We start from the raw sequence: 244,031 nt of genomic DNA on the forward strand, positions 1-244,031 counted from the left end.
TAGATGTGGCACTTCAGGGCATGGTTTAGGAGGCCTGGGGGTGTTGGGTTGGCAGTTGGACTTGATGATCCTAGAGGTCTTTTCTAACCTTTATGATTCTATGATTCTATGAGACTCCCTTGGGACAGAGGCTGGGGAGCAGGTGGCTGTGGAGCCAGGGCCAGGAAATGGGCCCAATCTATCACTCACAGACCTCCAAGCCCTTTGCACCACTCCCATGGGCTTCATCCTCACCCCTGTGAGAAGTGATGGGGAGAGGGACCAACCCCAACTGGAGCTGCAGCACTGCACAGGGTCCAACCCGGCACCAGGAGCATGGGCTGAGCCATCCCCACAGAGGGAAGGATCCGTCCCTCTGCTACATTTCCAAGCAGACACCATTAGGGATATTTTTCCCTCCCCATATCTTCCTTTTCTTTCATCCTAAACAAAAGGAAGGTATCTTCCAGACCATCACAAGTGATAGCGCATACCCACAAAGAGATGGGGAAATGTCAGGCTTTAAACATTTATTACTCAGATGATGCATTTTATAGCATACAGTGGGTCTCAATGCTCTATAAACAAAGACTGAATTGCCACAAAGAGTTATTAGCTCCCTTTTTTTAACAGTCTCTGAAATGCTGAAAATGATGAGTTTGTTTTCGCTAGTATGAATATCTAGTCTTTATTCTCCTCAAAACATTTTTCCCTTTTTAAAAATTTTTAATTTTTTTTAAAGCGCTTAGTTTAACAAATATGATTAAATTAAAAATGTTGCTTTTTCAAATGCAAATAAATACATTAAAAAAAAAAGAATTGCTAGTGTTAACTTCATGTTCTGCAGGACAACACATCTCCCTTGGCTGTAGACAGTGGACTTCACAACCCTTAGTATAATTTCTCCTGAAAAAATACTGAAAGTATCTCTGGGACTGGCTAACACCAAGAAGAGGAAAATTAGTGGAAAGCCATAAAATACCCAGTGGGGAAATAAAAAAAAATATTTAAGATTTTGAGAGACTTCCAAGTGAGGGATGTTATAAAAATAAGCATGAAAATAAATCATAAGTTATTCTGACAAGTTTTCCTTCAAAGTCATCAAACATACCAAGAATAGATATTAATTAATCTCCTTCAGGGGAAAAGGGGAACCAATCAAAATACTTACTTTTCCTTTTTTCTCCCCCACTTTCATTTCACCTCCATATATATGGGACTTCTCCAAACAGGGGTGAAATCCCTCATGGGGAAACAGAGCAAATCATTTGGCGGGTAGCAAAAATCTTCAGTTTGGAAAAACATGTCACCAGGAATGAGGTGAATTACATGCTGGGGAGTCTGGTAGGGAGCTGGCAAACCTGCTCTGCATCTGAAAGGGGACCAGCGTGGCGGTGGTGCAAACATGGCTCCTCCACAGACACTTCAACCCTTACACCAGCCCAAGGTTTGGCCCCAAACATATTTGGCCTGAGGAGGTTATTTTTCCCCTTTGCTGATGTAGCTGTATGGGGAAAATATATTAAAACCCCACGTGGATACTTCTATTGAGCGGCGAAGATCAAATCTGGCTAATTTGGGGAAGTGTAGCCAGTGGTTTCACACCTTCAAAAGCGCACATTGTAGAATTACACTCTTTGATGACTGTTTCTAAAGAAAGCCAAAAAAAGAGAAGAAAATACTTAATGACATCTCTAGGTGTTCTCACGAGGAATCACCAAAACTTCCCAACGCTGCTCCCCATCCTGTCCCATCAAATGACCTTGTGGTACCTCTTTTCCCAACACTGTCCCATGGTTAATGATGCCATGAGCCCTTCCTACTGATGGAACTCAGAAAGATACCATTGGCAGCACGTAATTTTGGGGAAAAAAAAAAAATTTTCGTTCAAGATTTTGATTCTCACATAACAATGGAGTGACTGACATACCAAAGCGGTTAATGGCTGGATGAACGTACGTTAATAGCGGACATAAATGGCAAGGCATTAAAAAATGATGGCTTTCACATAAAAGTCCTTTGGTGGGAGAAATCCCAGTGTTGGAGGGGAAAGTCATGGGCCAAGCCCCAGTTGGTGGGGGTTGCAGGATTGCACCCCAGTGGGAAACTTGAATAAACCCTCACAGCTGGTAAAGGTAGGGAAATGCTTAGGCAGAAATACTGCCACATGGCTTACTCCTTGCTTCTGAATGCCTCCTGATAAACTGATGGGTGAAAATTCAGGTTTTTAGAAGCAAAACCTCCAATTCTCTGGGTTTTTTTTTTGTTTTTTTTTTTTTTCTTCTTTCACTACATCCCGAAAGCAAATTCTGGGGGAAGGGAGAAGCAGCAGGGGCTGGAGCAGTGGTCCGGATTGCTGCTGGCAGGGTCCCTGGCACCCCGACCCATCAGGCTGTGCCCCCGTTATAGGACTTTTCTGTTTTCCTTTAAAAAAAAAAATCAAGACAAAGCTGGTTTTCAGGTCTTCTCCCAGAAGACTGATGCTGTGTCTGGGCATGCTGTGATGGGTGTTAAATCCCCTTCTCCTCCACTCCCTGAGAAATCAGGGAGCAGGAAAAGCCAAGAGCAAGGGGTGCAACCCTGAGCATTATAATACTGATGGGCTTTGCCACCTTAATCAATTTCAGCTGCTCATTAATACGATCAAATCCCATCGCTACTAACAAAGCTGACCCAATGCAATGTGCCGTCACCACACGAAGCTCCCAGGCTCAAATCCACGAAGCAGAAGTTAATTTTTCCAGACAAGTCCGGTGCATTCAGGAATAATTTTCCAGCAGTAATTTTGTTGCTTTCTGGGTAGACAGGAAAACTGAAGCTCCTGTTTCCAGCTCACTGCTCTTGCGCCATGTGCAGATTAGAAACTACATCAGCAGACAACGAGATGAAAATTCAAATAATATTGAACCGCAGCATCAGGACTCTCATCTCCTGCAATGCATTTTCTGCTGAAAATTTCTGCCCTTTAAATTTTGCAGCAAAAGCTTCCTCCCCATCGTGGACAGACCAACACATTCATAAGGCGTCCAAGAACATACTGCACATCCAAAGAGGTTGGGGTGAAATCTCTCTTCTCTACAAGCCACCAGAAATTCAATGTTTTGCTTGGAAAAATGGGTTTGAGCTGCTGAGTTGAGGCCCAGTCTGCCTGGTCTGGAGTCCATGCATGTTAGTGCCATAGCATAAATTCTCTTCTTATCACTGGAAAAGGAAAGTAAATAGAATAATGGGAAGAAAATGGGATGGGCTCCCAGCATCGTGCCTTCCTTGGCTCCTCTTCCACCGCGCAGACAGGATGGGGCAGTTCGCACCCCCATTATGCTTCACCGAAATAAGCACCAGAAGTGATTTAGTAGGTAAAAGCATCGCTAGACAAGCAAATAAGGAGACTGCCAAGTCTTGTTCATGATTCGGTGAGCAATGCAATGGTGTGGTGCATCCCGCCATACCAGCCTCCTTGCCCTCTGGGCATTTCCTCACCCAGGTGGCATCTCACCATCACCCCCCTGCAGCCACCCTCTCCCTTGGGATGCTCCAGCATGGAGCAACCTGGGGATCCCAGAGTGACCCAGGGATCCCCGAGCAAACTCTCCCCCTCCGAACATGTCATCCATCCCTCGAGGACATGGTGCCACTTACACCAACCACAGGACAGAGCTGTTCCTGTACGCCACACACCTAGAAACACCAGATAGCAAATTCAGGTAGTTAGAAGCCAGGCTCAAAACCTCTATTTTTGGCTTTTCCTATTTTTTCCTCTTCTTTTTTCCTCCTTTTTGCCATACATTGCTTGTCTTCTCTTTACCAGCCTCCAAAGAAGAACATCAAACCTTCATTTCTCCCTTGCCCTGTACATTATTAGGCTGGACTACAACAGGACTGGATTCAAATGTATAATTACAACCATGACAGTAATTACAATAAAGAACTCCTTCAATGGAAATGAAAAAAATTATTACAAAAAATTAAATGGGTTATAGTGTCTGAGGGATAACAGTGACTTGAACAGCAAGAGCTGCAGAATCCCCCGTTTCTTAGAGCTCCCAGCATGAGGACATGTTTCTCAATCCATCGAGGAGGTTACTGGCAAGACGATGGTGGCTATGTTACTTCTGCAGTGGCTTTTGGACCCCTTTAAAATTCTCCTGCTTCAGCATCTTCACATCATTGGTCATCTTGTGGGAAGGCATTGCTTTCCCCATCTCCAAGCTGCTTGCAATTGTCTGTTCAATGATACAATAAAATAAGAAGAAAATACAAACGCCCGAGAAAAAGAAAACCCAGTGCAAATAAGAAAGTCATCCTGCTCTCCGATCTGCTTTTGAAGGGGTGGCAAGTAGGGGGGACGCACACAGAAAGTCGAAGACAAGAAGAGGGGGGGATCTAACACAAGCCTCGCTTGACAAAAGCCATCAATTATGAGGGCCTGGTGTAGTGTGTGTCTGGCTTTGTCCTCCCAAGACATCTGCTGCCTGCTGTCTCCTGGCAGTTGGCCGGGGTAAGGCAGGAGGATGGTGTGAAAATAATACTAGCCCCCACTTGGATTAGTTTGGGTTTTTTTTCCCCCCAAATTCTCCATCTTCTTTCGAAAGCCAAACAATAACCTGGCAGGATGTGTTGCTGCTGCTTGAGCAATGAATTCAGAAAAAGAACCGTCTAAAACAAAACCATGTCAGGGAAGAGGGGTGGCACTTGGCAATGCAGCTGAAAAAGAAATATGCTTCTCCCTCCCCACCCTACGAACATATTCTTGAGCATGCTGGGGTTTGGTCTGCTGGGGGATTTAAATTGGAAAAGCTTTTGCTGGATCCCATCAAGGTGCATGTCTTCTTCTTGTCCCTCCCCACTCCACCTTGCCCTGCCCCTCAAGCCGTCAATTTTTGGATGGTCTTGTTGTAGTACTGTGTGATGGTGGGTGTCAGGGGGTTCCAGTTGTTGGCGTGCAGCTCGATGACCTCCAGCAGCAGGGACCGCGTCAGCATGGATTCAGAGGGACACAGCATCTTGTCGCGTGCTATCGCCAACAGCTCCGTCATCATCTCAGGCAGTTGCTCCTCCAGCAGCCGGCCGGTGCTCTGCAGCTGTCAGGAGGAGAAGAAGAGGACAACCATGGCATATTGATCCTTAGGGGTCCTTTCCAACTTGAGATATTCTATGATTTTATGAGATTAAAACACCCTGCTGGCTTTTGTAGACACCTTCCACCCCTCCAGTCCTCCCCTGCTCAGTGCAGCGGGGTGGGCAAGCAAGGTTAAAGGCATTGTGGCTTCTGAAAACCAAAACCACCCAGCAGCAGGCTCCAAGAGCTGAACATGAAGGGCAAGGTTTTCAAAAGCATCCGCAACAGGCTGCTGGAGGAGTGAATGGTTTAGCTCCCACTAACTTCAAAGGTAGCAATGCTGGATTGCTTTAGGAAAAAAAATCCCACCTAAAAATCATGCTATTGTCAAAACAAAGTGCAGGCTGTGATGTGGTATTCTTGCCTTCTACCTGGCCCTTCGTTTACTTGCTGATTCACAGCTGTCAGTGACTCCCAGTCATTAATTGGAATAAGCAGAGCCCTCCTGTATGCATAACAAATCCTGCCCTGCTGAGATCTGCATTTATACCTGTTGTGCCACTTGTCTGAGGACAGTCAAGGAATTTTTTTTAAAAAATTACTCCTTGGAGAGCCTCCATGGAGCAGCATAAGCTGTAGGTGGTTGCACAGAGGAGAAGGTCCAAGCTTGGAGTGGACAGCAATGAGTCCACCATCACGGAAGGCTCATTGGGCTTGAACGCAGAGCTCCCCAAAGTCCTAACCTTAAAAATGCCAGCTCTCCTCCTTGGCTGCTTGTCACATTGCAGCCATTCAGGCTGCAATTTCAACTGCTCTCTGCAAGGAAAGAATCCATCCCCACTGGCCAATCACTTCCCAAAAGAGAAGTTAATGAAACTCTGCTATACTTGTACCAGCATTTCTCTGCAAAGCTGCTGCTGAGCACAGCAAAACACTCCGTGTGAGCCACAGGGCAGCTTTTGCTCCAATACAGGTGTTTCTGCACTTAAAAAATAAATGCAGGGTGAGATTTGAAGGAACCAGGATGATATAATTTTGTGATGGAACCCCAGCTACCAAACTTTTTGCATCCATTTGCATGCATCAAAAGTCCAGTGATAAGAATCTCAAGGGCCATCTCTTATCTCATGGTGATGTCTTTTATCTACTCTGCTCTGGTGAGACCCTCCCTGCAGTACTGCATCCAGCTCTGGAGCCTCAGCACAGGACAGATGTAGGGGAATAGACAGGGAAGATCACGGGCTGTGACGGAAAGATAGACTCCTCCCCATAGGAGTGGCAGGAACAGGAAGCGCAAGAGCTATATAAGCGTGTGACGCAGCCAAATAAACGGACATTTTGTATCCATCATATTGATGTCTGTGCATCACTGTCCCCAGGGTGGGTAGAGCCCTGTGTCCCGGAGATATGCGGCCCAAGATAAGTTCTCCCATAGAAGCGTACAGCTACAGACAGACATAGACCTGTTGGAGCAGGTCCAGAGGAGACAACAAATATGATCTGAGGGCTGGAGCAACTCTCACACAGAATCTCAGAATGGTAGGGGTTGGATGGGACCTCTGGAGATCATCTTGTCCAACCCCCCTGCTTGAGCAGGGACACCCAGAGCAGGGGGCACAGGAACACGTCCAGGCGGGTTTTGAATGTCTCCAGGGAAGGAGACTCCACAGCCTCTCTGGGCAGCCTGTGCCACTGCTCTGGCACCCTCACAGTAAAGATGTTTTTTTCTCATATTGAGGTGGAACTTCCTATGTTCCAGCTTGTGCCCATTGCCCCTTGGCCTGTCGTTGGGCACTAATGAAAAGAGCCTAGTCCCATTGTCCTGACACCCACCCTTTAGGTATTTATAGGTACTGATGAAATCCCCCCTCGGTCTTCTCTTCTCCAGGCTGAACAAACCCAAGTCTCTCAGCCTTTCCTCATAAGGGAGATGCTCCAGCCCCCTGATCATCTTGGTAGCTCTCCGCTGGACTTGCTCAAGCAGTTCCACATCCTTCTTAAACTGGGGGGCCCAAAACTGGACACAGCACTCCAAATGTGGTCTCACTAGGGCTGAGTAGAGGGGGAGGATAACGTCTCTCGATCTGGTGGCCACACTCCTTTTAATGCACCCCAGGATACTGTTGACCTTGTTGGCCACAAGGGCACAGTGCTGGCTCATGGTCAGCTTGCTGCCCTGTACAGCACTCCCAGGTCCTTCTCAACAGAGCTGCTTTCCAGTAGGTCAGCCCCCAACCTGTACTGGTGCATGGGGTTGTTCCTCCCCAGGTGCAGGACCTTGCACTTGCTTTTGTTGACTTTCATGAGGTTCCCCTTGGCCCACCTCTCCAGCCTGTCCAGGTCTCATTGGATGGCAGCACAGCCTTCTGGTGTATCAGCCACTCCTCCCAGCATGGCATCATCAGCAAACTTGCTGAGGTTACACTCTATCCCATCATCCAGGTCATTGATGAACTGGACCCAGCACAGACCCCTGGGGAACACCACTAGTTACAGGCCTCCATCCAGACTCTGCTCTGTTGATCACAACCCTCTGAGTTCTGTTGTTGAGCCAGTTCTCAATGCACCTCACTGTCCACTCATCCAACCCACACTTCCTTAGCTTGCCTGTGAGGAGGCTATGGGAGACAGTGTCGAATGCCTTGCTGAAGTCAAGATAGACAATATCCACTGCTCTCCCTTCATCAACCCAGCCAGTCACACCATCACAGAAGGCTATCAGGTTGGTCAAGCATGCTCTTCCCTTGGTGAATCCATGCTGACTACTTCTGATAATCTTCTTGTCCTCTGCATGCCTGGAGATGACCTCCAGGATGAACTGCTCCATCACCTTTCTGGGGACAGAGGTGAGGCTGACTGGCCTATAGTTTCCCAGGTCCTCCTTCTTGCCCTTTTTGAAGATTGGAGTGACATTTGCTTTCCTCCAGTCCTCGGGCATCTCTCCTGTCCTCCACAACCTTTCAAAGATGATGGAGAGTGGCTCAGCAAGAACATCCGCCAGCTCCCATCGGGGCCCATGGATTTGCGAGGATCCAGTTTGCCTAGGTGATCTCTGACCCAATCCTTCTCAACCCATGGTAAGTCTTCCTTTGTCCCAATTTGTCCTCTCTCCTCTGGGGGCTGAGATGCCTGAGGGCCAGTCTCAGCAGTAAAGACCAAGACAAAGAAGGCATTCAGTAACTCTGCCTTCTCTGCATCCTGCGTTACCAGGGCCCCTTCCTTGTTCAGCAGTGGGCCCACTGTAGCCCCAGTCTTCCTTTTACTGCTGATGTCTTTAAAGAAGCCCTTCTTGTTATCCTTGACATCCCTTGCCAGATTTAGTTCCAAGTGGGCCTTGGCCTTCCTCATCGCATCTCTGCACACCCTGACAACATTCCTATATTCCTCCCAAGTGGCCAGTTTCTTTTTCCACATACTGTGAAACTCCTTCTTCTATTTGAGTTTCTCTAGAAGCTCTTTGGTCATCCATGCGGGTCTCCTGGCTCCTCTGCCTGACTTCCTCCTGGGGATGCACCGATCTTGAGCTCGGAGAAAGTGGTCCTTGAATATTGTCCAGCTCTCTTGGACCCCCTGCCTTCCAGAGCCCTAGCCCATGGGATTCCTCCTAGCAGGTCTTTGAAGAGGCCAAAGTTGGCCCTCTTGAAGTCCAAGGTTGTAACCCGACTCATAGCCCTGCTTCTACCTCGCAGTATCCTAAACTCAACCATCTTGTGGTCACTGCAGCCAAGGCTACCCACAACTCTCACATCCTCAACCAGCCCTTCCTTGTTTGTTAGGATAAAAGAAGGCTGTGGGGAGACCTTATTGCAGCCTTTCACTACTTAAAAGGGGCTTCTAAGAAAGATGGGGACAGACTTTTTAGAAGGACCTGTAGTGATAGGACAAGGGGTAATGGTTTTAAACTAAAAGAGGGGAGATTTAGACTGGATAGAAGGAAGAAATTTTTTACAGTGAGGGTGGCAAAACACTGGAACAGACAGGTGGTCGATGCCCCATCCCTGGAAACATTCAAGGCCAGGTTGGACGGGGCTCTGAGCAACCTGATCTAGTTGAAGATGTCCCTGCTCATGGCAGGGGGGTTGGAGTGGATGACCTTTAAAGGTCCCTTCCAACCTAAAGCATTCTATGATTCTATAACGCAAAGAGGCAACATGGTTGTTTGGGTATGGAAACATCTAACAGCTGCTTGGCACGTGCATAGCCAAGTACCCAAGGGCCAAAGCAATGAGGACCGTGGCAGATGGTGCAGGTGCTTCCCTACCTCCATGGAGCAGCAAAGCACAGCGTCTTCCTTCACATCCTGAGACTGCAACAACTGTAAGAGAGAAGACAGAGGTAGTGAGAAATGCGTGACCTCCTCCCTTATGACCTTTCTTCCATCTCTTTGTCCAGCTTGGCTTTTGCCACTTCCAGGAGGAAAGGACAGAAAATCAGAAAGAGGGGAGGAAAGATATCAAAACAAAAAATTAAGATAAACAGTGACAAAACATGGGGTGAAGGGTATCACCAGTGTATCTGCTGCTGAGAGCCAGCAAGTGGGACAGAATGTAGATAATTTAGATTACCATCTTTTAGAATAAGTTTTATTTAGGTTACATTGCTTTTTTTATCCCATGGCAGGCAATGATAAAATGCACTCATCTCACATACACAGCGACTAAATGCAACCATCAGATGACAACATTCAAGCAGCACAGCTCTGGGAGTGGCTGTTTGGAAGGGAAGGGCTCTGCCCGAGAGGCAGCCACCCACCACCGAACCTCTCTGTCCCTGTGGGGATGCTCTGCCAACAACCACAAAATTACCAGATGGGAATGCATTACTTCCAATACACTGTAATTAATACATCTCCTTCTAGCCTGATTATATAGTGGTGCAAGTGCAATGGGTTGTAGCGAAACTATGGTGTCTGCGGTGCAACAATTCCAACCCTGCTCTGCTCTCCATGAACTTCATATTACAACTATGAGCTTGTAAGCACAAGCAACTTTCATGAGAGACCCAAAACATTGTTGTGCATGTCATAAGAGGGTGAAGGAAGATGCTCGTCCCTCTTGGTTCAGACTCAGGATGTGCAGTGAGGGTCAATGGCTCTACCTGGCAATGGCAAAGTGTAGGAGCTCAGCACGCCTCACTCCACAGACCTTGAAACCATGAGCAAGAACCCCTGAAACCAGGTCAAAAATACGTGTTTTTCTTTGTTTTCACCTTTATAACTTTGTTATGCACACAAAGATGCCATTTCAGGCTTTTTGCTAAAACCACAAGAGAAAGCACAGTTCTTTGGTTGTTTTTCAAGCAGATAAAAAATACTGAGATTCTCAATCAGTCAACAGAGTGAGCTGGACTGTTATGAAAAACACTGTACCATGAGGCAGCTGATAAAATCACCAGTGCCAGCAACACTGGAAGCTATAGCCGCTTCCACTCCATTGCCTCGGATTGAACAAGCCTTCCTGGCCCTGAGCTAATCCCTGAATGCAGTGGGGAGCTGAGTGCATGGACTAAACACTGAGAAAAAGGAGAAAAATTGGGAAAACTGGCTTTATTAGTATCTGAAATTGGAAAGACAAACTTTGGAAAAATGGTTGGACTCATTAAAACTGCCCATATAAAAATTGCTCCGCGTAACTAAATGTGCTCCAAAGTCACATCCTTTAGTTCAAATCACAATTCTGATTCTCAGCCTTATAATTTCTCCTTCCCTATTTGTTTCCTTTCCTTTACAAATAAACACCTCTTTGTTTCCAGCTCCACAACTGCTGGAAAATAGCTAGGAAAAAAAAGCAGTAATTCAAGGAATTATCATTGCTCTCAAAGTTTTGTCTTCACCCTCTTCTATTTTCAGCAGACAGCAGTTTGTTTGCTTTGAAGACAATGTTTACAGCATCTCGATGAGCATGCGGTCCATCAGTTTTTCTCTCGCATTACCCAAAGGTTCAACCAGGGTTTTGAAGACATGCAACAGTTACCCCCCCAAGTTTATCTTTCTGTTGAGTTGTTTGAAAAATGTTAGTTAAGTTCAAGTCACATGCTCTGAGATAAGTTTTCACAAGCAGTTCACAGATTCTTCACAAAAAAAACATGAGATTATTTTGAATCCAACAACAACAAGGAAAAAAAAATAAGTTAGGGGCAAATATAAACAGGCAGTAGTCCAGAAATTCACTCCTGGGGTATTTAGCTTGTGAGCATGGCATGAAGCAGGGCTGCAAATTAAATATATATTCACCTTTCCTATTTTTGCTGTTCTTTAGTAAAGAGCATAACGTGAAAATTAAAGCAAGAAAAGTGGAGTTAGGGTTGATTAGGAAGGACCTACGGTGGCCCGATTCCAGCCCTTCTTGTGCCCTGGTCTTCTTGACGATCCTGCTCTCTGCCAGGGATATGTGATCAGGGAAAGGCTGCAACTTCACTGGGCTTACCTTGCCTCAGCTTCCTACCTGAAGAGTTGGGACACGCTTCCCTTCCTCAGAAGGTGGTTGTGAGGATGAGTATGCCGAAGACTGTCAAAGACTGCTCAGATATTTGGCCAATGGGGAATAGTCTTATTTATCTATGATGAAACAGAAACTACATCCTACCCCCCAACTTGGGCAGGCACCCTCCACCTTCACGCTGCCCTCCTGGAGCTCATCTGACGTGGCTTGGCTGAACAAGGAGAATGGATGTGCTCCATCTTGTCCATCAGGGCATCACATGCTCCACCTTGTCCACTGAGGCACTGTGTGCTCCACTGCTCCATCAAGGCACCAAGAGATGCCAGTTTCAAGGGCTGCAGTTCAACCTCTGCGTGTGATATGTAGGCTGGGGAAGCCCACAACCTGCCCGCCAAACCCAGGCATGGCCCTGTGCAGCAGAGCAGGGCCCATCAGGTAGATCTGCTAGTGCTCCAGGAACCAGAGTCCCAAGTCCATGGCCAGATGGTTGTTGGCCACCTGCATCAGTGCAATGATCTGCCTTCAGGAGGATCAGAAAGATGTCACTGTTTCTCTGCATGTTCCTGATCATAACTATGTTTCTAGCATATTGGAGGGGGGCTCTGGAGCTTCCCTGGGATGTAGGCACCAGCTATCTGCTGCTGACCCCTGCGTGCTGGGACAGGAGGAGAGCGAGGAGCCCTCTTCACTCTCCCTAGCCTGGCATGGGCACTGAACTGCTGCTGAAGGCAGACAGCAAGGGTCACACTGCAAGGACCATGCTGCCACAGGTCCTGCCATCAATGTCCTCACCCAGCAACGATGTCTTGCATGCATTTCTCAAAGGGTGCTTCATCCCCACTCACCCACCCATGGATGTCCCATGTAAGCACCAGGCACCCCAAAGCAGCAGGGTGGTTGCTTCAGCAAGAGCACAGTGTTTTCCAAAGCTCTTTGACCCCCCCCCATGTCAGCCCTGACGGCACTGCAAGAAAAAGTGGTGCAAGTACTTTGAGACTTCCAGGGAAATCACAACCCTGAAGTACCGGCACTTGCATGACCATAAACCTGAACCCAACCAATTACATTCATTGTTTGCAATCTAATTCATATTTACTTAAAATTTTTTAACATACACATGCTATACTCATTAAATTAGCACTCCCACATTAGAATTATTATTCATTTAACTATTTATAACCACTCCTCCCTGCTGCATGCATCTGCCCAAATCCCACCATGGGCACCATTCCATCTCTCCCCACCAGGTTCCCACACAGTTCAAACCGGCTGATGAATGTGGACTAAGAAGTCAAAAAAGGAGTGCGAGGCAGACAACAGGGCAGGTGAGCTGAGACTCACATGCTTCTCAGTTTAACCTGTAATCATCCCCCGGAGGCTGGGGCTGTCTGCGAGAAAAACTTCCCTTTGCTCTCCAGCTGGTTTCCCCTGTATCGGGTGAAGCTGGGTTCCTGCTGGAAAGCAGACAAAGAGTCTGCTTGATTTCCTAAGAGAGGAGGCTGCATGCCATGATCTGTCCAGCCAGTCATATAATACCCAACCTCGGTTGTGAAAGGCTTCTCACTTTTGTTTCTGGTGTTGGACTAGCAGCTTTGCAGACTGGTGGAAGATATCAGGCTCCTCCTCTTCCAAATCTCTGTGTCCTGCTGAGAGATGGAGCACTGGGCAAGGTCCTCTGCATGCCTGGGTGGGCTCTGGGTGCTAAATATTTTCATAAGCATTCCAAAATAAATTGTAGGGTCTGCTCTTGGAAGTGCTGCATGTGGTGGGGGAACTGCAGTGCCTTGCAGGGTGGCTTTTGAGTGTAACTGGTTTCTATGGTGTGCTACTGGGACCAGTCTCCCCTGGTTTCTGTGGCCCCAAAAACCTGATCTCTACATCTCTGCAGAGGTAAGCATCATAAGCCCTATGGGGTGGGCATGCAATGGCAGTTGAAGGGGCAAAGAAACCCCAAAACTGCAGCTGTGTTTCATCACAGAGAGAACCAGGTTGGTTCTCCTGAACAGTAATGGATGCACATGCATGCGGTACAGGCCACCAGGAGCAAACCAGAGAGCTAAGCTGATGGAATTCACATACCCACAATTATTTGGGTTTATTATCTGCTTTCTGAGATCATCTGGGCTTCTGAGAAGCTAAAGTGTTTACTTGGTATTCTCAGGGGTGCCCACGCCATGAGCAGGACCGGAGAACCTTCCCCACTGTCCCTTATCACCAAACCATGCAGGTTTAATTGTGTTCTTCAGCAATTCTCCCTGGGAGATGGAGTGGGAGCAGTCCAATGCATACATTACCCTTTCCAGCTGCAACGATATTTCTCCTGCAAGGCACAGTAGTAATTATTGCGTATGATATTGCTTGCAAAATGACATATAAGCAACGCTCGCCACAAACTACCTCTTAGCATGCAGTGTTTTCTGATGCTTTGGTGATGACTCCATGAGAAAGCACAGAAGGCTTGAAAATATCCACCCGGAGCCATGGTGAGGTTGGGATGTCTTTGAGACCCAGCGAAAACTGGACTGACCGCAGCCCATGTGCCACTTGCCCCAGCTCCCTGATGGGCATCTCAGGTTCATCCATCCAGTTGGCAACACGCATGGACATCCAGACAGCCTCGGGCATGAAGCTCCAGCCTCGTAACTGCTCTGCAGTCCCTGCCCACAGGTATGCTTTTCATCTAACGTGTAGGTCACGAGGAGATGCCTGCTGGTATTCCCCCTGGGGAGCATGGACCACGACTGCAGAGGAACCAACATGTTGCAAACACATTATCCAGGTGTAGCAACCAGCTCACTGGTGTAAAATGAGGCAACGGGTGAAAACAGGGATACATTTTGATTAGGAAGAAGGAAAAAACCAGCTACTTGAGGCACTCAGAGCTTAAGCAGAATGAACATACTGTACTTGAAAGGGTGCAGAGGAGGTGGTGCTTCCCAGTCCTGTTTTTAACCAGAGAAGCCCTTGGGAAGGGCCACAGTGGACTTGTGTCCTCAACAAGATGGATTTGTTCCAGCTCTGCAGTCAGGATCATCACGGAGACCCTGATAAGGGCTAAGGGGGCTTATAAGAAAGACAGGGATAGACTTTTTAGTAGGGTCTGTTGCAATAGAACAAGGGGTAACGGTTTTAAGCTAAAAGAGAGGAGACTCAGACTAGATATAAGGAAGAAATTTTTTATGATGAGGGTGGTGAAACACTAGCCCAGGTTGCCCAAAGAGGTGGTCGATGCCCCATCCCTGGAAATATTCAAGGTCAGGTTGGACGGGCTTTGAGCAACCTGATGTAGTTGAAGATGTCCCTGCTCACTGCGGTGGGGGGGGGGTTGGCCTAGATGACCTTGAAAGGTCCCTTCCAACCCAAACTGATGATTCTATGGTTCTATGATCATTCCCTACAACCGGGAACACTGCTAAGGCGCAGGGTGCACAGTCCTGCTGACACAGCTCTGCAGGCACTCTTGGTGGTCTAATGGATCACAGTTGGGGAATTCCTTCCCCAAAAACCTCCTGGAAGCCCCACAGTCTGCTAGATGGGTCCTCCTGGGAGCACAAGCCAGTTCTGCTGCACTTCACAGGCTCTCCACAGAAAGGCATCAATAGCAATTTTCAGCTTCTCCAGCAGCCCCTTATTGACCTACTGTTGCAAGCCTTTAAGGAAGATGCTTGAGATAAGATCCATGGGACTGCTCAGCTGCTCTGCATGGGGAGAGTCACACACTTCCCTGAGCTACAAGCAATTGCTACAGCTCCACTTTTCTTATTGTCACAAGGCAGAGGGTGGTGAAAACTGGGGAAAATGCAAAGTACAAATGAGGGTGTGGGGATGAGTAATTACAAAACACTCCACCAGCAAGGTCAGTTTCAGGATTTCTACGATCTGCTCCCAGTAGAAGTATCAGCTCCTCGACCCAGGACATCAGGACAGCTGGGCTGATCCTGCTCCCACCAACAAGCTCTACCAGTGCTGCCCTCTCTAAAGGGGTATCGAGTCCCTCTCTGGGCATACCCTGTGAGCTAGGGAAGTCAGGTGAGACCTTTCGCTAGAGAAGAAACAAGTGAGCACTTGGAAAAAGAAGCCCTTTAGAAGTCCACAGGCATAAGTGGCATCTTCTCTGCTCACCCATTTGATGCTGAGGTTGCCCAAACACAAATTTTTAGGGAAAACCTTTCCCTTATGGAGCTGCCTGTGCTAATCTCTGCGTGAGGCACAGGCTCTGCCGTGCTCCAAAGCATTATTTGTTGGGCTCCGAAAAGCCTGTTGAGCTGGAAGAGGCAGGTTGCATCAGGCTGCATCCATTAGCGATGGTGCTTCTCTCTGCATGGCCTTCTGTTCATGCCTCTCTGGGGATCTGGTGAAGTCTTCAAGCCCATTGAAGATGCACAAGGTACCACCAGCCCATGTGTCTTATGGAGGGGTCCCTCTTCCCAGTTCCCTGACTTGGCTGGCCTGGTCTCAGCCTGGGTGAGAACATACTGACAGCAACTCATGCTGCTCCGTTGGGTCACTGCTGGTCCCACAGCAGCTGCCCAGAGGAGGTGGCATGGGGGGAAGGAGCTCTGGGCTGAAGCTGCTCGCGTCAGCATGGCTGCATTGAGAGCTGTGTCCATAGAAGGCACTTTCCCTAACGTATTTTGGGCAACTTGAAGAAGTTTTTTTTGGTGGCACCTACTCCTTTTACAGTGATGTGCTACTCTCAGCTGAGGAGGAGACTTCTGTTCTTCTATTACCCAACCAGGACTCCCTGGAAGGATGGTATGAAGAGATTAGTTTGTTTATTGTGTTGAGTAAACCAAAATGTTGGTTATCCTCCTTGTCAGGCTCCTGAGGAACTCAGAGATACTTAACAGCAAACTGAATTAAGGCCAGAGGAACAAAACCCTGTACCCAGTTGTGGGAAACTCCTACTTATTTCCTCTGTAGACAAGGGAAACAATGAAACATGACTCTCTCTTCCTGGATCTGGAACAGCAGAAGGGATTCCTGTGAAGGTGGAAACCATTAAGAGGTAATCACTGGAGATGATGAAGAAAATCTGGTCACTCATCAACCAACAATTGCAATCCAACAGTAGCAGTGCAAATCACACCCACTAGTCTCTTGGGAGAATTTACCATTTACCGTCCCTTTTTACAAAACAACATTAATTGCAAGATGGTATTATATTGCCAGTAGCCTGGCCATTTCTCCCCACTTTCCAATTGATACATTGGCCACCAATGATTGAAATATTCAATTAATTGTTTCCGAGTCAAAGGATCACCTCCCAGATCTTTCCAGTGTCTCAAAATACATCCCAAAGGTGTTCTTTGTGGGATAGGTTTCTTACTCGGAAGTGTGTCCCATTTTCTGAAAGTGGATGAGACAGATGGACAGAGCCACCCAGTCTGTGCACACAGGGAGACTGAGCCACCCAGATGGCCACCTTCATCCTGCCCGGCTGAAGACATAACAACCCTGGGAGAGGAGGATGTGATCTCATCCCAAGGGTCCTGGGGAAACACAAAACATGGAAAGAAACAGTGGCGAGACCATCGTGCTTGATTGCGACTGGCTCCGCCCTGGCTCACCGGACGCTCTCCACTTTCCCGGCTCTGCGGAGGGAGAGAGTGTATGGCAGATGCAAATAGTTGTGCTTACATCCCACTGAAAGGGTTTTTGGAAACTAACAACGCCTGGTATGGAGGGCGAAGGAGAAAACCAAAGCCACACAAGGAGGAGGGACCATCCTGTGAGAAGGTATCTAGCTTCATTTCTTTATCTGCCCTAGTTGCTTCCTCTACCTTCTCCATGGGTCCCAGAGAAACAAGGGTTGCACTTCCCCTCCCCTATTTGAAATATGCCATTACGGTTTTAATGCTGAGACTAAACAAGTCCCGTAGCTTTCCAAAAACATGTTACTGCACATAAAATACTCAACAGAGCAGCTGGGCTCAAAGGCATCGTGCAGCCTGCCTTGTTTTGGTCTGTCCTCATCTGCTCCCAAATAACACCCGATCTCCTTCACCTTAACTCTAACCTTTGACCAAAATGATGCTGATTAAAGGGATCTTTTTTTTTCCCCATACAAGCTACATTCACAGGAGGGTTTTTGCCAGTGCAGCTATGGGGGGGGGTGGGGTGTCTGTGTGTGTGTGAGCTCTTTGCATGGCTATTTATTTATTCGTTGCACACCAGGCACGGAGGTACAGGGACATCCATCCCTGCCAGGAGTGTGGTCCTAGAGACAGACACGTGCCTGTCTCTTCTATTTGCAGACCTCTGCTCCTGCATGCTACCTCCTGCCACATCTCTGAAGGTCCACATCAGTGTACCCCAGACTTTTCTCCCAGCTCTTCCAGGTCTTCAATCCTTCTCTTCTGGATCCCATGACATTTCCCCACTTGTTTGCTCTCCCCATTTCTCTTCCTTTCCCATGTCCCTGACCCCCAGTTTCCTCTTTCTCCCTCCTTCCCTGGAATCCCTTCCCTCCCATGCCTGCATCCCTCATCCATTCTCCATCCTTTCCCCCTACAAACCACTTCCCAGTTTGTCCCAGTCCTGCCAGACTGGAGACGAAACCACTGATTTTTGCAGAACCAGATGGGAGGACCAGAAGGGGACTTTTATGAGGAAATAAGTCCCCTTCTTCCCAGAGGACTTATTTTCTCCAGTCAGATCTGGCCTCATGGAGCTACCTGGGTGGAAGGGTGGCACAGGGTCAGGATCTGGCCCCCTTGGTGCCTTTGCTCATTTGATAAAGGAAAATTTCTGTCTCATTCTTTGACTAGGAGAATAATCTTAAAAATCCTGGCTTCTCATTATACTGTCAAAGACCCTTTTTTGACTCAAAAGGTTGATGCTTTTTAAAAAGTGAGAGTGATTTAAAAAAAAACCCAAACCCAACACGTTAAAAGATACAATCTTCTTTTCCAAACAGCACCACCCTCCTCGCTCATCTGACTGCAGCTGGGAAGGTTTTCCTCTCTCTTCCTCTGAAGGAGACAGTGAAAAGGCAGTGCCCTCTTGAAGTTCAGACATCAGTTACCGTGTTAAACTATTTTGCTAAATTACACAGCACGGCCCCAGGAGATAACAGGCACTAAGAGAAGGGAGGGGAGTGGATACCCATCTACATGCTGCACCGCAGACTCGGACGTGGGGAAAAGCAATTAGACGGGGAGTATTTATCCTCCCTGCACCACCACCCTGAGGCTTTCAGTTAGCAGCGTGTACCAAGGCAGGGAAGCGATGGGAGCGTGCCAAGATTTTAAGCGATACTGAAATGGGACTGTCTCTGCCAACCAGACTGGAGGTAGGAGACAACTCCTGCAGAGGAGCAACTGTCCTGCCTGCTGCCAGCCTGCCGGGTCTGCTCCCTGCTGCCTCTGTGGGGCTGATTCACCGCTCCTGGGCGCTGCCCCCAGTCCCCAGGGTTGGCACAAAAGCATCAGTCTTGGGTCAAGTCAATGCCCACAGCTCCCTTATGGGTGGTGATGCTCAGGGTCATACCCCCAGGGTACCCACCCAGCCCCAGCAGCAATAACCCCCTCAAGCTGGCAGGACCGCCGTGAATTCGTCCTGCACCCACAGCCTGCTGCATGAAGAAGTTTTGCAGTTTAATTAGTCACTCTGTGACAAGCTGCTTCCCAGAGTTTGCTCTGAACCTGCCCCAACAGCCCTGTCTGATGCGCCCGTGGGTGTTGAGAGCGGGACGGTGCCACAGCAAGGCTGCTCCCTGTCAACCCTGGAATCCAGTCCCCTTGTATACAAGCTAAGACATCATGTGTGGACAACCAGATGGGTAAAAAACTGTTTGGACAGTTGGGCTCAGAGGGTTGTAGCTACTGGGTTACAACTGAACTCTGCCTAGGGGCCAGTGATGAGGAGTACTGAGGCATTTATCCCAGAACCTGCCCTGATTAGCATCCTTATCCATGACCTGGAGGAGGTGAGGAGCACACTCTTGTGAAGTTTGTAGATGACACCAAGTTGGAGGGACCACTCAATGTACTCGAGGAGCTGCCATCCAGAGGGACCTCAGTGGGCTGGAGGAAGGAGTCAAGAGGAACCTTAAACATTCAACAAGAAACAAGCCCTGAACAGGAAAAGAGCACAGGGGCATGGGTAAGGGGTGGTATAGGGTTATTATGGGGGGTGAGGGGGGCAGAGCCCACCCTGTGTTGCTTGCCGATTGGGAACCCCAATCAGCAAGGTGCCTTGAGGGGACCACAGTGACATACCTGGCATTTTCTCAAGCTTTAGGTCCTGCAAGCCAGTTTTTCTACTTCCTCACTCTGCTGCCTTAGGCAACTGCTCAGGTTACCTGGCTGTAAAGCCAGGTCTGACTGCTGAATGGCATCATAAGAATAAACAAATGCATCCAAAGCAGCACTCAACACCAACTACCTTGGCTGGAAGCAGCTCCTCCTGGCAGAGGGCTGGCAGGAAGGTGGCAGCTCTCAGGCCTAGAGACATCTCTTGGGTTGGCGTCCCAACAACATCCGCTGAGGATAAGATTGAGACACGAGGAGCCAAAGCTCCTAACACTACTCATTTGTCCCAGCTTCTGCAGAGCATGACCGTGGCTCCAAGCTGTCTACAATCCTTCCTTCCCTGCAGAACTCAGCCATCACCAAGAGCTGGGCCAGGTCCCTCAGGACCCAGTCCTAATGCTTCTCCTCCCCAGCTGCACCAGGGGATGAAGGTGGGAGGGCAGTGAGCTGGGCTGGCCCATGCCAACCCCATTGACACACATGCAGCCACGGGCAGCACAGAGCTAGATGAAAACTAGCCAGCTCCAACCATGCTTAGGAAAAGGGTAGGAAAGGAAAAAGTGGTGATAATCAGTGAACAATAGATGGCAAATAATATTATTTATTATCTCTATGCCTTCAGTAGCCATGGGGCACTTGTTGCACCACGCACAGGGCTCTAGAGTGCTCCTGCCCCACTGATGGTTCAGCTGACATTTGCTGGTCCCTGGTCTTAACCTATTTTCTACATTTTGCTGAAATCTTGGACGAAGGCCACAGAAAATGAGAAATACGGCCTGGCTGGAAGAACCAAAGTCCCTTGGGCTGGGAGATGACAGTGGGCCATCCCTCTTGCCTAGACCATGAAGTGCAGGAGCCAGGACAACTTCCTAAAACTGCTGAAAGTGTTTTCATCGAGCCAGATAAAAGACTCATGGGAGAACATGATCTTGGAAGATGCCACCATTGGTCCCATGTGAGGACAGCCAGGGCTGGAAGCAAGGAAGGGCCAAGCCTGTGGTGCCCTGGCTGCAGCACAACCATCCCCAGGGAAAGCCTCTCCCTGGGAAAAATGCCCTCTTCCAGCTTGCCCTTGATTCCCCAAAGCTCCAAGGGAAGAATAGGAGGAAAGCTCGCTCTTTCTAACTTGTCTGCTTTGTTATTCTTTTCTCAAGCTCCTCAGATTTGATGGCTGCAATAGCCTTCTGGTTCTCATTGAAAAGGGGCTCTCCTCTGTTCACTGTAAAAATCCCTCCCTACCCATGACCAGCTTCAATGCTGATCTTTGGGCTGGGCTTGGGCATCCCATTTCCCTTCTCCAACTTAAACTACACACTATTCCAAGCAGAAAAACGTGTTTCGATCTAAAGCACCACCCAAATTCACCATGCTCCATCAAACCATTTTAATGAGAGCTGGACCCACCTTTTACTTTTCTTGGCAAATCATCTCTTTGCCTAAAATGCCAATGTTGACCCCACTAGACCTTGTTGTGCACAAATCTCACCTCAAGCCCTCAGAATGGTTCTGGAAATTAAACGTTTTGATTCTTTGGAGATCCAGCTCCTGGGAGAGGCAGTCACCATGTCAGACACGGTGGTAGATCCTTCCTTCTCCCCGACCCTGTTTTCCAGCAGGCAGCTCAGGTGATGGGTGCAGAGGAGGATGCAGCACGGTCCCCTAGGATGGGGGCTCGGCATGGACCAGGTTTGAGCCAAGGGGCACAGCCACTTCCTTGGCTCCCAAAACACTGCCCGGGCGAGGCAGCAGCTCTGACCCAAATTTCCTTTGTCGTGATTAAACACCCGTTCCTGTGGCTGACATCAAAATGCAGTGGTCTGCCTGCTTCCCCGAGGACAGTGATGAATGCTGGTTCAATTAACCAGCAAACCCCAGCATTTATCACTCTAGCCTCTCCTGAAATGAACTTCTCTTTTGATTTTTTTTCTCAGCCCACAAAACCAATCCATCCACATCACTCAATAAATAACACTGGCATTGCCACTCGACGCCCCAGCCACATCCCCAGCTCCTCCTCACTGGGACAACCAGCACCTATGTCCTTGCTGCCATCCTCACTTCCTTCCACCTGGTCCAGCTCCACAACTAAAGATGGTGTTAATAAGCTTTTATTTGGGGGTAAAGGAAAGGAGCTGGAGAGAGGAAGCTTTGCAGGGGGAAGGGAAGAGACATTCCTGCCTCAGTCATCAGGCAAATTTCCCCTTCCTCTTGCTCTCTCCCTCGCTGACCTTTCGCTGAGTCTGCCAAAGCTATAAAGGAAAAGGGAAAAAGGAAAAAAGGAAAAAAAAAAGACAGAACTAAAAAGCAGAGCTGAAAGGACAGGCAGAGAGAGAGAGATGTTATCTCACTTCTGGTAGTGATTCATTGCCAAAGGATGGGTGGATGGAAGCAGAGGGAGCTAAGCATGATTGTGGGCAACACAGAGGGGCTTTGCTGGGGGATGCCCAAGGGGGAAGGAGTTAGGAGCAAGGGGCTGAAACTGTACATGGGGATGTATGTGCTGATCAGCAGGAAGGGGGAAAACCCCATGATGAGTTCTATTACACCTTCTGAACTTGTCCCAAGGCAAGTGGAGGTCCCAAACCTTATAGGCTATGGTGATATCCCCTCCTGCCCTGGGACGCCAGCCCATGTGCTTCATGACACTCACTAGGGGATGAACACTCTGCACGATTAGGGAGTTTCCACCATATCACGGAGCACCTGGCAGGGTCAGCCTGTGCAAATATCCTTGTTGTCTCCTGGGTGCAGCTGGAAGAGTTCACCACCACCTCCTCGGCTGCATCTACAGCCTGGCTTTGGCTCTGGCAACCACCTCGGAGCCAGGTACCTATCACTGCTGATAAATAGGTGGTCCTGTTCTCCTGAGCTGGCCCTGTGCATCAGGATTAGCTGATGGTGGCAAAAAATGGTGGCAAGATGAAAACCCATTCCAAAGCCATAGAAGAGGAATGGCGTGGGTCAAGGTCACAACCCTACAGAACAAGCATTCGCAGATCAACCATTTTGGGGCGGGAGAGCTGGAAGACTCAGGCTCACCCATGTCAACTAAGCTGAGTCATCTTCTCTGACAAACAACACAGGGACAGCTGTCCTGCTAAGGAACGGAGAGATGTATTTTTAAGAAGCAAATTTATGCGTGACATCTTGATATAATTAGTAAAGGCTTTTCATGGAGCTGACCTGTAGCAAAATATATGCCTGATACATGAAATTCATGTCCTTCTGCGCACCTCTAGATTGCCACCATGTCCCCACATACCAGCAAGGTGACAAGAGGGACTGACAGCACGGCAAGGGCGGAAAGGAGTAGGCAGGGAAAAATCCTGGCAGAATCAGGGCTGGCTTGTGTCACGACTGTGATGGGAAGCAGAGGGGAACAGGGACTTTGCTAGATGCCAAGATATTCCCCATAAGGTGACACATACTGCTGTGGGCAGAGATTTTTGAGAAGTTAGGCTATTCTTAGCATCTCTATGCCACCTCCTCCTCTGGATATGTGTGCCTCATCATGATGCCCGGACTCTTTCTCATTGCTACAGGAACCGTCTGTGAACCCTACCCACAATATTACTGTGAAGACAAAATGTTTATGATGTGTTTGCAGTCAGAGAAAATTTCCCATGCATGTAAAAAAGTAATCGCTGGCAGTTTCTTCATCCTTCCCTTGCCCAAGGTCTAGCGGAGTACTTATTTTACAGTGAGTTATTTATGGCCCGACAAAAGCACTACTGACAATTTGAGATTCACAGCTCCAACCCTGGGCAACGAGGCAGATTTTTCTGAGGAAGTCTTCTACAGACAGCAGGAGACAAAGCCAGCTTTAAAACAGGATGGGAGAAAGCCCTCTCCTGCTTGATTGAACATTAACACTTGAGTTGCCTTTCCTATTTGTCCTCACCGAGGTTTCTGCCACTCCCGCAAATTCTGAAATGAGCCCATCAGGAGCTCAGGTTCTGAAATGTCCCAACCCCGGTGGCAGGGCTGGGTTTCTGCTGCACTAGGTGGGAAGTAAGGACATATGGGACTTCACCTCTCCCCCTCTTCCCTCCCCTCAGTCTGTCTCATCTATTCAGGTGGCTTCACCTGCTTTTAAGAAGCTTTTTAAGCCCCTTTGGTGGGGAGTTTCGCGATGCTGGGATGTGCAAACTCAAATGTTAGATTTGCAATCCCAACTGTTGGACTTTGCAAACCCTTGGACAAAGGGGTCTTGCTTGGAACACGTGCTTTTAATTAGCAGAAACACAATATGGAGGAAAAGCCAAGCACCCCTGCAGATGTAGGTACTTTTGAGGTGAGAAGCGTTGATCCTGGCAAAGCAAACCTCTAGGAATCATAAAGCAAACATCTACGAATCATGGGTGCCTCAGCACTGCAATGCAACGGCTTGGCCTGCAGGTGGAGATGGACAAACTCTGAAGGCATTTACCTCCCTGAGGCAGGTATAAATGGGGCAGACAAGGACTCGAAAGGGCTCTCCGGTGCTGCTCCTCATGGCGCCAAAGACTTCACAGAGAAAGGTGATGAACCCCAGCCAGCGTTCCACGTCCCGCTGCTGCAACTCCTCCCGCATGGTGAAATCCTTCTGCAAGAGGGACAGAGACAACAGGCTGCATCAGCAAAGCCACATCGCCATGGGAGAGGCAACGGCTGTCTAGCGAGAGAATTAGGAGGAAATTGAAACTCAGGGTGGGGGGAGGAAGACAGACAGACTGACTCTTTAGTAACAGTGGGGAGATTACTCAGCGCAGAGTGGCTGGAATTTCAAAACAGCAAAGCCACCAGAAAGCAGGTACTGTAGAAATAGTAGCAACCCCTGCAATAACTGTCATGGCTTGTGCTAGAGATGGTGTCCCCTGTGCCCTGCCCTACCCCTCAGATAAACACAGGGACTCTTCTCCATATGCACAGCCAAGATCAAATAAAAGCAGCAACAAAGAGGTTAAATGAAATGCAGGGGAAAGGCAATGAATGCTGGTGGCCATGCCGGGCTTGATGGTCCAGGTGGACCCACCCAGCCCATTCATTCCAGTATCTTCAGCAGACCCAGTGTCCAACCGGGGGCATCCTAATGGCCTGGCTGCTCCCTGGGGTCTCATGAAATTATGGCAGAGACTGGCTCCCTGCCCAACCAGAAGAAGATCAGGACAGCCCGGGCTTGGCATTAAAAGGTCACCCTGCTCCTGAGCTGGTGATTGCCATGACCAAGGATTATTCGAATGATGTGATTTATGGAGCAACATCAGGTGGAAGTGTGCAGGGAGAGACCTGCTTCCCCATCAGTCCTCCAGCTGGGAAGAAAAAAAGGGGTTTGCCCAAAGGCAGGATATGAAAAGGGATGTGTGTGTTGGGAGCATGTGGCAAAGAGCAAGGGGCAACACAGAAAAGCAAATAAAAACCTTTCTAGAGGATGGCACAAGAGAGTGCATCGCTCTCAGCGCCAAGAGGATTTCCCTGGGCTCTCAGCAATGCTGCAGAGCTTCTTGCAAGATGTCCCATGCAACTTTGCTTGCTGTCTCCATAGTGACCTTTCCTTGATATTAAAAAATAGTAGACACTAAGTAGGGGAAAATTAAAGAACAGGACAAGTTCATTCTCAACACTGTGTGTTCCCAGTGCAGGTTGCACAACATTTGAAATCCAGCAACTAAATAAATTATATCTTTTTCATCTTAGTTTATTCCTACTGCCTGAGACAAAGGGCTTTCACAGAATCACAGAATGGCAGGGGTTGGAAGGGACCTCTGGAGATCACCTTGTCCAACCCCCCTGCTTGAGCAGGCACACCTAGAGCAGGGGGCACAGGAACATGTCCAGGTGGGTTTTGAATGTCTCCAGGGAAGGAGACTCCACAGCCTCCCTGGGCAGCCTGTGCCACTGCTCTGCCACCCACACAGGAAAGAAGTTTTTTTTCATATTGAGGTGGAATTTCCTATATTCCAACTTGTGCCCATTGCCCTTTGGCCTGTCGTTGGGCACTAATGAAAAGAGCCTAGTCCCATCGTCCTGACACCCACCCTTTAGATATTGATGAAATCCCCTCTCAATCTTCTCTTCTCCAGGCTAAACAAACCCAAGTCTTTCGGCCTTTCCTCATAAGGGAGATGCTCCAGTCCCCTGATCATCTTGGTAGCTCTCTGCTGGACTTGCTCAAGGAGTTCCACATCCTTCTTAAACTGGGGGGCCCAAAACTGGATGCAGTACTCCAAATGTGATCTCACTAGGGCTGAGTAGAGGGGGAGGATAACCTCTCTCAATCTGGTGGCCACACTCCTTTTAATGCATCCCAGGATACTGTTGGCCTTCTTGGCTTTGCTGCTGCAAATGCTCTGACCTGCAGCTGCACTCTGCAAATCCAGGGAGATATAAAAGCCACCACACCAAAGTTCGCTCTCATGCCCTGTACAGCACATGGGAGAGCTTTCTTTTGAAACAAAGGTAGGTAAAGCAGCTGCTAAAGAAAGACAGGCAAAAGTGTGACGATTATATTCATGACAAAACTGTATGCACAGAATATCCAAGACAGGAGCTATTTATATGTTTCATTGCAAAAGGAAAAAAAAATACATTTGCACATGCAGGAAAAAGACTTGTAAAATAACCGAGGCACTTATTAACCAGTGATAACTAATTCCTCTCTACACCCATTTCTATAAGGCAATTGCCCAACTGTGTCTGCAACTCCAAAGCCAACCTGCAGCCAAATCCTGTTGGGTCTTTTCAGACTCTCTGGGGGAGTTTGCAGAGTTCGTCCTTTCATTATCCAGCCAGTCCCAGGGCGGTGATGGAGGAGACAGTTATTTGCCAGCTCAGGTTATCACCCCAGGGTTACCAAATTACTCATTCTGGAGTTTTCACTTGAATTTTAATTTAAAAAAAGTCAAAGAGAAATGACCTCCTGAAATTAAAAAAAATTAAAAAGTCAAGAAATTAGAAAAAAACCCAAGCGAGAGTATCCTGTACCCCTCGTCTGCACCAACAGGGACCTCCAGCCTCACCCACCCATAAGGTCACCCACTGGCCACCCCTGCCCTGGTTCAAAAAGCAACCTTTGAACCCTGGAGCTCTTCCTTGATGCCCTGAGAACTCTCCATCCCCTGGCACTATGAGAAGCTGTGGGACGATACATAATGGTTAGAGGGACAGGCTGCTAGTATGAGTCCTCAACCTGTTGCCCAGGGGCGTGCTGGGGGCACTGCAGCGCAGTTGAAGTCTTGCAGAGATGAGTTGGGTGCTCCTGAGGTAATAGGAGCCAACAAGGAAACTCCCATGAAACACCTCAAGTGTATCAAGGGTTGCTCCGATAAGGAGACACAGCCTGGATGAAATGCCTCTACACTAATGCACGCAGCATAGGAAACAAACAGGAGGAGTTGGAAACTACCATGCTGCTAGAAAGCTACGACCTAGTTGCCATTACTGAGACTTGGTGGGATGAATCCCATGACTGGGATGTGGCTTTTGATGGCTACAGGCTGTTCAGAAGGGACAGGTGAGGAAGGAGGGGAGGAGGCGTTGCTCTCTACATCAAAAAATCAATACAGTGTGAAGAGCTGTCCCTGAAGAATAACCATGAGCAGGTCGAAAGCTTATGGGTAAGAATCAGAGACAGAGGCAACAAAGGGAACCTTGTGGTTGGTGTCTGCTTCAGGCTGCCTGATCAAGGGGAGCCTACTGACGAAGCCTTCTTCCTCCAGCTCCAGGAGGCTTCATGCTCGCAGGCTCTTGTCCTACTGGGGGACTTAAGCCACCCTGACATCTGCTGGAAAAGTAGCATGGCAAGCTGTAGGCAATCCAGGAGATTCCTAGAATGCATTGAGGATAACTTCTTGAGCCAGGTAATAGACAGCCCTACCCGAGGGGATACAATACTGGACCTGATGGTCACCAATGCACGTGAGCTCATTGGTGACATCAAGATTGGAGGCAGCCTGGGCTGCAGTGATCACGCACTGGTGGAGTTCACACTCCTGAGGGATACGGGAAAAGCTAGGAGTATAGTCAAGACCCTAAATTTTAGGAAAGCACTTCCAGCTCTTCAAGGAGTTAGTCAGCAGGACCCCCTGGGAAACAGTCCTCAGGGACAAGGGAATAGAAGAGAGCTAGCAGATCTTTAAGAATGCATTCCATACAGCACAAGAGCTCTCAGTCCCCAGGTGTAAGAAATCAGGCAAAGAAGGGAAGAGACCAACATAGCTGAGTCGAAACATGCTGGTCAAACTAAAGAGCAAGAGGGAACTGCACAGGCAGTGGAAGCAGGGACAGGTATCCTGGGAAGAATATAGGGATGCTGCCCAGTTGTGTAGGGATGGGGTCAGGAAAGGCCAAGGCGTGGCTGGAGCTGAACTTGGCAAGTGATGCAAAGAATAACAAGAAAGGCTTCTACAGGTATGTCAACCAGGAAAGGAAAGTCAAAGAAAGCGTACCCCACCCAATGAACAAGAATGGTGGCCTAGCATCAACAGATGAGGAGAAGGCTGAGGTGCTCAACGTTTTTGCCTCAGTCTTCACTGGTAATGTCTCTCCTCACCCCTCCCAAGCCGATGGACTGCAGGATGGAGACCAGGGGGATAAAGCCCCTCCCACTGTAAGGGAAGATTGGGTTCATGACCACCTGTAGAGCCTGAACATACATAAGTCTATGGGACCTGACGAGATGCATCCCAGAGTCCTGAGGGAATTGGCTGATGTAGTTGCTAAGCCACTCTCCATGATATTTGAAAAGTCATGGCAGTCAGGTGAAATCCCTGGGGACTGGAAGAAGGGAAACATTGTGCCCATCTTTAAAAAGGGTAGAAAGGAGGACCCTGGGAACTACCGTCCTGTCAGCCTCACCTCTGTGCTGGAGAAGATCATGGAACAGATCCTTAGCTATGCTAAGGCACATGGAGGACAGGGAGGTGATCCGAGGCAGCCAGCATGGCTTCACCAAGGGCAAGTCCTGCCTGACCAACCTAGTGGCTTTCTGTGATGGAGTGACTGCATCAGTGGACAAGGGAAGAGCTACGGATGTCATCTATCTGGACTTCTGTAAGGCCTTTGACATGGTCCCCCACAGCATCCTTCTCTCTAAACTGGAGAGAGATGGATTTGATGGGTGGACTGTTTGGTGGATAAGGAACTGACTGGATGGTCGCATCCAGAGGGTAGTGGTCAATGGCTCAATGTCCAGATGGAGACCGGTGACAAGTGGTGTCCCTCAAGGGTCCATATTGGGACCACTACTGTTTAATATCAGCATCAATGACATAGTGGGATCGCGTGCACCCTCAGCAAGTTTGCAGATGACACCAAGCTGAGCGGTGCAGTTGACACACCGGAAGGATGGGATGTCATCCAGAGAGACCTGGACAAGTTGGAGAGGCGGGCCCATGCGAACTTCATGAGGTTCAACAAGGCCAAGTGCAGGGTCCTGCACCTGGGTTGGGGCAGCCCCCTGGTATCAATACAGGCTGGGGGATGGAGGGATTGAGAGCAGAGAAGGACTTGGGGGTACTGGTGGATGAAAAGCTGGACACGAGCCCACAATGTGTGCTTGCAGCCCAGAAGGCCAACCACATCCTGGGCTGCATCCACAGAAGCATGGGCAGCAGGGCAAGGGAGGTGATTCTGTCCCTCTACTCCGCTCTGGTGAGACCCCACCTGGAGTACTGTGTCCAGCTCTGGGGCCCTCAGCACAAGAAGGACATGGGACTGTTGGAGCAGGTCCAGAGGAGGGCCACAAAAATGATCTGAGGACTGGAACATCTCTCCTATGAAGGAAGGCTGTGAGAGTTGGGGTTGTTCAGCCTGGAGAAGGCTGCGGGAAGACCATATTGTGGCCTTTCAGTACTTAAAGGGGGACTATAGGAAAGATGGGGACAGTCTCTTTAGCAAGGGCTGTTGTGACAGGACAAGGGGTGATGGTTTTAAACTAAAGGAGGGTAGATTTAGACTGGATATAAGGAAAAAATTTTTACTATGAGGGTGGTGAAACACTGGCCCAAGATTCCCCAGAGAGGTGGTCGATGCCCCATCCCTGGAAACATTCAAGGTCAGGCTGGATGGGGCTCTGAGCAACCTGATCTAGTTGCAGATGTCCCTGCTCATGGCAGGGGCGTTGGACTAGATGATCTTGAAAGGTCCCTTCCAACCCAAACCATTTGATGATTCTATGATTCTATGAAAGAATAAAAACCACTGCAGGAAACTCTCTTCCTTCCCATTCCTGCTTTAAACACATCATCCCGCTTCACAGCCTTGCAAAAGACAAAACTGACTCTTCAACATTTTCTCTTTAAAAAAATATTTTCTGTAAAAAACCCCATCAAAACAACCCACCAACCAACCAACCAAAAAATTTCCATTAAACAAACACCAAATGAAACTCATCAGGACTGGGATGGGAGCTGGACAGGAAGGGGTGCCACCACCCAGCACCCTCTTTTTTTTATCTGTCACCCAGCAGAGACATCAATGAACACTCTGCCCCCAATTTTGCAGCTGAAGAAGATGACCCTTACAAAAGAGGAGGGACTGGGGTCCTCTCCCAACCCCTCTACATCACCAAAAGGTTTGTACAGACTTTTATGGACCCCCATGAAGGATGGGAGTGGGAGACAGAACATGGGATGGATGCAGAGGTCACCGTGAACATATTGACCCAGAACATGATACCGTAGTTGGAATAATTTTGCTCCATTTGCAGCCTCAGGCTGGGCCAAATTTTGCCAGTACCCATGGAACAATTCTCTGGGTGCACAAGGATATCATCTGCATGTACTCTGCAAAAGGGGAGGTTATACTGATTCCTTCAATGAAGTAGGAGAAGCGCTTTGCCAGAGGTAGTAATTACATTTTTTGAACCATGCCTGCCTACAGGCAAAAGTTGGGATTGCCAGGAGCTGAACCTCCACAGTAGCCAGACTTGCAGCACCAGGGCTGTCCTGAAGCATCCTGAGATACCCATCTGCTTTGTCCCTGCAGGGCAGTGCTTCACCAGTGTCACAGCGGGCAGCAGGAAGGTGGCACAAGGAGCTTTGTCCTTAAATTTGGCTTTCAGCAGGCAGGTTTGACCAGTACCATGGCACACGCAAATGGGCAAGCCAACACAAACACCGCCTGTGCAGAGGTGTCCCACCTCCCTTGGGGTGTCCATGTTTGAGGAGACCACTGCTGTTATCTAGGTAATTTGGTCAACAGAGTTACAGGTGCGATTCACCTGGCTGCACGTTGGCCATGCTCCCAGCAGGACCCACGACCCATCACACTGGGCATGGAGAATGTGGAGAGCAACTTAATTGCTTCTTCAAAGGGTTTGCAACCGAAACAGATGAGCCAGACCAAGAATGTGGGAGAGGTGAAGAGCTTCCTGGCAGCAAAGAATGGCTCAATGGAGAACAAAACCCATGTCTCACGTGCCCAGGGCACATCCAATGGAGCTGTGCCCTGACCCACAGACCTCCACAGCACCGATGAGAAGCCTTGAGGAGGCTGAAGAGCGCTGAAACCAGCCAGCCAGGTCAATGCCCTGCCCAGTGAACTTTATTTGCTCTGGAAATGCCTCACAGAATTATACAAAAATAATCTGTGGAGTGGCTTGCCCCATGCTTAGGTGGTGATATCAAGGCAGTAAGTAAATTATCTTTCATCAGTTTGGCTGTATTTTTAAACATGAATTGTATTACTAATTTGGGGGTGCCCCGGCCTGTAGATAATCTGGGTGCATTTACTGGATGAACTTCCTTCAGTGCCTATAGTTTAAAATAAAATGTATTTATACCAGGTAACAGGATTGGCCTCCCTTCTCTGCCTGGTTTGGGAGAAGAGTTCATTGGGAAACCATGTGGCAAGCAGGGGGATGCCAAGGGGACCTCTAAAGAATTCTCATACAGCACAAGTTTGGGGCATAAACCTGAAGGCTAAGCATGTTCATCACATTGGGCCTCACCACGTGTGATGGGTAGGTCAGGGGTGGCCTGTGTTCATGCATGATAGAGATGGGCCATGGCTCAGCCCACCCTCTGACATCCCCTGCTGGACCCTTTCCAAGCTTGGCTGAAGCTCCTGCCAGCAATGGAAATAGAAAATGTCCTTATCTTGGGGCTCTCCAATCTTGCAACCAAGTGAAAGCCCACTCCTCATCTCAGTGTAGATGCAGCTCATGCAATACTATCCTTTCTTGGTCCAAGAGCAGGACCAAGATAGAAGAGCCAAGAGGACTGGCCATGGGAGAGGAGGAAAATCCATCCTCTACCATTTTTGGTGGGCAGCAGAGTCAAGCAGGATGAGAAGCAGCATTTTGCCATCAGATCTAGGCCATTGCTCCAGCCCAGACAGCTGCAGCTGAAAATTCATCCCTTGGGAGTTTGCCACACTTTTTTAAAGATGAGTCCCAAATAACTTTTCCCCAGATCTGGGCCCACCGGCTCATGGCTGACTCTGTCAGCAGCAAGCTAGAGGGCAAAAGTTTAGCATGGGATAAAAATGAGGGCTAATTTAAGCATCGTCACCTTCTGATGGAAAAAAAATAAAAGACACATTTGGGTTTGTTGCTCTGTAAACACAGGGCTCTTCCTCTGGAAGCTCTGCTGTTTACTCAGTCATTGTCAAAAAGGCAGGAAATACTGAGTCAGAAATATATAATGCTTAGATATCAGTGCTAGGCGCTATATAAAAAGCTGAGAGAGGCTGTGCTAAATACTTGATCTTACTGGCAATGTGCTACAAAAGGTTGGAGCCTTAAATGGCTCTTTGGAAAGGGCCTGAGACAAATAAAATGGGATGGAGGAGGGAGCTGGCAGGTAGAGGCTGGGACAGCATCCATCCCTTGTTGCTCTCCTGGAGAAGCACACCCTCCACCTGCTCCCTCCTAGAAAGAGCTCCAATAAACGATGTTTTGCACACTTAACATTGCTGTATTATTCCATTTATAATTTAAATAATACTGGTATTTAGGTCCTGATTTGGAGGAGGCTCTGGAGTGCAGCTTTGCTTTCTGGGGAGCATAACCCAGTAAGATGAGTAGTTTATAGCACTGGTGCTCAGAAGCAGCTCAGGAGGTGCTGGAGAAACCTGTGGCAGCACCAAGAAGTGATCGACCACCTCTGCCCATGGATGCTCGGGGTCTCACCGAGCACCTCTGAAGCAGAACTACCACTCACAGCTTCATTGGGAACATCTCACTCCACATGGACACCACTACAGAAGCTCCTTTGCTGTACTAAACCACCAGAGAGGGTGGGACACGAGGTGGGACCATCAGCTTTTCCATGGGCTCTGCTCTTCCTCCAACCACCTGCAGCAACACTCCAGGCCTCTCTGCCTGCACCCTGCTGATACTCCCTGAGGACCAAACCATACTGAGATCCCACCACAGCCCATGCTACCGCCAGCCCAGGGACAATATGACAAAGCAGAGTAAGATGATGACAGAAAACCTGCTTTGAGCCAACAACTTCCATGCAGGACTGGGCAACCGCAGCACAGGAGACTGAGATTTATTTCCAGTCCTGTGTGGGCTCCCATCACCTCTGTATCCTGATTTCCCAGCTGGCAAATGGGAACAATTTACTCATCTTCCTCTGCAAAGTGCTTTGGGGCATGTGACTGAGACATGCAAATCACAGCAATTATTATTACTCCAACAAAGGAGCTATTGACATTTAAAGCAGATAAAGCTTTTAAATTACAGATGACACCCTGTGCCCAGCTTCGCAAAGGTCCTAGCTTCACCCAGCCATGAGGCATTTCACTCTCACAGACTTTCATTATGCTATTTCCTCCAAGCTGGATCTGCACCAGATGAATGTACACTAGCTTCTTCTTGGGGTGTTTTTGCCACTTTGGGAAGAGCAGCAAACCCTAATGGCAGCCTTCAGCATGGACCTGGTTTCATGATGGCCACAGCTCTGTGAATGTTTCTAATCACAGAGGTCTCCAAAATGCATCGCATGGTGAATGTCCAGGTTACCAGGACTGTGACCATCACCCTGTGGACACCTACCACCCATCAGCTGACCACCAGACAATATATAACTTCCATTAAATGCCACTGACCAATTCTACAAGAACAACTCACCAAAGATCTTGCAGCCATCAGACAGACACAAATAGTGCTTATTCCTCTCAAAAGGATTTGGGCAGGAAGGGGAAAGTAAGGTCAGAAAACTCCTGGTCCTTCTAAAGGAGATGCTCCCAGGATTAGGAACATCCATGAATTTTAAATTCCTCAGGTTTGAGTAACTGAGGCAGCTGATAACCAGAGCCAACAGGATCTGTGGGTACTTCCCATGTCTCCAAACATCCTGAGGTGACCAAGCGGGTGGTCACTTGAACCTCCTGCCCCCTGGTCTCACCATGACATCTCCATCTGGCTCCAAATCTGTGATCAACAGCAATTACCCACCCAACATGGGCATATCACAGCTTTAGCCAGTGATGTAGCTGAGGTCCTTAGGGGCTGCAGAGGTACAAGCAGTTAATTATTGATTTAGTTGAGGTTTAAAGCACCCAGGTGGGAGCATAATGATGGATGTGCAAACAGAAAAGTGTTGCTGTTAACCTAGCAGTTGCCAGATGACCAGGAGGGTGCAGTAGCATGGTTTGCACACCACAAACAGCAAACACCATTTTGTCCTGGTGCAAAAATCTTCTTTAATGACCCTCTGAGTGCAGAGAAAGCAGAGTGAGGGGAAGAGGCAGCCCAAAGGAAATCCTCTGCATTCTTGTTATCACCGCCTTCTTTTCTCTAATGGAGGGGAAAACATCAGAATTGAGACATATCCACGTCCTGGGAAGACACCGTGTCCCACGGGTCAGCAGAGCTTACCGCTGAATTGGAGCAAATCTCATAGAATCATAGAATCATTAAGGTTGGAAAAGACCTCTAGGATCATCAAGTCCAACCATCAACCCAACACCACAATGTCTCCTAAACCATGCCCTGAAGTGCCACGTCTACATGTTTTTTGAATACCTCCAGGGATGGTGACGCCACCACCTCTCTGGGGAGCCTGTTCCAATGCCTGACCACTCTTGCAGTGAAGAAATTTTTCCTAATGTCCAATCTAAACCTCCTCTGATGCAGCTTGAGGTCATTTCCTCTCATTCTATCACTAGTAACTTGGGAGAAGAGGCCAACGCCCACTTCATTACAACCTCCTTTCAGGTAGTTGTAGAGAGCGATAAGGTCTCCCCTCAGCCTCCACTTCTCCAGACTAAACAACCCCAGCTCCCTCAGCTGCTCCTCACGAAGACCTGCTCTCCAGACCCTTTACCAGCTTCGTTGCCCTTCTTTGGACAAACTCCAGCACCTCGATGTCCTTCTTATAGTGAGGGGCCCAAAGCTGAACACAGTATTAGAGGTGCGGCCTCACCAGTGCCGAGTACAGGGGCACGATCCCTGCCCTGCTCCTGCTGGCCACACTATTCCTGATACAAGCCAGGATGCTGTTGGCCTCCTTGTTGGCCACCTGAGCACACTGCTGGCTCATGTTCAGCTGGCTGTCAGCCAGCACCCCCAGGTCCTTCTCTGCCAGGCAGCTTTCCAACCACTCTTCCCCAAGCCTGTAGCATTGCATGGGGTTGTTGTGCCCAAAGTGCAGGACCCAGCACTTGGCCTCGTTAAACCTCATAGAATTGACCTCGGCCCATTGATCCAGCCTGTCCAGATCCCTCTGTAGAGCCTTCCTATCCTTGAGCAGATCAACACTCCTGCCCAATTTGGTGCTGTCTGCAAACTTACTGAGGGTGCACTCAATCCCCTCATCCAGATAATTGATAAAGATATTAAACAAGACTGGCCTCAAAACTGAGCCCTGGGGAACCCCGCTTGTGACTGTCCACAAACTGGATTTAGCTCCATTCACCACAACTCTCTGGGCTTGGCCATCCAGCCAGTTTTTTACCCAGCGAAGAGTACACCCATCCAAGCCATGAGCTGCCAGCTTCTGTAGGAGGATGCTGTGGGAGACAGTATCAAAGGCTTTGCTAAAGTCCAGGTAGACAACATCCACAGCCTTTCCCTCATCCACTAGGCGGGTCACCTGGTCATAGAAGGTCAGGTTGGTCAGGCAGGACCTGCCTTTCATGAACCCATGCTGGCTGGGTTCATGGGTTCATCCCCTGGTTGTCCTGCACTTGCCTGGTGAGTGCATTCAAGGTGTATCGCTCTATAATCTTCCCCAGTACCGAGGTCAGGCTGACAGGCCTGTAGTTTCCCAGATCCTCCTTCCGGCCCTTCTTGTAGATGGGTGTCACATCAGCAAGCCTCCGGTTGTCTGGGACCTTCCCTGTTAACCAGAACTGCTGATAAATGATGGAGAGTGGCTTGGCAAGCTCTTCTGCGAGCTCCCTCAGTACCCTCAGGTGGATCCCATCCAGCCCCATAGACTTGTGAGTGTCCAGGTGGAGCAGCAGGTCATAAACTGCTTCCTTCTGGATTATGGGGGGTTTATTCCGCTCTTCATCCCTGCCTTCCAGCTCAGGGGGCTGGATACCCTGGGGATAACTGGTTTGACTGTTAAAGACTGAGGCAAAGAAGACACTTAGTACGTCAGCCTTTTCCTCATCCTTGGTGGCAATGTTCCCCTCCTCATCCAACCAATAGAGGCTGGAGATTTTCTTTGGTTCTCTTTTTGTTGTTAATATATTTGTAAAAACGTTTTTTGTTATCCCTTACAGCAGCGGCCAGGCTGAGTTCTAGCTGGGCTTTTGCTTGCCTAATTTTCTCTCTGCAAAACCTAACGAGATCCCTGTACTCTTCTTGAGTTACCTGCCCCTTCTTCCAAAAGTGGTAAACTGTCTTTCCTGAGTTCCAGCAGAAGCTTCCTGTTCAGCCAGGCCAGTCGTCTTCCCCACTAGTTCATCTTGCAGCACTTGGGGACAGCCTGCTCTTGTGCCTGCAAGACTTCCTTCTTGAAGAAGGCCCAGCCTTCCTGGACTCCTTTGCCCTTCAGGGCTTCCTCCCAAGGGACTCTCCCAACCAGTGCCCTGAACAGGCCAAAGTCTGCCCTCTGGAAGTCCATGGTAGTGGTTCTGCTGGCCCCTCTTTTTACTTCACCAAGAAGTGGTCATCTCATTTCCACCAGAACACATTCACATCTCCACTGAGATACCAAGGCTTATACCATGTTATCTCAGGACTATTTCTCCAAATAATTTTCAAGTGGGATAATGCACAGAGCATTATCTGTGGAAAAGAGAATGGGATGCTCTGGGAGCTCCGTTTGCCTCACCAGAGGACGTTTGCCAGCACTTCCTCAGCTGTACCCAGGTGACAAAGTTGTCTTCCTCGTTACTTAATTTTTATTGTCACCCTTCCTATCTAGCACCTTTCTAGATTTCCAAACATGTGCCAGGGTGTCAGCTTAGCTGGATAACAGCAGTTTATCACTACTTTAAATCCCTGTTATCCCATGAACTCAGACAGACTCCAACAGCAAAACGTCATTGCCTGCCCTGCTCACCTTACAGTGAGCAGAGGGACATGGACACACAGCAGGACACATGGACATAGGGAACTAATGATATGTTTGAGAGCCAGAAGCCAGCTTCTCAGTCCCATGGAGAGGGACTGGCAGGGGACAAGGGACCATGAAGAAATACAAATTAATTTCCTTGCTGGAAAGAGCAGCTGGGGTGCCTGTTCGACCCAGCCCTGCAGACACTCCATGGCTGTAGTGCCTGGAGGAGGCAGCTCCCACTCAGCAGGCTTGCTCCTCTGGAGTGTTGCAGAAGATCCTCATTGTATTTGTTTAAGTCCCAGTGCTGTGGGAACCCTGAGGCAGCAACGTTCCCTTTGCCTTTGCAAGTGTGTGTGGGAAAACCTTGGGTCACCTTTGGGTGTTGGGAGACACTGTGTATCCTCTCCCAGGAAGCCATTCCCTGAGACAGGGACAAAGCATCCATGTCCCTGAGAGCATCCCATCCCCAGGTCAGCAATCCCTTCTCTGCTACATGGAGGTGGTAAGAAGGGAGGGGATCAAACACAGCGGATCCCTGCCTATCCCAGCATCTGCAGCAGCCCTGGCACTCCCACTGTGTGGAAAAATATATTAATATAAATCTCCCAGCCCATGGGCCGTGTTCCCCAAAGCATGAGCTCAGTGTAAAACCATGCTGGTTTGAAGAAATCCACCAAGCAAGTGAATAGGGGCTGTTTTATGTGGGTGGGGATGGTTTGATGGGCAGTTTTCAAACCCTTCCCTGCATCAGGGCAAGGTCTGAGCCCCAACACCATCCCATGCCCAATTCCAACTCAGGGCAAGGACTGGGACCTTGATAGAGGCTGATGGATGGATCCTGCTTGCAAATGCCACAGCTGGAGATGCCCAGCTTTGCAGCCTGGGGGAATGCACCAGGGACAAGCTGGATTTCACCAGCAGGCTTCATTCTTATTTTAAGCTCTACACATGCAATGTGTCCTCTTTATAAGGCAGAGGTGCTGAGGGGTGTATGGGGATGGGCCAAGTTTGCAAAGAGGAATATAAGAGGAGGAAAAGTGGCCATGGCGGCAGGTGCTGATTCGTCCAGCCACTGTGGCTGAAGAAATGCAGCTTGCATTTGAAATAAAGCTGTGCCCTGTGGAATAAGTGAATGTGGCCTCCCGTGACAGCACCGGAGATCTCATCGCCCTTATTGGACACAAGCTGTGGGATAGAAAAACCCACAAAAACACAGAACTGAGGCCTTGATGTGCGGGACAGAAGGTCAGGGGCACAGCTGGAACACCGAAGCAGGAGAGCGCACTTATCTATGTTTATACCATATATGGAGCTAGTGTGATAGAACACATTCAGAGGCGGAGAGAAGGGAAAAATACTAGCTCAGGAGGCAGACTATATTAAGGCTGCTCTTTTGTTAATAAACGACTTCAAGTTTGCTTGTGCATGAATACGGAGTCCGTGTCGTGAATCGCCACAGTGCCCATCGAAACAATAGCCTGCCTGCAGATGAATGAAACCAGGCAGGGAAAAAAACGCAGGCAGCTAATCCCGTTTGCCATCAGGAGCTTTTCTGCATGGGCGCTCCTGGTTTAGGCCGGCTCAGTCTTAAGAGGGAATTTCCCGCGTGCCCAGGAGCTGGAGCTTGCAGCAGGATGCTTTCCCTGCAGGATGCTAAGACCTTTCTAGCAGGTATGTGCTTGGTGGTACTTTACCATGGGGTGGGATCCTCAGTCTGCTGAGCTGGCTGTGGAGTACAAGACATGGATGTTCAAACTCTGCTTCTCTGCAAGCTAGGATTGATGACTGAAGGAAGCCCCAGTGGCTTCTCCCATCCCTGAAACCTGGTGGAAGCCCCCGAGCTGGGTGGTACAGGGAAGTGGAAAACCTTCAGGTAGACCTCAATGCACACAGATGGCCACAAACAGGTCCAAGAGGCATGGGGCATTATAGAACCATCATAGAATCACAGAATGGTTTGGGTTGGAAGGGACCTTTCAAGGTCATCTAGTCGAACCCCCCCTGCAGTGAGCAGGGACATCTTCAACTAGATCAGGTTGCCCAGAGCCCCGTCCAACCTGACCTTGAATGTTTCTAGGGATGGGGCACTGACCACCTCTCTGGGCAACCTGTTCCAGGATGTTTCACCACCCTCATCAGTGGTGAAACCCTTCCTTATATCTAGTCTGAATCTACCCTCTTTTAGTTTAAAACCATTACGCCCTGTCCTATCGCTACAGGCCCTGCTAAAAAGTCTGTCCCCATCTGTCTTCTAAGATCCCTTTAAGTACAGAAAAGTCACAATAAGGTCTCCCCGCAGCCTTCTCTTCTCCAGGCTGGACAACCCCAACTCTCAGCCTTTCTTCATAGGAGAGGTGTTCCAGCCCTCTGATGATCATTTATGTGGCCTCCTCTGGACCCACTCCAACAGGTCCATGTCTGTCCTGTGCTGAGGGCTCCAGAACTCTATTATGGCCAGAGATCTTGGCTTTCTCCTTTAAAAGAAAGCAAAAAAAAAAAAAAAAAAAGTAGATGGACACATGAAAATGTAGCGGGTGGACGAGCACCAGGGGTGCTGCAAGCAGCCAGACAGATTCATCGTAGGATGGGTTTTCCCTTCATCTGCCCAGAGATTGAACCGCACAGGCAAGGAGGGAACCGGAGGAGTCAACAGACTCCCAGGCAGAGATATCGTGGCACCCAGAGTTCATGTAAAGTTTCATATGGGGACCCTTTTCTAAATTCTTTTGGTCATGGGAGAAAACATTGCAACTGTTTAGTCTGCAGGAGGTGGTGTCTCTGGCCCAGCACTCAACATCACTGAGCAAACACGCTGGAAAGCACTAGGGCTGACAACCCTCTTATCTCCTCCGCCTGCTTTTCACCCCGTCTCTCCCACCACTGTGGCCAAGCATCTGACAGGCATTGGGTACCAGTGCCGGAGCTCCCTGTTGGAAATGCAGCTCATGGCTCCCTGTGATAGGGGACAAACACCCAACAAAAGCCGGGACTTGGAGGTGAAGTACCAGTCTGCTAAAAAATGTTATTTACACAGAAGAGCTCAGAAAAATCTTTCTCAGGGGCTAATATTTACAAATCCTGTGAAGCCAGGGAGCTTCTGCTATAGCAAATTATATATTTTGGCATTTTTTTTAAATGGATGTAAAGGTTGCATTAATCTTTTCTGCTTACTCCCTGTAGCATGCCGGTATGGAGCACTCTACAACACCTCCAAAGCTTCCCATTTGTGCTGGAAGAGCTGTGGAAAACATCATTAACCTGCAAAACCCCTTGATCCCTCCAAACTTTCTATCTCTAAAGGGACGCTCATTATTACCATAGCATATTTTGCAGCATATTGGTGGAGCAGCTGACTATGAGCACTACTGTGTAAGACCACCAGACAGCATGGGCTGGAATATTAAAGGGGTGCAGGGAAACACACCTTATTCTTATTAATGAAGCAGAAATGGAAAAGTTTTGGTTTTCCAGCCTGATGCTGTTTCCTTAGCCAGTGCATGCTTTGCTCTCATTGTCTTCGCTTTCAGATTCTGCTGCTCCTGGACTGGAGGTTGGGTTTGAGTTCCCAGCACTGCCAGAGATGCTCCTCCCACCTCCTCTTTATTAAAAAACAAAAATGCAGAGCAATAGTGAAAGGAAAGAAAGAAAGAAAGAAAGAAAGAAAGAAAGAAAGAAAGAAAGAAAGAAAGAAAGAAAGAAAGAAAGAAAGAAAGAAAGAAAGAAAGAAAGAAAGAAAGAAAGAAAGAAAGAAAGAAAGAAAGAAAGAAAGAAAGAAAGAAAGAAAGAAAGAAAGAAAGAAAGAAAGAAAGAAAGAAAGAAAGAAAGAAAGAAAGAAAGAAAGAAAGAAAGAAAGAAAGAGGAGGAATTTATCACTGGGAAGGGAAAATCACTGGTTTTGGATGCTTGGTGAGTGGGGAGAGTATGGGGGGACCCCATGGACAGCAGCACCACTGATGAGACCAGAGGACGTGATGATGAGGTGGCATCATCCAGCCACGCTTCCTTTGCTCCTGTCCTCAAGACTCAGATGCTGTGTTTTGCACCAGTATCAGCCCTGTTTGCCAGCCAGGGGTAGGACAGGGGCCTGAAACACTCTTCATGCATCTCATTTCTCACCTGCCCTGTATCTTCCAGCTCCTCTGCTCCCAGGACTCTTCCCACCAAAGCTACTTCATGTCATCATTTTGCATTTGCTTGTTTAAGTGTCAGCAGCAGGAAAAGATGAGGCTGTGCAAAATGATACCCATGGGGGAGGTAAAGGGGATGCAGACTCCACAGCAGCATTGATTCTCCAAAGCCAGATTTGGACAGGTAGGTACACACAAAAACATCCAGCAGTGAAAAAACTGAGCCTAAGCCTGGCCGGGGGATGCTGTGGGTACTCACGATGCGACACCCACGCTGCAGGTCCCATGGGACTGTCCCTCTGGGGTGCCACCACAGCAGGCCAGCTGTAAAGACCAGCCAAAATCCTCTTGGGGCAGCCTGTGCTTGAGCATGTCAATCAAGCCCACTTAGTTGGAAATTGAATTTGGTACAAATTCTTGTGGCTCAGCTAGAAATCCGTAAAAAAAGATTTTGTGCTGGCGAGCACTAGAGCATCCCCCATATCCTGTGCGCCTGTGGCCAAGTGATGCCAGGGATGCACAAAGCACAAGCTATCCCATTTTCCCCCCTTCCCAGGAAAGAAAAAGAGGTGCTGCCCTATCCAATATCCTCCTACCCAAACCCTAGCTCTGGGCTGATGCTGGCATCTGCGTCTGCTCTGGCCTTGTCTTAGGAGGTGACGTCCCTGGCACCTGCTTCTCCAGTGTACTCCTCTGCCAGAAGGATGTTTCAAAGTGCATTGCAGGGTGCCAGTGAACCTCTGAAAATCCTGCCCCCAGGTGAGGCAAAGGAAACCAGCTAAGAGCAGGGCTGGGGATGGCAGGCTGCGGGTACCAGCAACAGGCATCTTCCAACCCCACAGCATCCCAAAAACCCCACCTTGGGGCGGCTGTAGCAGCCTGAGCTGGATTTACGATGTAGCAGGCAGGAGCAGATGGTCTGGCAGGAGGGTGCCTTAGGCCGGCTGAGGCCCTGGGCTGACAGGAACATGTTCCCACATCTTGGGGTTGGATTTGTGCCTTTCAGGAGAAAACGGAGAGCCGGAGCTGATGCTAGTCCAGCCTGGTCTGAGGGGATCTCAATGTTGAAGTACTCCCCCCGCCTCCAACGTAGTGGGCGGAGGGGGTTCCTCAGGCATTTCAAGCCCCAGGAGGACCCTGTGTGGCCCCGAGCATCCCCACCCACCAGCAATGGCTGGGAGCAGCTAGGAGCCCACCCCACCGGTAACCAGCTGCCTGGATCTGGCCCAGAGCTGCAGGCAGGCTGTGCAGTCTGCAGTCTCCGCCTAGAGCCTGGCGGAGCTTCTGCTCTGTGTTGCCTTCATGCTGCAGCCCTTGCGCAGGGTGTGCACGGGTCTCACCACCCAAAGCCCCCTGGTCAGAACTTGGCTGTGCTTTTAGCAGGCAGCAGTTCAGCCAGGGATGCTCCTGACATTGCTCACCACTAGCCTGCAGGACCAAGAGGAACCTCCGCTTAGTCCCACCACTGGAAGATGTGCAGATAGGGCAGCCACTGGCCAGCGGAGACAATGGGACACTAAGTACCATCCCTGAGGTCGCACCATGTGCCAGAGCAGGGGCTGGTCCCCACTTTGCAGCCTTGGCCCCTCGAGGGTGAAAAGGAGCCAGGAGAAACCACACACAACTTATTTACAGAGTAAAGGTGATGGGGTGATGGCTATTTTATCATTACACACCTGAGCATTGCAATATAAAATCCTAACAGCACATTGAATGTGAGTCAAATATGCCATTCTTTAAACTCTAAGACTTTTTTTTGCAACTTAGGCCTGCTTCCCATCAATCGCTCAAATGCACGATGCTCTGCTACTCAAAACTAAACACCTTCTCTGTGCAGAGTGGCCACCTCCACCTGCAACTCAACTCAAGGGGCTGTGAGCCCTGAAACCTACTCCTGTGCTCGGGCTGAGGACTGATGTGCAGTGCAACCCTGCAGCTGATTTAATTTGGGTCCTGGCTCAGCTATTCCCAGCTCAGAGAGCTCGTAGTGCTTGTGGGGCAAAGCTCCTGTCATCATCCCCTCCTTCCTATCAGTGAGAAATTGTTCTTTTTTGCACTCCATTAAAGCCCCAGATCTTGGGTTAAACCCTTTTTGCGCTCCATTAAACCCCCCATCATCTCACCATCAGCCTCCAAGAAGGTGATGCCTGGCGATCCCTCGCCCCCACCACATTCCTATGTCATGGAAAGGCTGCAAAGGAGCCAGACAGCTCCTACGGCAGTCGCTCCGCTTGGGAAAAGCGGCAAGTTTAAAGCACACAACTCCATATTTAATCCAGGGCTCTCCAATAACTCACAGAACTGCATGGAACCTGTCTGCCAGTGGCTCCCATAACCTTGACGGCAAAGCTGAGTGAGCATTATTGGTACGGGCAGATGGCAATGGCTTGGCCAGGCTCACAGGTAAGGGCAGGGCCAGCTCTAATTGATACCTGACTCTGCTCTTCACCTGCCAGCGCGGGCAGGGTGCCAGCCCGCTCCCCTGGCTCCCTCTCCTGCCCGCTGCTGACACTTGCATGGGTTATGTTTGGCCCCAGATGGCTATGCAAAATTATGATAATAAATAATTAATAAAAGATAAAATCATTAACATAATAAAACAATAATAAATAAATAATAATAATAAAATAAAAAACACCCTGTTACAGAGTTACAGAGCATCTTCAGAGACACAATTTGGGGCAAACAAGAGGGAATGCGTCTCCTTCCCACTCCTTTTCTCCATGTTTGAGAGCAGGAGGATGCAGGCAGCTGAGGATGTGCCTCAGAGCCCCCTGCAGGGCTGTGCTCCCTCTCCCCCTCCAAGCCCTATATATACTACGTATATAAGCATGTGCATGAATAGAATTGCCTTTGAATTCCCTGGATGTATAGAAAATAAATCTCATCTGCAAAGCTGCATTTAGCAGGCAGCTTTCGCTGGTGAATCCCACCATGTTGTACAAAACCAGGCCAGCGCTGTCAATATCAGCACAGAAATGTAAGGAAAAAAGCTTCCAAGCTCTGCAAGTTTCTGCAAACCCCCAAATGAAGGTGTTTACACAAGGGCAGCATCATTTGCTGTTTCTCTGCCTGTGCTGGGCTCCTGTGTGGCAGGCAGAGCCCATGCACACATTCACTCTGAGGTTCACCACAGAGATGTCCCTCATCCTCCTGAGAAGAGTGGTGGGGAGCAGCTCAAGCCAAGGAGGCTTTCCTCTTTGAATCACCACCTCACCTTGGGAAGAGCTCATCAAACCCTTCTGGAAGAGAAACCAAAGGCAGCAACGTTGGGCTCATGCACAGATTGGAGAGATGGATGGGGCAGTGCTCCACGGAGCTGAGCATGCCAACCCTCACCGCTACGGCACTCAAGACACACATTTCTGGCCTTGGGGTTTGCTCCAGGAACCTTGCAACCTTTTTTCCCACTATCTTTTGGTGAAGCAAACTCTCTGGTGTCTCCTGGGCAATGCCTTTTCCAAGACAAGTGGTACCACTGTGTTTTCTGTGCATGAACTGGACCATCTGTAATTAAATTAAATTAAAAATAGGGCCAATGGGTTTTGCAATCAATGTTGGACATGGCGTACAGGTCAGATGCTCTCCAGCTGCGCTCGGATCCTCCTGCCTCCACCTCTGTCAAACCACAAACTGTTCCCCACCAAAGACCCAGACCTTAATCACGTTAAGGGGGAAAAAAATCTGCCTTTCAGCATTAACCATGTGCATTACTTCCATGGCCCAATTCCCACAGTATCCCCTTGGTATCTTTATCCTCACAACCCCTACGATGCAGAAAGGGCTGCCATCACTGAGAGGTTAAGCCATTTGCTCAAATGATGAGGAAGCCTATGGGAAAAGAGAGATTTCAGCTCATTCTTCCCAAATCCTCATGCTCAGCATGGTAAACACTTCCCTTTGCACCCTGATTGATTCTCTAGTATCCAATGTCACAACATTTACATCCCAAGAAGGGTTCAAACCTAAATTTTCCTCTTCCATCCTCTGCCTGGGCTGACAACAGGTTTTGGTTTATAAGCTTGGCCACCATCTTGGTTGACTCCTCCAGAAGCAGTAACACTGACCATCTCAAACCCAGCCGAGTCCAATGAAACCCAAGTGCACCTCTGCCAAAACCTACGGGATTCGACTCAAGTTTCTACAGCCAGAGCAAAGCAGAGGACCAAACCAAGGAAGGACCATTTCTGGGGCATCAAGAGATTAAACTAAGATGATGAAGAAACCCTGTGTGGGTATATGATAGGGTACACATTAGGGTATGCATCAGGGTGTACCATAGGATACGCATTATGGTATGACATAGGGTATACAACAAATAGCCCTCCTCCACGTGCACCAAGGCATTTCCAACTGCAGGGATGTCCCAGGTGCTGGCTCGGGCTGGATGCCGGCGTGCACTCTGCAACGAGCTCTGCTGCTCTGTGTTGGTGTGTTGAGATGTGCATTTTGTGTTGGCTTTTTTTAATTTTTTTTTTTATTAAAAGAAGGTATCAGCCTTCTATTTGATGTGTAGTTGTTGGCCATGGTTGCTAAGGGGAGGAGTGTACAATTACAGCCCCAGTGATGTCCACTCTAATAATACACTTGGCTCTGCATAGCTCAGATGCAGACACAGCTCTGCTATAAAGAACATGGCCATTTCAACAGAGGAACACTCCAACTTATGTTACATATGAAGGGTTTATGGCACATTGCTTAATGCCCCTCTCCCCCCACTGAAAAAGAAAAGCACCGCAGCCAGTACAAGCCAGTGAGTGAAACTATGACAAGCAAAAACCTCTCACAGGAGACAGACTTTCAATTTATTAATTAAGAAGGTGTTTCTAGAGGGGTGAAGAAACCATACATGTGTACACCAAGGTGTTCTTGCATGCCCCCATCCACCCAAGCTCCCCGGGCCCAATTTGGCCAGGTCCATCCCAAGGGCTTGCGCAGCCCAAAATCGCTCCTTGTACCAAACACCAAACCAAACACAATGAGGTGAAAATCAAACCCAAATGACCCCCCCCAGCACCAAGCCCCCGCATGGCAGCCTCCCCCTGAGCTCGACTAGCTGCCCACCCCACAACTCCCCTTTCTGCATCTCCCTTCAGCATCCTGAAAGGTTCGCAGCATGCAAACTTAAAACTCAGCCAAGATTTGGGACCAAAACACAGAATGAGCGATAAATTCAAACCAGAGTTTTCCTGATAGATCCCCTTAGAGCTTGAAATGGTGCAACGCCAGCTGGGGGGATGCTCTTTAGAGGAGCTGCCCGCAGGGAGGGGGATGACATGACAGCATTCCCGTGCCGCAGCGCTGGCATCTTTTTTAGGATCAAAACAAGTCCCTTGAGATAAGCTGTGAACATGTGCAGCCCCCGAGCATGAGCACCTTGTCAACAGCTGAAAATATAAGGTTAAAAAGACAGTTTATTTAGTTTATTGCCTGCTCTGCAGGAAAACCCCTTGCTGCTTGCTTTAATGTCCAGCGGGGTATAGGGATGCTGACTATAGATACTGGGGTGCTAGTAGGGTGGCTCAATGGGTTAACGCATTAATTTATGAGATCCTCTGGTGGGGCTGAGCTGTTGCCATCACAGTCCCAAGAGAAAGGGACAAACAAGCCCCTGCAAAACAGAATCATCTGTCGGGAGCAGATGGGGGGGAAGCAATCTGGCCCCAGGCGCCAGCAGCGCTGGGAGGGGATCACATTGATCCTAATTTATCACACCCCAGCAGAGTAATTCCCCAGCTCACTGATGCCCGGTGAGCTGAGCTCCTTATGTCCGGGAATCAGATTAGTCTGAAAGGTGCTAGAGACACATAAATCCAGCTCTGGAGCAAGTGTTCTACTGAAGTGTTGGGGGTTTTTTAATTAATGGCAAAATATCCGATGGTGGAGGGGCCAGGACTGGAGCTAGGTAATGTTATATCATCAACCATATATCAATATACCATATTGACATTGATAGTATATCATATATCAGTACTAGCAACCCCTTTATTTTACATGAAGGCAGCTGCAACCAGTCTTTTGCACTTCATACCCGGGTCTGTTTCCAGCCAGGGCTACTGAGCCTAAATGCATCACAAAAAAAAAAAAAAAAATCCCAGTTTTGGCCTGACCAAAATATTTCATGAATCATGTGAATGCGTTCGACTATTTTGGTTGGAAAAAAACGCCTGTGCTTGGAGAAAGACGAAATCCTTTACAATTAGAAATGTAATGTTAAATTATTTAATTTCACATAGCACTTTGCTTTTGACGTGTAGTGATCTGTCACCTTTTGCCCCATCAAGACATTTTCAAAAGATGTGCAGTTTGGGGCTGAGTAAATCCCTTTTGCATGTATTTCTATGCTCTTGCACATGAAATCAGTCACCCGCACACCCTGCTCAACCTTTACGTTTCATTTCTTCCCAGTTTTCCACAATGGACATCATACTCCCATCACACCAAGACTGGCTACATGTTCCTGGGAAGCACTTCGGGACTCTCTGGAGATATGAGACATATTATTTATTTTACATTCATGCTATGAAGAGCTGAATATGAAGCCAATTATTATTGTAGATGACATTGCAGTATAAATCAGTCTACTGGATCTGTTGGTAGGGGTGGCAGTGCTGAGCCAAGAGAAGAAAGCAAGTTGAAAGAGACCTCCCTAACCCAGAAGGAGTGCCATCATCCTCAATTTTTTGATAACACCCTGCTGCTCTCTGGCCATTACTCCTGGACTTAATTTGGATCTCTTAGCATCATTCAGCCAAACAGGTAAAGACACAAGAGTGACCTGGCATGGGAGGAGTGGGATGCTCAGATGGGTTAGAGCCCCCTCCAGCCCTTTGCTGCTAAATCTGGGACTGATGTTGACCACAATTTGTTTCCTCCTGCTTTATAATAACTTTGGAAATACATCAATCAAGAAAAAATCACCGCCTGGTACACACGATGGGCAGATGTGTGTTGTGCCAAGTGGAGAAGGAGTGGGCACAGGGAGAGATGCCGGGTTTGATACGCACCCAAGGCAACGAGAAAAGCAAAACTGGACCAGTGACTTCACAGAATTATCTTCTTTTATGTTATGTTAAATATTGATTTTAATTATTTTATTTTGCTCCTTATATCACTGTTTCCCATGTTGCTGAGCATTATCATTATCCAAGATGAAAAAAAACACACAGATTCAGCTCGGCACAGCTGCTGTAGCCGCTTGCTGAGCAGCTCCTGGCTGTTTCAATGGAAAAAAAAGCCAGAACAACACTAGGACAGACTGACTCTCAGATTTGCTCTGCCATTTCCAACACCCCTCTGGGCAGGTACCTCCTCCCACCCATCCTCAGGGGGTTTGACCTGCCTGCACAAAGCGCTGATCTTGGTTGGGATTATATCTCCTTGGACCTAGGCTAGGCCAGATCCAGGCTGGCTTTCTAAACCTGGCTCTAACATTACAGCTACACCCTGGTTTTCTCTAGCCTCCTGCTCCATCAGCCTGCACACCTCCTGGCACGTGGACGTCTCCCTGCTACGGCGTCACGTGGAGCTGAAGCAGAGGAGGAAAGACCTGCCCAAGGTGATTAACTGCTCACACAGCAAACCTAAAAGCCCTGAATCTGGTAGATACCGAAGCCTACCAGACTACTGGCTATCACCTTCCCTCTCATTTCCATATGAAAATCCATTGGCAGAAACATTTTCCTGAAAATATGTATTTTAGGCCAAGTTTCCATTTCAATCAATTGCCATTTTCTGGGAAGAAAAAAATCCAATTCCATCATATTCCCAGCAAGCACTGCTATTCTGGATGCTGCCACCCACAGACAGCGACGTCGGTGGAGGTGGCAGAAGAAGAAAGCTGCTTCTCTCCCATCCCTGCAAATATGAGTGGCAGCCCTTTGCATGCTGAACAGACACAAGAAGGTATCCGGAGAGAAGGAAGAAACAACAGTCTCATTGCAAGACTTCCTCCATCGCAGGACCAGAAGCATGGTGATGACCCCAAGTGGCTTGCCTGAAAGGTGACTTGGTCCACACAAGGCACAGCATCCAAGGGAGAGGTCTGACAAGGGCAAGGTCAAGCAAATGTGCCAAAAACTGGAGTGATGCTGGGCACCAAACACGTGCAGAGAACAGAGAGACAAAAGAAGAGCTTTGTACGTGCTGCAGATGACACGTGAGGGAATGGTCAAATGGAAACGCAAATTAAATTGATGGAAATTCATGTTTTTGGCTCTACACATCCTGTCTCCACAGAGGCAGAAAGACAGAGGTTCATGTGACACCCTCCCCAGACAGCAGCCCCCCTTGCATGGTGGCAGAACAGTAAAACACACTCCCCCCAGCAGAACACGGGCAGGTGAGGACAGTCCTGTTTCCCCATCATACACCATTATCATGGACCAGTTATGAGCGCCTTTGTTTTTCTCCCTCCCCCCCCAACTTGCTGTTACTGATGGTTTTGGAGCAGAACAATCAACCAGTACTTCATATACCAATAAACAAGTTGTTCAGAATAATTAGCACAAACACAAACTATTTCTGTCTGGGTTGCAATCAGAAATGAGGAGTGAGCCCTTCAGCCAGGTGATGCAACCAACAGCCTATTCAGGGACCATGACTTAACTTGTATCTCTGGTGCTGAGATGGACTTCAGATGAAAAGAGCAGCAAAGACCCTCCACTGTAAGACCCTCCAAGTTCATGTCTCTTCATGCCATGGCGATGCTGCCGCAAGCAACCCACTAATTTCACAGATGGGCCCTGTTGTGAGATACTGTAATTCTGCATACAGCTCATTAAATGGGAATTAAGAGCAACCTGACAATGCCCTCAGTGCCATGTTATCTATGGTAACCACTAAAGATGTGCACAGACAAAATTGCAGGTACACTCTGTTCTCCTCTCATAAACTGGCTTCAAAAGGAATTTGGTAACAGCTCAGCTCCTGTCCAAATGTATGGTAAGATCAGGCTGGGTGAAGCTGCAGGCATCTAACCAAGTAATTTTATCTCATTACCTGCAACATGTTGAGAAGCAGACTCCGGAATTTAGTTCCTTCCACCATGAAGAGGGCCATTTTGTCACAGAGCTTGGCTGCTGTGGAAGCAAAGCTGCGGTCCGTCACTGCTTTCTGGTAGATGGTCTTGACTATCTCCCCCAGCATCTCCTCAGAGTTGGTACAGTTCTGGGCCTCCTCCATGAAGTTGGTGAGCTTGGAGTCAACGTCACTGCTGTTGTTCCTCATGCTGTTGAGGATTTCAATTAATTTGTCCATTTTGTTCTTTTTGGGATTGGTGGTTTCCTCCGTGACTTCGTCCTGGTCCGTGAAAAGGGAAAGACAAGGCATCTGTTACACAAGGAAAAAACAGACATATCAGCCCTTGTCCTTCCACAAACAGCAAAGGGAGAAGGGGATTGGGGAGACACGTAAACAGACATAGAAAAATCAAAGCATCTTTTAGAGGCACAATGGTGTCATCTCAGCATTGAAAACCACAAATCAATGAGTTCTGACCCAGAAATGTTCTCTTTCCCCATTTCCTGTAATACTCAGTACCAGAGTCCTCCCCCTTGGCTCAGGGAGAAGATTCACTTGAGGGTCCTGAGCCAGGATGCCAAGGTCTGACTACCTCTGACTGCCTTTGCCATCTTGGACAGGTTTCTGTGGGTGTCTGCAACAAGATGATAATGGACCTTTTTTTGCCTCTATTTTGGAAGTGCACTGATGTTTGCAAAACACACAGATAACAATCCTACAAGAATATCTACTTTTTAATATATATTTAACAATCTAAATTGAGATCAAAGATGTCACATGATCCCAGCATTAGAAAAACTCTTAACTTTTCCATCTCTTGGCTATTACACTTTTCACTTCATGACATTACCATAGAATTTATTGCGGCTTTTCAACATTTAATTATGCATTTATCCCTTTCCCCCAGCGTAAGGCATGCATCCTGCTTGCTATGGTCTGCTCCCTTCTCCTTCTCTAGTTCAATCTTAAAATGTGCTACACAATACAAACCTGTAGCAATTTTTTTGGACAACCCCAATGCCAACCAGCAGTTGGAGTTGTCCAAAACGCCCATCAGGAAGCCAGTTGTGTTGACAACACCCACCCAAGAGTGGGTGCTTATGTGACATGTTTCTTATAAGACTATAAATTTGCAGGAAAAGCATTAAAATGAATACTCTGAAAGTCTCTGCTACACTCCCATTGCTTTAAAGAGCATAAAAATAACTAACACAGTCTCTTCTTCCCCCTTGTGCCACATACATAAACAGTAAATGCACATGCACTCAAAGGTATACATTTCTAACATGCACTACCATGGAATTGTATATGTTCAGGTTATTTTTGCTACATATTTTGGAAATCTCATTGGAGATACCCCCGTGGACACATTTTCCAGTCTGACAAAAGAATCTCCAGAGAAAGAATGAGTTTCATAGGGGGCAAATGAAGATATAATCTCCACATTCCTCAGAAATCTGAGGCTGAATATTGTTTCCAAAAAGGATTTTTTCCTCTGTCACTTACATGCAATAGTTTTGTTATTGTTGGGTTGTTGGAAGGAAGGGGGAAAGATGAGGGTGTTTCAATTAATTGTTGAGATAAATGGATATCAACTTTTAAGTAGCTGACTCCAACTAATCAGCACTGAAAAGTCAAAGCTCTGTAATTGTGGAGACAAAATGCCTTTTTTAGGCTTCTTTGCAAAGCTGATGAGCTCTTGAGACCAGGAGGCAGACAGCTGGGTTCAGCCCTCGGGGTAAGGAGCACCCATGTTGCAGCTCACGCATGTACCAGCCTTCCACAAGGGTCTTTGCATGGGTAGGGGAGACTTCCCAGTCTTTCTTGGAGAACACATGCTGGTAGCAACCTCAACCAAGGAGGCAAGCATTGTGTCAATAAAAAGCATCCTGAAGAAGCATGAAGACACTTCAAGAGAAGTGTTGACACTGGGAGATTAAGATAAGTTGGGTGCAATAATGGAAAGGTCCCTTGACCCCCAACCCACCCTTTATATGGAGAATGGCCAACAGCCAGACTCTTGTAAAAAGGGAAACTCAGTGTTCCCCTAAGAAACAGTACCTTTTCTTTTAGCCTCCTCTGCAGCCTGTCTTTGGAAGACTGAAGCAAATTGATCTTGGGTCTTTCCCCAATGCGCTCATGAATACTGTTTTTCCGCTTGGTCTCCAACTCCTGGATGTACTTCTGAGACTGCTTTGCCGCAGCCTCTGGGCCCTGGTGCATCTCCACAGGAATATGCACTGTGGAGATGGAGGCGTCCTCTATTTTCAAATTCTCAGTCTCTTTGGCATTTCTGTGTGTTTCTTTGTCATTGGACGAGTGCTTCTGGTTGTGGTACCATCTCCGGTTCTGGCTGTAGCCGTGGTGGCCTGTCCTGCCTGAGGAATGAGGGGCCTGGCCTCCTTGGTAGAGTTTCTGGTGGTCCCTGTTGTGTTTGGTGCCAACTTGCTGATGATCTGTGTGCTGCTGAGACTTGTTCCCACTGGGAAGCCTCTGTTGTCGCCTGGAAAGTCAAAGGAAGTTGTTAGTACCTTGTTTCCTGAATGGTCATGTTTGGTCAACACAACTTCTGTCCCACCAAACATCCTGGCCCTTGGCCGGTGGGTTCTGTGGGTGTCCCTACCACAAAAGGGGAGCCAATTTCTTGGCATCTAACACAACCTAGTACCAACTCATGCCTCTAAATCTCTTTTGATAACAGGCTGTCATGGTTTTAGCTGGGATAACACATGAATGTTTTAGCTGTTGCTAGGTAGTACTTAAACTAGTCAAGGAATTCTCTAGCTTCCCATGCTCTGCAGGTGCACAAGAAGCCGGGAGGGGAGGGGACACAGCTAAGAGAGTGGATTCAAACTGGCCAAAGGGATATTCCATATCATGTAACGTCATGCCCAGTATGCTACCTGGGAGGAGCTGGCTGGGGGATGAAGGCACCAATCGCCACTCGGGGATGGGCAGCGTCGGTCGGCGGGTGGTGAGCGGTTGTATCGTTTGTGTTTCTGTTTTTTTTCCTTTTTCCCTTTTCCTTTTTATTATATTATCATTATTGTTATTATTATCATAATCATTATTATCATTATTATTTTATTTTAATTACTAAACTGTTCTTATCTCAAGCCACAAAGTTTTTTTTTTGTTCTTTTGCTCTTCCGATTCCCTCCCCCATCCCACAGGGGTGGGGGCAGTGAGCAAGCGAGCGAGCGGCTGCATGGTGCTTAGTTGCCGACGGGCTGAACCACAACAGCCCTTTTTTGGCGCCCAAAGTGGGGCCCGAAGGGTTGAGATAATAACAGTTGCTGGTCACAGCACAGACTCTGTTCTCAATATTAGTTTATCCGATCTGCACCATGCTCTTATATTTGCTGTGTCTCTTAAAGATTGGTGATGGTTCTTGTGGTCTGCTGTGCTCTGCAGCGATTGGTGATGTTTTGCCTGGGAGAGTTGTTTTTAAAACATTGGCCTTGAGTTTTATTTGGTATTAGAAGTTTATATTGAAGCCGTTACTGCACGTTGGGTACCACCTCACGGAGACAATTAGCAATTATACCTCCTCCTCTGAAAGGTTTTTTATGGAGGAAATACAGAACGGCACCTTAGCTACCATCTTCTATAATGCCTCCTCTTTCATTACAACAACTTTTCAGTATCTTGAATATCCATGGATAGTTAAGATGTATCTGTTGATATTGCTTTGGCAGACGGTGTCAGTTCTGTCTAAGGTTAATAAGCAATTTAAGAATATCATCCAGAGATCTGCCCCAAGGCTCGATAGCTATGCGTGGCAGGGTATGTGGGATAGTATGGGCAAATGCCTAAGACAGTGGGCACCCCCCATGGTGTGGGACTTCACCCCCGAACAAGTGCAGAATCCTGAAAAATTAGTAGAACATTTGGAGGAAGTATGTTGTCACCCTGGCAATTCCAGAGACACAAATCACTGCAGTGTGCTGGGGCCTGGCCCATGCCTATCGAGCCCTGTTTAACACTATTCAGTACCCCCAAGGGGAAGAGAAGGCCTCTGGATCTAAAAAGACAAAGACAAGGAAAGCGACAAGCACTGCGGCCACTCAAACCCTCATGACAGACACTGCGGCTACTCGAACCTCGGTGACAAGCATTGCAGCTGGATCAGAGAATCAACCCATGCCAGTATCAGTTGCCCCTATGCACAAGAAGAATTCCTGGAAGAGAAAGTCAACTCATTTGGAAAGAGATGATGAAGAATCAGGGCCATCACAAGAAGAGGAGGAGGAAGAGGAAGAACTCGTACAAGAAAAGGAAACTAACCGAACCCTATCCTTGAGTGAGCAGTGAGATATGCAAAAAGATTTCGGGCGTCATTCAGGTGAGCACATTGCCACCTGGCTGCTCCGATGCCTGGATAACGGGGCCAGCAGTCTGGAATTAGAGGGGAAGGAAGCCAAACAACTGGGATCCCTTTCTAGCAAAGGGGGCATTGATAAAGCAATTGGAAAAGGGAAACAAGCCCTCAGCCTCTGGAGACAACTCCTGTCCGGAGTGAGAGAAAGGTACCCCTTCAATGGAGACGTTACATATCGCCTAGGAAAATGGATGACCATGGAGAAAGGTATCCAGTACCTGAGGGAACTAGCCATGCTTGAGGTGATTTATAGTGACCTAGATGATCAACAGTCATCCAAAGATCCAGACTAAGCCCAGTGCGCATGACCCATGTGGTGGAAGTTTGTACGGAGCACATCGACGCATGGAAACTCATTGGCAGTAATGTCCTGGAAAGAGGACGAGGCACCAACAGTGGCAGAGGTGATTGATAGACTCCGGGATTACGAAGCAAATCTCTCTTCCTCGCTAGTCTCTGCTGTGGAGAAACTGTCCCAGGAGTTCCAGCAACTCAAAGAGGATATGTCCTACTCCCCACCGGTACGGACCAGTATCTCAGCCATTAGGAATAAGCATCCCTTTGCTCAAGGGAGGGGATACACACCACGGGCCACCCTATGGTTCTACCTGCATGACTACAGAGAGGACATGAGGAAGTGGGATGGAAAACCTACCTCGACCCTAGAGGCACGGGTATGTGAGCTGCAAAGAAAAACAATCACTCAGGGAGGTTCTTCCAGGAAAGCTGCTGCTCCAGTTTCCAGTAAGCAATTCCCCAGACAGAGGAGCAGAAGCGCTGATTTTCTTTCTGAGCCTAACAGAGACACTTGTGATTTGCATTTACAGGAAGTGAGTGACAAATACTATGATCAGGACTGGAGGGGCCCTGCCTCCAGCCGGGTGGAGGAAAGGGATAACCGGGCTTACTGGACTGTGTGGATCCAATGGCCTGGCACATCCAACCCACAGGAGTATAAAGCTTTAGTGGACACCGGCGCACAGTGCACCTTAATGCCATCAAACTATATAGGGGCAGAACCCATCAGCATTGCTGGAGTGACAGGGGGATCCCAAGAGCTAACTGTATTGGAGGCCGAAGTGAGCCTAACCGGGAATGAGTGGTAAAAGCACCCCATTGCGACTGGCCGTGCATCCTTGGGATAGACTACCTCAGGAGAGGGTATTTCAAGGACCCAAAAGGGTACAGGTGGGCTTTTGGTGTAGCTGCCTTGGAGACGGAGGAAGTTAAACAGCTGTCTACCTTGCCTGGCCTCTCAAAAGACCCTTCTGTTGTGGGGTTGCTGAGGGTCAAAGAACAACAGGTGCCGATCGCCACCACAACAGTGCACCGGCAGCAATATCGCACCAACTGAGACTCCCTGATTCCCATCCATGAGCTCATTTGTCGACTGGAGAGCCAAGGAGTGATCAGTAAGACCCACTCACCCTTTAACAGTCCCATATGGCCAGTCCGGAAGTCTAATGGAGAGTGGAGGCTAACAGTAGACTATTGTGGCCTGAATGAAGTCACTCCACCGTTGACTGCTGCTGTGCCAGACATGCTAGAACTTCAATACGAACTGGAGTCAAAGGCGGCCAAGTGGTATGCCACATTTGATATTGCTAATGCGTTTTTTCCCATCCCTCTGGCAGCAGAGTGCAGGCCACACTTTGCTTTCACTTGGAGGGGTGTCCAGTACACCTGGAACACCTGGAATCAACTGCCCCAGGGGTGGAAACACAGCCCTACCATTTGCCATGGACTGATTCAGACTGTACTGGAACAAGGTGGAGCTCCAGAACAACTACAATACATTGATGGAATCATAGTGTGGGGCAACACAGCAGAAGATGCTTTTGAGAAAGGGAAGAAAATAGTCCAAATACTTCTGAAGGCTGGTTTGGCCATAAAACAAATTAAAGGTAAGGTACCTGTAGAAGAGATCCAGGTCTTAGGAATCAAATGGCAAGATGGCCATTGTCAGATCCCAATGGATGTGATCAACAAAATAGCTGCCATGTCTCCACCAACTAGCAAAAAGGAAACACAAGCTTTCTTGGGCGTTGTGGGTTTTTGGAGAATGCATACTCCAGATTATAGTCTGATTGTAAGCCCTCTCTATCAGGTGACCCGGAAGAAGAATGATTTAAAATGGAGCCCTGAGTAACAACAGGCCTTTTACCAAATTAAACAGGAGAGAGTTCATGCAGTAGCTCTTGGGCCAGTCCGGGCAGGACAAGATGTAAAAAATGTGCTCTACACTGCAGCCGGAGAGAATGGCCCTACCTGGAGCCTCTGGCAGAAAGCACCAGGGGAGACCTGGGGTCGACCCCTAGGGTTTTGGAGTCGGGGATACAGAGGGTCCGAAGCCCGCTATACTCCAACTGAAAAAGAGATATTGGCAGCATATGAAGGGGTCCGAGCTGCTTCAGAAGTGGTTGGTACTGAGGCACAGCTGCTCCTGGCACCCCGACTGCCAGTGCTGGGCTGGATGTTCAAAGGAAACATCCCCTCTACACACCATGCAACTGATGCTACGTGGAGTAAATGGGTTGCACTGATCACCCAGCGGGCTCGAGTAGGAAACCCCAGTCGCCCAGGAATCTTGGAAGTGATTATGGACTGGCCAGAAGGCAAAGATTTTGGATTATCACCGGAGGAGGAGGTGACACGTGCTGAAGAAGCCCCACTCTATAACAAACTGCCAGAAGATGAGAAGCAGTATGCCCTGTTCACTGATGGGTCCTGTCGCCTTATGGGAAAGCACCGGAGATGGAAGGCTGCTGTATGGAGTCCTACACGACAAGTAGCAGAAACTGCTGAAGGAGAAGGTGAATTGAGCCAGTTTGCAGAGGTAAAGGCCATCCAGCTGGCCTTAGACATTGCTGAACAGGAAAAGTGGCCAGTGCTCTATCTCTATACTGACTCCTGGATGGTGGCAAATGCCTTGTGGGGCTGGCTGCAGCAGTGGAAGCAAAGCAACTGGCAGCGCAGATGCAAACCCATCTGGGCTGCCGCACTGTGGCAAGATATTGCTGCCCGGGTAGAGAACCTGGTTGTAAAGGTACGGCATGTGGATGCTCACGTCCCCAGGAGTCGGGCCACTGAAGAACATCCAAACAATCAGCAGGTAGATCAGGCTGCCAAGATTGACGTGGCCGAGGTGGATCTGGACTGGCAGCATAAGGGTGAACTATTTCTAGCTCGATGGGCCCATGACACCTCAGGCCATCAAGGGAGAGATGCAACATACAGGTGGGCTCGTGATCGAGGGGTGGACTTGACCATGGACGCTATTGCGCAGGTTATCCACAAATGTGCCACATGCGCTGCAATCAAGCAAGCGAAGCGGGTAAAGCCTCTGTGGTATGGGGGACGATGGCTGAAATATAAATATGGGGAGGCCTGGCAGATTGACTATATCACACTCCCACAGACCCGCCAAGGCAAGCGCCATGTGCTTACAATGGTAGAAACAATGACTGGCTGGCTGGAAACATCCCATGCCCCACGCCACCGCCCGGAACACTATCCTGGGTCTCGAAAAACAAGTCCTGTGGCGACATGGCACCCCAGAGAGAATTGAGTCAGACAATGGGACTCATTCCTGAAATAACCTCATAGACAGCTGGGCCAAAGAGCACGGCATTGAGTGGGTGTATCACATCCCCTGTCACGCACCAGCCTCTGGGAAAATCGTAAGCTATAATGGACTGTTAAAAACTACACTGAGAGCAATGGGGGGTGGAACATTCAAGCACTGGGATACACATTTAGCAAAAGCCACGTGGTTAGTCAACACGAGGGGCTCTGCCAACCGAGCTGGCCCTGCCCAGTCAGAAATCCTACATACTGTGGAAGGGGATGGAGTCCCTGTAGTGCACGTAAAAAGTATGCTGGGCAAAACAGTCTGGGTTCTTCCTGCCTCCGGCAAAGGCAAACCCATTCGTGGGATTGCTTTTGCTTGAGGACCTGGGTGCACTTGGTGGGTGATGCGGGAGGATGGAGAAGTCCAATGTGTGCCTCAAGGGGATTTGATTTTGGGTGAAAACAGCCAATTAACTGAATGGTATGCTGTTAATTGCTATATAATGTTGTATGTCATCACTACTATGGTTGCCATATGTATTGGACCTGAGCATGATGTAAATGATATAGAATAATGGGTGGATACTGTCATGGTTTTAGCTGGGATAGAGTTAATTTTCTTCACTGCAGCTGGTGCAGTGCTGTGCTTTGGACTTAGTATGAAAATAATGTTGATAACACACTGATGTTTTGGTTTTTGCTGATTAGTGCTTATACTAGGCAAGGACTTTTCTAGCTTCCCATGCTCTGCCGGGTGCACAAGAAGCCGGGAGGGGGCATAGCCAAGGCAGCTGATCCAAACTGGCCAAAGGGATATTCCATATCATGTAATGTCATGCCCAGTATGATAAGTGGGAGGAGCTGGCTGGGGGAGGGAGGCAGCAATCGCAGCTCTGGGACAGGCAGCATTGTCGGCAGGTTGTGAGCGGTTGTATTGCTTGTGTTTTGTGGTTTTTTTCCCTTTTTCCCTTTTCCTTTTTATTATATTATCATTATTGTTATTATTATCACAATCATTAGTATTATAATTTTTAAAAAATTATTAAACTGTTCTTATCTCAACCCACAAGTTTTCTATTTTTTCTTTTGCTCTTCCGATTCTCTCCGCCATCCCATGGGGTTGGGGGAGTGAGCGAGCGGTTGCGTGGTGTTTAGTTGCCAACTGGGGCTGAACCACTACACAGGCATATTTCAGCTGAAAGTTTTCATGAAAAATTAGATAACATAACTTTGGTTCCCAGGAAAAATCTCTTCCAGGTTTCTGTGGTTTCTATGTTGCTTCCACACTAAACCAGGGAAGACCTGGTTAGTCCTAGCTCAGCAGCGGGAAGTCAGGCAGGCAAGAAACAACAGGACATTGTTTTTTCTGAAGACCTAAGGAGCTTCTGCTAAGCCTGGCCTACAGGATTCCTTGCTCTTCTTGCTTGCCACCTCTGTTGTACCAACACGGCATTGGTTTCCAGTGCACTATTTTAAGCATATCAGGAATTTTGAAGAGAGCAAAAAAGGTTTTGCAAATTTCCAAGTAAAAGAGGTGCCCACACCAAATGGTTTTGTTTGGTCTTTCTTTATGCATGTCCTTCATCATTGCTACACTGGGAGAGAACATGTGGATGGATGAAGAAGCTGAGAACCACACATGGCTCCGGCAGCACAGGGAGCCAGGATCATTATCCTGGGTGAGTAAATATGGCTCCAGGTGCATTACATGTAAATTCAGCAGGCAGAAAGAGGAGGAACTGCCCACAAATGGCTTGCTCGAGAGACTACAGCAGCTCAGAAGGGGTGAGCAAGCCCCTATGTGCTGGCTGTAACTGGTAGCCGAGATGACAGGTCACCCAAAAAACAAAGGTTGAATAGAAGAAACACTTTGGCAGCCCTAGAAATTTCAGTTTTCCACACAGGCCGCAGCATGGCTCATCTCAGCAGAGAAGGCTGAGCCAGCACACCATCATCAGGGATGCAATTAAGACGGAGACAGTCCCAGTGTTGGCTGTGTACGCTTGGGACTCTGCAGGGTTAGTCCTAAGCATGACGGCAGCTCCCTGTCTGCCTGCTGCTTTTTTAACACTTGGTATTGGCTCTGAGAGCATGCGGGATGCTTTAATGCTCAGCTCCTTACAAGGCTGCTGGGAGCAGTGGTGGAGGCTCACGAGAGATGTCTCCCCAGCATCATCCCCGAAAACAGGGAAACAACTGTGAGCACTGCAGTGACCACACTAGTCGGCATCCAAACTGGTTTTGTAGCTGTTATAATCCCCCTGCTCAGCCTCATTCCTTGCCCCAAACCCCCGCCTCTGTTTGGATAAATAGCATTTATTTAAAACCTGTCACATAGCAATTAATTTTATTTTCATCATCTGCACTGCTCAGCTAAGGGTGCTCAGATGAAGGAAGGGGCCATTCACAAATACATTTCAATGGTCAACAGCTAAACAGTCTCCAACCTTGCCTGCCAAAGCCATCTGCCCATTAAATCTGTATTCCTTGGCATCCCCGGGAATTAAAACCTATTTTCCAAGGCCAACTGGCTCTTAACCATAAAGAGTGAGGGCTCATGTCTGACAAACGCAGGATGAAGAGGCTTGTTCATGGTGGCAGTGGAAGGAATTTGTGCTTAGTCTCAGACCACCAGATCTGGTTTTCTGAGATATTCAACATGGGTTTGGGTTTTTTTTGCAAGCTGAATGGCAGGGAATAAAAAATAAATTAAAAAATTTAAAAAAGAAAGAGGAGATGGGGGAAGCTTTCCTGTTTGCTGGAGCTTACAAGCATTTTATGAGTAGAGAGTCTCCACATCAAGTTTTCCTGGCATTTCTTTGTTTCCTCTCAGTAACACAATCACATAAACTGCTTTGTAAAGAGCAACGCTTATTAAAAGGGGAATGTCAAAATAAAAGTTAGTTAAAACCCTTATCTAGTACTGAGCCCTCACATGCTTAAGTGTGCAAGTTTTGCTGATATAATTCAGCATTTGCTTTCTGTGGTTTTGCTCTTCTCTCATCTCAAACATCTGAGTTTAACTGTTTGGGTGCACTTTTGTTCTTGGGTTATTAGCCAGACAGGCTGCTACTGTAATTTAGTTGCAAACATTGCACAGAAATGACAGAAGTTGCACACAGACACAGCTTTAATTTAAGCAGAGGTAAGGCAAAATGCCTGGAAATGATCTGGGAACCAACCTCTGCTGTAAATTCCTGCAAGAAATGCACGCAGGGACATTTTTTTCCTAAAAGCATAATGATATTATAAACCAAACCGTTTCTGTTTAATGGGTGTGGGGAAAAAAAAAGGTTTAATATTACAAAAAAAACCCCAAACGCTTAAGCCAATGTGGAATGTGCATGATTATTCGGTTTGGGGCTTTTGCAATAGGACAGGGAGAGGACGGGTGCTCCGTCCTCATACAGGACAGCTAAAAGGCAACATCCCCGTGGCAAGGGGCAGAGCAAACACAAACCAAAGCTCTGCAATCACTGACCACAGGACAGAAAACACCAGAGTTAAACAAGTTAGGAAAAAAAATTGCAAGAAATAAAAAGCAAAGGAAGGAGAATGGCAAACAAGAAGCAATGTCCATGACTTGTCAGCAGTCAGGGATCTAGACGATAATCAGGCAAAGACTCATTGTGTGCTTTTATCTTCCCAACACCCCAGCGAAGAAGAAAAGCCAAGAAGAAATAGGACTCTGCAGTAAAGGAAAGCCAAAGTGGGGAGAACAGGGCCCAAATCTTAAAACATTTTTCACTGCACATCGCAAAGCCCAGGAGGTTGGGACGACCCATCCTTGCTCTCAGGTGGGACCAAGGTTCTGGGAACACAGAGAGCCCCAGGAAGGGTCAAGATGGGGATAATGGCACCCCACCACATGCATCCGCTGTGGGTTGAGTTGATGGAAACAATCTCATGCTTGCTCAAGGGCAGGAGAGCCGAGATGGTGGCATGGGGTGACCTGCTAAACTTAGGGAACCAGAACATGTAGGAACCCAAAGGCACCTCCCAGTCCAGGGATTTAGGCTTGCGATACCAAAGGGAGGAACAGCTGAAGCTTGAATCAGACAGCAACACTTCCGAGAAAAGGAAGAATCCACCCCAGAAAAATGCCGCAGCTACTGGGAAATCCTTCTGTCCCTCTCTGCTCAACCTTTGCTGTAAGGACATTATGCCTTGCAGGGGACCCTGCTTCAGCTACAAGAAAAAGTACCTAGAGAGCACACCGGTCTCTTACCTCTTGCCTCTGTTTAATGTTAAATAACTATTTTCACTTCAAAGGCCACATTCTGATTCAGCTCAAAACCCCCCCTGACTTCAGTGGGACCAGGGATTTGGCCATTGGTCAATGTGGAAACTTAAAGAGATATTCAGAGTTACAGAGAAACTGCAGAAGAACTAAAAACCAAGGGGAGGCAGTCAGGGTTGCCAAGCTGGAAATAGGATGGTATCGCTTGTGCTATTGTTTCTCCATTGATTTTTTTTATTTAATTAACTAAATGAGATACCTTTCAACAGAATTTAGATCTGACAAATGCCTGCTCTATCAGAGGAGCCTACGCAAACAAATCTAAGGCTTCAGCTGTCTTGGTGATTACCAGCCTACGTGCTCAGAAATATGGGATTCCTGCAAGTTTTTACTACATTGTTTACTCCCAAGGAAAGGGGCTGGAAGGTATAAGGCTGGAGAAAATAACGCCAGACACGTGGACAGCTGTGGTCTAAAACACAGTTGCTCTGTCCCGTCAGCCCTGCTCATATCTCCCCTGAGCGAGACAAAACCTCTGAGACCCCCAATGATTTGTCTGGCATGTGGAGAGCTGGAGGACAACATGGGGTTACATTCGCCTGGTGGTTGCATGCAGATTTGGTTAGGCAATTCCTGCGAATACAGAGAGGTGAGGAGCTACTTCTCTAACGGCACTCAGAGACAATACCCCGCGGTGCAGAGCATCCCGTACAGCCAAACAGACCGAGATCCCATCCATGGGCTCAGGGACGGGGTGCTCTGGACATCCTGGCTCTTGCTTTTGAAGAACGTGCCTGGACACCATCCTTGCCCTCAATCCCAGGCAACTCTCCCATTGGACAAACCTTCCTGGGCACACTAAGCTCCTTGCAGAGGAGGGATGCTGGTTTTGTCCTGCTTTCACGCAGAGCCTGATACCTGGTGGGCACGGCCAGGGCCACCCAGCAATTAACAACTAATACGGACTTGCAGCCACTCAGGCAAGAAGTTGAGAATGAAGACCGGTGCCATGGCCAAGGTCAAACCTGCTTTGCCTTCATCCTTCTGGTGAATGAAAACATTCCTCACTGCATTTTGTGGACAGAAAGTTTCTCTCCATCCTTTCTTTTGCCCAGGCAGGATCCCATGTCTGTACCAGGAGCAGGCCCAGGAATATGATGCTAAGTCTCAGGACTATCTCACAATCAGCTTTGCTACTACCATGCCTGCAATTAATCAGCACCTGCTGTTACAAGGGACAGATTAAGATCTGTTGCAGAAATGGACCCCGTGGGACCTTCCACCCCCATGAGGATCCCAGGTCCCACTTATCTGTAGCATCCCCCAAAGCTGGAGCAGCAGAGCATAAGGCATGCAGTGACTGCACCTGCGAATAGAGGGCTGGTGGGGCTGGCTGTATGGGGTGAAGGGCCACCACTGTCCCACCTTCTTTTTTAAAATCCCACAGTAATTTTCCATTGAGAGGGAGGGAAATTAAGTAAAACTCTTGGAGTCACCACTGGAAGAGTTAAATTCACAGGGATTGATAGCAGCTGAGTTCTTCCCTGCTGTACTAGCTAGCTGCTCAGGACACTCATCCTGAAAAGGGAAAGGGCAGGAAGAAGCGAAGTCCTCTGAAATATCCCCTAACAAACCAATTTCTCCAGGCCCAGCCTTTCTGAACTAAGCATATTCCAGCCAGACCAGCTGCTTCACCTTGTGTGATGCAGCTCCACAAAACTGGACTGGCACCCCTGAGCAGGTGCTGCTGGAGGGGTTTGGCATGGCAGTGCTGCTGTGGTCAAGAACACCCATCATCAATGGCTTTGGGCACCTAAGGGACATCATTGTCCAAACTGGAGGGCCTGAAGGATCCCAGTTAGGAGCTGGTGGAATTTTGCAGCATCTAAAACTGGTCCTGGAGGTCTAATTCTACCCTGGGAGGTCAACTGGAATATTGCTATTAATATAATGAGGAGGAAGGTCTGAATTTCTGTTCTAAAGGCCTAACTTACCCCAAAAGTATTCTTCAACAAGCTTACCATCAAAGGCACCCTGATGTTTTACGTGCCTGTACAATGATAACTCAGCATTGCTTCGGTGCAGGGAGCACCACAGCCCAGCTACGGCTGTTTTCTATGATTGAGAGTGAGAAATACTCAAATAAGCTTGACGGTTCCACACAATTTAATCAAAAACCTCAAAACCCCACAGAAAGCAACAACCACCAGCTCTAAGGATGAAGAACACAGGACTTCTGTGTGTTTTCCCTTTGGCTTTCTCTCTCAAACTGGTTTTGCTTGGCTCCAGTTTCATTTTTGTTTGCATTTTTCTCACATGAGAAGGGAACAAGATGTCATGTTCACTCCTGAAAACAAAAATGAAATTATTCACACTTTTTTATGCCTTTCTGTCACTAGGATTAAAGTCTATCCTGATCACTAGACCCAGCCCATGTATCTGGATGGACGTGGCATTTTGGAAGCATAGAAAATCCACCTATCAAAATGATCATGATCAGGAACTAAAATCATCTTTGAACACTTGAGACATGATGTGTGCTTTAGGTCTTACACATACACATCTTTGAAAATATACAATGAACTCTAGAAGACAAGCACAGCCAACAAAAACAATGCTATGAGGGTAGAGATGCTTTTGATGAGGCTCAGTGTCTGGCTGATGGGAAAAGCATTATGAAACCTTCAGATGAGCCACCTACCTGGGAATAACTCCTCTCGTCATCACCTTGGTCCTGGGGTGCAGCCCCTGCAGACAACCCTCCCTTGGGCCTGGACATCATGTCTATCTTTGTTTGATAAAGATTATTTTGTCTGGCCTTTACAATGTAACTGGATTCACTATAAACCAACAGGGTAGCATTGGTTTTTACAGCAAAGGTGATGAATCACTGGCACAAGTTGCCCAGAGAGGTGGTCGATGCTCCGTCCCTGGAAACATTCAAGGTCAGGTTGGACAGGGCTCTGAGCAACCTGATCTCATTGAAGATGTCCCTGCTCACTGCGGGGGGGTTCGACTAGATGACCTTGAAAGGTCCCTTCCAACCCAAACCATTCTATGATTCAAGGGCTTCACACAGAGACACCCAAGGTGCTTACACAATAACGCATCTAAAAAATAGGTGTAGGATTGACACAAAGCATGGTTCATCATGGGATGTGCTATCTTCTGCTATGGGATGCCGACTGATTTGGCCCTTCCAAACACAGAAATGGACCTGATTTCTCCCTGTGCCTTCCTGCAGCATCACTTCACACAATCAGTGTCCACTACTTCTCTCACCACAGTGATGGACACCCCACTCACAGGACTGCCAGATGAGCGCCCTGTCTGCAGGCTATGCTGCAGGAGCAGACAGTGCTGCTGGGCTGAAAGGACATGGCACAAAGTCCATCAGAACAGACTCAGCAAAACATTGAAGAGCAAACTTGTCTACTGCTGAAGTCCAATGAAAGTCCTCACATGATGCAATGCTTGGCTGCTTGGGCTGCCTGAGTCAGCTATTTTCTTCTAAGCTTCATGGAAATGAATCTTCGGGAGGAATTTAAGTAGCTGTTTTGCAACACCAGCTTGGGAAAGTCATCCTGAGTACAGATGGCATGTGAGATAGCTCCAAAACAGCTCTTTAAATGCTTTGCTGGATCTCCCACAAATCATTAGGGATGTCCAGATGGAGGCCCTTGTTGCACAGAGCGGGCAACCAGCTAGGAAGACACCCCCCGGACTTCAAGGCTGACTGCCCGGACTGGTGTAGAAATCACTGCAGTGATTTCATGTAGAAATTGCTTGGAAATGGTTCTCTTCATAAACTACATTGCTTGGAATTATGTTTTTGGATTCTTAGTGTATTGTAAACATGACTGTAAAAATTACATGAAAACCATAGGAAAATACAGTGACAAGGAACTAAATCCAATTTAGCTGAAATAGTTTAAACCTGAAAGACACAACCTTGGTACACGATGTTTCCCCAAAATCTGCTGAGCACAAATACCCACAGATCCTGGGCTACTGGGAAAAATGTAACTTGAATGAATATAGATTCATCTTTTACTATTATGCAATAAAAGAGCTTATATCGCAGACTCCAGGCTGCCTCTTTTAAAAATACACCAAGGCTGATCAGTTATCCCAAGATTTGATAATCCTCCAGGAGATATAAACTTTAAACCCGTGCCAAGATGCACAGACACAGCCCACCACCATCCCTTCATGGTCCTGTCCTTCAAGACACATCCTAAATAGTATGAATGACCCCCCACCTGCTGCCTTTTTACTCAGCTGTCTTCCTTTAGACCTCTGTGACTCTTTGACCTGCAAGCAAGGAGACATCCTAGGTTTTTTCCATCTCCTGTTTATACCAGTGCTTTCTAGTGAAGAAATAAATGTCTTTCCTGTAGAAGCTAAGGCAAGATTTGACAGGATCTCCTAACACCTGTCCAGACATATGAGATGACCCGAAGTCAACGGCAAGCAATTACTTCCAACATGGGGATATGGTAAAACACCAACACAAGGAGCAGAGATGCTTTGGATTTATGTGTGCCAGAAGCCTTTATCAAACACGTTAAATAAATTTCTTTAAAAATTATGTAGCATGCTATAGCATTTAGTGTAGAGCTTTGGGAGCTAGGATCGATCTGGACATTGACTTATTGCAACCGAGTGACAATGCTAAGCAGTTCCCAAATGTTTACCTAAGTCTGTCCCACTGTCAAAAGAATTGTCTCCTTTTGAGCCCATTCCTTTCTCCTCTCTCATGCTACCCTTAATGCTCACATGGACGTGCTGAACTGTGCCAGGGACTGATCCACTCCAAAAGTTTACTTTGTCTTGGATGAGTTTTCACTCATCAGTTTGGAAGCGAACACACAGCTCAGGGGGAGGCATAGCGCTGGGTCACCTTCTGCAACTCCAGTGCCATGTAGCTGCTTGGGGACCAGCACGCCCAGCTTTAATCAGGAAATTGGGATGATCCATAGTGTCTGCACAATGCTGGGAATGGATGGAGCAATGTTAGTTTAAATAAAATAAAGAAGCCTGTTGTCCACTCATGCCCTGGAGGCTGTCACGCTAAATAAAGAAATTATCAGAGAAGGAGCAGACACTCAGTGTCTTCATGCCTTTTAATGACCCTGACACCTTCTGAATCAATCTACGGACTTTCCCACAGATGGTCCCTTGGAGACAGACTGCTGTGGCTTTTGTAGGAATAAATGGAAACAAAACAGTTAAAAAATATCCAAAAATAGAGTGTAGCTAACTTTTTTTTTTAATACGGAGTTGAAAAATCCCTGGGTGATTTATGTGCCAGCAGAGACATTAGCTGCATATAATAGATGCAATATTTTTAATACTAATATTTTGGGCTGAGACAAGAGCAGGAATAGAAAGTATTTCCAGTGCCTTGACTTCTTTATTTTGCAAACATCAGTTGCTAACTGGGGTCAGACAGAAATATTGTTTCTGCAACAAGAGCCCAAACAACTCGAGCTGGCAACTTCTTCATGCACTAACCATGCCAGGAGGCCCTGCAGAGCTTCAGCACGCTGCTCCCTCCCAGGTCTCTGGAGCCAATGTCCCCAGCTTGGGCTTGCAGGGAGAAGGAGCGGGTGGTAAATGCTCTGCTGCAGAGAGGGTGGCTATTTACCACAGACAAAAACTGGAAGTCACCAGCCAAACCAAGCAGCCACACTGCTGAAGTGCTGCTGGGCTTCTTCAAATGGGCCAGGTCTCATGGAAAGACCTTGTGTGACACAGGGGATGCTGTAAAATCTTTTTTTACCTATCAAAAGCATCAACCTCTGCTTGCCCTTACCTCTCAGTTCAGTTGCCAGATAACTTTGGAGAGCAACCTGGCAGCAGAAAGCCCTTGGTGTTCGTTCCAAGCGATCACCAGCAATAGCACATTTATATTTGAGGATTGAAAGCAGGAGAAAGAAACAATTTATTTCACTTTATATTCACTCTAGCAACCAACGGCTAACAACAACTCCATGAATGTGTGCTGGAAAACAATGTGTAGATGGATAAACCCATTTCCAGTACTGAGGAGCTGAGCCAGAAACACTCCACCAAAGAGAAAGCCATTTCAATAACAGATCGGTTTCTTAGTGCAGAGGAACCTGCCGCTATATTTACTTCCCTCAATTCTGGCTGGCTGAAATAGCATCACGTAGATGGTTGTGTTTTGCACTACATGACACTAAAAGAGCAGCCTTGAAGGACAGTCTCATGGGTGGCAGGGTTCACACATATGAGGATCTGGAAGCCATGGGTTCACTGCAAGGTCTGCGTTGGTGGACGGTCCAACGATAGCCCCTTCCCTCCTTTCTGCCTCAGTTTTCCTTGCAGGGAAAGGGGGGATACTAAGAGCAGCCCTTTGCCAAAAAGCACTTTGAGGTTGATGGACAACAAAACACAGAAGCCTTGTTTCATCTCTGGCTGTCTTCCCTGAGGACAGCTCTTACATTGCTTCCCTGTGACTCTTACTACAGCTGATTGACCCAACAGCACCCTACCTTTGCCCACACAATGCCCACTTTCCTACCAGGTTGGTTAAAAATAAATAAGTCACATCATCAGCTACCAAAGCAACGTCAATACAACCAAGATAACCAAGGTGCTCTGGGTGGAGGCCACGAAGATCATCAGAGGGATGGAACACCTCTCCTATGAGGAAAGGCTGAAAGAGTTGGGGTTGTTCAGCCTGGAAAAGAGAAGGCTTCAGGGAGACCTTATCGTGGCCTTTCAGTACTTGAAGGGTGCTTAGAAGAAAGATGGGGACAGACTTTTTAGCAGGGCCTGTAGCGATAGGACAAGGGGTCATGGTTTTAAACTAAAAGAGGGTAGATTCAGACTAGATATAAGGAAGGGTTTCACCACCGATGAGGGTGGTGAAACATCCTGGAACAGGTTGCCCAGAGAGGTTGTGGAGGCCCTATCCCTAGAAACATTCAAGGTCAGGTTGGACGGGGCTCTGGGCAACCTGATCTAGTTGAAGATGTCCCTGCTCACTGCAGGGGGGTTCGACTAGATGACCTTGAAAGGTCCCTTCCAACCCAAACCATTCTATGATCCCAGAGAAGGCACTGCTGAACGCTTCTGTGCATGGTCTTGCTTTCAAAATGGCAAAACCTGTTTTAAATGCTGACTCCCACTTTGCCGAACACAAGTGAAGAGCTAAGGTAGTGCTCAGCAGCCCCTTAGTCTGTAGGCACAGCCACATGAGCACTTTAACTCTCATAACGTGAAAAGAAGGATGGTTCAAAACAAGTAAAAGGAGTATTTCTTCACATAATGTGCAGTTAAACTGTGGAGCTATGCTATAGGAGATGTGAGTACTAGGAGCTTACAAGGGTTCAAAAAGCACATTGCCAAAGTCATGGAAGGAAAATCCATCAGGAGCTACTGGACACAAAGGTGAGCAAATGTGGTCCTACAGATTCTCAAAGTGTAAATCCCTGGAGAAACATAGAATCATTTTGGTTGGAAAGGAACCTTAAGACCATTGAGCCCAACCGTTAAGAAGAGGAGATCACTGCTAGGAAGCAGCATTACATGCATACCCTGTTCTTCTCACACTCCTTGTCATGGTTTTAGCTGGGATAGAGTTAATTTTCTTCACTGCAGCTGGCATAGCGCTGTGCTTTGGACTTAGCATGAAAACAATGTTGATAACACATAGATATTTTGGTTGTTGCTGGGCAGTGCTTGTAATAGTCAATGACTTTTCTAGCTTCCCATGCTCTGCAGGTGCACAAGAAGCCGGGAGGGGAGGGGACACAGCTAAGAGAGTGGATTCAAACTGGCCAAAGGGATATTCCATATCATGTAACGTCATGCCCAGTATGCTACCTGGGAGGGGCTGGCTGGGGGAGGAGGAGGCAATTGCGGCTCGGGGACGGGCAGCGTCGGTCGGCGGGTGGTGAGCGGTTGTATCGTTTGTGTTTCTGTTTTTTTCCCTTTTTCCCTTTTCCTTTTTATTATATTATCATTATTGTTATTATTATCATAATCATTATTATCATTATTATTTTATTTTAATTACTAAACTGTTCTTATCTCAAGCCACAAAGGTTTTTTTTGTTCTTTTGCTCTTCCGATTCCCTCCCCCATCCCACAGGGGTGGGGGCAGTGAGCAAGCGAGCGAGCGGCTGCATGGTGCTTAGTTGCTGACGGGCTGAACCACAACAGCCCTTTTTTGGCGCCCAAAGTGGGGCCCGAAGGGTTGAGGTAATAACAGTTGCTGGTCACAGCATAGACTCTGTTCTCAATATTAGTTTATCCGATCTGCACCATGCTCTTATATTTGCTGTGTCTCTTAAAGATTGGTGATGGTTCTTGTGGTCTGCTGTGCTCTGCAGCGATTGGTGATGTTTTGCCTGGGAGAGTTGTTTTTAAAACATTGGCCTTGAGTTTTATTTGGTATTAGAAGTTTATATTGAAGCCGTTACTGCACGTTGGGTACCACCTCACGGAGACAATTAGCAATTATACCTCCTCCTCTGAAAGGTTTTTTATGGAGGAAATACAGAACGGCACCTTAGCTACTGTGCTGGTTTTGGCTGAGAAGGGGTTAATTCTCCTCACTGTGGGGGTCAGCTACCTTTCCAGCTTCCCGCGCTCTGCCGCGTGGCGTGGCAGGGGGGGCTGGGAGGGGCAGGGCCGTGGTGGGGGCGGCTGACCCCGACTGGCCAATGGCAGGTTCATTCCATACCATGTGACACCATGACCAGTATATTGAGGGGGGGCAGTGGCAGCGCGGCGTCGGGTCGGCGGGCGGCGAGCGGCTGCGGCGCGTGCGGTTTGTTCCGGCGGTTCGTTCCCCCTCTCCCCTCCCTTCCCCCCTCCCCCGGGGCTTTGCGCCTCTCGTTGTTCTCCTTTACATTGCATTTCTACTGTTGTTTCTTTTAATTTTCATTATTAAACTGTTCTTATCCCAACCCACGAGCGTTACCCTTCTGATTCTCTCCCCCATCTACCGGTGGGGAGTGAGCGAGCGACTGTGTGGGGCTGAGCTGCCGCTAAACCACGACAGTTTTTTTGGCGCCCAACGTGGGGCTCAAGGGTTGGAGATAACAACAGCTGCTGGTCCCAGCACCATGTTGTCCTTTTTGCAGTTGGTGTTAAAAATCGGTGTTGGTTTGTTGAGTCTGCTGTGTTCTGCTGTGATTAGTAATGTTTTGCCTACGAGATTTGTTATACAAACACTCGTTTTCAGCTTTATCTGGTATTTGGGGTTTTTGCTGAAACCGTTACTGTACTTCAGATCCCACCTTGTTGAGGCAATTAGCAATTATACCTCCTCCTCGGAGAGATTTTATATGGAGGAAATACAGAATAATACCTTTGCAACTTTGTTCTATGATGTCTGTGCCTTTGTTACAACAACGTTTTTGTATCTTGAACATCCTTGGGTGGTTAAGGTGCAGTCATTGTTAGTTTTTGGGCATGTTGTTTTGGTTTTGACTAAGCAACTTAAGAATATCACCCAGAAATCTGCCCCGAGGCTTGATAGTTACGAGTGGCAGGGCATGTGGGATAGCATGGGCAAATACCTAGGGCAGTGGGCACCCCCAGTGTTTTGGAGTTTCACCCCCGAGCAAGTGCAGAATCCTAAAAAACTAGTAGAATATTTGGAGAAAGTATGTTGTTACGCTGGGAACTCCAGAGAGACACAGATAACTGCAACGTGCTGGGGTCTGGCCCATGCGTACCGAGCCCTGCTCAACAGTATTCAGTGCCCCCAGGGGGAAGAGAATGTCTCTGGATTGAAATGCAAAGTGACTGGCACTGTAGACAATCCAGCCCTGACAACAGGCACTGCAGCCACTCAAACCCCCACAACAAGTACCGGAGCTGGCTCAGAAAATAAACCCGTACCAGTATCAGTTGCCCCCATACACAAGACGAAATATTGGAAGCGGACATCAACTCGTTTAGAACGGGATGATGAAGAACCAGGGCCATCGCGGGGAGAGGAGGGAGAAGTAATAAATGAAATAGAGACCACCCGATCCCTGTCCTTAAGCGAGTTGCGAGATATGCGAAAAGATTATAGCCGTCGTTCAGGTGAGCACATTGCCACCTGGCTGCTCCGATGCTGGGATAATGGGGCCAGTAGCCTGGAACTAGAGGGAAAAGAAGCCAAACAATTGGGATTCCTTTCTGGGGAAGGGGGCGTTGACAAAGCAATTGGAAAAAAACCACAAGCCCTCAGCCTCTGGAGGCGACTCCTGTCTGGAGTGAAGGAAAGGTATCCCTTTAAAGAAGATGTTACATATCGCCCAGGAAAATGGACAACTATGGAGAAAGGCATCCAGTATCTCAGGGAATTAGCTGTGTTTGAGGTGATTTATGGTGACCTGGATGATCAACGGTCATCCAAAGATCCAGATGAAGCCGAGTGCACACGACCCATGTGGCGGAAGTTTGTACGGAGCGCACCATCTTTGCATGCAAACTCATTGGCAGTGATGTCCTGGAAAGATGACGAGACACCAACGGTGGCAGAGGTGATAGATAGACTCCGGGATTATGACACAAATATCTCTTCCTCGCTTGTCTCTGCTGTGGAGAAACTATCCCAAGAGGTCCAGCAACTCAAAGAAGATCTGTCCTACTCCCCACCTCGACAGAGCAGTGTCTCAGCTGTTAGGAATAAGCGTCCTTTGGCTCAAAGAAGGGGATACACACCACGGGCCACCCTATGGTTCTACCTGCGTGACCACGGAGAGGACATGATGAGGTGGGATGGCAAGCCTACTTCGACCCTACAGGCACGAGTACATGAACTGCAAGGAAGAACAGGCACTCAGGGAGGCTCTTCCAGGAAAGCTGCTGCTCCAGTTTCCAGCGAGCAAGTCCCCAGACAGAGGAGTAGAAGCGCAGATTTTATTTCTAAGTGTAATAGAGGGACTCCTGATTCACATTTACAGGAAGTGAGTTGTGACTGCCATGATCAGGACTAGAGGGGCCCTGCCTCCAGCCGGGTGGAGGAAAGGGATAACCGGGCTTACTGGACTGTGTGGATCCGATGGCCTGGCACGTCCGACCCACAGGAGTATAAAGCTTTAGTGGACACCGGCGCACAGTGCACCTTAATGCCATCAAACTATATAGGGGCAGAACCCATCAGCATTGCTGGAGTGACAGGGGGATCTCAAGAGCTAACTGTATTGGAGGCCGAAGTGAGCCTAACTGGCAATGAGTGGCAGAAGCACCCCATTGTGACTGGCCCAGAGGCTCCGTGCATCCTTGGTATAGACTACCTCAGGAGAGGGTATTTCAAGGACCCAAAAGGTTACAAGTGGGCTTTTGGTGTAGCTGCCTTGGAGACGGAGGAAACTGAACAGCTGTCTACCTTGCCCGGTCTCTCAAAGGACCCTTCTGTGGTGGGGTTGCTGAAGGTCAAAGAACAACAGGTGCCAATCGCCACCACAACAGTGCACCGGCGGCAATATCGCACCAACAGAGACTCTCTGATCCCCATCCATAAACTCATTCACCAACTGAGGAGCCAAGGAGTCATCAGTAAGACCCACTCACCCTTTAACAGTCCCATATGGCCAGTCCGGAAGTCTAATGGAGAGTGGAGACTAACAGTAGACTATCGTGGCCTGAATGAAGTCACTCCACCACTGAGTGCTGCTGTGCCAGACATGCTAGAACTTCAATACGAACTGGAGTCAAAGGCGGCCAAGTGGTATGCCACAATTGATATTGCTAATGCATTCTTCTCAATCCCTCTGGCAGCAGAGTGCAGGCCACAGTTTGCTTTCACATGGAGGGGCGTCCAGTACACCTGGAATCGACTGCCCCAGGGGTGGAAACACAGTCCTACCATTTGCCATGGACTGATTCAGACTGTACTGGAACAGGGAGAAGCTCCAGAACACCTTCAATACATTGATGACATCATTGTGTGGGGCAACACAGCGGAAGAAGTTTTTGAGAAAGGTGAGAAAATAGTCCAAATCCTTCTGAAAGCTGGTTTTGCCATAAAACAAAGTAAGGTGAAGGGACCTGCACGAGAAATCCAGTTCTTAGGAATTAAATGGCAAGACGGTCGTCGTCAGATTCCAATGGATGTGATCAACAAAATAGCAGCCATGTCTCCACCAACTAGCAAAAAGGAAACACAAGCTTTCTTGGGCGTTGTGGGTTTTTGGAGAATGCATATTCCAAATTACAGTCTGATCGTGAGCCCTCTCTATCAAGTGACCCGGAAAAAGAATGATTTCAAATGGGGCCCTGAGCAACGACAAGCCTTTGAACAGATTAAACGAGAAATAGTCCATGCAGTAGCTCTTGGGCCAGTCCGGGCAGGACAAGATGTAAAAAATGTGCTCTACACTGCAGCCGGGGAGAATGGCCCTACCTGGAGTCTCTGGCAGAAAGCACCTGGGGAGACCCGGGGTCGACCCCTAGGGTTTTGGAGTCGGGGATACAGAGGGTCTGAAGCCCGCTATACTCCAACTGAAAAAGAGATATTGGCAGCATATGAAGGGGTTCGAGCTGCTTCAGAAGTGGTTGGTACTGAAGCACAGTTGCTCCTGGCACCCCGACTGCCAGTGCTGGGCTGGATGTTCAAAGGAAACATCCCCTCTACACACCATGCAACTGATGCTACGTGGAGTAAATGGGTTGCACTGATCACCCAGCGGGCTCGAGTAGGAAACCCCAGTCGCCCAGGAATCTTGGAAGTGATTATGGACTGGCCAGAAGGCAAAGATTTTGGATTATCACCAGAGGAGGAGGTGACACGTGCTGAAGAAGCCCCACTGTATAACAAACTGCCAGAAGATGAGAAGCAATATGCCCTGTTCACTGATGGGTCCTGTCGCCTTGTGGGAAAGCACCGGAGATGGAAGGCTGCTGTATGGAGTCCTACACGACAAGTAGCAGAAACTGCTGAAGGAGAAGGTGAATTGAGCCAGTTTGCAGAGGTAAAGGCCATCCAGCTGGCCTTAGACATCGCTGAACGGGAAAAGTGGCCAGTGCTCTATCTCTATACTGACTCCTGGATGGTGGCAAATGCCTTGTGGGGCTGGCTGCAGCAATGGAAGCAAAGCAACTGGCAGCGCAGAGGCAAACCCATCTGGGCTGCCACATTGTGGCAAGATATTGCTGCCCGGGTAGAGAAACTGGTTGTAAAGGTACGGCATGTGGATGCTCACGTCCCCAAGAGTCGGGCCACTGAAGAACATCGAAACAACCAGCAGGTAGATCGGGCTGCCAAGATTGAAGTGGCTGAGGTGGATCTGGACTGGCAGCATAAGGGTGAACTATTTCTAGCTCGGTGGGCCCATGACACCTCAGGCCATCAAGGGAGAGATGCAACATACAGGTGGGCTCGTGATCGAGGGGTGGACTTGACCATGGATATTATTGCACAGGTTATCCACGAATGTGACACATGCGCTGCAATCAAGCAAGCGAAGCGGGTAAAGCCTCTGTGGTATGGGGGACGATGGCTGAAATATAAATATGGGGAGGCCTGGCAAATTGACTATATCACACTCCCACAGACCCGCCAAGGCAAGCGCCATGTGCTTACAATGGTAGAAACAATGACTGGCTGGCTGGAAACATATTCTGTCCCCCACGCCACTGCCCGGAACACTATCCTGGGTCTTGAGAAACAAGTCCTGTGGCGACATGGCACCCCAGAGAGGATTGAGTCAGACAATGGGACTCATTTCCGAAATAGCCTCATAGACACCTGGGCCAAAGAGCACGGCATTGAGTGGGTGTATCACATCCCCTATCACGCACCAGCCTCTGGGAAAATTGAAAGGTACAATGGACTGTTAAAAACTACACTGAGAGCAATGGGGGGTGGGACATTCAAGCACTGGGATACACATTTAGCAAAAGCCACGTGGTTAGTCAACACGAGGGGATCTGCCAACCGAGCTGGCCCTGCCCAGTCAGAAATCCTACATACTGTGGAAGGGGATAGAGTCCCTGTAGTGCACACAAAAAGTATGCTGGGCAAAACAGTCTGGGTTCTTCCTGCCTCTGGCAAAGGCAAACCCATTCGTGGGATTGTTTTTGCTCGAGGACCTGGGTGCACTTGGTGGGTGATGCGGGAGGATGGAGAAATCCGATGTGTGCCTCAAGGGGATTTGATTTTGGGTGAAAACAGTCAATGAACTGAATGGCACAATGTGAACTGCTATATAATATTGTGTGTCACCTCTGTGTTGTATCAATGATATCAGAGTACGAGCCTCCCAACCCATGGAAGATCAACTATGAAACAAGCCGTGCAGCAGTGATGGAACGATGACTGACTCGGTATGCAGCAACCCAACGCCACACACCATCTCTCCCACCCGGAAAGACTGATACAACAGATGGAGCCCAGAGTCATGGACTGGGTGAACTCAATGGACATTTTAATGGACATTTTACAGGGAAGATCCATGAACTAAGGGAATGATGTCTGTGTATTATGTTAAAGGATGGGAAGGGGAGGGGTGGTGGTTGGTACGGTTGTATTGCATCATATGGGACCTGGGCATGGTGTAAGTGGTATGGAATAAGGGGTGGAGAATGTGCTGGTTTTGGCTGAGAAGGTGTTAATTCTCCTCACTGTGGGGGTCAGCTACCTTTCCAGCTTCCCGCGCTCTGCCGCGTGGCGTGGCAGGGGGGGCTGGGAGGGGCAGGGCCATGGTGGGGGCGGCTGACCCCGACTGGCCAATGGCAGGTTCATTCCATACCATGTGACACCATGACCAGTATATTGAGGGGGGGCAGTGGCAGCGCGCAGGCGGCGCGGCGTCGGGTCGGCGGGCGGCGAGCGGCTGCGGCGCGTGCGGTTTGTTCCGGCGGTTCGTTCCCCCTCTCCCCTCCCTTCCCCCCTCCCCCGGGGCTTTGCGCCTCTCGTTGTTCTCCTTTACATTGCATTTCTACTGTTGTTTCTTTTAATTTTCATTATTAAACTGTTCTTATCCCAACCCACGAGCGTTACCCTTCTGATTCTCTCCCCCATCTACCGGTGGGGAGTGAGCGAGCGACTGTGTGGGGCTGAGCTGCCGCTAAACCACGACAGCTACCATCTTCTATAATGCCTCCTCTTTCATTACAACAACTTTTCAGTATCTTGAATATCCATGGATAGTTAAGATGTATCTGTTGATATTGCTTTGGCAGATGGTGTCAGTTCTGTCTAAGGTTAATAAGCAATTTAAGAATATCATCCAGAGATCTGCCCCAAGGCTCGATAGCTATGCGTGGCAGGGTATGTGGGATAGTATGGGCAAATGCCTAAGACAGTGGGCACCCCCCACGGTGTGGGACTTCACCCCCGAACAAGTGCAGAATTCTGAAAAATTAGTAGAACATTTGGAGGAAGTATGTTGTCACCCTGGCAATTCCAGAGAGATACAAATCACTGCAATGTGCTGGGGCCTGGCCCATGCCTATTGAGCCCTGTTTAACACTATTCAGTACCCCCAAGGGGAAGAGAAGGCCTCTGGATCTAAAAAGACAAAGACAAGGAAAGCGACAAGCACTGCGGCCACTCAAACCCTCATGACAGACACTGCGGCTACTCGAACCTCGGTGACAAGCATTGCAGCTGGATCAGAGAATCAACCCATGCCAGTATCAGTTGCCCCTATGCACAAGAAGAATTCCTGGAAGAGAAAGTCAACTCATTTGGAAAGAGATGATGAAGAATCAGGGCCATCACAAGAAGAGGAGGAGGAAGAGGAAGAACTCGTACAAGAAAAGGAAACTAACCGAACCCTATCCTTGAGTGAGCAGTGAGATATGCAAAAAGATTTCGGGCGTCATTCAGGTGAGCACATTGCCACCTGGCTGCTCCGATGCCTGGATAACGGGGCCAGCAGTCTGGAATTAGAGGGGAAGGAAGCCAAACAACTGGGATCCCTTTCTAGCAAAGGGGGCATTGACAAAGCAATTGGAAAAGGGAAACAAGCCCTCAGCCTCTGGAGACAACTCCTGTCCGGAGTGAGAGAAAGGTACCCCTTCAATGGAGACGTTACATATCGCCTAGGAAAATGGATGACCATGGAGAAAGGTATCCAGTACCTGAGGGAACTAGCCATGCTTGAGGTGATTTATAGTGACCTAGATGATCAACAGTCATCCAAAGAACCAGACTAAGCCCAGTGCACATGACCCATGTGGTGGAAGTTTGTACGGAGCACATCGACGCATGGAAACTCATTGGCAGTAATGTCCTGGAAAGATGATGAGACACCAACAGTGGCGGAGGTGATTGATAGACTCTGGGATTACGAAGCAAATCTCTCTTCCTCGCTAGTCTCTGCTGTGGAGAAACTGTCCCAGGAGTTCCAGCAACTCAAAGAGGATATGTCCTACTCCCCACCGGTACGGACCAGTATCTCAGCCATTAGGAATAAGCATCCCTTTGCTCAAGGGAGGGGATACACACCACGGGCCACCCTATGGTTCTACCTGCATGACTACAGAGAGGACATGAGGAAGTGGGATGGAAAACCTACCTCGACCCTAGAGGCACGGGTATGTGAGCTGCAAAGAAAAACAATCACTCAGGGAGGTTCTTCCAGGAAAGCTGCTGCTCCAGTTTCCAGTAAGCAATTCCCCAGACAGAGGAGCAGAAGCGCTGATTTTCTTTCTGAGCCTAACAGAGACACTTGTGATTTGCATTTACAGGAAGTGAGTGACAAATACTATGATCAGGACTAGAGGGGCCCTGCCTCCAGCCGGGTGGAGGAAAGGGATAACTGGGCTTACTGGACTGTGTGGATCCGATGGCCTGGCACGTCCGACCCACAGGAGTATAAAGCTTTAGTGGACACCGGCGCACAGTGCACCTTAATGCCATCAAACTATATAGGGGCAGAACCCATCAGCATTGCTGGAGTGACAGGGCGATCCCAAGAGCTAACTGTATTGGAGGCCGAAGTGAGCCTAACCGGGAATGAGTGGTAAAAGCACCCCATTTTGAATGGCCCAGAGGCTCCGTGCATCCTTGGCATAGACTACCTCAGGAGAGGGTATTTCAAGGACCCAAAAGGGTACAGGTGGGCTTTTGGAGTAGCTGCCTTGGAGACGGAGGAAACTAAACAGCTGTCTACCTTGCCCGGTCTCTCAAAAGACCCTTCTGTTGTGGGGTTGCTGAGGGTCAAAGAACAACAGGTGCCAATCGCCACCACAACAGTGCACCGGCGGCAATATCGCACCAACTGAGACTCCCTGATTCCCATCCATGAGCTCATTCGTCGACTGGGGAGCCAAGGAGTCATCAGTAAGACCCACTCACCCTTTAACAGTCCCATATGGCCAGTGTGGAAGTCTAATGGAGAGTGGAGGTTAACAGTAGACTATCGTGGCCTGAATGAAGTCACTCCACCACTGAGTGCTGCTGTGCCAGACATGCTAGAACTTCAATACGAACTGGAGTCAAAGGCAGCCAAGTGGTATGCCACAACCGATATTGCTAATGCGTTTTTTCCCATCCCTCTGGCAGCAGAGTGCAGGACACAGTTTGCTTTCACTTGGAGGGGTGTCCAGTACACCTGGAATCGACTGCCCCAGGGGTGGAAACACAGTCCTACCATTTGCCATGGGCTGATTCAGACTGTACTGGAACAAGGTGGAGCTCCAGAACACCTAAAAGGCTGAGCCCTTTTAGGAACAAACCGCTGAAACAATATTGTCCTCTGGGGACCTGCAGTTTGGAGAATTAATTTAGTGTAATTATTCCCAGTGATGTTGCAGACAGTCAAACCAAAAGAAGTGATGATCTGTCTCTAAATTGCCTGTAACCAACCCCTCGGGTGATGCCCTGCTCATCAGCGACCTCTGGCTCTGCTTGGGCAGGAGGGGCAAGTGTGACTGTTCAGGACTTTCATGCATATGAACATTTAATCCTTGAGGAACCTCATCATGAAGGACTAGCACTCCAACAAGGATTTCTTTACCTTGTTCTCTGGGATGCTCAGCTTCAGCCATATGGTTTAGTTTTAGCTAGTCCTGCAAGGAGCAGGGAGTTGGACTCAGTGATCCATATGGGATCCTTCCAACTCGAGATATTCTATGATTCTTTTCTGAGATTCACCATTAGTGCAGTTGTTCCAGAAAATGTGGCTTGTCCTTCACCACTGGTTCAAAGTTTCTAAATCTTAAGCAGAACAGTGACTATTATTTTAACAGCATCTCTGCTTATGTGCTTTCAGCTGCCTGGAAAAGTTTTCTGCATCATTACACTATGATTTAGCTAGATGCTAACATTGCTACTCATCATTGTAGGCAAGTACACCACCAGAGACTTACTTTTGTCCTTTAAAACAAACAAACAAAAAATTATTGGTCCTGAGTTTGCTCAGGAGAAGAGCTCTCCCACAAATGGCAGCTTTTCAAAGCTGGCTCAACCCCTCTGCACCCTGCTCAGCATGGATGGCCATGACATCCCCTGGTGGGTTTGGTATGTTCCCTCTGCACCCTCAAAGGGAATCTCTGTGGTGGCTTCAGTAACCCCCATCAGCTCCCAGGAGGGCATGGAGGAGACAGGAACATGAGGAGGATGACAAAAACCTTATTTCCAGATGCTGTTCCATGGGTTCAGACCCACATTAAACCTAATTAATTTGACTTGGAAATCCTACTGAGAAGGAAAAGGGTGTTTCAACCTTTTCAACTCCTTCCCGTCCTCTTTCTTCTGCTTCAACACCATTTGATGAGTTCACTAAAAGCACTACAAATCATTTAGCTCAATGGTAGTTTTCAGCTAGTACCCACTCCATCCAAAACATTTCATTTTGTTCCAGCTAGGAACAGCACTTCAGCACTAAAATAACATCTAGATATTGTTGCTTTCTTTAATAAACATCCTCTCCTCTCACTGCAAAGCCCTCAATAAATGGCCCTGGAAGAACAAAAGACATTTCTGTATTGTCTTAAGTTCTCTTCCTTTCTGGAAAACCTCAATTAAAACAGTGAAAAAGCAAACATGTCACTACTATAATCTGTAATTATGAACTCATTTCTATTCGCTTGCCCAGCAGGAGAGGTTGGTCCTCATGACCTCTGAAAATGGGTTTCTAAGGCTTTTCCAAAATTTCACAGCCTTAAAAACAACACATTCATGTCAACCATAAAACAGTTTGCCTTTGCCTTCACACAAAATAACTCACAATCTTAAAATCCAGGGTGAGGGCTATTCCTCTGACTATTTTTATTTGTGAAAGGAGCCCTAGCATTGGCCATGAATAGATCAGCATGGGAATGGCTCTGGAAATAGTGAAACCTTTCAAGACAGTGTGAAAATTGCATGAACATGGGCTGTCAGCTTATTATAAAGAGTTTTCAAATAAATACCTTGCATGGCATGCTCCTGAGTGATTTTTTTGGCTTTTCTTAACAGTCTTTCCAGCACAAAAACTATCTGGCCTGAAGATGATGTGTGCCATTATGACCCCAACCTCTTCACTTGCCCATGCAATGCTTGCGGGAACAAGCATGGAGCTTTCTTTTGGTAAAGTCTCACTGAGAAAACATTTTGAGAGAGAAAATGCTGGGACAACTTGGTTATGTATGTATAGATTTTCGTTATATATGTGTGTATATGTATATCTTTAAGCAGAGACTGAAAGATAAGGAGGGTAAACAAGAGGGAAAACCATTTTTTAATAAGAGATGAAACAGTGGACAAGAAGATGATGCCCGAGAACTCAGAATCAAACAATAATGAATGCAGAACAGCAGCAGATTTTCATGTAAAATAAAGCAATATTGTCCTTTAAACACAAGCTAGACAATAGCTTTAAAATTCACACACAGGACTACAAGCCACTCTGCTTTAGGGTCCATTCCTGACCCTCCCATGATTTCACGTGCCTGTAACACACCTAGGCATATATATTTCTTTTCTCTTAACATTTAGGACCAAACCAAAGGAGCACATATACATCCACAACTCAGCTTCAGCAGAGCTGAGGACCCTACAGCTCTCATCAACCAATTCCCAAAGTCCCACCAGGCCCAAAGGGTTTGGGTCAGCTCACATTTTGTCTGAAATGTAAGTGCCAAAAGCACCACCACACACATCCTGAGATGCCACCGTCTCCTCAGACTTCCCCCCCCCCCAAGTTCAGCCAACAAGTTAGGGGGTGTAGCAGGAGCTGGCGATGCCTTTAAGGGGCTCAGGGCTAAACCCTTCCACCTGTGATGACAACAGTTTGCTCTGTTGACACCTGTTTATGAAAAACTAAGGGGAAAACAGCTAACTACAGACTTCACCCAGGCTGCTGAAACACTGGTGACTGGTGTCAACTCCTGCTCATTAGCAGCACCAAGCCAGCTTGGCTGGTAGACCCAGGTAGGGGCTGCCTACCCAGCTGATGAGTAAGGAGGGCTTGCTCTGGCTAGTGAAGCCAGGCAGCCTCAACAAGGGGTCAAGCTAAACATGGGTGAGGGATGTCATCAGCCATGTGCATGTTCCAGGTACAGACACAAGCCCATTTTCTTCAGACACCAGAAATACTTATGGCAAGATGGACTGAACTGGAGACTGCTGCCCCCAAAGCTTCTCAAGAAGTGCCAAGGTGGCACTCTCTGTGAGCATGAAAATGTCTCAGTGGAACGCCTTGCTTTCCTTGGCTGAGAAGAGATTTCCCTTCCATAAAATGGGAGAGAATGGGATGCCCAGTCTCAAGTCTTTGTTCTTGCTGGAGAGCCCAGAAACAAACCCCTGTCCCAGTGCTTCCTCCAGCGTGAGGTGTTTCAGCTCAGATCCTCCCACAGCTCTTTGTTTTTCAGACTTCTTTGGTGCTGGTCAACATGGGAAGGCAAAATAAAGCAAGGAAACTAAGATGGCCAGACTCATTTTTCTTATGTGGGGGCCAGAAGATCTCAGTGAGGAGCTTTCCAGGGCTCTCCAAGCACCTGTGATTGCCACCTTTGGGAATTCCCACCTTGTCCTGGGGGAAGGGGAATCCTGCCTCCTGTCCATGCAGCACTGGATTATTGTAGGGTTGCCTATTTCGGCCACGTTGGACACCTTCAAAAGTCATCTGGACAGGGTGCTGGGCCATCTTGTTTAGATTCTGCCCTTCCTAGAAAGGTTGGACTAGATGATCCCTGAGGTCCCTTCCAACCTGTGATTCTGTGCTCACAAAGTTCAGTCTTGTGCAGGACTTTTACCAGAGTGCCATGGTGGAGACCCTCAGGCCCTGCGTATAAGTGCTTAGCGTACAGAACAACCGCTTCCCAAACAGTTTACAGCAGCAAGGTGGATGCAGCAAGCATGGAGAACATAGGCATGGGGAGGGGGTTACACAGCATCACACAGAGGATGGGTTCAAATTGCCTAATTTTAGGTGTCTGCAATGTCAGAAGCCAAATGTGAGGTGGGGATCTAAACCCTATGGCAGCCCAACCAGTACAGGTGGTAGACTAGGGAGGGAGTGACATGGCCAAATGCCTGCTTCATGCTGAGGTGAAACATCCTCCAAACTCCACTGACTGCATCCCCTCTGAGCATAACAGGAACTTTGGCACCCAGTTCATATATGGGCAACATAGTTATGGACACATGCAGTGGGATTCAGGTGGTGGTGTCACTGGAGATGCTCTATTGCATCTTGTCTGGCTCCCTGCCCCATTTTGGTGCAGGTTTCACAAGGTCTGGTGTCTGCCAATTCCTTGCATGGATTGCACGATATGCTAGGGCATCCAAAATAGCAGCTGTGATCATGGAGGTGAATCCCAGCAGTCTCTGATAAAGGTGAGAACTGAAATGAGGTCTCCCATGTCCACCCCCAGGGCCTTGGACACAAGAGCAGTTGCTTTGCTAACCTTATCCCTAGTTGTACAGCCACCACAAGCTCCTGCTCCCCGTTCCAATGCTCACAGGAATGAGCAGCAGCAGAAAAGCAGTGAAGAGCTGTTGGTGCCAACAAGTTGTCCTCCAGCCCCTGCTGCCACACAGGAGAAAGATACCTAATAAATACAGAGTTTTGATGAAATTGGGTGTCCCTCCACCATGGGCACACACTGAAGTTCTCCTGGATTTTTTGCTGGAGCAATTATTTTGCTTTCTGTGAAGTAACACCATAAGACCCTGAGCTTATCCAGCAGGCCATTACATTTCTATTGAGGTTTCATAACAGTAAAATGTTTTGCTGGTGGTACATAAAGACTTTCAGTCAGCTGCAGAGATGTAGAAAAACAACCTGCAAAAGCCTCCTGATGCCATAAAGTCTACTGGCAGCTTGGCAATTCAGGTTAAATTTAGTCTGCAGGACAGGGATCACTTCAGTTGCCGAGATCATTAAAAAAAAGGCATTTAAAGTCTTGTGTTGTAGAGTTTTTATGTAATGACAAAGCTGCTCTCAATAGAGAGGTGGCAACCCTGCAGCTGGGAAATGCACCCAGCTCTCTCCTGCCACTGCCTCCTGGCATTAAAAAAAAGGAACAATGAAAGGAAAGGATTAAATTTGCTGAGATGAGTATCTTTTAACCCTTCTGCACTGTGCCTTTAGCTAGGCACACAAGACGGGTGGAGCAGATATGGAGAATAGTAATGGAGATGCATCTCCTGAAGTCCTGCTCGTGTGGAGCGTGTCCTGTGGAACTCACAAAGGTTTATTTTTCTCATTACATTAGTCTTGAGCCCACCCACAGAGTGCTCTGATATTTACAGAAGTACATTTTCCCTGCATCACATGAAATGCAAAATCCGTTGTTGCTAGCATTGGGAAAGGAGCTGTAAATATGGCATCGCCTCTCAAGTATGTTTTGTTGGCAGGATTGCAGCTGCACCATCTGCCTTCAGGGGTGACTCACGGCTGGGCGTATTTTCGCTGATACCCTCAGTGCACGAGGGCTTAGTGCTGATCACAATGGCAGAAACAAAAGCAGCTGGGTGGAAAACCCCTATTCACCCTGCCACAGCTTGAGACACAGGTGACAGGAAAAACAAACTCCCCGATGGATGCTAAATACCAACTGTTCCACCTTACTGCTACTGGTGTTTCACATGGACCTCATGGCTAATGGGAAGACCCTAAGCATGCAGCTCTGGGGACTGTGCTGGAGCAGGCAAGTTGCTCTTAGATGAGCCAGTTCAGGACTGATGCTAGATTTAAATTTGGCTGCACTTCAGATGGCTTCTGCAGAGCTATTTGATCAGCTGAGTCCTGTAGGTACTGGGGCTGGGATTATTGCACAGGGATGGTGTTGGACTATTACAGACCCATGCCATGTTGTGTCCTATTCATTGAGCCCAGAGCACAGTGCAAAAGGCAGTGAGGGGTCTTGATGGAGCCAAGCCACCTCTAGATCTCAGCTCCAAGAGGTCCCTCTTGACAAGAAGCTGCAGTACTGCCCAGCAGCTCCACCTGTGGCTGAATCACCTCCAGCTGGATGCCTGTGGGTTGTCAGGAGGCAGCTTTTTGATCATTCAGGGACCACTCCTTCAATGTGGAGCCTGGTACAGGCTTTGTTCTCAACAACCTCCTCCTGGGAGCGGGGTCCCAGTGCTGTGACCCCTGGCACAGCTTTCTCCTCGACACCTGGAAGGAAGGGCAGTGGGGCCAAGTGATGCCAGTGTGTCTGGCCAGCGCAGCTCTGCAGGTAGGAAGGATCTTCTGCTTGACCCCTCCTGATATCATCTCTGCCCCACTCCATCACTGCCCTGCCATAAAAGGAGCTGATGGACTAACTGGCTCCCAACGACACCAGGTCTTTGTATGGACCTACCCAATAGCCTCACAAGAAGGTATGGGAGTAACTACAAACATGGGGAGGAAGGACCTTGTGCCAGTGCAACCCCTCCAGTTCCCTACATCTGTTACTCCCTCAGTGGCAATCAAGGGAGACTTTCCTCTGATTTCCAGTTTTAATTAAATGGCCAGTTTATCTGCTTGCTGTTCACAGCAGTGTGTTTCTTCAGCAGAAATAGCCCTTCTCCCCCTGCACCGTTTACCCCCAGGTACCTCTGCTGGGCAAGGCTGAACCAAACCAGCTGACATGCGCGAAGCAGCGTTTCCTTCTCCAGGCTTTCAAGTTTATTTTATCCTTCACTTCCCTGCGTAACCCTAGATCCTCATATTAACAAACAGAAAAAAAAGGCAGAAAACTTTTGCTTTACATTTCATCTCATCTCAAATCCCCCTTACTAATGACGCCATCTCATTTCAGCATCATGCAGTCCTGCAACTCCCACCAGACCCCATACCTTCTCCTGAGTGAGGAGATCTTGCCCTTGAAGGAGCAAGCTGGGCAAAGCTGATTCCTGGGATGTTTTATGACCGGGTAAAGTGGTAGAGTGCCCTTTATGGTGTTTTGAAAGGAAATTGTACAGGCACAATGTCCCGAGAAGCGTGGCTATTGAAAACCCTTCACAAAAGGAATTTGCCACAAGAGGAAAAGCAGCTTAATCAGTCGAACTAATCACTGTAGGTGATTGAGTGTCCCTGAGAGTCTGTAAAATCAAATACAATGGAAAAAGAAATATATCACAGCTTGCCTACACTCCTCAGCAGAGCCGCCGGTGGATCTGGGACATTCCCTGCCTGGCCCTGAGCTCACCATGACCATCCTTTGGGTTGTCCCTATGCAGGACCATGCTCGCCTCTGTGCAAGACCCTGGCTGGGGCCATGTGGACCAGCTGGGATGAGCCCTGGGAGGTTTCTCAGCAATGTGGTGGCCCACTGGGATGAGCTGGGCTCCAAGCAGGGAGGCAGGGCAGGGGTATCCACCCACATCCAGTCACCCCAGCTAACCCAGTTTTCGGCATGGGCGTGAGCAGGAGGGGTCAACGGCGCTTACACAACCCTCCTGCTTCAGGAAGAGGAAACCATCCCTGACAGCCACCTGGGGCTCTCCAGGGAAGGAGGATATTTCTGCCTCCCCCAGCTCTGAATCTAATTAAAACCAGAAAACAACACACACACACACAAATCCAGACTCTTTTTTTTCCCGATCATTTAAGTGTAAAGCCAAGTTAACAGTAGGAAGCAAATTGGGACAACGCAAGAGAAAACTTGGGGACATTTCTGTAATCCTGCTGTCAAAAGCCATAAGTATTTGGAGCATGCTGAAGGGAGATGGGGAAAGCACATGAGCCTCTTTGCTCCCACCCCTTCTCTCCGTGTATGAGCCAGGAGGACCTATGCAGTCTTCTGCTCCAGCTCCTTATCCCCTCTCAAGGGCTTTACGAAGGATGGATTTCCCAGGTGCAGGAACACCCCTCTTAAACCCCCATCTGACAGGAGAAGGAGGAGATGACACGAAGTTCAGTCACAGCTAAGGGTGATGGTCCTTCACCCAAGGCCAGCCCTGGTCCCCAACAGCCTTGTCTGGGACAGGCAGAGCAGCCCCCTGTGGCTCTGGTCATCCCAAAGCCTGGAGACACACCAGCTGTGCACGGGGAAAGCACAACAGATCCACACCTTTACTATTGAAAAGAGGAATTCAGATGCCTTTTGGAAAGAGGCTTAGGCTTTTACTCCATCCCCTCTAAGACATGGGGCTGTGCTTCCCTCTGTCATCCTCTCCTGTCCTTGCTCATAGACTGACCACCAAAAGCCCTGTGATATACCAGCCAGCATCTACGCACACAAAAGGATTTCCTTTTGGTAAGGTATTCAGCCTGATTTGACTGTTGAATCCAACAAGATGTGGTTGAACCAATGTGATTATGACGGTGCAAACTTGTTAAGACTTCCCCAGCAACCTTTTCCTGGTCCTCAGCAAAACTGTCCCCTTCCTTAGGTGATGCAGAACAATTTCAGTACTCTGTTAACCAGAAGACCAAGAAGTAGGTACAAACTCCTTTGTCTTAACCCATTGCAACTCCATATATTATTTGTAAATCCAATTTAAACCAGACAACATTTCTTATCACTCCTAAAAGGCTGGTGCAAACCTCTGTGTATGTGGCTCCAGGCCATGGGGTTTGGCCGGCTGGACCCTCCATCCCAAAACACATCATCCCAGGATGCCATGGGAACTGGAGAAACCCTATGCGGCACCAAGTTGACTTGCAATGCTTTGACAGATACTTAAGAAATGGCATTTTTGGGACCTTTTTGAAAAACAAGGGGCCAAATTCAGAGCCCACCCGCCCAATGAGACCATGTCCCAGCACAGCTTGTGCTCCACTAGCAGAGAAGCATTGGGTTGGGAAGGGTCAGAGGAGAGGACTTGAGAAATAGGTCTGTTGTGCCCCATATCCCAGAGTATTTTTTTTTCCTCTCAACTGCTTGCAGGAGAAGTCCTGCCACTGACCAGGTAAAGTCCTTCCTTCCCTAGAGGTGGTTGCCTATGGGAGGTCAAACCAAGTTGCCTTTGGTGATATCTAGGTAGGGGTCTTGTGTGGCAGCAAACAGCAGATTAGCATTTGGGATGATAAAGCCCTAATTTGTGTTTAACACTTGCTGACATGGACATCTATGAAAAAACTTGCCTCTGCTGCTCTCCTTCAATGATCCCATCAAGTGGTGATGCCCTCTATCACCCTCATCAGGAGGCGGCAGTTACACCTCATGTGTCTTCACCAACAGAGGAAACACTGGGTGCGGGATTTCTGCCGGGTGAGGTGGGTAGGGTGATACCTCTCCCTGGTCTCCTGCCCTGATTATAAGCTCTTTGTGGCAAGGACCTTGCCACCTCCTATAGGCTTTTCCAACACCTTGTGCAACCAAACCCTCTACCAGATGTGGCTCTGATGTTGATAGCTCTTACCAAAAATGTGTCAAACAGGACCACAGTGATCCTTTACTGCGAAAGTTGAAGCCTTTTTTAATGACACCTCTAATTCACTCTTTGTATCTATCTTATGCAAAAAATAAAGCATGCATCCCATGGAAAAATGACTCGTGAAATGTAAACGCATATCGTATATGCAAGGAGGGAGCTATGGTTGCACGCCTGTAGGGTTGCTTCCCCCCAAGGGAGTGAAAGGTGCATGGCAGAGACCTCAGGGTAGGTGAGCTGCGCTCCTCCACAACACGGTGACAGAATTTCCCAAGGAAAGGTGACAGGAAGGAAGCGGGGATGGGCGCTATTTATAGCATGGCCAGACATCAGCATCATTTTGCATGAGAAACAAAAGATGCTTCGCTAGCCCAAGACTTGGCCCCTTCTAAATGTCACCATCAGGGAGGGGAGAGAAGCCCACAGCACTTATCATTTATAACAACAGCTGGAAAAAATTAGGCATATTTCTGGGTACCAATGTGCTTAATCAGCTCTTTTATAATACCTGTGTTATATTGTCATGGTTCAGCTCCAGTTGGCAACTAAACACCACGCAGCTGATTGCTCACTGCCCCCACCCCTGTGGGATGGGGGAGGGAATCGGAAGAGCAAAAGCAAAAAAAAAAACTTTGTGGCTTGAGATAAGAACAGTTTAATAATTAAAATGAAATAATAATGATAATAATGATTTTGATAATAATAACAATAATGATAATATAATAAAAAGGAAAAGGGAAAAAAAAAACCAAACACGGAAACACAAACGATACAACCACTCACCACCTACCGACCAATGCTGCCCATCCCCAAGCCGCGATTGCTGCCTCCCTCCCCCGGCCAGCCCCTCCCAGGTAGCATACTGGGCATGACGTTACATGATATGGAATATCCCTTTGGCCAGTTTGAATCCGCTCTCTTAGCTGTGCCCCCTCCCGTCCTGGCTTCTTGTGCGCCCAGCAGAGCATGGGAAGCTAGAAAAGTCCTTGACTAGTACAAGCACTACCCAGCAACAACCAAAACATCCGTGTGCTATCAACATTGTTTTCATACTAAGTCCAAAGCACAGCACTGCACCAGCTGCAGTGAAGAAAATTAACTCTATCCCAGCTAAAACCATGACATATATAAATTACTAGCCAACCTGAATGTCAGCTACAACCAGGCAAGGCCAGCTGGACCTGCGCATCGTGCAGAGGCCAGCCTGGGGGTTGACTTCTCGTCCCAAGCAGGATGTCCACTTGCAAGTGGTGACTCCTGCACATGGCAGGAGGATGCCCATCATGGTCACCTGGGATGTGTCATCCTTCTCAGATGAGGCAGGTCCTGGGCAGGGAGAGACGATGCACTACAGACAGGCATTGGTCGTGGGGTCTGGGGCGCTGCTTAGTGCCAAGCGCTCACCACCTTCAGAAGGGGAAAAGCTGCCCAATGAAAACCAGACCCAACTGTGCCAGGGCTTTGGGGCCACACCTGCTTCTAACCAATGGAGCAGGACAACCTCTTTTCTTCTTGCAAATCCATTGCATGTCAACCCTACTCCCATCCTTGGCTGGTACCAACCCCTTTCTAAGAAACCAGCTCTTCTTCCCTTGGGTCCAGTCATCCATAGCCGCTCCAAAACCCCCATTCCAACCAATGCACCACCAAATGGCCCCTCTCAGCCTCTCCCGAGCCTCGCTGCCTCCAATGCCCCATCCATGGTCTTGCGATTTTGACTCTCTGTGTATCCAGATGAGCTTTAAAACAAAAAGCCCGTGACTCCCAATTGTTTTGCTGGCCATAAAATCTCATCCCAAGGGATGTTTATACCACCTGTGTGGCTCCACCAGCTCTGAAATGAAACTTTTCTCCCCCAGAACGATGCCTGGGACATTAAGATAATAGCACTGCAATAAAGCGTGAACAGCTTTGTAACCTGTTTGTGCTCCAATACAGTCTGGGGTTTTTTTCCTATTCCCTTCCCGTCCCCGTCCCCCCATTTCTACCCTTTTTTTCACTATTTCTACCATGTTTTTCTCATAAAACAAACAGAGACCTCACTTACTGCTAGAATCAACCTTAAGGAGCAAGCGCTCTCTGGGGGCATCTCAAGCGGCACTAGGACTAAAACTCCCCTCCTAGTCCCAAATGCACCGCAGAGGCAAGGGGACCCTGAAAACCCCCAGCATGAAACTATGTGGTGCAGGGAGAGGGGGGCTGTTGAGGTCCCCAGCTGAAGTCTAGGGGATGGGACCAATGCCTTTTCAGCTTAAATAATTATTTAAGAGACTGTTGTTTCACTCCAATCCCTCAACCTGGGCTTAGCTTTTTGCAATTAAAATAAGCATGTTTTTCTGTCTAAGCTTGGGCACCACTGTGGATGTCCGTGCAGGACTTGGTCAGGACTGCATCCCCTCTGCTCTTTCTGTTTTATTTCATTTGTGACTGCTTAGGGCTGAAACAGTCCCATGTCTCCTCCCACATGATGCCATATCAACTGGGTTTTAAGGCTTCTGTCTCTCCTCCTGGGATATTATCCCAGTGCTACTTGGTCTGGGTTGTATCTCACCCCAAGATCTTCCAAACCCAGCCCAAGGCAGTTTCTTTTGCTATCTCTCCTTGCCATCTGTGCAGGAGGCAGGGATGCCCTGGGGGGCTGAATGCTTCTGTCTGCTGATGGTTTCTCTGAAGGGACCAGAAAGAAAAAGAAATAGAAATACACATCTGGCATGATCCCTCAGATAGGCTGTTTTTTTGGATGGGAGGGAAGAACCAAAATGCAGTTCCATGACTCTGGTCCAGTGCAGCTTTGGGCATGGGGCTTCAAGCAGGAGACCCCTTGGCTCTACAGGTCTCCTCTCCCACAGCATCATGCACTCTTCTGATGGTGGAGGAAGACCCGCTTGGTGAGCCGGGATGGGAGCAGGATGCTTCAACATCCGCTGTGATTTCTTGGGGAGCCCAGCCATGTGCCACAAGGAAGCCCACCCACTCTCTCTTGCAACACAAGCAGATTTCAGCTTGGTTTTAACCACGTTTCTGTGATCACAGGGCTGCAACCCTGCTGAAACAAGCCCTTTTTTTTTCCCCCTAAATCACAAGACAAAATTGTCTTTTCAATTGCATACAGGAAAAAAAGAGGGAGCCCCAAAGAGGAGAGAAAATGGAGTTTGCTGCTGACGAACTGCCCCGCCCACAGAAGAATGTTTCTAGGATGCCTGAGCAAACTCTTTTCATCTGTTTTTTGGTTGCTCGGTAGAATTTGGGAAGACCAAACTGAGCACAGAATTAACTACATCATGGCTGTTCATGAGTCGAGAAGTGATGGGGAGATTTGAGGACACTCTCCAACAACTATCATAGGTATCTCTAGTACTCCCCTGAACATCTCCTGTGAGGCATCACAGCTCAGACACAGATTTCAGATCACCCTAGGAGAAAAAATTGGCCACTTTTTCTCCTGTTCAGTAACGTTAACCTTGCAAACTCCTGGTTTTAGTAAAGCTTTATTGCCCTGGTTGTGTCATCTCAGCCACAGCAGAACATGCTGGCAGAAATATAGCTGCATGTACAACTAACGCCCTTATTCCCCACTTATTTTCACATTTAACCATATTCACGATTCCTATCAAGGACTTTAGATGCCCTCATATAATTAAATATGCAATTTACACAATTAAATATCCCATTGACCCAACTAAATTAACTCAATGAATTGAAATCACCAATGCCACAGGAACACAGCTGCCTATTTAGCACATCCCCTCCTTCACGCAGACAGGCATCCAATGCTTGCTGCAAACCCCTCTCAACCATACCCACTTTGCAGGCAACCCTGAAAGTCAGCAAATTTTGCTTTTCAATAGAAAGAGAGGAAGCAAGTCATAAGGACTCAAAGCTTTTACAGCTAATACCTTGCCAGCTGCCTCTTCTAATACAAGTAGGGAGGATCTGGCTATGCTGGAATAAGTATAAGGGGAAGAGGAGGTCCTTAAGATACTCCTGGAGCAATATAGGACATACCCCAGCTTTAAAAGACAAACCAGGGGGATGGACAGACTGCATTTTCAGGATGTTAGTGCTCAAATGAGCGTCTATTCATTAACTCAATGCTGGCAGCTGCTAGACAGCTGTATTGTCCAAAGACACTCTATGAGGCAATGGGGGAAGATATGCAATGAAGAAGAGAAGATCAAAAAAACATTCAAGAGGTTTCACCTACCTCCGGTCATTTCTCCTCCTTCTGAACAGTTTTTTGGTGTGTGCGATTTCAGCTTCATGAGGCAATGGATGGTAACCCTGTAAAACAGAGGGAAAAGGAGCAATCAGCTCCAAGATACAGGAGGCATCAATATGGAAGGGGTCAGAGTGAGACAGGGCTGTACACCCAACATGTGAGCACAATAAAAGAAACAGTTCCCATCCAAACATCCTTACAACATCTCAGACCCTATTGAAGCAGGTCTGGAAATCCACAGACGACTTGTACCCTCTCAGGGCCATTGCAATGAGCAGGGTATTAAGTTATCTGCAATTTCTGCATGGGAGAAACCACATGGGGCAAATAACTGGACCATGTATGGGTGGATCCCAATATACACCATCTACAGGGAGTTCATCCACTTCACACATGACACTGCTGATACTGGCGCACCTAAACCATCCACTTTCACTGGGTTGTTTCCTTTGGATTTATTCATTTATCTAAAACTCAGCTGTAAAAATGTACAGGAATGATGCTCAGCAGCATTTTCAGGGTACTGGAATAAGCAAACATGAGCCACAGCTGGCTGGTCTGTTGGGGCTGTGCCCCCACGCTATTTGCTAATGTCAACAACTCTCTCATGAGCATCTTACTGTGCTTGTTCACTGTGAGCTAGTCAACCCATGCCATCCCTGGGGTAGGGACGGGTGGCATTCACCCACTGGAAACCAATGAGATGACCAGGACATTTGATGATTTGCCCTGGTCTTGTCAGTGGAAGACCTGTGTATAACTCAAGCTGCTGCCTTGTCCTCTCTCCACTGAAGGTGCCAACTCTCTGACTTGGTGTGTTCATCTGATAAGGGGGATGCTGTATTTACCATCCTACTATGGGCACTGTGAGGCTTCATTAATGTGAGCAAAGAGCGCTGAGGTTCCTGAATGAAAGGCACTATGTAAGTGCAAAGTATTACTTATTTTCTAGGGACTATAGAGCTGCCATAACCATAATGATTTTTATTTATGCAACATTGTACTTCCCAGGCTGGCAATAAAAGCCCTGTAAAAGTCACTCCTTTTATTTCCATCACAGTCTATCAGCCTCTGAGCTCCAGCCGCTGCTGGTGAATCACCATGCACAAGGGGCCACAAGGGAGCAGCCTGGGCAACGGCAAGGGCTGGGTGGGAACGCGTCTCATCGAGCAGCAGCTTTGTCACATTGACATGACAACATAACACACTGACTTCAAAAAAAAGTCTCTCTGTGAAGAGCCTTAAAAATGACAGTTAATTTTTCTAGCAGTTATTGAGATAATAATATTTTGAGTTCCTCTGGTGGAAGATGTAATGGAGGAGAAAGGTTGCTGGGCATGGTAATGAATTTAGGCTTGCAGACCAGGGAAGGCATCCCCAAGTCAAAGACCCACAGCATTTATTGTGACCACCCATCCTGGCTGTCTGCAAAGAGTCTAGAGAAACTGCTACTGCAGCAACTCTACAGCTCCCAGGGCAGCTAGAGCTTTCCACTTCAGAGACCTTTGCTCTTTGAGACTTCAAGCAATGAAGAACTCACCCAGCCCCTGGGTAAGTCCTGCTGCTGGCTAGCACCTCCTCACCTGAATCTTGCTTTGGCTGCAGTCTTCAAGTGTGTTTCCTGAGAAGGTAGTTTCCCTTTTAACGTTCTTCTTCACTATTAACTCTTCCAGAGAAAATTGGATGTGCCACAATCATATGGTTTAGAACAGGCATTAGAAAGCATGTTCAAGAGTAGTACCCACTCTCAGTGACCAAATTATCCTTCTCTCCCACTAAAACACCCTTATCCAGAGGTGCCACACCAGCTACAGCATCCTACACGATCCCTCATAGCAATGGTATAGAGGCCATCGTTAGATGAAGTTGCCTTTAGCTTTCTTGCAGATCTTCTCATCCAGCGAGGATCTGCTCAGCAATGTATGTTGTTCTGTGGCCCTCTGCTCACGTTCCTGCACCCAGCACCAGGAAGAGCTCTTCTCATGCTCCTTAGATCTCACCTCACCACTCAAACATAGCCCATCTTTGACTAAGAGGAGGTAGTCTGTGAGTAGAGAAAGCTGGCAACCTGTTCTCCTGAGGCTGTGGTTGGGTTATCACTTAGTTAACCAGGTCTGACTTGGGCTTCTCCTGCAGCCAAACACCTCATGGTTAATTCTGTGTGGCATCTTAGATGTCTAATAGCTTAGAATCATACTGAACCTTCTTCATTACTGAGGGCTGTGGACTGAGTCTTCCTCATCACTTACTTATTTTCCTGATCGCTTATTTTCACTGAATGCCTAGGAGGAGCTTAATATCTCTGAGATCTCTGTTCCTCTGAAAATTTGCTTGAAATTGGCCAATGGGTACCAAAGCAAATGAGAAATGGAAGGGAGGGAACAGACACACACAGCCCAATAACATCAGCCATGCTAGCTTAGGAAATCAGGCTAAAAATAGTACAGTACTCAGTGAGACTCTTTCCAATATTGTACTGCCACAGCAGGCAAAAGCTTGGGGTATTTTTAAGAATTTAAGCTGCGCTGCAGACACATGTGCAAATTACCTTGAAAAATGAAACCACCTCTGAAGAACACAAGGACCTAAAGCAACTGGACTGATGGGAAAACCCAACACTGGGGTGATGAGAGAAGGAAAAGAAGTGATCCAGCCATATCGCATGTTCAGTCTGCCTGAGCTTTATCTCAAGAGCCTTTTGTGTCCCCAAGAAACATCTCTGCCCTTGCTTATCTTAAACAAATGGTTGCAGAAGGCCTGAACTGAACAAACAGGTTATTAGGCCTGCGGTAGACACTGGGAGTTTCTCTCAGTTTTATTGCACACAAAGTTCAGAGTGGGATTTATTTTCAGGGAGGGGTGGGAAGGGAGAGGTGGGGCTGGGTTCATGGCAGCCCTGAAGACACCCCATCTGCCTGTGCAAAGGTGACAACAGAAATACTGAGGCTGGAGGGAGCATAAAAAAATAAATATATTGTGGTTCCAGAAACGATACACAGAAACCAACCCAGTGACTTGCAACACCCTGTGATAAGGCTTTCATCTGCCTATAGGATGGATTATCTGTGGCAGGAAAGTCCAGGACATCACAGAGCTGCAGATATATTTAACTTTTGTTGTGCAGGTCCCAGACTCATGGTGCCTACAGGGTTAGATGTGCTCAGTACAACCATCCCAGCCATCCAATTGCACGTGAAAAACGTGGCAAAGGCGCCACTACCTTCCCTCTGGCAGCATCCCCATCACCTCTACCCACCAAGGCCAGCATTTATCAATGCACGTAAGACCTGTGGGCACTTCCAGCAGAGCCATCTCCTTGGAGGCTACTTGCTGTTGCCTCTTACCCTTCCAGGAACTTCCACGGCACTGGTCTGCCACCCGCTCTCCTCTCTTACACAAGGGGAATTTTTTACCTCTTGAAAGGAGAGGGCTGGGGCACAAATCAAAGCCTTGACCTGCTTTGGAAGCCATGGAAGAATACCAAACAATGTCAGGAAGCTGCCTGGAAGCAATTTCCTCTCTTTAAGTGATAAACCTCTTTCTTCAAATTGCAAGCTATTCATTTTTCCTGGAAGGTGCTTATAATAATAGTTACTTCTGTATAAGGAATCAATCGGTGCTCAACATCAATGGAATGAAATTTTACAACATACTGCTCACCCAAGATAAAAGGCAGGTAAATCCTTACAGCACTTCATGTTTGTGGCTCTCCCATCACTCCTCACCCACAGCACAGCACACATGGGTCCTGGCCACCTCCAAGCTTTCTTCAACCTCAATCATTGGAGCCAGGGCTAAATTAAACTCTCTGGCAAAGAGGACTTAGTTTCCAGCCACCCAGGAGCTAGAAAAGGAGCAAAACTCTTCCAGCTTTGCCACCGCTGATCCAACAAGCCCCATGGTGGAGGAGGGATGTTCCGTGGGACCTTGACAGTAGGATGTGCTTGCCTGATGAATCATGGCATGGCGCAACATGCCTCAAATGGGAGGCATAGGAAGTTGTTTCTTGGGAGATGTCCCGGTTTGGAGGATTTCCTGATTAACTGCATCTTTGGGGACCACACCATAAATTGCATATTGACAGCAAAGGCTGAATGTGTAGCTGCAGCACGTGTGCCTTGGTGATGAGTACCTCGCAGAAGACACTTTTCCCAAAAAAAGGGCAGGGGCACAGAGAAGCGATGGCTGTGATGGTGATCAGGACTATCACAGCTAAACACCACTCTTTAGTTATCATTAAAAACACCAGCACTATTCCCTACAGGAGTCTGCCCTCCCATGTTGCCCCAAGGACACAACCTCCTGGATTCCCACTTGCTGATCATTAATGCTGGTCTATAAGTCCCCTCTCACAAAATGGTGGGCATTTTAGTGAATTACAGACTCTACACATGCAGTCCCAGACCCAAAGAAGTATCATTTAGACCCTTCCCACCATCTTTCTTTGGCGTTTGCTATTGGCTCCTGGCGGAGAGCAGACAGCCAGCTAGAGGGAAGACAGTATTTAAAATGGCATTAAATACTTGGTGGCAGCTAAGCTGTCCCACCTCATCCTACTGCAGCCAGCGCCAGGATGAAACAAAAGATACACAGAACGGCAGAATTACCCAGTGTGAAAGTCCCTGTGTGGGGTGAAGGATGCAAATGCAATTAAAGCATTAGAATAATTAGGCAAAACATCCGAAGTACCTTGAACCTTCCTCAATGTCTTCTGCTGATTACTGACAGCAAGTTTTCCAGGGTCTATTTTTAACTCTTGGCCCCTAGGCTCCTGAATTATACATAATTCAGAGATAATAAAACTTTAAAATACAGGACAAAGTCTCCTAGGAGGAACTGCCTCTGCAAACACACGCATGCACATCAGTACAACCACGCTGGGCAGGAAGAAAAGCCCAACCAGTGCTACCAAGCCCTGCCTAAGCCACCAAGATGGAAATAAGCTGGAAACGCTGCTACATTGAAACAGGGTGCTCCAGACACACTGACACAGACACGCGATGCCATAGGAAGAGTATAAATAACAGACAAAAGAAATCCCCTGTTGTTACAAGGATCCGCAAATCCAAAATCAGTTACAAGCTGACTTAGGAAACGGAGTTTTTTCCCATGTTATAGCAAAATGGGAACAATACTTCATGAGTGGAAGTAACTCTAATTGTTTTAACTGACGTTATTTTAGTGTTGTTTAGGTTTATCGTTCATTTGTATGTATTTCCTCTACCCCAGTCAGGCTTAAAAACAAACCTTACTGTCAGCAGTAAAGCGTCCCATCCATAAATAAATACATTTATCCAGTAAATATAGATATAACCACACCATTGCTTGGAATCCTTAAATGCAGAATATTTAAAGAATCATTCAAATACTGTTGGGACCTGGGTTTGCTTTCCTCTGGAAAAGGGAGCCTTTTTCAGCTAATATTGGGAATAAATACCGCCCACATTACTTGCGATCAGGAGGCACCACACCTGGTATCTGGTTTGCGGTCTGTCCAGGTAGCCCAAGCTCATCCTGAGAAAGGGATGCACTTGCTGCTCTGAAAAGCTTTTCCTATATTTTGCTTGGCTCATGCTAGTTTGGGGGTGAGGGAGGAATTGCTTTAGCTGGGACTTATAGTGTTATGAGGTTGCTATGGGAATATTTGTAACGCAAGTTATTTCAGTCCCTCTGGGACCTTGCATTTCTTTAAAGTATACTTTTCCTCTATATTTTTCATGTTCCCCAGTCTGTTTTTCCCTGTCTCTTGTCCCCTTCAAAGCCTACCCCCCCCAGCTGTGATCCTCGATGTGCCATCTGACCACGCCTCTCCAGCCCAGATGAAGTGGGCAGGTGAGATGGCAGGAGGACCCTTCAATTCCCCGTCCACCCTCAACACCTCCCCATCGTGCTATCATGGTGGATGGCATTGCAAGGAAGCAACCTGCAGGCAGAATAGGGACCTCTCTGGTGAGCTTTTAAGGTGACCTATAAACACACCCCATAGGACAGCAGGGAGTTTGGGACCAGCGCCCAGGTCACCCTCTAAGCTTGGAGGGTCTGTTGAACCTCTGTGCAATCCCCAGCATCAGTACAGGCTCCTCTGGCCGGGTGCGCTCACCTCGAACCTCAGCATCACTCTCAGCACAAGGTAAGGGCTGTATCCAAGTATATTTTTATTTCACTCTTATTATTAATAAAAGATTGCATGTTTTTCATATGCATTTGTGCAATCCCCCAGAACCAAGCCCCTACAGTTCTTATCCTCTTGGGTGGACCAGAGTTTCACCCCATAGGAGCTCCAGCTCATGCAAGCTCCCAGGAGTTGGTACAGTCCAACAGTGATGAAATCCCTTATTTGCAGAGCGATAACTTTATAACCTTACAAACAAGAGGTGGCTTCTCTTTTCTTTTAACACGGGTAAATTCAGATGTGCTAGGAGAACTTTCTCACTGCTCAGCCCTTGGCACTTCCCATTGGAGACCTTCCAAGTGCATGAAATTTTGCAACACCATAACATCACAGGCAATAGTTAATAAGTCAACAAGCATTTTTTTGCCATGATCCATATCACTGTGATCCATATGTTGCGCCACCAAAGTCAAAGAGAATTTTGCCATCGACTTGAATGAGGTCATGGTGGTGGCAGCCCCTCTTGGTCCACCAGTGGACCAGTGCTTGTGAAGCAAGCTGTGCAGAATATCACCATCCTCTCCTCCAAGCCCCTCGTATTGTGCTGGAAACATTTTCACACAACAGATACTCCTGTTTGCAGTTGGCTGAAGACACAGCCAACACATTTTCCCCAGGACTATACTGCAAAGAAATAGTTTTTCTCCTTTCTGAATTCTCTGCTTAGTCCAACTCAGCCCAGTATGAGCAAGTGAGGATCCCATGTCACAGCCACCCCAGCTCAGAAAATACCCCAATGTGCAAATGCCAATTTAATCTTATAAAAGCCTCATTCTTCCCTTTGAAAAGTTCAATTCCTTTTCAGGAATTTGGGCATTGCAACACAAAGGCTTGACTTTCTCCTTGCCAGGTTACTGGCAGTTCATACCTGGGTAGAAGAAACTGCTTTTTGAGTGCCCGTCTGCTCCCTCCCAGGATTTTCCTTTTATGCATCAAGCACTAAGATTCCTCCTACTGTAATGGGTTTTAATGCAGGGATAAGCACAGAAAACATTATGCACTTGCCACAGAGTATCAATCATATCACATCATATATTAATTACGCTGGTGGGTTTTTGCTTTGCAGACCTCTGGGGGCCATGGACTACTTAAAAAAATAAAATGAGGACGAGTAAGAAAAGCAAGTTTGTATCTGCTTTACAGCAGTCTCCAAATGTGACATTTAGAAACAGATCTGGCATTTCCACCAAAAAAATATCCTGAAAAACTGCTTTTTATTCAAAAGTTGCTACAGGACAGGCAGCAAAATGGCCATACCCACTCTCCCATATCTTGCAAAGGCTAAAGCTCAACCACGACAACCCCAAAGACACAGGCATCATTCAAACATCAGCTTTCCTGCCAGTGAAAGCATGCATTACAGCTGCTTTTGTGATGACTGCCAGGAGCTGGGTGAAGCCCTTTCAATTCATTTCACATTGGCCAAGATGACATACCTTCAGGTGTTTCATCAGAACCAAGCGGGGACAGAGAAGAACCAGCAACAAAACTCAACAAACCAACCCAACTCATGGATATTTTCATGTGCCAAGCAACCATCACTAAAGACCTTGCTTACTGGGATGTCTCAGGTCACGTTGCCCCTCCTCGCTAGGGCTTTTTTAGCTCCTTTCTCTTTTCCTTCTTGCTGGTAGGATTGTGCCTGTGTGATGGGCTCAGCTCCAGAAGTTGCAAAGGGTCTGGGATAGTGGTCACTGAGAGCGGTATGACCAACGAGCAGAAAAGAGCACGATGGGAAAACCATGGATGCACTGCATTACGAGCAACTCGGAAGCAGCCATCAAACTGCTCACTACCAGAGATTGGAATTTTGGCAACCAGCACATCCCCCATGCTCATTCAGCTGACTCCCTCCTCCATCCAGGATCCCTGCCTACCACCATCAGCACCACAGCCGTAAGCATCCTACAGATGCCATGCCTTCATGGTGGCTCTGAAGCCACAGAGGGACCCTACGGCAGCCCTGGGATGCAAACTGAGGTCTCCCATGCTACACTCCATGCTCACCTGGGTAGCTCTCCTGGGCTGTAGCCTTAAATTAGGTAGCCAAGTATATTACCAAAAGCAACTTTGGACATCCTCACTGGCATGTTGCTCTTTGCCCACTGTATATAGTTACACCCATGTACAAGATGCTAAAGGCACACTGGGTCCTTCCTCCTGACTGCATCTCTGCCGGGATCAGAGACAACCTGGTGAGCTGGGATGGCTCAAGCCTGCCCTTCCCAAAACCAAGTCATCAGATGCCTGCAACTCTGTGCTTGGCAGTCTCAGCCTTTCTCTCCTTATCAACACCAAAAATTTTTCATTTAACATCCATAGCCTTTCACCAGCAAGAACACCGCTCAAGGAGTAGAACCATCTTCTACGCTCCTCCAACAAATTGAAGCAAGAAAAATGAGGCTCTTCCTCATGCAAAAAAAAAGAAATCCCCACCAGCTAAGAAAAGCTGGAGGTTAATATATATTCCATGGGTTTGAGGGGGAAATGGAGCTGCATTCAAAGACTCAATGGCTAACCACACTTCCTTTGTCTGGCAACTGCCCACTCCCCCAGCAGAGTTATTGAGGAAGTTAGACAAGCACTGTATTTGTTCCAGCTGCAGATTTCCCTTAACCCCTGGTAGCGGTGTTTTCAAAAAAACACAGACCTTGTTTTCTGATGGTGGCTTTTCATCTTCATGCGTGCCACAGCTACAGTTACTAGCTTTAAATGCTGTTAATCATGGATTAAAAATAAAGAAAAAAACACCTTTGCCATTCTAAGAAGTCCCGGCTGGATGAGCAAAAGGGGGATTAAAAGAAGGCTTTCAGGAATTAGCTTGGAACAGGAAAGAAGAAGATAAAGCCATTATAAAAGCTTGTGTTAATACAGGAGTCATTTTTGTTGTGTTAATGCAGCCATGCAAATTCCTATGAAGATTTATTAGTCAGGTCATATAATCTGCTCTCCTTCCTCTTCTGATGATAAAATTGAGGCTATTTTCCTCCACTAAAATGTTCCTCTCTCTCAATTAAGAGTAAAATTTTTTTTCCAAGACTATGTTTGTGGTCTACATGAGGCTATGGGTGAGGCTGATGTCTTCAGAACAGTGAAATACAGACACTGAAATTAAGGTACCCGTTTAGAGACTACACCGTTAGGATGCTCCCTGTAAGGTGAGCACAGCCCCAGGTCTGTGGTACCCAGTGCTGAATAACTTGATGGAGCTGGGATATGCAGCCCCATCCCCTTCCACCATCCCAGACCTGCTATAGCATCCACTGTCCCATGGGACTTCAGTCCAGTAAAGCATTTACTTTATGCAAATCTGCTCCTAGGTCAACTATTTGCCTTGGCCTTCAGCCAGCCAAGCACTTAGGCACATGCTTAAAGTTAAGCACAAGAGTAAACAGATTGAAGTCAGGGGGACTTAAAATTAAGCACATATTTCAAGGATTTTCTGGATAATGGCCTTAACCCCACTGTGCGGCGTTTAACTGGGATGATTCCCAGCTGATTAGCTCCCCCCTTTCCCCAACCTCCCCTCCACTGGACCAGGCAACAAACAGTTTCTGTTTTGCCACCATGCTAAAGGCTTGGCTTTAAAGAAACCTTGTCTAGCCTCCAGGTGAAGTATGTCTTTCTTTAATTATACCTGCCTGTGAAATACCTTCCAGAAATCCCCACCCAAACAAAGCCTCAGGAAAGGAAATAACAGAAATTCTTGATGGTTTCCATGGGGGAAATGATACTAACCAGTGAGACGAGGTGCACGTAAGATGAGGCTGATGACTGTTCCTACTATACACAGCTCCCAACCCAGAGACTCCTTAAATGGCAACCCCATCCTTGCCAGAGACTGTACACCACCAGCACACAGGCTTTGCACATGCACTATGAGTGCAGCAGAAATTCCCCATCTTGGAGAACCAGAAAAATGGAGGAGGTCAAGGGCTGGTGAGACACGAGGGTTCACCTACCCTCTGTCGGGATTTGGCCACTTGTTGAGCAGATGCTGGGGAAGATGCTACCGTGGCATCGTGGAGGAGCACCTGTGCACAGTAAAGGGACAGATTTCCCCCCACCATGAGAAACATCCATTGGTACCTTCTCCAAGAGCAACACTACACCAGAAATAGAGCACCTCGGAGACTTCTTTCTTTTTTCTTTCTTTCTTTCTTTTTGCAGCTCAGGATTACTGAGTTCGCAGAGTCTCTCTTTAATGTCACATGTGTGGCTCAGGTCCCTCAGGCCCCAGCAGAAGCAGCCTGGGATATTTGCACAGACCCCTCACAATGGAAGGAAGAGGGTGTAGGAGGGAGGATCAGGCTGCTGACCCCTTTATTGTTCTTAAGCCAGAAGAAAGCTTCCTCCTGGCTTAAGAACCACGGCGCTGAAAATGTTTTCCAGCCAAAATGAGTCAGATGGAGTCACTGTGTGGTGGGATGGATTTTTTTTCTCTCTCTCCTTCCCCTGCCTCCCCCTTCGGTCAAGCAACGGGGAGTCACAGGGTTGTTCTCCATTCACAAAATACCTGCTGCACATCACGTAGTCCTTCCCCCCAATGATGGGGAAAGGCACTGTAACCCAAGCAAATGAAAATAAACCTTTTTTTTCTTTCTCCACATATTTGAAAAAAAAAAAAAGAAAGGAAGAAATGACCCTGCTCCCAGACTGACGCCTCCTGCATGTGCCCGCCAGGGAAGGGGTAGGCGGGGGGGGAAGTGAGATGACGATATGAAAGAAAACAAAACCAGCAAATTCTGCTCTGAAAGGATTAAATGGAGGTTTTCCAAAAAACCACCCCGTCATTATATAATGAGGCTTAACTCGGAGTCACCGGGGTCACACAACGCAGCACACTGGAGAAACCAAAGCACAGTGTAGCCTTTTAATTGTTAAGCCAACCATTAAAAAAAAACCCAACAACCAAAACCAAAAAAAACAAACAAAAAACCCCAAACAAATAAAAACAAATTATATTATGATTGTATGACAAGGTGGCCATTCATACACAACTGGTTGGGGTATTTTTTTACCCACTTTGCTCTTTCTGGCTGAAATACCATTTTAGTATGAGTTTGACTCCTCGCCTTTCTGCCCATCAGGGTGGTGACCTGTTTTGATGGGATGCTGCCACCACTGGGCAGCAATGCCACAGCGAGCACTGGGACCGCACCGGCTCCCAAAGCCTTAAGGCATGTGGGGCTGATCTACTCCAAAAGCAAAATAAAATACAAGTCTATTAGTGGAAACTTTGCCCTGGCAATCAGGTACTGAAACCCATCGCTGGGTTTCCAGATCAAAATTTGCATGCAAGGAGATGATTTTTTAGCATGCTTGTTGCACCTACAAGCCCAACCACAATCCGTGGCCACCCGCCTAGCCCCCAGGTCCTCTCTGGTTCTCCATAGCCTTTAGGTTGAACTGGTTGTACAACCACAGGCAACCCTGAAGCTCCTCCATCTTCAACACGTCCCAGCACTGTCTTCACCGGAGGTTCCCATGGAGCTGAGCTGCAGGGCTGAACAAGCTCCATGGACCCAGCGGTGTGGACAGGAACAACCCAACCAAGAAGAAAGCTTTAAAAAAATGCCCGTGCTAGCCCTCTGCTTTTGGAAAACCAAGCTTTCATTGACCATGGGCACAACATCTGGAGGTGACTGGCCACCACATGCCCAGGAGGTCCAGCTGCAGGACCTGGCGGTGCCATCGGGTTGGAAACCTGGAGATCATCCTGGACTCATGATTTCTTTTAAATTACAACAAATGCAAATTTGTTCTTCATATTTGACTCTTAAAAACTGGCTTCGGTCCAGATTATCATTGCAGAGTGACCATCAAACAAGAAGACAGGGCATCTCATTTCTTCCACTGTTGCTTCAAACCATGTCCATGCAACTACTGACCCCAAACCTTTTCATTCTTATCTAGTAATCATGCAGCAACCCAAGCTTGAGGAACACATATTTTTTATGTTGTATTTATTCATAGCCCCAAGAGGAAGGCTGGCCAAATGAAGGCATACGCAGCCCACCAGCTTTATCAAATAGTGTCACTCACAGGCACATGATGGGGTGAGTGTCAGCGGCTCCCTCCCCAGGACCAGCAAGCAGAAGCAATCCGTATCTTATGTGCTACCTGCCCAGCCAAGGGGTCTTATTTTGGCCAGCCAAGGGGAAACAAACAGCTCCTATAAGCATACATATTTTCTTTCCGCTCAGACAAGGTGCCTCAAAAGAATATACAATGAGAAATTAAATAATCAAGTGAGTCACGAAAGCAGGAAGAAATGAAGCTTTATCATTCTCCAGTGGTTTCTCTGCTCATGCATTACAGGATAATTTTTTTTTTTTAAGAGAGAATTAAAAAGAAAGCAAGCCAACAATGAGGAGTTTCTCCATGGTGGTACCAGCAGGTGAAGGTCAGAGCAGAATAACCCTGGGAGACATGGACACTGGGGCAGCATCGTATGGCCAAAGACATGGAGACCATGTTCCTCTCGCTCTTTCTATTAGCCCCAATGAAATCCTTCAAACCCACCATCCAGCACAGGCATTTTGGGGATGGCACAGAGTTTTCTTTCACTGACCATGCCAGCACATGTACAGCCAAGTGCCTGCTGTTTTTAGAGCCAGCTGAAAAGTTCAAAACCCCAGAGGTATTTTTAAAATCATAAAATGAGGGACAATATGAACGTGGGACTAGAAAGGACCTCTGGGTTACAGAGCTCAGTCTGCTACTGGAGGCAAGGACATAACTTAATTCCCTTCATAAACAGTCTCTATTTTCCCTGTGGAAGAGACATCCAGGCATCATATGAAGCAATACATTTCCCACTTAAGGGACAATCTTTGACCAAACCACCTTGGATTGCAATAAACACTTATCCTGCCACTAAATACCTATATTTACACCCATAGCTATATATACATCTCCCCAAGCTGGATGGGATTCACTTACCTGCTGCCTCCAGACAGAAAATTAACATTTTAAGAACTTCTGGTCTCATTTATTGTATCAGTTGCTATTTCCATAACATCAGAGGAAAGGCAGCAGAAGGGGGGGGGGGCATCTTCTGGTTAACAATAAATTTTTTAATGTGACAGGAAACATTAACCTCATATTTTACCAGACAAGGGACGAGGACATCCCCCATTAGCAGGATTTTTAGAGCGCAACGTGTTTCTAGGCTCTGTAGGTCCCTCTGCCAACAGTGACATATGCACATCTCTCTTCTCTGGTCCTGCGGTATGTCTACTTTTTTTAGAGAGAAAATTCCTTCCTTCCCTTTATTTTATTAAAAATTCAGGCCTTTCACGGAGAGTGGAGAAGGGGATTAGGATGTGGAAATAGCCAAGCCAGCAGAAATAGCTGCTTGACCAAAGAGACATTGAGTTTTTATTTGGGATCTTTAGAAATCTGGAATTTTTCTCTGCTACTTTTAATAACATTCTTTAACTTTATCATTACTCCACAACTGGTTTCAGGAAAATATTCAGCAAATTCAAGGGAGTGCAGCAAAAGCCCTCTCAGATTTCCAATTAATCCTCTGGGAAAACAAGGGAGAAAAAGATATAACACTATTCAGAAGTAAAATTCAGACAGGATTTGGGGTGTGTGTGTGTTACAGTCTATAGAAAGGACTGGGAAAAAACAAAACAAAACAAAACCTTTCAGGCTTACTTTGGATATTATATAGCAGCACAAAGCAAACCTTTTTGAAAGGGAAGTCAACTATAAGGCTGAGAAAAGCCTGTGTTGTTCCCCAGTGTGTTTAAGCCAGATCTCAATGTGGTGACATTTTTGAGCCTCAAATGTTATTTTTACATTTTACATTTTGTTATTTATACCCCAGAACAAGTCCCCATACCCAAATCAGTTAATTCCCCAGAAAACTGCAGTTCTCAGGTCTACCTGTGAACTCCTTAAAAGCAAAATATAGGATCTTTCTTCATCATCCTCCCAGGAACAGATTTACCCACCCAGCTCTCCCATCCTCTTCTCTCACCTCCTTGTGGTCCCTGATCGTGAACCCAAAACCCACCACCTCCTGTTGGTAAGCCCAGCCTAGTCCCACTACTCAGCTGCTTCATGTCTACCCCTCCATCAGCCTGGCCCAAGGAAAAGCTGTAAAGCAGCCAAAATCCCATTATTTGTCTCTTTTTTGTTTTTTTTTAAGCACAAGCCAGTGCCTGGCAAACTGGGGTTTAAGGAACAGAGATGGTCCAGCAGTGGACACCACCATGGTCTTCATCTCCCTCCTACTGAAGTTGGCATATCCTTCAAAACGGGGTGGGAACAACAGGGTAAATGGGGGACAGGGACAGATGGACAAATGGAAATGTGGGTGTTCAGAGGAACATCCTACATTTGATGAGGCAGCAGCATCTTCCGGAGAAAGGGAAGACCCCTCAGCACATCTCGCACTGCTCCTCGGCGTGAGGAGCATTGCTTCAGACTGAGCCCTGCCAGAGTATTCCATAGGAAATGTGCAGAGTTGAGGATTACATTTCTAAAAGTGGGATGTCAAAGGGGAATCAGGAAGGTGTCACGATGCAAGTGAGGGAGACCTGGGCTGTGGGGCATGTCTAACCCCAGGCACCAGATCCCCTCAGGGTTGTGATGCTTGGACAAGGCAACAATGGGGGCATTCAGACACCTTCAGTTTTAACCCCGCTCTGCTCAGGACCTCCATCTGCTTTGAGGCTCACAACAATGCACAGTACTAACCAAATTCAGTCTCAGGTGCAGAGAAACACCTTCCCCCTCCACAAGCCCCAGGGTCCCCCATGCTGGACATGCAGCCCGAGCCCGAGGTGGGCACAGCGGGATGGAGAGCAGCATGACCTGGCGCAGGAGGGTACGAGACACAGCCACCGTGGAGTAAGGCTTCTGCTTGGAACAAGCCTCTTGTTTCCTCTGCGCAGAGCCGCGTTTCGGGGCCATGCAGCAAGGCCGCAGTGCCCTCTAGTGCTGCAGGGCTCCCCTCTGCCACCAGCCCTGTCCCCTCGGCCACCAAACACCCAGCCAACCTTCAGAGCTGCAACATAAGCCACCCTTGCCCTTTCCACCAACCCTCCTTGCACATCCCAACCCTGTGTCTCTGAACCCAGCTGACCCAAACGGGGTGCAAGACCACCCCAATGCCTCCCATACCGGCAGGAGCTCATTACAGGTCCACCACTCTCCAAACAACAGGGCAGCTTGGCCCCAACCCTGCCCAGCTGACCAGTACCAGCTCCAGGAACCACAATAAAAAAGGCACCAGGTTGGGAAGACACCCCCATGAATTATGAGCCAACATCACTAAGTCTGCTTGAACTGGGTGACAGCCAGAAAAATAAAACCAGCCCTGAGAAGGGAGAGTCCATCTCATTTGTTACAATCAGAAACCAGCTCTGAAGAACAGCAACAGCAACAACAATAATAATAATAATGGAAATGTCAAAGCTCTTGGCCATTTCCCTGGTGTTTCCTTTATGCAGTGAATAAGTCTATCATACGATATGGAAGGCCATCATAATCTGAACCCCTCCCTGGAAGACCTCCCCTTTTCTGCATGTCTGATAAAACCCATGGGGTTTATAATCTGGTTCAGGGCTCACAGCGACTGTGCTCTACTGCCAGAGTCCAGGCTTGGACCTTGCAAGAACCTGTGAGCTGGTGACCTATGTGGAAGATAAGCCAGCCTTTGTCCAGACCTCTCCTCTCCAGTGCTTTGGAGATGGCAACGGTCTCATCTGCCTTCCTTGGTCAACGGTGGCCTTAACTCTAACATAGGAGTGATGCTGAAGGGCTACAGGTGACCATAGCAGTTTGCCCTCTCAGCCCAAGGAGATGGTCATTGCCAGTTGGGTTAAATGCAACAAAAACCAGGCCACAGAAAGACCATATCTTACTGGAAGTCACAGCAAAACAAAAGCTTTTTACTCAGCAGTGGAGATCTGACTCCCAATACATTGTGACCTATACTCAAATAAACCTTGGCTCTTTGACAGGGACTTTCCACAGTGGTTTTAGCAGTTACAGTATTGGAAAGACCCTTGGGATATGGGAAGCTGGCTTGTTAGACTAGAAACCTTCTCTGAAAGCAATGCCATGCCTACACGCTCTGGATGGAGTCTAGCAGGATCTGGGAGCAGGGAGAAGAAAACCCCTTAGCTTGAGGCTCCTAGAAAGCCCCCACAACCTGTTCATAAGTGTTTGATGGGCACATAAAGGACATCAGGGTTACACCTGGCAAGTGGCAGGAGGGACATACAGCACATGGGGCACACCACATGGACCGGGGCACACCACATGGATCAGGTCACTCCCAGTGGGAGGGAATGCCAGACAGGGATGAGCCCACCTCAGCTCCACTGGTGCAGAACAGTCTGCTGAGAGAGGGCCATGTTGTGGCCAAGGCTCTGAAAGAGGAGGGATCTGGGCTGGCTAAAATGAGAACTGCCCAATCTTGCAGTAGAGAAAGAGCAGGCAAGAGGGGACGTGGAGGGGATGAGAACTCTTTATGGGGATAGTAAATAATACCACCCCATGAAAGAACTGTCCCTGAGCTCCAAAGAGACCTGCCCCCCTGCCACCACCACCCTGGAAGGGTCAGCAATCTGTAGGGTCCAGGAGCAAGCCCCTCACACCAGTGCTGGACACTGACCCCCTCACCTCGCATGGAGAGTGATGGCAGAGGGGATGCTCGCCCACGATCCACCCTTCTCCCCCTGGACACCTGGGTTGGCTTCATCTCTCTTAAGGCACCTACCATGTCTGAACAAGTCCATGTGTGAGCTGGTCCCTCTGGGCTCCTTGCAGAGCTGACAGGGAAAGGACGTGTGTATCCTCAGATGGTAATCATCTGACCTTCTCTAGACCTCTATGTTGAGATGCAATGAACCATGCCCCAATGTGTCCGTGCCTCTCCTACGGCAGGAACCTTAAGTGACCAGCCCACGCACAGGTCCCACTTTTACCCACATGAGCTCCATGCTGAATTGTAAGGTCTGACTTGAAATTAATTGCCAATGAGGAGGGGTCCCAAGGAGAGTGTGCAGAGATGCCTGTTAGGTGCCTAAATTGAGGTGGGATCCCAGCATGGTCAAGAATGACGGTGCTTCTAAGCCTGTTTGGACAAAGTCAGGAATAGTGTGGTGCTAAGAGGAACATGAACAACTTACTGAGTCTGCCTTTCTCCTAAGGAGCTGCTCCCTTGTTTCTCATCCAACAAGGAAGCTGGATGACAACCATAGCCAGAAGAGAAACAAGCAGTTTATTGTAACTCCAAGCACAATGGCAAAAAGGGTCAAAAATCAGTAAGGAAAGAGGAGGAGATGAGCTGCGAGGCAATTAAGATGGCAAACCAAATTACATCAGTGCTGTCTTCCAAGTTTATCCCATAGTAAAGCCCTGTATCCCTTTCAAAAGTGCCACATAATTTCTACCTCCTAAAACACACCATTCAGAGGAGGGCAGGCCCAGTCTAGAGGCATGAGTGCAGCAAACTGAAAGCCAACAACTGCAAGATGCCAGCCCAGAAACTATTTGGTATGTGTCTCTGCTCGTGTCTGTCAGCATTCACAGCATGTCCCCATGACATGCAGCCTCCTGCATCCTTCATGAGCTTCACAGGGAGGATGGAGGGTATCTTGTAGGACATGACCCCTTGGGTTGTTTTCTCTGGTAAGTGTAGAGTTTGCCAAGGGCTCACAGTCTGAAGACCATATCTAGGACCAGGGCATTCGGCTGTGACACATCCAAGCCTGAAAGCCTTTCCGAGCATTTGTCAAAAGGAGCAAAAGCAAAATGCATTGATGTCTTCATGATGCCAAGACTGTTACATGGTCTCCTCCAACAAACCAGCTGAGGTGAAAACAGAGAGGATGATGAAGACTGGCTCTGCATCTGAGCTGCGCCTCTCTAACGCAGCAGACAACCGATCCTCCCTGGTGTGCAATAAAAAGCAGATCTTATGAATGGGGAATACTTATCTTCAAAAGATTATTTTCTTCCAAAGACATTTTTTGGCAGCACTTAGGTGAATCAGTGCCCAAATCCAACTACAGACTCCTGTGAGTAAGGAGAGATGAAGAGGTTATGGCTCACAAGCTGAGCCAAAGCAGTGACCTCATGCACTCCTAGCCACAAAGCTTTCAAAAGAAAGCCTATTTACCAGTAAAAACAAGCACCCCAGATGAGCCTTGAAAAGATGGGGCAGGAGGAAGCTTCAAAATACCAGTTCTCAATGCTGTCACAAAGGAATTGCGCCCAGTGCTGAAGCGGAGCCGGATTTGCCTGCCTGTGCATGCCCACGAGATGGCAGAGCGCGCCCTGCCACGGAGCTGGCTGAGAGCTTCTCCAAGGACCAAGATGCACACATTCTCCAATTTCAAAACAAAAGGCTAGTGACAAGCATTTTTCCCTCAGACAGCTATGAAGAAAGAAAGTTTTGGGGGAGGTTTTGTTTTTTGTTTATTTTTTCACCTTTTAATTGCCAAATAGTCGCAGGCTTTCCTTGCAATATTTTGTTAAAATACTATTGATAGATCCCAGCAGCAAAATTCAGGTATATATATTAACGCCCAGATATCCAGAATATTCTGCTTAACCCATTAGGGGGAGTCACTGTATCTCTCTGTAGAGATACACATACAGACCTGGATGTATATGGGAAATTAGTTCTAGATTCATGCCCTATGTCCATCATACTTTTCCATCAAAGGAACCCAAATTTCCAAGGCAGCCTGCAAGTAAGACTCACTACCTCTCTCAAACTTGGTGCTCTTAACCCTGTTATACCTGCTGAAGCACATTCAGCAGCAAAACATTTGCATCCAAGTCACACCAGAGCATGCTCGGGCCAGCCCAGTCGCATTGGAGGATGCTCGGACCAGCCTCTCTGTCCATGCACGGCTGCCGTAAGCAACCCAAGAGATCTTAAACACAGACAGAACAAGAGTTTATGTATCTCCAACCTGAAAAGCCTCTTCTTCAGGATATGACACAAACATAACTGCAGTGTGGGAAAGCCCCATGGAAGATGAAATATTTTTCTTCCATAGGCTCACACGAATATTTTCCCTTATGCCCCATGCACTGTGCTCCACAGAGCCATTTAAAACAAGGGATAAAGACCAGCAAAATCACTGCCGGCATTGTATGATCACATTCAAATCCAGTTAACAATGATATGTCAGGATTAAACCAGCTGTCTGCAAGTATTTCACTTGTCAATGCTGAACAAGATAAATCCTCAACCAGAACTACCCGGCTCCTAGTTCCCACAGGCACATATGACTGTACACGCCTAGGTTAATGAGTCTCCAAAATAACACAGTATTGCATGAGTCTGCCCAGAGGCACAAACAAAACACCAAATCCAGCATTCCCAGTAGGTCTTCCAGCTTAGAGCTATCACACTAAGAACTAAGATACATATAAGGTATATATTGGTATTAATTCACTGGAGTCAATGGACTCAACCTGGTGTTACGACAGGATGAGATGACAACCAGACCAGGAGGACCTGGCTTATTTAATAGCTGTCAATTATAAAAGAAGTTAAAACCTAGAGAAGAACATCAGCTCCTCTCACCAAAGGTGGTTTGATTCCTCATATCCAATTATTCCCCAGGGAAAATAACTTTATTTTGCAGAATTACTGGGGTCTGTATCAGCTGAACCTGATGTTTTCTCCCTGTGACCTAAAGTCCAGACATACCGAGCATGGAAGAAACTGAGCAGAAAGCAGCTGCAGGCAGCATTCCTCCCTGCCAAAGTCAGCAGCAGTTCTCCACTCTTTCCACTGGTTTGCGTATTTAGTGCCAGCTAGCTCACCCAAAAGAAATAGTAAGATCATCACACCGTCTGCAGGATAAGTAAGGCTTTTCCTCACATGATGCATGAGCAAGAAGCCCGGTGAGCTCTTTGCTCAGCACTGAAACGGGTAACGCTACCACAGCACACGAGATCTCTCTGTCCTTCCCTCTGGAGGCAAAGAGGAGACTTCAGCAAAAACATGCTGAGCATCCTCAGAAACTTGCCAGGACACTCAGCTCCTTTGAGGAATAGGGCTCTGGAAAGCAAAAAATTATATAATGCTGAAAAATTTACCTATTCAATGGGGATAAGGGCCTCATCCTGCCATTACCCAACATCTGAGTATCAAAAGTCATTTAACTAGAACTACCAAAACTGGGATGTAGAGATAGACTAGGAGAAGAAACAGGCTGGAGAAAATGTACAAGTAGATGACCATTGCATATAAACATATGCACATCCCATAGGGGAAACATCTGGGTCAGCACACCATCACTGCTGGCTTCCTGGCAGCAATTTATTTTGGAGCTGTCAGGAGGCTTGGTGCTTCTCAGAACCTCCTTTCCTAAAATATATGAGCCCTGTGTCCATGTACATGTGTGTATATATATATGTATATATGTGTGTACACATATACTGCCCTCAGTGTTTCACCTCCCAACGAACTGCCCTTGCCCAGCACTAAGATTCACAGCAAGGCTTGCTGAAAACCACAAGCATAATTCTCCATCACAAACCCCAAAGGACCATAGCTCAGTGCATCCAGCCCAGGCTTTCCCACTTCTGGGGAGGGTTTCCTAAAGAAAGGTGAGACAGGGAGGTGCTGGTCTCCACCATGCCACAGGCAGGAGATGTCCTCATTACCTACCTGCCACACTGGAAGGACTTTCTCTATGTCGTTCAAGTTGATGCTGTCACCATCCTCATATTTCCCTTTTCCAAGCCTGTGGCAGGAAGAAAACAAAACCAAAACCAAGTGAAACCTCGCTGGAACCAAAGTTAATTTTCTATTATGGCACATGGAAAAGATTAGTTCTTACTGCAGAGGACCCTCATGAAAACAAAGAGACTCTCTGAAGCGAGTAAGCTGTGCCTCCAAAACACTCCCACGTGGGCATAAAGCCATAAATACAAAATTAAATGCTTTTCCCAGTCCTCTCCACCTGCACCATCCACCACAGTGTTCAAATGCTTTTGGTAGTAGCAGCAGGGAGAAAGCCAAAGGCAGTTCTGAGCAGTAACATTGGGTGATTCAGTTCCCAGACCAAGCAAAACCGAAAGCACAGCCTACCTGGGAAAAAAGAAATGGGGACACAAAAACATAATGAAAAATGTTTCATTTGAAGCACTGCTCATTTGTTGGTCTCCACAGGAGCTCCTGTTTCCCTGCTAAGAAAGGTGTCAGCGAACAAGCACAAACATACATCTCAGATAGCAAACAGCAATCGATCTAAATACAAACATACAATTTGAAACACAAAAAATTTGGGGTGAGAAACCAAGCACAGACAGATCACACACATAGCTGGCAGCTGAAGGACTTTGTTGTATCAAGAAAGAAAAAATAAACAATCCAAAGATAATTACTAGCTGGATGCAGAGAGTTTGTAATGATAGGGAAGAAAAAATGGTCAATAAATATAATCCTTCTGCATTTATAAACAATTGAGATTATATATTTTTATTATTCAAGAACAATAATGTATTTTTTGGTCACTTAGTGACAAGATATTGTTAAATAACATATATCAGACAGAAACTTTGATAGCAGCAGACCCAGGTGATCAGTGCCTAGAAGTCACAGAACAACAGATCTCAGTGGAATTATAGCAAATGGGGGGAAAAAATCCAGAAAAATGGCATGTGCTAAAGCACCAGACTCAAAAACCAGCAAGCTGAATGGAAACAATTTAATTAAAAACCTGATTGATTTATGGGAAATCAGAGGTGTTCAACAATTGACTTACCCTCATAGATGAAATAGCGACTTTGATCTACAAGGGCAAAAATATAGTGAGTATATATATAAAATATATATATATGAAAAAATACATCTTTTATATATATATGAGAAAAATCAAGTCAAACATCTGGGGACAAATAATATCATCTGCAGGTACAAAATGGGCAAATGTATCGTAGGAAAATATCTGAAAAGGATGGGGACTGTCCCACAGTGAACATCTGATGCTGGACTGTGGCATAAAGGCAGGGGATGAGGAAGCAGGAATTAGGGGGATGAAGGCAGCTTTCCTTGACAGGCAGCATGCCTGAGCCTGAACTACAGGACCGGAGGCAGCTTGGGCAGTCATGTTTCAAAGAGGCAGTTGAGAAATTTCTTAGAGTACAGGAAAAACTGAACTTGGGAACCTGAACTGAAGGAGCAAAAGCACAGCAAGAGCTAACGCTGGAAATTAAAGGCAGAAAAATTCAGGTCAGAAGCAAGGTACAGTTCCCTGGTTTTCCTTAACCACTCCACTTTGATTATTCATCATACCACCAAATTCAGTATCTGCAAATAAAATCAGATGTTTTTTTCTGGAGGAAAACACTTTAGCCAAGCAAAAGACACTGGAGGTCAATCAACTGGATGCAGCTACATAGAATCATAGAATCATTAAGGTTGGAAAAGACCTCCAGGATCATCAAGTCCAACCGCCAACCCAACACCACCATGTCTCCTAAACCATGCCCTGAAGTGCCACGTCTACATGTTTTTTGAACACCCCCAGGGGTGGTGACTCTCCCACCTCTCTGGGCAGCCTGTTCCAATGTCTGATCACTCTTTCAGTAAAGACATTTTTCCTATTATCCAATCTAAACCTCCCCTGATGCATCTTGAGGCCATTTCCTCTTGTCCTATCGCAAGTTACTTGGAAGAAGAGACCAACACCCACCTCGCTACAACCTCCTTTCATGTAGATGTAGAGAGCAATAAGGTCTCCCCTCAGCCTCCTCTTCTCCAGGCTAAACCCTCCCAGCTCCCTCAAGCCGCTCCTCATCAGACTTGTTCTCCAGACCCTTCCCCAGCTCTGTTGCCCTGCTCTGGACACGCTCCAGCACCTCAATGTCCTGGTGGACATTGTCCTGGCCACAGGGCCAGTCTTGGGCAAGTGATCAGGAACAAAATGGTCTCTTCAGTACTCAAAGTGTAGAAAACACATTTTGAACAGCATCTTTCCCTTTTTTCCTATTATTTTTTCCATTGCACAGCTAGCATGTTAAAAAGTTCCACTGAAGCAAGAGGAAAAATGCCTAGCTAGCAAGTGGAGATTCTTGGAGGTTCAGCAAGCTGAGTTGTGCTCAGCACAGATTTGGCAGGGAGAGCTGATGAATGCACAACAGAGACAACTTTAAAAGTTAAAATATAAAACCAATTTTGTCTGTGCTTCCTCTGTTCTAGTGCAGGTTAACCATATGACCTGTATTTTGGGAGATGCACTGCTTGTGCTGATGGCATATGTTTAACTTTTCTGCATATACAGTCATTCTTATTCCATTTTTACAGCTATAATATTTAGAAGTGATTAAATATCTCATCTCCATACTGCCTTCTCTACCTGTTTGCACCCTGGGCATTCACAGCACACCAGGAACCGGAGGCAGACCACAAAGCAGACCCTGCTGCATCCTCCCTATACGTAGCAGGTGGTGCTGGTAGGATCATCTGGCAAGTGCCATCAACCAGGGAGCATGTTATATCTTATTTTACAGAGGGCCCTTCATCCCATTTTTCAAAACCATCTGTAAAAATGGGAGTAAACATGACTAAGGCACCTAGTGACTTAGAACTACAGTGTTCCAAATATTCTGAAAATTGCTGTTTATATACCTGCAGTAAGTACTTACAGCGCAGAAAATAGCTGTACATGGTTGTGTGAGTCTCTGCCTGTCACTATATGGTACAGGAGCCTCCTGCAGATGTTGAACCTGGGCTGGGGTGGGATTGATAGCCTGGTGTTTCTAAACAAGATGTGCAGCCCATGCATATGGCATTGGCCTGCACTTTGGCAAAAGCAACTTAACAACAGAAAAACTTCTCTGAGAGAAGATTTCCATCCCTACGTACAACACAGCAATGAGAAGTCACCTGCAATCTTCTCAAACTCATCTTTTAGACCTGTTCTGATTTTTTTCCTTCTGCTATGAGCGGGAAATGATTAATGACTAGAAAAAAATGACAAAAATTTGATGGGATAAAATGTGGTTATGGAGTCCTTACTCTATTTTTTTTTAGCAGATATCTGCAGTGAGTTGCATCAGGGATGAGCTGAAGCCTTGTCATAACTTGGGATAACAGGACAGCTAATACTGCCTGCAGCCCTGAACAGCGCTTCCAGTGCATTAAGCACCAGGACTGAATGATAAGGAGAGGAAAAACCATACTATGATTGTTTGAGAATCTGCAGAGAAATGGTGATGTCCATCTAAGCAACATTGTGGATCCGCTTGGTGCCAGTATGCATTTATTTGGCTTGACCAACCAACAACCAAAGAGGAATCCAGCAATACTGTGGAAGCCCGTGAAGGCTGTCCCCATCAAAAGGAGATGTTGAATGTTTTAACAGTTTTATGGCTAGCAGATGGGGAATGAACACTTGGACCTACATGGATCACACTGATGTTCTCTCCTTCCCTGAAGTCCTGTGGGAACTGTGACCAGGATCAGCACTAAGCCAGGATCTTTCCTCCACTATTCAGAGATGTTTAAACCTAGGAGACTTGGATCTAGGAGACTTGGATCCAGTGTGGTTTAAAGATTGAATTCTACCAAGCAGTGCAAAATACAGTGAGCAGCTCTGCTCCAGCCCAAAACTGGATTATAGAAGAGCCAGATAGACTGATCGTGGCATCCTCAAATGCTGTACGTGGTCCAGTGCCTCTTCCCCATGTCCTCCACATGAGCCATGCCACCAAGCTAGTGTTCCTACAGCAAGGGAGAAGCTAGAGCCCTTGCTGGAGAGCATGATATTGCATGCATGGCACTCACCCTTCTCTGTCTATCTGAGGCAATGGGTGTTTGGAGGTGTTTCGCAGCTTCCTGTGAAATTGGGTGAAATCTAGTTTTTCAGGCTGCAAGTCCCACGTCGCACCACTAGGAGAGAAAAACAGGGAAAAGCAAAGAAAGTCCACTACTAATTAAACACCACTGAGCTGAAGAGCAGAGGGCACACTGGAGCTTGCAGACAAGGAAAGATGGTACTTCTTGAAGCACCACTCCCTGCCGCAGAGCACATGGATGCGGGCCTCCAACCTTCATGCTGCTGCAACATGTTTATTTTCATTTCTTCTGGGGTTTTTTTTGGAGATGTGGAGCTCCTGTTGCTTGCAGTAAACCCCTAGTTTTGATGTATGATGCAACATGATGCAGCACACACCTTGCAAGCTATACTTGCTCGCTGTATCACAGGGGTATCATAACAGGTAGTGGTCTGGTCCATGTAATGGAGATGTTCTCTCTGGTCCTGCACAATCTGCTCGCTCCAATGGCCTGGAGCAAGTCCCAGGTGGGAACTCAACCCCTGCAGACTCTTGCAGTGCTCCAGGCATAGAGAGAGAGATGCATAAAACTGGACAGAAAGCATATTTGACCACTTTCCCCGCACTGAAGCAGCAGCTGAAGAGCTCTTCTCAGCAGCTGTGAAGCCACCAATTAATGGAAGAAAAAAGTCCTGGAGCAGTAGCTCAGAGCTGCCTCAAGTCTCACCTGCACAGCTCTTGGATGATTACAAGTAATCATATCAGTATCGGTTTCAGATGTTTGGACTGCAAACCCATCCAGTGGCCTCTCCTATGTACGCAGGATGCTTTAAGTAGATTGGTTGTGCTTAGTGCCACGGGCTAAATGGGGATGGGGAGGAGGAGGAGCAGCGACATGATTACTGGCAGGGTACTCACTGGTGCCTGGGTACAGGCAGGATGGACATGTGGGCAAAGGCTAAGAGAGGGCACAGTCCATCTCTCTCTTAAAGCATTTTAAAACTGGCTTACCTGAAGAAGTCAAAGGTGTTGGCAGCCCAGATGTCTGTGCCCAGCATATCAAGGGAGCTCTCTTTGTTGCCATTCTAGGAGGGAGGGAAAGGTGGTTACTCGCCAGAAGGCATGCAGTGCTATCCAGACCATGGCACAGCCTCTCCTGCTGCCAGCTGTGGAGGTGTCCCGGCTCTGCACGTGGGCTTCTCCGCTCCCACATAAACCTACACTCACTGCAACGCAAAGTCCCCTCAACTCGCTGCAAAAGTGCACTGTGAAGGCAAGGACTGACACAGTTTCAGCCTTGGGGACACAAAGCTGTGGACAACACGGAGCAGACAACATGTAGGTTCAGCTCTGACTCCAGTTCTGTCCTCCTACTCCACTGTCCACAACCTCCAAAACCCACCAAGGTCCAGTGGGAAGACTGACATCCCAGCCATGAAAACACTCAGCTTCAGAGTCACTGACCAGTTGAGGTGGGAAGGGACCTCTGAAGCTCATCTGGTCCAACCTTCCTGCTCAGGCAGGGCCACCTACAACCAGGTGCCCAAGACCCCATTCAGATGGTTTCTGAATAGCTCCAAGGATAGAGATACTCTTCAGCAGCAGCTACCAGAGCCTGCTGTCACCAATAAGGGTGGGGATGGCCATCCTGCTTCTTCAGAGAGTCATGGTGGTGTTGCAAAAATCACCAGATTTGATTACAGTAGAAATAGAATGTTAGAATATTGTGGGTTTTGAAACTCATAACCATAGAAGCCTCACTAGGTAGCTATTGTTTTGTATTAAGAAACTAATAGAAACTGGATGAAACAATGAAGAATTGGAGAGTTTCGTTTCAGTCCTGTAACTCTAGGAACAGTATTTGTTAGTTATTATATTTGTTAAGTCTTGTGAAGCCAAGGAAACTTGCTATAGAAACCTGTTACACACCAGTGATGCTGCTAGGAAATCCCCTTACCCTTCCCATCTTGATTTGAATATCAAGAATTCTAATTAATAGAGGTGACCAATGATTATTTTGGGATACGAATATGGATGAAGTGATCCAATCAAAGAAACCAATCAATGTAAAGGTTAAATTTAATAGTGAACATAGTATGCATTTTTATGTTAAAGAATTTATGCAATAGTGACTTGACAGAAAAAGTGTATAAAAACTGGTAAATTTTAATGCAAAGGTGGGCACATGTTTGGTGGAGCTATCCTCCCATGTTCCCTGCGCTGGAATAAAGAAGTGCCTGCTCGCCTACTCTGTGTAGATGAGTTTTTCCTCCTAGGGATTTGTAACAGTGGCATGACTTCTTGCTCTAACAACAGGCAGGGGAAGTCAGAACCCTGCACCATGCCACCTCTGCCATGCACACCAGCAAATGAGTTCACACGGTGTCGTGGTTCAGCCCCAGTCGGCAACTAAACACCACGCAGCCGCTTGCTCGCTCTGCCCAACCCTGTGGGATGGGGGAGAGAATCGGAAGAGCAAAAGCAAAAAAAATCTTGCGGCTTGAGATAAGAACAGGTTAATAATTAAAACGAAATAATAATTATAATAATAATGATTATGATAATAATAACAATAATTATAATATAATAAAAAGGAAAAGGGAAAAAACACGGAAACACAAACGATACAGCTGCTCACCACCCGTCGACCGACGCTGCCTGTCCCAGAGCCGCGATTGCTGCCTCCCTCTCCCGGCCAGCTCCTCCCAGTTATCATACTGGGCATGACGTTACATGATATGGAATATCCCTTTGGCCAGTTTGAATCCGCTCTCTTAGCTGTGCCCCCTCCCCTCCCGGCTTCTTGTGCACCCGGCAGAGCATGGGAAGCTAGAAAAGTCCTTGACTAGTACAAGCACTACCCAGCAACAGCCCAAACATCTGTGTGTTATTAAATTGTTGTCATACTAAGTCCAAAGCACAGCACTGCACCGCACCAGCTGCAGTGAAGAAAATTAACTCTATCCCAGCTAAAATCATGACACATGGTTATTCTGGTACATGTCCCACCAATACTAAGGTGATGGTTCTTTCCCAGGGAAGAAAAAGCATGATGGCATAATCAGGTGGAAATTATGAGAAACCTCCAGCAAACTGCAAAGCACCTTGAATTTTCCCATGCAGCTGCTTTTGGCAAAACCGGTGACTCGAAGCAAGGAGTATCTGAAGCAAAGATGTCACACTTGTCCTTCATGTCCCCTTTACAGTCATCAGCCTACACATGTCCTCCCTGCTGAAAGAGGGCTGCCCTCTCTACCCATTACAGATGAAGAAATAAAGCAGGTTGGATTTTGCCATTCAAGAAATCAGACTTGACTCAGACTCATATGGGGTGGACACGTAAATGCATCACAAATAGGGAATCCCATATTACTCATTTTCCCCCAACATTTCTTACACATATTCAGATTATTCATAATCTTGCACATCTTCAGATTTTTTTATGTATTTCAGCCCAAATGGTCCCACTCTGGTGAAAAACATGCTGGAGAAGATGGCTTCCATATATTCCCCCATCCTATAATTCCTGCCATTTTCAAATATTATTAATAATAACTGAGAGACTAAAAACTCATAAAAATTTGACCATTTCTTAATGAAGCCCCAGACCTCCATCGGCCCATAAAATGAGCAATCTTTTCCCAGCGAGCAGGACGCGCATCCTCGGTGCACACTACAGATGGTCACACTTTGCAGCCATTCATAGAATCATTAAGGTTGGAAAAGACCTCCAGGATCATCAAGTCCAACCGCCAACCCAACACCACCATGTCTCCTAAACCATGCCCTGAAGTGCCACGTCTACATGTTTTTTGAACACCCCCAGGGACGGTGACTCTCCCACCTCTCTGGGCAGCCTGTGCCAGGGCCTGACCACTCTTGCAGTGAAGAAATTTTTCCTAATATCCAATCTAAACCTCCCCTGATGCATCTTGAGGCCACTTCCTCTCATCCTATCACTAGTAACTTGGGAGAAGAGTCTGACTACCACCTCGCTACAACCTCATTTCAGGTACTTGTAGAGAGCAATATGGTCTCCCCTCAGCCTCCCCTTTCCAGAAGTTGTTCCCAGTGCAACAACCAATTTAGACACTAGATACTCTAAACACAGCCACACTGCTCCCATTTTTGTCTCCTCCAAGGGTTCTATGGATTGCAATTTTAACTTTTGGGGATTGGCAGGTCAACATGTCTCTGCACGGAAACAAACTACCAGAAATATATAAAATTCTCATGATCAGTTATGGAAGCAGAGCTTTTTATTTTAGGCAAATGTAAGTGAAATGATCTCCCACCAAAGAGAGAAATTAGTTTTCTAAATACTTAGAAGCATCCTCATGCAGTATAATGAAAATGCACGTGTGCAGGGCTTTATAGCTATCATCCAAAGAAGAGATACCTCTTCTTGCAGACAGATCCATTTCTCTTTCCATTTCCTATGGACATGGGATATTTTAAGAACCTGTCAATGAGCCAGCTACAAGAGGATTTCCTAAGAGTAAAGTATTTGGGTTCAGGGAGAAAGACTGGGAACATGTAACCAGTTGCAATGAGCCTGAGACAAATCAGCAACAAAGATATTAAATAGCAAAAATTTAAGATAACATGACCTCCTAATGCAACAGGTTGTGTCCTAAAATTGTTGCCCAAATTCAGCTTGGTACAAGGCTTCTGAATAGCCCCTTCTTGAGCCCTGAAATAAAGCATCTAGCAATTACTGTTCGACGCTTGGCTTGAAATCTGTTTGGACGTGGAAGGAGAGCCTTGGCACCAACACCTCCTAATCCGTGGCACAAGCGGAGGCAGTACAAGCGGAGGCAGCACAAGCTGTCCCACCCAGCTCCCCCACATCTCCTCGGTGTATCAGCTCATCGGTGCTCTACCGGTGAGCACAGGCAGGTCAGCCCTGGCACTAATCCCAGCCATTTGGGGAAATCACAGCAATGGTTCAGGAGGTGCAGGAGGTCAGATGGCTAGGCAGCGGCTGGATGCTCCCACCCAAACCGGGCTGCAACTCCTGGTCCGCCTAGACAATGTCCCCATGATCTCCCGGAGATGCTCCAAGCGTTAGTCAGACTCCATAAAGATGGCGCCGGGGCCAAATGATAATGCAACCCGTTATTAAGTCATGAGTCACTACAGTCATTTCAAGATGTCCTTTCGGTCTTCAATGACCTGTCTTTATAACTGGTTTCTGTCTCAACTCACAGGGCAGGGAGCACACTTGCTGCCCAAGTAAACCTGTGCTGCAGGGCGCTTACTAAAATGCTCACAGCACGGTACCAAGACTTATAAGGCTTTAAAAAAGCCAATTCTCAAGTCCAGGGACAAAAAAAAAAATAAAAAATTGCATGTATTTAAGAAAAGAAGTGACTTGCTGTCAGTTCCCCCAGGACTGCAATTATAACCGTAAGAAGTTTTAACCTAAAGCTCCCAATGACCCAACCCTCAGCTTTAGATAATAAATTCCACTGCGAAGGGGGTAGTACTACTGAAAATTAATTAAGCCACCAGGAATGATGATTGAGAGACACACTGACGAGAATGACATAAATACCCAGAATGATCAGAGATCTGGTAAAGCCAATCCTACACCCAGTATGGTTTAAAATGCACATTCATAACCTCTGCCCTCCGGCCCCTGTGAGCACACGTCATCTCCATCCAGCGCCATCCAACCCCTGTGGCTGCCCATACAAACAGAGGGATGGACCACGCCACCAGCCGCTATTTACCCATGCATGCAGCTTCAGCAAATTCCCCACAAAGTCGGCATTTGCATGCATGCAGCAGCTTTTCAAAGCCCAGCTCAGCATCCCACCGGTTCCTCTCACTGCTCCTCATTACCATCCTCCAGCAAACCACTACAAATACAAAATCGTGCTCTTCATCACATGATTGCAATAGCATTAGCTCACTGCTGTGCTTAGCATTAATGTAGAACAATGCCAAGTGGCCAACTGAGTCTGTGGTATAAATTCAGGGATTATCCTGTGTCATGTGTTACTACTTAAGCATTTTTCAGTTCTACCTTTGAGAAGATTCCCCAAACTTCCCTCCTTCTTAGCTGTCTCCAACCCCTGGCTGCACTTTGGTATAAAACAAAATAGATAGATACCAAATTGTCTGAAAAGGCTCTGATTAAAGGTTTTCTTGTTGACAACTGCAAGTTTTCATAATAAAAATACAGATGTTTTGAGGAAGACATTTTTATCCCTGCTCAAAGAAAAAGGGATATGTTGAGTCTCACTCCTCCCAGAAAGGACCATCACTTTTCAGCAACGACATGGTTCTTCAGGTCCTTTCCCACCAAAGCATGGCTCAGGAGGATAGATTATTTCCTCAAGTTCTCCAGGATGGATGAATGGACCAGGACTTTGACCACTGGCCCCAAATCTCCCAGAGTCCATCCTCCACTTCTGGCACAACCAATGCTCACGTGTGCAGAAATAGAGCAATTCCAAGAGGAGAGAGAAGGACAGAGGCTGACCAAAACACGCAGAAGAGGTCCCTGGCCTGAGTTCAAGGAATGGACCTAAAACCAAATTGAAAGCAAATTCTTAAAGTCTTTTGCAGGGTAGGAAGGTACCTCTCCACTAGATCTGCTGACTGCTCCCACGGAAAGCAGCTGGACTCAAGGTCACCATTTAATACCATCTATGTGGTATCCACTCATATATCAACTTCTAATGAAGACTTGCCAAAAAAATAATTACAGGCATCTCTTAATTTCCCAAAATTAAAATACTCCAAGGCTTTAAACAAAGAGAAAAAAACTAATTTCCTTTGCACTAAACCAGCTGACGAGGGACTTCTTTCCCAATATTAAGGCACTTAGCATACCTCAACAGACTTCTTGAGGCTGAAGAACAGCTACAGCCTTCAGCAGCCAGGTCACACATTACGCCTGAATTAAGTAGGTCTCTAAGGTGTCCTTCATAATTGACATGCGCTCACACCCTACGTGTAGACACACACACAAAACACATCGTTGGGAGGATGCCTCTAATAAACAGCAAGCAAAGGACATGACTTCAGCACGTTGCTACCAGGTATACCTTGGTTGACTGAACTGGCTGCTTCTCCCGTGGCTGCCAGACCTGGATCCAGACCCATGCCTGGAGCCTGACCCCAGCCGGGATCTTGTGCTCCCACTGCTGTTGTGATCCCACTCTTCCTGGAAACAACAAACAGCTCACTTTAGTCAAGAGCAACGCCTACCCGCACCCACAAAAAACACTGACCTGATGAGCCAGGAGAGTGCCAGCTCCCAGCCCACATGTGCAAACACCTACAAAACCACGCCCATGCATGGGGCCTTCCTGGAGTCCTTTAACATGTTCTATTTACACATTGCAAAGGGATGATATTGCAGGAGGCTTCAATGAAGATACAATTTGGCTCTAGTGCTCTAGTCTATGCATGGAGTAAAATAATACTTCCATCCTCTATCTTCATGAGGATTAGTTATGCATATTCATCAACCCTGCATCCTCTAAAACTGCTTATATATCCTTAATTCCCCTCCCAAGCCCAAATCAATTTCTCAGTTTTTCCATCTGCTCAGTCTACTGTTGGAGTCCAACTACTCACATACCTGAAAACACTTGGAGCTCACCAGAGGACACATTACACAAATAACTATTTTTGCCTATTAAGGAGCTGTCTCCAATGTTCTCCTTTATTCTCCTAACACTCATTCTGCTGTCAAGCAACCTGCAGGTTTCTAGTTCAGCCGGCAGCCCTCAGGGCAAGATGAGTCATCCGAAAACCAGAATAACCCATCCGACCAGCCCTATCTACCCAAACATCCCACAAGGTGTTCGGGGAGAAAGGTGGATATTTTCAGGGTAATTGCTCCAAAAGCTTTGCTCAGAGGCTTGCAGAAGACCTTTGAAGTAACCTAAGATGATTAAAAAAACATGAAATCACAGAGCGCAGAATATTCAACTCTGTCAAGTACTCTGAAAATTTGGGAAATATAAAGGGGAGCATGTGTTTCAGGACTGGTGTGAGAGCTGACACTTAAAGAGAGCATCTCATGTCTCAGACATCCTTGTGGGGCTACACAAGTCCCTGCGGACACTGCCATGGGCTAAGATGAGGGCAGAGCCACCTTGGCCTTCAAGATCCAAAAGGACTCACCAGTAGAGCAAGGCATGAACTCCTCTTTGCACACAACAGCCAAGTCCAGGTCACTAATTTGGGGACACAGACAGGTCCCAGATCCACCACTGCCACCTGGGCACAGCAGAGCCTAAGCTACCTAAGGTGATGCTACCCAGTGGTCCAGCATGGACCTTAGTGCACGTGAAACATGTATTTACCCAACACAAGGGACTGGAAGTAAAATTTATCAGCAGATTTCTGTGCTGCTCCAGCTGCACATCCTCCATCCTCAAACCTAGCAAGTCTCAAGCAACCTCAAACATATTGTGGTTGCTATAGCCTAAAATCAGTACTGACTTCAAAAGAGGAGGTAAATTGGTTTTCAAGTTGTATATAGATGAAATTTGAGAGGTTGTGGTTATTCCCATGAGATGTTCCGCCAACAGCAGAAAGAACCTTCTTCCCTCCTTGCCACACTGCGACCTGAATCTCGCAACAGCCAAGAAATAGAGTGGCACAAAGTTAAAGGAGCTGTTAAATTGGCATGGAGGGAAAGAAAACTTAATCGATGTCACTTGTGAGACACGGAGAGATGGTTGCTTCAGGAAGCCTTGGGGAAGAGTGACTCTTGCAGGCATCCTGAGAAGTGCAAATAACCTTCTTTGATGTGGGAAAAGTGCCCACCAACTGAAAAGATGGTTGGGAGAAATGAAGCTTCACACCACCTAGATATTCAAAGGATTAATTACCAATTTACTGTATCCTACACACTGAACATCTTGTTCATCCATGTATGAAAAATATCTGTGCCAACTGCTACAATGGGACCAAGTCAGCATATGCATCCTTCGCTTTAAACGACACACTGAAAATAAACATCATCATTCGGTTATATTCAGTTGACCCAACTTTTGGTTGTGGTTACCTGCAGACAACCTGAGGTTATGCAAATTCCAGAAACACAGCTGGCCACAATAAAACCCTTGTGAGAAACAGGGAGATTGGTAACACCATGCATCAACATCCAAACTCACCAAGACAAGCCAGTGGATACAGCACAAACAAAAATCACAGGTACCCTTTCACTAAAACAGCTTGTCTCCTGGCTCTAGCTCATGGCCTGGGGTCTTTTCCCTGCTCACATTCCTTATCTTTATCACCTATCACCTATTTGTCACCCTATTAATATTTATATTTTAAACAAAATTATTTTAAAAATAAAAATTGTTGAACTAAAAATTGTTGAAACTTCTGTTGAAGCTGAAACAGTCCAACTGAGTATGGCCTAAATACACTCATGTTCAAACTCACCAGCACAGCCAAGCTCAATATTTTACCTAAATTTCTGACTAATTGTCAAAGATGAACAACTTTTTACTGCTACCTTACCGTCGGGTGTTCAAATCTCCAGAACAGAAATATGTCCACCAGACATTTCTGGTGGCTTTGTGTCCTCTAATAAAACCCTTTCATGCCAAAATGAACCCTCTCTGCGGACTTCCTTTCTGCAGGAGCAGGGAAGCTCAAACCAGCCTCATGGGTGATGCTAGAGGAGTGGGCAAGAGTATGCAGGTAACGATCATTCCTTAAAAAACAATAACCAAGCAACAAAAATCCTCCATCAGCCTCATCCCAAAAACCATAAAAACCCCATCCCAAACCCATGCAGGCAGCTGGACTTCAGCAGAAAGCGGAGGCTCCACGGCAGTGAGGCGCGGCACTGCTCACCCTCCATCCTGCAGCGTGGCCACCTCCACGTTTCCCACACAGTGCTCTTGCTAAATTAATTCAGCATGTTGCAGGAACAGATTTGTCCACAGCTCCAACAAAAGTTGAAGAAACAGTTGTAATGGCATAAAGTTCTCCATCCCATGCCCTTGCCTCCTGCCAACCCAATCATCTCACCCCGTTACTCTCTGGTGTGCCCTCAGAACACCAAGGCTCTCCCAACATGCCAAACAACCCTTGAACTCTTGTTCCCAGCTCTTATTTCAGCTCCTCCACCTACCATTCATGGTCTACACTCACCAGCAGGAGATGAGACCTCTGAGCCTCACTTTGGGCCTGGGGGGGAAACATCACCCCCTCCAGAGACTGATTCCTAGTAGCTGCTCTCATCCATGCCAATCCTTCCGGCCAAGCTCTGCACCCTCTTGGGAACAGTGAGGCTTGTGCACATTAACACAGCCAGCCACCCTCCTTCGGAAACTAGCTGTCAAATCTAACATTTGCATTTTAATTAGCCATAATCATATGTTTCACTTACACTGCAATTTTTACCTTTGCAGCTAGCTCTTTGAGGCATGAACTAATTAATCCCACTTCCTTTGCCAGCTCAAGAGTTGATACTTTCTACTGCTTCAGTACAAGTTTGAAAATCCCATTTGCAGAAAAAAAGGAGATAACTTTCCCCAATGCTCAGGCAATAAACAGAAATGTGATGACCACCTATGTAGTTGCTCTCAGTGATGGTAAGTATGGGTGAAGTTGGCTGTGTTGGTAGAGGTGTAGGCCAAGCATGGCAATGCCACTAGCTTTAAGTGGCCTGAAGATATCACCAGATTATTGATGGGATTCACGTTCAATTGTATGTAAAAATCTCAATATTCAATGCACAGCATTCACAGCCTAAGGTGGGCCAGAGGAAAAGGAAAGACAATGGAAAGCTAGAGGACTTCTCAGGACACAGGAATCTCTGAGATATCCCCCAGCATTAACAGCTGATCCACCACAGCACCTACAAGGAGCTCCCTAGACCAAGCTGTGGGGTGTCCTTCAAATGACTCCCAAACTTTGAGGCTTAATCCTGGTCAGAAGAAGAGACAGCTATCATGTAAATGGTCCTTTTTGAGATTTTTCCACAGCAGAGGTTTTCATGTGCTGCAGCTAAACCTTGCAGTTACGCAGAATTTTGACACCAGACTCCAAGTATTTAATGCAAAATCTCCCTTCTCTTCTAGACCTATTCTAGAACAACCAATTTTTCTATGGAAAATTAATTATTTATATGAAAACAATTATTTTCATAATTTTAAAAGCACCTTTTATGAAAAAAGATTACTCTAAACATTTTAGTAGGGACAAATTTCCAGTTTCTTTCTTCTCAATGTATTGCATAAAGCTATAAGAAAAACAGAAAACATACCCTTATAAAAATATCATGCAGAAAAAACAACCACTTTGGTTCTGCTCCCTCCCTCCCCAGGTCCATGTCCACCTTCCCCAACCCTCTCCAATCTGGTAGGGTACCTGCTCACTGCTTTGGTAAAGGCATAGAAGAAGGGACACCATTCATCGCTTGGAACTGTGCTACAATACAGGACCAAAGGACCTGATGGGCTTGGAAGTAGGAGGTTAAGCCTACAAGATCTTTCTGGATTCCCTACGAAAAGGGTCCAACCTGTGTGGTTGTGCTCCCTCCGGACAACATCAGAAGAGATGTGTTAGACAAGGATGTGTTAATTAGCTCATTTATGTGCATGGATGAGGATGAGAAGGGGCACTGAAAGCACCCAGAATGGCATCGAGAACTTCAGACATGCCATGGAAACCCAGCAGCAAGCCCCTGCCTGAGCTTTGGAGGAAATGGCTCACATCATCCCTTCCCTGCGAAGAGCTTTGGCACTTGTTGACCTATCCAACCAAATCTGAAAGAAGAATGGAGATCTCAAAGGTAACTGAGCTACTGCAAGTTTCACGGAACTAGAGTGTGGGAAGCTCTCCTTTCAATGGGCAGACAGGCATCACCCTGTCCGCTCTACACAAATGGAAACTGAGGGTGATGAGACGTCCTCCCATGTGAGTCACTAATGACACCAGGCCTAGAAGACACCTTCCTCCATCTTCTGTAAGCAGCAACAGTTCTCCTAAATCAGGCAGAAAAGCAGTGAAGCATTTCACTCCCAGATATTCAGACACTCAAGCAGGTGCCTGCTTCACAAGGGGTAGTGCTACTTCATGAGGCATATCCCGAACAGAAGTCCCAGAGAAAGTTAAACCTATATATTAGCTAAAGGACTTGAATTCTTTCTCAGCAGTCCTCTCCAACGGTAATTGAACAGGGCTGTGTTCACTACATGGAGGGAGTGTCACCCAGCAATTACAGGCAGAAAACCATTAAGTGACTGTGTTTCTCAGAGTTGCTCTTTGATCATGGGCAGGTCACCCCACTAAAAGATTTAATTTTCCCCTCTGTCAGGCAGGGATACACCAACCTGTATTCACTGGCAAAGCCTCAAAGTAACTCCCCATCTTTTGCTTTCTCTTTTTTCTTTTGGAAACAACACAATGGCAACTGCAGCATCTGCCAGCACCCACTTGTCCCAACAGGTCTTCAGCGTGGTGGCCAACCTCAACCAAATTCAGCGTACAAACTGGCCCTGGGCTATGATACAAGGGGTCGGTGAAATGAAGAACCCCAAACTGCCCCCAGGATCATCCCTCACATTTTGCTGAGCAAGAAAATCACTGTGCTTCAGATCCGGATGGGCAACTAAAGCCAGTCACAGGCTGTCTACCTGCACAGGAAAATGAATTACATCTTTGGTCAGATCCTGCCAGCTTCTTAACAAGCAGCGCCCACCCACTCTCCAGCGCTGATCTGGTTAGCCAAGGATTTGGGGCATTACATGCTGCCTGCTGATGTCAGCAGATTTAAGCAAGGAGGCAGACGACTTCACTGCTGACTTGAGAAGTTTACATTATGGCGGTGCTGGTTGCAGAAGCCTCAGTCCAACTCTGGACCTAGTGACGTGGCTACTGCCTGAGACAGTGATCCCTTGTCACCTGACTGCAGCATCTGTCGGGGAGGATTTCCTGGTGTTTGACCCCAGATGGTCAAGCAGCACTGATGGCTGCAAAAAAAATCTCTGGAATTGCAAGAGAAATCTGCACTGATACTTTGGCTTTTCCACTTTCTATAAAATTAAGTTCCACTGTGCATTAAAATCTGCTGTTTCCCAAGAGACAGCCTTCACACATCACCCCACCCCTACTACTGCCTTTGCTTTGGCAACATAGCAGCTTTTCCAGACGTGACTTCATATGGTTGGAAGCCAAGTGCTCATCATTGGAGGGGGTTTGGCAGTTCAGGCGAGACACATGACATAGGGACCCGAAAGGTTTAAGTGGATCTGCTCTGCTCCCACCCCACACACAGCAGGCAAAGGCACATCCCCAGATGCAGGCAGGACAGATGTCCTCTGCCTGCAGTCTGCGCTCACATAACACAAAGCATCTCCTGCCTGGAAATGCACTAGCACAGCACTGTACTTCTTCGAGCTACGGAGACAGAGAAAAAGTTTCATGTGATATTACATTTGATTTTGTGGGAATTTCTCATGCTTTCCTTATCAGCAAGGCTTGGGCTTGGGTTCAGATATGCTTTGGCAGGATGTGCCAGGCTTGGTGACAATGGCATGCGATCCCTGCAAAGCCCTCTACATCTCTATGCTACTGACCAGCGCAGGACACTCAACATCTTATGCTGTTAACTTGATAGCGCAGCCCTTGGGACGTTCTTGACCCCAGCTAGCTAATCATCTGCAAAGAACAGTCAGCTACCATAGAATTAATCATAGAATGCTTTGGGTTGGAAGGGACATTTAGAGGTCATCTAGTCCAACGCCCCTGCCATGAGCAGGGACATCTGCAACTAGATCAGGTTGCTCAGAGCCCCGTCCAGCCTAACCTTGAATGTTTCCAGGGATGGGGTGTGGGAAACTATAGGCTTGAATCCACATGCGGGTCCCCTGATAAGTTGTTTGAGATAGAAAGCGGGCTGGAGGATTATAGGTACGCGATGGAATTAGCTTGACTACAGACCCAGTGTCAGACCCGCTGATGGAAAATTACAGAGATCAGACCCGATGATGGGAAATTACAGAGAATCTGCAAGTCACCAGGAGGAGGAAGAAAGGCGAGAGATATCTCGGCCTTGAGAGCAAAGAAGAAAGGCAGGGATATCTCTCGGCCTTGAGAGCATCCGACAAACAACAAGGAGTTTAGGCACGAAGTACAGAAATAGACTGTTCGTTAAGGAGGTGTCGCAATCCGTATGAAGTAATTGTTGAAGCTTGTTTACAAGAGCATATAAAAGCGCTGTGACTTAAAAATAAAACTGAAGCTTGCTCTATCACTCACATTGAGTTGGCTGCTTGCTTTCCTCGCTCGCCGCAACTGGCGCCCGAACAGGGACCTGAAAAGGACTATTTCTGATACAGCAGCGAGAGACGGAGACGCACTGGCAGACGGCGGCCAGGGGGCAAAAGAGGAGTCGATTTATGCATCATTTCTGATACGTTCCGACCCTCCGGCCTGGATCCTACCTCGGAATTCAAGAGGGGATCCGCTTTCCACAGTTGAAGCTAACCCGGGAGCGAGAGCCGTACAAACGACGCTGATTTATCCTCACATCGGGCGATGGAGGTCGAGGTAGCTTTTGAATTATTAAAGCGCTTTTTAGAAAAGCGGGGAGTAAGTCAGTTAAAAGACTTGTCGAGGCTAGTTACAGTGGGCAAAGTGAAAGAGTTCTTTAAAGAACCGGAGTCGATTTTTGAAGTAGAGGAGTGGAGAGCTTATGGTGATTGTTTGTGGGACTTGGTGATAGATGACGATAAGACAGCGAAAAAGCTAATGAAACCTTGGCGGGAAGTGATTAACTGTATGAAAAAATATAAAACTGAAAAAAGATTAGCAACAGCCGCCTCTGATCGGCTAGACAATTGTGACCCCAATGCTGGAAAGATTGGAATTGGCTTAGGCAATCCTTCGCCTCCCTTCTCGGGGATCCCAGTTACCGTACCTCGAAAGCCCCTTATTCCTCCTCCTCCCCCTCCTCCTCCTCCTGGTGGATCTGTAGAAACTAGCGGAGAAGGAATAAGCTTGGGAAAGGGAGGTGAAGATATTGAAAATTTATGTGATGTAGTTTCTCCGGTGGAGGAAAATAAGCCGAGCACCCCGTCTAGTCACCGTTCTGTGCCTAGTGTGCGCAGCCGAGTTGACTGGCGGAAAATCGGGTTAGAGGCATTACAAAATGGGGACCTAGAGACCGCCGACTTGTTGGCTCAGGCTTTCCCTGTCATCTATCAACCGGACCCTGCTAACAATCAAAATTTATTCGCACACCATACTCCTCTTGATTGGAAAATCTTGAACCAGCTGAGAAGTACGGTCAGCGAATCGGGTGTACACAGTGAGCCGACCAGACAGATGCTAAATTACATTTGGGGAAGCGGGCTGCTTTGTCCCGAGGATATTAAAAACATTATGAAGTTCATACTGACACAGTCGCAGCAGCTTTTATGGCAGGCTCACTGGCACGCCCTATGCGATAGATCGGCAAACACCCAACGCCAGCAAAACGATCCGCTAGCAGGAGTAATAGTAGAACAACTTATGGGAATAGGACCCTTCTCGTCCCTAGACATGCAAATGCAGACAGGCCCTGATGTATTAAGAGAATCAATGAGGCTAGCAAGGGACGCCTTACAGCGCGTCAAAACAGCACCAATCACCCCTTCTTACATGTCGATTAAGCAAGGGAGGGAAGAGCTTTTTGCCACGTTTGTGGATCGAGTTACAGAAGCGTTAGATCGTACCGACTTACCTGAGTTTATGAAGGGCCCATTGCTGCGTCAATGTGTTATGGAAAACTCCAACCAAGCTACTAAAAGTATTTTAATTACACTTCCCCTAGACGCAGGCATTGAGGTGATGCTTGAACGCATGAGTCGAGAACCTACCGGTCCTCAAGCTATGTTAGTTGAGGCACTGAGGGAAGTTGGGCAGGGAATGGTACAGGTTCAACAACAAGTTTGTGCCGCTCTCGCCCCATTGGGTCCAGCTAAAAACCCTAACAGAGGGCCAGCTACTTTTAGATGCTTCCGCTGCGGAAAAGCAGAACACATGAAGAGACAGTGCAGCGAAGCTAACTTATGGTGCAAACACTGCCAGGCTCAAAGCCACAATACAGCTGCCTGCCGGCGTTCGGGAAACGGGAAGCTGAGCGCCCAGAGTCGCAGCGCGCAGGCACCAATTGCGGCTCCAGTGGCTTCTCAGCACTCTGTCACCACGCCACCAGTCGTGCCGAGCAGCTCTGGCCAGCTTCCAATTTGCAACCCGCCACCAGAGGAAGCCTCGTCTTGGACTTGGCAACAGCAGTAGATGTCACTTTGATGGACACTCGTCCACAGAAGATCAGCATGGCTCACAGAAGAGCCAGTATGGGTCGGGCAGTGGCCGCTCAAACGGGAAAGTCTACAGCAAGACCACATATTAATAAAAGAACAATTAGATCAAGGACATCTCCGACCGTCGACAAGCCCCTGGAACACCCCTATTTTTGTTATCAAGAAAAAGTCAGGGAAATACAGGCTGTTACATGATTTACGGGCAGTAAATCAGCAAATGCAAGCGATGGGGGCTTTACAGCCTGGCCTTCCAAATCCAGCCATGTTACCAGCTGGTTGGCATTTGCTAATTATTGACTTAAAGGACTGCTTCTTTACTATAAAGCTGCATCCTCAGGATACCCAGCGATTTGCATTTACATTACCAGCAATCAACAGAGAGGGTCCTGACTTACGTTTCGAATGGACAGTATTGCCACAAGGCATGAAGAATAGCCCTACTCTGTGTCAACTTTTCGTAGATGCTGCATTAAAAAATGTGCGGCAGCAATGGCCGGACACTATAATTTACCATTACATGGATGACATCTTGTTTGCGCAACAACAACCCTTCTCGGCACAGCAAGAATTATATTTACAGCAACAGCTCCAGCTACACGACCTAGTAATAGCAGCAGAGAAAGCTCAACGTTCACCAGTACGGAAATGCCTCGGATGGCGCATCAGTGACTCTCAAGTCAGTCCACAGAAACTTACGTTACACACGGCAATCAAAACCCTTAATGATGCTCGACGGCTGTTAGGAGACCTACAATGGCTACGGCCAGTAGCCGGAATCACTAATGATGACTTGGAGGTTCTTCGCCCTATGTTAAAGGGCACTGACCCTGCCACGCCGGTCCGACCGACTGCCGAACAAACCTCTATGATACAACGCCTCAGCTCCGAGATCGTTCAGAGAGCAGTAGACCGGCTGGACCCCGATCTCCCCATCGATCTCACCATACTCCATGGTTCTACTCACATTTTGGGTGCACTTACTCAGCGCAAAAAGAAAAAGGGGGAGAAGATAAGGGTGTTGGAATGGATATTTACAAGCCTACAGCCGAAGACAAGCCTGCCCTACCTGCAGCCATCACGGACCAGGCATAGGGCTAGGAGTTAATCCCAGAGGCCTTCAGGCCAGGGAAATATGGCAAATGGACGTTACGCATGTGTCAGAATTTGGGAAACTAAAATATGTTCACGTTACTATCGATACTTATAGCAAGTTTTTATGACCAACAGCACAGTCAGGGGAAAAGGCCGTCCATGTTATACGTCATTTAACAGTCTGTTTTGCTGTAATGGGAACTCCAACACAGATTAAGACAGACAATGGGTCAGCATACTGTAGTCAGAAGGTTAGGAAATTTTTACAGGCATGGGGGGTACGCCATCTCACGGGCATTCCACATTCACCCACAGGGCAAGCAATAATTGAGAGGGCGCACCAGACTCTAAAACAATATCTAAACAAATTTCGAGACGTAAAAGATGTACAAGAACGGCTCGCAAAAGTTTTGTTTGTATTAAATCACTTGTGCATATTTGCAGAACACGATAACCCTCCTGCGTGGGTGCATGGGAATGACGGTAGGAAGGAGTCAAGACAGGCAGTAATGGTAAAGTATCGAGACCCTTCCACTGGTCTATGGCAAGGGCCCGTAGAAGTCAAATACTTTGGTCGAGGTTACATGTGTGTGCTTACCCCCACAGGTCCAAGGTGGATACCCAGTAGATGGGTAAAGGCTATGCCTAATGAACAGAAGAACGAAATCTGCGAAGTGACAGGAGACAGTGAAGACGTATGACTGCACCGGTAGAGGTAGCCAGGATACGGATAGAATGTCCCCAATGTAATAAGTGCCGACCCTGGGTACTAAGAGAGTGTCATAGCTGTCAACAGCGCGGGTGGGTAAGAACCCATCGAGCTAGGAGGTGGTGTGACAGTTGCTACTATCACCCATTACAGACACATAAGGTTTTAATTATCGCAGGCCACGAAATAGAGGGTTCTAGACGATATGAATTGCACACCCTTGACTGGATTAGACAAATCAATAGTACTCCCGTTAGTCATCGTAAGTATCGTGATAAGAATCACCGAGGGCATGTACATACCGCCCCAGCCAAAACAGAATGTATGGGTTACCCTGGAAAATCTAACAGGCCAAGATTTCATCTGCCTATCATTGTCATCGCCAGGAAATCCCCTCTCCACCTGTTTGGTTGGAGTGCCGGTTGATAATTGGACGCTAGTGATACCACAAAATACACCACACTTAGGGAGCCTTTGTGATACTCCCCAGAATTGTGTGAATAATTGGGACGGTTGGGCAGTCCATCGCCCTCAAACTAATCTCGAGCCACAAGAGCTTGAGCTATTGGGTTCTTTGTCAATGGATGCTTGTTTATACTTTAATTATACGGAACGAAACCAGTCTCTTTCTTGGCCTGTGAATGCCACCCTAAGTGTATATAAAAATGCCACTGCTTGGTGTAACTACACCTCTGCAAATATCTCACGCTCTAGCAATATGCCTATTGCGCTACCTGCAGGTTTGTTTTTAATTTGTGGAGACCGGGCTTGGCCTGGCATCCCGTCACATATAAAGGGAGGGCCTTGCTCTATAGGTCGCCTAACACTTCTTACTCCTAACACTTCAATGATTTATCAACATTATAGAAAGATGAGAAGCAAAAGGAGCACTCATAAGTTTGAGAACAGCTGTGACTCTACAGCTGAGTTTTGGAATCCGGCAAAGATCATAGCTGCTTCCTTCTTGGCTCCTGGAGTTGGTGTTGCTCGAAGCCTCACGACATTAAACAAGCTAGGGTGTTGGCTAGCTAAGCAAACAAATGCCACATCAAAGGCGTTATCTGACTTATTACTAGATGTAGGCTCTGTAAGACACGCTACGCTGCAAAACCGCGCAGCCATAGATTTTTTGCTTTTAGCCCAAGGACATGGGTGTGCTGAGTTTGAAGGGATGTGTTGCATGAATCGATCAGATCATTCGGAATCAATACATGCAAGTATTGAGAGCTTAAGAAGGAGGGTCTCAGAACTTAGGGAGGATGATCCATGGCATTGTTTTAACAGCTTGTTTAATGGATGGGGCATTGGCAATTGGATTAAGAGTATTTTGCAGATGGGACTAATGATATTTATACTGTTTATCATTGTATTAATGTGTTCCTTGTATATCGCAATGTATGCGACGAATGATGGAAAGAAGTATGAGTGCCATGTTCCTTTCTCAAGGAACAAAAGAAAAAGGGGGAAATGTGGGAAACTATAGGCTTGAATCCACATGCGGGTCCCCTGATAAGTTGTTTGAGATAGAAAGCGGGCTGGAGGATTATAGGTACGCGATGGAATTAGCTTGACTACAGACCCAGTGTCAGACCCGCTGATGGAAAATTACAGAGATCAGACCCGATGATGGGAAATTACAGAGAATCTGCAAGTCACCAGGAGGAGGAAGAAAGGCGAGAGATATCTCGGCCTTGAGAGCAAAGAAGAAAGGCAGGGATATCTCTCGGCCTTGAGAGCATCCGACAAACAACAAGGAGTTTAGGCACGAAGTACAGAAATAGACTGTTCGTTAAGGAGGTGTCGCAATCCGTATGAAGTAATTGTTGAAGCTTGTTTACAAGAGCATATAAAAGCGCTGTGACTTAAAAATAAAACTGAAGCTTGCTCTATCACTCACGTTGAGTTGGCTGCTTGCTTTCCTCGCTCGCCGCAATGGGGCATCTACCGCCTCTCTGGGCAACCTGTTCTAGTATTTCACCACCCTCATTGTAAAACTTTTTTCCTTATATCCAGTCTAAATCTACCCTCCTTTAGTTTAAAACCATCACCCCTTGTCCTGTCACAACAGCCCTTGCTAAAGAGACTGTCCCCATCTTTCCTATAGTCCCCCTTTAAGTACTGAAAGGCTGCAATAAGGTCTCCCCACAGCCTTCTCTTCCCCAGGCTGAACAACCCCAACTCTCTCAGCCTTTCTTTGTAGATGTGCTCCAGCCCTCGGATCATTTTTGTGGCCTCCTCTGGCCCTGCTCCAACAGGTCCGCGTCTGTCCCATGCTGAGGACCCCAGAGCTGGATGCAGCGCTGCAGGTGGGGTCTCACCAGAGCGGAGCAGAGGGGCAGAATTCCCTCCCTCACCCTGTTGCCCACGCTGCTGGGGATGCAGCCCAGGATACAGTTGGCTTTCTGGGCTGCAAGTGCACATTGCTGGCTCATGTCCAGCTTTTCATCCACCAGTACCCCCAAGTCCTTCTCTGCAGGGCTGCTCTCAATCCCTTCGTCCCCCAGCCTGTACTGATATCAGGGGGCTGCCCCGATCCAGGTGCAGGGCCTTGCATTTGGCCTTGTTGAACCTCATGAGGTTCTCACAGGCCCACCTCTCCAGCTTGTCCAGGTCTCTCTGGATGACATCCCATCCTTCTGGCATGTCAACTGCACCGCTCAGCTTGGTGTCATCTGCAAACTTGCTGAGGGTAGACACAATCCCGCTAAGTCACTGATGTTAAACAGCACTGGTGAAGCATTGATGAAAATGTTAAACAGCACAATCATCTCCAATCAACACCTAAGAGTGAAAACCCACCACCTTTGGCTGCCACAGGCATGCTGTGTGCTGCTGTTTCTACTTGCTTAATGGGGAGGCAAACCAAGTCATCTCCACTACCACCAGTTCCTTGGGGAGGACAGCAGAAGGGTGCTACCAGCAGGGTGTAAGATAATCCAGATGTGGTCTACACACTCTGCCTGCTCCTTCACGGCTCAGTAGATAGGCAACATGACAATCAACTGAAAAAGCCTCTGAGGTCCCCAATCATGCAACAAGTCCCTACTGCATCTGGTGGGACATGGACACACATGCAAATAAGCAGTAAAATAAATTGCAGGCTCATTTACTGCCAACAACACAGGCTTTTGCTTGGTGACAATGGGTGACAGCCAGTCACCATGGGGGAAAGGATAGACTTGGCCAGGAAGGCAGGAAGGATGATTTTCAGCTCTCCTTCTCCTACCACCTGGAGAAATGGGGCAATCCCACAGAGTTGCTCTGGCCCTTTACATAAGGGGAGCCTGGGATGGAGCTGCTGCCAGGGCTTTCATGTACCAAGATCTCCGCTGGCTCTCCAAATACATACCATACTAATAGTCTTTTACTTAATGAATTACTCTCAGAAATACATCAAAGAGCTTCCTACTTGCAACAGCCTCACAAGAGGAATGCAAATAAAGTATTATATAAAAATCTTCCCCCGGGTCTTTTTAGAAAAAAAAAACCCTTCAAACATAAAATTATTTTAAATTATTCCATTATCTAAACTTTCCTCATTTATAGAGGCAATAAGGTGCTCAGATAGTATTTTGCATACCTCGATAGAGTGGTCTTCACCCCAGAGGCTCACATGGTGCTAGCAGACCTTCTCGGGGGTATCGCTCAAATGCAGTGGGGCTTAGCAGAGCATGGCAGTTCCATGTGGCAAACAAAAGGGTTCACAGTAGGAAACAAGGAGAATTATAGATAAGCTGAATGTAATTGTGAGGCCAGGATTTTCTCTGAGCACCAGGAGTTCACAAAACGTATCTCATGAGATCCTCCATGAGCAGGCCATCTTCTCGCAGCCACCTGCCCAGAGAACTGGAAAGACCAGTGCTGGTTTTGGCTGAGAAAGAGTTCATTCTCTTCACTGTAGCACCTGTAGTAGTTGGGGACCTTTCCAGCTTCCCATGCTCTGCCAGGTAGGCAAGAGGCTGGGAGGGGCAGGGCCACAGCCAAGACAGCTGACCCCAGCTGGTCAATGGGATGTTCATTCCATACCATGTGACACCATGACCAGTACATTAACCGGGGCCGTTGGCATGCAGGGGGGTGGTTGTGGTTTGGGGGCTGGTGGTGTTGGGTTGGTGAGTGGCTGTGTCATGCGTTGTTTGTTTTGGTTGTTCATTGCCTCTTCCCCCTGGCCTGGGTTTTGCGCCTCTCTCATTGTTTTCATTTTCATTGCATTATTGTTTTAATTATTAAACTGTTCTTATCTCAACCCATGAGTGTTACCCTTCTGATTCTCTCCCCCATCCCGTTGGTGGGGGAGTGAGCGAGCGGTTGTGTGGGGCTGAGTTGCTGGCTAAACCCCAACAGTTTCCAGGGGGAATTTTCTCCATTTTTAAGCTACTGCTTTGTATGGGATGCACAAGTGCCAGCCTACAGGCACTGACCCCCATATAGTCTCCCACAGCTGCTAACAGCAGATGTCTCACCAAGCAGTGCAAGAGCAGGGCAAGTATGGGGTGGTCTTTCCTAGATATACTCAACAATGTCAGAAAAACAGCAGTTTAGGAATATCCTGGACTGCAGGTTGTATCAAGACACCTTATTATTACCCTTAAATTGCACATTATCCAGGAATTGCTCTCAGCCCCACACTTACACAACATCCTGTGGATGCTTATACACACACATAATGTATAAAAATGTCTATATAAATACATAAAAAAAAAATTTGTGTGTATAGGTGTATTATTTGCCTTAACCTTGCTGGATCCTAGAGACAAGAATTTAAAAGGCATCAGGTACTTAGGGATGCAGAGGGGGATTTTCATGCATGGGAAAGTCAGCTTTACTCTAGCTCCACTACAAGCTTTAGGAAGCCAATTAATTTAAAAATGTGACCCTGGACACAGAAAAGGAACCAGATGCTAAATATATTTCCAGGACTAACCTGGATTTCCATATAAATGCCCTTTCTGATCATCAGGTTATAGCTGTGTGAGGCATATCATGGTCACCAATACATAACCCACATTTTCACAGTAGCTGAAGCAAGCAGAAATCTCACATCAAAGTATTTTTCAGCTAAGACTGGTGTGTATTTGTGGAATAATCGCTGGAGGTGACTTAGAAATTAAATTTATGTTTTTAGAAAAGGTACAGCATTGAAGAAGCTGTTAGGGTGGAGTGCAGCTGACATGTGAGGAATCCATTCCACGGAAGTTCCCTAGTAACCACAGATGTTGGCAATGCCAGGAAAACTTGTACTGACTCTAAGAGGAGTTGTCCGGAGGGTGGAATGGTGTGGAGGCATTGCGGCTAGGCTCTGTGATAAATGGGAGCTCGAGGTACCATGGAGCTGGTATGCTGCATATTTGCTACCTAGGCCAACAGTCTCTCATACTTCTGACAAAATCCTGTCCTTTTGGTGAACTTTGCTCATTATAATATCATTATAATACCAAAACACATCTCCATCCCAAAAGTTACCTACCTCTAAGGTGGGACCACCCCTCACTGGGCATGCGCTTTGAATTTCTTCTAGTCTACACCTTTAAAAGCAAAGTGAGGAAATTCTACCCCAATCATAATAAAGGTATGTATGACTAGTGTCACTCAAGCTCCACCTGAAAGATAAAAAATAGTATAAAATGTGTGAAGAGAAAGAGGGTGTTAGGGAAGATACCATCGTGTACCACTCTGACTTCTGGGACCAGTCGACGGGCTGAGCCTCTCTTCCCCCACACTGGGATGCCTTTGGGTAAGATTGGAACCCTCTATAGAGTCACTTTAAATCCCTAATGTATTAGAGTTGCTTTGCTTCATATTAGAGTCGCCTCATATTCATTTAGCATACTTGTAGCCTAGCAGTGTACTCATATCTTTGGCATTTATGTGTGTCTTGTAACCAGCAATTCTATCACCGGTAATCCAAAGAACCTGTGCATCTGTTGCTTTAATAAATTGCACTATTCATTAATCTAGCCGTGATCGTTCTCATTGAACGTGACCAGCCTGGGAAGCTGCCAAATTAGTTACTAACAACAAATACTCTGATGGGTGGTTACTTCTACAACCCTTAGAAAATAAACCGTTGACCAAGTCTGAGACTAAGACTGGACTTAGCTGCACCTAGACTCCTCTCGGAGAAGGAGTTTAGAAAGCAAGGGGGTCCTGTCTGAATCTCATGACTCAACGATAGGGTCTCTCCTAGGCCACTCCTCAGACTCCTACCATTAATGCAACAGTATTGCACAACCAGCAATGCAGAAATCTCAACTGGAAATAAAATAGGAAAAAATCCAGGAATTTTATTTTCCAACCAAACCCCTCAAAATCTATTAAAAAATGCAAAAAAAAACCCTCCTTGACATCCCTTGGGAAATAATTAGCCAGCTTTTTCCTTAGCAGGTTTGAAGAGTGATTGGTAATTTACATTCAAGACAAACACCTTATTAATATTTGGGGTTTTTTAAATACTGTCCTGGTTTCAGCTGGGATAGAGTTAATTTTCTTCGTAGTAGCTAGTATGGGGCTATGTTTTGGATTTGTGCTGGAAACAGTGGTGATAACGTGGAGATGTTTTGGTTGTTGCTAAGTAGCACTTACACTGGTCAAGGACTTTTTCCAGCTCCCCGTGCTCTGCCGGGTGCACAAGGAGCTGGGAGGGGGCACAGCCGGGACAGCTGACCCAAACTGACCAGTGGGATATTCCATACCATATGACGCCATGCTCAGTATATAAAGCTGGGGGAAGAAGGAAGGGGGGGATGTTCGGAGTAATGGTGTTTGTCTTCCCAAGTAACTGTTACGTGTGATGGAGCCCTGCTTTCCTGGAGATGGCTGAACACCTGCCTGCCCATGGGAAGTGGTGAATGAATTCCTTGTTTTGCTTTGCTTCCATGTGCAGCTTTTGCTTTCCCTATTAAACTGTCTTTATCTCAACCCGTGAGTTTTCTCACTTTTACTCTTCTGATTCCCCCATCCCACCAGGGGGGAGTGAGCGAGCAGCTGTGTGGTGCTTGGTTGCTGACTGGGGCTAAACCACGACAGTCCATTTTGGCGCCCAACGTGGGGCACAAAAGGTTTGAGATAACGACAGATTTGACTGGAATGTGCTAGATGGACTTTATAGCGGTTATTGCTGTTTAGCTATTAATTGGCAGGCTTCTGTGCTTGCTATGGGGCTTGCCTGACTTACTGTATGCCTTAAAATCTAGTGCTCATTAGTGGCACTTTTTGCTTTCACTGTTTGCTGTACTGCTTATCACCTTACCCTGCTGGGTAAGTGAAAAATCAACAGCCAGAAATGGTAATAAACTGAACTTAGTCCTCACCAGCAGTGTTTCACTTGTGTATCAGTAACAGAAAGAGAAACACTTGCCTGGACAGAAGAACAATAGCTTGCAGTTCCTCTTTAGTGCCAAGGAAAATTTGTTATTTGCTGTTAAAGGAAGCTCAACATGGAGAGAGATAATTATTAGCTCCGCTTCAGGCTGGGAGATAACCCAAATGCAAGGAAAACAGCTTGGACATCAGTGAATGTTATTTGTATATAGAAAACAAGCTCTGTGCTGGAGGAGATCAAATAGATTTAATGCCCAGGAAAAAAAAAACCACAACAAAACAAAACAATAACAAAAACGCACAAGTTAAAACAAAAGAGAGCACGGCACAAGGCAGATGGAAGATGTCAGGGCTGTGTTGATTGGAGTCAGGAAAGCATCACTCGCGCGTGACTCCTGCGTCCTCCCGTGGTATCCACCAGGGACTGGCACATCAGCTGGGCCCTTGGGTGGAGAGCCAGGGACCTTCTTTTCCAGGGAAAACACCTGGTCCTGCTAATACCCCTAGCAGCCCAAGGAGGCTCGATGGAAACAGCCAGCCTCCCAGCTGAATTTCAAGCAGCTGGCTGTGATGCTGGGAGGGAGCCCGGATGAGGTTTTACTGCTGAATATTTCAGAGCAGATCAAAGCTCTAATAAATCAAATCCACAATTCCATCTGGTACCTTCAGAGGCTCATTTGAAGCAGTGTCTCCGTACAATATGCACCTTCCTACACAACAAGATCTTGTCTTTGTTGTATGCAGGTGTTTGTATAGATGCTCCCAGCATCCTTGTATCCAGGTACATGGCTGGAAGGGGACACGTGAGCCCCTGTCCTGCAACCAAGCAGCTTCCAGTATGGCTCTGAGAGGGAAGAAGTTGTGTCCAAAACAGGATGTGGGAACTGCAATATGCACTATTTAGACCAGCATGTCCTCTTGTACCACCCTGCAAGGGGCTCCTAGGCTTCTTCTCATGGATCCCACACGTGGGACTGAAGTCTAGAGGACATCAAGCAGAGCAAGAGCACCAAAACCACCAGCCTGAAGCCCCTTCTCCAGGTGGGACACCCATCAGCCACAGCAACTGCAAATGCCACTTCACCCTTTCCTGCAGCCGGTTTGGTCTCATATCTCCTCAGATGAACACTGCTCTTAGAGGGTTGATGGTCTCATGGAGGCACATCAGCTCCTCAACCACATGACAATGGTCAAAACCATGCCTCATTCCTACCCAACCCTCTTCCATGCCGGTGCTCACACGGAGGACCTCACACAAAAGCCACCTCCAGCAATGCCAGCAGTGCTTGGTAAATACTCTTCACTGATGTTTACACCATGTACAACCACCAAAACTGACTCACATATGGATTCTGTCATTGCAAACCCAACACAGGCTCTCAGCACATGCAACTTTGCTTCTTCTCCCAGTTTACCCTCTCAGCTATTTAATCTTCCCTGCAACACCATCCTTGTGCTGCAGCACATAACCAAGCACAGCTACACAAAGATCCCTCATCCCAGCTACACCTCATACTTCTAAGTCAGCTTCAGTGCTCCAAATAGGTCCCTTGCACAGGTGGCAATATGAAGCTTTTCAGGAATAAATTGAACACTCCATATTTTTTTTCCCCTTTATTGAAGAGCAATAAGCTCCTGGTCAAAGCATCCAACTGCACATCAGGATGTTGCCCATCTCCCATGGTTTCAGTGGGAGTGAGCTTTTGAATGCTGAGCAGAGGGACACGTCTCCCCTTCCACGGGAGAGGGAAAGCTGGCAGCATGGGCAGGCTCTGTGCTGCCAGATGAGGCAGTACAAGAACAAAAGCAAAGGTTTGGTGAGGAAGAGCTAAACACAACCCCTACCTGATTGTGTTCATGAGACAATGAGCCCTTCCCTCGGGATGGGGAACAGCTGCCATCAAGCTGCTCGCTACAATCCGCAGTCCACTGTAAAAAGGATTAAAAAAAGAGATTGTGTAAAGTAATAGCCAGGCTGGGAAAAACTGCTGTGTCAGTCCACAGCACACAGCAAACACTGTCTGGCCTTGGGCATCACTGTTCGCATGCGCCCCCCCCCCCCCCCGTTTTTTGAGGATGATCCCAAAGGCTTTGCCTCGGAAATGCTCCACCCACCAACGGTGAGCAGAGGGAAGAGACAGGAACAATTGCAGGAAGGCACCTGAAATGATGCTTTGCAATAAAAACCACCCCCAGTAACCACCCCCAGTATTTCCTTGCAGATTCTCACGGTTTTTGGTATCTCAGGCATGTGGTACACACCAGGACAGTTTCACTTGATTACTCTTTTCCATGGAAAGTTGGGAATTTTCTGCTTTTCCCAACTCTGTCTGTTTCAGGGACAGGTACGAGTCCTGAGCTGCCAAAAACCTATGGTTTTATTTTAAACAAAACAAAAAACAGAGCTCAAAGCTGCAAGTTTGGCCATTGCTGTATGCTGTGGTTGTCATGTGCAGCCTGGATGGCAGCCCTGCTGTCACACCAGCTTCGCCCTGTGGTGAAGGACATGGACACTGGGGGACTTCCCAGCCATAGTGGGAGGTCAGCAGGACAGCACAGCCCATGGCAGAGGCGAGCAGCTCTGGAATATGACCTGCTGATTCCCCCAAGGTTTGACAGCAAGGTGCCTCCACCAAAATAATTCAATATGGGGTCGCTCAGGGATTTTTCCCTGACAAAGAAATGAAGGGTTGCATCATACTGGGGAAAACAATAAAACAAAAATTAATAAAATAATCAAGCAAATAAACATAAAAGATGCTGCTTAATCCTAAAGTCTTTTTTTGCCCCCCCCCCAAAGTTGAGGCTGAACCTTGGTGACCAGTTCAATTTCTGAGGTCTTTCATCCTGGAAGCACTTGGCTGTTCCAGAGACACTCATTGCTTGGATGCCATCACCAAGGCTGATGTACCAAGAAAAATGAAAATTCAGTTCTGTACAAACAGCAACTACCTGAGAGCTTCTTGAGCCCACACATAAGAGGAAAAGCCACCACTAGAACTGCTCACCATCCCTGCACAGCTCTGCCCTCATTGCAGAGCCCATGCTAGCTCAACCAGATGGGAAACATCAGCCTCACCTTTAATGAGCTCTTTAACGAGCTGCCCATTGCTCTCCTGCCACCTCTGCTGACCTACCTGGAGAAGCTCACGATACTAGAAGTGAGAGCCTTCTGCTAGACCTATAGATATCTCCTTTAACCGTTTTGAGTGCAACCACATGCCTGGAAAGTTCTCACAAGGTACAGGCCACCCATTATTATGTCCACAGCTGAAAGAAAATTGCATTTTCCCTCTTTCTTCTTTTTTTCTGGTGGGAACAAGGCTGGAGACACCCCCGTTATGGAAATGTCCACACTCTGGGATTCTCTGGACTGGAGATGGATTCAGCTCCCCCGCGAGCAGCGTGGACGATGGAGAAGTGTACAGTGTGCCTTTCCTTCCTTCCCCAAGCATGGAGAACACTTATCTGGAGATATGATACCATCCAAGCACTTCACACACATAGGTGAGTGGATTTATCCTTGCTCAGGCAGGGAAAACATTATTACAGCCACAAGGAAACAAACTGCACAGATATTAAGTAACTTGCCCAAAGTTAAAGATTAAGTTGCTGGCAGAACTTTGCAGTTAAAAAAAATTTTCTTGGTCTCAGTCCAGTGCCTCCACCATAAACCCATCCTTTTTCTTCCATCTCTCATTAGGAGGGAACATATCACCTTCAATCAGGCTGGCTTCCTCCAGGGTTACTACAGCAAGCTGCAGGATACATGAATGCTTGCTTTTATAAGAAATTATCAGGAAGAGAAAACCAGAAATAAAAATTCGTGGATATTTCTTATACAAATTTGGGAGGAGGTGGGAAAATTAATATTTTTGGGAGACAACAGATAATTCCTTCCTAACACATCCCATAAGATATGGCTCAATAAAAGCAGGTGACATATGTAAAAGCCCATCCTCACTTCTTGTCCCATATACAGCCATAAATATGAAATACTGCTTTTTGCTGGAGTTTCACATAGAAATCCTCATTCCACATGGACACCAATGGTTGGGGGCACAAACACATTTAGCTACTTAATTTGGGATGCCACTAAAAGGGGTCTAATTAAAAGATTCAATGTTCAGATCTTTCATTATTAACTTGTTTTTCTTTTAAAATAAACCTGACCATCTTTAAAGGCAGCATCCCTAGCATTGTAATAAAAACCCCAAGCATCTCCTATTTATCAGGGTAGGTGACAGAGGGAGGTTAAAATTCGATTTCCACAACTGGAAGATGGATTTGGTTGTGGTAACCAAGGATCCTAATGCAAAAATTGTACATGAGTATTGTGGTTTAGCCCCAGCCGGCAACTCAACCCCACACAGCTGCTCGCTTATTCCCCCACTGGCAGGATGGGGAAGAATTGGAAGGGTAAAAGTGAGAAAGCTTGTGGGTTGAGATAAGAACAGTTTAATAATTAAAATGAAAAAAATAATAATAAACAACAACAATAATAAAATAATTAAAAGGAGAATAACAAGAGAGAGGCAAAACCAGGGGGCGGGGAAGGGGGAATAAACAACCAAAACCAACAACATATGATGCAGCTGCTCACCACCCGCCAACCCGACGCCATCAGTCCCTGAGCTGCAAACACTCCACCCCACGCCAACTCCCCCAGTTAATATACTGGTCATGATGTCATATGATATGGAATATTCCATTGGCCAGTTTGGATCAGCTGCCTTGGCTGTGGCCCCTCCCCTTCCTGTAAATGTGAATCAAGAGTCTCTCTATTACGCTTAGAAATAAAATCAGCGCTTCTACTCCTGTCTGGGGACTTGCTCACTGGAAACTGGAGCAGCAGCTTTCCTGGAAGAACCTCCCTGAGTGATTGTTCTTCCTTGCAGCTCATGTACCCATGCCTCTAGGGTCAAGGTAGGCTTGCCATCCCACCTCATCATGTCCTCTCCATGGTCACGCAGGTAGAACCATAGGGTGGCCCGTGGTGTGTATCCTCTCCTTTGAGCAAAGGGAGGCTTATTCCTAACAGCTGAGACACTGCTCTGTCGACGTGGGGAGTAGGACAGATCTTCTTTGAGTTGCTGGACCTCTTGGGATAGTTTCTCCACAGCAGAGACAAGGGAGGAAGAGACATGTGCTTTGTAATCCCAGAGTCTATCCATCACGTCCCCCACTGCTGGTGCCTCATCCTCTCTCCAGGACATTGCTGCCAATGAGCTTGCATAGGAGGACGGTGCACTCCATACAAACTTCCGCCACATGGGTCATGTGCACTCGGCTTCATCTGGATCTTTGGATGACCGTTGATCGTCCAGGTCACCATAAATCACCTCAAGCACAGCTAATGCCCTCAGGTACTGGATACCTTTCTCCATGATTGTCCATTTTCCTAGGCGATATGTAACATCATCTTTGAAGGGAAAACTTTCCTTCACTTCAGACAGGAGTCGCCTCCAGAGGCTGAGGGCTTGGGTCCCTTTTCCAATTGCTTTGTCAATGCCCCCTTTCCCCAGAAAGGGATCCCAGTTGTTTGGCTTCTTTTCCCTGTAGTTCCAGGCTACTGGCCCTGTTATCCCAGCATCGGAGCAGCCAGGTGGCAATGTGCTCACCTAGATGACAGTCGAAATCTTTTCGCATATCCCACAGCTCACTCAAGGACAGGGATCAGGTGGTCTCCATTTTGTTTATGACTTCTTCCTTCTCTCCCCGCGATGGCCCTGCTTTTTGATCATCCCATTCTAAACGAGTTGACGTCCGCTTACAATATTTCTTCTTGTGTATAGAGGTGACTGATACCGACACAGGTTGATTCTCTGGTTGAGCTGCAAGTGCCTGTCCTGGGAGTTTGAGTGGCTGCAGTGCCTGTTGCTTTGTCTTCAGATCCGGAGGCTTTCTCTTCCCCTTGCAGGTACTGAATACTGTTGAACAGCACTCGGTACGCATGGGCCAGGCCCCAGCATGTTGCAGTTATCTCTGTGTCTCTGGAATTCCCAGCGTAACAACATACTTTCTCCAAATATTCTACTAGTTTTTCAGGATTCTGCACTTGTTCAGGGGTGAAACTCCAAAATACTGGGGGTGCCCACTGCCCTAGGTACTTGCCCATGCTATCCCACATGCCCTGCCACTCGTAACTATCGACCCTTGGGGCAGATTTCTGGATGATGGATCTCTGGTGTTGGACCTGAAATGTTCATTTTAGGAACAAATCTAACTAGGACCATGTCATTCCTGATGACAACACCAAAACCATCCCTCTGTTTGCTGGGTATCTCCATCCCCTGAAATACAGCAATTTCCTTCTCTGACGTAGCAACCATGAAGCAAGCAAACAGATTATTAGACATATTAAAATGCCCACAAAAACCATACTTTTGGGGAGCATTTGGGACTTTTGTTTGACCTTGTGGTCTTGGTTGCTTCATGGACACCTGTCGTGCTTTAGCCGGCAGCTCAGCCCCACACAGTCGCTCGCTCACTCCCCCACCGGTAGATGGGGGAGAGAATCAGAAGGGTAACGCTCGTGGGTTGGGATAAGAACAGTTTAATAATTAAAATTAAAAGAAACAACAACAGAAATGCAATGTAAAGAAGAACAACGAGAGGCGCAAAGCCCCAGGGGAGGGGGAAAGGGAGGAGAGAGGGGGAACGAAGGGCTGGAACAAACCACACGCGCCGCAGCCGCCCGCCGACCCGACGCCGCGCCGCTCCCGAGCTGCCACCTGCCCCTCCTCAATATACTGGTCATGGTGTCACATGGTATGGAATGAAAATGCCATTGGCCAGTTGGGGTCAGTTGCCCCCACCACGGTCCTGCCCCTCCCAGCCCCCCCGCCATGCGGCAGAACGCAGGAAGCTGGAAAGGTAGCCGACCCCCACAGTGAGGAGAATTAACCCCTTCTCAGCCAAAACCAGCACATTCTCCACCCCTTATTCCATACCATTTATACCATGCCCAGGTCCCATACAATCCAATACAACCTTACCAACCACCACCCCTTCCCTTCCCATCCTTTAACATAATACACAGACATCAGTCCCTTAGTTCATGGACCTTCCCTGTAAAATGTCCATTAAAATGTCCATTGAGTTCACCCAGTCCATGACTCTGGGCTCCATCTGTTGAATCAGTCTTTCAGGGTGGGAGAGATGGTGTGTGTGGCGTTGGGTTGCTGCATACCAAGTCAGCCATCCTTCCATCAATGCTGCACGGCTTCTTTCATATTTTATCTTCCATGGGCTGGGAGGCTTGTACTCTGATATCATTGATACAACACAGAGGTGACACAGAATATTATACAGCAGTTCGCATTGTCCCATTCAGTTCATGGACTGTTTTCGCCCAAAATCAAATCCCCTTGAGGCACACATCGGATTTCTCCATCCTCCCGCATCACCCACCAAGTGCACCCAGGTCCTTGAGCAAAAGCAATCCCACGAATGGGTTTGCCTTTGCCGGAGGCAGGAAGAACCCAGACTGTTTTGCCCAGCATACTTTTTGTGTGCACTACAGGGACTCTATCCCCTTCCACAGTATGTAGGATTTCTGACTGGGCAGGGCCAGCTCGGTTGGCAGATCCCCTCGTGTTGACTAACCACGTGGCTTTTGCTAAATGTGTATCCCGGTGTTTAAATGTCCCACCCCCCATTGCTCTCAGTGTAGTCTTTAACAGTCCATTGTACCGTTCAATTTTCCCAGAGGCTGGTGTGTGACAGGGGATGTGATACACCCACTCAATGCCGTGCTCTTTGGCCCAGCTGTCTATGAGGTTATTTCGGAAATGAGTCCCGTTGTCTGACTCAATTCTCTCTGGGGTGCCATGTCGCCACAGGACTCGGTTTTCCAGACCCAGGATAGTGTTCCGGGCAGTGGCGTGGGGCATGGGGTATGTTTCCAGCCAGCCAGTCGTTGTTTCTACCATTGTAAGCACATGGTGCTTGCCTTGGCGGGTCTGTGGGAGTGTGATATAGTCAATCTGCCAGGCCTCCCCATATTTATATTTCAGCCATCGTCCCCCACACCACAGAGGCTTTACCCGCTTCGCTTGCTTGATTGCAGCACATGTGTCACATTCGTGGATAACCTGTGCAATAATATCCATGGTCAAGTCCACCCCTCGATCACGAGCCCACCTGTATGTTGCATCTCTCCCTTGATGGCCTGAGGTGTCATGGGCCCACCGAGCTAGAAATAGTTCACCCTTATGTTGCCAGTCCAGATCCACCTCAGCCACTTCAATCTTGGCAGCCTCATCTACCTGCTGGTTGTTCTGATGTTCTTCAGTGGCCCGACTCTTGGGGACGTGAGCATCCACATGCCGTACCTTTACAACCAGGTTCTCTACCCGGGCAGCAATATCTTGCCACAATGTGGCGGCCCAGATGGGTTTGCCTCTGCGCTGCCAGTTGCTTTGCTTCCACTGCTGCAGCCAGCCCCACAGGGCATTTGCCACCATCCAGGAGTCAGTAGAGAGATAGAGCACTGGCCACTTTTCCCGTTCAGCAATGTCTAAGGCCAGCTGGATGGCCTTTACCTCTGCAAACTGGCTCAATTCACCTTCTCCTTCAGCAGTTTCTGCTACTTGTCGTGTAGGACTCCATACAGCAGCCTTCCATCTCCGGTGCTTTCCCACAAAGTGACAGGACCCATCAGTGAACAGGGCATATTGCTTCTCATCTTCTGGCAGTTTGTTATACAGTGGGGCTTCTTCAGCACGTGTCACCTCCTCCTCTGGTGATAATACAAAATCTTCGCCTTCTGGCCAGTCCATAATCACTTCCAAGATTCCTGGGCGACTGGGGTTTCCTACTCGAGCCCGCTGGGTGATCAGTGCAACCCATTCACTCCACATAGCATCAGTTGCATGGTGTGTAGAGGGGATGTTTCCTTTGAACATCCAGCCCAGCACTGGCAGTCGGGGTGCCAGGAGCAGCTGTGCCTCAGTACCAACCACTTCTGAAGCAGCTCGGACCCCTTCATATGCTGCCAATATCTCTTTTTCAGTTGGAGTATAGTGGGCTTCGGACCCTCTGTATCCACGACTCCAAAACCCTAGGGGTCGACCTCGGGTCTCCCCTGGCGCTTTCTGCCAGAGGCTCCAGGTAGGGCCATTCTCCCCGGCTGCCATGTAGAGCACATTTTTTACATCTTGTCCTGCCCAGACTGGCCCAAGAGCTACTGCATGAACTATTTCTCGTTTAATCTGTTCAAAGGCTTGTCGTTGCTCAGGGCCCCATTTTAAATCATTCTTTTTCCGGGTCACTTGATAGAGAGGGCTCACGATCAGACTGTAATTTGGAATAGGCATTCTCCAAAAACCCACAACACCTAAAAAAACCTTTTGTTTCCTTTTTGCTAGTTGGTGAAGACATGGCTGCTATTTTGTTGATCACATCCATTGGAATCTGACAACGACCATCTTGCCATTTGATTCCTAAGAACTGGATTTCTCGTGCGGGTCCCTTCACCTTACTTTGTTTTATGGCAAAACCAGCTTTCAGAAGGATTTGGACTATTTTCTCTCCTTTCTCAAAAACTTCTTCCGCTGTGTTGCCCCACACAATGATGTCATCAATGTATTGAAGGTGTTCGGGAGCTTCTCCCTGTTCCAGTACAGTCTGAATCAGTCCATGGCAAATGGTAGGACTGTGTTTCCACCCCTGGGGCAGTCGATTCCAGGTGTACTGGACGCCCCTCCATGTGAAAGCAAACCGTGGCCTGCACTCTGCTGCCAGAGGGATTGAGAAGAATGCATTAGCGATATCAGTTGTGGCATACCACTTGGCTGCCTTGGACTCCAGTTCGTATTGAAGTTCTAGCATGTCTGGCACAGCAGCACTCAACGGTGGAGTGACTTCATTCAGGCCACAATAGTCTACTGTTAGCCTCCACTCTCCATTAGACTTCCGCACTGGCCATATGGGACTGTTAAAGGGTGAGTGGGTCTTACTGATCACTCCTTGGCTCCCCAGTCGATGAATGAGCTCATGGATGGGGATCAGAGAGTCTCAGTTGGTGCGATATTGCCGCCGGTGCACTGTTGTGGTGGCGATCGGCACCTGTTGTTCTTTGACCCTCAGCAACCCCACAACAGAAGGGTCTTTTGAGAGACCGGGCAAGGTAGACAGCTGTTTAGTTTCCTCCGTCTCCAAGGCAGCTACACCAAAAGCCCACTTGTACCCTTTTGGGTCCTTGAAATACCCTCTCCTGAGGTAGTCTATGCCAAGGATGCACAGAGCCTCGGGGCCAGTCACAATGGGGTGCTTCTGCCACTCATTGCCAGTTAGGCTCACTTCGGCCTCCAATACAGTTAGCTCTTGGGATCCCCCTGTCACTCCAGCAATGCTGATGGGTTCTGCCCCTATATAGTTTGATGGCATTAAGGTGCACTGTGCGCCGGTGTCCACTAAAGCTTTATACTCCTGTGGGTCGGACGTGCCAGGCCATCGGATCCACACAGTCCAGTAAGCCCGGTTATCCCTTTCCTCCACCCGGCTGGAGGCAGGGCCCCTCTAGTCCTGATCGTGGCAGTCACAACTCACTTGCTGTAAATGTGAATTAGGAGTCCCTCTATTACACTTAGAAATAAAATCTGCACTTCTGCTCCTCTGTCTGGGGACTTTCTCACTGGAAACTGGAGCAGCAGCTTTCCTGGAAGAGCCTCCCTGAGTGATTGTTTTTCCTTGCAGTTCATGTACCTGTGCCTGTAGGGTCGAAGTAGGCTTGCCATCCCACCTCATCATGTCCTCTCCGTGGTCACGCAGGTAGAACCATAGGGTGGCCCGTGGTGTGTATCCCCTTCTTTGAGCCAAAGGACGCTTATTCCTAACAGCTGAGACACTACTCTGTCGAGGTGGGGAGTAGGACAGATCTTCTTTGAGTTGCTGGACCTCTTGGGATAGTTTCTCCACAGCAGAGACGACCGAGGAGGAGATATTTGTGTCGTAATCCCGGAGTCTATCCATCACCTCTGCCACCGTTGGTGTCTCGTCATCTTTCCAGGACATTACTGCCAATGAGTTTGCATGCGAAGATGGTGTGCTCCGTACAAACTTCCGCCACATGGGTCATGTGCACTTGGCTTTATCTGGATCTTTGGATGACCGTTGATAGTCCAGGTCACCATAAATCACCTCAAACACAGCTAATTCCCTTAGATACTGGATGCCTTTCTCCATAGTTGTCCGTTTTCCTGGGCGATATGTAACATCTTCTTTGAAGGGATACCTTTCCTTCACTCCAGACAGGAGTCGCCTCCAGAGGCTGAGGGCTTGGGTCCCTTTTCCAATTGCTTTGTCAATGCCCCCTTCCCCAGAAAGGGATCCCAGTTGTTTGGCTTCTTTTGCCTCTAGTTCCAGGCTACTGGCCCCATTATCCCAGCATCGGAGCAGTCAGGTGACAATGTGCTCACCTGAACGACGGCTATAATCTTTTCGCATATCTCGCAACTGGCTTAAGGACAGGGATCGGGTGGTCTCTATTTCATTTATTACTTCTCCCTCCTCTCCCCGCGATGGCCCTGGTTCTTCATCATCCCGTTCTAAACGAGTTGATGTCCGCTTCCAATATTTCGTCTTGTGTATGGGGGCAACTGATACTGGTACGGGTTTATTTTCTGAGCCAGCTCCGGTACTTGTTGTGGGGGTTTGAGTGGCTGCAGTGCCTGCTGTCAGGGCTGGATTGTCTACAGTGCCAGTCACTTTGCATTTCAATCCAGAGACATTCTCTTCCCCCTGGGGGCACTGACTACTGTTGAGCAGGGCTCCATACGCATGGGCCAGGCCCCAGCACGTTGCAGTTATCTGTGTCTCTCTGGAGTTCCCAGCATAACAACATACTTTCTCCAAATATTCTACTAGTTTTTTAGGATTCTGCACTTGTTCGGGGGTGAAACTCCAAAATACTGGGGGTGCCCACCGCCCTAGGTACTTGCCCATGCTATCCCACATGCCCTGCCACTCGTAACTATCAAGCCTCGGGGCAGATTTCTGGGTGATATTCTTAAGTTGCTTAGTCAAAACCAAAACAACATGCCCAAAAACTAACAATAAGTGCACCTTAACCACCCAAGGATGATCAAGATACAAAAACGTTGTTGTAACAAAGGCGGAGACATCATAGAACAAAGTTGCAAAGATACCGTTCTGTATTTCCTCCATATAAAATCTCTCCGAGGAGGAGGTATAATTGCTAATTGCCTCAACAAGGTGGTATCCGAAGTACAGTAACGGTTTCAGCAGCAGACTCAACAAACCAACACCAATCTTTAACACCAACTGCAAAAAGGACAACATGGTGCTGTGACCAGCAGCTGTTGTTACCTCCAACCCTTGAGCCCCACGTTGGGCGCCAAAAAGACTGTCATGGTTTAGCCGGCAGCTCAGCCCCACACAGTCGCTCGCTCACTCCCCACCGGTAGATGGGGGAGAGAATCAGAAGGGTAACGCTCATGGGTTGGGATAAGAACAGTTTAATAATTAAAATTAAAAGAAACAACAACAGAAATGCAATGTAAAGGAGAACAACGAGAGGCGCAAAGCCCCGGGGGAGGGGGAAAGGGAGGGGAGAGGGGGAACGAACCGCCGAAACAAACCGCACACCATGCAGCCGCCCGCCGACCCAGCGCCGCGCCGCCCCCGCGCTGCCACTGCCCCCCCTCAATATACTGGTCATGGTGTCACATGGTATGGAATGAACCTGCCATTGGCCAGTCGGGGTCAGCCGCCCCCACCATGGCCCTGCCCCTCCCAGCCCCCCCCACCACGCGGCAGAACGGGGGAAGCTGGAAAGGTAGCCGACCCCCATGGTGAGGAGAATTAACCCCTTCTCAGCCAAAACCAGCACAACACCCCTGTGCATACGGATGGGAACACATCTCACTACCGAGCATCCCCCCACTGCAGCCCCTGCAGCTCTATCCAGTCCCTCCAGGATTTTTCCATCCTGGTGAAGCAGCATTCCGTTTGGGATGGAGAGAGGCACCCTTCATTTACAAATGAAATATCCTTCATTTATAAATGGGAACCTTGGAGAAGTCAAAAAGCTTCAGGGCATGCACCTTGAGACCATGGAAAAACAAAGCCCAGTTGGTAGGAGACCTCTACCAACCAGTTGGAGACCTCATATCTGGCTGAACAAGCAAGCTGCCCCAAATTCAGTCTTTTATTTTATCCTGCTTTACACCCCAATGCTCAAAAAGCTGCTTCAGCTGGACGTGCATCCCCAACCCAGGCAACAAGCCATGGGTGTCCCCCAGCCCATCTCCCACCCCATGCTGTGCCCTTCGCCCACCTGCGGCACATGGGACTGTGTCTTCTCACTCTCGCCATCCCCCTCCATTTTATCCATCAGCAGCCCCTGGACCTGGTACTCCAGAACGTAGCTGTCAATGAAACGCTCCAGCTCCTCGATCTCCTGAGAGCGGCTGCTCCCCGCCTCTGAGGAGGCCGATGCCACCGACGAGTTTTCCATCCCTTCAGGAGAGACGCCGATAATGGAGGGGGCCTGAGAAAGTGAAATAAAGAAAGGCAAGAAATTATTTCCCAGTAATTATAAAAAAGTTACCACAGGCAGGATACTTATGCTGTACATCCAGTAACATTTATAATAATCCCAGGTAGTCACATTTAGAGTTTCCATGCGTGCACAAACAAAAGAAGTCCCATTTCTGTGATACTCCTACATTTAAGGACAGCAACAGACATTTCAGTTATCCACCTTAAAACCCAAACTACTGAAAACCTCCAGGCACATGCACAAGAGAAAAATAAAATTAAAAGGCTAAATTTAAAAAGCCCATGGCATTAGCTGTGCTGGATAAGGGTGATAAGCTGGGGATGATGGACAGGGGTGTGAGGAATAGGATGAAAATTGGAAAGCTTCTATAGGATGGCGGCAGTCAAGAGAATTAACCCCTTCTCAGCCAAAACCAGCACATTCTCTACCCCTTATTCCATACCATTTATACCATGCCCAGGTCCCATACAATCCAATACAACCTTACCAACCACCACCCCTTCCCTTCCCATCCTTTAACATAATACACAGACATCATTCCCGTAGTTTATGGATCATCCCTGTAAAATGTCCATTAAAATGTCCATTGAGTTCACCCAGTCCATGACTCTGGGCTCCATCTGTTGAGTCAGTCTTTCAGGGTGGGAGAGATGGTGTGTGTGGCGTTGGGTTGCTGCATACCGAGTCAGCCATCGTTCCATTACTGCTGCATTTTGCTTGTTTCACACTTTACCTTCCATGGATTGGGAGGGTTGTACTCTGATATCATTGATACAACACAGAGGTGACACAGAATATTATATAGCCGTTCGCATTATGCCATTCAGTTCATTGGCTGTTTTCACCCAAAATCAAATCCCCTTGAGGCACACATCGGACTTGTCCATCCTCCCGCATCACCCACCAAGTGCACCCAGGTCCTCGAGCAAACGCAAACCCACGAATGGGTTTGCCTTTGCCGGAGGCAGGAAGAACCCAGACTGTTTTGCCCAGCATACTTTTTTTATGTGCACTACAGGGACTCTATCCCCTTCCACAGTACGTAGGATTTCTGACTGGGCAGGGCCAGCTCGGTTGGCAGATCCCCTCGTGTTGACTAACCACATGGCTTTTGCTAAATGTGTATCCCAGTGCTTGAATGTCCCACCCCCCATTGCTCTCAGTGTAGTTTTTAACAGTCCATTGTACCGTTCAATTTTCCCAGAGGCTGGTGCGTGATAGGGGATGTGATACACCCACTCAATGCCGTGCTCTTTGGCCCAGGTGTCTATGAGGTTGTTTCAGAAATGAGTCCCCTTGTCTGACTCAATTCTCTCTGGGGTGCCATGTCGCCACAGGACTCGGTTTTCCAGACCCAGGATAGTGTTCCGGGCAGTGGCGTGGGGCATGGGGTATGTTTCCAGCCGGTGGTTGCTTCTACCATTGTAAGCACATGGCGCTTGCCTTGGCGGGTCTGTGGGAGTGTGATATAGTCAATCTGCCAGGCCTCCCCATATTTATATTTCAGCCATCGTCCCCCACACCACAGAGGCTTTACCCGCTTCGCTTGCTTGATTGCAGCACATGTGTCACATTCGTGGATAACCTGTGCAATAATATCCATGGTCAAGTCCACCCCTCGATCACGAGCCCACCTGTATGTTGCATCTCTCCCTTGATGGCCTGAGGTGTCATGGGCCCACCGAGCTAGAAATAGTTCACCCTTATGCTGCCAGTCCAGATCCACCTCAGCCACTTCAATCTTGGCAGCCTCATCTACCTGCTGGTTGTTCTGATGTTCTTCAGTGGCCCGACTCGGGGACGTGAGCATCCACATGCCGTACCTTTACAACCAGGTTCTCTACCTGGGCAGCAATATCTTGCCACAATGTGGCAGCCCAGATGGGTTTGCCTCTGCGCTGCCAGTTGCTTTGCTTCCACTGCTGCAGCCAGCCCCACAGGGCATTTGCCACCATCCAGGAGTCAGTAGAGAGATAGAGCACTGGCCACTTTTCCCGTTCAGCAATGTCTAAGGCCAGCTGGATGGCCTTTACCTCTGCAAACTGGCTCAATTCACCTTCTCCTTCAGCAGTTTCTGCTACTTGTCGTGTAGGACTCCATACAGCAGCCTTCCATCTCCGGTGCTTTCCCACAAGGTGACAGGACCCATCAGTGAACAGGGCATATTGCTTCTCATCTTCTGGCAGTTTGTTATACAGTGGGGCTTCTTCAGCACGTGTCACTTCCTCCTCTGGTGATAATCTAAAGTCTTTGCCTTCTGGCCAGTCCATAATCACTTCCAAGATTCCTGGGCGACTGGGGTTTCCTACTCGAGCCCGCTGGGTGATCAGTGCAACCCATTTACTCCACGTAGCATCAGTTGCATGGTGTGTAGAGGGGAGGTTTCCTTTGAACATCCAGCCCAGCACTGGCAGTCGGGGTGCCAGGAGCAACTGTGCCTCAGTACCAACCACTTCTGAAGCAGCTTGAACCCCTTCATATGCTGCCAATATCTCTTTTTCAGTTGGAGTATAGTGGGCTTCGGACCCTCTGTATCCACGACTCCAAAACCCTAGGGGTCGACCTCGGGTCTCCCCTGGCGCTTTCTGCCAGAGGCTCCAGGTAGGGCCATTCTCCCCGACTGCCGTGTAGAGCACATTTTTTATATCTTGTCCTGCCCGGACTGGCCCAAGAGCTACTGCATGAACTATTTCTCCTGTTTAATCTGTTCAAAGGCTTGTCGTTGCTCAGGGCCCCATTTTAAATCATTTCTTCTTCCAGGTCACTTCACAGAGAGGGCTTACAATCAGATTGTAATTTGGAATATGCATTCTCCAAAAACCCACAACACCTAAAAAAACCTTTTGTTTCCTTTTTGCTGGTTGGTGAAGACATGGCTGCTATTTTGTTGATCGCATCCATTGGGATCTGACAATGGCCATCTTGCCATTTGATTCCTAAGACCTGGATCTCTTCTACAGGTACCTTACCTTTAATTTGTTTTATGGCCAAACCAGCCTTCAGAAGGATTTGGACTATTTTCTTCCCTTTCTCAAAGGCATCTTCCGCTGTGTTGCCCCACACTATGATGCCATCAATGTATTGAAGGTGTTCTGGAGCTCCACCTTGTTCCAGTACAGTCTGAATCAGTCCATGGCAAATGGTAGGACTGTGTTTCCACCCCTGGGGCAGTTGATTCCAGGTGTTCCAGGTGTACTGGACACCCCTCCAAGTGAAAGCAAACTGTGGCCTGCACTCTGCTGCCAGAGGGATTGAGAAGAATGCATTAGCGCTATCAAATGTGGCATACCACTTGGCTGCCTTGGACTCCAGTTCGTATTGAAGTTCTAGCATGTCTGGCACAGCAGCACTCAATGGTGGAGTGACTTCATTCAGGCCACAATAGTCTACTGTTAGCCTCCACTCTCCATTAGACTTCCGCACTGGCCGTGTGGGACTGTTAAAGGGTGAGTGGGTTTTACTGATGACTCCTTGGCTCCCCAGTCGATGAATGAGTTTATGGATGGGGATCAGAGAGTCTCTGTTGGTGCAATATTGCCACCGGTGCACTGTTGTGGTGGCGATCGGCACCTGTTGTTCTTTGACCCTCAGCAACCCCAAAACAGAAGGGTTCTTTGAGAGGCCAGGCAAGGTAGACAGCTGTTTAATTCTCTCCATCTCCAAGTCAGCCACTCCTAATGCCCACCTGTACCCTTTTGGGTCCTTGAAATACCCTCTCCTGAGGTAGTCTATGCCAAGGATGCACAGAGCCTCGGGGCCAGTCACAATGGGGTGCTTCTGCCACTCATTGCCAGTTAGGCTCACTTCGGCCTCCAATACAGTTAGCTCTTGGGATCCCCCTGTCACTCCAGCAATGCTGATGGGTTCTGCCCCTATATAGTTTGATGGCATTAAGGTGCACTGTGCGCCGGTGTCCACTAAAGCTTTATGCTCCTGTGGGTCGGACGTGCCAGACCATCGGATCCACACAGTCCAGTAAGCCCGGTTATCCCTTTCCTCCACCTGGCTGGAGGCAGGGCCCCTCTAGTCCTGATCGTGGCAGTCACAACTCACTTCCTGTAAATGTGAATTAGGAGTCCCTCTATTACACTTAGAAATAAAATCAGCGCTTCTGCTCCTCTGTCTGGAGAATTGCTTACGAGAAACTGGAGCAGCAGCTTTCCTGGAATAACCTCCCTGAGTGATTGTTTTTCCTTGCAGTTCATGTACCTGTGCCTGTAGGGTTGAAGTAGGCTTGCCATCCCACCTCATCATGTCCTCTCCGTGGTCACGCAGGTAGAACCATAGGGTGGCCCGTGGTGTGTATCCCCTTCTTTGAGCCAAAGGACGCTTATTCCTAACAGCTGAGACACTGCTCTGTCGAGGTGGGGAGTAGGACAGATCTTCTTTGAGTTGCTGGACCTCTTGGGATAATTACTCCACAGCAGAGACAAGGGAGAAAATGTGCTTTGTAATCCCGGAGTCTATCAATCACCTCCGCCACCATTGGTGTCTCATCATCTTTCCAGGACATTACTGCCAATGAGTTTGCATGTGAAGATGGTGCGCTCCGTACAAACTTCCGCCACATGGGTCGTGTGCACTCGGCTTCATCTGGATCTTTGGATGACCGTTGATAGTCCAGGTCACCATAAATCACCTCAAGCACAGCTAATGCCCTTAGATACTGGATACCTTTCTCCATGGTTGTCCGTTTTCCTGGGCGATATGTAACATCTTCTTTGAAGGGATACCTTTCCTTCACTCCAGACAGGAGTCGCCTCCAGAGGCTGAGGGCTTGGGTCCCTTTTCCAATTGCTTTGTCAATGCCCCCTTCCCCAGAAAGGGATCCCAGTTGTTTGGCTTCTTTTGCCTCTAGTTCCAGGCTACTGGCCCCATTATCCCAGCATCGGAGCAGTCAGGTGACAATGTGCTCACCTGAACGACGGCTATAATCTTTTCGCATATCTCGCAACTGGCTTAAGGACAGGGATCGGGTGGTCTCTATTTCATTTATTACTTCTCCCTCCTCTCCCCGCGATGGCCCTGGTTCTTCATCATCCCGTTCTAAACGAGTTGATGTCCGCTTCCAATATTTCGTCTTGTGTATGGGGGCAACTGATACTGGTACGGGTTTATTTTCTGAGCCAGCTCCGGTACTTGTTGTGGGGGTTTGAGTGGCTGCAGTGCCTGTTGTCAGGGCTGGATTGTCTACAGTGCCAGTCACTTTGCATTTCAATCCAGAGACCTTCTCTTCCCCTTGGGAGCACTAAATACTTTTGAGCAGGGCTCGGTACGCATGGGCCAGACCCCAGCACGTTGCAGTTATCTGTGTCTCTCTGGAGTTCCCAGCATAACAACATACTTTCTCCAAATATTCTACTAGTTTTTCAGGATTCTGCACTTGTTCGGGGGTGAAACTCCAAAACACTGGGGCTGCCCACTGCCCAAGGTACTTGCCCATGCTATCCCACATGCCCTGCCACTCGTAACTATCAAGCCTCGGGGCAGATTTCTGGGTGATATTCTTAAGTTGCTTAGTCAAAACCAAAACAACATGCCCAAAAACTAACAATAAGTGCACCTTAACCACCCAAGGATGATCAAGATACAAAAAGGTTGTTGTAACAATGGCGGAGACATCATAGAACAAAGTTGCAAAGATACCGTTCTGTATTTCCTCCATATAAAATCTCTCCGAGGAGGAGGTATAATTGCTAATTGCCTCAACAAGGTGGGATCTGAAGTACAGTAACGGTTTCAGCAAAAACCCCAAATACCAGATAAAGCTGAAAACGAGTGTTTGTATAACAAATCTCGTAGGCAAAACATTACTAATCACAGCAGAACACAGCAGACTAAACAAACCAACACCGATCTTTAACACCAACTGCAAAAAGGACAACATGGTGCTGTGACCCTTGAGTCCCACGTTGGGCGCCAAAAAGACTGTCATGGTTTAGCCGGCAGCTCAGCCCCACACAGTCGCTCGCTCACTCCCCACCGGTAGATGGGGGAGAGAATCAGCAGGGTAACGCTCATGGGTTGGGATAAGAACAGTTTAATAATTAAAATTAAAGAAAAAAAAATGCAATGTAAAGGAGAACAACGAGAGGCACGAAACCCGGGGGGTGGGCGGGGAAGGGAATGAACCACCAAAACAAACCGCACACCACGCAGCCACTTACCACCTGCTAACCTGACGTCGCGCCTCCTCCGAGTCGCAAACTGCCCCCCCCCTTAATATACTGGCCATGGTGTCACATGGTATGGAATGAACCTGCCATTGGCCAGTCGGGGTCAGCCGCCCCCGCCATGGCCCTGCCCCTCCCAGCCTCCCCCCGAGCGGCAGAGCGGGAAGCTGGAAAGGTAGCTGGCCCCCCATGGTGAGGAGAATTAACCCCTTCTCAGCCAAAACCAGCACAAGCAGTGAGAGCATCTCAGTGAATAAAAGGAGAACTTTATTGCTGGCAGCCAGCTTTCATGTCCATCAAACTGTAGGAACAGTTACTATGGAAAATGAAAGCAATCGAGATGAGCCATGACTCCCCACATCCAGGTAATGCTGCCTCTCCACAAGCACAGATGAAGCATCACATGTCTGTTTTGGATTTGCTGCTCCAAAGCCAGTATCTTTTCAAATGCCAAAACATCAAGCACAGCGATGTAAATTATTATATCTTGGATTTGACCATTTTTTAATTAAAATGTAAACACCTTTGAAAATCACATTGAGTGACTGCTGCTGGAGTTAGCCTTGGGCTTTTCTGATACTGATGCATCCATGGCTGGCTGAAGATTTTATGTATGTCATCACCCTTCCAGTCTCCGGTCTCATTTCTGGTACCTGGTGACACAGAAAAGCCCAAGTGACAGGACAGGAGGCCAACAACTATCACATTGCAGTGCCATCCACGAGCCTGGTATGCCACAGAGCAGGCAAACGCCACAGTGAATCTGTGTTGGTTTTGGCTGGGGTAAAGTTGATTTTCTGCACAGTAGCTAGTACGGGGCTGTGTTTTGGATTTGTGCTAGAAACAGTGTTGATAACACAGGGATGTTTTTGTTATTGCTGAGCAGTGATTACACAGAGTCAAGGCCTTTTCTGCTCCTCACCCCACCCCACCAGCGAGTGAGCTTGGGGTGCACAAGAAGCTGGGAGGGGACACAGCTGGGTCAACTGACCCAAACTGACCAAAGGGGTATTCCACACCATATGACATCATGCTCAGCATATAAAGGTGGAGGAAGAAGGAAGGAGGGGACGTTCAGAGTGATGGTGTTTGTCTTCCCAAGTAACAGTTACACGTGATGGAGCCCTGCTTTCCTGGAGATGGCTGAACACCTGCCAGCCGATGGGAAGTAGTGAATTAATTCCTTGTTCTGCTTTGCTTGTGTGCGCGGCTTTTGCTTTCCCTATTAAACTGTCTTTATCTCAAACCATGAGTTTTCTCACTTTTACTCTTCTGACTTTCTCCCCCTGGGAGGGAGTGAGCGAGTGGCTGTGTGGGGCTTAGTTGCCAGCTGGGGTTAAACCACGACAGCATTGAAACAGAGCCATTAAAATAAACACAGAAAGAAATAGGGGAAAAAACCAAAACAAAACAAAAAAGGAGAGAGCCAGGAGTGCAAAAGGCCACAGAATCATCCAACCCAAAACAGCCACCTTGACACAGTAATCCAGCAAGGAAGGGAGAGAAATAACCAGAAAGCCAGAAATCCCTCATTCTCAGCCAGACAATAACTTATTACATAGCTTACCTCACTGCAATTAGGATGTTTTTTGTGTTTGGGAGGTGGATTTGGCTTTTTCTTTTTAAACAAAACCAAAGCCTTGTCACCTTTAGAAACACAAAGTCTTTCAGTGTGTCAAATCTGTGCACGAGGCTGGAGCGGTTTCCCACCAGATGGTCTTTACACTTTGCATGATCGTATGATGATCCATACATTTTGCAATCGTACATTTCAACCGCGTGCTTGCATGCAGGTGCCAGCCACCATGTACAGTCTTTTACAAATAACCGAAGGGAAACCTTAATCAGAAAGTAAATCTTTTCATTCCAGGCACCCAGGCAATATAATGGGCACTTGGGCTGTGAAAAGCCCTGTAAGCCTAAAAGATACATCCAACTCTAAGTTGAGATGTCAACCCACTGAAACAATCCATCCCGTGGGCTGTTGCCAGCAGGGACGGATGGGGCAGGAGCGGCATCCCCCAGTCAGCAGCAGGGCAGGTGTGGAGGGTGCTTAATCCCAATTAAACCATGCCTGTAGCTTGCTGGCAAAGAGCATTTTTGCATCTGTATGCCAGCTTTTAGCAGCATTCAGAGGACATACCTCAGCCGCCAGCCAAAATGCTGGGGCTGCCACTCCAGACAGATGGAGGGGATTTTATACTAGGAAGAGTGAGCTGGTCCTCTCCTCCCAGGAATCACAGAATCATCAAATGGTTTGGGTTGGAAGGGACCTTTAAAGGTCACTTAGTCAAACCCTCATGCAATGAGCAGGGACATCTTCAACTAGATCAGGTTGCTCAGAGCCCCGTCCAACCTGACCTTGAATGTTTCCAGGGATGGGGCATTGACCACCTCTCTGGGCAACTGTGCTGGTTTTGGCTGGGATAGAGTTAATTCTCTTCACTGCAGCTGGTAAAGTGCCAATGGCACATTGATGTAGTGGTTGTTAAGTAGTGGCTAAGTGTCGCTAAGTAGCACCTATACTAGTTAGGGACCTTTCCAGCTTCTCATGCTCTGCCATGTGCACAAGAAGCTGGGAGGGGAGGGGCCACAGCCAAGGCAGATGATCCAAACTGGCCAATGGGATATTCCATATCATATGACATCATGACCAGTATATTAACCGGGGGAGTTGGCGTGGGGTGGAGTGTTTGCAGCTCAGGGACTGGTGGCGTCGGGTTGGCGGGTGGTGAGCAGCTGCATCACATGTTGTTGGTTTTGGTTGTTTATTCCCCCTTCCCCGCCCCCAGGTTTCGCCTCTCTCATTATTTTCCTTTTCATTGCATTATTATTATCGTTGTTGTTATTTTTTTATTGTAATTATTAAACTGTTCTTATCTTAACCCACGAGCTTTCTCACTTTTACCCTTCTGATTCTCTCCCCCATCCCGCCGGTAGGGGAGTGAGCGAGCGGCTGTGTGGGGTTGAGTTGCCGGCTGGGGCTAAACCACAACAGCAACCTATTCCAGGACATCCCAGGATGTTTCACCACCCTCATCATAAGGAAGAAATGTTTTATATCTAGTCTGAATCTACCCTCTTTTAGTTTAAAAACATTACCCCTTGTCCTATCACTACAGTCCCTGCTAAAAATTCTGTCCCCATCTTTCTTAGAAGCACCCTTTAAGTATTGAAAGGCCACAATAAGGTCTGCCCACAGCCTTCTCCTCTCCAGGCTGAACAACCCCAACTCTCACAGCCTTTCTTTGTAGGAGAGGTGCTCCAGCCCCTCAGATCATTTTTGTTCCCTCCTCTGGACCCGCTCCAACAGGTCCATGTCCTTCTTGTGCTGAGGGCTCCAGAGCTGGACGCAGCACTGCAGGGGGGGTCTCACCAGAGCCGAGTAGATGGGCAGAATCCCCTCCCTGGACCTGCTGGCCACGCTGCTTTGGATGCAGCCCAGGATACAGGCACATTGCCAGATCATGTCCAGGTCTTCACCCACCAGTATCCCCATGACCTTCTCTGCAGGGCTGCTCTCATTCCCTTCATCCCCCAGCCTGTATTGATACCAGGGGTTGCCCCGACCCAGGTGCAGGACCCTTGTACTTGGCCTTGTTGAATCTCGTGAGATTCACATCTTCATGGAATCTCGCCTCCATCCCCACCAACTGCTTTCCTTCATCATGGCTTTCCTCTGTTTTGGAAATGAAGCTTGTCTGTGCAACAAGGCTGGGAGCAGAAGAGCCTCAGGTGTCCCCCATATTCAAGCTCTTTGAAAGATGACATGGGAATGATGAAGCAAGATGCTTTTTGCAGCATCAGCCACCTTCTGCACCATCAGCAATGGAGAAAAGCAAATCATTCCTGTGTTCCTGCTGCTCCAAATCAAGGGGAACAACCCTTCCCGGCCTCGGATCTGGTGATGTTTAGGCTTGGGTTACATGAGCAAAGCAAGGAACAGATTTCAAGGAGCGACAATTCCCTATGACCCAAGTGTGACTCATTCATAGGGGAGATCTGTGCCTTCTGCCTAATATGAGCTGCTCAACTGGAACTGGAAAGAAAAATAATCCAGGAAATCTCTGACATTTTGCAGAGGAAAGGGAAAATAAACAATTTAACACGCCCCTCTCTGAGCTAGTAAAACTCATCTGAAAGTCTCCATGTGCAGATAAGTATATTTAGAGATTTTCTGAATCTCTAATTACCTTCAGTACTAAAAAAACCCCACTCAACAACACCCACAAACAAACAAAATTTCCAAAACCTGCCTTTGGATCCTGGACCCCCACTCCTCCACCACATTTAAATGTTCAAATTATAAAATAAACAGCAGATTGGCTTTTACATCACAGCCATCCTGGGAGCATCAGTCATCGACCTTATCAGTCCCCATACAGGCAGCAGCCATGGCACTGCCATTGATGAGATTTTCTAAATATTCTAGTGGAAAAGAAGAAGAATTGGGAAACGTAGCCATTCTGTACACACAGAAGGAAAATAAGTCCCTTTCTCATAATGCTTCTGGTCAAAAAATAATAAATTAAGAGGTAGGGAAGCAAACAAAGCTCTGGGGAAGCACAAGGGGACAGGGAACACTGTGGGTTCAGTGTTCAACACCACACAAGCAAGTCCAATGTGACACAGAGCTGGCCAAGGAACAGGGACATCAGTGTCACGAGAGTTAAGCTAGCTTTCCAGGACTGCTCTCCCTGCTTCTGGCTCCTTCCAGATTTAAATATACCAATAAGAGCTGCAGCCGCTTGCAAAGACAGGGGAAAAGCCATGAGCATCATCTCCCACGTCCCACCTACTTGCTGAACCTTCTGCTTGGGAAAGGAGGACAAAGCCCAGCACACGACCCAGCAAGGCATCCAACCCTCGCACATTTAAGGACAGGTTTTTGACCCAGGACTGAGTCGGTTGCCAAAGCTTTCCCTTCCCTCGGGGCTGGACAGAGTGTCCTCCTTAGCCCCTGTTCCTGGCCACGTGGACTGGACATGGTCTAGACAGCAGGTTTCCATCCAGCAAAGTGATTGCATTTTGGAGAAGTGCTTCTCACTCCAACCAGAGGGACCATCCAAATTAAACCTTGCTCTGTGAGATTGCTGTGGGCAAAGGACATCATCTAAGACAGCTCTCACAGCTTCGGAAGACGCCCTTGCAGACACTAAATCCATTTTTCAGCCTACAAGGTTCTCTTGCATGTTCTCCCACATAGTTTCTGAAAGCAATTCAGAGAGCACATTTCATACCCAGATGGACCCAGGTTTTGCATCAGGCTCCCAATAGCTGCTCCAGGAAGGGACGTGACCCAGCACTGACACAGCAGTGCTCACCAAGGGTCCCACCAAGCCAAGGGATGCTGCCATGTGGCAGCGATGGACTCCAGCTCCCTGTGGACCCACCACCCCACCGTGCTGGACAATGCCGCAGCAGCAGGTGATGCTCAGCCCTGGATGAGCGGGGACCAGACCCTTCCCAAGCTTCACTTTGCCCAAGCAGTGTGGACCAAGCCCATGGGCTTAACCCTCCTCTCAAATCCATCCCCAGCTTTAACTCCTTCCAGCAGCTCACGAGACAGCTTGAACCAATTCACTGGATAATGCCTCCCTTAGGAACTGGCCTTGCAAATACTGAGCAAAGCACTTCCCCAGACAGGAATTTACCCAAGTTACTGGCTGGCCACCACCCTCCTTTTTGAGGCTTGAAGTGCATTTTTTTGCAATCACTCCCAGGCTATCACTCTGCTCACTGGATGCTCTGCAGCAGTAATGCAGCCACACATCTCCCCAAAAGCCCTTCCCAGGCAGCCCTGTTCCCCCTTCAGTTATCCCCCCTGCTAAATCGCAGCAAGTGAGGGGTGATAAAAAGCCAGCAATGGGGATGGGGAGAAGAGCAGCCTGCTGAACCCCAGGGGGGTAAAGATGCTGCAAGTATTTGTGCAGCTACATTTATCACGCAGGGGATTACTAGGTTTGATTAATAAGAGGTAAATGAAGCAGCTTGACTCAGCTGAGCCCCAGCAGGCGGGTGGAGGACAGGGAGGTTTTCATTAATACAAACCAAATAGAGAGACAGGTACTTCCAGGACACGATAGCTGACCTATTTTGAGATGAATGTGAGATCAAGCGAGCTTTGGGATTGTCTGTTTACCTCCACCAGCAGCAACGACAGTCTAGACAACTGGCCCAGATCAAGACAGCTGATGTTCACCCTTAAGATCCACCAACCCTACATCCTAACATGCCCTGCTGACAGTGTCCTTGACATCAGTCCCTTCTGCAAACCCCAGGTCTCGGATGCCCTGCTGAGCCCCAGCATTGCTGCCAGTGTACTGGGGACAAGAACCTCAAGTTCGTGCTAAAATGTCCTTAGGCTGCTCCTCATGTCCAAGTGTTCCATCCGTCACAGATCCACACACACCACACACTGCACGTATGATTGGGATGTATTGCTGGGTCCTCTGGGCAAGCCATCATACCTCACTTCCCTCTCTTATAAAACACAACAAACCCCATTAGGACTTATCTTAAATGCTCAGCTTTCCCTCTTAGAAAGGGAGGGAATTTTCTTTTCTTCCTCCTTTTCTTCCTAGAAAGTTTGGGGGGAGGAAAGAGGTCTTGGAGCTTCAGGGTGCTACCACAGGGAAGGCATCACAGATCTAAAGGGTCTTTGATAAACATCAGAAGTTTGGCCTGAGTTTTCAGAACACCTCTGGGGTGACTGCATTGAGTAAATACCCAGCAGCTCAGGAAACCAAGTCAAAAAGGCACCGAGAGAAGATTTTTCTCCAGAAATACAGCCTGGTCAGGGATAGTGCCAGAAATACTTATTTTGATAAGTTTGCCTCCTGACCCAAAAGGAAACACTGTTCCTAAAGGGCTGGATGATGACTGGAGGACCCAGGACCATCTGCAGACATCAAAAACCAACAGGACAGCTGTGTCCACTCCAAGACCCCACTTGCAGTGGAAAACCCACCAGCCATGCCCAGGACTGACCCCCCCGAGTGACTGGGGGACCTGCAGGTATGAGGACAACCCAGAAACACATCCACAAATGAGTTTTACGCTATTTTTTTTTCTTTTCTTGAAGGATCCTTCATGTTTATCATGAAGGTCTTCCCACTATGACCTCTACCATGTGGAAGCTCCACCAAATATGGCTGCAGGGACCAAAGGAGCTCGTGCCAGGCCATGTCAGCATCTGAGAAAGTCCCCTCCTGCACCGGCCAACCTCTGCTTACACCCAAAGGATTAACAACCCCTAAGTTAATCATAATGAGAACATGGGGGGAGGACTTAATTGCAGCAAAGGGGAAGCAGCATCAGCAGTTTCAGCAGAAACATCATAGCAGGATGCCTGCTATTCACATACTTTTGACCTCAGAGATGCAAATAAAGAGCCCAAACTATTTAGCTTTGTGAAAAAAGGAAAAGAGGTAAGAGACTATTTGATTAATTAAGAGACTGTGTAGCACTATATACCCAGATGGTATCTCACATTAAAGGGCCTTGCAGGTGGAAGCCCATCACTGCCAGCTCTTGGATGCCGGTACAGTGCAGGTCAAATGAGGGCATCTGAGGGATTTTTATGACCCGCCAATTAAGTAGCTGAGCTTAACAAGGTACTGGAAAAGACACTTCTGGAATAAATTATATAATATGAATGATCAAGAAAATAAACTCCACGCCTAGCCCTGAATTACTGCAAGCACTTGGAGACTTCAGAAGAAGATGCAACCACTGCTAACACAACCACAAAACGCCAGGGCTTGGGGCAGGCTTTCCCCACTCCCACTAGAGTTTTCTTTGGGGCTTTTCTCTCCCAGAAGGAACATGAAGAACCTCTGTGCTTGCTGAAGAACCTCGGTCCACAGGGACACCCTGCTGCTGGTGAGCATCCCCACATGTCCACAAGGTCCAGAAGGAGCCCAATGCCTTCCAGCACAAGAAGCTGGAGATGACACCTAGTACTCAAGTCCCACATGCTCCCTCCTCCAGTGTGGGACAAGGGTCACGTACCTCCCCTACCTGCATTCACCTGAGGAACTGAATCCCCTTTTGCAGAAGCAAAAGGCTGAACCCATCAAATAATAATAATAATTAAAAAAACAACACTTCTTTGCCAGCAGCCCAGCTTTGGCTTGGTGAATTTTCAATAGTTTTGGTCAAGTCACTGAAGCCAAACCACTGGGAAGAAAATGCTGGAAAAAGTTCTTTCGGGGGTTTTTTTTTAGGGTTTGGTATTTTTAAACAAAGGATTTTTACTTTTATTTCACAGTGACGTACACTAAATTTCCACAGCTCTCCATTATGGTGTAAAATACTTAAAACCAGAATTCATTTGGGATTGAATAAAGCCTCTTTGACTTGGCATGATTTTGTTTCCTGTTTTGACGAAATAAAAATACCTATTCTCATTGACCCCAGCTAAAAATCCTCTTATCCCCTACAACTATCCTTACTACCACAATTTTGCTACAGGCTAATTAACTGAAACAAAAAATGCAGTTACCATCCACTATTTGTTCTGTGGGCTGATATTTAGGAGTATTCAGAATACCTAAGGATAGTTTGGGGTACCCACCCAAAGGATGCAACAGTGCTCCAGGACAGAAGACGTAATTCACATATATATTAGAAACTCATAGGCACCTCGGGAAAATTCACGTATATCACTTTTTTTTTTTTTAAGAAGAGAAAAATAAGGAAAATAGGACACCTACATCCCCCCAAAGAGAGAGGGAACTGCTGCAGCCCCAATTCTGCAGGCAAGGTGCGACACGAGGCACAATGCCGCTTCCAGCCCTTTCGGGCTTTATCCTCCCAGCAATGCCTCTGCTTTGGCTTGTTCCCAGCTCCTCCATGGGCTGCTCTACCCCTGGAGAAAATATTTACTCTCCAGAGACTATCAGGCATTGCACAAGATAACACCCAGGGCTGCAGAAACCCCAATGCAGATAAAGCCTTGCTGATGCTTGGATGATGCCCCACTGCATCCTCTCCCACTCCCTTTCAGGTCAAACTGGATCTTGTACAGGACAAAGGGAAAAAATAAAAACAAAACATGTTTTCAGGACAACGCTGCTGACTTGTTTTTCAAACCCTCTGCCACCAAGCCCCTGCAGCACTACTAACCTCTGCTGATCCCATCAGGTGGTTTAACTGGGGAGCTTAGCGGTAAGCCCTGTCCCTACAAGGAGGCACCAAGTTATATAGGGTTATTCCCTGCCCAAAGGAAACTGCAGAGGCTTTTGGGGATAATACCCAACTTCTTCAATTTTCATGAAGAAACTGAAATTTATAAACAGAGAGAACTCACCCCACAATGCAATGTTTTGTTGTGTTGGGGTTTTTTTCCCCTTCTTCTGGCCTTTATTTTATTTATGTTGAAGTAGCTGTTAAAACCTGTTAACATGCTGCAAATCCCTGTCTTGCTGCAAAAAGAATTTGGCACTTTTAAAAGTTAACTGGCCTGTATCTGTACCCAAATAAACCCCTTATGGAAAGGAAAGGGGACAGGTAGGGGAGGCAGCATCTGCTGCAGGGAGGGTAGGACAGCAGGAGGGGTCTGGAAGAAGGAAGGAAAAACTGGGACAGGGAACAAAAAAGTGGGATAGGGAACAACCCTGCGTCCATGAGCAGGGCAGAAAGTGGCAATGCACAATTTTCACCCATTAACTTCGGCAGCCAGAGGATTTCCGCAGTGAAGAGGATGTATGTGTACAGTCGGGACAGTGGGAAGAGGAGGGGGTCGTGATGAAGAGCAGGGCTACAAGTAAACACGTGCCTGGAAGGTCTGGCAGGCTGGGGCCACCAGACCCAGCCTTGCTTTTCAGTTCTTCTCAAGCACCTGGCACAACAGGGTCATAATGAAGGCCCATATCAACAGCTACAATCCTTGGTGCCAAATCAGGTGTTAATATACACAAAAAAAAAATTTGAATCTTGTGACCACCAGAGAAGTCCTTGCTCACAGCACATGAGCTTCAATAATACCTTGTCTGGAGTTACTGATGTTCTACCAAAAGCTTGTGGAACCCTAAAATTCACCACTCACTGAAATTCTGCCATGTCAAAGTGGGATCAAACTCTGCTGCATGCACCACGCAGACCAAGAGTGAGGATTTGTTATGAAGCACTGGTAGCCTTATTACCATAAACTACTGGAGAAACATTGCCCAACCTTCCGCAACACATGCTCACACAACACTGCTCCCATCCAGAGGCAACCCAGGAGCTGAGAGACCACCCAGGAGAGCCAACCACCAACAAAAGTGCAGGACTTCTGCCGTGGAGGTAAGATCTCCTCAGCAAGGATCCCATCACATATAAATTATTACTCCTAAGAGCAATATTTTGAGAGAAGATAAAATTTGAGAGAAGAATAATCTGAGACAAAGATCATTCCTACTCCAACAACTTTATAAAACAAAGGAATAAGTGGCACATGTTGGAATTTCCTGAGCAGATCAAAATTGCTTTCAGGGTTTGAGTCTCTGGGTTTTGGAGGGGGAGAGGAAGGGTTCTGGGGGGCTTGGGAGTTTATTCTTCTTTTTATTTTCCCTTTTAGAAAGAAGCAGAGTTTGCAGCCAGCTGTGCTGGCTTCCAGAAGAAGAGAACAATTAACCTGGAAGTAATGCACTTTTTTCAGTATAGTACATGGCACGCCAAATGCCTGGCATCACTTAGAGTGGCAGACGATTAATGACTCCCTTGCTGAGCAGCAGCATCTGAAAGCCCTGCGGAGAGCAAGCGATGCTTCTTCACCAGTATTTAGCAACCGGTTCAGCTCTGCTGTGAAAGGCAAGCTGCAGCAGTCCCACATGGAGCAAGCATCACCATCCATCCATCATCCATGCTGACCTCCCCCATCAGTACCCAGGCAAGCGTGGCATCCTTCAGCAGCACCAGCAGCACAACCAGAGTCATCTTCACTCTCTTCTCCCTGGTGAGTCTGTGCCATCAAATTTCATCAGCTTTTTTACAGTACAACTAGGCTAACCCCCAAAATTTCATTTGGTTGGACTTGCCTGCCTCTCCACAGTCATCCATGCTCGCAGATGGGGAGCAGAGCAGGAGACCTGGAGCTGCTGCAGGTCTGACAGCGTATCTTCCTTGCTGTGTTACTATCTTCCTGGCACAGGGAAAGCTCCTGCCGATGGCTCATCCTCCCCCACCATGCCCTTCCCCATCGAAACATGCGGTGAGGAGGCAGACACTCCCACTGAGTGAAGCGAGTGTAACCAGAGGTGCTCAAAGAGAACCTTGGCAAAGCCAGCAAGGGATGACTGTGCAAACCAGAGCAGGGAAAGGCCGAGTCACCTCCTCCCCCAGAGCCCTAAATAGAGAAGAGCGTAAGGAAAATCATTATGCAAGCTGACAAAAAAGGAAGAGAATCCCCAGTTTAAAAAAAAAATATATATCAAAGTGCATATAGTGACGGCAGAAGGGGAAGGGACAGAAAAGGCAGCCTCATGCTGCAGCTGTAATGGGAAAGACTATCAGGAGCAGAGGGACAGAGCATCATCCCCGGCTCCTTTGGGAACTGGGGGTCCACTAATCACTTCTAAAAGCAGCTCCAGCTCCAAGGCAAATTCATAGACCACCGATGGTGCTGAAAAGCCACCATGCTGCTGCCTCGTCTCCTCCAGGCGATGCTGCCATCCACAACCTCAGTCTCGATGGAAAACGGCAGCGAGCCTGGCCAAGCTTTTGGGGACAGATTTTATCCACTCCCCAGTGTGCAAATGCTCTACATGAGCTTCTAGATGGTAGCACGTGAAATGCCACTATTAGGAGCAATAACAGTAAAATACCCAATTATCCATCCCAGCAGGTATGTGGCGAGGCTAAGCTCAAGGCTGGAAAACCCTTTTGAACAGCAGGATATCAGTACAGGCAGGAGACTCTGGAGAGAAATCAGCCACAAGCTTTTCACTGCAAGCTTGGTGGTCAAGCACAAGCACAAAGTCCTAGAACAGCGTGGCAGCACAGAATAGAATAGTTTGGGTTGGGACTTCTAAAGATCATCCAGCATCATCCCATCACACCCTCCCTGGCAGCATCCCAACAGCCAGCTCCTCCTTCCCTGCATTCAAGACATTTTGGGTTATTTCCTTAAAGAAAATTTAGTGAATTACTAAAGCCTCGTCTGAGTTAACCAACCTACTTGCACCCAGAGAGATAATATTTAAGCTCATGATTGCTGCAGCCTCTCCTTTACAAGGAAATTTGGATTTCCCTCTTCCACCTTCTTTCTTACAGTCTGTAAGTTCTTATCTTTGAGACCTGCACTCCTTTATCAAATTTTGCTGAAATTAGTCCCTGGGTTAAAAAAGCTTCTGGAGGAATAGTGAGTGACAGCCAGTCTGAGTGCGTAAGCCTCATTTCTGTTAATTTAAAAAAAAAAAACCCAAACAAAACAAAAAGCACAGAAATATAGAGAAGAAGCAAGCTTCAAAGTGGCCACTTGCAGTCGATAAATCTTTCACCCCATGTAATGCAAATATATTTTTTTTAAAAGTCACGCAAATATCCTTTCTTGGAGCTGATTCCAAGAAAGACAATGTGTGCTCCGCAGATGCTCCCAAACCCAGGAAGGAGGGAGAGGGACCAGCACCCTGGGGTGAATCTTTGCATTAAAAGCAGCCGGGCAGGGAGGGATGCTGAGGCTCTGCCGACAACCAAGCACTCCACAGAGCTATGGTGTACTGCCCACCACCGATGCTGCTCCAAGCATCCGCAGAGGCAGGAGAAAATGCCCCACTGCCCACGCCAGGCTGGCATGGGGAGGGACAGAGCAGGGATGTAGGAGGGGATGGAAAACTTGCTGTTCACTAGAAGAGCTTTCCAGAAGCATGCATTTAATTTCAGAGCTGCTGTCAGATGCAAGAAACTGCTGGTCCCAAAACTAGGGGAAAAAGCTGTTGGAGAAAGTCATTCATCACCTCGTTGCAGCTGGTCCCCTCTTCATCCACATCTGTGGCCTCCTCTTCCTCTAGAGGCATCCGTAGCCATCGTGGTGAGACCCCACACCCCCTGAAAACTCTGCCTAACTCATCTACTAGCTTGCAATGATGAAATATGCACATGGCAAGAAAAATAAAGAAACCATTTCCAAAAGCACCCCAAGCCTCCACACCCTGCTGTGAAGTCTCCAGATGCAAAAATTATTGCTGCAAGTTTTAGGACTGCCAGCCCGGCTTCCCAAGCTGGAGAAAAATGTAATCAAAGATGCCTCCAAGCCAATCACCTGGCTGGGAAGAGGCATTTCTTGGATCACTAATATGCCCTGATCTAAGGGAATACGGCTCCCATGGGTGCAGGCATCCACCCCATCTCTTCTCGCCGTGCAAAGCAATCACCACTTTAAACATAAAACACTTCTCTGTTATTGAACTCCAGCTGACAATCACAGCACAACCACAATTCTTCCTGCTTTCTTTTCCTCTCTTGCCCAGACACCCAGGATGGTACTTTTGATGACATGTTATTAAAATCCCCTCTGGCTTTGTTGCAGCTGGACATGGCGTCCAGGAGCTCTCTGGCCCAGGGGGTTTGCTTCTGGCCGGGTGATGCAGGGAGATGCCAGCACCCAAAAGCAAAACAGCATTTGCAGACCACTGCTTCAGGCTGGCTTGGTTGGACCTAGACTACACCATATCCCCACTGGCAACTGGAGCACAGACTTCTCTGCAGGACAAAAAAGTCCTTTTAAATTCACCCCACGATTATTCCTGCAAGATCCCCCATTAGCAAACACTAAGATGTGTTTTCACAGACCTGAACACCCTTCAAAGCCACCTGCAGAAGCTGGTAGCCCCAAAACAACATCTCCACAGACAACATAGAAGATGGAGCAGCTCGCGGCCACGGGTGAGACCAGCTCTGCAAAGCAGCTGCCCCAGCCCTGATCTCACCCGAGGCTGTGTCACCTGCAACTGACTCCATGCCGGCTGGCAAAGCTTTGGCTTCACAAACTAGATGCTTAATGCTTGTGATGGCCAAGACCCCTGAAACATCTGCAGTGCATTTCTGTTCTAGCTTGAAAGCATTGTGCTTGCATAGACAGACTTGGGAGATTTAATCAAACGATGCAAAACACTTGGGATTGTACCTACTTATTTGCAGAAGACCACCTCAGCGCTAGCCTGGGGATGGACTGGGTGCCATCCCTGCTGTGTGGCATGGCACAGCTCATTGCAGAGACCCAGACTGCTGCAGCATGCCGTGCTGCCATGCCATAGCCTCCCATGCCACCCTTCCCACTCCAACCCAGCCGCTCGCCTCCTGTGCCAGCTATCACCCAACACAACCAGCAGCGGAGGGACAGCAACAGCTTCTCCCAAGATCCCAGCGAATGCAAGCCAAGCAACATGGCTCCGCCAGGATTTAATGAGTTCAAAAGCATTTTTCAGATTTAATTACAAACCCTGTTAGCAGTTCCTCATCACAGGTGGCTGGGGAAGCTGGTGGCAGCTGTGTGTCTCCCTGTAGCTTCTGCTTTGGCACAGGGCAGGCTCCAGCAGTGGTGAAGCCTTCCTGGGGTGGTGCAGGCTGCACAAACCAGTTCCAGTGAGCTGGGCCAGCTCCAGAGGGAGGGAGAAGGTTGGGTGGGGTTTTTTTTTTGCATTAAGGCCAATTAAAATCGCTGGTGAGAAACAAGAAGCTTGTGAGCACCCGTGTACATCCTCAGGTCACCCGGGCATGACATGACACCAAGGGATGGGGCACACCACACAGCCACCCACCTCCCAGGGACATCCCCACCACAGACACGTCATCCCGCCCATAACCCTTTCCGTCCTGCCACCTGAGAGATGCAGATGACTTCCACCACCACCCAGCGGCGTGGTGGACACAACCACGCTGGGGAAGAAGACGAAGCTGAGGTAGTGCTGGTGACCGCAGAGGAGATGCCCTCAATAAATTGCTGCATGTTATGAAATACTCCGGCAAGCTCCTGGATGACACGCACAGCAGGATTTGGTCCTGCAGAGACAGCAGAGGCAGAAGTTTAATTGTGTCACCACAGCTTCTCCTACCACCTAAGAAACCAGGTTTTTCTTCTCCTGTACCATGACTGCTATGTGCCTGGGGGACAGGGGAGGCCAAGGGTTGTCTCTGTAGGAGAGGAGACAGGAGTAGTAGCTTTTCTGAAGTAAGCACAAAACTACTCCTAGTCAACCTGTGGTCCTTAAAGCCTCAGAGGTCCATGGACTGCCTCAAAGGAGTTTCCAAAAGCTAACTTGAAACAGCAAAGATCTCAAATCCATTATAGAGACACCATCCTCATTCCTGGCCACTGTTGGGGCACCTCTACATTGCAGAAGACTGACAATGACGATGTGGAGTCCAGCAAGCCAAGACAACCCATGGCATAGCCCAAGGCAGACATGGAAGAAACAAAACCTCTCTTTTCAGCAGGAAAGTTGATGGTTAAATGCACAAAAGTTTTGAGAGCATCCCATGTCATCCCCATCTCAGTCTGAACCGAGCAGGAAATGTATTTCTCTTAGGATCACCAGCAAGTCATCTATGTTGTAAATGACTATACACACACACACACAAAAATAAATAGCCAGTTGTCGTGGTTCAGCCTCAGCTGGCAACTGCACACCACGCAGCCGCTCGCTCACTCCCCCCCCACCCCTGTGGGATGGGGAAGAGAATCGGACGAGCAAAAGAACTTGTGGGTTGAGATAAGCACAGTTTAATGATTACAATAAAATGATAATAATAATACCAATGATTATGATAATAATGACAATAATGTTAATATAATAAAATGGAAAAGGAAGGGAAAGGGAAAAAAGGAAAAAAAAAAAAAACCACGGAAACACAAACGATACAACTGCTCACCACCTGGCGACCGACACTGCCCGTCCCCGAGCCGCAATTGCCTCCTCCTCCCCCAGCCAGCCCCTCCCAGGTAGCATACTGGGCATGACGTTACATGATATGGAATATCCCTTTGGTCAGTTTGAATCCGCTCTCTTAGCTGTGCCCCCTCCCCTCCCGGCTTCTTGTGCACCTGGCAGAGCATGGGAGGCTGGACATGTCCTTGACTAGTACAAGCGCTACCCAGCAACAGCCCAAACATCTGTGTGTTATCTCAACAGGTTTTTTTCCATGCTAATTTCAAAGCACAGCACTATAGCAGCTAGAGTGAAGAAAATTAACTCTATCCCAGCTAAAACCATGACACCAGTCTTTCAAACAAACAGAAAATTATGGACTAGCATAGCTAACCATTTATTTCGGGTGACTCAGTAATCCACTAATTACACTCAGATAGCAGACCTGCACCTTCTCCGAGCAGTTTCACAAGAACATTCCAAAGCATTTATGGAGATTACTTGTCCAGAAGCCTCAATGCTTCCAGATTTTTGAGACAGGAACAGTTGTCGTTTCCCCAGCCTGATAAAGACCATGAGCTACCCCGAACAGAGCAGCAGACTCTTAACTCTGAAGTTCAACAATGCCATGTATAATGTAAATGTCTTCATACTTCTGCCAAACTGAAGAATAATGAAATCATTAACAATATTTAATTGCTCCATATTTTAGCAAAAATAGTGAGGCAATATGCTAAATGTGCCCCAAACACCTCCTGAAATAGCTCATCTGCTGCCCCCAGCTTCCATAGAAACCATAGGGTCTTGCTATAGTTTTAGATACAGCTCTTCACAAATACACAGGACCCCAAAGACACCCTTGAGCAGCAAGAACATGAAATTAAATAAGGTTCAGGAGGGTTTTCTTGCCACTCTGCAGAGACCTGCAGACAAAAACTCAACCAGCGATAACTACCAAAATTTCACACCATACCTGCTGGGAAAAGACCGAGCAGCAACAAGGGCAGCTGTGAGGAGAAACAGGAGACACCCAAAATGAGAAGGAAGGGGAGAGTCAGAGTAGCAAAATTGGTCCTTACCAGGAGACCATGGCAGAGTGAACACAACAGAGCGCTTCACCCCAAAGTAAGGATGCTCAGAGAACAAAAAAAGTGTTATTCTCTTCTGAGACAGAGTGCTGAAGGAGGGACATCTGGAGATAAAGCTCAGCACTTCGTCATCTTCCCTTCCACAGTTTGGATCAAGGGCTAACAACTATGAAGGATTTTTTTCATGCTTTGCACGTTATTTTTCACGGCACTCAGGATCCCTCCATAGACCGTTCCTATCCCATTTGTGTATGGGGCTGACTCAGCTACAGGAACGAAGGTGTCAAAGCCAACCAAGCCCCTCAGGTAACTCACTTCTCTCCCACATCCCCCTGCAAAGGCAGAACTGGTGTTCAGTTCATCTCCACGAATGGTTTCTCCAGTCTCCCATTGGCTGGGGAGCTCCTGGATGCTGGGCTTTACCTTCCAACTCACCTGAGACAAGTCACATTCCCACATCACCTTCACCATCCAACCGCTGCTCCTCTGCTTTCCTTTAAAAGCAACCTGAGATCTTATAAACGATTAAAAAAAAATACTTCCTAAGAGCTGGACAAGTCCCACAACACTTTAACCACAACACCTTATATTCGCAGAGCCCTCTAGTGCAGTACCCGCATTGCAAGGACAGCTCGGACAGAGCTCAGAGGGAAAGAGCTTTACATACAAGCACAGCCTCAGCTTCCCAAAACAGACACTGCTCATCTCTCTGACAAAGATAACACACTTAACACAGGGAAACCACAGCCTACAAATTTTACTCGAGGCTCGAGGGAATAAAATCCAGCGCAAGGTTTTGCTCTTGAACCTCAGGATTGGGAAGGGCAGAGCAAAGCCTTTACAGACCTTACAGGGAAAAATAATGTGGATTGACAAAATGAAATGGGTTTTTTCCACTCACTGGAGACAAAGCATGAATATTTGCTTGTCAGGGTCACATAAGCCATAAGCAGAGAGGGATGCTTCCCTCTCCATCCCACGTGGCACACCCCTGCCAGCATCTGGATGCTCAGAGGATGGTCTACCACCAAAAAGCCTTCCTAGATTTTGGAGAGGAGGGACTATTAAATCACCTGGTCTTATTTTGGTATCTTTAGGTTGAGAGAAACAACCTGGAAGCTCAGTATATCTTCTGCTTCCTCCCATGTCTTTCATTTCCATTAACAAGGCCGTGACTTGAAGCTTCATCCTATACCTGCCTGTGTGGTGGAGGAAGAGTAGCATGGATTACTGGAGCAAGAGTAAAGGTGGCACAGATGGACACATGGAAATGGCCTATTTCAGAGGAGCCACCAGGCCTCCAGAGAGGCCCGGGGTACTCCAGCCCTCCTCATCATGCTGGGAAACAGCAACTGCCCAATCTAATGGGATTGCTACTTTATCCAGCGTCGGGTCTTACTGGTGAGGGGGGTCTCACCCCTTCCAGAAGAGCCTCACACAGGGAACAGCCCCAGGAGATTAATCTTAGTCTCATTTTACGGAAAAACAACTCCAAGGACCAAGTTTTGAGGCACTGGGATGTCAGGGACACCCAGCAACTGTGCCTCCAGACGTACGGCATTGCTGGGGACAGCTGTGGCAAAAAATGTCCCGCAACTGCTGGCTGCTCCACTGCCACTAGCATCTGTTGTCCCCTACTGTCACCCACTGTCCCCGAGACCACATGCAGCCAGAGTGACTCTGCAGGAAAACAATAATCATAAAATAACAACAAAATTTAGTCCCTGGTGAGTCCTCGCTTGCTACACCCAAACCCAACACTGCATCAAGGACAGGGAAAGCACCTCCCAGGAGGTGGGAGATGCTCCCACCCCTGGACCATGGTTCAGCCTCAGTCTGCAACTAAACACCACGCAGCCGCTCACTCACTGCCCCCACCCCTGTGGGATGGGGGAGGGAATCGGAAGAGCAAAAGAACAAAAAAAACTTGTGGCTTGAAATAAGAACAGGTTAATAATTAAAATGAAATAATAATGATGATAATAATGATTATGATAATAACAACAATAATGATAATATAATAAAAAGGAAAAGGGAAAAAGGGAAAAAAACAGAAACACAAACGATACAACTGCTCACCACCCGCCGACTGATGCTGCTGGTCCCCGAGCTGCGATTGCTGCTTCCCTCCCCTGGCCAGCTCCTCCCAGTTAACATACTGGGCATGACATGGAATATCCTTTTGGCCAGTTTGAATCCGCTCTCTTGGCTGTGCCCCCTCCCCTCCTGGCTTCTTGTGCACCCAGCAGAGCATGGGAAGCTAGAAAAGTCCTTGACTAGTACAAGCACTACCCAGCAACAGCCAAAACATCTGTGTGTTATCAACATTGTTTTCATACTAAGTCCAAAGCACAGCACTGCACCAGATGCAGTGAAGAAAATTAACTCTATCCCAGCTAAAACCATGACAACCACGCAGCGGCAACCATCCCACCCAGGGATGTCCCCCCCGTAAAGATGCTCTGGGTTAAACCAGGCGGTACCTTTGTGCCCACCTCAGTGCTCTGCTGTGCACGAACCCCCTCCGGCTTTGCTGCAACGGGGATAACAATGAATGGCGCTAATTGCTATCGGGACCACCGACCGAGCACTTGCACCCGATGGGTTTCCCTCTCCTTTTTGTCCATGGGGGGGCTTGTTAGAAGAGACGGAGGGAGAGGCCAGACCTGCCCTTTGTCAGGCACCCACTAACGAAGCGGTCTGGGAAGCTTCCAGAGGCCGGAGCCGTACCCGAATCCGGCCCCGGACCATCCGTTGCCCCCCCCCCGTTACCGCCCTTCCCGCCACTCGCCTTTGTGAGTAGAGGGAGATATCAAGGGCGGGGGCGACGGTGCTCAACGTCAGTACACAAATTGTCAGGGAAAGGATAGAAAATCACACGGGACGAAGCCGCCCGTGTGAGGCAGTTACCGAAACTAGCCGGGAGGGCCAAATCCCCGTCCGGGTTTCATCTGCAAAATTAAAACCCAACTCCACGGGCGGCCCAGCCAAGCACGCTGTTTGCAACCCAGAGCGCACCCACGCGTGGGGTTTGGGGTTTTTATTATTAATTATTATTATTTCTGAGGGAGACAAAAGGCAGGACATGTCGTCGTGTCGTGTCCCCCCCCATCTCCCTTCCCACCGCCGCACCGGCTGCTGTGTCATGGCCCCACCCCCACCCCGGCCTTACCGTGCCGCGGTGCCGGGCGGTGTCAGACCCCCGGCGGGAGGCTCATGGGCGCCGCGCTGAGGTGAGGGGGACGAGGGGAAGGGAAGGGAAAGGAAGGGGGGGACAAGGGGCGCCGCCCGCCCGGGAGGAGAGAGCCGGCTCCAGCTCGGCGGAGGGACGGGCCGGGGTGTCCGTAGAGTGACGCGCCCGCTCCGCCCGGCCTCGCCACTGCCGCCTCCACCGCCGGCCCTGCCGGGAGATGTAGTCCGCGCTCGCCGCCCGGCCTGCCCGCCTGAGGAGGGCCGGTGGTGGGTCCCCAAAACACCCCGGGGGTCCTTGGTGACCCCCCCTCGTTTCCCGGACCACCGAGCCCACCCAGCCCGCCGGGAGCGGCGCTTGGAACCGCCTGGATTTCAGAGCAGCTTTTATGTTGTCATTTAATCACTGTAATTCTCGTTTTCCCACCTCCGCACCATCTCCCTGGCCAGCCAGGCTGCATCCTTCGGGATTCAGCACGAAAAACGCATCCTCTCCCCATCCCTCCTTCTCCACGGTCAGCAGCATCCGTCCGGGCTTTGAGGTGGGTTTTAAGCTGAACTTAAGAGAAGGAAACTGCAAATGTTTCCATATAAATCAAGTGTTTCCATATGAATCAAGTGTTTCCATAGAAATACACAAAACACTGAGTTGGTAAATGTATAAAAAATGGAATTTAAACACCTTTTAAATACCCCTCTAGCCAGCTGGATCCATTTAGCCCCTTCAAACCTGCTCAAAGCCCCTTGGAAATGTTCCCATAAGCAATTTAAATCACCTTCTCCCTGCCCCATCAGGCTCTCAGAAACACCAACCCACCTAATCATTCCTCTTTCCTTGTTGTTTGGGCTCTATATTCAAGAGGTAACTTATTTTCTAGCTGTGGATTCTGTGTTGCTCTCCCTCTAGTTCTGCAGTAACATTCATCTGGAAAAATGGATCATGTTAATGAACATCAGTGTAAGAACCGCAGCCATAAATTAACCAGAAAAGCTGGCCTCTGAAGAAACCTTAATTCTACTTTGACAGCAAAATCGGATTCAAAAGATCTCTCTCCCTGCTGTGCTTTATTTTTGGCTGTATCGTTTGCTGGGTAGGTTGCCATGGCAACCTTATATTCACCAGAGGGTGGCTATAATTGGGAGAGCACATTGTTAATTTAGCTCCAGATTTTTTTTTTTATTTTGTTGTATTTTAAGCAAAGGGAACTGCCTGGATTTTCATATTTTTATCTATGGTCATACTACGGTTTAATTATTAATCCAAGCGCCAATAGCATCGCTCCAGCGAAGGCCGAGCTGCCATGCAGAGCTCACCAGGGCAGACAATAGCTCTGTCCGCATCCTGTTTCCCCAGCTCATCTCCTCCTGCAGCCCCCCTGCACCCCTTCCAGCCCCCCAAGCCCCTAATCTGAGAGCCCCCAGGACCAAGATTTCCCAGGGATGCTCCTGGTGTATGGGAGTAGGGTTGAGGGGGGAAAAAAAGGTAGGATCCACTCTCGCATTAATGAGCATTTTTTGAAATGTCAGTGCAATTGGGATTGTCAACTTCAACCTGATAACAGTTCATCTCAGCTACTTATTAATAGCAAATCTCCCTCTTTGGAGAATGCCAGCCTGCAGGAGTGATATTAATGGTGTGAACATGCTGGCATGTGTAAAGTTCTGCTCCTGGGTGGGCACAGCAGGTCCTGGCCCCGCATGGTGGGACCTCTCCAAGCATCCCGCTCCTGCCCCAACCTGCTCGAGGCACCCCTGACCTGGTGACACTGCAAAATGCCACCAGGCGCTTGCCTCCATCCTTGCTGGAAGGAGGAGGGTGGCAGGGCTGGGGACTGACTGGGTCCTCTGGTTCAGGAGCCCAGATGGGTGCTGGATCAGGGCACACAACTTCCAGCCTGAGATTTTGTGGGGAGGGGAACGACCCTTCCCACAGAGCATGGTGTCTGCAGGAGCATGGGAGGGAGCTGGATTCATTCCTCTAATAGGTGGGGAGGAATTTGGACCGGGATGACAGCAGGGTGACTAAAGGAAAATCCAGGGAACGTGGCATATGGGGCGGGTGCTGTGAGCTATGGATGGAGCAGGATACACCACCTGTGCTGGGCAGCATCACCCTGGGACTCAGGAAAAGGCGCCATCTCTGCCATCTCACTCCCACCCACGCATGGGTTTGAAGCTCCACAGCTATGCTGGTCATGGCATTCATTATTAACCTGTCCCAGCAGGAAGAGAGAAAGTGCAGCTTTACAGTAGCTGGTGACTTTCTCCAGGAGCTGGCGCGGCTCCAGGTCCAAAGAGCAAAGAGGAGCTGCTGGTCCCATCCCCATCCAGGTGCAACCCTGCTCCCCTCCGGCGTGGTGCCTCAGCCCCTCCGATGTGCATGCTCAGCAGCTCAGCCTCCTCCTTTTGTCCCTGCTTCTGGCTTCATCCTGTTGGAGGGAAACTGGAAGAGGAAAGGGTTTCCACTTAAAAAAAAAAAAAAAAAGAAGAGTTGTGAAAAGCCAGGGATGGAGGAGGGAACGGAAACATCCTTCTTTCAAGGAAAAGATGCTGTGGCTGCTGTTCTGGTTACTATACACCAGATAATAACATGCGATGACTCAGTGCTTGGGAAATTAAATTGGATCATTATTAAAAGTGTGTATTTAAGGAGGTAGTGAGGCATCTCTCGGAGAACTCAGGGGAGTTCTTCCATCGCTGTAGCAGAGGGAATTGAGGCAGGCTGCCTGGCTCCTTATGCTGCCAAGCACAGAGTCCACAATATGCTGGGAACCATGCAGGCAGGCCCGTATCCTTCCTCAGCATCCTCCCAGGGTTGCTCCCAGGAAAGCGCTGAGCATCTCTGGGAAGATGTTAAGAGCCTCCCTCAGCTCTCTCCCAATTCAGTGGGAACTGGTGGATCCCTGCCAGTGGGAAATGCTCCAGCCTCAAGATTTTTGTCCCAGAAAAATAGCAAGAGACTGAAAGAGCAGCCAGGCACGCAAAGAGATTTGAGAGCACAAACTGCAACCAAAAAGATGCTGTGCCAAACTCTGCCCTTGCCCTGGAAATACCCTTTAAAATGGCTTAGCAATGATAGGAACCTGCTGCTTCGAAGGGGAAATATAGAATATTTACAAAATGCCTTGCTCGTAGCTGCAGTGTGCTGGTAGCTTGGCCCTTCCTTGCTAGCTTGGAGCAAATCTTGGCTTCACCTGGTGTAATAAAACCCTACTCTGGACAAGGCAACTTGTGGTTTCCACATGCCAGCAGGTCAGGCTGAGCAATGACAAGAGCACAGGATTTATCCTTGGTCTGCTAATAAACAAGCTTATCTTCATGCAGGCTTTGCTTCTTATCACATCGCTTTGGTAAAAATATGCCTGGCTGAAGTCCTCCCTTCCCTTCTCCAGCAGCTGCCAAGGGCTGGTACCAGAGTTTAGTCCCCTTTGCTTTCCCAGTAAGGTGACTTGGGAGGAAAGGGAAACATTTTTATTCCCTGCTTGCTGCAAAAGGTATTAGAAGAAAAGGGCTTGGCACACTTCTGCTTTTGACGGGGGGGAAAAAGAGATAACTATCAAACCAGAAGCATGCTGGGTGTATGGCAGGTATTTTATCATGCTGTGGCCTTCAGGAATCAGAGTAGGGCATATTTATGTTAACCATGCTGGGACGGAAATATATACATGCTATAGATATCCTCATATATACACACAGGAGAGCACATACACAAGATGGAAATTTGCAGCTGCCAAATAACCAACAATGTGACAGTACCTACTGACCTGCTCAACAAAAGTTAGTTATCCCCTCTGGGATAGACACTGGTTAAAGATTTGGGCAAAAGTTCTATCTATTTGCCCCAAAATACAGTGCACAAAGTCTAAAATAACAGAAATAATGAAAAATTTTTTCCTGTGTCTGACCGGCACTTTTCTCTCCTGTGATCTGGAGTGTGTCCCTGCAGCTCAGGGCACCAAAGGACCAGAGGGGCTGGGGGAGCCTCCCCCCTCCCCATCACCCTTCGGTACTGCTGGCCACCCACCCCATCCTCTGGTGGCTTAGCATCACCCTGCCATCAAGCTGTCTGGCACATATTAATTTGTTTTCCAAGCAGAGCAACACTTCCCAGCTAACAGCCTCCTTCCCCCTCTTAGCATCCTTCACTGCTCTCACTAGAGGTAGCTTACCTGTCACCTTTGTTTTTCCCTTGCTCTTCCCCCAAAAGCCTTACTTGGCCCCCACACCATGATTAACACCTAGAAGGGAAACTGAGGCATTTACAACAGCCTTTAGAAAGCAGTACCTGGAGCTCTTGGCATCTCCAGGGTGGTGGGTAGCTTTTGCCCCAGAGCCTCAGCAGTTTGTAAACATATTGTGCTTTAGCTAAATGAGGTTGTTTTACCTGAATCTCCTCAAACCATCCCATTGTGCTGACTGGAGGAGACAGGAGGCGCTCTGTGCCTAGGGGATGGCTTCCAGGATGCTGTGCTGGTACTTCCCCAGGAACATGAGGCTCACCAGGAACCTTCATCTCCTGCTACCTGTTCCTCATCACTCTCCCCTCATCAGCCAAGGACAATGCATGAGCTCCAAGTGCCCAATGGCAAATCCATCAACCCCAAGGCTTTCTCACCCTTGAAATTCATACCCAAGAAGGATGCAGTCATCCCTTCTCCCCTCTCCTGCCTCTCCCTCCATCACCAGCGCCTCTGAGTTGCCTGTTTCCTAGGTTTCTGGTAGGAAAAACACAGCTGAAGGACCCCTGCTATAAGGGAGTTGCAAAACAAATCATATCCACGGCTGTCCTTAGGGTGTTTGGACTCACACAGCTGCTAAATATGTTATTGGGTTTCCCAACTTAGAAAAGAAGCCAGCTCATACTTACTGGGAAGGGACATGTTTCTCCAGGACATCCCTTGTGGGGGGACGTGCGTGCATGTGGGATCACTGAACGCCACACCCCAGTTTGCTACAGGCTCTCAAATTGCCCATGCTTTTTCCTAAAAAAATCATCCAAATGCTATAAAATAAAGGCAAGCTTTTTCAGAGCTTTGGCTGTAAAATAAACTTGCTTTTCTAATATGTCACGGTGCTCTAACCCAGCTGGGGACCCCTGGGCAAGGATGGTCCCACAGCACCCTGGCTTTCCTATGTACCAGGACCGGACTGTTTTCCCCAGGGATGGGACACAAGGAGATGTTTTCCTATGTTTCCTCACCACGTTGAGTGAGTAAATTCCCTTTCTTTCAGAAGTGACAGTAAAATCTGGGAAGATGCTGAGTTCATCTCTCCTTAGCTTCACTCTTATGAATAAATATTAGCAGGTCTTTGGAGCTAGACCAAGAATGAACGGGCTCAGCCCTTCAGTCAGCAGTTATTCCTGTGTCCCCTCTTCTACTGCTGAAATAAAATGTTTAATTTAACTTAATTTCTGAATTATCCTAATTACAAAGGGTAACAACACAAATCCACTCCACAGAGAGAAACTGCTTTCTTGAAAGGAAAGTAATCATGGAAGACCTGCTTTTGGATCCAGATAATATAATTTCCAGCAGACAGTGCTTAATTTCTGTATAATAAATGCATGTTCCCCAGTTGGGCTTCATTCACATGGGCTGAAATGCAGACAGTTACATCAATAGTAGACTCAAACCTTGGTTAGCGTCTTTCAGGTCCTGGAGCTGAGAAGTACCTTATTGATTACAAGTCCATAAAGTTTGCAAGGCACTTCTAGCCATTTGGAGAATGAGAGTATCGCAAAGCCAAGCACCTCAAAACCCTCAGCATCTTCTGGAAACGCATGAGATTTGGGGTTCTAGAACAAAATAGTTCAGTTGGAAGGGACCTACAATGATCATCTTGTCCAACTACTCTCCTGCCCAAGTTCTGAGCATTTATGGGGCACTTGGCAATTGCACCAGGTAAAATCCTTTTTTAATGATGTATTTGATCCAGCAAGTTGTTGGAAAAGGCATCGGATGTTGCCAGAGGCATGCTACAGATCACAGGAGAGCAAGGTGACAGAAAATTATTTTCTTCAGTTTTAAAGAAATAAAAGGCTGGTTGCCTCTCCCAAGTGACATATTCTCCTAGGAGGGACTGGACTTCAGAAAGGGCTAAGGTTTTCTACAAAAATAGCCCTGAATAAACCTCCTTCTATTCGTTCTCTCCAGGACACAGCAATTATAATTGACGAGAAATGATCAAGGAATACAGGGATGCATGGCAAGACATTGTCCTGGTTTCAGCTGGGATAGAGTTACATTTCTTTGTAGTAGCTAGTATGGGGCTATGTTTTGGATTTGTGCTGGAAACAGTGGTGATAATGTGGAGATGTTTTGGTTGTTGCTAAGTAGCGCTTACACTGGTCAAGGGCTTTTTCAGCTCCCCGTGCTCTGCCGGGTGCACGAGAAGCTGGGAGGGGACACAGCCAGGACAGCTGACCCCAACTGACCAACAGGATATTCCATACCATATGACGTCATGCTCAGTATATAAAGCTGGGGGAAGAAGAAGGAAGGGGGGACATTGGGAGTGATGGCGTTTGTCTTCCCAAGTAACCGTTACGTGTGATGGAGCCCTGCTTTCCTGGAGATGGCTGAACACCTGCCTGCCCATGGGAAGTGGTGAATGAATTCCTTGTTTTGCTGTGCTTCAGCACGCAGCTTTTGCTTTCCCTATTAAACTGTCTTTATCTCAACCCATGAGTTGCCTCACGTTTACTCTTCCGATTCTCTCCCCCGTCCCACCAAGGGGGAGTGAGCGAGCAGCTGTGTGGTGCTTGGTTGCTGACTGGGGCTAAACCACGACAGTCCTTTTTGGCGCCCAACGTGGGGCACGAAAGGTTTGAGATAACGACAGATTTGATTGGAATGTGCTAGATGGAATTTATAGTGGTTATTGCTGTTTAGCTATTAATTGGCAGGCTTCTGTGCTTGCTATGGGGCTTGTCTGCTCTACTGTATGCCTTAAAGTCTAGTGCTCATTAGTGGCACTTTTTGCTTTCACTGCTTGCTGTACTGCTTATCACCTTACCCTGCTGGGCCTAGGAACATTCTGATAACAGCCATGGCCAGGCGCCTGGGCTGGCAGATGGCCAGGGCCCCGCTGCTGTTTCTGTGCTGCTGTACTGGACAGGCTGGAACTCCAGTGTGAACTCGAGTCAAAGGGACTGTGACCATGATGAGTCCATGTGGGAGCAGGACACCACAAAGCATCTGTGGCTGTGTATAAGCCCATGCCAGAGCAGGTATATCTCGAAACATCTGTGGCCTTGGTTACGTCTGTGCCACAGCAGGTATACCTCTGAGGTAATTATGGCCCAAGGATAAATCCATCTTGGAGAAGGTACACCTCGAAGTGTCTGTGGCTGTCAATAAGTCCATGCTGCAGCAGGTACACCTTGAAGCATCAGTGGCTGTGCATGAGGTCATGCTGGAGCACCTCAAAGTGCATGGCCATGGATAAGCCCACAACGGAGCAGGTTTACTTCTGGAGGGACTGCAGCCATGGGAAAAGCCATGTTGGAGCAGGCTTTCGAGGGACTACAGCCATGGGCAAGGCTGTGTTGGAGCAGGTTTACTTCTGGAGGGACTGCAGCCATGGGCAAGGCTGTGTTGGAGCAGGTTTACTTCTGGAGGGACTGCAGCTGTGGGTAAGGCCATGCTGGAGCAGGTATAGCTCTGAAAGCATTGAGGCCCATGCAGAAGGCCACGCTGGAACAGGCGCACCTCAAAGCGACTGTGGCTCTGGATAAGTCTATGCTGCAGCAGGTGTGCCCCTGGAGAGACTGTGGCTCCTGGGTAAGGCTCCACTTGGAGCAGGTACAACCCTAAAGGACTACAGTCTGTGGGTAAGTCCAAACCAGAGCAGGGGCAAGGGGAGGAGTTCATTACAATGTTAAACCTGATGGTCTGATCCAAATGGACCAGGGGTGGAGATTGTAATGGGAATACATTTAAATTGTTCTAACCCAGGATTTGAGTTACATATTATGGAAATTACTATAGCAGAAACCCCTGGTTGCTAGCCAGGCTGGGAGCAAGGGGAGGAGTTCATTGCAATGTTAAAACCTATAACCTGGCCCAAAGGGGCCAGGGGTGGAGATTGTAATGGATATACCTTTAAATTGTTGTAACCTGTGATTTGAGTTGCATGTTATAGGAATCACTACAGCAGGAACCACCTGAACCAATGGAGGACAAGCCTTTCAAGAAGCCGTGTGAGTGCAGCAGTGACCTGACCTGAGCTGAAAACCAGTAACTCCACTCAACACACCACCTCTCCTGTCCTGAGTGACCACCAGAACAGATGGAGCCCAAAGCCATGGACTAAATGATAGCTGTGTATTTTATCAAAGGATGGGAAGGGGGGGTGGAGGTTATTGAGGTTGTATTGGATAGTGTGGAACCTGAGCATGATGTAAATGGTATGGAATAAGGGGTGGATACTGTCCTGGTTTCAGCTGGGATAGAGTTAAATTTCTTTGTAGTAGCTAGTATGGGGCTATGTTTTGGATTTGTGCTGGAAACAGTGGTGATAATGTGGAGATGTTTTGGTTGTTGCTAAGTAGCACTTACACTGGTCAAGGACTTTTTCAGCTCCCCATGCTCTGCTGGATGGACAAGAAGCTGGGAGGGGGCACAGCCAGGACAGCTGACCCAAACTGACCAGTGGGATATTCCATACCATATGATGTCATGCTCAGTATATAAAGCTGGGGGAAGAAGGAAGGGGGGGACGTTTGGAGTGATGGTGTTTGTCTTCCCAAGTAACTGTTACGTGTGATGGAGCCCTGCTTTCCTGGAGATGGCTGAGCACCTGCCTGCCCATGGGAAGTGGTGAATGAATTCCTTGTTTTGCTTTGCTTCCATGTGCAGCTTTTGCTTTCCCTATTAAACTGTCTTTATCTCAACCCATGAGCTGCCTCACATTTACTCTTCTGATTCTCTCCCCCGTCCCACCAGGGGGGAGTGAGCAAGCGGCTGTGTGGTGCTTGGTTGCTGACTGGGGCTAAACCATGACAACATGAAAGATGGGCAAATTTAGTTGCAAGCATTTAACAGCAAAGGTAATTAAGGGTGTGGTACCTGGGGCTGCAGTGGATTCCTCATCAGCTGGAGTCTTTAATCAAAGTTGTTTCTTTTTTGTGTGTGTATTTAATAGAGGCTTCTAAAATAGCGTGCTAGGGCTTAAACAAAATGGTGGACATTGTACGGGGATTACTGCGTGTGGTCGTTTGGGCTGCATAAGAGAGGGCATCAGAGGAGACAGTCCCTCCTGGCCTTGAGCTCAGCAAGTCTATTCCTGCTCACCTTGGGAAATATCTCCATGAAGACATAGCCTCGGAAATCCCGGGTAAATTATTTGGGTGTGCTCAGGTACAAAGGGAAGCGTCAAACCTTGTGGCATCCCTGGCTGTGACGGGGCTGTGACCACCCTGTGAGGGCACTGGCCAACTGAGGGCACCGGGGAGAAAACGCACGAAGGAAAATAACTCTACCTGGAGAGACAAGAGTTTTGACTTTTAATAGATTTGAGTGATATGAATTAAACAGGCTCTTTGCAAAGGATTTATCCATCAACCAGATCTCAGGAACTCAGAGTACCAACATCCCTCACAGTGCTGCAAGCCTGAAGATCAGATAACATATCTGATGGCCCCAAGTAGCTAAGATCCTTCCAACATATATAAGGAGGTTTCTGTTTACCATCTTCAGCATTAAATTATTTTTTGTGTATGCTTTTGCCTTCTGCTGCCTGACTCCTGCGGGGTTAGAGGGTTTGGTGGAAGTGTTGATAAACCACATCCACATAATATATGGGAACATAGTCTTCTCCATAATAATGGGAATATATAATTCCCCATAACATATGGGCATTGTGGGAGGACATCTCAGAGCAGTAAAGGTCCTTTGTGTCTCTGGGGGCACAATACCTCCACCAAGGACCAGACCGAGGAGCTCTTCCTTGGTCCCACTGCACGCCTTAACTAGCTCCACATCAATCACATGTCCTCCAGGGCCACAGCCCCATCTTTCCCTATCCCCTTCCCTCCTCTTAACATCAGAACCTATTTGAGACAAGAGCAGGGACTCGGCTGGCTCTCCTGCCCCAGCAGCACCACATCCCCATCCAGCTTTGAATACCGGCCCAGACAAAGCAGGCATCAGACTTTGAAACCACTGCCCTGGGCTCCTGTTGCAGTTCATGGCAGGTGAAAGGTGGCAGCAAAGTTTACATGAAGTGTAAACAGAGCTGGGTTTCTGCCCCTGAGCCATCAGGGCAGCAGCTTATATTTTGTTGGTTTTCTAGCTAGGTTTCATGCAAAAGTTGGTGTCATGGTTTTCGCTGGGATAGAGTTAATTTTCTTTACTGTAGCTGGCATAGTGCTTTGTTTTGGACTTAGTATGAGAATCATATTAATAACACACTGATGTTTTAGTTGTTGATGGGTAGTGCTTATACTAGTCAAGGACTTTTCCAGCCTCTCATGCTCTGCCGGGTACACAAGAAGCCAGGAGGGGAGGGGGCACAAGCCAAGGTAGTTGATCCAAACTGGCCAAAGGGACATTCCATATCATATTACATCATGCCCAGTATATTAACTGGGGGGAGTTGGCCAGGGGAAGCAGCGACCATGGCTCGGGGACTGGTGCTGGTTGGTGGGTGGTGAGCAGTTTGGGTTTTTTCCCTCCTCCCGAGGTTTCACATCTCTCTCTCATTATTTTCCTTTTCATTATATTGTTGTTGTTATTGTTACTGTTTTATTTTAATTATTGAACCGTTCTTATCTCAACCCATTAGTTTTCTTACTTTGGCCCTTCCAATTCTCTCCCCCATCCCACAGGGGTGGGGGGAGTGAGCAAGTGGCTGGGTGGTTAGTTGCTGACTGGGGCTAAACCATGGCAGTTGGTCACACAGAGAACAAATTATAGGAATGCTCACAACCACGGTGAGAATAGGTTCTCACTACCATGACCCTAATAAACCAGTAGCCTCCTCTTCCCAGCCCTTTTCCCACATCTGAGCCTTTGCCGGCAGCAGCCAAGCCCCAGAGCAACCCGAGTTGGGTCCTGAACAAGCACCGAGAGGAGAGGAGTTGTCTTGTTCCCCTGCGGCTGCAGTGCACAGCTTGTTCCAGCCTTGGATGTTTACAGCTCATGAGATGGAGGTGTTTGCTGACATGGATCAGTCCTGTTCACTGTCTGGCTTGAGGACACCCAGGTAGAAATACGATTCTTGGTGCATTCACCTGGGTGTTCAAAAAACTAACCTGGACCCACATTTCATAGGTGACACAGGACCTCTAATACCCTCCTGGACCATTGGTGGTGGAGCTGGGAGACCTCAGAGCATCCCAGGTGGATACCTGTGTTCTTGCAGCTGAACCAAACTGTACAAGCCCAAACCAGATGTTTGGGCACACCATAAACTGAGGAAACACTGGAAAGTCATGCTCAATCCACATTGAGGCATGTGCTTTCCCTCTCCACCCGCACCTATGCAGCCTCCCTGCTTTTCCTCCTGCCTCCACCACTCATCCTTTCTGCACTCAGTGATGGAGGGAGGAAAGAGGTCTCAGTGTCGTAGGTACCAAACCCATCCCTGCACAACACAGCCTTGGGCAGGGTGAGAAACCCTCTAATTTGGGCATTCTGGGTCCACGCTGGGGTCAGTGGAGAGAAGCAGGCTCTTCCTTTGGCGGGAACAAGCCTCTCCCCGAAGAGACCTGAGAGACAATTAGACACCTACAAACCTCCTCTGTCATTTGCCTGCCATGAAGCTCCCTGCCCCTTTGACCTCATCAAGCTTTAGGATTTGAGACACACTAAGTCAGCTGAATCCTTTCACATCCCAAATGCCCAGACCTGTTTTCAACCTGCTGAGGGAAGAGCTATCTTTAATAGTTTATTAGTGAGTTTTCTTTGGTGAGAAGCTGCAGGAGCCTCTCAGAGCATCTTTCCCAAGTGTCAGAGGCCGGCTGGCTTTGCTCTCGGTGGGACCACCTGCACTCACACAGCCAGTGCATGCAGGAGATAGATATTCAGACTGCGTTGCCATGTGCAGGGCCAGCTCTCCTCCTTGCAAGCCCCCCTTCAGCAGCCAGCACTCCTGGGGTCTCAGGGAGCTCAGTGGCAGCAGGAGAGCTTCCAGGCTGGAGCTGGCCACAGCAGCCACCTTCCCCATCCCATCCCATCCCATCCCTGGTGTTTGGGAGCTCAGTGTTTCCAACCCACCTGCCCCTTGTTTGCAGCATCGAACCAATGGTGTGTCTCCATTTCCACCCATCCCTTCTCCCGCACCGTTTGGTTCCCCCATTGAGACCAAGCCCTCCCTCTTGGTTTTCTTTGCCTGCTCATTAATTTCTCCAGTGAGAGCCTTCATGCTCCCCTCCCTGAGGACTTCATAGGGTGTTGGTGAACAGCACATTATGGTGAGAATCAGCTGCATTTTTGTATCTCCATGCCACACTGAGAACTGAGCTCTACATCACAGTCGAGGACAGGAGCTGAAATGGCTGGAAAGGACCTCGGAGCCAAGCCAGGGCTGAGCTGGCACAGCTCAGAGCAGCAGCTGGTTCCACCAACAAAGCATGGTAAGACACAACCTCTGCTATCACAATACCGGTGCGTGGGCCTTGACACCATGGCCAAGGTCAATGACAACCCAGGGAGCTATAGAAAAATTTGCTATAGAAAAATAAACCCCAGGTGCAGGGCACAAAAGCAGCCCCACGCCCTGCTAAACCCATTCCAGCTCTACCACAAGCAAACCTGAAGAGACATCGACCCTTTCTACGCCACCCTGAACACTTTTCACTCATGGCAAATGTTTTAGATCCGTCTTGGATTTAATGGGACTTGAGAGCTCCCAGTGCTCAGCAGCCTCCAGCCTTAGCATTGCGTCTTGCTCAAAGTCCCCATGAGCATCTACCTACATGTTGGCATGTGGCACTGAAGCTTTATCACCTGGGACTCTTGTTGCACACACTGATCACCTCCATGAACAGCCGATACAGGAGTTCAGGTCCCTGCATGACAAAACAAGTTTCTCTTTGAAGCCAGGAGACTTCTGTAGAGGTTAGAAGTGCTGGGCAGCCCCACATTTCACATGGGGTTACTGGAGCTTCCCTTCTGCTATGGAAAGACAAGAAAAACAGCTGTTCCATCAGTGTATTTGGGATTTGCTGCCATCTGAGCAGAGCCTTTGGCCACCTTGCAGTGCACATGTGCAGTTGTGCACCTCACGGACATCACCAGCTCTTCACCACCACACCACGCACCACAAAGCCCATCTCTGTGCCCTGCACCAGTTAGTCCAGCCCAGTCTTTGTAATAGATGGGTTAGAAATGGGCTCGTGGCTTCTGTCTGGTGCATCTGCAGCCTGGTGCTCCCTCATCCCCATGCTCCTGCATCCCAGTAGCCCCCCATGCCTGGAGCTCCTGCATCTCTGGAATTCCCCCCATCCCAGTGTTCCTGCATCCCGGTGTGGTTGCACCCTGCTACCCTCCCGCATCCTGGCACCCACCCCATGCTGGTCCCCATCCCTGTAACACCCCCATCCCGATATCCCACATCGCAGTGCTCCTCAGCCCAATACTCCCATCCCGGTGCTCCCATCCCAGTACCCCCATCCTGGTGCCCCATTCCCAGTACTCCCGTCCCAGTACCCCCATCCCGGTGCTCCCACCCCGGTACCCGCCCCCCCTCCGCCCCACTTCCCGCCCGGCCCCGCCCCGGCAGCGGCTGGCGGTGACGCTGCGGCGCCCCCTTGTGGTAGCGAGCGCGGATTGCGGGCAGGGCCTCTGCTTGCACCCCCACCGAATCCCCTGCCTGCACCCACCTGAACCCACCTGATACCGGCTTCAAAAGAACATACAGCCTCCTGTTGCTCCTCTAATTGGAGCAACATAGCTAAGTTTTGAAATACTTGGAATACTTTATGAATAAGATAGTCTTAGATCTTGCTATATGTGATTAGATAGAAGGGAGTCTGGAGACACTGTATCCTTGAATAGAATAAATAAGGGAAATGTACTGGAATAAGCTAGTTTAGTATCAGTAAGAATTGTGTAACCAAGCCAAAAACGAACTGAGCATCCCCCGAGACTGAGTTCAACCAGCGGACACAGTGAGGAAGACTATCGATGACCACCAGAGGACCCTGGAAGACCACCAATGAACATGAATGCTCATGCCTTAAGGACATTTGCATATATTAATGACTCACAAGAATATTATGAATATGATAATAATTTCCTAGAAATCAAATTAATATGTATGTTTTGACTGCATAGAACCCCTGTAGCAGAGCAACTTGGCGCACACACTAGATGGAGTGATCCCATGTGCACCTGGTGCCACAATAAAGAATGCCTGCTTTCTAAAACTACAAATTGAGTTTTAGAGGGTTCTTATATTTGCCAACTTATGGTATCACCTGCAACCCCCTGAATCCCCTGCCTGCACCCACCTGAGCCCCTGAAAGGGATGAGAGCAGAAGGGATGCTGAGGGTCATGGGGATGGGAGCTCAGCAGGGGGGTCTGTGGGGAAGGACCATGTCTAGGAGCTGCTAAGATGCATATAAGCTCTCGCACCCATCACATCTCCCCCACCCCACAGAGCACCAAGGGATCCCAAACAGCCACATCCCAGCAGGAGGATGGGAGGCATCGTGCTGTGCTTTCAGCCCTGCCCATCTCTGCCGTGGGAAAGCCGGTGACTGCCCCACAAGCTGCCATGAGGGACCATCTGGGACAAGATGTCTCATTGCATTTCATTATCCACTGCATTCGCCAGCTGCCCGCAGCCCCTTGGGCTCAGCAGCTGCTCCACTCTCAAACCAGATGCATGAAATCTCTTGCAGCCCTTTCTTCAGGTCACCTGTCCCTCCCTGCCCATGGTCTTGCACAAGTGAAGTTTTTCCCTCACACCTTGGAGCCAACAAGGAGGGACAGCGCGTTCCTGCCTGTCCCGGAGTATATCCCTTCCCCCAGTGACCCACCGCAGGGCCCCTTGGCTGTGGCAAGCAAGCAGGTCCCTTTGCCACCTCGGTGTCAGACCATCCTGGCAGGGTTCATATACAACCAGAGGAAGGTTTTAAGCGTTCTTACTTGGAGCTTTATCAGGTAGCTCTGCTTTGGGGAAAGGTTTGAGAAAGGAAATGGTCAGCAGGCAAAAAACACTGGCTGATGGTGGAGACAGGGACACCAGAACAGCCCACAGCACCTGCTCCCCTCCCAGCCACCACGCACGGCAGGCCAGATTTACCACTGGCTACCTGGCAAAGCTCTTTGTCTGCTGGGCTGGATGTGCCAGCTGACGAGGGTGCTCCCGGCGCTGCAGAGATGTTCATCACTGAGATTTCAGTGCCCAGGCAGGGCCCCTAGCTCAGCGCTCCCACTTAGAGCGGTTTGAGGGTTGTTTCCCCTGCCCAAAAGCATCCTGAGGCATTCTTATGAGAGCCATCTAAGTGTAAATGTGGTCAGACCCACTCCAGAACTGGTGTCAGCCTGGCTGCAACAGGCTGTGGAGCTCAGGGTGGCAGAGCAAGCTCTGCTGCTGCCATGGGGACAGGTATCATCTCACTCTTTAGGGATGGAGACTGCTTGGGAAATGCTGCCAGGAACAGCACGGTAAGAACTGACCTAGCTTCCAGCAACCAGGAGTTAGAGGTGTGACTTGGATGCAGCTCCGAACTCAGTTTCTTCTAACCACCCCTTCCTCTGGGAATATAGCTCAACTAACAACTAACACTACATGTTCTCAGTGTCTAAATGCCACTAAAATTTCAGGTGATCAATCGACACTTGGTTTGTAGAGAAACAAACCCATTTTTGAGCATGTTCTCAAATTCCCTTACTTTAATGAGTATCACAGAATTCTGTGGCTGACCTTGTTTTTGAGGCTGGTCGCAATATTTCAGACAGGCTTCACCCTTTCAGGTGCTGGCCTGTCAGCAGCTCGTCTGTCAATAAGGGGTGGAACTGCTGTTTTAACGCTTTGCCATTTTAACACTTCGGTTGCCTCGGTCCTGTGCCGACAGGCACATCGAGTGTTCTGGACATCAGAGCCTCACGCCAGCATCAGACTTTCAGCCTCAGATTTATAAATCCTATGGATTATTGTAAGTCTCTTTACTGCTGCTGAAAAGTTTTTGGTCTCTCCTTTCACGTGAGATGCTGATCATCTCGCTGACCGCTGTTAAGGGGTTTAGTGTTGCAGTGGCCGTGTCTTTGGCTGATCACGCTCACAAGCTACCGTGATTTCTTGTTCTCTTGGACTTGAAATGGCTGGGGTTTATGCTGGAGAGGAAACGGACAAACAGCTGCGTAGAGGATGGTCTCCATTTGTGCTAGAAGTTCATAGGGGTTGGGAAAGAATGATGACTACCTTCTGTCTTCATTTATAGATTAAATAAAGATCTGTTCGGTTGAACGTTGAAGGTAACGTGCAGTCTCATTATTTCAGGCTGCCTTATTCTTTGACCCATCTCTTTCACTGATCGATGGAGTTTTTCTTTCTGTAGGTAACACAAGTTTAGCGGGCTGGTCTCTCTAGCCTTTCTGCAGGCATCGTATGCTCTACGTTAAGTGTGAGTTGAGACACAGGACTTTGTTTTGAAGGGAACTTGATACATCCCAACATTTTTAAAAACAGCTGCACATTGTGTTTTTAGAATGACCACTTTTGGCTGCCACCCTTCCCACATTACAACTGCTTTCTTAAACACTTCTCGTTGATTTTCATGTTTGTATTAAAAACAGAACCGTTGTTTATTACAGTATGTATGTTTTTACCCTGTTGTACAGGACCCTGAGCACTGCATAAATAAACTTCTTATGAAAAGAGAATTTTACAAACTTAGTTTCTCAGTCTTGTTCATCGTTTGTGCATGTGGATTCTTGTGTGGAAAATAGGGTATTTCTAAAAATAGGAAACAGGGACAGGAATCCAGGGTAGACTCTTTCATCCTAGAAAGTATTTTGGCTTTTCAATATAAATACTGAAATGGAGAGCTCTTCTCTGTACTCTTCTGAGAACCTCTAACAGGTTTCAGTGACACACTAGGAGAACATTTCAGCAAATTGATTCCCTGGACCATTCAGTAAGACTGTTAAAGCTGGTCAGAGGAGTTCACAGAATCATAGAAAATCACAGAATCATTAAGGTTGGAAAAGATCTCTAATATCATCACATCCAGCTGTGACCCAACACCCCCAGGCCTCCTAAACCATGTCCCAAAGTGCAACATGTACATATTGTTTGAAGCCCCCAAGGGACGGTGACTCCCCCCACCTCTCTGGGCAGCCTGTGCCAGGGCCTGACCGCTCTGGCAGGGAAGGCATTTTCCCTCACACCCAACCTAAACCTGCCCTGACGCAGCCTGAGGCCTTTTCCTCTTGTCCTGTCACTGGTGACTTGGGAGCAGAGACCAACCCCCCCCTCACTCCAGCCCCTCTCAGGCAGCTGCAGAGAGCGAGAAGGGCTCCCCTCAGCCTCCCCTTCTCCAGGCTAAACCCCCCCAACCCCCTCAGCCACCCCCCAGCACACTTGTGCTCCAGACCATTCCCCAGCTCCGTCGCCCTTCTCTGGACATGCTCCAGCACCTCAAGGGCCTTCTTGAGTTGCTTACGCAACTTTGATTAACCATAATGTTTTTGAAAGCATTTTCAAGAGGTTTTATTGGATGAGGCATTTCTTTTAGAAGCTGTAGTTTGATACACGTTCCTTTACTACTTGGTGGTGTCTGAGCTTTAAAAAAGTATTTCCCATCTCACTGTCTAGGCCAGGTTTGCTTTAGCTGGGAGGGAAATAGATGCATTTGTTAAATTACAGCGAAGTATTGATGAAGAGCTTAATGCACAGTTCCTTTTAAACAAGTAAACAAGAGAGAGTTCTCTGCCTGGTTCAGTTACCAGAGATTGTCCTCTTTGCTGCTCTCATTTTGCTCTCTCATGGATGGTAACCTCGGGTGAAGTAGTAGTTGTTGAAGGTTCAAGAAGCACTTCCGTCAACATGTTTCACTAGATTCAGATTCGAATGTGAAATGTGCTATTAAAAAAAGGAAGTAACGATCACTTATGTATCACTCTATTCCAAAGGATTCACTACAATTAATCCTAGGACTGTACAATAAATGGGAAGTTTTTATTTTGTGAAGCACTTGCAAAGAATAGGTACATTAAATAAATGCAAGATTTGAGCGCTGCTTTGCATGCGCCCATGCACCAGAAACCACATAAAACCTATGTTATGCCTTGAGTGAGCTAATCTCGTACGCTTATCAATGGGGCCTAAGTGCTAATATTAACTTTTTAAGTTACAAGGACGTTTCTTGTCATGTAAAAAGTACATTGGAGATTCAGAAAGCAAGTCAAGAAGCCTCCACACTTTTTCAAGCATCTGCTTTCCCGGTCTTTGTGGTGGGCACCTTTACGAGAAACTGTCAGGGAAGAGCAATTACCTGTAACGGCTGAGGAGAAGTAAAACACACACTTCAGAGACTTCTGACAAAAAAAACACCAAAAAACCTAAGCAATTTTATGTGAGAAATTAGAAGCAAATATTACCTGAGGAAATCTGGAGCTCATATTATCATGTGCTGAAAGTCTTCCAAAGAAAGCTTGCCATCGTTGTCCACGTCAGCTTCGTAAATCACCTTTTCACACACAAGCCTAACTTCTTCTGGGGTAAGTTCATTTCGGGTTAATTTGTTAACAGTTTTCTCTAGGTCTGATTTGCATATGTAATCATCATTGTTAAAATCTGTCAAAGGAAACAAAATGAATTCAAAGTGACAAAAGTCGGGTTTTACATGGTTGACTGCCAAGGCCTAATAGGAAGGGTTTGCTTCCCAGGGCATAATGTGTTCATATAAGCAGAACTTTCAAATCAGAAAAGCCTTGCAGTTAGCCGTATTTGCTTGTATAAAAATTCTGGAATCATTCCTCCTTATGTTACATAAGGGTAACAATTGTAATTAGTGCAACGGCTAAACGTAGCCTAGCCATAATGAAATGATTCTAGGAAATCGCTACTGCTGAACTAAATGCAAGAAATAGTATGAAGTTAAAGGAAGATAACGGGCTGTTCAGTTTTGGTGAGAGTTCACTTTTTTAACATCTTTGCTGAATTATGTGCAGTTTAAATCACAAAAAAACATTGGTTGGTTTGATATATTGTTTGGCTTTAGCTGATCATGAAGAAAGTAACTGCAAATGGTACTGTAAAAAAAAAAAGATATATTTGTCCTTGGAGAAAACCGCTAGAAGTGTGCTTCCATGCCTCCCCCTACCAAAACAGATTTATGGGCAGCCAAATCCCTTGTGCTGCACTTTTCCAAGCAGCCCCTCAGACGGAAGTATTTCTCAAATGGTTCCCAGCTCTTGAAAACTGCAGATAATTTCAGGTTGTAAATTTTGTAGTAAATCCTAATCCTAAATAAGTAAGAGAAGAGTAGAGACAAAAGGATAAAGACCGGAATTTTCTAGGAGAGAGAACAGGCACTCAAATGCAACAAACAGAAAGGCGGTACTGGAAACATCCCTAACTAGAAATCATTGTGGTGGCAAAATGAATGTTTTGCATCCCTACATGAAGCTGCGGGATTTCCCCAAAGTTTGCTTTTTGTGCATGTCTCACTCACCATAAATTTTAAAAGCGTAATAAGCTTTCAAGTCTCTGGGAGCCATTTCACTTAAGACCGAAAACATGTCCAAAAAATCATCTAAAGTCATATTGCCGTCTCCATCCTCTGAGAAGACCTCGGCTATCCGCTGGCGGAATGGATTGTCCTGGGAAAGAGAACACAGGAGCAAGGGACTGTCATCTTTCCTAGTGTTTATTTCAGTGCCGGTAAGACGATTGGAGCGAGATTATTTTTGTTGTAACCCCTTTTTGGCAAGTACTCCCCTTTCTGCTATTATGTTCTTGTTAATGCTGCATCGGAGGTAGACACAGCTGCAGCCTTCTTCAACCTTTGTGCAATTTCAGGGTGTTTTCAGGGAATCGTTAGAAGCTCCCAGAAATACTTTTGACTTCAATAGCCAAAACGTATTTGTATTTCAGCCTTTGCAGCAATTAGTACCGGATGAATTATTAAAAACGGGTAGAATAAACTGAAAAGTGTCACTCGATCCCAGTTGCATTCCTTGCCCTGTACCTTCAGCTCTGGCATGCTGCCAATGAGTTCATAGGGAAGAGTCACGTCTGGTTTATCTGTGTAGTCGAGTGGAACTAGCTGCGGAGCTAGATCTCGGTATCTGTAAAACAGTCTGAAATAGAAAGGCTTGTTTAGGGAATGAGTTATTTACACCACTGAGAACAATGTGTTTGCCTGTTCCATATAATTCATCACACTTTGTATCCTTTACCAGATGGATGATACTAGTCACTAAATAACATTTGGTGCACGCTCTAGTTGGTGGTGGAAGAGACAGTACTAAAAAGAACAACATAGTGCAACTGGTGAAAAATACAAAGCCTTTGTGCTTACAGAACAGTTAGGTGAAAATGCTCTCACAGGCCAGGCAGCCAAACCACTAGACACCACGCATCTGAAATGAGATTTTTTACAAAGTTTCAGATTTACTCCTGCGTTGTCAGCAATGGTATTCAGGCACGTAGCGGAGTTAGGATTTATGTGTTTATGATAACAAGACACAAGACCTTCAACTTGAAGGTCCACCTAATCAGCTTCCAAACACACAGAAACTCGTGGCAAGGCGAAAGGGATCTGTCTTCCACATCCACAATGAATGTGACTGAAAATAATGGGCTTCAACTAGAGCATGAAAGAATCAGTTTAAATGTCAGACTGAAACCCTGAATGCCTAAAGCCATGGGCAGGAAGAGAGATCTGGGACCAAGTCTAGCGGGTTTTTATCCACCCCAAGAATCTTCCCGTTTTTCCATAGAACTCTGGTTCAAGAGACAGCAAATGTGCATAATAATTAGAAGATGTTCACCACTCTTTCAGCATGCTATTTGCTTCAGTTCTTGTGCTAGATTAAGGACCCCATTCACAGCTGTTATCAACAAAACAATAGGACAGAATTTTAAAAGGGTTCCTTATCAACAAGAAATGTCTTATTCGTGACACAGTTATGGTCCTGGCCTCATTTACTACATGGAAAGGCAGACAGATTTAGATTTCAATTACAGAACCATTCCTATTTTATCCTGTGTAGAATTCATACACAGATATCAAGGTTCTAAAGAGGGATGTGCTCTGTACAAAATTGTCACTTGTGCTCTGCCCTTCAGAGAAATGTGTGATGACATATTGAGAGATGCAGAAACTGAACAATTCCTTTTCTGTTAATATGCCCAGTGGTTAGGAAAGACAGATGCAACTTTAATATTATGTGCATTACTATCTGGGTCAGTATTTTTTACAACAAGTTGAGGTTTTCAGCAAAGTCTTTCAGGCCCCCACAAACAGAATGCTGACCCTGACTTCATCAGGTCCTTTGGCCAGAGATTAAATGGAGTGTTCAGTGAGGTGCATGAAGGCTTTGGCAAAAAATGCACCTTAAGCGTATCAGGATAATTATTTACATGATGACATGGAAGAAACGTGAATAAAATTTGACAAAACAATTAAGATTTTCATAAAACAGATGAAGTAACCCAGAGAAGAACAGTATACGCTGCGACATTTGTCATAAAACAAGGTGAGGGGAACATGGATGTCACTGGCAAAGTATGCACTAAAATATAACTTATTACCTTTATTTCTGAGAGACAGACTGGTACCTTAATACAAAATTCAGAATTCTGTCTCAGTTCAAGACAGATTTTGTACATAAAAAAGCAACAAACATGTTCAGATTGTCCAAAGGTATCACTTTAAATTTGTGTGAATCCATTTCAAAATAATTGTTAAAAATACCTCACCGCTACGTAACCTGTCTTTATAACAATCTCTGCTTTACACACAAAATGCACACACGAGACTCACCTCAGAATTTCTTTCCTTGTAAAGAATGTGCAGTCCTATGAAATAAGAAAAGATATAACATGTAATGACAGTTTTTAGCATGCACTGGCCCAAACTTTTCCGGTACAGTGACTTAAATGGAGCTATATTGTGATATATGTTGCCAAGCATTAACACTCTTCCTTTTTGGCATATAATTTAAGTATTTTATAAACCTTCTTCCTGATGTAGAAATCAAACTATGTTAATAAAATCTTCACTGTCATTTAGTGCTCCTACTTAGAAATTTTTAAAGGAGATGGTTTAAAAAAAGCCCTCATCATTTTTCCATGTTATGTCCAAACAGCCATTTAGTTTGTTTTGTACCTGATATGCATCCAGCTGCTCTGGAGTGAAAATGGTTTGCTTGTTGCCCATTTCTAGCTCTGAATGCTGATTCTTGTCCTATCATTCTTTCCTCAAAGGCACCTTTATAGGAGGTCTGGATAGTCAGTTATTAAAAGCTGCAACAATGAGGTTCAGGTATAGCAGAGGATCAAATAACCAGCTTCCCTATTCCACAGGCTGCGAAGTATCATAATAGGAGCATTTCATCAAATCTTTAGTCTGGTTACTTAAGGCTTTTGTCCAGCATCACTCACCTATCTCCCCTGTGCACAACAAAGACTCATGTTACAGTATTTAGCCAAACAGCTAATAGCTGCTTGTTTGTGTCTTTGAGGGAGCTTTTGAGACTTCAGGGATCGTACATTTTCATTCCTTCAGATATGGTAAATTATCTGAAAAGGGTTAATAATGTCTGTCTTCTTTACAAATTAACACCAAATGCTAGAAATTGGTAACAGTGATGGTAACCCCTCGTCCTCTCCTTGTCACTTTACCCTATAATACACATTGTACACTAACGCTAATGGTAGTTTGTACTGGAGGTAGTATCTATACAAGCCCTGTCACTCCCTTGATGCTGCATTATCTGCTAACACACATTACCACTAGATGGTGATTATTAGCATACCATGATATATTGATACGTATATGGCCTTCACTGAAAATTAGTACATAGTTTACACATGTGAACAGAAATGTGATGCTATAGGCTGTATGAAATAAGAAAAACAAGGGTAGAAGGAGGAACTGGCTGCACAACTGCAGCACGTGCCTGGCTGCCTTTTGCACTGATCACGGGCAGGCTCTAAAATTTTCATTTCTTGGTCATCCCTACCGTCCGTCCCCTCCGTCAGGTGGAAAAACCTATTCCCCTCAGCGAAGGAACGCCGGCCTCACTCACCGGCGCGCCTTCGGGTAATCAAAACTTATTCGGAACGGTTCTGTTCGGCACGGAACGAGGGGCGGCGGCGCGGCTGGGGCGGCCTGTCCCGGCGGCTTCGGCCCGCCGCGGCGCGTCCCCTCACGGAGGGGTGAGGAGGCGGCGTCGCCGCGGCAACGGCGGCGCGCGCTGGGGGAGGGCCGCGGCCTGCAGGGGGCGCCGCGGTGCGGCGGGCGGCGCGACATGGCGGACTACGAGGCGGTGCAGCGCGGGCCGCTGCGGCTGAAGGGCAGCGGCGGGGCCCTGGGGGCCGGCAAGCGGTGAGGCGGGGGGCCGGGGCGGGGGGCCGGCAGGGGGGCCGGGACCGGGCGCTGACCCCCCCCCCTCCGCCCGCAGGAAGAAGAAAAAGGCGAAGGACAAAGCCCAGATCCTGGAGCAGATCGTGAGCAGCAAGAAGCAGGAGGAGGAGAAGAAGCGCGGCCTGGACAAGCGGACCCCGGCGCAGGTGGCCTACGAGAAGATGCAGGAGAAGCGGGTAGGGCTGCCCTGCCTTGGCCGGACCGCGTGTGGGGGGTCTGAGGGGGTTTAAAAACCCCAATGGACCCCTAAAGTGCGGCCCCTGAGCGGCTGCGAGCGCTGGAAGTAACCGGCCTCTCTTGTGTCTTCCCCCAGCAAATGGAGAGGATCCTGAAGAAAGCCTCGAAAACCCATAAGCAGAGAGTGGAGGTAAGCTACATTATCGATATTTAGTGAGGCCGGAGCGTATTTATCAGCATGCAGGCTTGTTGGGCCGGAGGCGCCGCTTCGCCTTCGCGAAACTCAGAAGCAGGGAGGCAGAGGGTCTTGGGGTTCAGTGGTGGTGGTGTCAGGACCAAATATTAAATGTTTTCGTTCTCCTTCTCTCCCCTAGGACTTCAACAGGCACTTGGATACTCTGACTGAGCATTACGACATTCCTAAAGTCAGCTGGACTAAGTGAATGGACTGCTTTTCAAGGCTTTGGATCAGGAGTTGTGTTTTGTTGTACTGAACAGGGTTGCCATGTAAATCTGTGTATTCTCCGCATTGAATGTTTAATATATTTTCTGAACGTTTATTACTTTGTACTGTCTTATTTCACTGTTTTTGTTTTTTAAAACCAAATATTCAACAAAGTCTCTTCTTGGCTGATGAGCTCTGATTTATATAGGTGCAGAGTTTTGTTAGTGCTTAAAGCCAGATTAAGGCCAAAATCCATTGCTGGGAAATGTTCCTTTATTTGTTTGATACTAACAGTTCTGCTTTTGGGAAGTGAGGAGTCTGACAGCCTCACACAGCCTAAGCTCATGTAAGTTATAGGAATTATGTAATTACTTTCTATCTTGAGTTGTTTCATGGGGGGGGGGGGAAGGTCTGCTGCAACTTGTAACTTTCATTAAAATATTGCTTTCATCCTTTTTTTGGTGCTGAGTTACCTACAGAGCGCACCCATGAAATCGTTGTTTTGTGTGTAGAGTTTTTGAAGTGCCTTGCCTGCCCTTACAAGACATACTTTGAGAGATTACGTGTGTCTTGGCGTTTAAAGTCAAAACATGCCTCTCAAAACCAAATATTGTTCTTAAACCCGAGTCTTGGCCCTCTGCTGTGGGTGGCCAGGCCCTGGGTGCTCAGCATCCCACCGGGGCTCTCCCCTCAGCCTGCGGCCCCCGTCCCGGCGCAGGTGGTGCCCAGACCCGCTCTCGGGGCTTCCTCGGCCCTGCGGGGCCATTTCACAGCGGGGAAAAAGACCCCGGGGCGCCTCGCACGGGGACTATTTAACATTCGGTGAGTAACGATGTTCTTTTGCGGCCGCGGCGGAGTCCTGACCGTATCCCTCCCCGTAGCAGCCGGGTCTCGTTTCGCCACTTCCTGCCGGAAGTGCCGGGGTGGGAGGCGGAAGTCGGTGTGTCTGCGGCTGGGCGGCGCGGCCGGGCGGCGGCGGGGCGATGTCGGCCAGCGCCGTCTACGTGCTGGACCTGAAGGGGAAGGTGAGGCCCGGGCCGCGGGGAGGCTCGGCGGGGCCGGGGCGGAAGGGTCTCCCTCGCCCCGGGCTGCCGCGGGGGCCGCCGCGGGATGGCGGGGCCGCCCCGGCCTCCCCCCGGGGTCTGCGGGAGCCACTTTCCCCTTCCCGACCCCTCCTTGCCGCCAGCCCCGCTTCGCCTGGCACTGCGGGTCCCGGCTGTGACGGGAGTGGCGGCCTGTGTCTCCTCCTCACAGTTCCAGGTGCTGAGGGAGGCGGCTGCTGCAGCAGGCGGGCGGCTGGGCCCCTGGGCATCCCACCTGGGGTAATTAATTTGTGCCGTAATTGGAGGTAGTTTGCCTCAGAGGAGTCGCGTCTTCTCCCACCTTGAAAACATTATTAGGGCGTGTGCAGCAATAGATGAAGAATAACTCTGCAAAATATTAATACGTGACTTTGCAATGAAAGATTTGGATTCACGTTCTAATCAGCAAAGTATTTTGGCGTTGTGATTTGCGTTTATAGTAGGCACAGGAGCTCGAGTGAAGCTTGGTGGCTTTTTTAAAGTTACTTAGAGGCCTTCCAAATATCCTGTGCATTGGTCTGGCCTGGTAGCGTCATCTCATGAAAAAGTACATGGATTTTGTGCATCTCTTTATAGGTTCTCATCTGTCGGAATTACCGTGGAGATGTGGACATGTCAGAGGTGGAGCATTTTATGCCAATCCTTATGGAAAAGGAAGAAGAGGGGACGCTTTCTCCTATTCTAGCACATGGAGGAGTTCGTTTTATGTGGATTAAACATAACAACCTCTATCGTATCCTTTATAGTGCAGATAGCTCGCATGTGCTGAGATGCCAAGTGCCACTATGTTATTTTCATCATTTGTGCCTAAATGCAAAGCTGGAAAATGGGTGAAGTGACACAAGGACGCTCTGTTAAATAAAGTCGTTTTATGCTTTACGTAGTGTAACGTGCACCAGCAACACAGGGTGCAGGAAAGTGTTTGCATTAATTTTACTGTCATAAATAATTTCCTGTTTATCTTTGTATCTCATTAGACTAGAGGTACTGTTAATTAATTAACTCTTAGGCTTTTTGGCCAACTCTGATTGCCTAAAGGCTTTTTTTAAAATGCACTTAGTAAACATTTTTTTGAATGGCAACTTTGAATGCATGTTCCTGAACATCCTTGATCAGTTGTTGCAACTTCTAAGAAAAACGCTTGCGTATCACTGGTGTTTTCATTTTTATATAAAGTAGTTCAGGTGAGTATGACATTTCAAAGTAACCTCCATCTTCTTTTCAGTTCAGTCTAGATCTGATCTAAATGGAAGCGCATAGAGCTTTCAGACTTTTGAAGAACTCTATGGTAATAGCATTTTTACTTTATATTTGATTATTTTGTAGAACTATCTTCCTAACCACTAATAACGGAATTGATATTTTGTAGCTGAGTAGGCAAAGGATGTGGCACAATGCTGTAAGTAGCTGCAAAGACCTGAGAACACAGAGGAGAATTGTGAATTTGATGCATGAGTAGTGGCACATCATATAGATTCTATGTTTGGGTCATCTGTACCTGGCATGAAAAATATTTTCTTTAGAATAAATATTTTTCATAATAGAGTTGCTTCTAGGACTTTCTAGCTCTCCTTTAATGGAGGTGGGTTTCCTGAGGCTAATCTTCTGAAGAGAATGCTGTTTGTGAACTGTGGGGTTTGGTTGGGGGCTCTTGAAAAATTATTATTTTAGATACAGGAATACATTCTGGCTGTGCTGTACTTCCTCAGTTAACGTCCTCCTTCTTCCCCTCCCTCCTGTTACTTTGTTTCAGGTTTTTTCAGAATATTTCAAGGAATTGGAAGAAGAGAGCATTAGGGATAATTTTGTTATTATTTATGAGCTGTTAGATGAGCTTATGGATTTTGGTTATCCACAAACCACTGATAGTAAAATTTTACAAGAGTAAGTATCATTCCTCATCGCTTAGAGTGACAAACTCCTTGGAAAGTTTTGAGCGTTCTTCCACGTGCAAATGAATGTTTTGGCTTGGTCTAGTTACCAAAAAAATTAATTTTCATTTTTTCATGCCAATGATGTGGCTGTAAAGGTACATCACTCAGGAAGGACACAAACTTGAAACTGGAGCTCCACGTCCACCTGCCACCGTTACGAATGCTGTTTCATGGAGGTCAGAAGGGATAAAATACAGGAAAAATGAAGTGTTCCTGGATGTTATAGAGTCTGTTAACCTTTTGGTGGGTCCCTTTAACTTAATGAGAATTGTAATAGGAAGGGTTGAAAAGGGCTTGTTTTCTGAAAACCCGCAAGGGTACAATAAAAAGCTTGACTGTGACTAGTGTAGTGGGATGCTCAAAACACTGTCAGTCATTAAGACTAAGTACCCATAAGGACATCCAGCAGGGAAATAATGCTTTACTTGGATGTATTGCTGATTTCTGGTATGTTCTTCACCAAAAGGGTTGTCAAGCACTGGGACAGGCTGCCCAGGGGAGTGGTTGAGTCACCACCCCTGGCCCTTGGGGACACGGTTTAGTGGTGGGCTTGGCAGTGCTGGGTTAACAGTTGGACTTGGTGATCTTAAAGGTCTTTTCCAACCTAAATGATTCTATGATTTCTTTCTTCCTCTGCCTGTTCTCGTCACCTCCCTGACCTCATTCTACTCTGCTGGATTAATTTGTCAGGAGAAGGACATCCAAGAAAACCTGGGACATGGGGATGAGGTGGGAGTATTGTTTGATGTCATGACTTATCATGTCAGAGCAATCTTACCTTTCTTTTCTCTTTTTTTAGGTCAGTGCCAACGGAAACGTATTACGGAGTGAGATAGTTGGATCCATTAAAATGCGAGTTTTTCTCTCAGGAATGCCAGAGCTGCGCCTCGGTTTAAATGACAAAGTTCTCTTTGATAACACAGGCCGTGAGTATTTTGGTGATATCTCGGTAATCGTGAAAGATGTTATCTCAAGTCATAGGTTTTGGGATGCTTGAGGTTCAGCTGAAAGGATTTGCTCTAAGATGATAGAAATGCTCCCTTTATCAGTGTAGAAAACCGCAACAGGTCTGTGTGACTATACCAAGCAAAGATGGAGTACTGTGGTAATACACGATAACCACCCAGGCTTTCTCGTCTCTTCCTCATTGGGACTTCCGTAGTCCTAAAAACCCGTAGCAAGCTAAAGAAGGTACTGGCTGAAAGGGAGGAACGTCGGCAGACAGCTGCTTTGCTGTGTGATTGGCTGCGATGAGCCTTCGGACATCATTGTGTAGTGCCTTGAAACATGTGTTTTCTGCTAGGTGGCAAAAGTAAATCGGTAGAACTGGAAGATGTAAAGTTTCACCAGTGTGTTCGTCTCTCTCGCTTTGAAAACGACAGGACAATTTCTTTCATTCCGCCTGATGGAGAGTTTGAACTCATGTCTTATCGTCTTAATACCCACGTAAGTCTGGATGTTTGCAATTTTTTTATATAATAATGATTTAGATCATAGGCAGAATCGCTACAAGGCTTTCCCTTGTAATTAAGGCTTAATTACAAGGGCTTAAGGCTTTCCCTTAATTTTTTTTTTCTTAAAGTATGGGCAGCATGGTAGTGTTCAAATCAACTGTTAATAGCAAAGCTTTGTGGTCGCTCTTTTTGGAGGAAGTTAGAACGAGTTTAGAAGTTGCTTGGCAGTAAGTCTCTATATTTTTCAACTACTATCGAAATCGTTTGTGAAATGCCGTTCTTGTGATGACTTTTTTTAAGCTATCTACGTGACGAAATGTCAGTGTAGCAATTCATTGTGTTTATGTCTCTTAATTTCATTAGAGTATGCTAGCCACAGTGATAAGGAGAGCTTTCCTTTCAGAAAGGGGAAAATTCAATATAGAGAGGGTTTATAATATGCAACAGGAGACAACAAATGAAAAGTTTAGTGTTAGTTTTTTATTTTAACAGCAGTATTTGAACTAGAGTTATTTTTAGGGCACATCATAGTTCAGTCCCTAGTGTGTTAAATTACCAAACGTTTTGGAGCGCAAGTGTTTGTTGTTAGGGACTAATCTGAGACGTACCTTTCTAAGCCTATAGTTCTTGTAACACTTGGTTGTTGCTCATTTGTATAATTTCTTTTTTTTAAATAAAAACACCACTTGCTTGTCATTTGGAACACCACAGACTCTGTTTTCTGTGGGGTTCACATGTAGCTTTAGGGGAAGCAACGCTTTCATGACTGTGTCAAAGTAAAACCTACAGCTGTTAAGTGTTTTTCCCGTGTAGGTAAAACCACTGATCTGGATTGAGTCTGTGATTGAAAAACATTCCCACAGCCGCATCGAGTACATGATCAAGGTTAGAAGCTCTAAAATAATTATGGCTAATTTTAGTCTTCTCTTTCATTTGTTTTCAAAGCTTGACCAGCAGTATGTGCGCTTTGGTACGAGTATTTAGTATTTCTGTGGGTCTTGCATCTTTTTGAAACCTTCACAATCTCTGTGTTAACGGTTCTGTTTCTCAGTGCGTAGATCAGGGTGGAGAGGAATCGTGTGTCTTGCAGCCCTCTGAACTCGCTTGCATAATATATTTTTATATTATAAATTATTTATATAATATATATTTAAATATAAATATTTAGAGGCCTGCTTTTCTGATTTTTTTTTTTTTCGTCTTTAGGCAAAAAGTCAGTTTAAGCGTAGATCAACTGCCAACAACGTGGAGATTCACATTCCAGTTCCAAACGATGCAGACTCGCCAAAGTTTAAAACCACCGTTGGAAGTGTCAAATGGGTTCCAGAGAACAGTGAAATTGTCTGGTCCATCAAATCTTTTCCAGTAAGTGCTACTTTCAGTCTTATCGCCTAATAGTGTAATAATTACTTAATGTTAATATTTTATGAATGTTCAGCCTCTGCCTAAAGCAAATCGTAGTAGTGTCGGACAAGTAGTGCTGTTTTCTTCCTCTTTCCCCTTGGATGAAGGATTGGAACTTGCTAATAGGTGTTTAAAATACTGTTGTTTGTATTTAACTGGGATAATTTTTCAGAACTAGGTTAGAGAGCAGATTTTTGAGCAATGTCTGCGGGTGGTGTAATCCCTTGGCCTAGATTTAGCAGCAGCTGTTTTAGTTTGTCAGACTCTGCTTCTTGGGTGGCTCCAGGAGGATGAGCTCCGTCAAACGCTAACGGTGCGGTAGTACAGCCGTCTGTCACGAGTTAATCAGAAGGGTCAGCGGCACCCTTGTCTTTGGGTATGAGGCTGAAAGAAAATGGATTGTGCCTCAGGCTGGCCCTGATTTGATCTGTATCTTTAAAAAACAATGTGTTTTTGAAATAAAAACGAGTGCTCACTTTTAAGCCCTAGAAAAGAGCTGAAATGAATAGTGGAGTCGAGCAACTTGACATTACAAAAACCACCTGTATCGTCGCAAGCTTTTTTTGGTTTACGTTTCAAGAAAAATCTTTCCCTTTTGGGTAGGGTGGAAAAGAATACCTGATGAGAGCTCACTTTGGACTTCCCAGTGTTGAAGCTGAAGATAAGGAAGGAAAACCGCCCATTAGTGTAAAGTTTGAGATTCCATATTTCACCACTTCAGGAATCCAGGTTAGTAGCTGAAAACAGAAATGCTGATAAATTAACATGCTAGGCTCTTAATGCACAAGTGTTTTGCATCTTCTTGGCGGTTCCTCTTCAATGTTATCCGTAAAGGGCATTTTTGACCAAAACAATTTATTTTCTTTTTTACTAAATACTGCTTGGCTGACACGGGAGACTTTATTTCTTAACGTATCTTTCTTTCCAGGTTCGCTACTTAAAGATAATTGAGAAGAGCGGCTACCAGGCCCTCCCGTGGGTTCGTTATATTACCCAGAATGGAGGTAAGTGGGCTGTAGACGTCTCCAGCTTGCGTCTTGGGTTTCTCCAGCGTTCACCTGCAAAGTGAAATACACACAGCCAGTTTGCTCATATTCTTGAGTATTAAACGATACGGTTTAGATATGTGTTAGATGAAGTTATGCAGCTTTTTTCCGGTCACCTACTTTGGCGTGTTAACGAAAGACCCCGTGGCAAAGTTCAGTAGTGCCCTTCCAAGTGTTTTGTAATTAAGCTGCTATTTGGTGAGGTTTTTGGAACATAAATTTAAAAAGAGGTTGCTCACACCTGTCATTCTGCCAGCTGTAAGGTGTGTAAGGCACTGTCTACTAAAAGCTACTGGATTGTTAGCAAGTAGAAGCGGTGGGGTTTTTTTTCTTGCTTCTTTTTTGTTGTTCTGATCTAACTTCTGGCATGGAAGCATGACTGCTTGCAACCACCGTAACCACTTTAGAGCATGTTATCATGGCTGCTCTAAGCAAAGATTGGGTCTTATTTTATATCACTTCATGCCAGTTTGCTGATCTGCTTTACTATTTTAGTGAGACAATTTTACTAAATCTGGGTTTTGGGTGGTTTTTTTTTTTCCCCCCTTCGCAGACTACCAGCTTCGAACACAGTAAAACACCTCACAAGCACCACAGACAACAAAACTTGAGGCCTAGAATTTGTTTGCAGAAGCTTCTGTGGTACCGAGAGCTGTGAATGTTGTTGCCGAGGGCCGTGTTTCTGCAATCTTGGATTGGCAGGAGGAAGATGGGGAAAATTACTATTTTCAATAACGTGTTTGAGCATTTGAACCATTAGTATTGATTGTGTGAATATTTATTTCATTCTTAGAACATGCTGATCTTGCTGCTGAACGCTAATTACGTTAGGAGTAGCGGTTACCTTGAGGAGCCAGGAATACAGAGTGAACCTTGAGAATGTCTCTGACGCCTTGTCCATGACATTCGCAGAGTTTCTAGTATTCGTATTTTAGGATCTCTAAAGACATTGGCGGCATTGTGCTACAAAGTAGGGAGACGACTGTGCAATTACATGACTGCTGAACACTTAGTTGTATTTAGCCCAAGGTATTTATTTTTTTCTGGGCATGTGGGTGCCTTAACTCGTTCAAAGCTCTGTTAACATAAAAAAAACTTACGGAATATGAGTTAAAAGTATCCAAAGTCCAAAAATACTATTCGCTCTTTTTGCATGGTTTCAAACCAATTAATCTGACGGAACAACTTCGAGTGAAGGGCTTGGAAACAAAAATATGGGTTTGTTAAAGACTAAGTTAACCGAGAACAAGATACTGCAGAGGAAATGTGTATAGGAACGTCCCTGTGGAAGCGTGACGGTCGCCGCTTCAGGCAGGCAAAACGCAGGCTGAAGCGTTCCAACCCTCTGACACCCCTAGGGCATGGGACCCTGTGCCAATTGACTAGTATTTGCCTTTTTAAAATTTCTATTCCTAAAACAAGTTCAAAACTGTGCTATGTAGGTGTAAGAGCTTAGATTAATTAGTTTCTTTAAAAAAAAAAAAAAAAGACCAAAACCATTTTGGAGGCAATGAAATTTGGTAGGAAGACTTTCTGGTTATTACTTTTTTTCCAGAGAATAGTAACATCCTCCAACCTCTTCCTGAAAATTGGTTGTTGTTTATGAAGAGGCCGATAAAAATACAGTTGCCATTTTTCTTCCAGCTTGCCTTTGTGTTAATTTAGGGCAAATGTTTCTTTTTTTTTTTTTTTTTTTTTCTGTAGTTCACTAGAATTGTTTAACTTCAGTTGCCCTGGCAGAATGATAACAATTCAGAATGTTATACTTAAAGGTATTATTTTTTTTTACATGCCATTTCATTTTTTTCTGAGAAGCTAAGATTGGCATGGGTGTACATAGTTGTTCTGATTTTTTTTCTTCCTGAAAAATTTTGATGATTATCAGTATTTTCTTTAAACAAGTTTTAGACTGTTTTGGTTTGATTTTAGTACTCCTGACAGCTGCTAAACTTAAACCACGAAAATCTAAATAACGTGTCCTCAAACATGATGTAATCCACTGCGCACAAGGTTCTCCACACCGCTCGGTTGACGGTCCTTGGCTCTCCCACAAGACTGAGAAGATCTTTCAGTCACTCCCTGCTAAATCCTTGCAGACTATGTACAGAGGTACACCCATGGTATGCAGTCGGTACTACCGGCAAAAAACAGACTGACTTCCCCTGGATGCAGCTGCTTGTAAGGTTATGGGACGATCTGCCTCAGGAAGGACCGATACCTGGCGGCAGGGGGGCGGTGACCGGGCAGCTGGTTGGGCAGCGCAGGGAGTAAGGTTGCTGTATTTATCACCCAATAAGCTTGATGTTGAAACAAATTAAATCGCCTTGTTCAAGATTTTGGTTCCACTACTCATCTTCATTTGAACACTTAAGCTTATGACTGGACTAAACATTTTTCTATTAAAATTGTTGACAAATCGCTTTCCGATGACTCTGTTCTTCCAAGCGTTCACTTGAAATATTTGCCTGTAAAATGTGACTCTCAATAGCTTCTGTTTTCCTGCTGAAGGGTGTGTTTTGCAGACCAGAACAGTGTTTTCTCATATTTTGTCGCAGCTTGACTCTGTTTTGATGATGGAGCATCAGCCTTGCTCGTCCAGGAAGTAATAAAGGGCAAAAAGTCCACTTTGAATCAGTTGTGCTTCGCTTGCTCTTTCTTCAGTTTGATCTACAGCCACTTGTAACCTCTGATCTTGGGGTGCCCTCAGCTGTTCTAATGTGGGGCCTGGATAAGTGGAACCGAGCCGCATAAAAGCAGAAAGTATGCATGTTCTGTTATTTACCAAACACTGACAAAACCTTTGCTTTTCTGTTCTTGGCAAAATTTGGCCACCATCAAATTAGTGCTATTTAGCGCTTTCTGTTTCAGGAAAAAAAAACAACCCACCTCTTCATCCACTCACTGTTGAAATGCAGGGTCCCTGTGTGCCTGCGCAGGCATGGAGGCGGAGGGGGGGTGATGCTCTTTTAGCACCAGCTCTTGTTCAAGGAGTAACTTGGGGGGGGGGTAAGTTTTGTTCTTACAGAAAGTGCTAAACCACGGTGGCTTCTGTTCTCTGCCTCGTGTGGAAAAATGTAAATTTGATGGTCTGCCGTTATGTTACAGGTAAGTGCCTGATACAAAATACTTGTAAAAGACAATTTGCATCATTCAAATAAGCAGTGAAGCATCCCATCTGGGTTTTCAGCTCGACATGGTGGTTTCCTGGAATTTGGGACATTAAAAGACTAAACTTAAGTGGCTCTGAAAACACGGGTCTGTTCCTAGTACGAAGCTGGCAATGTTTAAATGTTCTCCGCAGGCCTGTTGCTGTAATGAGCCGGGACGCAGGCTGGTTTTCCTCCGAGTAAGCGTGTTCCCGCCTAACGTGGACTGCTGGCTCAGAGTATTTCGACGGCAGGGAGCGTTCGCCCTCGCGCCCAGGCCTGCGAACACGTAACCTCATCTACGCATTATTTAATTGCTCACTGATTAGATAGCTGCTCCTCAGGGTGCGTCAGCGGTGCTCCCCCTTTGGGGTAAACAGGTAGCTTTCCTTCCCGTGGTGGCGTGTGCGTGTAGCTGATACCTCGCCTTTCTTAGTTTGTTGCAATCTTTCACTCTACCAGGTTTCTGTTCCTGCCCTCTGCGGCCAGTTCCGCCGGTAGATGGCATTCTGGGCACGCCGCAGGCTTCCAGCAATTACCAGAAAGAGTCGCACAAACAATATGTACAAAAGGTGCCTTTTGATTTGGAAGGTCCCGATATTTTAGTCCCTCTGAGTTCATTTTAAAAAACCCCAAAAACTATACTTAATTCTTTTAGGCTTTTATGCATTATGATTTCTGGAGTTCATAACTTCTCAATTTAGTTCGACGATTTTCTCTTAACGTTCTTATTTTTTTCTGTTACTTTGATGTGGCCGATAATGGTAATACTGCGACGCAGAGCAGAGGGCATCAGCGCCAAGGGAAGGGACGAGCTGCTCTGCACTGACACAGGCAGCTTCTCGCAGCTGTACGTTGGTGGTGGCGGACGTTGCAGGCTCACAAGATTAAGACTCAGCTGGTGGTCTGAAAGCTCCTGCTTGGTACTCTCTCGTATGTTGTATCTTCCCCCCCACCCACTTGATTACCTCTAAAGAAAGCAGGTTCTGTCTTGATAAAAGAAGCCAGCACCTACCTCCCAATCAAATAAAATGGGTGCATTAGAAAAGTGTCATTCCAGCTCTGTCTTCCAGCTGGGGAGATTTTCATTGGTTTTCTTTTACGTGTTTCTACTCTTCCTTCCTTGTTGCCATCCTGTTATGCCCGTACACAGTTTGGACTGCTTGTATTTGCTTCCCGACTCTAATCGGAGCTGGTTTTGTCTAGAAAACATTCTTACACATAAAGAGAGACAATAAGACTTCTTCCATAGTGGGTTTGACTTGGGGTAAGAGATTGCACCTGTTTATTTCTGACTTTATATTATGTGACAAGAAATGGGCTAAACCTTGGCACCTCTATCCTTATCTTGTGCCAAATGCAGTATGTTGCAATTTGTTCTGTGCTTTTTGTTTTTTTTCCCCCCTCTGTGGTTGACACCCACTGCTGTTTGTAATTTCAGCAGCCCTGGCACCGCGAGGGTTGATGGCCTTGCAGAAAATAGCGTGAGAGAGCAAAGTTAAGGGACTATATGAATTATCTTAATTGCTATGGTAATTAATTATACAGCAATGTCATTGATTCCACAGGAGAAGTTGTACTGAAGTCATGAACGATCGTAAACCTTTTTTTCCACTGAATTTTGTGCAACCCAGAGCGTTTTACAAGTCATGCCCTCCCTGCGCACAGATAAAACTTGTTTCTCTTGTAGTTACGGCACATTGTCTTGACTCAGCGTTTATGAAAGCACAGTTAGTCACATCTCTCGCTGTAGTCAGATGCAGGAGGTTCCCTTTTGTAGTTATTTCACTTTGTTACTAGGGTATTAGTTAAAGACTTTGGGTCCTTCTGTATTTCCTCCCTTCCTGGGGCTGGTGAACTGGGCTGTAACTTCGATCCCTGGCAGCGCAGGGTCTCTGTGCGGGTCGGGGCCAGCTCTGGCTGTGGGCTCTTTACGATGTGATTGTTGCACTGGGCAGCCGCGTGTCCTGCTCTGTTCCTTGCGTACCAGTTCCTAAACAGAAAAACGTAATGTGTTTTTAAAGATAGGAGTTGTAGCTAAACCCAGTTCTGTGTTTGTTCTCCTGAAAATGAAGGATCCTTGTTTTATTAGGACACGTTCTGGGCTAAGTTCCCAGGAACTTTTGGTGCAAACAGCCATCTGAAATTGAGATTGTCAATAACCCTGCAAAATCAATGGCATCGCATGGGAAGATTAAAGCCACTTTCCCCACTTCAGCTGTTCTGCCGCTCTGTGGTTGTTGGCAGACTACTTGAACCAGAGTATTTGGATCACTTTGAGTTTAATATCAGAAATTATGCCCAGCTTAACCTTATGACTGCTCTCTCCTTCCTCTTCTCCTTCCGCCTTCAAGCCCCCAGAATCTTGTTGTGCTCATTCTGGTCCTGACTGCCCTGGCAGTCAGCAGCATTGCACTGATGCAACGTCGTCGTGCTGTAGGTGGAATTACTCTGGGTTATTCTCAAAAAGTTATGGACTAGAACCTGGAGCCTGCAAGTTCATTTGCAGGCTAATGGCAAATAAATAAGCAGAAACAGGCCTGAATCAAATGATCAGCAACGTGAAGAACAAGATGCTCCCGAAGTCAGAGTGTTGGGCTATGGCCCGTTTTGGAGAAAGTTTTGTAGGCTTAGTTCAAATCTTGGCTGTGGATTTGTACCTTGGATCAAAGTTTTGTTACAGGCCCTTCTCCAATATAAAGCAAAGAAACGTAAAACAACAAATATCTAGTGAAATCCAAACACAATCTGCTCTATGTTATGCTACAAAAATGAATGAACTCTGCCTCCCACCCTCTCCCACTGTGACTTGCTGTGAATAAGCACTGCTCAAAGGAAACTATCGCAAGAAGTTCTGCCTCTTTCCAGCAGGAATAACAATAGAGCAAGGAAAAACGCTGACTAGCTTTATCTCTGCTCTTCCAGTTGGGCAGGTATAGGTGAAGAGTGGATGGGGTGTTTTAAGCAGCATTCAAAGGACTTGCCCTTAGCACAGAACTAAAGCCCAAATATTCAGTTATAAGGCTTTAAAAATGTCCTTCACAAGGATCAGCCTACACCTGATTTGAGACTTTCTTAGACCACCTGAAACAGCATGGTTGTTGCTCCACGGATTTTGAATGATAGAAGACTATCTAGGGAAGTCAGGCAGACTAGGCTAAAGCCATAAATCTGTTATCTCTGGATCTTCAAGCCACTGGGTTACAGGTGATTGCAGAGCCTTCCTGGTGATCCAACAGGTACTTCAGAGTCATTCCTTACTGGCAGACTCTGGGTTGCACTGTTGGGAAAGCAGGAGCCGAGCCTATGCTCCAGATCAGAGATGACAAATCTCACTCTGGGTTTTTCCGCTTTAAGCCTTAGTTAAAGAGCTTTTAGAAGCTGCTGGTTCCTACCCACGTTCTGGTGAGCATAAGCATGCTCCTGCATCAGCGGGGAATGAGGGCCCTGGATATCCCATGAAGTCCAGGGGAGAGCAGAGGTACTGGGTTTCTTGTCGTATCAAGATTTAGGAGGTTTTGCCTTAAGGGCTTTGTGTGCGGGCTGGCAGATACCAGTTGGGTGTCAGGTAGGAGACCTCAACTGTGCATTAAAACCAGACAGTTAAGAGGTAATATAATACCCAAATTCAGCTGTGGTTTTATATTTTCAAGAAGTTCTTCCTTAAAGCTCCTGGAGAGCTGCGTTCCAGGCTGTGTACCAGCAACTGCTGCGGTCTGGCCAAGGAGATGGGACAAAGCTACACAGACAGGAAGAGTCTGAAGAGACTTCAGTATGAAAGTTGGAGAAAAAGCTTGGGGGAAAGGCTAGGAATGAGGGCTATTTAGAAATGCCAACATTATAAACAAATGAAATCTGCTTTTTCATCTTCAAACATCATAGACTGTTTTTTTTGAAGTTGAAAAGGAATATGTTTAAAATTGTGAAAAGAAAATATTACAGTGTAAAATTCCACCTTTTTTTCACTGTATTTATTTGGAAAAGGACTTAGCAGTCAAGCACTGCCCCATGCCAGAGGTAGGAAGCCTTTGCTAATAGAGCTGAGCTCTCATCTGTGTTCCAGCCACCTCTAATTACTCCCTGTCCAATAGGGAGCACATGGCTGCAGAACGAGTGTTTATTTTCTTTCTGGCTTATTTATTAAAACAAAAGCACAAGACAGGCTGCTTCTACGTGTTGTGAACTCTACAATTGTTAAAGTTTCCGAGAGGTCACAAGGGTCCCAGATAACATTAGCAGCTAAGTGCTATGTTGTCCTTTTGTGTTATCAACAGGAAACATCTTTACCAGCACAGGAACTACAGCTTTGTAATTGGCCTGGTGCAAGAACATGACAGTATTTTCTCATCCTATCAGGACTCGGATATTTTGGGAGCTGGTATATAAAGCTCGCAGCACACAGTGTCTTTTGGACATTAGGAACAGGTTCATGTCAGAAATCAGTGTGCTTTGCTATTTTAGTAGTTGCTATAGTTGCAGCATGAATGATTTTTCTTGCCCTGCACGGTTCAGGGAGGTATTTCATTGCAGTTCATAAGTATATTTTTATTATTTGAGTGCAGATGGACACATTTAAAGTAACTAACAAGGTGGTACAAGGCTTGTGAAGAAGCCTTTAGCAAATAAACAACGAATCCATAAATCATATCAATGCAGGCCTTGTTTAGCTTTCATTAAATACTCGCAGACTTCTATGGCAGAGGATTGAGCTCTATCCAAGCAAATTTCAGATTCACTAGATGATAAAATGTTATATTTGGGCTCCAAAATAAGAAGTGTTCCGTGCGCTGAATGATCTACATGTTGAGAGGAACAGCCCTTCTGCCTGATGCAGTTAATGGCAAAAAAGTCCGGCAACATCTATAACTAGTATTAGATCAGAGCAAACAGCATTTAAACGAAGCTGTAAAGAGCTGAGCTGGAAGGGGGCCAATATTGCAATTAATATTCTGTACAGAATTACACCACTCGCTGCTTATAGCAAACCTCACTCAGACCATTTGATAAAGATGGGGTGGTTTTTTCCATAGCTGCCGTCACTGTTTTGAGCCGGAGTAACTGTAACTACCAAGAAGGAGAAACGGCAGCCACAAAACTCCAGCATGATGACAGCCCAAAGTTAGTCCTAAAAAAAAGTGCATAATGAGAAATTCTAACAACTGCAGGTTCATTTTAACCCTTCAGAATTAACAGTTCTACACAACCTTTACTGCGCTAATCCATGGCTGCTTTTGTAGAGTTCCCAAAGTCAGATTTTTGAACTTCCACGCTTATTACAGTTTTGATTAAACATCCCTTGACTTCAGAAAACGATGTTAGTCCTATAGAGCAAATTCTTTGGTAGATATGGCGGAGGGACCATTTTGTTATCGATCAGGCAGCTTTCTACCCTAAGGAAGGTCAGGATTTTGGTTTCATTCTGTAACACAAATGAAACCCCTCAGCGGTTTGCAGGCTCGGTGCAGCACATGGTTGGTCACACAAGCGTCATTTGGCACAAAGCAGCAGCCCCCACCGACAGCATCCTGACATCTCTGGGCAAAGCCAGAGCCGTGCTGCGAGAGCCAGCGAGCTGCAATGCCCGAATAGCTCTGGATTGCTGTGCAAAATTATGTCCCCAAACTTATCTCTGTGTGTTGTGTCAAATACCAAAAATATCAGGGGCGGATGACAACAGGAGTTATTTCTGAGGGACTGACACAGTGCACAGATGGGCCGTTGTAAGAGCCTTTTTTCTCCCTCTTGCTCACTCCTGCAACATGCTGGTGGAGGTGATGGGAAAGGAGGGAACGTTTTGGTCTTCCTGGCTCAAGTGTTTGAGTAACTGAGCTCTCCAAGGCAGCAGTGTTGAAGCAGCTTTCTTTCTTCCAAGCGTTATTTGTGACAGTATAGCCAGAGGGGTTTAGATTAATGAAGTGAAATTTTTCTGTAGCAAACACAAGATTTTTTTTTTTTTTTTTTTAAATTGGGGTAGGAACGTGAATTCAGCAGAGAGAAGAAACAGCAGCTGCAATGGCTGGAAGTTAAAGCTAAGCAAAGTAAGTTAGAAAAGTGTTTGCTTGCAGCAGAACATGTGTGTTTACGTGAACGTGTTTGCTGCTGGAAGAACTGATGCAGGGGAGAGCTCAGAGGTCCTTGCATGAAGACAGGACTATCTCCTCCAAAACATGCACCTTCTCCAAAAGCTGCAGTCCCACAGCTGCTGCTGCAGGAGCTCATGTCTCTCGGCGTGGAGTGGCCTCTGTGCAGTGTGTTCTATTAAAGGTGATGCTATAAAGGATCACAGAGGTCCCTCACCTCCAAAACCTCAGAGTAATCCTTCCTAGAGGTTTTTTTTTTCCCCTGATGAGCTCATCAAAGCTCCTGCCCTCACAACAAGCCACACACCTCCACACTCAGTTTAAATTTCCTGCAGGTGCCATGGGACATCCCCGGCTGAGAGCGGGGCACCACGCGCTGAGTCAACTTGCCACACGAAGAGAGGCTGGTGCCCGGGTTCCTCCGTGGGCAGCCCGCTGCAGGATTACATCTGCTCTCGGAGAACTTCTCACCCACGTTTCCTGCACGAATCCCGGGTGAGCGTGGCGGTCGTGCGAGGGCACGGGGGAAGCCAGCGGCGTGGGAAGGCGTGACGGCACACGGTGTGTCCCATCCTGCCTTGTTGGGCAGCTGGTACCAAAAACGTGCTGTTCCCTGCCCTCCATCCACATACATGGCCCATTGCTGGAAATACTGCCTCTTTTTTGGACTGAGTACTAGGTATTTTCCCCTTTCCCCCTCCAGGACATTGGTTACCCTATCTTTTGCCATATGGGTTAGAAGCTGTTGGCTTTGTGCTTGCGTGGGGGCTGCTGGCCTCACGTCTCCTGGCTTCTGACCATCTTCTTTCCCCATACCCACAGAGTGAGAGAGAATATAAATGTTACAGCTGCTTTTCTTTGCATCCATATTGCGTTTCTGAAGGGAAGCTCTCAGCATGCCTGTTTATGGTCCAACATTTAATCGTGCCCCGTGCTGGATCCCATCAGTCACAGCCTTCAGTTCAGAGCCATTACAAAGCTCCGTAAGCAGAGGAAAGGTTTCAAGACCATATCGCAGATACGGGGCCATCTCAGGCCACGGGAGGCATTAGCAGGTGTCAGTCACAACAAATTTCCTCTAGAGCTTATTCCCGGCAGTGTGAGCGCTGCTCTCCAAGGCTGCCCGGGTGCTGCAGAAGAGGTTATTTGCACAGCCAGGCACTGCACTGAGCCCCTCTCCTGTAAAGCAGAGCTTATAGGACTTGGGATAAACCTGCTGGAGCTTGGGGAACGGGGCACGACTGAGCTGTGCCGAGCGAAGGTTCGTTTTGGTGGAGCCTGGCAGAAGTGGTTGCAGCTAACTGGAGCTCCCAGTGCGGTGTCAGTGCTTTCTACAAAGGAAGCATGAGTACGGCTGCACTTTGCTCAGAAGAAGGGTGAGGCACCCTACTTAGATTTAGCAAACCAAGCCTTTTCAGGGCTTTGAGAGTCTGCAAAGCACACCGTTTTTAGCACCTTCAGGGTGGCGAGGTGTCTGGCGCTGCGAGTCTTTGCCTCTCTTTTTTTTTGGGTGGCTTCGTCACTGCTTTTATCTTGGTCTACAACAGGGGAAGGACTGTTGTAGCTAATTCCCATGGGCCTGCAGAGCATCAATGAAATAAACTGGAAAAGCTCCTTAGAGAAAAGCAGAGGACTGTGCTGTCAGTGTGGCTGAAAGTGAAAAGGCCAAAGAAGCCTTTGGCCCACATGGGGAGGAGACCATCTTCTTGTTTTTGTGATACTCTTGAAAAGAAACAAACAGCTGCTTTTCATTTTCTGTGTTAACCAGCACCGCGGCTTCAGCAGGGGTCAGTGATGGGGTGGCTGTTGCAGCCGTCACGATGCTGCATGGGGCTGAGCTGAGCCCGTGTCTGGGGCTATCGGTGGCACCGCTCAGAAGAGCAGCAAGCAAAAAGCACCCAGGGGCACGGGGAGGGGCTGGAGCACAGTGGTGGGAAAATGTCATGAAAATTAATTTTTATTAAAAAAATACCAAAAAAAACCCACCCCACAAATCCAACTTGTTTTAAAGCTGGATTGCCTTTTTTAGCCATTGTTAGAATGAAAGCAATTGGGTGTCTATCAATTCCCACTCCCGTACCAGAGCGTTGAACCTCTATTTGCACTAACAAAGAGCCAACACTGAGCACGGTGCAAAGGATAACCAAACCTTTTCTATTATTCTGTAGAAAAAAAAAAAAACAAAACCACTTTTACAGTCTTCTGTAAAAAATACCTTTTGGCAAAACAGATTATTTTGACTTTGGACAACATCATTCACGAAACACTACGCCACAAGTTTGGTCTGAAGGAAACCACACACGATTTGACTCTTTTTATCTCGTATCAGCGGCGGAGAGCTCGGTGCGGTTACAGTTCTCCTCATTTCTGAGAAGAGAGGATCATATTTAATCATTGTGTCAGTTGGCACAAACACCGTGTTTGTAGTGAAATGCTAAAAAACAGCACATTTATCTTTCCCTTCATCAAGATTCGTACGATAGAAGCTCTTAACGTTAAAACTCATCAGTAATGAAACATTTGAAGGGCCCAGCTACCCAGCTTGTTTACTGTAACTTATTTTAAAGAATGGCCTGACCTCTCCTGCCTAATATAACAAATACAATATCAGTAATCTCCACCCAAGGGCATTCGTTCCTTGGCAGACTTCGCTTTGGCTCGAAGATATTATTGCTGGAGGGTTTTTTTTTTTTGGGGGGGTGACAACAACTAACTTGCTTCACTGAGCAGCACATTTCAAAATCCGAAGTGCCTATAGGGGTTGCCTCATAGCACGTCCTTACCAGCTGCACGACTGGAGAAGCCAAGAGCAATTTGGAGGGGGGGGAGAGAGATTTTGAAACCCGGGGAGAGCACTGTGATTCCCCATCTGACCCACACCAGAAGGGCCAGAGAATTTCACCCGTCGTTTCCTGCAGCGAGCCTGTCACAGCTGCTCGGAGCACTGCAAATCTCGGAGATACACTATTGCATATGGCGATATTACATCACCCACTACTTACACGGCCCTAGGAGTGACCTGCCCTGATTCGTATTATTTTATTGACACTGACTTGTGCTGCGGTATCGAGACGTCCCGAGCACAGGAGAGCCTCCCCTGCGCCACTGAGTGAACAAGTGCCAAAGAGAAAAGGCAGTCCTTGCCCTGAAGAGCTCACTTATCACTCACTTTTAAATCTAGCTGGGTTTTAATCTCTTTTGTAAGGCCAGTGGCTGTACAATACCGACCTTGCACAGAAGCACCAGCGATGGCAAAGGTGGAGAGCTCGAGGAGACAGGCCATGCCACTGGTGAGAAGCAATGAGTTTTGCACGTGCTCAGACTGCAGTTTCAAAGAAGACAATAAGTTTAAAAAATTGCTTTTTTTTTTTGCAGGAAAGGCTATTCGAACTCTCAGCTCTCAGAAAACCAACAGGAGGAGACGACAACGCCAGGGTCTCGCTGCCTGGCACTCAGGCCCTGCAGGGACAGGGGCTGTCAAGTCCTTCTCCAGCAACATCTCCCAAATCAGCATCAAAGGAAAGAAGGAGCATTGCTAATTTTGCTAATTGCTTATCTGATTTACGCTGTGTCAGCTCAGCCCCTGCATCAGGTGCTGTACAGCAGCTCACCGTTTGTGGGACCATTGCTTTCGTAGAGCTTTGAGTTTCAGTGGTTTCTAACGACTCGTTCAGTTGATATGAAATTGTGGAGGAGTTGAAAACTCAGCTGTGCTCTTGGCAAAACCCAAGCCAAACAGGCAAGTGAAAAACCAATACACAAGGCGGCACTTAGCCTGCACCATGTCCCTGAACCGGCTTATTATGCCCCAGAAGCTGCCTGGTTTCTTCCTGCCACCGCTATCCCATCACTGCCCCAGTGCCAGCAACTCCTTGAAGGCGTACAGCCACGGTCTGCAGGACCATCCCTTTGCAGAAGCACCTGTGATGAAAAATTTTGCTGCTCCTCTGCGGCCACAAGCCCATTTAGGTGGGAAGTGCTGCACACAGCCAAAGGCACAAGCAGTGGCAAGACAGAAAAGGCTCAGCATTGGCATTGCATCTCGTAGCAACTCTGCCCACACCACAGCTGATCTAACAGCATCGTGGGAGAGATGGGGTTGGCTTACAGCAAATAAAAAAACCAATCAAACAAAAACAGTCAGATGAACTCACAATAGGACAGCGCGTGAGATTTATAGCAGTGGGATAACCCTGCGAGCGGCTGTCGGCTGCTTTATTCTCCCACCTTTTTAGGACTGAAACCTTGGATGGGTTTTTTTGGGGGGCAGGTTTAATTGGGTCATGCTTGTGTTGTGCCATTTGTTGCTGAGCTAGTGATGGTTTCTGTTGTATTTATACATATGTTATGTATATTTATACATACAACAAGGGGTTTTGTGGGGTCTTTTTTTCCTCAAAAAAAATGTATTGAAATGTTTAATTCCAAAAACCTGCACTATGGCTGAACAGCTGCTTTTTGCACTGACATCTCTGTCTGTCAAGTCAAGCGCCCTTTGCCTATCGTAGCCTTCCTCAAATGCACCTCTCAGATAAAATCCTTAGGTTTATATACATGTGCGCACATGCATGTTAATATAGGTTATATATAGATGTTATATATGCATAAAAATATATATAATTTAATCAGAATGAAATGACTTAACTATGCTCAATCTAAAAATGAACTACCAATAAAAGATGAGTTATTATGTTATAAATTGCTATCAGTCAGGAAAACGGGCCTTTGCTAATATTAGCAATTGCAGCACCTCATACTTACTGTCCATGCCAGTATTTTATAGAAAAGCAGAAAGCACAGTGTAAAAAACCAACCCCAACCTGAGGCCAGCACAAGCAACTTTTTCAGTCGCTGCTCATGAGGAGGGAAACAACTTTCATTTATTTGGCGGCTGCGAGGGAGCAGGTGTGCAGCGAGCGGCCGACCAAGCTGGAGCTGAGTTTCATGGCTTGATTTTCAGGGAAATGGGACCAGAGATGTGCCCATATCTCAATTTCACTGGCTGGATGGCATTTGATTGTAACCTGGAAGCTTTTCTCTCTCTGGAGGCTTTCCTCTCTCCTGTCTTGGTGCATCTCAGAAGCAGCGAACTGGATGTCCCCTTAGAGTAAATGGAGAACTAATGCTCATATGGTTGATTTAATACTTTGACACTATGTTGATTGAACCCAGATACAAATCCAAAAGGCAAAGCCATACATCCTGAAGCATTAAACATACTTTATTGCTTCTGTCATTCTGTATTGAAGTTTCTCTGAGGTTTAAGCTCCTTGGGACATGGCCATTTGGGCTGGATTGCCAAAGGAGCATCTACAAAGATCCAGAATAAACCTACCCCATGAAAAACCATTGCTGTGCCATAGCCCCCAGGCTGGGAACCCAGGAAAAGGGCAGCTCAGGCAAATGATTGTTGAAAGAAAAAAAAGAAAAGAAAAACAGAACTTGAGGGGAGGGAGGGGGTTGGCCAAATACATCTCGAAGATTTTCTGCAGGTGGCTTCAGTTTCAAAGCCACTTGTGTTCTTTACTACAGAGTATGTGGCTGTCCACAGCCCCTTGAGGTTTACTGATCGACTGTTAAGCTGCTGGAGCTAATAGCAGGGCTTTATATAGATGAGTTGCAGAGAGAACTGACAGTTCGGAGGCTTGCAAAGCAGCCTGGGTGGATTCAATTACAGCTTCAAGATGAGCAAGAAAAGCAACAACAAAGGGCAGTAGCTTCAGCCTTTGAAATGCCAGCTTACAGCACGAAGGCAGTGAAAAATAATACTTTGTTAACTTCTTGTTTAGGAAAAAAAGTGGAACACTTCCTCTAATGACACATTAGCTGACAGAGGTGCTTTTATGACTCTCTCGTAGTCACGAATGAATCACTGGATGGAAGTGCAGGGACAGGCTGTTCCTGTCTAAAGGTTGCTGTCCCGGTGTGTCACCCGAAACAAGGTGCTCCTCTTGCTCTTGCTCGCTCTCATGGCATCGGCCACAGCAGTTCAGCTGGTCGAAGCTCTTGCACAGTGGATCAGCCCAAGATCACCTCTGATAATCTCAGAGGTTTGTGTGTCAGCAGCAGAGCCGTGGACAAAGGCAGCTCCATCCCTAGACCAGGCGCTGAGCTTCTGGCACCCTCAATGCCAGCACTCCGGCCGTGTCACTGCCACCGCAGCTCCTGCTTCCCACCACGGCAAGCCAAGGTGGCTCCGGAGCTTACCAGGCTTTTCTTCCATTGTATTCCCTCCTAATGCAGTTCATATGGTTAGACATTTCCCTTCGCAGGCATCCGTTCTTTCCAAATTCCTTACATTTTAGATTATATATCCTTGGTTTTGATCTTTTGCATTTAAAAAATGCTTTCATTTGAAGCTTAATAGTGAGGGCTCAGTGCATCTGCCAGAGTTCCTGGCACAGCTAGAGTCCTGCAGGAGCAATTACTTTCCAGTGAGTCTCTAAAATTGCTTATTTACTTTCACTTGTATGCCAAAAATACTTTAAAATTGGGACAGTTTTTTCCAGTTACACAATCACCAGAAATATCTTGAATCCATACACTTCCACTGTGGTTCAATAGGCAATCTGAAAATAGTCAAAAAAGTTTATAAAGTATGTAAAAATTGTTCTCTCCCAGAATTAAGCCTTCAGAAGCACAGCCCCATGTGTCCAAGTCAACGAATGCTACAGGGCAAAATCAATTCCCCCTCTTTTATAACAACAGGGGGAAAAGAGATGGCGAACACGAGGGCAGCCAGTCTCTGCCGCTCTTCAGCAGCTTCCTGAGTGGAATTATCGCAGCCAGCCACTTCTAGAAAGTCCTTTCATGTCCGTTCATGTAGGGTTTATTTACTGCTCTTGGCAAAACAAAATGACAGTTGATTTCTGGCAAGCCGTGAGATTTAGGATATTTTTCCTTTAGAGGTTTTTAATCAATTATAGCGAATTTAGAACATTGGTGTGGCACGGTAGCTGCTTCTTCTGATTTATCCCTTCTGATTTATCAAAAGCACTGATAAAACCTAGTTTTCAATGATCCTAGCTTAAGCATCAGCTCCAACTCCCCTCCCTGTCTTGAGGGCACAGGTAACAAAGTGTACAACGATCTTCTAAAGATCTCAAAGAGCTTTGCAAATTGTGGGCTCCATTTGTTTCCCTTACTCATGCATATTTTAAATTCCCTTTTAAGTTTCAACAGTTTGCATGGGTGTAATTCAGAGCAGACTGGGGCCTTACATATTTTGCATACCAATGAGTTATGTGAGTCCAATTTCTAAAAAAAAAAAAAAAAAAAAACATTATATGAGCATTATGATGCAGTTGAGGAGTAACTGGCTGGAAAAAAAAATTACAACAAACCCAGAAGGATTTCGTTTGTAATTTTAAGCTCATGTTCACAAATGAAAGCAAGCATTTTGTCCATCAACAATGACCAGAAAGGAATCAGCCTTTCTCCAAAACTACTGAAGAACCATGGTCTTAATTTGTAGGTTTAAGTTACTGGCGCTCTTTTTTTATTATTATTTTTATATATATAAGGCATCTAGACTTTAAATGATATTGCAAAAGTAGAAATAGCATGATAAACCTTCAAAGCTGAAATAAAAAAGAACCTGTGTTTTAACTTAGTGTTGAGTATTTATACAGCCGGCACCATTTAGTCCGGCATGTTTGAATGAGTGCAAGTCTGTGGTTGCAGTTGTGTATAAAAATATTGTAGCCTGCTCCTGCTTTAGGAACTAAACTTCAGTTCCCAATAGCTCCCTCTGTAATTCTCTTTCCAAATAAAAGGAAGAACTATTCCTGGCTCGTAACGGTGTATTTCTGTGGCTTCTTGAACTATAATGAAGGCAGTCTGGAATGTTAAAAATTACATACTCAATGCCAGCTCTTAACCCACGGTAATTTAGTCTTTAAATGTTTTGAAGTTTACATTTTGAGTCTGTTATTGTACAACTTTTTAATTAAAATGTTACTGTAGTCCAGATCACTAATGCTTCATGCTCAAAGATCCATTAACATCTATCTTAAAACCACTACTTAGGGAGTTTGATAATTTTGGTATCGAGGGCTAAGGCCATCTGCTTGGAAAATTATTTGGTTTTTATTTGGCTCCTTCTAATTGTAGAAATTCAAAGACATCTTTGATATCCACTGGATTCCAACAGCGGAAACATCAGCTCTCTTTCTGTAAGTGCTTCAGTGCTTGTCTCTACTGTACGCAAAATCTTGATGCAGTTCAAGCAATAATCTGCCAAGCTTGTCACTGATGAATCGGGTCTGGATTTTCCCTGTGCAGTGTAGAGACAATACGTACCATTGATGCTCATTATCAGCTCTATGTTTTCTCATTGAAATGCTACTAAATTAATCAGAAAAATGTGACAAGCTCCCTTGGGGCTTCTAGATGTCATCATAACCCAATAATAGCTGTTCTTAGGATTAATAGCGCCACGGACTCTTCTTGTTACGATCTGTAGCAGAGTCTGTAGCCATTTATGCCCTGAAATATGTCTTAATGTTTCCATCCTATGTGCAAAGAAGTGAGACTTTAACCTTTCACTCTCAGCGTAAGTTAAAAATCCTCTCGTACCACATGTAAACAGTGGGAATTTAGTCCAGTATCAGAAATAAATAAATAAAATTTTAAAAACCCTGAAAGTTAACATCACAAGGCTGGGGTTTTGGTGTGGGTTTGGGTTTGCTTTTGGGGGGGTGGGGAGGTCCCTCCTAAAGCCAGTGTCGGAGTGGGCCTAGTTTTTGAAGGAGATTCCCTCAAGGTTTTCTAAGCAAGGCCCCTGGAAACATATCAACTGACTACAGGAGTAACTCAGCAGGATAGCAATGGCTTTGTGATAATTCTGCATATGGAGGGGGAAGTCAGAGCTTTCCAGCTGAAAAGACCTGTGTGTTTCCTTGTGCAATTTAATTGCATTTAGCCCAGGTTTAGACTCCTCTTTGGCCTGAGGCACTTGAATACATATCGTGTGCGTGTGTAAACATACACATACTTCTCTACAGGACACTATTTTAGTCCTGAGACATTGGCCAGCCCACAGTGACACTCTCTTAAGTCCCCTACCTGATCTGCTTTGTCCAACAACTCACTAAAACCTACAGGACCCCGTAGCAGAAGGACCCCAAAATGTGAGACAAGACACAGACACTGCAGTCCAGGAGAGCCGCTTTCTAACACCAGGAAGCACCTTGTCCACTCTGAGCCCGTATAACACGCAATTATACAGCTATTATTCCATTTATGGTTACTAATTATTGTACAATAGTAACAATTTCCAGCATAGCATCCATGGGATTCTTACGCAACTCCCTCCATGCACTGCAAATGGCCCCTAAGAGCTTAGAGAAGCCTCTGGGCAGCTCTAAGCAAGCAAGGAAACAAAGTCCTTTCCTATTTCAAACCCCAAGCCCACAGTCGGTCAGCCAAAAGGTACACTTAAAAATACAGTGGACCTCGTTAGTCTCTGACTGTGTTGACTGGGGAGGCTTCAGACCTTGACTTTTATCACCTCACGCCTTGATATCATGTACTAAGAGAAGCAACCCCCTCTGACATGGCAATTCGAATGAGCTCTCTTCATACCGGCCACAGGCTTTTATCCACGGTGCATCTCCTGCCATGACATACCTTATTTTTAGCTATGAATCTTGTTTTTCAGGTGTAAGTAAAATGAGGTGTTATTATTTCCACATAATCAAGGCAAAACCAGTTTCACTTTCTTTGAAGCTTTTTATCTCCCTACAACTGGATTTGAATCTCTGACTTCATCACCACAACCCCAGAGCCATAACCACAAGGCCACATGGTCCCAGAGCTGTTTTTGGAGGTGGTAGTGATGTGAGTTATTTTAGAAGCTGCTAGCTATAAATTTCAGTTATATTTGAAGGAGGGTAAGTTAGCTTTGAAAGTCCTTGGTGAGTCTGTCCTTCAGTGACTAGTGGGCAATTACTGAGGCCACTGGCAAGAGCTCGACTGGAAGGCTGTCCTGCAGTTTCTAACATAAACCACTGAGTACAAACAAACAGCAATTGTGAATGACAGTTAAACTAATTGTCCTTGTTGGTATTACTATCCCAAGACGGGTTGTGACGCAGAAAGTCGATCTGCACAAAGTCGGTTTTTCATTACAGTGAGCTCCAAATAGCATCAAAACAAGTCAATTTTAGACTGCTTGATTGCGTGTGATAAACGCAACCCAACCACCTTGAGTCTTTTCTAAAAAGGCTTCACCCTGACCCTTCAGTTCATGATGCATTTTTGCACTCTTGGTTTCCTGCCTGAAAATAAACGTGAATCTGTTCTTGCATGGCACTTGTTCCATAAAGTACACAGGCAAATGCTGTGAGCTATGATTGTAACAACAAAACTTATATTTGCAAAACAAGGATCACTTGCCAAAATGATATGCTGAATTTAAAAGGCTTGCTTGCCAAGATTCATTCGAAGGAGGGTGCCCCTGGCACAGCCAAAGCCCAATTGTTGGTATGATATGAGAGAAAAGCCCCAGAGAAGCGAGAAATGAACAGCAGAATGAGTTGCTAAAAGCTACAAAATGTGGGATTCAGTTCTTTCATATCTAGAAAGCGTTCACATTTTTCTTTTCTCATAAGAATAATTTTCAACAGCAAGAGTTAACCACATCTGTGTAAAATGTAGATAACTCTGAGAGTAAAATGATTTCAATCAGAATAAGGGTCATCTGAGAGATGGTGGTAGTTACTCATTCAAGATTATGCTTGATACACCCAGCTCCCAGTTCAGCATTTCATTGTAACTGGTGTAGCTAACTACAGCTGCTTAAGCAGTGTTACTGATGCCAGTAAAATATACATTATAGATGACCTTTCCCATTGGAGATGCTCTCACACAATAGCCAAGCTCCAAGGGAAAGGCAGGGGGTAAAAATGTTGCTGTCATACAAAAACCACAGAGGTGGTCAAGCTGAAAAACAGAATAACATCTTTTTTTCTTTTTATAAGTGGTTCAGGGTGCGACTGAACAGACTGAAGGACTGAAAAGAGTCCTTTAAGAAGGAAAAAGGAGGGAATGCCACAAATCTGTAGAGCTAGAATAGTATTAACTGCAATTGCCTTTAGCTGTCTAAGAACCGGCAATATCATCCCAGAGTGGGATGAATTCTCCACCACTCTCTCCTTTAAGTACAAACAGAGCCTTACAAGTCCTTAGCCTACATGCTCAACCTGTGGATTATTAAAATTGGTGGGTGTGGGTGTGTGTGGAATACACACACCTTACTGCCCAGCTAGCAAGAAAACGGGCAGGTCAGGGAAATCCTCCTCCTCAAGTGAACCTGCTCCCGATGACAAGGCTCATCCCTCCAGGGCTTGAGGTAAATACTGGGACTAGAGAGGCCAGGTAGATGTTACAGATGATTCTTGTTCATGCCCAGGGCAATAAATAACTCTTAAGGCAACGCTGACCCAGACAAAGATGAGACTACTGGAAATACTCCTAGAAAATCAGAAAAATCACATAAGTCTTATATTCTGGAGTTATCATCTACGATTCCAAGTCATTCTTACTGACAGACATAAGAAGTCACTTCATGGTAAGATTTCTTAGAATATTGTAAAATGTCAACTCAGGAGAAAATAGCATTCTCAGCATTGAAGGTCACATCTATTCTGATACTTGAAAGCATTTTTGGAAGCAGGAATCCCTTTGGAATTGCAGTGGAAAGTCTGCAAGGAAACATAAAATACAAAGGTCTAACATTATGTGTAAAATGCATGGGTAAAGGCACCAGTAGAGAGCAACTGACCTATTCTGTTGTCTCTCAGGAAATCAGAAGGCAGTTGTGCCTGTTATAACTATTATTTAATAGTTGAGGAATGGCAGCATTTAGAGACTTGTGCTCAGCGCTGGACACAGGCCTTTTACTGAAGAACTCACAACAGCCATTTTGTCCCGGTTTCCAGGAAGGAAAGGTTGCTCCTGGAGCCTAAGAAAACTGTCACAAAAATCTCGAAGGAAAAAGAAAAAAAAAAAAACCCCAAACAAACAAGGAAAACATTTCACTAGAACCCATCTTTGGAAAAATATAAAAATATTTTTCCATCCACAGAAATAACTATAAATAACGTTTGAACTATTAAAAGGGTGAACACAGAAAAAGGCTATTTACATAGGAGCATTTTGTGCTGTTTCAGTCTAATTTGTCACCGATGTAGGAGCCTCATACGTTAGCTGGAGGAAATCCAGAGCTTTCAAAGGTTTTCTGTCAGGGCTTGAAAAGTTGCCAGTTTTTTTAATGGAGCCGAGCAGTCTCAGGCCTGTTGTTCTCAGAGATTTTGTGAGCCAGGGCCGCATGTTAGCAGGAAACAGAGCCAAGTGGGCTTCCTGAGCGTCTGAGAGAGGAAACACTGTAATAAGCATGGAGGCTGTGGTTAAAAATAACTCTGGTATATAAAGGCTGCAAAGGATCCCCTCTCGCTCATACACGCCGCTGCCTCTTGGCTGGCTGCTTCGTGCTGATTTCATGTGAATGAGACGCTTTGCCATCTCATCAGAGCAGGTGGTTTTTAAGCAGAAGACGACAGAAACAGCCTGTGAAGAAGTCGAGCACAAGATAGCTCTTATTTTGCATGTTTTCAGCAAGCAGGATCCTAGGCTTTATTTCAAGAGCGTCGTCGGGCCATAGCTCTAGCTACGGACACAGTGTTTCAGTATCTAACTTTAGGCTGAAGTAAAAGTTATGTTGAAAAATAACTCGGTTTTCTGTGATATGAAACTTTAAAAAAGGGAACAGGGTGAATCATGCAAGCTCTTGAGCAATAGGAGAAAGGGCCCCCTAAATTGTTACCACCAGGCCCAGTGTGGCTTGTACCACTTCTGCTACAGAAGCTTTAATCCCACCCTGTGCCCCCCCTCGCCCGGCGTTGGCCAACTGGAAGAGCTAAATGTGGCAACCACCAGCTGAAGGAATTGGCCACCATCAATCAGAGTTTTGCAGTCCCCACGCATTGGTTTCTCACCACGCAGAAGACTGCCTGCTTCTCCTCGCTGAATTAATTTTGCATAGAATCAGACCCATCTCTTTTCTTTCAAAGGCAGCAATTTTCCTTGCAAATGTGGGATAAAAAACATGCCGGTTATTTGGCAAATTAAGGCACCCTTTTCCCTGCTGTAACCTGACACTAACATCCATACTGAACTCCATTCTGAACACTTCTTTGTAGCCCACATTATGCTGTAATTGGCAAAACACATTCTTCCCAGGCTCGTAGTTTTATTGCAAACATCTATTTGGCACTTTATGTAGCAAATGAAAAGAAAATTTCACAACTCATTCTACAAAGTTGCATTGTATTAGGCTGTCCCTTGAAAAGCATTTTATTGCTCAAGAATAGCTGTAACCGTTCAAGGGATTTCAACAGCATTATTCTCTTAACCTATAATTGCTCTATATCATGTAGCACCAAATAGCAATAATTTTGATTAGTATCAACCCTGACGAGTGGCACTTAATTCCAGCCTAGAGCTTATTGTCAGCAATAAGGCGTATCAGCTGAACAATTTGGTGTAAATTTTCAGGTGCATTAAAAAAAAAAAGCTGAAGTTTTGTTTCCAAATAGAAAGCATTTTCTACAAGGCACAAAGCACTGTTCCTAAGCTCAGATGTATCCAGGAATTTAAATATATAAATATCCTAAAAGGTAGGCATTAATAGCTCAAGAAAAAAAAAATGGTCACAACAATGGACATAAAGGTCTGGAAAAAAGTCTGTCCCAAAATATCCCACTGAAGTTTCAAAGCTTAATCATAATGATAGAGTTAATTGTGATCATGGAAAAAAATATATACCATTCTGAATACTTCAGTGATCTCAGTCTGAAAAAGACTTCATAGTCCAGGAAGACAAATGAGATCAGCTGCTCTATACATACAGCCTATCATGCAAAGATGCCTGTCTTCCTCTCACTGGCTAATTCACTAAGCTCTGATTCATACTTCCATGTATTCAAACAGGGAAAGTAATGCCAGGCAGCGAGCAATACCAATTAACAGTGTCACAGTTAATGAAATGCTTGCTCCAGTAATTCCCATTACTCAACTGCAGGACATATGACTAATAAATAATACAGGTGCAGTACAAAGAAGGTATTTTATAAATGAGAACTAAACCCCACATGCTCATCACGTTAAACAAGGCTTTCCACCCTACCATGCTATATGAACTCCTACTTTGTATATTTGGTGAATAAAACCTCCACTTATCAGATAAAACCATAACCTATAAAGATGTTCTGCATGTCAATGAGGGAAAAAAACCCAAAGCCTTCCTCGCTTCTAAGTAATTCTCTGCTTGTGGCTGGTTCCAAGCTTTGTCCAGTCTTCTCTCCCCCTCCCCCAGTTAAAACCTGTGAACTTCAAAGTGACAAAAAAATCTGCTAAGGCAGCCATCTGCATCTGCCATGCTGACTCAGACTGCAACAGATCTCGCAAATTAAAAAGAGAGAAAAGTGCATCTGATTAGTTCTTTGAAGTTCCCTCAAACAGATTTTTTTTCTCCTGCATTAATTAAACCCCAAACACAGTTCTCTCTTCTAAAACCAGTCAACTTCACATGTCTTACAACGTTACTAATTGTCCCGAGTGGACGTAAGAGATAAGACATCATTTTACTCTTTCTCCTGTCATCTCCATCCAACTATGTAAGTTCTCTCCTAAAAGGCGGAGCAGGAGAGACGTGACTAGTATGAAATCTCACCGTGTGACACCCACTGCATTCCAGAATTAAACGAATGTCATTCCATCAGGCTTCCGCCTTCGTGGAGGCTGCGACACGTTTGTTAATAGTAACAGGAATTTTTCTGAATGAACCCACATAGGTACTTTCTGACCTATGCTCCTGTTATTCCACACCCCTATTGCCCATTCTTCACGAGATAGTTTATTCCATAACAGAAACTATTTGGCAACAACTGAAAGCTGCTAGTCATAACCAGTGACTGATATTTTAAGCAGTTTCACTGATACAATTAAACACGCTTGCAGAGTTTTTGAAACTGCGGTATCATTTCACAGTTATGTTAAAAAAAAAAAGAATGATCTCTCAAATGTGTTTTTAATTGACAGCTGAAAGGGACATCTGCAGTACAACATATGTGCATTCAAAACACACATCAGTAAAAGCTGGCAGAAACACAACTACATACCTAATCAAAGCTGATAATTAAACAACTGGCATAAATTGTTTAGGTTTGAAGAGTCCCCAAATCAAAAATGACAAAAAATCATTTACAGCTGAATGCTATCATTCTTCACACAGCAAATTCAAGCAACAATACACAATTACCTCGATTAAATTCATTAAACAGCTGATTTTTTGCACGATCTACTGAACCAAGAATGCACTTTAATGACAGGAACAGTATTTTCTTGCACATTTCTGAGAAAAGTTTTCTTTCCATAATTTGACTTATTTATTGAAATGGAACTTAACCTTATTTTTCCTTGGCATCAGTGGAAGGCTGCCCAGCTAAAGCGTGCAGTGCTTGAAAGTATCAACGCTTGACTTTTGCTAATCTTTGTGAGCTAAGTCAACCAGGCTTTCACTAAAACAAATTAAGATTGCCATCCCGATGAATGGAAATGATAGAACTGTCACTAATCATGCTGAAAAAGTGGAAGTGCTCAAAAATATTTCTGTTCTCTCTTTGGGAAAAAGCCAGATGCTGCATCCAGATCAGACAATAATGATGTTGAAATACTTTCCATTCCAGTAACTAAGGAGGATGTTCAAATAACTGCTACTCATCTCAAACAATATTAAGTTGCCAGGTCTGGGTAACTTATAAGTGTTTCAAAAGAACCAACTAAGGACATATCCAGATGGGAAATGTTTATTATCAATCCACTTCAGAACAGTGGGGAAGCCCCAGGTGACTTGAAGAATGTTAATATTATGTCAATATTTTAGCAGGGTAAACAGAATGACCCAGATCTGCCTGTCAGCGTTATATAAACCTGGGCAAAAGACTGGAAGGACTTGATGCATAAAAGGAATGATAAATAAAGATGGTTTAGTTAATGACAACGGCTTTCAACCATTTTAAATAAGGCAGCAGTGCTGGTGTGACAGGGAAATCAGCTTTGCCTCAGTGCGGTATGATTTTCACAATAAGAAACAAGAACATGACAAATCAATGTGGTGTGCACACGCGAATTGGTCCAAACACAAGCTGATACATCTTGAAATCTAATTTAAATTTTAATCAAGCAGGTTTATTAGTTCTTGATCTTTTTTATCATCACTTACCATTCAATGTTGTTAACAATGACCTGGAAGAAAACAGAAGTTGTTACTGATAAAGCCCTAGATGGCAAAGTTCAAGGAAGTGCAATATAATTTGAAGAACATGCCCTTGTTGAAGAATTATTGTAACTGCTTCACGATCCAGGCAGAAACAACCACCACGCATGGCCACACAGACAAGCTTAAGGCCATACTTCTAGGAACAAAAAAATGCAAGCAGCTCTGCTTTTTGGCACAGACAAAATTAGGTCCCTACCTAGGCCAGCAGGTGAAAAAATTGGGCAAAATTGCTCCGCTGGAGATGGCAAATGCCAGATGCCGCTTTCGTGGTACCTTTTTTGCAGCCTCTGCCTTCCATGTGTGCAGCCCTACATAAGCTGGATTTCTCCCAGTTGTTGCAAGCACCTAAAGATGCTTCCCAGCCTCCCAGGGCTCTGTCCCACCTTTCGGTCTCCCCTCATGCCCCATGTGTTCTGCTTTCACCATTACCATAAATTAAATCTAGTCAAAAAGCCTCGAGCCTGCACCGAGGGCAGATGTATGTACATGGCAGTGGTGCCCTTGACTGGGAAGCTGAGCTGCGACGAAAGAGCTGGGGGAGAGGAGGGCTTTGCGAAACGGTTACTCATGGGTGAGCTTCAGTGCAATGCCATGACTGAAAGTGCCCAAGCGCAGTCCTCGGCTGAAGAGGGGTGACTCATATTTGTTTGTTGCTCCACATTTCCAGTGCTCAGACCTTAAGAAAGATTTTGAAAATACGAACGTAGTTCAGAGGAGACTCACAAAACATATTAAAGGAAAGTGTCCTACCAAAAACTTAATGAGCCCCTTCAACTTCAGCTTATCAAAGAGGTGGTTCACCTTTGTCTTCAAGTCCCTGAATGGGAACCAACTCTAGTCATGAAAGGTCTGGTCAAAAAGGCTCCTTTATCAAATTAATTCATGATGTTACTTTAATCAAATAAAAGGCCTACAGGATTAAATCACTCTTCTTCAAATTAAGAAATGCCTCTCCAACAAATACCTGTCTATTTCATTTTATGTGGTTGTTTACATCATTTTATCAACTTCCTTGAGAGCAGACTCTAAAAAGTACTACCTTAGAACCTGCAGCTTAAATTAGAAAAAAAAAACCTGTATAGTCAACAGAACAGAACTATGGCAAGCTGAGGTGCAGACAGGGAAATCCTATGATAATGCTTGTCTCTTTTAAATATGAAGTGGTCGGTCACAGTGTTACTAGTACTGTGATTTTTGAACAGTGGTGCCGAGAGGTCTCAGTCTCAGCTCGCTTACATGGCTTTAGGCTTGCTCTAGGTGCAGTCAGGACTTTCTGAGAATAATCTCATGAGAAAGGAGATTTTTGTTTGTTTGTTTGAGTTCTGGAATGACTCAGAGTACTCTAGCAGCCAGGTGACCTGAGCATTTTCACCAACCCATCCAGCTGCAGTGTTTCACTAAGAGTGCAGTTCATCACAGAGCCCCAGCTTTGGTTCGTCTATTAACATGTGGAATCTTGATTGCAAGCCCTTAAAAAGTTTCTCGTGATGTAAAAGCAGCAACAGAGATCAGCAGCAACACCTAAAAAAATCAACTTTGCCATACAAAAATGGCTGAGCCTGTGTTTATGTTGGCTGGAGGACAAATCACACATCATTTAGCTCTCCTCTACCCACAGCAGATTAACAAATGCTTCTAATCTCACATTCTTCACATTTATACAGCAGTGGCATCACTCCTGATCTATGCTGTCATAAGCGAGAGCCGTGCCAGGGTCTTGGGTTTAGATATTTAAAATAAGTTTGTACACAGCAAAAAGCCAGAAAATGTCAGCACAACTATCACAGACCAAGTGGAAGGTCACAGCAAAGTTGTACTTAATTTGTGCAGAACTAGTGACTCACAACATAAATAAATTCTCACATTCATCTCACCGGGTTTAGTATAGCTATAGTTTTTTAGCTTCATTGCTTTACTTGAAAACAAAAAGAAACTAAAGGCAGTGAATTTATTATTTTGTGCACTTGGCTTTCATTCTCACTACCCACTAAATGTTTCCTTTATGCAAAGAAAAAACATGGTTAGGTGGCAGAATCAGTGCAGTGCTATAAACATGTGTCCTTCCAGTGCCTACTGGAAGACAGCATCCGACCGGAGCGTCTGGTGAAATGTACACGTACAGTTGTATATCCTAGAAACAAAATATTTTGTTATAGCTGTTGCTGAAATCACAAGCACATAAACTGACACAGACATTCGGGGTGTGTTATCAAGGGAACATTCACATTCATTCTGAATTCATCAGAGTATATTTTCTTGGCTGACTCACAGCACCATATATACGTATTGTACACTTACTAACATTTTATTAGAGGAAAAGAGTTTACATTGAAAGATTACACAAGTGTGACATTACATAGCTATGAGTCATACATCTTTGTGTACTTCGTTACCATGCATTCAGTGTATTGATTCTGCTCCAGTCACAGAAGTTTGGCTGCTTCTCCTGGCCATCCTGTGAACTTTTAGAATAAAAAGTATAGAAAGTTAAACAATAGATATTCATTATTTTAAAACATGTGTAGCTATTGAAAAGATCATTTACTGACCCTAGCAACCGTGCTTTCTTGAGATGGCTGCGTACAGCCACAAGCCTGGGACGGGCTCTAGCGAACACGCTCAAAATGCTTCTGAGAACCAGAGCCCATCAAGGGCCATCGCTCCTTCCCCTCATGGGGCACAGAGCGCATGAAAGTGAGAGTTGTTCTCCTATGCTCTTCTGATCTCCAGCTCACTTAGAAAGCCTTTTAGAAGTTACTGCAAAGGAAATATGGAGGAGGTAAGGGGAAAGCATACCTCTTTCTCTGAACAGGCTCTCAAAGAATCAGTCTGTCCTGCAATAGATCATCATTTTTCCTGCTTTAACAATTGCCACTTTTGCTCTTTCGCTCTTGGATGGCTGCCAAGCAGCCATGATCCTCGAAAACAGGACTCTGGGGCACGTTATCAAAAACTATTGGAGAATAGCTCCTTCAGACTGGGCATCTGAGCTAGAGGCCAAGGTAAGGGAGGAGAACAGTCTTCCCTTCTGAAAAATTCAGCCCAGGACCATAAATTGGCTACGACCAGAGGAGATCACAGAAGCTACTTGCATTATTCCTCTCATAATGTCATAGAGAAACGTTGATTTTGGCAATCTCTGTGCAGCAAATGGAAAGTCTGCTAGAGACCTGGACTTCCATTAAATGCAAGCCTCCAGCATTTTCCTCGCAGGGAATCCAGACAAGAGTGGCATTAAACACCTTTCCGTCAGTACTGAGATGGGTCCGTGAGACCCGAGGGTGACCAGAGCTGGAGTCACCAGCTCACCAGTGCGTTTACCACCGTGGGGCAGGGCATCTGCCTCCCTTGCTGTGCCCATGACACCTCCTGCTCCCACCCTTCTTTTTGGGGTATGGTCCCACCACGTGCCCCAGGGACGAATCCAGGCTGTGAGGGGTGGGGTGGGGGATCAAAACCCACATTCATGGTGTCGTCCTCAGTGTCTCTGGGACTGGGACCCCTCAGCATCCCCCATCCCACAGCAGGTCCCTCACGGTCTCTGTTGGAACTTGGACCCATCAGTGTCCCCTTAAGTCATGGACGGTCCCTTGGTGTTTCCAGCACAGGGACCCCTCGGCATCCCTCATCCCACAGCAGGTCCCTCACGGTGTCTCTCAGCACATGGGCCCCTCATGTCAGGGAGAGTCCCTCCGTGTCCCCGGGGCTGGGT

At 47.1% G+C, this 244,031-nt stretch overlaps 4 protein-coding genes across 11 annotated transcripts; 2 read left to right on the forward strand and 2 right to left on the reverse strand.

The window, feature by feature from the left end:
* Window positions 1-494: 494 nt before the first annotated feature.
* Window positions 495-183,835, reverse strand: CTIF (cap binding complex dependent translation initiation factor). Of its 7 annotated transcripts, XM_075077474.1 has the most exons (13): window positions 157,129-157,337; window positions 145,671-145,754; window positions 125,465-125,583; window positions 119,914-119,917; window positions 119,418-119,491; window positions 118,417-118,521; window positions 114,295-114,370; window positions 93,446-93,522; window positions 52,387-52,828; window positions 50,305-50,634; window positions 24,163-24,318; window positions 9,300-9,353; window positions 495-5,060 (listed from the first exon to the last, which is right to left on the reverse strand). In XM_075077474.1, the coding sequence occupies exons 1-13, from the start codon at window positions 157,306-157,308 to the stop codon at window positions 4,845-4,847; spliced, it is 1,917 nt and encodes a 638-aa protein (XP_074933575.1). In that variant the 5' UTR covers window positions 157,309-157,337; the 3' UTR covers window positions 495-4,844. The 7 variants fall into 7 exon arrangements, with proteins under 7 accessions (XP_074933575.1, XP_074933573.1, XP_074933574.1 ...); XM_075077472.1 differs by lacking the exons at window positions 119,914-119,917; window positions 125,465-125,583 and adding an exon at window positions 183,638-183,835 and having other exon boundaries at window positions 157,129-157,341; XM_075077473.1 differs by lacking the exons at window positions 119,914-119,917; window positions 125,465-125,583 and adding an exon at window positions 183,638-183,829 and having other exon boundaries at window positions 50,305-50,604; window positions 157,129-157,341.
* Window positions 183,836-201,307: 17,472 nt separating this feature from the next.
* Window positions 201,308-206,993, reverse strand: CIB3 (calcium and integrin binding family member 3). Its single transcript, XM_075077477.1, has 6 exons — window positions 206,872-206,993; window positions 205,605-205,639; window positions 203,805-203,916; window positions 203,289-203,436; window positions 202,213-202,408; window positions 201,308-201,694 (listed from the first exon to the last, which is right to left on the reverse strand). The coding sequence occupies exons 3-5, from the start codon at window positions 203,817-203,819 to the stop codon at window positions 202,230-202,232; spliced, it is 342 nt and encodes a 113-aa protein (XP_074933578.1). The 5' UTR covers window positions 203,820-203,916; window positions 205,605-205,639; window positions 206,872-206,993; the 3' UTR covers window positions 201,308-201,694; window positions 202,213-202,229.
* A 28-nt stretch (window positions 206,994-207,021) lies between these two features.
* FAM32A (family with sequence similarity 32 member A) lies at window positions 207,022-207,946 on the forward strand. Its single transcript, XM_075077478.1, has 4 exons — window positions 207,022-207,170; window positions 207,247-207,385; window positions 207,523-207,576; window positions 207,761-207,946. The coding sequence occupies exons 1-4, from the start codon at window positions 207,094-207,096 to the stop codon at window positions 207,827-207,829; spliced, it is 339 nt and encodes a 112-aa protein (XP_074933579.1). The 5' UTR covers window positions 207,022-207,093; the 3' UTR covers window positions 207,830-207,946.
* A 799-nt stretch (window positions 207,947-208,745) lies between these two features.
* On the forward strand, window positions 208,746-217,173 carry AP1M1 (adaptor related protein complex 1 subunit mu 1). Of its 2 annotated transcripts, XM_075077475.1 has the most exons (12): window positions 208,746-208,856; window positions 209,490-209,646; window positions 210,030-210,097; window positions 210,667-210,797; window positions 210,943-211,090; window positions 211,647-211,773; window positions 212,151-212,293; window positions 213,115-213,186; window positions 213,508-213,666; window positions 214,309-214,434; window positions 214,634-214,709; window positions 215,305-217,173. In XM_075077475.1, the coding sequence occupies exons 1-12, from the start codon at window positions 208,815-208,817 to the stop codon at window positions 215,325-215,327; spliced, it is 1,272 nt and encodes a 423-aa protein (XP_074933576.1). In that variant the 5' UTR covers window positions 208,746-208,814; the 3' UTR covers window positions 215,328-217,173. The 2 variants fall into 2 exon arrangements, with proteins under 2 accessions (XP_074933576.1, XP_074933577.1); XM_075077476.1 differs by lacking the exons at window positions 208,746-208,856; window positions 209,490-209,646; window positions 210,030-210,097 and adding an exon at window positions 210,139-210,201.
* The last annotated feature ends 26,858 nt before the right edge of the window (window positions 217,174-244,031 follow it).

Source organism: Phalacrocorax aristotelis, chromosome W (assembly GCF_949628215.1).
Source record: "Phalacrocorax aristotelis chromosome W, bGulAri2.1, whole genome shotgun sequence".
In the NCBI taxonomy this organism is placed as follows: Eukaryota; Metazoa; Chordata; class Aves; order Suliformes; family Phalacrocoracidae; genus Phalacrocorax; species Phalacrocorax aristotelis.

Excerpts from the sequence above, each read along its gene's own strand:
- CTIF (XM_075077474.1), bottom strand. The coding sequence starts at position 157,308 with ATGGAAAACTCGTCGGTGGCATCGGCCTCCTCAGAGGCGGGGAGCAGC. Across the intron at positions 114,371-118,416 it reads CCTCAGATAGACAGAGAAGG|GCTTGGAAAAGGGAAATATG; the intron begins GTGAGTGCCATG and ends TTCCTGCCACAG. Across the intron at positions 93,523-114,294 it reads AAGTCCTTCCAGTGTGGCAG|GGTTACCATCCATTGCCTCA; the intron begins GTAGGTAATGAG and ends TCTGTTTTACAG.
- CIB3 (XM_075077477.1), bottom strand. Across the intron at positions 202,409-203,288 it reads TTACGCTTTTAAAATTTATG|ATTTTAACAATGATGATTAC; the intron begins GTGAGTGAGACA and ends TTCCTTTGACAG.
- FAM32A (XM_075077478.1), top strand. The coding sequence starts at position 207,094 with ATGGCGGACTACGAGGCGGTGCAGCGCGGGCCGCTGCGGCTGAAGGGC. Across the intron at positions 207,171-207,246 it reads GCCCTGGGGGCCGGCAAGCG|GAAGAAGAAAAAGGCGAAGG; the intron begins GTGAGGCGGGGG and ends CTCCGCCCGCAG. Across the intron at positions 207,577-207,760 it reads CCCATAAGCAGAGAGTGGAG|GACTTCAACAGGCACTTGGA; the intron begins GTAAGCTACATT and ends TCTCTCCCCTAG.
- AP1M1 (XM_075077475.1), top strand. The coding sequence starts at position 208,815 with ATGTCGGCCAGCGCCGTCTACGTGCTGGACCTGAAGGGGAAG. Across the intron at positions 213,187-213,507 it reads GCATCGAGTACATGATCAAG|GCAAAAAGTCAGTTTAAGCG; the intron begins GTTAGAAGCTCT and ends TTTCGTCTTTAG. Across the intron at positions 214,435-214,633 it reads TCACCACTTCAGGAATCCAG|GTTCGCTACTTAAAGATAAT; the intron begins GTTAGTAGCTGA and ends CTTTCTTTCCAG.